This window comes from Elephas maximus, chromosome 7 (genome assembly GCF_024166365.1).
Source record: "Elephas maximus indicus isolate mEleMax1 chromosome 7, mEleMax1 primary haplotype, whole genome shotgun sequence".
Classification (NCBI taxonomy): Eukaryota; Metazoa; Chordata; class Mammalia; order Proboscidea; family Elephantidae; genus Elephas; species Elephas maximus.
Window position 1 is genome coordinate 129,156,039 of NC_064825.1, and position 282,923 is coordinate 129,438,961.

General features: G+C 47.0%; 8 protein-coding genes across 14 annotated transcripts in view; 5 read left to right on the forward strand and 3 right to left on the reverse strand.

The window, feature by feature from the left end:
• Positions 1–794: 794 nt before the first annotated feature.
• CATSPER1 (cation channel sperm associated 1) lies at positions 795–16,859 on the reverse strand. The gene is made up of 12 exons (XM_049891863.1): positions 15,581–16,859; positions 14,195–14,407; positions 13,383–13,496; positions 13,090–13,246; positions 12,673–12,764; positions 12,406–12,549; positions 12,172–12,235; positions 11,965–12,037; positions 11,750–11,810; positions 10,304–10,379; positions 1,098–1,212; positions 795–965 (listed from the first exon to the last, which is right to left on the reverse strand). Exons 1-12 carry the CDS (start codon positions 16,857–16,859, stop codon positions 939–941), a joined length of 2,415 nt encoding a protein of 804 aa, XP_049747820.1. The 3' UTR covers positions 795–938.
• A 9,938-nt stretch (positions 16,860–26,797) lies between these two features.
• GAL3ST3 (galactose-3-O-sulfotransferase 3) lies at positions 26,798–38,104 on the reverse strand. Its single transcript, XM_049889946.1, has 3 exons — positions 37,967–38,104; positions 31,494–31,716; positions 26,798–29,710 (listed from the first exon to the last, which is right to left on the reverse strand). Exons 2-3 carry the CDS (start codon positions 31,616–31,618, stop codon positions 28,540–28,542), a joined length of 1,296 nt encoding a protein of 431 aa, XP_049745903.1. The 5' UTR covers positions 31,619–31,716; positions 37,967–38,104; the 3' UTR covers positions 26,798–28,539.
• A 3,567-nt stretch (positions 38,105–41,671) lies between these two features.
• SF3B2 (splicing factor 3b subunit 2) lies at positions 41,672–63,644 on the forward strand. 3 transcript variants are annotated; one of them, XM_049892542.1, is made up of 22 exons: positions 41,672–41,853; positions 42,035–42,081; positions 42,394–42,471; positions 43,470–43,718; positions 49,243–49,290; positions 50,218–50,335; positions 50,650–50,750; positions 51,092–51,188; positions 51,350–51,441; positions 51,868–52,083; positions 52,841–52,978; positions 53,170–53,250; positions 53,488–53,715; positions 54,702–54,851; positions 55,521–55,610; positions 55,718–55,825; positions 57,456–57,563; positions 57,860–58,002; positions 58,090–58,191; positions 62,649–62,748; positions 62,851–63,036; positions 63,404–63,644. In XM_049892542.1, exons 1-22 carry the CDS (start codon positions 41,721–41,723, stop codon positions 63,473–63,475), a joined length of 2,685 nt encoding a protein of 894 aa, XP_049748499.1. In that variant the 5' UTR covers positions 41,672–41,720; the 3' UTR covers positions 63,476–63,644. The 3 variants fall into 3 exon arrangements, with proteins under 3 accessions (XP_049748499.1, XP_049748500.1, XP_049748498.1); XM_049892541.1 differs by having other exon boundaries at positions 41,673–41,853; positions 49,240–49,290; XM_049892543.1 differs by lacking the exon at positions 49,243–49,290.
• Positions 63,645–65,038: 1,394 nt separating this feature from the next.
• On the forward strand, positions 65,039–238,777 carry PACS1 (phosphofurin acidic cluster sorting protein 1). Of its 2 annotated transcripts, none has more exons than XM_049892544.1 (24): positions 65,039–65,596; positions 184,938–185,025; positions 205,095–205,184; positions 205,913–206,038; positions 207,930–208,074; positions 208,314–208,405; positions 208,493–208,573; positions 211,717–211,776; positions 212,649–212,809; positions 213,161–213,254; positions 218,105–218,185; positions 220,880–220,995; positions 221,166–221,301; positions 225,690–225,794; positions 226,404–226,510; positions 227,178–227,332; positions 227,530–227,640; positions 228,331–228,451; positions 229,002–229,044; positions 233,165–233,207; positions 233,401–233,536; positions 235,463–235,689; positions 236,800–236,919; positions 237,072–238,777. In XM_049892544.1, the coding sequence occupies exons 1-24, from the start codon at positions 65,250–65,252 to the stop codon at positions 237,185–237,187; spliced, it is 2,901 nt and encodes a 966-aa protein (XP_049748501.1). In that variant the 5' UTR covers positions 65,039–65,249; the 3' UTR covers positions 237,188–238,777. The 2 variants fall into 2 exon arrangements, with proteins under 2 accessions (XP_049748501.1, XP_049748502.1); XM_049892545.1 differs by having other exon boundaries at positions 228,349–228,451; positions 237,072–238,775.
• Positions 238,778–256,336: 17,559 nt separating this feature from the next.
• KLC2 (kinesin light chain 2) lies at positions 256,337–266,631 on the forward strand. 4 transcript variants are annotated; one of them, XM_049892548.1, is made up of 16 exons: positions 256,337–256,398; positions 257,186–257,466; positions 259,867–260,106; positions 260,207–260,276; positions 260,938–261,160; positions 261,760–261,847; positions 261,962–262,063; positions 262,170–262,343; positions 262,467–262,566; positions 263,798–263,847; positions 263,934–264,001; positions 264,411–264,519; positions 264,607–264,765; positions 264,835–264,959; positions 265,164–265,221; positions 265,612–266,629. In XM_049892548.1, exons 2-16 carry the CDS (start codon positions 257,233–257,235, stop codon positions 265,693–265,695), a joined length of 1,884 nt encoding a protein of 627 aa, XP_049748505.1. In that variant the 5' UTR covers positions 256,337–256,398; positions 257,186–257,232; the 3' UTR covers positions 265,696–266,629. The 4 variants fall into 4 exon arrangements, with proteins under 4 accessions (XP_049748505.1, XP_049748506.1, XP_049748503.1 ...); XM_049892549.1 differs by lacking the exon at positions 256,337–256,398 and adding an exon at positions 256,406–256,539 and having other exon boundaries at positions 265,164–265,231; positions 265,612–266,631; XM_049892546.1 differs by lacking the exon at positions 256,337–256,398 and adding an exon at positions 256,406–256,539 and having other exon boundaries at positions 265,612–266,630.
• Positions 266,632–267,286: 655 nt separating this feature from the next.
• Positions 267,287–274,271, forward strand: RAB1B (RAB1B, member RAS oncogene family). Its single transcript, XM_049892551.1, has 6 exons — positions 267,287–267,396; positions 269,017–269,089; positions 269,360–269,455; positions 269,569–269,664; positions 272,617–272,748; positions 272,857–274,271. Exons 1-6 carry the CDS (start codon positions 267,383–267,385, stop codon positions 273,049–273,051), a joined length of 606 nt encoding a protein of 201 aa, XP_049748508.1. The 5' UTR covers positions 267,287–267,382; the 3' UTR covers positions 273,052–274,271.
• Positions 274,272–274,997: 726 nt separating this feature from the next.
• CNIH2 (cornichon family AMPA receptor auxiliary protein 2) lies at positions 274,998–280,753 on the forward strand. Its single transcript, XM_049892553.1, has 6 exons — positions 274,998–275,254; positions 278,836–278,904; positions 279,314–279,361; positions 279,612–279,724; positions 279,823–279,966; positions 280,165–280,753. Exons 1-6 carry the CDS (start codon positions 275,174–275,176, stop codon positions 280,190–280,192), a joined length of 483 nt encoding a protein of 160 aa, XP_049748510.1. The 5' UTR covers positions 274,998–275,173; the 3' UTR covers positions 280,193–280,753.
• YIF1A (Yip1 interacting factor homolog A, membrane trafficking protein) overlaps positions 280,712–282,923 on the reverse strand; it is a 4,606-nt gene continuing 2,394 nt past the window's right edge. The window contains exons 5-8 of the mRNA XM_049892552.1: positions 282,196–282,253; positions 281,934–282,089; positions 281,435–281,528; positions 280,712–281,354 (exon numbers count right to left, since the gene is read on the reverse strand). Of these exons, the coding sequence (XP_049748509.1) occupies positions 281,208–281,354; positions 281,435–281,528; positions 281,934–282,089; positions 282,196–282,253 (455 nt within the window). The 3' untranslated portion in view covers positions 280,712–281,207. The remainder of the gene's footprint in view (positions 281,355–281,434; positions 281,529–281,933; positions 282,090–282,195; positions 282,254–282,923) is intronic.

A 282,923-nucleotide genomic window follows, 5' to 3' on the forward strand; every position in this document is an offset into this window, starting at 1 on the left:
GGGACAGGGCTTTGGGTACCCCCCCTGCCACTGCTGCAGTGGGGACAGGGCTCTAGGCACCCTGCCCAGATTAGGCCAAGAGGAGGGGCTCATTAGAGCCCCAGAGCAGTCAGGGCAGGGAACAGTGTCCCCTCTTATCAAGGACTCATTCCATTCCTGGCACCTCACTCCTGCTCCCACCCCACCCCACGCCCACCAGAGCCACAGGACTTACGCAGCCTCCATCCCCTCCCCTGGCTGAAGTTCTTCAGTCTGACCTAGGCAGGACACCGCATGGCAGTGATGCCCTACTGGGATGCCACCCTTATTCTAGATGCTGAGGGTCCTGGTAGGCCCAGGTTCCAGGCCTCTGAGGCCACAATCCTGGAGCCCACTGGTCCCCCACCCTAACAGCATTGGGCTGTTCCAGCCTGTTCTTTTTCTCCTGACTCCTGGACCAGTCAGGCCTCCTCCCCAAGACAGGACTGCTCTGTTCCCTCCAGGGTGCTCGGTTCCCTCCTGGTCACTTCCTGCAGCTCCCTGGGGCTGCTGCTAAGGATGCTAGGTTGGGCAAGGTGGACTGGCCCCATTGTGGCTGGAGGGAATTCAAGGAGAGCTCTTTTCCAAATGCAATACTCTCTCTCTGTCTGTCACACACACACACACACACACACACACACACACACACACACACACACACTCTGTCACACACACACACACACCCCTGCATGCACAGAAGTTCCCCTATCCCAAGCCTCGGCTCAGCCAGTAATGACATGGAGACACCTGGAGATTTAAAACTCTGTTGGGGCCAGAGGGTTGATCCAGCAGATTCTGGGACTTGTCCCAACCCACCACCACCCCCAGCTGTGGAGACAAGGACTCTGGGGGTCTTGCCCAGGTGAGACCGAGAGGAGGGGGAACTTGCAGCTTGCCAGAGGCAAGACTCTCTGTGCAGGTCACTTCCTGAAGTCCTCTTCTCCAGCCTGCGGGACGGGGGCCAGGGAAGGTGAATGATCCGGCTCCCCCTCTGCCTTCTAGATCTCACGAATCCCCTGCCTAACCCCCCAGGGTCCTCCCCCTCTCTGGCCCCTCCCCTCTGGTCCTGCCTGGTTCACCTCAAAAGTGGTGTCCACAATCTCATCGATGACACATGCCTGGGATCGGAACTTCTGTTGATGATGCTCCACCCCAGCCCCCAGCTGCAGGAAGTGGAACAACAGCTTCTTCTGCCTGGGGACCGGAAGGGGAAGGAGGGCAGGGCTGAGCTGACCCACCTGGCCAGGGGTGAGGTTAAGAGTTCAAATTTACCCAAAGAATTTCACCTCTGTCCTTGATTCTTGGGAGATAACATTCAAAATCTTGGAATTTCCCCAGTGATGGAAGTGTCTTTAATGAGGCCTCCAGACCATACCTAAGGGTTTTTGCTGATGAGGTCACGGAATTGGGAGCTGGCCAGGCCAGGAAGACTACCAGGTATTGATATAAGTGGACCTCAGGAGTCCCTAGGAAGCACAAATGGTTAACCGCTCAACTACTAGTGGAAAGGTTGGTGGCTCCGACCCATCCAGAGGCACCTTGGAAGACAGTCCTGGTGATCTGCTTTGAAGGGTCACAGCCTTGAAAACCCTCTGGAGCAGTTCTATTCTGCACACTTGGGATCATGGTGAGTTGGGGAATTGAGTCAATCACAATTAACAATAACAAAAAGGAGAGGGGCATGATACAATCAATCATGCTTATGTAATGAGATCCCCAATGAAGGCTCTGGGCCCAGAAGCTCCATGGGTGTCATGGATTGAATTGTGTCCCCCCCCAAAATGCGTGTCTACCTGGCTAGGCCATGATTCCCAGTATTGTGTGGTTGTCCACAATTTTGTGATCTGATGTGATTTTCCTATGTGTTCTAAATCCTACCTCTGTAATGTTAATGAGGCAGGACTCAATTTACAAGATTAGGTTGTGTCTTCAGTCAATCTCTTTCGAGATATTAAAAAGAAGTGAGCAGAGAGACAGGGGGACCTCATACCACCAAGAAAGTGGTGCCTGGGGTCTCTGTGCTGAGAAGCTCCTAGACCAAGGGAAGATTGATGACAAGCACCTGCCTCCAGAACTGGCAGAGAGAGGAAGAATTGTCCTAGAGCTAACACCCTGAATTTGGACTTCTAGCCTACTAGACTGTGAGAGAATAAATTTCTCTTTGTTAAAGTCATTCACTTGTGGTATTTCTGTTACAGCAGCAGTAGATGACTAAGAAAGAATTTGGTACTGGAAGAGTGGGGTGCTGCTCTAACAGACACCTAAAATGTGGAAGCAGTTTTGAAACTGTGAATGGATAGAGGCTGGAAGAATTTTAAAGTGCCTAACAGTAAAAGTGGAGCCTTGGTGGCACAGTGGTTAAGAGCTCACACTACTAACCAAAAGGTCAGCAGTTCAAATCCACCAGCTGCTCCTTGGAAGCCCTGTGGGGCAGTTCTCCTCTGTCCTGTAGGGTTGCTATGAGTCAGAATTTACCTGATGGCAATGGGTGGGTTTATAATAGTAAAAGCCTAGATTGCCTTGAAAAGAACGTTGGTGGAATTACGGACATTGAAGACAATTTTGGTGAGGGCTCAGAAGGAAGTGAGGAGAGCTGTTAAACTGGAGATGGTGCAGACAGTGAGAAGCAGCAGCAGAGAAATGGCACAGCAGAACCAGGTGACCAGCATGAGATGGTGCTAAAGCTGACCCATGGTGCCAGAGAGCTGAGTGCCTTTGAGCAGGAGGCCTCCTGGCAGAGTGGTGTGCCTCCAAGCACATATCGGTAGAGCTAGGCTTGCCAACCCACAGAGCAAGAGAACCAAATGCCTTTCAGCCAAAGTTTACTGGCTGAGTAGGGTGCTTCCAGGCACTTATCAGTTGAGCTAAAGAGCTTTGGAACACTAGTCCCAGCAGGGCAGACTCGGGCAATGAGGCCCGAGGGGTCAAGAGTCCAAGGAACCAGGAAGCAGAAGCTGGAGAGACAAGGAACACAGGAAGCTGAGCTGCCTCAGTCTCAAAGGGTAGCGCCACCACCTCTGGGGTCTCAAAGAGCGAAGTCGCCACACAGATGGACTAGGAGAATGGGGCCACCCAAGTTCAAGGTAGCAAATTTGCCATTTCAGTGAGTCTGGAAGGCAGAGCTGAAGCCCGGAGCCAAGGGGCCTCCACTCAGAATCTGGAGAGCATGGCCAATATCTAGAGTCTGGAGGGCAGGGCCATTGTCTAAATGCTCTCAGAGAAAAGAGGATTATTTTCAAGGCTTGAGGGCTAATGTAATGTGTTCTGCTAACTTGCTTGGTGCCTGTTATCCCTTCTTTCCCTCCAATTTCTCTCATTTGTAATAGAAATGTCTGCCTTGTGCCTGTTCCATCATTGTACTTTGGAAGCAGATAGCTTTATTTGAAATTTCACAGGCGAAGAGTAATTTTGCAGAAGATGAGATTTTGGACTCAGAGTTGATTGAAGACTTTTGCAATATGATGGAGTGAATGTGTTCTACATGTGACAAGGACATGAATTTTGGGGGGCCAAAGGGTGTAATGTCATGGATTGAATTGTGTCCTCCAAAAATGTGTGTCAGTTTGGCTAGGCCATGATCCCCAGTATTGTGTGGTTGTCCACCATTTTGTGATCTGATGTGATTTTCCTATGTGTTGTAAATTCTGCCTCTATAACATTAATGAGGCAGGATTAGAGGCAGTTGTGTTAATGAGGCAGGATTCAATCTACAAGATTAGGTTGTGTCTTAAGCCAATCTCTTTTGCGATATAAAAGAGAGAAGTGAGCAGAGAGACAGGGAAACCTCACACCATCAAGAAAGTAGTGCCAGGAGCAGAGCACATCCTTTGGACCTGGGGTTCCTGTGCTGAGAAGCTCCTAGACCAGGGGAAGATTGATGACAAGGACTTCCTTTCAGAGTCTACACAGAAGCTTTCCCCTGGCACTCTGTATTTGGACTTCTAGCCTACTAGGCTGTGAGAGAATAACTTTCTCTTTGTTAAAGCCATTCACTTGTGGTATTTCTGTTATAGCAGCACTAGATGACTAAGATGGTGGGCTTCCTGGTTGGTGAAAGACATCAGTGCACATGGGAGGGTAGTGTATCCTTTGGGGCATGGAAGCTTCGTGTTGGGAACACTCCCAAACCTCGCCCTATGTGTCTCTTCATTTGTATCCTTTTTGCTATGACAAAACTGTTGCCGTTAAGTATAGCACCTTCCTGAGTTCTGATTCATTCCAGTGAATTACTGAACCCAAGGGATCAGTGGGAGCCAGTGGTTCAGAAGTCAGGGGGCCTGGAAACTTATGGCTGATATCCTGAAGAGGTAGTGGGAAAACCCCAAATTTGTAGGCAGCAAGTCAGAAGTAAGGGTGTTATGGGGACACACAAGCTTTTAACTGACATCTGAGGTCTTGGGCCCACTTGGCAGTCTGGAGGACTGTGCTCTTTATCTTGGGAACTCTGACCTTGCTCTGGGAGGTTAAGGTCAGAGGAAGAAGTGCTACATGTACAGCTGGGGTCAGAACAGAAGCAGAACAGAGGGGCACAGAACTGACAATAAATTGATTTGATTGGGTCTTACAGTTTGGTTTCAGAAAAGTGTGATTTGATTTTTTCCCAGCCCTAGGCCTTTTGGCTCTGCAGAGCCACTGGACCAGCTCATCTTGCCTGCTTTCCCCTCTACACGTACTTACATCACTGAGACCTCCATCCCCAGCCATGGACACACCTTCTCTGAGTGTGGCCTTTCTTCATGTGTCTCCTTTTTCACATATAAAAATGTCCCCAAGTCTGCCTAGACCACAGAGGCCCCTGGCTATTATTACTCCACCAACCATCCACCCCTCTGTCCCTCCACACACCTACTCACCCACCCACCTACCTATGGATGCTTTTACCATGCTGTGCAATTAGTCATCCATCTAGACACCCATCCACTCAACCATCTACCCATCCATCCACCCATCTACCTATCCATTCGCTCACCCATCCATCAATCCAACCACACTTCCACCATCCCCCCACCTACCCACCGACCTACATAGCTACCCCTTCACCATGTAGTGCAGTCATCCACCTAAACACCTACCCATCCACCCACCCATCCATTCACCCACCCAATTACCCATTCATCAACCCATTCATCAACCTGCCTGCCTTATCAATCCATTTATCAAATAACTCTGAAAGCAAATAATGCTGTAAGGTGCTCTGAGGACAGAAGCAAACAATACACAGCCCCTGACTTCAAGAAGTTCAATCTGTGGCAGAGCCGGAGAAGCAAGCCAATACATTGTGATACATATAAATACAGGGTGAAGAGTGGTCCAGAGGAGGAAAACCTCACCCAGCACTGGGGACTGAAAAAGCCTTCCAGAAGAAGTGTCATTTGGGCTTATGCAGGGAGCATAACTGGAGGACTGGGGGTGGGCCTTAGGAAAGTATGTTCCAGAGGATGGATGACCCAAAGGTGGAGACCCTCAGAAAGGGTCAAAGCAAGGAAATTGAACCTTATTTAAGGGTCGTGGGAGCCATGGTAGGGTTTTAAGCATTGAACAAATCCCACTCCCAGTGAGCTGAAATGGACTGGTATTGGCCATTTTGCATCAATCATAAGGTCTACTCTACTGGGACTCTACTAGTCTGTCAATTTGTGATACTGTGGTGGCTTGCATGTTGCTGTGATGCTGGAAGCTATGCCACAAGTATTTCAAATACCAGCAGGGTCACGCATGTTGGACAAGTTTCTGGCAGGGAACTGCCAGAAATTCAAGTTGAATTCAGAAGAGCAAGTGGAATGAGGGATATCATTGCTGATGTCAGATGGATCTTGGCTGAAAACATAACACCAGAAAGATGTTTACCTGCATTTAATTGACTATGCAAGGGCATTCAACTGTGTGGATCATAACAGATTATGGATAACATTGCAAAGAATGGGAATTCCAAAACACTTCATTGTGCTCACAAGGAACCAGTACTTAGACCAAGAGGCAGTCATGCGAACAGAACAAGGCGATACTGCATAGTTTAAAATCAGGAAAGTATATGTCAGGGTTGTATCCTTTCACCATACTTATTCAGTTTGTATCCTGAACAAATAATCCAAGAAGCTGGGCTATATGAAGAACAACGGGGCATCAGGATCGGAGGAAGACTCATTAACAACCTGCGATATACAGATGATGCAACCTTGCTTGCTGAAAGCAAAGAGGACTTGAAGCACTTATTGATGAAGATCAAAGACCACAGCTTTCAGTGTGGATTACACCTCGATATAAAGAAAAGAAAAATCCCCACAACTGGACCAATAAGCAACATCATCATAAACAGAAAAAATATTGAAGTTGTAAAGATTTCATTTTACTTGGATCCACAACCAACGCTCACGGAAGTAGCAGTCATGAAGTCAAACGATGCATTGCATTGAGCAAATTGGCTGCAAAAGAACTCTTTAAAGTTTCAAAAAGCAAAGATGTCACCTTGAGGAGTAAGGTGAGCCTGACCTAAGCCATGGTATTTTCAATTAGCTCATATGTACTCGAAAGCTGGACAATGAACAAGGAAGACTGAAGAAGAACTGATGCACTTGAATTATGGTGTTGGCAAAGAATATTGAATATACCATGCACTACCAGAAGAACAAACAAATCTGTCTTTGAAGAAGTACAGCCAGATTGCTCCTTAGAAGTGAGGATGGCGAGGCTTCATCTCAGGTACTTTGGACATGTTATCAAGAGGGACCAGTGTCTGGAGAAGGACATCATGCTTGGTAAAGTAGAGGGTCAACAAAAAAGAGGAAGACCCTCAATGAGATGGTTTGACAAAGTGGCTGCAACAATGGGCTCAAACAAAGCAACGATTATGAGGATGGCACAGGACCAGTTGATGTGTGGTTCTGTTGTACATGGGGTTGCTATGAGTCGGAACCAACTCAATGGCACCTAACAACAACAACACTCCAAGCAGAGGTGGACCAGTGGGGAAAAGACTGGAAGCCAAGAAACCACCAAGGAAAGCGCTACAGAGATGGCCAAGTCCTAGACAAAGGTCATGGCCAAAGAGCATGAAAGATGGACAGGAGAGTGAATCTGGAGGTGAGGCAACCAAGTCACTCGGCCAGACATGGCTGAGCCAGGGTTGGAACTTGGTTTGCCAAACTCTTGATATGTGAGCTTGGCATCACAGCCAGAGAATATTCCAGGCAAAGAGAACTGTGTGAGCAAAGGCTTGGAGGTACAGAAGTATGTGATATGCTTGGAACATGGTATGGATAAAACAAGGGATGTGCAGGGGTGGTAGTGGCTGCAATGATGCTAGGGAGGGTGGAAAAGGCCTGGTCATGGAGGACTTGGAATGCCACACCAGGGCCTTGGCCTCTGTCCTGTGGGTGATGGAAAGCCTGGAAGATGCCAGCAGTCCCTCCCTGTCTGCTGGTCTGGAGCCTGTCTGCACGAGGTGAGGTGGGACCGAGCTTTCAGAGTAAAGGACGTCTGTGGAGCCAGGCCTGAGAGCCAGGGACCAGGAGACTGTGCCAAAGTCGCCTAGTCATTAGCATGGCCACAAGTCCGCAGTTCTCTCAGCCTAGCTGGCCACGTCTCCCAGGAATCGAGGATTGACCATCTGGCCTCCAGGCCTTTATCCCAGCTCGTCTCCCCACCCATGACCCTCCTTATCCCTACACCTAGCTGAAGTCTACTCATCCTCCATAGCCCAGCACAGGTTGTTGTTTTTGTTGTTAGGTGCCATCGAGTCGGTTCCGACTCAAAGCGACCCTATGCACAAGAGAACAAAACGCTGCCCAGTCCTGAGCCATGTTTACAATCGTTGTTATGCTTGAGCTCATTGCTGCAGCCACTGTGTCAATCCACTTCGTTGAGTGACTTCCTCTTTTCCGCTGACCCTGTCCTCTGCCAAGCATGATGTCCTTCATCAGGGACTGATCCCTCCTGACAACATCTCCAAAGTATGTGAGACGCAGTCTCGCCATCCTTGCCTCTAAGGAGCATTCTGGCTGTACTTCTTCTAAGACAGATGTGTTCGTTCTTTTGGCAGTCCATGATACATATATTCAATATTCTTCGCCAACACCACAATTCAAAAGCATCAGTTCTTCTTCGGTCTTCCTTATTCATTGTCCAGCTTTCACATGCATATGAGGCGATTGAAAACACCATAGCTCGGGTCAGGCGCCCCTTAGTCTTCAAGGTGACATCTTTGCTCTTCAACACTTTGAAGAGGTCCTTTGCAGTAGATTTACCCAATGCAATGTGTCTTTTGATTTCTTGACTGCTGCTTCCATGGCTGTTGATTGTGGATCCAAGTAAAATGAAATCCTTGACAACTTCAATCTTTTCTCCATTTATCATGATGTTGCTCATTGGTTCAGTTGTGAGGATTTTTGTTTTCTTTATGTTGAGGTTCAATTCATACTGAAGGCTGTGGTCTTTGATCTTCATCAATAGGTGCTTCAAGTCCTCTTCACTTTCAGCAAGCAAGGTTGTATCGTCTGCATAACACAGGTTGTTAATGAGTCTTCCTCCAATCCTGATGCCCCGTTCTTCTTCATATAGTTCAGCTTCTCGGATTATTTGTTCAGTATACAGATTAAAGAGGTATGGTGAAAGAATACAACCCTGCTGCACACCTTTCCTGACTTTAAACCAATCAGTATCCCCTTGTTCTGTCCGAACAACTGCCTCTTGATCTGTGTAAAGGTTCCTCATGAGCACAGTTAAGTGTTCTGGAATGCCCATTCTTCGCAGTGTTATCTACAATTTGTTATGATCAGCACAGCTGACTGTCTTTGCATAGTCAGTAAAGCACAGGTAAACATCCTCCTGGTATTCTCTGCCTTCAGTCAGGATCCATCTGATATCAGCAATGATATCCCTAGTTCCATGTCCTCTTCTGAAACCGGCCTGAATTTCTGGCAGCTCCCTGTTGATACTATGCGGCGGCCGTTTTTGAATGATCTTTAGCAAAATTTTGCTTGAGTGTGATATTAATGATATTGTTCTATAATTTCTGCATTTGGTTGGATCACCTTTCTTGGGAACAGGCATAAATATGGATCTCTTCCAGTCTGTTGGCCAGGAAACTGTCTTCCATATTTTTTGGCATAGAGGAGTAAGCATCTGTTTGTTGAAACATCTCAACTGATATTCCATCAATTCCTGGAGCCTTGTTTTTTGCCAATGCCTTCAGAGCAGCTTGGACTTCTTCCTTCAGCACCATCGGTTCCTGATCATATGCCACCTCTTGAAACGGTTGAACATCGACCAATTCTTTTTGATATAATGACTCCGTGTATTCCTTCCATCTTCTTTTGATGCTTCCTGCATCGTTTAATGTTTTCCCAAAGAATCTTTCACTATTGCAACTCGAGGCTTGAATTTTTTCTTCAGTTCTCTCAGCTTGAGAAATGCCAAGCATGTACTTCCCTTTTGGTTTTCCATCTCCAGCTCTTTGCACATGTCATTATAATAGTTACTTTGTCCTCTCGAGATACTCTTTGAAAACTTCAGTTCTTTTACTTCATCAATTCTTCCTTTTGCTTTAGCTGCTCGACGCTCAAGAGCAAGTTTCAGAGTGTCCTCTGACATCCGTCTTGGTCTTTTCTTTCTTTCCTGTCTTTTCAATGACCTCTTGCTTTCTTCATGGATGATGTCCTTGATGTCATTCCACAACTCGTCTGGTCTTTGGTCGCTACTGTTCAATGCGTCAAATCTATTCTTCAGATGGTCTCTGAATTCAGGTGGGCGGTACTCAAGGTCATATTTTGGCTCCTCGTGGACTTGCTCTGATTTTCTTCAGTTTCAGCTTGAACTTGCATATGAGCAATTGATGGTCTGTTCCACAGTCGGCCCCTGGCCTTGGCCTTGTCCTCCATAGCCCAGCACAGGTCATTAGAGGTGGGCTTTTCTGGGCAGGAACTGAGTCTCTTTGTGTCCTTGGAGCCCTCTAAGGGCCTGGCCCAGAGCAAGGGTCAAGGATGCTTCTTGAGTAAAGAGATGAACAGATTCACTGGTCCCCCAAGGACGTCTTCCCAGTGCCTGCCCTTGGCCTTGGACCTTGGACTCAAAGGAGCTCTCCTGGCCCGTGTAGACACTGCTGGTGGGACTCCCTAGGTAGTAATGGGTCCTGGATCATGGGGGTGCAGGAACCATTATGGTATCCTCGTGGTGATCCATCCTGCTTCCAGAGAGACAGGCAATGCCCTTCCCCTTCCCACCCCTGGGTCAGGCCTCCAGACCTCTCCCCACAGACCTGAGGCCTCCCCCTCCCTTCACGTCTCCTCACTTTTCAGTCATGTTCCCAAATTTCTTCTCAATGAGCTGCTTACGCATGGTCTCTTCACTCATCTTCTCTTCTGCCTCTGGATTTAGAGAAAGAAGGATGAGGATCAAGAAGATGCCTGGATTCAGAGAGGGAGTGGAGGGCAAAGGAAGTGAGGGAAAACCCTATAGTCATAAGAGATATTCAGACAGGGGCTAAAAGAGTTTCTGTCCAGGATGGCCCAAACAGACTGCTTGTCTGGGCTATAGTGTAGAGCAGTTTTGTTTGTTTGCCTGGCCAGTATCCATTCCTCCTTCTTCTGATAACAGTACCCTAGTTTCCCTGAGGCTCCCCCCTTCCATGTTGTCCAGCTGAGACTGACCCTACCCCCAGCTCCAAGGACATGTGATTTAGGCCTGGCCAATCAGAGCAGCCTATCCTTCTGGCTACAGTGATTGGTTCAGAAACAGGCATGTAGTTCAGAGAAAAGGAGACTCATTTCTGGAACTGCGGTGCTAAAACCAGTTGCCCTTCAGTCGATCCATGTGTTTCAGAGTAGAACTGTGCTCCATGAGGTTTTCAATGGCTGTGATCTTTTCCAAGTAGATCTCCAGGCCCTTCTGAGGCACCACTGGGTGAATTCAAACCACCAATCTTTTAGTTAATAGTTGAGCGCTTAACCGTTTGTAACCACCGAGGGACTCGTAGGGACGGATAAACTGAGGATTTGGGACTAGAGTTGCAGGTGGCCATTTTGCCACCACAAGGGAAGAGCTCCCAGTGAACAAAACCACACAGAATTATAAAGCAGAGATACAGGAGACTGAGTCCCGATCATCATTTGAGCCCTGGATTCAGCCATTCCTGAAGTCCACACACCCTCCACTTGCTAAGTAATGTGAGCCAATAGATTATGCCTTTTTTGCTTAAGCCATTTGGCACTGCGTGTCCATGATGGAGAACGCCAGTGAGGGACCAGGTGACCTCAGAGGACCATTGGTGACCATAAGGGTAGGATTCCGGAGCTTAGATTCTAAAGTTCTGAGGAACATGTACATGCACAGGAAACATCATTTTCATAGACTCGCGATCCACGTCAGATAAATCTGGACAAGTGTGTATAATACGTGGACAAAATCATCAACAGCAGTTGAGACCAATCCATGTAAGACGAACTGCTGTAAACTATTGACAGAAACAAGCATTTGGTGCATCATAGTTTGGCTAATTGGTTGTTCTGCGAATGGGTCTTTCAATAATTGATCCTTAGTTCACCTGGCTTTTTGAGGTTGTCTCAAAGCCCTTTGGACCAAAGTCCTAACCACAGAAAGCTCTCCCGAGTCTCAGGTTCTAAAGTGCTAACACTGAAGCTAGAATTCTCTGCCTGGCTGTGGAAGGAGGGTAGGTAAAAGGAGAGAGCAGCCCACCCTGAGATCAGCAGGTAGGGCCAGGGCAGGCAGGGGGTGGCACCTGCTTTGCTGAGCTCTGTCAGTGAGTCGTCCAGCAACTTCTCACGGATACGGGCAGCCCTCTAGGAAGAAAAGGCCTTCGTCCTGCTGAGCTCCCATGCCCGCTCATCCCTGGAGCCCCCTCAACCCTTCCCTTCAGGACACAGCTGGACTGGCAGGGCCCAGCCTCTGTGTCCCCATCTGGATCTCATCCACCTGCCCCACCCGACTCCGAACCTCCAGCTTCACTTTCTCCAGGCCTTTGAGCAGGGCCATCTGGAAGTTATCCACCAGGACAGCAATCACCAGGCTGGGGGCAGGGGGTGCTCTCAAGGAGGGTGTCTAGGAGAAGCCCTGCCCCTCCCCAGTGAGAGGGCTGGGGTGGGGATGCTAAGGGTGGGGAAGGAGAAGTGAAGCTGGGCACAGCATGGGGGAGGCTCTCACTTGAGGAAGATGAAATATTGGATGACGATGTAAATCATCAGAATGGGAATGATGTACCAGGCGCCTGGGAGAGAGGGGTCATCCCAACTGTGAGCCGCCAGCCTGCCTTTCCACACCCCTGCTGGCAGGCATCATAAGCCCCAAGTGACGGACAGTGTAACTGAGCCCTCAGTGTCTGCCCACCAGCCTCGAATGGCCAGACCCTGCCCTCCCCCCAGCCCACGGCTACCCAACCCTGGGCCCTGCTGTCCAGGTAGATGAGGGACCAGTCGTCCAGGGTAAGCATGGTGAAGAGGGTGAAGATGGTGGTGAAGATGTTCCGGAAGCGTTTGGGGTCCGATTGGCGGAACAATGCCCGGAGCACCACGGAGAAGAGGACTGGCTGGCTGTTCAGGGCCAAACGGGGCTCACACAGTCCTATCCTCCTGCCACAGTGCCCTCAGGTGCCCCCTCCCTGCCAGCACCGCTGGTCCCCACCCCAGCCCCCATGGCACAGGATACAGAGGCAGGTGAACATAAGAATGAGGATGGCAGTGATGGACGGCAGCGACCGCGCCAGCGTCCCGGTCACTTCCTGGAGGCTGGTGAGGATACTGTGGGCAGAAGTGGAGAGGGAAGCTGAGTCAGCCAGGCTGGGGTGGGCCTGGCTCAGGGAGCCTGTGCCCGCAGCCAGAGCTGACCCCGAAGGCAGGAGGTTCCTGATTTGTTAGTAACTTGGATGAGAACTGGCCCCTCCAGGGAGAATGAAGAAACTGCTCCCAGCAGAGGGCAGGAGACACTTCAGAAGAGGGCTGGGGTCTGCCGCCTCCCCTCCCCTGTCCCTTGAGCAGGTCACAGTGGATTCCCTGGGAGCCTAGGCCTCTGTCCTCTCCTCCTTCAGAGTCCCCACAGAGGGTGGGCTGCTGTGGCCACACTGACCTGAACCTTAGCAGGACCCGGATGGCCCTCAGGGCCCGCAGGCTCTTGAGGACCTTGAGGACACGATAGATGCTTTGTTTGTAGACGGAGCGTGAGAAGGAGGAGTTGAGCTGCACGAGCAGAAAGTCCAGCACAGCCATGACCATGATGAAGAAGTCTGTGGGCACAGGAGCGTCTGATTGGTCCTTTGCCCAGACCTTCAGCACTCCCAATGCCAACACCCCTTTCCCTGCCCCTTTGCCTCCTCAGCCTCCCCCAGGCAGTTCAATAGCTTCCACTACACACATACCCACCTAGATTGTTCCAAGAATCGGAAAAATACTTGAAGCCCAGGGCTATGATCTTTAGCATGGCTTCCACTATGTAAATGCAGAAGAAAATGGAGTCCATGGCCATGAAGTACCACTCTGTGGGGAAATCGGGGCTGGCTCAGGGCTGTGGCCAGCACCCCTTGCCCCTTGCCCTCCCTCTCATCACTGGGACCTCATCCAAAACACCTAGGCTCTCCCCAGTTCTGCTCTATGTGACTACATGACTACGTGCCAGTTTCCTTGTCTGTAAAACAGGGATAATAACAGTCTGCCTCATAGGGTTTTTGTGAGCGTTAAATGCGCTTAACACAGCTCTTAGAACAGAGCCTGACACTGAGCATGGAAGAAACATTGCCATTATTATTGTTCTTATTCTCTTCTCAGGTTCCATGCCCTGTGGTAGGTCCTTTCATTCACCCTGCTCCAAGGGGCTTTAGGGGCCAGCCGCCCATTCTCCCTCCTCCAGGGTTTCCTCAGGGTCTCCTAGCCCCTCCACATACCCTGGAATCCAAGTACTCTTCCCACCCAAAGCAGTGCTTTTAGAGCTGATGCGCCACCTGGTGGCCATAGCCATGAACAGCCTATCCTGTAGCTTGGCTTGGGTCTCTGGGTGGCTGTTTGACCTCTGGGATGTCTTGCTGAGCCTCACCTCTCACAGGGGCAATGCCATCTACTTCCCAGGGGTGAAGAGCAAGCGATATAAGTATGTAAATCTCCCAGCATTGGGTCAGGCCCACAGAAGGCCCTCAGTGTGTGTGGCCTCCTCCAAGTGACCAGGGCTCCTTGGCTCTTACCGCCCCGGACCTCGACTTCAGCAAAGGTCTGGACCACCAGCATGATGGTGTTGAGGCAGATGATGAGGAAGATGAAGGCTTCAAAGGCCAGGGACTTGATCAGGTACTGGAGCCTTTTCCGGAGCCAATGAATAAAATGGCTTAACTTTTCACACAGCCAATGGGACAGGTCCCCAGCGTGCAGTCTCTTGTGAGTACGCTGGATCCGGGGGGCTGTGAGGGCCTGAGAGTCAGTGCAGGCAACGGGCAAGGGTCCCAGGCACCCTGGCAGGCTGGGTTGGGGCTCATGCCTGCCTGCCTGCCTTCTTCTCTCGCTCACTGAGGGACCCCTGTGCTAGTTCTGTGCTGCTGCCAGGACCACAGGCCTGACCTCCTTCATGGCAGGCACCAGCCAGCCTGTTTAGGATTCAGAGTCTGCTTGAGCCACTCTTGGGGGCTCATGCTCCCACACTCCATGCCCTCCTTTGCTCGGACTGCAACCTCTGCATGGAAAGCCCACTCCTCTTCCCACTTGTTCTCTTGGGAGGCTTTCCTTCACCCTTTGAGACTGTGCTGAAAGGCCCCTCCTCTTGCCTGCCTTCCCTACCCTCATTCATTAGATGTTCACCCCCTCTGTACTCCCACAACTCCTTGGTCATGAGACCATTGCCACGTTTCTTGAACTTCTATTAGGAGCTAAGTGTGGGGGACTGTGAGTTCAAGGCCAAGGTCCCTCCCTGCCTTCATGTACAAGGCCCGCATTCAGTCACTTGTTCCCGTTCCCTGCGCTCAAGAAGCTTACACTTTAAAACCAAAAAACCAAACCAAACCCACTGCCATCGAGTCGATTACAATTCATGGTGACCCTGTAGGACAGATTCGAACTGCCCCATAGAGTTTCCAAGCAGTGCCTGGCAGATTTGAACTGCTGACCTCTTGGTTAGCAGCCGTAGCACTTAACCACTATGCCACCGGGGTTTCTGCTTACAATGTTGAGGTGGAAATATGGACAGATATGTCTACCGTGACAAATGCTCTAAAAAGGAGGAGGACAGGCCTCCATCGCTGGATGGCCTGTGATTGTTTAAGTGACCATCCTCAGCTTTGGAGCCCCTAGAGGGCAGGGGTTGTATTAGATCCTTCCCTGGCTGCCAAGGCCCAGGCAGGCCAGACACGCATATTAGACAAGAGCAGATATTTAAGAAATGAACATGTGAATGAATAAAGCAGTGAGTCAACAAATGACTTACAGCTTGGAAGGGTACAAACTTTAAGGAATAAAAGACGTGGCAATGAACAGCCACACGAGGGAATGGCCAATAGAATATACATGGTCTGCTGAAGGCCCTGGATTCAGTCTGCCAGGCAGCAGGATTTAGGGTGGGGGAGGGCTGGGCAAAGACTCACTTTTTCGCTTCTGAAACTGCTTATCTTCGGACCAGCTTTCCATTTCTGGGGTGGAAGTGGCCTGGGGATGGACTTTGCTGGAGGCCTGGGAGCCGGATGAGTGAATTGCACTGTGGGCCTGAGCATCGCCTGAGTGCTCAGTGCGTGGCATACCATGGTGGAGGGCTGTTACAGAGTTGATGGAGGGAATGGCCCTGCTGTAGGATGAGTATGTGCCAGATAATTGGGAGGCTCCATCAAGGTAATCCCCATAGCGGTGCTGATGGGGGTAATCCACGTAAGTTTGAGGACTCTGGAGATGCTCGCGGTAACGAGGTTCAGCGTGGCGGTGCTGTCCATGGTGGTGCCCACCATGGTAGAAATGCTCACCACGGTGGTGATGCTCACCATGGTGGGGACGCTTGCCGTGGTGGTACTCACTAGGGTGGTACTCACCAGGGTAGTGCTCACCATGGGGGTGATGCGAGCCACTGTAGTAGGACCCCCCATTGGACTGGTGGGAATAGGCTTCTTCATGGTGAGAAGGCCGTCCATGGTGGTAGCCTTCACGGTGATGGAACCTACCACGGTGGCGGAGATCACCAGAGTGGTCAGACTCTTTATCGCGGTAAGGCTCATCTCGGTGATGTGTTTCATCTTGGTGGGCCTCACCATGACAGTAGGCCTCACTGTGGCGACGAAGCCTACCATGGTGGTAGTATCCACCATAGGGGTGGTGTGATAAGTTCTCACCATGGTAGTGGGACCCACTGTGGTGGGGGGACCCACCGTGGGAGTGGGATCCACTGCGGTGGTGGGACCCACTGTGGTGGTGAGACGCACTGTGGCGATGGGACCCACTGTGGGGGTGGGAGTCGCTGTGGCAATACATCCTGTTGCCATGGTGGTATTCACTATCAGTGTGATGAGAGTGGTCCTCACCATAGGAATGCAAGGAGGGAAAAAGGCCTTGGGAGAGATTCAGGTTAAGGGGTTGAACTTTGTCACGGGGCTGACGGACTCCACCATAGGGGTGATAGGCTCTGCCATTATGGTGGGCCTCACTGTGGTGGTGGGAGTGGCGGGAGAAGACATTGTCACTCAAGTCATGGAACTCACCACGGTGGTGGTATTCGCCATGATGAGGGGACACACTATGGTGATGGGACTCGTGATGGTGGTGGACCCCACCATGGCCTGGCCTGTGGTGTGGAGATAATGAGTGGGGGCCAGGAACTACATCCAAGTTAGTGGTGTCTGCCTCATTGTGAGCCTTTTCAAGCATCGAGTGTTGATCCATGACTATGCTGAGAACCCTTGGACAAAGAGAGCTCAAGACCTGGTCCCAACAGGCCCCTTCCTGGATCTCCCTTCTCACCTAAGCTGAACTCAACGCAGACGGTGGCACTGGGGCTTCTAGGAAGAGCTGACTATTCTTGCGGAACTCACCCCTCTATGATGTCACCAGCAGGGCCCCTCCCAAGCCTAATTCCCAAATGCCTTCTGGGCTACAGTCAGAATCAAGGATCTTTGTGTCTGTTTCATTGTAAAATGAGGAAATAGAGGACAAAAAAAAAAAAAAAAAGGTAAGGGACTGACTCAAGGTGTCAATGTGGGTCAATGGCAAAGCTGGGTGAAGAAGTCCGGGATGACACCACGGGCTCCCATCAGTTGCTTTAGTTCTGTTGTTGGAAAGAACTTTAAGAGGCCAAGCAGTCAAGCCCCAGTCCCACCTAGATACCAGCTGGCTCTGCATTTAAGACTTACTGCCTCTACCATGAGCGGGTGTGTGACCTCGGTCTGGTTGCTTAATCTTCCCATGCTTCAATTCCCTCCTCTGTAAAATGGGAGCAATAGCACCTGCCTGATAAGATCAAAAGAGTTACAATATGTAAAGCTTATAGTAACAGCATGTTGTTGTTATTGCTGGTTGCAATTGAGTTTGCTCCAACTCATGGTGCCCTTGTGTATAACAGAATGAAATGTTGCCCGATCCTGCACCATCTTCATGATCATTGGTATGTTTGAGCACGTTGTTGCAGCTATTGTGTTAATTCATTTCATTAAGGGTTTCCCACCCATCTGTCAGTTTGTCTTACTGTTATGGCTTGTGTGTTGCTATGATGGTGGAAGACATGTCACCAATATTTCAGATAATGGCCGGGTCACCCATGGTGGACAGATTTCAGCAGAGCGTCCAGACTAAGGCAGACTAGGAACAGAGGCCTGGCAATCTATTGCCAAAAATTAACCAACAAAGCTCTATGGATCACAACGGAATACTGTCCAATATAGCACTGGAAGATGAGCCCCCAAGGTTGTAAGGCGTGCAAAATATGACTGGGGAACAGCTGATTTCTCAAAGGAGAATTGACCTGAATGATGCAGGTAGAGTAGAGCTTTTGGGACCAACCTTCATTTTCTGATGTGGCACAACTCAAAGTGAGAAGTAACAGCAGCAAACATTCATTAGTAATTGGAATGTGGAACATACAAAGTATGAACCAAGGAAAATTAGAGTAACAGCAGACCAAACCAAAACCAAAACCAAACCTGTTGCTGTAGAGTTGATTCCGACTCAGAGTGGCCTTACAGGACAGAGTAGAACCGCCTCATAGAGTTTCCAAGGCTGTAAATCTTTACGGAAACAGACTGCCACATCTCTCTCCTGTGAGTAACAGTGTAGTAAGTGTTAATTGTTATTACTATTCTCTCTTTGACCATTGATTGGGAGGGTTGGAAACTCCCTTCCTCAGTTATTACTAAAATCAATCAGTTATCATTCACTGGGAAACTACTATATGCCTGGCACAGTGCCAGGCATTTCACACACATTTGCTTTAATCCTCACAACAGCCCCACATGGTGGCCATCATTAGTACCATTTTACAGATGAAGGTGCTTCAGCTCAGAGAGGGTAAATGAGTTGCTCAATGAATGAGGACTTACAATCAATAATAACTCCAAAGTCTGCACCCTTAACCACCATGCTGTCCTTCTTCCTGAAGTCCACTGCCAAGGTTTTCCTGGACACTGGCTCCCTTCGTGCACAGAGCAGATCTTCTGGAAGCTTCTTGGTCACTCCATTGACTACAGCTGCTTCTTGAGCTGTAGCCAAGGCCAGAGCCTAGACCAGCGTTGAGCACTGGGGTCCAGTGATGAAAGAGCCCCAGATCCTGCCCTCGAGCAGCTCACTGTCTGTTGCCAGCAGCAGACAAGAAGGCAATTTGTGGTAGGACTTCTAGTTGCCCCACAAATCTGTCCTCTTTTTCTTCCTGGGCACATGGCCTCCCAACTGGAGATTACTTTTCCCAGTGTACCTTATATGTAGGTGTGGCCTAAAGGTGTGAGCAGAAGCAATTGTGAGCAACTCATGGGTCTTGGGTTTAAAGCACTGGGCATATGAACCTCCATTTTCCCCCTTCCTGTGGGCTGAGCAGGGCTATGGCAAGCAGGCAGGGTCAACAGCCAGGGCAGGGCTTTCAACTGGGGCTCTGTGGAACTATAAAATTCCTCAAGGTGTTTCTAGGCCAGGAGTTCTGAAAGGGACTGTGATTAAACAACAACAACAAAAAGCCCACAGCGTTATTTTTGGTTTGTTAGTTGTGTTCTGTTAATAAAACCTGTTACTGTCAAGTCAATTCCGATTCACAGCGACCCTACAGGACAGAGTAGAACCACCCCATAGTGTTTCCAAGGCTGTAAATCTTTAGGGAAGCAGACTGCCACATCTTTCTCCTGAAGAGTGGCTGGTGGGTTGGAACCACAGGGAGCTCTCTTGGTTAGCAGCCAAGCTCTTAACCACTGTGAAACCAGGGCTCCTTTGTTTTGTTAATGTTGTTGTTCTTCAGTGCCAGTCAAGTAGGCTCACAACTCGTAGTGACCCTATGCACAACAGAACGAAACACTGCCCGGTCCTGCGCCATCCTTACAAACGTTGCTCTGCTTGAGCTCATCGTTGCAGCCACTGTGTCAGTCCACCTCATTGAGGGTCTTCCTCTTTTCTGCTGACCCTGTACTCTGCCAAGCATGATGTCCTTCTCCAAAGACTGATCCCTCCTGACAACACGTCCAAAGTATGTAAGAAACCCTGGTGGTGTAGTGGTTAAGTGCTACGGCTGCTAATCAAAGAGTCGGCAGTTTGAATCCTCCAGGTGCTCCTTGAGAGCTCTATGGGGCAGTTCTACTCTGTCCTATAGGGTTGCTATAGGGTCACTATGAGTCGGAATCGACTCGAAGGTACTGGGTTTTGGTTTTGTTAATAGGGAGGTGTAAACAAGGCTAGCGAGGACTGGGTGTGGGGAAGTGGAATGAAATGTAGCCTTGTGGGATAGCTGATCAGAAAATATTTTACCCTGCACACTACCACACCAGTTGCCACTGAGTCAATTTCCACTCATGGCGACCCCATGTGTGCAGAGTAGAACCGTGCTCCATAAAGTTTTCAAGGCTGTGAACTTTCCGCAGCAGATCGCCAGGACTTACTTTCAAGGTGCCTCTGGGTGGGTTCCAACCACCAATCTTTTGGTTAGCAGTCGAGTGCTTAACCGACTCTACTACCCAGGGACTCCTTCAACAGCATTATTTTTGAACTTCACATGCCGTGGGATGTCAGCATTTTCAGTGATGAATAGAATGAACGGCCTTATAAACCACTTGTTAGAGGTCTTTCAGGCCCATGTCGGGTGCACGGTAGGACTGTGCTCATTTGGCCGATGCCTTCTTGGGTTTTGAGTTTTTTGATAACTTGTGAACACTGCATTGCATGATGGGGCCCTGGTGGTGCAGTGATTAAGTGCTCAGCTGCTAAACGAAAGGTTGGCAGTTTGAACCCACCAGACACGCCATGGAAGAGAGCTGGGGCAGTCTGCTTCTGTAAAGATCATTATGGTTGTTAGGTGCCATGGAGTCGGTCCCAACTCAGAGCGACCTTATATACAACAGAACAAAACGCTGCCCGGTCCTACATCATCCCCACAATCATTGCTATGCTTGAGCCCATTGTTGCAGCCACTGTGTCAGACCATCTCATTGAGGATCTTCCTCTCTTTCACTGACCCTCTACTTTACCAAGCATGATGTCCTTCTCTGGGGACTGGAGGTTAAAATTTAGGAAACCCTCTGGGGCAATTCTGCTCTGTCTTATATGGTGACAGAGTTGGAGTCCACTATGAGTTGGAATTCACTCGACGGCAATGGGTTTGGTCTTTTGGTTTTGGCATTGCATGACATTGCCTCTCCCTCCTGAGCTACCTCCCTAACTTCCCCTTAGGCTGTGATGCCTTACTCAGGGGAGCAAATCAACTCCACTGGGGTAAAAGAAAATCAGAGGGGCACTACCCTTCTAAACACAGTGTTTTTATGTGCTGTGACTAGCTGCCTCCTTACCACTTTTCTGTTGATATGAACTATTTAAAACGTGGATTATGCAGGTGAGAAGTGAATTTTATTGTGAAGATATCTTTTTGTGTGTGTGTGATTTTCTTCTTTAGTTGTTCATCAAGCCCTTCTATTTTATACCTTGGAGTCCCTGGGTGGTACCAACGGTTAACGTATTTGGCTGCCAACAGAAAGTTTGTAGGTTCAAATCCACACACAGGCACGCTTTGGAAGAAAGGCCTGGTGACCAACTTATGCAAAATCAGCTATTGAAAACCCTGTGGAGCACAGCTCTTCTCTGACACACGTGAGGTCGCTTTGAGTTGGAATTGACTTGATGGCAACCAGAAGAGAAGCTCTGATGGCTTGGATTAGGGCAGAAGTTGTGGGGAAAGAGGTGGGTAGGTGCCAGTTATTCAGGAGCTAGGAACTACAGGGTGTGGTGACAGATAGGTAGGTGGTGCTGGGAAAACGGAAAGGGGGGCATTAAGGAGACATCAAGATTTGAAGCTTGAGTGTCTGTTTGAATGGGGTTGCCGGTTAGTGGACCTGAGAGCCCTGGAGGTGGAGCAGGTTTGGGCAGAAGATAAGATGTTGGATTTGAACATACTGTGTTTGATAAGCCTGGGGGACCCTCAGGTAGGAGGTCTGGGCTGGAGACAGATTACAAGTTTAGGATAGAGGACCTAGGGTCTGTACCTTGTGGCCCCACCTCATGGGAGTGTCCCAACTCCTGGCCCTGCCCTGGCTCTAGGCCACCTCTGAAAGGTACATCTCCTCTCAGGGATTCAGCCTTCCATTTGTAACCGGGTCTTGGGGCCTGACCCTGCACGCTGTTGTCTGGGTGTTGTGGAAATCCCATGAGATTGGGACAGGGTAGGGTGAGTGTTCCTGTCCTGGGGAACTCTTGGGGAGAAGAGGGGTGGCTGGCCAGGGCACCTAGATCACTGCAACCCTGCTCAGTCAGAGGTGCTAAACTGGGGTCTGTGAGATTGAGAAAGGGGCTGCCATGCTCTGCCTCCTCCTCACCTCACTTTCTTCCCTCCACATTCTCTTCCAGAGGGGCCTCGAGGCTGTCCCTCTCCTCAGGGCCCCTGCCCTGCAGACCCCCTCTGCGTCTCTAGCCCGCCCTGGGAAGCTGCCTCATTGTGTCAGCAGATGGCCAGCCTCCCTGCTGTTTTGGATTGAATTGTGTCCCCAAAATTATGTGTTATCTGGAAGGCATTATACTGAGTGAAATTAGTCAGTTGCAAAAGGACAAATATTGTATAAGACCACTATTCTAAGAACTTGAGAAATAGTTTGAACTGAGAAGAAAACATTCTTTTGTGCTTACGAGAGGGCGGAGGGAGGGAAGGTGGGAGAGGGGCATTCACTAATTAGATAGTAGATAAGAACTACTTTAGGTGAAGGGAAAGATAGCACACAATACAGGGGAGGTCAGCACAACTGGACTAAACCAAAAGCAAAGACGTTTCCTGAAAAAACTGAATGCTTTGAAGGCCAGCGTAGCAGGGGTGGGGGTGTGGGGACTATGGTTTCAGGGGACATCTAAGTCAATTGGCATAATAAAATCTATTAACAAAACATTCTGCATCCCACTTTGAAGAGTGGCGTCTGGGGTCTTAATTGGTAGCAAGCAGCCATCTAAGATGTATCAGTTGGTCTCAACCCATGTGGATCAAAGGAGAATGAAGAACACCAAGGACACAAGGCAATTACGAGCCAAAGAGACAGAAAGGGACACATGAACCAGGAACTACATCATCCTGAGACCAGAAGAACTAGATGGTGCCCAGCTACAACTGATGACTGCCCTGATAGGGAACACAACAGAGAACCCCTGAGGGCAGGAGAACAGTGGGATGCAGACCCCAAATTCTCATAAGACCAGACTTAATGGTCTGACTGAGACTAGAAGGAAACCGGTCATCATGGCCCCCAGACCTTCTGTTGGCCCAGGACAGGAACCATTCCCGAAGCCAACCCTTCAGACATGGATTGGACTGGACAATGGGTTGGAGAGGGATGCTGGTGAGGAGTGAGCTTCTTGGGTCAGGTGAACACTTGAGACTATGTTGGCATCTCCTGTCTGGAGGGGAGATGAGAGGGTGGAGGGGGTTAGAAGCTGGGGAAATGGACATGAAAAGAGAGAGTGGAGGGAGAGAGCAGGCTGTCTCATTAGGGGGAGAGTAAATGGGAATGTGAAGCAAGCTGTATATGGGTTTTTGTGTGAGAAAGACTGACTCGATTTGTAAACTTTCATTTAAAGCACAATAAAAATTATTAAAAAAAAATTATGTGTTATAAATCCCGATCCCTGTACAGGTGAATGGAAACCCTGGTGGCGTAGTGGTTAAGTGTTATGGCTGCTAACCAAAGGGTCGGCAGTTCAAATTCACCAGGCGCTCCTTGGAAACCCTATGGGGCAGTTCTACTCTGTCCTATAGGGTCGCTATGAGTCGGAATCAACTCGACGGCACTGGGTTTGGTTTGGTTTTATACAGGTGAATACGGAGCCCTGGTGGTCCAGCGGTTAAGCGCTCGACTGCTAACCAGAAAGTCGGCTGTTGGAACCCACCAGCCGCTCCTCGGGAGAATGTCAGTCTGCTCCAGTAAAGATTACCAAAAGCCCACTCCCTTCGAGTGGATTCCAACTCACAGCAACCCTATAGGACAGAGTCAAACTGCCCCATAGGATTTCCTAGGCTGTAAATCTTTATAGGAGCAGAATGCCACATCTTACACAGCCTAGGAAACCCTATGGGACAGTTCCACTCTGTCCTACAGGGTTGCTATGAGTCGGAATGGACTCCATAACACACAACAATAACAACATACATGGGGATATAATCCCATCTGAGAATAGGGTTTTCTTTGTTATGTTAATGAGGTCCTAGCAGTCTAGGTTGCCTTTTAAGCCAATCACTTTTGAGATATAAAAGGAGCAGTTTAGGGACAGAAGCAAGGAAAAACAAACAGGGGCAGAAACAGGCCACAAAACGATAGCAGAAGCTAAAAACAGACAAGGACCGTCGCCCGGAGCCAACAGAGAAAGAAAGCCCATCCCTAGAGCTGTTGCCCTGAACTTGACTTCTAGCCTCCTAAATTGTGAGAAAATAAATTTCTGTTTGTTAAAGCCACTCACGTGTGGTATTTCTGTTACAGCAGCACTAGATAACTAAGACACTCGCTCTGTGCCCTTCCTTACCTCGGCACCTCCCTCCCGGTCTACTTGAAGGAGGCTTTTATAAGCAGCCCTTTTAAAGAGGAAGCTGCGGGACCCCTGGGGATGTGGTTGAGAGGGAGGCCTGTGCACTCTGATGTCAGAGCTGGGCCTCAGGGGTCACAGCCCTCTGGTTTCTGCCCTAGCTCAGCCTCTCTTAGCTGGGTGGACCTGTTTCCTCGTCTGTAGAATGGGGACAAGAATAGCGCCCACTTTCCAGGACTGTTGTGAGAATCAAGGACGTTAAAATACATAAGGCACTGAGGAGAGTGCTGGGCACACAGTAGGTGCTCAGTAAATGCTCGCTCTTAGCATTGTTATCAACATGACTTCTCCCAGTGGCATTTGCAGTTTCTTATTAAAGGCCTCTCTGCTGCCTAGCCTAGAGACTTCCTACCAGCTACAGCAGACGTCCCCACCGGGTGCTCCATGCTGCTGTACTGGGAATGGGCTACAGAGGGGTATAGCCGGTGGTCCCCTCTGTGCTGGGGGCAGCTCGCCTCCCCTGCTGGTTATCACCTGGCACTGGCGTACTTGTCCCCACCCCTATCACACAGTCTGTTCCGTCTCACAAATGCCAGGCATTCTCACACGGGTACCTTGGCACCCTCTGTCTGGAGCACCCTCCCCTGCCCCTGCCCCTGCCCCAGGGATCCCCTCTTGGACTCTCATGTGGACACCACTGTCCTTCTCTTAGCTGCCGCCCCTGTTTGCACATCCTTCGGTAATTATAAAAATCAAGGCAGCAGCTGGCCTTTGGGCAAAGTAGAAAAAGGCGCCCTTCCTCCAAACGCTTGCTTCTGTCTGCTGGAATATGATATAGATGGGCCACACTGTGTCGTCAACAAGTGCAGGGTGTCCCCTGGAGGAGGCTGCTGAAGCCAGAGCTGCTACACCAGGAGCAGTTCCACATGGCCGGTACTGTGCTGAGTGCCTGACCCCAAACACCCTTCAAAAAACCCATGAGGGGAACGGTGGCTCAGGGGCTAAGTCCAAGGTCATGTAACCAGCAGGTGACAGAACCAGGGTTTGAACTCCAAAGCACCTATGTCAATTACTAGGCAAAATCGCCTCCATCATGTCATTGCCATCCAGGTTGCGGCTCACACAACTGCCCCAGACCATAGTGTGAGCTCCTCAAGGCAGGGAACACATCCACCCGCGGCCAATCTCTGGAGCCAAGCAGGGTGGCCATGGAGTGGGCAGCACCACATGTGTGCTGATGGAAAGGGCTTCCTTGCAGGGGGCTGGGGTCACGGGGGCTGGGGTCACAGGGGCTCGGGCCTGTTCCCTGGGGTTGTGGCTAAGGCTGGAGATGTTTGGACCAGAGTTCCTTGGCCTCTGAACAATAATATTTGATTTGACGTCTACCTAAGGTCTGACCTTGCCCCTGTCAAACAGGAAATCCCCTCCTAGTGTCTGATGACTCTGAGTTCAGTGCTGGGCTGTCAACTGAAGTGGGGTGAGGCTTGTACAGGAGGGCCGGCTGCCTGGGAGTCAGAGAAGGCAGGAGAGGTCTCTAGAGAGGGATCTTAAGGATGTCTCTGACTTTTCCGGGAGGACACAGGGCAGGCGGAAGGATGTTTTAGGCAGAAGTATGGCCATGTGCCAGAACTAGAGAGCAGGAGAGAGGGGGACAGTGGCAAGCAGATGCCTTCTTATCCTGGGGCCAGAGGACACCTGTCTTTGGACAAACAACTTTGAGCCTAGTATAATTCTTTGCTGCTACTTCAGAGACCTGCTTATGGTTTTGATGTCTACGTTTGCCTTTTCCATAGCCCCGCTGTTAACAAACAAGCTGCCACACAAACAGCCCATTGTCAAGCCTGGGGAGTGCCACGGGACCTCCCCGCCTACCGCTGTAATCCCCATTGCCCAAACAGGTCAACCATTGTCTCCGTGAAAAATAAGATAATGCTAAGCCAATGGCAGTGTCTCAGTTTAATTTTACATTCTTTTGGGGAAAGGTCCTGGGAGTCAGCAAAGCCTGGGGGATGTGAGCCTCTGTGTTCGAATATGCATAGCACTTAAGAGCATAGACGCAAAGCTACGCTACCTGGGTTCAAATCCTAATGGCCACCTTCTGTGTGACCCTGAGCTTCACGTCATCGCTCCAGTTCCCTCACCTATAAAATGTTACCTATCTCACAGGTATATGTACAGCCCTTACACAGTTGCTGGCAGAGTCAATCCTGTGAACCTATGTTTTTATTACTTGTCCAGATATATCAATGAAGAAATGAAGAGGACTTGAAGCACTTACTAATGAAGATCAAAGACCACAGCCTTCAGTATGGATTATACCTCAACATAAAGAAAACAAAAATCCTCACAACTGGACCAATGAGCAACATCATGATAAACAGAGAAAAGATTGAAGTTGTCAAGGATTTCATTTTACTTGGATCCACAATCAACAGCCATGGAAGCAGCAGTCAAGAAATCAAAAGACACGTTGCATTGGGTAAATCTGCTGCAAAGGACCTCTTCAAAGTGTTGAAGAGCAAAGATGTCACCCTGAAGACTAAGGTGCGCCTGACCCAAGCCATGGTATTTTCAATCGAGGAAGACCGAAGAAGAGTTGACACCTTTGAATTGTGGTGTTGGCGAACAATATCGACTATACCGTGGACTGCCAAAAGAAGGAACAAATCTGTCTTAGAAGAAGTACAACCGGAATGCTCCTTAGAAGTAAGGATGGTGAGACTGCGTCTTACATACTTTGGACATATTGTCAGGAGGGATCAGTCCCTGGAGAAGGACATCATGCTTGGCAAAGTACAGGGTCAGCGGGAAAAGGGGAAGACCCTCAACGAGGTGGATTGACACAGTGGCTGCAACAATGAGCTCAAGCATAACAAGGATTGTAAGGACGGCGCAGGACCGGGCAGTGTTTCATTCTGTTGTGCACAGGGTCGCTGAGTCGAAACCAACTCCACCGCACCTAACAACATCAATGTAGTTCTGAAGAAATAAGCCCTGATTCTCTGCTGGTCTTCAAAGGAAGGCTTCATTGAAAAGTGCTGGGTGTCTTGCAGTGTCAAAGGAATTTGGGGGAGGGATTTGTCCTCATCTGAGTGACAGCTGTCTTTTTCTTGTGGGGAAGGCAGGCCAGTGGTAGATTTGGTGACTTAAAAAAAAAAACAAAAACCTGTTGCTGTCAAGGTAATTCTGACTCATAGCTGTCCTATAGAACAGAGTAGAACTGCCCATAGAGTTTCCAAGGCTGCAAATCTTTACGGAAGGAGACTGCCACATCTTTCTCCTGTGGGGTGGCTAGAAGGTTTGAACTGCCCACCTTTGGGCTAGCAGCTGAGTGCTTAAACACTGTGCCACCAGGGCTCCTTTCAGCAACTTTATAAAAGATAAAATTCTGAGTTATGATTCTCTTTCCAGCCAAGGAGACACGGTTTTGCTCCAACCTCCTCCTGTTTGTTGACATGCTTGCTCCCCATGTGCTCTATGAGGATAAAGGCCCTACCTGCCTTGTTTACCTGTGTCCCCAAATGACAGAGAGAATGCTCAATCAATGTTGCTGAATTGAATGAAAAGGAAGACCATTCCTTTTCTAGAGTTTCCGAAAGAAAAGCACATGGGGCTGAAGTGGCCAGTCTGTGTTGTGACCACAGGGCTGGTGAAGGCTGTGGGCCTCGGGGAGGAGCAGCAGGGGAGCTGATGGAGTCCTGCCCATGGGCACAGTCACAGATCCTCCTGGGCACCTGCCGCCTCCTGGCACACGGAGAATCTGGCTTCCCATGGTTGACATTAAACTCGCACATTTCCAAGGTATTTTATTAAAAAAGGAAAAACCATTCAAACAAAAAGCCCAATCCAAGAACACTTCGTTCTGGGAGTCTGGGAGCAGCTCAGATCTGTGGGGTGGGTAGAACCTGGAAGACAGTACGGAGGCCCCTGTATCCCTGGAGGAAGGGAAAGAGCCTGGAGGTTGACTGCGAAGGCAGCGTTCCCCAGGGCTCAGCTCCTATCTGGGGCCTGGGCTCCTCCATTCGGAAAAGCCAGGTGAGGCTCAGCTTCCCCTCCCACGTCCAGGTAGGACCCAGATTACTGGGGAGCTCAGGCCCCAGAAAAAGGCAGGATGGACAGTCCTAGACAGGCCTCGGACCTATTGCCAAAAGTCACTAACCATTTGGGAAGGAAGAGAGGGCGGCCCGGGGCTCGATCGGGCCTATGAGCACCCTCCGCAAAGGTGGGGTTCAGCCCACTACAGGGAGGTGCGCAAAGTTTGCGAGGCGTTCCCGAAATTCAGCGCGGGGAACCAAACCCCTTGAGAAAGAGCCGTGACGGGGCAGGCACAGAGGCAGCCCCAGGCTAGATCCTGGGCAGGCAGGCCCCAGCCTCCGCAAGCAAGTGGAGCTCAAGGGCCCTGGGGTACGCGGGGCAGCGCCCGGATGGGCCGAGGCGGGGGATTGTCCAGCGCGGGTTCTGGCCGGGCCCGCGCGCCGCCCCGGCGCTTCTGCTTGCGCAGTAGGTAGTTGGAGTACTGCACCTCGGGCATGGCCAGCTTGAGGCAGGCTTCGCTGGCGGGCCCGGCGCCGCCGCTGGGCAGGTCGTAGCCCATGATGTCCACCTTACGGCTGGGCTGCCACGGCTGCAGCTGCTTGGTGCGGATCTGCGCAGCGGGCCGCAGCACGGGCTCCGCACCGAAGCAGCGCCGAAGAAGGCGCTCGCGGGCTTCGCGCAACTCGCGTGCCTCGCGCTCCACGCACGCGCGGCCGGCGCGCGCCACACGGCGCCAGAACGTGGCGTTGAAGTGGTCGTAGAGGCCGGCGTCGAGCGCGTTCCAGGTGCGCGCGGCTCGCGCCAGCGCCGCGGGAATGGCGGCCAGGCGCGAGCTGGCGGCGCGCGCGTTGAGCTTGGCGTAGAGCACGTCGTCCAGGTCCCAGGCCAGCAGACGCCGCAGCAGCACGAGCGACTCGTCAAAGTACTCGGCGATCATCACGAGCGAGAAGACCTCCTCCACCTGGCGGATGAGGCCCGCCAAGTAGGCGGCGTCGTCGCGCGGGCTGCGCTCGTTGTCGCCGCCCAGATCGTAGGCCAGCGTGTTGTGCGCGAACATGGCGAAGTGCTCGCCCGCCCGGTAGTAGGCCTCGGGCGCGCGCAGGAAGGCCTCGAGCGACGCGTTGGGCACGCGCCGGAAGGCCGGGCAGTACTGGTTGTAGTAGCTGAAGAGCGACTCGAACATGGCGGCCGGCTCGCGCAGGATGGTGACGTAGACGGTGCCGGGCGGCATGAGGCGCGCAAGCTCGGCGCGGTCGAAGCGCAGGTGGCTGGCCAGCACGTGCGGCGGCCGCGTGGCCGGGTGCACGAAGTTCGCGGAAAAGTTGCGCGGGTAGCAGAACTGGTGCTCGCAGCTTGGGTGCGGCAGGGCCACCGTCAGGTTGTGGCGCTCGGCGAAGCGGAACAGGATGTTCTGCACAGTCGTGCCCGCTGTCTTGTGCGTCTTCAGGAAGGCCACGGCCGTGTGCTTGGGGCGTGGCGGTGACTCTCGCAGAGGCGGGCAGCTCAGGGGGAACAGCTTGGGGTACCTGCAAGGCCCAGGGGGTGTGCAGGGAGGAGGGTGTGAAAGGGGTGCAGCCTCACCTCTATTCCTCCCCCCCAAGGATGGGGGAATGTCCCACTGAGTGGTCCGTCCTGAATTTTATCCATAGAACAGTGGAGGGGTGTGGCAGGCAGCCTCTAGGATGACCCCAAAGAGCCCCTGCTGGCCTCCTGCTATTCAGGCCCTTGTGTAACTCCTCTCCTTGAGTGTGGGCTGGACTTCTTGATACATCTAAGGAACCAAACCAAAACCAAACCCAGTGCTGTCGAGTTGATTCCGACTCATAAACAGTACAGGGTAAACGTCACCTTTGAGATTACATTATAAAAGCATCTGTCTTGATGTCTCTCCGGGACAACTCATGCTGAGGCAAACAAGGTGCCATATTGTCAGCATCCCTGTGGAGCCACACCAGAGGGCAAAAGCCCCCAAGGAATTGAGAGGCCTTCAGTCCATTGGCCTGCTAGAAGAACTGAAGACTGTCAACAACCAGGAGTGAGCCTGGAAGCAGAGCCCTTCCAATCAGGTCTTCAGGTGAGACTGCATCCCTAGCAGACACCTTGAGTGCAACTTCATGAAAGACCTTGAGCCAGATGCACCCAGCCAAGCTACCCCTGGGCTCCTGACCCCCAGAAACTGTGAGATAGTAAATGTTGGTTGTTTGCAGCTGCTATGTTTTGGGGCTATTTGTTTATGCAGAAATAGGTTACTAATATAAGGGACAAAGGCCCTTGCAGATCTTTGAGGAATCTTATTTTACAGGTGTAAGAAACTGAGGACCAGGAGGAGAAAAATCACTTACTGGAAACAACTCAGATAAAGTCACCTAATCCTCTTGCTTTCTGTGTTCTTAGTTCTACTCTTTCACTTTGTAGATGGGAGGCACTGGGCTTTGAGGCAACCCATTTGTTAGGATTCTGTTAAAGCCTCTGGATCTTCATTCATTCAACAAATACTTTTTGAGCATTTACTATGTGCCAGGCACTGTTCGAGGCTCATGAGATATGCTAGTAAATAAAACAAAGAGTAATCAAAGAATAATCTGAGCCTTCATGAAACTTTCCTCATTCCGGAAACAAGGGTATTTGGGATTACAGGTAATCTGTAAGGACTTTTTAGGTTTTAGATCTTTAGTCTTTTAGACCAGCAATCATCCAGCCAGGGCACGCTGGGTGCAGTCACATCATCCTCAGAGGCAGCGGAAATGGAAATGTTGGGGCCCTGAGAAGTGAGGTGCCAGTATTGGTTGGCTTTATACAGTGAGTCGGAGCAGGGCTAGGGCTCCCATTATCATCACCTGGTAGCCTCTATCAGGGTAAGTAGCCTCGGTCACACGTGTCATTCCTTTTTTATGGACGAGGAAGCCAAGGCTCAGAAGTGAGGTGGTTTGCCCAGAACAATGGCAGCAGTGAGAAGTTGTTGCAATTCTTTCACCCTGGAGACTAAGTTGGGGAGGGATGCACACAGAGTATAGGGAATGTGATTCAGTGGGAAGGATCCTGTACTGGATTCAGGCTGTATTCCAGTCCCAGCTGTCACTGAGGAGTCAGGACTTTAAGCAAGTCATTCAACCCTTTAAGAGAAGACCAATTCTGCCCAGGGAGGTTGTGTTGCCCTAAAGAGAATGTATGGAAAGCATTTTCAGAATAGAGGGAAGAAGGAGGAAACTTCTGGCACGCGGAAGGAATGGGAAGAGCTCCCAGTTCTGGTCCTAACCCAGATGCCCAGCCCCTGGAGGACAGCCCCTCCCTGAAGCCCCACCCCCTTACCAGCTGAGCTGTGCCCCCTGGTGGATGAGGAGGCTTAGGGTGCTGCACGCTAGCACCAGCAGCAGGACTTTCCTGCGGCTCATCATCTTGGTGGCCTGCTGCAGGCTCTGGAGAATGGGCGGCATGGTGGGGTGCCCACCCCTGGACCAGCTGGGGCCTTGCTATCCAGCACTCATGGGGGCTCCTGGGGCTCCGGTAGCAGGGCCAGCGTTTCCTGTGAGGCCTGGCAGGAGAAGGAGGCAGACAGGTTTGCAGTGGCAGAGATAGGCTCTGGGCCCCAGGAGGACTGCTGGAAAGGAGAGCTCTAAAGGGCTGGGGACGGTAGCGTGTGGTGGGGGGAGGAGGGGAGGAACAGAGAGGCCAGAGAAGATCAGATTCCTGCCTCCCATTACCAAGACCCTATCTCCTCACTGCTCTAAATAACCCAGACTTGGGTGGAATTACAGGGTCTGGGGTGTGGCCGGCCCTTCAGGCTGTAGCACCTCCCTCCCTTGATCTCCATTTCTGCCTCTCTGCCTGCCCCTAATTCATCTTTGTTTCATGGCTACCTGTATCTTTCCCCCCAGCAGACTTGCCTCAGCACCAGGGCATGGCTCAGAGGACAGAAGTCTTAACTCACATCTAAGTGCTGGTCCTGACTGTTCGAGAGACTGAGCTCAGAAACACAGACCAAGCCTCTACTTTCTCAAGCCTCTGACGTAGGGAAGGGACCAATACTACAAACTTAACAAATGTGCAATGCTATTTCATATTTCATTCCATTTAATCCTTACCACAACACTAATGGAGGTATTCCCATTTTACGGATGTGGCAACTGAGGCTTTAAGAGATGATGACAGTTGTCCAAGGCTACACAGCTGATGATAGCAGAGCCAGGATTCAGACCCTGCTCTTTCTGGCTCCAAAGTCCGTGCCCGTAGACACTGTGGGTACTACTTCCATAGACAGCTGATTTCCCCACCCATTCCTGCCCTGTTGTTCTTAGCTTCTGTTGAGTCAGTTCTAACTCATAGCGACCGTGTATACAACGGAATGAAACACTGCTCGGTCCTGGGTTCATTGTTAGCTTGAGCCCATTGTTCCAGCCACTATGTCAATCCATCTTATTGAGGGCCTTCCTCTTTTTTGTTGATCCTTTACTTTGCCAAGCATGATGTCCTCCTCTCAGGGATTGGTCCCTCGTGATAACATGTCCAGAGTATGTGAGATGAAGTCTCAGCATCCTTGCTTTTAAGGAGCATTCTGGCTATACTTCTTGAAAGACAGATTTGTTCATTCTTTTGGTAGTCCATGGTATATTCAATATTCTTCGCCAACACCATGATTCAAAGGCATCAATTTTTCAGTTTTCCTTATTCATTGTCCAATGAGGCAACTGACAATACCACGCCTTGGGTAAAGCATACCTTAGTCCTCAAAGTGACGTCTTTGCTTTTTAACACTTTAAAGAGGTCTTTTCTAGCAGATTTGCCAATGCAGTACATCATTTGATTTCTTGATTGCTGCTTCCGTGGGCGTCGATTGTGGATCTAAGTAAAATGAAATCCTTGACAGCTTCAGTATTTTCTTTATCATGATGTTGCTTATTGATCCAGTTGTGAAGATTTTTGCTTTCTTTATGTTTTTAGGTGCAATCCATACTGAAGGCTGTGGTCTTTGATCTTCATCAGTGTTTCAAGTCCTCCTCACTTTCAGCAAGCTAGGTTGTGTCATCTGTATATTGCAGGTTGTTAACATATCAATCCTGATGCTGAGTTCTTTTCCATATAGTCCAGCTTCTTGGGTTATTTGTCCAGTATACAGATTGAATAAGTATGGTGAAAGAATACAACCCTGACGCAAACCCTTCCTGACTTTAAACCACACAGTATCCCTTTGTTCTGTTCGAACGACTGCCTCTTGGTCTAAGTACCGGTTCCTTATGAGCACAATTAAGTATTCTGGAATTCCTGTTCTTTGCAATCTTATCCATAATTTGTTATGATCCACACAGTTGAATGCTTTTGCATAATCAATGTCATGGGTTGAATTGTGTCCCCTAAAAATATGCATCAACTTTGTTAGGCCATAATTCTCAGTATTGTGTGGTTGTCCTCCATTTTGTGATTTTCCTATTTGTTATAAATCATAATCTCTGCCTGTGATTAAAAAGGATTCGGGTAGGATGTAACACCCTTGCTCATGTCACATCCCTGATCCAAAATAAAGGGAGTTTCCCTGGGGTGTGGCTTGTACCACCTCTTATCTCACAAGGGATAAAAGGAAAAGGAAGTAAGCAGAGAGTGGGGGACCTCATACCACCAAGAAAGCAGTGCCAAGAGCAGAGTGGATCCTTTGGACCTGGAGTTCCTGCAGGGAGAAGCTCCTAGTCCAGGGGAAGATTGATGACAAGGACCTTCCTCCAGAGCTGACAGAGAAAGCCTTCCCATGGAGCTGGCACCCTGAATTTGGACTTCTAGCCTACTAGACTGTGAGAAAATAAATTTCTCTTTGTTGAAGCTGTCCACTTGTGGTATTTCTGTTATAGCAGCACTAGATGACCAAGACAGTCAATAAAACACAGGTAAACATCTTTCTGGTATTCTCTGCTTTCAGCCAAGATCTGTCGGATCTTGATATTCCTCATTCCACTTTCTCTTCTGAATGCAGCTTGAACTTCTGGCAGTTCCCTGTTGATGTACTGCTGCAACCACTTTTTAATGATCTTAAGCAGAATTTTACTTGTGTGTGATATTAATGATATTGTTTGATGATTTCCACGTCCTGTTAGATCACCTTTCTTTGAAATGGGCACAAATACGGATCTCTTCCAGCGGGTTAGCCAGGAACATGCCTTCCAAATTTCCTGACATAGACAAGTGAGCCCTTCCAGCGCTGCATCCATTTGTTGAAACATCTCAATTGGTATTCTGTCAATTTCTGGAGCCTGGACTTCCTCCTTCAGTACCATCAGCTCTTGATCATATGCTACCTCCTGAAACAGTTGAATGTCAACCGATTGTTTTTGGTACAGTGACTCTGTATATTTCTTCCATCTTCCTTTGATGTTTCCTGCGTTGTTCAGTATTTTCCCTGTGGGATTCTTCAATATTGCAACTCCAGGCTTGAATTATTTCTTCAGTTCTTTCAGCTTGAGAAGTGCTGAGTGTTCTTACCTTTTGGTTTTCTAAGGCCAGGTCTTTGCACATTTCATTATAATACTTTACTGTGTCTTCTTGAGTTGCCCTTTGAAATCTTCTAGTCAGCTCTTGTACTTCATCATTTCTTCCTTTTGCTTTAGCTACTCTGTGTTCAAGAGCAAGTTTCAGAGTCTCTTCTGACATCCGTTTTGGTCTTGTCTTTCTTTCATGTCTTTTTAACAGCCTTTTGCTTTCTTCATGCATGATACCCTTCGTGTCATTCCACAACTCATCTGGTCTTCAGGCATTAGTGTTCAATGCATCAAATCTGTTCTTGAGGTGGTCTCTAAATTCAGGTGGGATATACTCAAGGTGCTATTTTGTCTCTCGTGGACTTGTCTAATTTTCTTTAGCTTCACCTTCAACTTGCATATGAACAATTGATGGTCTGTTCTGCAATCGGCCGCTGACCTTGTTCTAACTGATGATATTGAGCTTCTCCATCGTTTCCTTCCATAGATGTAGTCGATTTGATTCCTTCGTATTACTTCTGGCGAGGTTCATGTCTGTAGTCACCATTTGTGTTGTTGGAAAAAGGAATTTGCAATGAAGAAGTTGTTGGTCTTGCAGAATTCTATCATGCAGTCTCTGGCCATATTTTCCAACTATTGATCCTTGTTTGTTTCCACCTTTCACATTTCAATCACCAGTAATTATCAATGCATCCTGATTGCATGTTTGATCAATTTCAGGCCGCAGAAGTTGGTAAAAATGTGCTTGTTCTAGACTTCGGCAATTCTGCATGCTTCTGTGCGCTCAGTCCTCTTAGGTGGACTCCTGCTCTGAGGGCTCCAGAACAGCACATCCACAGGGGGAAAGAGAGGCTTGAACTCCTGGAACTCTATCTGGAGTCCATCTCCAGACACCTGACAGCAGGCCACCCCATCAGCTGGCTCTGTGGTGAGGTACCAGGCCAAGGCAATGGATGGCAGCCTGGGAGGGGCAGGGGTGTGGGGAGTGTGGAGGTAGCTCCTGTCTGTCGCCCTGCTGAGGATCCCCAGGGGAAGATGGACTGCTATCCTGGATAAGGAGCAAGAAGTGGGAGAAATGCCTGGTTTCTGGCCAGTCACCTGTATCTGCACAAATGCCTTGGCTCAAGGGCAGCCCAGCCTTTGGCAGCTCCAGTGGAAAGTCAGCTTCAGCAGTAATGCCTGTACCCAGGCTAGGGTTGGGTCTCTGTCTCAGGGTCCTCAGTCTCCAAGTTCACGTTCAGCCTCAACCATCACACTCCTCTCTGAAGTGGAGGAGGAGCCTGGAACCTTATGGGCATGTTCATGTGTGTGGAACTAGGACACCTGGGTCCCAGGAGGGGTGAGGTAATGTGAAAACCTTTTGGACCATCACCTAACCCTGGTGGCCTGGCTTGGCCTCCAGTCTCCGCACCCCCCCCCCCCCCCGCCGCCCCGTTATACCTTCCCCTTCTCTCCAGGCCCATTACCTGGTTTCCTCCAGCCACCTGCAGACAGATTTAATCCTCCTGGAGCCTAAGGGGAGTGAAGGTCTAGCCACTGAGGGCAACCAAGGGCATAGCAAAGAAAGCCCAAGGCCTTTCTGTTTCTTGGAGGATTGCTGGGGCAGATAAGCAGCTAGCTCTGCCTGGTGGGGTGGCCTGGAAGAAGTGGGGCCCTTGGTTTACCCGGGCTGGGAGGCAGAGGCCCACCCTTCCCTTTGTCACTCATCCTCCCTAGAGGCTCAGTGCTTAGACCAGAGTTTCCCAACGGGAAAAGTGGGAGGCAAACCCATTCCCCTTCTTGGTAAGCTTGCTGGAACCACCCATTTCTCAGAGGAGCTGGGCTGGCCATAGTGGCCAAGCCTGTGGGAAGCTGCGGTGGGCTTTCCCTGGGGAGGAGCTTCAACCAGCTCACACAGAGGAGGGGACAGAGCTTGTGCCCCCTCCACCCCACTCCTGGACCTCTCCCCACTCCTCTCCGTGGGTCAGGCTGTCTGCAGACCTGGGCGTCTCAGCACCACACCAGCTTGTGTGTGGCCACTAGCAATGACAGGGTCCCCCTCACCCTCAGACACACCCTGGGCCACCTCTGGGCAGCCTTTGCTGTTGAAATGTTCTTTCTGGGGCAGCCAGGACCAGCTTGCCTCTGGTGGTGCCCTCCTTGCCCCCTCCCACCCTCCACCTTGCACTGTTGCTGATGCTGCCCTCCTCGGCCACACAGAACAAACCTGTTTCCCCATGACAGACCTTCAGGTATTTGAAGGCACTAACCCTGTCTCCTCTGGGTGGGCATCTGGCCAGGATAAACATTCCGGGTTCTGAGAAAGGGTGCTGCCTGGATGGTGGGGGAGGCCTTCCTTTCCTGGCAAGTTCACTCAGATGCCCCTTTGGAGATGGAGTTGGAGCACTGGCCACCGGGAGGGGCCGCTTGGTGCCGGGTTTACCTCCAGTCTCCAGGATGGCGTGGGGTGGGTGGTGGTGCTGCTGGAGCGAGTGTCAGAGAAATGGACCTCGCCCCTGCCCCTCGGATGCTTTAAGCTACAGACCCCTGTGTCTGCTCCATGAAGGGACAGAGAGGTTCCCCCAATAATCCCAGACAAGTTGGAATGCCCAGCCTCATCAGAATATCTGTGCTAATTTTAGTAAGAACAATCTACCTTGGGCTGCTGCCCGCTTTGGCAAATTGCTTTCCTTTCTCCAGGGAACTAAGGAAGAAATGGCACAGAGCCAGAGCTTGGAAAAGTGGCCCGGCTGCCCACCCATCCCAAGCGTGCCTTTTCTCCCCTCTCCCCTTCCAGCTCCAGGGCTGCTGTTGATGCACTTAGGGGAGGAGGGGGCTGGCTGGGACCATCCAAACCTGACTGCTGGGTGACCTGGGGACCCCATCCTGACTTGAGGGATGGCACAGACGGGTGAGTGGGGAAACTGACCTGGGCACTAGGGAGGAAGGGGCTAAAGGACGTAGAGGGTTGCAAATTAATGACCCCGGGAGATCAGATATCCTTCCATCTCCCTCTCCTCCTTTTCTTCTCCTAGCCTGCGCCAGGTCCCCAGCCCCCTCTCCCTGTCATCCACCTCCACATCCCTGTCTCCCAATTTCCTACATCCTTCTCTCTCCATCACTACCCACCCCCACCATTCCCTCGATTTCCTCCCAACCTCTCCCAGGGCTCCGGTCACCAGGCGCAGGTCACCCTGAGGCACAGGCCAGCGTCGCCCTCTGCCCCGTCCTCTCCCGTTCCCCACAGGGCAGCGCGCCCCTCCTCCAGCGCCCAGGCTCTAGGCCCCCAGACACTCCGCCCACCGTCGTCCCCTAGCCCCGGGCAACCACTGCAGTACTCACGCCGCGCGGGCTCTGCCTCCAGCCGGGCTGCTGCGGCGTGGTCACCGCTACCCACCCGCCTCTGGTCCTGAGCTCTGCGCGAGTCCTAGGTGGCCGGGGCCCTGCGCGCCAAATGCCGACCGCTCGCCGCGCGGCGCCTCGATGGGATCAGGTGGCGGCGGCCGCTCGGCTCCACTCGGCTCTGCTTTGCCCGCCGCCCGCCCCCCATCGCACACCGGAGGCGGGGCGGGGGCCGGGAGCAGGAGAGGGGGAGGGGCTCGAAGGGGAGGGGGCGGCCTGGCGGAGCTGGCGGCGCTACCGGCGTTGCAGGGGAACTCTCTCCCCGGAGCGTCTTGGGGTGTGGGCATCTTCACCCGGCAGCCTCGCAGGGGCTGGACACCAACGCGGCCAGCCCTCTTCCCTAGCTGAACTGAAGGGAAAACTGAGGCCAGGAAGGTGTCTGAATACTCCAGTGTAGCCGGGCCCCCCTCGTGGAGTTAGACGCACAGAGAGATGCGTTTACGGGCACCCACGTGCTCCCTCTCCCTCTCCTTCTCCTTTCCACCTGCGCAAGAAGCGCAGCTCCAACCCCTGGTCTGGATCCATCTGCCCTCACACCCAGAGACTCCTTCCTTCCAACCTGCGGTCCACACTCCCCGGGTCCTGCCCCCGTCCCTCACCCACTCCTACTCCCCACCAGGACTCCTTACCAAAGCTTTAGTGGGACCTGGACCCCCGACTGGGTACTGTGCATCAGGAATCAGAGGACCGAATTCCATCCTGGTTTGTCACTGAATCTCCGAGTTAAGAGGCAATGCCCTGAGCCCATGGCTTCCAGCTCCAGCTCTAAAATGGGAACAACGGCCCTGTTTCCTGGAGCTTTTCTGGGGCTGTAGAGATAATACAGGCGAAGGCTCTGTGTACACCCCAGTGTGTGTAGGGGGGTAGTCCTGAATTTTCCACTGCCTCCTTAGTCCTTGGAGTCCCTGGGCAGTGCAAATGGTTAGCACTCAGCTCTTAATCAGAAGGTTGGAGGTTTGAGTCCTCCCGGAGGTGCCTGGGAAGAAAGTCGTGTTCTTCTACTTAAGAAAAATCAGTCATCGAGAACTCAATGGAGCACAGTTCTACTCTGACATACATGAGGTCACCATGACTGGGAATTGACTCAATGGCAACTGGATTCTTAGTTCTTAGCTCCTGCCACCTGGGAGTTGGGCAGCAGTACCTCCCCCAAACCAGGCCAGTTGTCAAGAGCCCTTCATTCTGTTCTGGGAGGGACCCCTGCTTTCTCCTTTCCTGTGGGCTGGCGTGGCAGGGGTGCTGGGGCAGCCAATCAAAGCTGGGACTAATTGGGCTGGATACCCCCATTCCAAGCCAACTCAGGTAATTGGTGGGTGTTGAGGAGCAGAAGGGAATGGGGACTTTCAGCATCAGGAGAGCTGCTTGTGGTCGCAGTTCAGCCCTTTGGGCCTGTCAGCTTCTCTCTGCCCATCAAGCTTCCCTTTTGCACAATGGAGCCAGGGGGAGGGAGCGGGTAGTCCTACCCCGCCTGCCTCCCAGGGCTGTTGTGCTGAAATGAGGCCCTGCTTGGTGTGTCCCTTTCTGGCCCTGGCTACATTGCCTCCTCACCAGTCAGTCTTTACCCTAGACTGCTCAGACAGTGACCCCTCCCCCAGCAGGTTGGGGCACCTGAGGGCCTCCAGCCTCAGATGACCTGCTGGGGCTCTCAGGTTTCAGAAGCAGAAAGAGTCTTCCTTTGGGTCCAAAGTGGTTCTGCCTGAGTGGGCTGACGAGCTGGAGGGGAGGGCACCACTGTTCTTTCTTCTATGCTGTCTTTCTGGGAGTGGCAGCTGGCAACTGGGATGGTGGTCATGATGGAAGGGGTTTGGGCAGGAGTGAAAGGAACTTCCTGGCTCAGTCCTATTCCCTATTTTTCCTAGACCTCACCTCCCCTAGACCTGGGGCCGCATTCTTTCTCTGTTCCCAGCTACTTTGCTGTTGGGGGCAGTTGGTGAAATGGAGCCAGACAGAGAGAAGATCTGAAGGCAGTGTGTGTGTGGTGGGGACAGGGGTGGGTTATCCAACAGGCAGATTACCAGATCATTTGAAGTTTCAAAGATGTGAAACCCATGTGAAATTGTTCACTACAGATTAGTAAGCACAAGTAAGCCTGTGCTTACCTTGTTTACTAGGTCATCTGGTTGTCAAGGATTGTAACTTTGAAAAGAGGCTTTGATTTTGTAGGAAGGTGCTGTGGGATTGGGAGAGCGACAGATGCCAGCCATACCTAGAAGCAGAGTCTTTGATGTGATGAAAAAATGTGTGCTTACCTTGCCTATTGGATAATCCGCCCCTAGGTGGGGGTAGTAAATAAGACCATTTTACCTGAGTGCCCCCCAACTAAACACACACACACACACACACACACACACGCACGCAGTGAGCCTGGCAGTCAGGATGGGAGAGGGACCTCAGAACTAGTGGCAGATGTGGGAAGGAGAGATTGATGGGAGGAGGGAGACGCGCGGTAGCCAGACAGGTAAAAGCACCTGTCCATGCCCCTGGCAGGCCCTGGGGGTTGGGTGGGGTGGGGGGGGGGTGGAGGAGAACGGGGTCGCCTGCCACTGGGCTGGAGGGGCTCAGAGAAGCAGAGGTCCTGAGTTTGGACTACAACCAAAACCAAAGCCGCTGCCCTCGAGTTGATTCCAACTCATAGCGACTCTATAGGACAGAGTAGAACTGCCCCATAGAGCTTCCAAGGAGCGCCTGGTGGATTTGAACTACCAACCTTTTTTGGTTAGCAGCTGTAGCACTTAACCACTAAGCCACCAGGGTTTCCAGTTTAGACTAAGGAAGATGTAAATCTTGCCACCATTAAGATTGCTTCATTTACTCTTTTGCACTCATCTTTATTGAGTGCTTCTTGGATCCCAGATGCCGCATGCCAGACAGCAAAATGACCAGGTACCTGCTCACGTTCTTGGGGATGGAGGTGAGTGTGGAGAGAAGGGCAAAAAACAAACAGTAGAGGTTTGAACGTGTTATGAGAGCTCCAAGAATAGGAAAGCGGGAGAAGGCTTAACGGAGGAGACACTTGAGCCGGCCCGGAAGGTGGAAATGGGGCTTTAGTGTTGCCCTTCCCCCAGGTCGGGAGTTGGAGCTCAGCCCGGGCGGGCCCGCTCCTCTCCCGGCTCCGATCCCCTTACAGCCCATTCATCCATGTCTGGGCCGGGGGCGGGCGGGCAGACAATCAGACACTGTTTTATCACAGGCATCGGCTCCAGCCTCCCGCTTGGCGCCCGCAACGTTCGGCCACCGGGGGAAAGGGCCTCTCGGGCGTCCCTGGAAACACGAGCGTCCCGGCTCTCACGCCTATTCAGGGAGTCGGGCCGGAAGGCTGATAGTCCGCGCTCGGGCAGGCGAGACGCAGAAAGCGTCCTTCCAACTAGACAGCTTTGGCCGCAGCAACGTCCGCCCGTAGGGTTTCCCGGAGCTGTAATGGGCACTGTATTCCTGGCGCTGGACCCGCAGTGACCGTCAGCTGCGTACTACAACTCCCAGAAGGCTTCGCGACCAGGCCATCTGCGGACCACTGGATAAAGGGCGCGTCTGTTGGCGAATCACGTTTCCCGGCCGTTGGTCCGGGGTGGCCCTCTAGCCGAACAGCCCTCCAATCCGCGGGCGGGCTGCTGGACGTCGTCCCCGGAAGTTCCGGGAAGTGGGCCCGGAGCTGGCCCTGGCATCCGGGTTGGTCGCGCGCCTTCCTGCGGCTAAGATGGCGACCGAGCATCCCGAGCCTCCCAAAGGGGAGCTACAGCTGCCGCCGCCGCCACCCCCAGGGCACTATGGTGCCTGGGCTGCCCAGGAGCTTCAGGCTAAGTTGGCAGAGATTGGAGCGCCGATCCAGGGTGAGGAGCGCGGAAGGTCAAGAGGGGACTACATGGGCCTGCAGAGAAGCGGAGCCTTGTTACCTCGGAGACTCGGGGGCAGGGGGCGGAGGCGGGCTAATAGGGCCCGCCCTGGCCGGGTCGGCCGGACCTAGCCCACTCCGACCCAGCATTGATCACTGACTCTGTGTTTGCCACGCAGGGAGTCGCGAGGAGCTGGTGGAGCGGCTGCAGACCTACACCCGCCAGGTAAGTGCCAGCGGAGGGACGTCAGGATAGACCAGGCTTCTCAAGGCAGCCTTCAAGACATCACGGCTCGGTCTTCATTCTTAGTGCTCCCGGCACAGCAAGGTCTTGCACTTTTTTGCATGCTCTTGCTTGTTCTTGACTTTACCTGTTCTGTTGTCATAGCTTTATGCATAGTGGCCCTCCCCAGTGCCCGAGCTCCAAGCTCCTGCAGACGGGCACTGGGTAAGCTTTGTTGAATGAATGAGAGGGAACGTCGTTTATTGGATCAGTGCTTCTTGACCTGGTCTAGAGTTGTTCGTTCTTTTTTTGCAGACTGGCATGGTGCTGAATCGGCCGGTTCTCAGAAGAGATGATGGGGACAAAGCTGCTCCCCCTCCCATGTCAGCACAGGTGAGGAAGTTGTTCTACTTTATAAGGTCTCTTCTACCCAGGATAGGCACATCTTCTCATGTGCAGTGCACTGGGAATGCAGTTAGCAGGGTGGGCAGGGAGGTACTCCGTGGACAGAAGTGGGAGCCCTTCAGTTCTCTCTTGGTCCTGATACCTGCCTCCTTCTCCAACATTTGCTCCTCCAAATTCTATTTGACATTCAAGACTCACCTCTCAATTTCCATGTGCCTTCTGATCCAGCAGTGGCCAACCTGGGCTCCATTGACCTCAATGGATGGGGTGATGAGTCCCTAGATGGCTTTCAGACGTGTTCCTGAAGCTCCTGAAATTGTATGCAAAATTCGTTTTTTTGGAGAGAGAGTTGATAGTTTTTCTCTGTCGATGCTCCAAAGTTAACATTTTCTTTTCTTGGTTAATATCTGGGCCGTCCTCTTCCTGTATTCAAGAATCACGTGTTAAAGTTGCTGTCGTTAGATGCCTTCAAGTCAGTTTTTGACTCTTACTGACCCCATGTGACAGAGTAGAACTGTCCTGTAGGGTTTTCAGCCTGTAATCCTTACGGGAACAGATTGCCAGGTCTTTCTCTTGCAGAGCCACTGGGGCGTTTGAATCACCAACCTTTGCATTAGCAGCCACGTGCTTAACTGTTGCACCACCAGGGCTCATTGTGTGTTAACCCAAAACCAAACCAAACTCACTGCTGTCAAGTGGGCTCCAACTTATAGCGACCCTATAGAACAGAATAAAACTGCCCTGTTGGGTTTCCTGAGCTATAATCTTTACAGATGTAGACTGCCATATTTTTTTCCTATGGAATAGTTGGTGGGTTAGCAGCCGAGCACTTTAAGCATTGTGCCACCAGGGTTCCTTCCTTGTGTGTTAAGGAGGGAAAAAAGAAAGAATAATATGTTATTTGACTTTGAATCCCAGCACCCAGCAAATATCTGTAGGATAAATAGATAAGTGCTTCCTAGTTTACACTCATACTTTCTTCGCAGCTCTCCGGGATTCCCATGCCACCGCCACCCATGGGACTCCCCCCTCTACAACCTCCTCCACCACCCCCACCACCTCCACCAGGCCTTGGCCTTGGCTTTCCTATGGCAGGCGGACCCCACCCACCAAACTTGGGGCCCCCTCCTCCCCTCCGTGTGGGTGAGCCTGTGGCGCTGTCTGAGGAGGAACGGCTGAAGCTGGCACAGCAGCAGGCAGCATTGCTGATGCAGCAGGAGGAACGTGCCAAGCAGGTAGGGCAGGGGAGAGCCTGCGGCTAGGCCGAATCAGGCCCCTGAAAGGGGAGTGGAGCTCTAGAGGGAGCTGGATCGTAGGGCTGAGGCTTCTGGGAAGGTCTGGATCAATGCTTAGAACCTAGGCTGTAGGCCGGATGAGGACCACAGGAAGCAGAGTTGTGTTAGACAGAGGAATGGGGTTAGGCTGTAGGCCGGATGAGGACCACAGGAAGCAGAGTGGTGTCAGACAGGTGTGTGGGGTTAGGCTGTAGGCCGGATGAGGACCACAGGAAGCAGAGTGGTGTCAGACAGGTGTGTGGGGTTAGGCTGTAGGCCGGATAAGGACCACAGGAAGCAGAGTGGTGTCAGACAGGTGTGTGGGGTAAGGCTGTAGGCCGGATGAGGACCACAGGAGGCAGAGTGGTGTCAGACAGGTGTGTGGGGTTAGGCTGTAGGCTGGATAAGGACCACAGGAAGCAGAGTGGTGTCAGACAGGTGTGTGGGGTTAGGCTGTAGGCCGATTGAGGACCACAGGAGGCAGAGTGGTGTCAGACAGGTGTGTGGGGTTAGGCTGTAGGCTGGATAAGGACCACAGGAAGCAGAGTGGTGTCAGACAGGTGTGTGGGGTTAGGCTGTAGGCCGATTGAGGACCACAGGAGGCAGAGTGGTGTCAGACAGGTGTGTGGGGTTAGGCTGTAGGCCGGATGAGGACCACAGGAAGCAGAGTTGTGTTAGACAGGTGTGTGGGGTTAGGCTGTAGGCCGATTGAGGACCACAGGAAGCAGAGTGGTGTCAGACAGGTGTGCGGGGTTAGGCTGTAGGCCGGATGAGGACCACAGGAAGCAGAGTTGTGTCAGACAGGTGTGTGGGGTTAGGCTGTAGGCCGGATGAGGACCACAGGAAGCAGAGTTGTGTTAGACAGGTGTGTGGGGTTAGGCTGTAGGCCGATTGAGGACCACAGGAAGCAGAGTGGTGTCAGACAGGTGTGCGGGGTTAGGCTGTAGGCCGGATAAGGACCACAGGAAGCAGAGTGGTGTCAGACAGGTGTGTGGGGTTAGGCTGTAGGCCGGATGAGGACCACAGGAAGCAGAGTGGTGTCAGACAGGTGTGTGGGGTTAGGCTGTAGGCCGGATGAGGACCACAGGAAGCAGAGTGGTGTCAGACAGGTGTGCGGGGTTAGGCTGTAGGCCGGATGAGGACCACAGGAAGCAGAGTGGTGTCAGACAGGTGTGTGGGGTTAGGCTGTAGGCCGATTGAGGACCACAGGAAGCAGAGTGGTGTCAGACAGGTGTGTGGGGTTAGGCTGTAGGCCGGATGAGGACCACAGGAAGCAGAGTGGTGTCAGACAGGTGTGCGGGGTTAGGCTGTAGGCCGGATGAGGACCACAGGAAGCAGAGTTGTGTTAGACAGAGGAATGGGGTTAGGCTGTAGGCCGGATGAGGACCACAGGAAGCAGAGTGGTGTTACACAGGTGTGCGGGGTTAGGCTGTAGGCCGGATGAGGACCACAGGAAGCAGAGTGGTGTCAGACAGGTGTGCGGGGTTAGGCTGTAGGCTGGATGAGGACCACAGGAAGCAGAGTGGTGTCAGACAGGTGTGCGGGGTTAGGCTGTAGGCTGGATAAGGACCACAGGAAGCAGAGTGGTGTCAGACAGGTGTGCGGGGTTAGGCTGTAGGCCGGATGAGGACCACAGGAAGCAGAGTGGTGTCAGACAGGTGTGCGGGGTTAGGCTGTAGGCCGGATAAGGACCACAGGAAGCAGAGTGGTGTCAGACAGGTGTGTGGGGTTAGGCTGTAGGCCGGATGAGGACCACAGGAAGCAGAGTGGTGTCAGACAGGTGTGCGGGGTTAGGCTGTAGGCCGGATGAGGACCACAGGAAGCAGAGTTGTGTTAGACAGGTGTGTGGGGTTAGGCTGTAGGCCGATTGAGGACCACAGGAAGCAGAGTGGTGTTAGACAGGTGTGCGGGGTTAGGCTGTAGGCTGGATGAGGACCACAGGAAGCAGAGTGGTGTCAGACAGGTGTGCGGGGTTAGGCTGTAGGCTGGATAAGGACCACAGGAAGCAGAGTGGTGTCAGACAGGTGTGCGGGGTTAGGCTGTAGGCTGGATAAGGACCACAGGAAGCAGAGTGGTGTCAGACAGGTGTGCGGGGTTAGGCTGTAGGCCGGATGAGGACCACAGGAAGCAGAGTGGTGTCAGACAGGTGTGCGGGGTTAGGCTGTAGGCTGGATAAGGACCACAGGAAGCAGAGTGGTGTCAGACAGGTGTGTGGGGTTAGGCTGTAGGCCGGATGAGGACCACAGGAAGCAGAGTGGTGTCAGACAGGTGTGCGGGGTTAGGCTGTAGGCCGGATGAGGACCACAGGAAGCAGAGTTGTGTTAGACAGGTGTGTGGGGTTAGGCTGTAGGCCGATTGAGGACCACAGGAAGCAGAGTGGTGTTAGACAGGTGTGCGGGGTTAGGCTGTAGGCTGGATAAGGACCACAGGAAGCAGAGTGGTGTCAGACAGGTGTGCGGGGTTAGGCTGTAGGCTGGATAAGGACCACAGGAAGCAGAGTGGTGTCAGACAGGTGTGTGGGGTTAGGCTGTAGGCCGGATGAGGACCACAGGAAGCAGAGTGGTGTCAGACAGGTGTGCGGGGGGGTTAGGCTGTAGGCCGGATGAGGACCACAGGAAGCAGAGTTGTGTTAGACAGGTGTGTGGGGTTAGGCTGTAGGCCGATTGAGGACCACAGGAAGCAGAGTGGTGTTAGACAGGTGTGCGGGGTTAGGCTGTAGGCTGGATAAGGACCACAGGAAGCAGAGTGGTGTCAGACAGGTGTGCGGGGTTAGGCTGTAGGCTGGATAAGGACCACAGGAAGCAGAGTGGTGTCAGACAGGTGTGTGGGGTTAGGCTGTAGGCTGGATAAGGACCACAGGAAGCAGAGTGGTGTCAGACAGGTGTGTGGGGTTAGGCTGTAGGCTGGATAAGGACCACAGGAAGCAGAGTGGTGTCAGACAGGTGTGTGGGGTTAGGCTGTAGGCTGGATAAGGACCACAGGAAGCAGAGTGGTGTCAGACAGGTGTGTGGGGTTAGGCTGTAGGCTGGATAAGGACCACAGGAAGCAGAGTGGTGTCAGACAGGTGTGTGGGGTTAGGCTGTAGGCTGGATAAGGACCACAGGAAGCAGAGTGGTGTCAGACAGGTGTGTGGGGTTAGGCTGTAGGCTGGATAAGGACCACAGGAAGCAGAGTGGTGTCAGACAGGTGTGTGGGGTTAGGCTGTAGGCCGATTGAGGACCACAGGAAGCAGAGTGGTGTCAGACAGGTGTGTGGGGTTAGGCTGTAGGCTGGATAAGGACCACAGGAAGCAGAGTGGTGTCAGACAGGTGTGTGGGGTTAGGCTGTAGGCTGGATAAGGACCACAGGAAGCAGAGTGGTGTCAGACAGGTGTGTGGGGTTAGGCTGTAGGCTGGATAAGGACCACAGGAAGCAGAGTGGTGTCAGACAGGTGTGTGGGGTTAGGCTGTAGGCCGATTGAGGACCACAGGAAGCAGAGTGGTGTCAGACAGGTGTGTGGGGTTAGGCTGTAGGCTGGATAAGGACCACAGGAAGCAGAGTGGTGTCAGACAGGTGTGTGGGGTTAGGCTGTAGGCCGATTGAGGACCACAGGAAGCAGAGTGGTGTCAGACAGGTGTGTGGGGTTAGGCTGTAGGCCGGATGAGGACCACAGGAAGCAGAGTTGTGTTAGACAGGTGTGTGGGGTTAGGCTGTAGGCCGATTGAGGACCACAGGAAGCAGAGTGGTGTCAGACAGGTGTGCGGGGTTAGGCTGTAGGCCGGATGAGGACCACAGGAAGCAGAGTGGTGTCAGACAGGTGTGTGGGGTTAGGCTGTAGGCCGGATGAGGACCACAGGAAGCAGAGTTGTGTTAGACAGGTGTGTGGGGTTAGGCTGTAGGCCGATTGAGGACCACAGGAAGCAGAGTGGTGTCAGACAGGTGTGCGGGGTTAGGCTGTAGGCCGGATAAGGACCACAGGAAGCAGAGTGGTGTCAGACAGGTGTGTGGGGTTAGGCTGTAGGCCGGATGAGGACCACAGGAAGCAGAGTGGTGTCAGACAGGTGTGTGGGGTTAGGCTGTAGGCCGGATGAGGACCACAGGAAGCAGAGTGGTGTCAGACAGGTGTGCGGGGTTAGGCTGTAGGCCGGATGAGGACCACAGGAAGCAGAGTGGTGTCAGACAGGTGTGTGGGGTTAGGCTGTAGGCCGATTGAGGACCACAGGAAGCAGAGTGGTGTCAGACAGGTGTGTGGGGTTAGGCTGTAGGCCGGATGAGGACCACAGGAAGCAGAGTGGTGTCAGACAGGTGTGCGGGGTTAGGCTGTAGGCCGGATGAGGACCACAGGAAGCAGAGTTGTGTTAGACAGGTGTGTGGGGTTAGGCTGTAGGCCGGATGAGGACCACAGGAAGCAGAGTGGTGTCAGACAGGTGTGCGGGGTTAGGCTGTAGGCCGGATGAGGACCACAGGAAGCAGAGTGGTGTCAGACAGGTGTGTGGGGTTAGGCAGTAGGCCGGATGAGGACCACAGGAAGCAGAGTGGTGTCAGACAGGTGTGTGGGGTTAGGCTGTAGGCCGGATGAGGACCACAGGAAGCAGAGTGGTGTCAGACAGGTGTGCGGGGTTAGGCTGTAGGCCGGATGAGGACCACAGGAAGCAGAGTTGTGTTAGACAGGTGTGTGGGGTTAGGCTGTAGGCCGATTGAGGACCACAGGAAGCAGAGTGGTGTTAGACAGGTGTGCGGGGTTAGGCTGTAGGCTGGATAAGGACCACAGGAAGCAGAGTGGTGTCAGACAGGTGTGTGGGGTTAGGCTGTAGGCCGGATGAGGACCACAGGAGGCAGAGTGGTGTTAGACAGGTGTGCGGGGTTAGGCTGTAGGCCGGATGAGGACCACAGGAAGCAGAGTGGTGTCAGACAGGTGTGTGGGGTTAGGCTGTAGGCCGGATGAGGACCACAGGAGGCAGAGTGGTGTTAGACAGGTGTGCGGGGTTAGGCTGTAGGCCGGATGAGGACCACAGGAAGCAGAGTTGTGTTAGACAGGTGTGTGGGGTTAGGCTGTAGGCCGATTGAGGACCACAGGAAGCAGAGTGGTGTTAGACAGGTGTGCGGGGTTAGGCTGTAGGCTGGATAAGGACCACAGGAAGCAGAGTGGTGTCAGACAGGTGTGTGGGGTTAGGCTGTAGGCCGGATGAGGACCACAGGAGGCAGAGTGGTGTTAGACAGGTGTGCGGGGTTAGGCTGTAGGCCGGATGAGGACCACAGGAAGCAGAGTGGTGTTAGACAGGTGTGTGGGGTTAGGCTGTAGGCCGGATGAGGACCACAGGAGGCAGAGTGGTGTTATAGGCCGGATGAGGACCATAGAAAGCAGAGTGGTGTTGTAGGCTGGATGAGGACCACAGGAAGCAGAGTGGTGTTGTAGGCCAGATGAGGACCACAGGAAGCAGAGTGGAGTTAGACAGGAGTGCGGGCTATCAGAGCTGGTGTGAAGCTTGTTTTCTTTTTTAAGCAGGGAGATCATTCACTGAAGGAACATGAGCTCTTGGAGCAGCAGAAACGGGTAATGCCCCTCTCTAACCTTTGACCTCATCGTCCAGCCCGTTGGCTATCACATAGTGCGTAGTGCCCAAAATAAGGTGCACCGTTCATGTTTTCCTTGCAAGTTACCTCATCCCTAGCCAAATTCCAGCATCTCCCAAATAATTCCGTTTTTTCATCTGGTTCAGGGGTTGGCAACTATGGCCTATTTTTGTACGGCTTGTAAGCTAGGAGTGGTTTTTATGTTTTTAAAGGGCTGTTTAAAAAATATATATGTGATAGTTTTGAGATCCATAAAGCCTAAACCATCTGGCCTGTTAGAAAGTTTGTTAATTTCTGCTAGTTTTGTATAACGTCGTTATAGGTACCTCGGAAAGGAATTTTGGCTAATTTTAATTATATGTATAGGATTTAGAGTCTATGTTATGATGAATGTGTTTGGGAATGATGAATAAGTTATTAGACCCCAAAGGTACATTGCCATCAGTTGTTACCCTATGGGTTCCTAGGAAGTGTTTTAAAAAAAAAAAAGCAACAGATGAGGAAATACAAAGTACTGTCTTTTGTGCTTGGATTGTAGCTATCTAGAGAGAGAGAGATGATTAGAATTTGTAATTCTTTCTAAGTAAGTTAATGTTATTTTTTGGGGAAGAAGGTTGTCCTTGAAAACATAAAAGGCAGTATTTAGCTAAATATTAAGCTTTATGTTGGGAACTAGAAGTGTTCCAGGGTTTTTCTTGGTGTTTCTAAGGATTTTTCTTTGTGATCAGAGGGTGCGTCTGTTTGGATCAGTAGGCTGGAAGCGTGGGGGTGGAGGGGGATGTCAGAACCCAAGTGGTTCCTGATTGTTCTCCTCAGGCCTGTTATCAGGCTGAAAGCAAGCATTGCCAGGGGCTGCCTGCCAGACGGATTTTCAAGCTGTGTCTGCACTCCCACTTCTCTCCTGCAGGCAGCTGTGTTACTGGAGCAGGAACGGCAGCAGGAGATTGCCAAGATGGGCACCCCAGTCCCTCGGCCCCCACAAGACATGGGCCAGATGGGTGTTCGTACTCCTCTGGGTCCTCGAGGTAAGTCCTTGGAAATGGAAGGGAAGGGCAAAGAAGGGAATTAAAAACACCTTTTGCACTTTTTAAGTGTACGTCACATATCACGTATTTTAAGTGTACGAGTAATATATTTTCGAAAACTTAACCCACCCGTACGACCAGTGTCTAGACCAAGAACCAGAACATTGCCAGTACCCCAGAAGTCCTCTCAGGCTTCTTTCTAGTCACCCTCTCTCCTGAAGAGTAACCATTACCTGACTTTTAGCAGGAAAGGTAATTTTCTTAATGAGCATTTTGCCTCTTCTCACATTGGTCTCCTTTCTTCCTTCTCTCAGTAGCGGCCCCGGTGGGCCCCACTCCCACAGTTTTGCCCATGGGGGCCCCTGTTCCCCGACCTCGTGGTCCCCCACCACCTCCTGGAGATGAGAACAGAGAGGTGAGACTGGCCATTTCCCCCCAGGGATAGAGAGGTAATTTAGAAGGGTTTTTTTCTCCGGATTCTGAGAGCAGATGGGGGAACTTAACTTCTTGGGGATTGGGTGGGAAGCCATACTTAGTTGAAATATATTCAGGGTAAGGCAGGCAGCAGGGTCTGGGAAACATTCTGGAGCAGGGTTCTGGGATTCACTCTGGGGGATGCTGAACCTCATTGAGTCCCATTGGTTTTGGCCATGATCTGTGAATTATATCACCTGGCCAGCAGCCTTTCTAAAACAAGAAGTGGAAGTCAGGAAAAGGGCACGTGATTGCCCCCTCTCACTGAGTTGTCTCTGGCAGATGGATGACCCCTCTGTGGGCCCCAAGATCCCCCAGGCTTTGGAAAAGATCCTGCAGCTGAAGGAGAGCCGCCAGGAGGAGATGAACTCTCAGCAGGGTGAGTGCATCAGTGTGCCCTGAGGCCTGCAGTGACAGACGGGGGAGGCCAGGCCGTGGTCCTCCACCCTTTCCTCAGGAGGACTTTAGAGAGATGGCCACTGTGTGTGAGTGGCGGGTACTGACCCTGGGAGGAGACCCTGATCACTGCCTTCCTTACAGAGGAAGAGGAAATGGAAACAGACACTCGCTCGTCTCTCGGCCATTCAGCTTCAGAGACTGAGGAGGACACAGTGTCTGTATCAAAAAAAGAGGTACGAGATGGAGCTGGGTCTGGAGGGACTGTCGGGAGACGGCCTTGGCACTTAAATACCCACAGTGCTAAGTGTTCAGTAAAGGGTAGCTGCCGTTTTGTGCTAGTTCTTGTCCTAAGCATTTTACAGACGTTTTATCGTTTCACTGCTGTAAGTCCCTCTGACTTCTGAGTACTACTCTTGCATCTACTTTATAGACAAAAGCTGAGGTTCTGAGGGGTGCAATAATTTCCTCAGAGGTACAGCTTGAGAGTGATGGGACTTGGAGCCTGACTCCGAGGCCTCTCTTTCAGCGCCTTGACGAGATTTCCTCCTTGGGAATGGCTGAGTGTGGAACTATTGGGGAAATTGGCGAGGAGGTCAGGGGCTGGGGGCAGGCTTGGTGCTTGGATTCTCTGACCCGGTTGGTTTTCCCTGCCTTTACAGAAAAACCGGAAGCGTCGGAACCGAAAGAAGAAGAAAAAGCCCCAGCGGGTGCGAGGGGTGTCGTCGGAGAGCTCTGGGGACCGAGAGAAAGATGCGGCCCGGTCCCGTGGCTCTGACTCCCCAGCTGCTGATGTTGAAATTGAGTATGTGACAGAAGAACCTGAAATTTATGAGCCCAATTTCATCTTCTTCAAGAGGATTTTTGAGGCTTTCAAGGTATGAGGAGCAGCACAGTGTAAAGGAGCAAGCTAACGAGGGAGAAGGCAGGAACGCCATGAGAGAGGAGTTAGGAGGACGTTTTCTTTTTATTTATTGTGGTTTAGGTGAAAGTCTACAGAGCAAATTAGTTTCTCATTAAACAACATACAAATTGTTTTGTGACACTGGTTGCCAACTCTGTGATGTGTCAACGCTCTCCCCTCCTCCACCCCGGGTTCCCTGTTTCCATTTGTCTAATTTTCCTGTCCCTTCCTGCCTTCTTGTCTTTGTTTCTTGTCTTTGCTGGTGTACCCATTTAGTCTAATATACATGACTGAACTACGAAGCACATTCTTTACGTGTTGTTGTTTGCCTCATAAAACCTGCTTAATCTTTGGTTGAAGGGTGAACCTCGGGAGTGACTTCAGTACTGAATTAAAAAGGTGAATGGATGGAGGCCATTCTCTCGGGGTTTCTCCAGTCTCTGTCAGATCCGCAAGCCTGGTCCTTTTTTTTTGAAGGAGGGCTTTTTTTTTTTTTATTGTGATTCAAGCGAAAGTTTAGAAATCAAATCGGTCTCTCACACAAAAACTTATATATACCTTGCTCCACACTTCCAATTGCTCTCCCCCTAATGAGACAACCCACTCCCAGCCTCCACTCTCTCTTTGCGTGTCCATTTTGCCAGCTAAGGAGGGCATTTTTTAACACAGCGTTCAGAAACTAGGGCGGGGCACTGAGGACTGGGGTTTCAAGTTGTCTGCCTTCTCCTCAGCTCACCGATGATGTGAAGAAGGAGAAAGAAAAGGAGCCAGAGAAACTTGACAAACTGGAGAATTCCACGGCCCCCAAGAAGAAGGGCTTTGAGGAAGAGCACAAGGACAGTGATGATGATAGCAGTGATGACGAGCAGGTGAGGCCACACCCTCCTGCTGGGAAGCCTGGACTGTGGGGGCAGACAGGTGCCTGAGATGCATCCAGTGAGGGACCATGGTGAAGCCTTGCAGGGGAGGCTCCTTTTGGTGGCTGCAGTTTTGGTGTGGGCTGGGGTGGTTTGATTGACATGAGAGTCCTGCTTAAAAGAGAGGATTGTTACCATTTTAGGAAAAGAAGCCAGAAGCCCCCAAGCTGTCCAAGAAGAAGTTGCGCCGAATGAATCGCTTCACAGTGGCGGAGCTCAAGCAGGTGAGGCCGGAGCTGACCCAGCGGGGCCCTGGAGCTGGGCTGAGGGACCCTGTGAGGAGCCTGCGAGGCTTTGAGAGGATCTCATTGAAGCCTGCAAGGAGAGTTTTGCTTTGTGGGGTGGTCGGGAAGCATCGAAACAGACTTGGGTGACTTGGGTGTGGCTCCTTTGAGGGTGCAAAGGCAGCTCTAGATGTGAGAAGGTGGGGTTCTAGAGGCACGTGGCTGTCTGTTTTCCAGCTGGTGGCTCGGCCTGATGTTGTGGAAATGCATGATGTGACGGCACAGGACCCCAAGCTCTTGGTTCATCTTAAGGCCACGCGGAACTCCGTGCCCGTGCCGCGCCACTGGTGTTTTAAGCGCAAGTACCTGCAGGGCAAGCGGGGCATTGAGAAGCCCCCCTTCGAGCTGCCGGACTTCATCAAGCGCACGGGCATCCAGGAGATGAGGGAGGCCCTGCAGGAAAAGGTGAGGCCAGTGGTGCTCACGCTGCCCTGGGGGCCCAGGGCCTTGCTAGCAGCGGCCTCCAAAAAGACACCTGCTGCCAGTCGTCTTAAGTTTTCCTTTCTGCAGCTTAGAAGTCAGCACGACACGTGACACGTGGCAAGAAGGGCAGGGATGGGACAGCATCACCTGAAAGGCAGACCTCATGTCTATGTTCAGGGTGTGCTCTCCTGCCATACACTGAGCCTTCTGCTTCTGAGCAGCTCCGTTTTCCTCCTTGTCTCTTCCTCCCTCCGCCTCACTTTGCCAGCTCACTTTGCTCTGCACCTGTGACACCTTTCCTTACGGTCTGCTTTCAGCTGTGAATGTCTGTCTCTGCCCCTGCTGTCAGCCTGTCCCTGGGTTGCGTGTACGGTTCATGTGCTTGGCTGCTAACTGAAAGGTTGGAAGTTTGAGTCCACCCAGAGGTGCCTTAGGAGAAAGGCCTGGCAGTCTAATTCTGAAAAATCAGTAATTGAAAACCCTGTGGAGCACAGTTCTACCCTGACACACATGGGATTGCTATGAGTAAGAATCACCTTGACAGCAGCTGGTGTAACGTGAGCCTGACGCACTTTGTGTTTAGAGAGTCATGGTGGTTGTATAACTTCTTAAATTGTTAATTAGATATTTTGAATAGGTAATACATGTGGCACAAAAATTCAGAAGGTACAAAAGCGTACCAGGTGAAAACTCTGCCTCCCAGGTATACTTTAGTCACCCATCTCTCTCCAGAGGCAACTAGTATTACCAGTCTCTTGATCAGATAGCTTTTTGGACACACGTAGCTGAGCCTGACTTCGTGTAATAAGCCTGTCTTAGTCAACAGGTGTTATGTAATGTTGAGGCGTTTTAGCAGAAAGGATTTCGGTGAACGTCTTAATAAGATAAATGAACTTTATTGCTTTCGAAGACTCTTAAGAGTTGAACTTGCTGAATACCTTGTATGGCATGCCTTCTGATTTCCACAGGAGGAACAGAAGACCATGAAGTCAAAAATGCGAGAGAAGGTCCGGCCCAAGATGGGGAAGATTGACATTGACTACCAGAAACTGCATGACGCCTTCTTCAAGTGGCAGACCAAGCCGAAGTTGACCATCCACGGGGACCTATACTACGAGGTTCGGTTCAGTTCAAGAGTGGGGCTGGGGAGAGGAGGCAGGGCTGGGCCTTTGTGATTTGTGGTCAGAGGGCCTTTGAAGCTGGTGCAATGGCCTCTCCCCCTTAGGACTGCCAGTAAGTCCCCTCAGATGGGAGGAATTTGAGATTTTAAAATGAGATGGTTTTGGGAGGAGAGATGCAGAGCTTATCTGAAGTGGTGATTGGTTACGGTGGGTGGTTTAGGGACAGAGAGGCCAAGTCGCAGATGCTTTCAGGAAACATTTAATGTTGGAGTGGGAAACACATTTCAGTTTTTTTTCTGACCCTTGAAATCTTATCATCGTGGTCTCACGGACTTTTCAAGGTGGAAGGATCTTAAAGAGCATCCTGCCGAATGCCCTCATTTCACAGATGAGAAAGCAGGTCCCAAGATTTGGCTGTGTTTCCACGGAGGCTTAATGACAGTGCTGGGAGCCATGCGTTTCCTCCTCTTTCCTGCCATTATTCCTTCCCCTGTTCTAGCCAGGGAAAGGAGCGATGGCAATCAGAGTGGGAACCAGGTAGCCCTCAATGGGATTTTGTATCTGATGTGGGTAGGACTTCTCATTTTTGTTCGCATGTCCTCTTGCCATTGGGCTCCTTGTGAGTGTCTGGTGTCCACAATGCAGCCTACTGTGCTTGTTCCTCAGGGGAAAGAGTTTGAGACCCGGCTGAAGGAGAAGAAGCCAGGAGACCTGTCTGATGAGCTGAGGATCTCCTTGGGGATGCCAGTGGGACCAGTGAGTGTCAGCTAGCAGTTGGGAAAGCAGCAGAAGGGGGCGTGCTGGGGTGGCAGGAGACACAGGGATGGGGCTGGGGAGATGGTATCCTGTTCTTTCCTCTGCAGAATGCCCATAAGGTCCCTCCCCCGTGGCTGATTGCCATGCAGCGATATGGACCACCTCCGTCGTACCCCAACCTGAAAATCCCGGGACTGAACTCACCCATCCCCGAGGTAAGCGCTGTCTTGTTTTTCTCTCTCAACTTCTTCTGCTATTTACTGGAGGAGGTTTTTTTTTTTCTCCTTCTCTCACTCCATCACGTGTCTCTTAGAACAAAAAGCATCAGGGTTTTTGTTTTCTAAAAAGCCAACATGCTTATGATAAATAGTCAAAATGACAAATACAAGGATGAAAACAAATCACTCACAACTTCATCACTCAGAAATGACCAAGTTTAACGTTTGGTGAGCACGTTTCCAGGTACACATACGTGGGCTGTATTCTTTGCAAATTTTTTTTACATAAATAGCGCACCCATACACACATAATGTGCAGACATGATGAAATTAAGCAAAACAGTTCTGTCGTAACGCTCCCACACATATACCATGCGTGTCTGGTGACACTTCCAGAAGTGAATTTTGGCCTCATTCACCCATCCACCCATTTCCATGTAAATCATTATTCTGTTCATTTCTTTCATCCTGTTCATTTTTTTCTGATTTCCTGCTCATATGCATAAAAATAGTCTGAAAATGTTAATTTTGATTATAATTGCATAATAGAGGTATAAGCCATGGTCAGGAAGTCATTGATTGAGTTTGGTAGTCCCCTGGTAATTGGAAATTAACCAAAAACTCTGTTAATTTAAGTTGATAATTACAGCGCATCAGTGTAACAGTTGAATGTGAAAACCTTATCAGATCATCTTAAGTGAAACCATGAGGTTAGGTCTGCTTATTTCATAGTTTAAGTATGTCTTCTTAGTGTCAGTTGAAGTCAGCAACGTGTAAAAAAAATTGGCATAATGCGCTTACGAAAATGCTCGGGGAAGTTGAGTGGTTGGCAAAAAAATGTATAACACGTGTTATGGTGAAGACATATGGTATTTGTGTATTTATATATATACAGAGAGAGGTGGACGTGTAGAGATAAATTTATTTCAAAATTGGTATCGAATTTGTATTTTAAAATAAAAATGCTCAGATTTCCTTGAATTTAACAGACAACAAAGCCAGAAAGGTGAAAAAGAATCATTAAACTTCAGATAAAAATCGACGTCCCTTAAGGGAATTAGATTCTGAAAGAGCTGGCATTTCGAAGTTAGGAAGTCAGTGAGAAGTTAGAGTCCTGCTTTTTAAAGGTTGTGTTTCTGTTTTAGACAGCATGGACTCTGCCATGAAAGATGAGGCTATTAGCACGCTTTCTACCTCCCTTCTATCCATCCTGTTTCCTCCGGATTTTGTTACTTTTGCTTTGTTAATGCTTTAAAGCATTTAATTTTACTCTGCGATCATAATTCATAGAGTTCCCAGGTGTTAGTTCTAGACTTTGCAGTGTGAATTTCCTCCAGGGATTCGGTGTTTTTCTTTTTTAATAATACTTTATTATGTTTTCAGGGAGAGTTTACACAGCAAAGTAGGTTCCCATTTGAAGGTTTCTACACAGATCGTTCAGCCATGTTAGTTTTACATTTTTCACAATGTGTCAACATTCTCTTTAATTGCCTTCTGGTTGTTCCATTTCCAGTACTCCAGTTTCCCTGTTCCCTTCTCATCTTTGCTTTTGAGTAATTGTTGAGCTTTAAGTTCACCGTTTCTTTTGATGCTTAGGAGTGGCACTGACTTGGGCTCCCTCTTGCAGAGCTGTTCCTTTGGGTACCATGCTGGTGGCTGGGGCAAGCCCCCAGTGGATGAGACTGGGAAACCGCTCTATGGTGACGTGTTTGGAACCAATGCTGCTGAATTTCAGGTATGGGCTGTGCACTGACGAGCTTGGTCTTACGGGCCATGAGGGTTAGAAATAGTTGGTTTATAGCTTCATTATCAGGGAGCTGCGTGTTCTGAAGTTCCAAAATCTGCAGAAGGGTTTACAGTTTCCTCAGCTGTGATGCAAGCTCCCCTCTAGAATCTGAGCTCTGGGTGAGTAGGGATTATTGCATCCTTATCTACAAAGTTACATTGTTGAATCCTTCAGTGGACAGCAGTGCCTGGCACATAATAGCTGCTCAGTAAACATTTGCTGACTGAATGAATGATCTCTTTCAGACCAAGACCGAGGAGGAAGAGATTGATCGAACCCCTTGGGGGGAACTGGAGCCATCTGATGAAGAGTCTTCAGAAGAAGAGGAAGAGGAGGAGAGCGATGAAGACAAGCCAGATGAGACAGGCTTTATTACCCCTGCAGACAGGTGGGGACACAGAGAACCTGCCCCTGAAGGGATGTGTTTGGTTTTGGGGGCCTTCTCTTTACTCCAGAGTTTGTTCTCTCTACGCAGTGGTCTCATCACTCCTGGAGGGTTCTCATCAGTGCCGGCTGGGATGGAGACTCCTGAACTCATCGAGCTGAGGAAGAAGAAGATTGAGGAGGCCATGGACGGGTGAGGGAACTGCGCAGAGCCAAGAGGGGAGGATGTTCACCATTCACTTTCCTTTGACCCTTAGGTTGACTGGTTGATTTTTGTTCCTTAAAATTTTTTTTTTTTTTCACTTTTTAACAACTACTATTGAACAACTGAGCACTGCTGTAGGCAGTGGGGAATCAGTAGTGCAAAAGGCAGTGGAGGTAGATGAGTAACAATATAACAAAATAATTTTTGATGTGATAAGGATGGTGAAGCAAAGGAATGTGGTAACAGGATATGGAGGGATTTGGGTGGTGGGAAGACCTTTGGGAAGACCTCACGGAGGAGGTGATTTTGAGTGGAGACCTGAATGTTGAGAAGGAACCAGCTTGGTGATAATCTGGGGGGAGAGGGCACGATAAGAGCAAGCAAGTACAAAGACCCTGAGACGGGCACAGGCTTTGCATAGTCATGTATTTTGATTCCCTGTTGTTAAGTACATAAACATTTAGGGTTATTAAGTCTTGGTGAATTGACCTGTTTAATATTTTGGAACAATGTTTTCTTTGTTCTTTCTGTTCTTTGTTCATTTATTGCTTTTTTAAATATGTTTTATGATTCTATTTTATCTCCTTTTTGGCCTATTAACTGTAAGTTGTTCTGTGAATTTTTTTCAGAGAGGGACAAGTGCTATTTATTAATATTTTATTGTGTTTTTGGTGACAGTTTACACAGCAGGTTAGGTTCCTGTCTGAGTTTCCACACAAATTGATCAACGACATTAATTATGTTGTCCACGTTGTATCAACATTCTCTATTTTTTTTAAATTTTTATTTGCTTTAAGTGAACGTTTACAAATCAAGTCAGTCTCCCATACAAAAACTTACACACACCTTGCTATGTACTCCTAATTGCTCTTCTCCTAATGAGACAGCACACTCCTCTCTACCCTGTATTCCCCGTATCCATTCAGTCAGCTTCTGTCCCCCTCTGTCTTCTCATCTCCCCTCCAGACGGGAGCTGCCCGCATAGTCTCATTTGTCTACTTGAGCCAGGAAGCTCACTCCTCACCAGTATCATTTTCTGTCTTATAGTCTAGTCCAATCCCTGTCTGAAGAGTTGGCTTTGGGAATGGCTCCAGTCTTGGGCTCACAGAAGGTCTAGGGACCATCACCTCTGAGGTCCTTCTAGTCTCAGTCAGACCATTAAGTCTGGTCTTTTTATGAGAATTTGAGGTCTGCATCCCACTGCTCTCCTGCTCCATCAGGGATCAACATTCTCTTTAATTGGGTTCTGGTTGTTACGTTTCCAGTACTCTAGTTTCCCTGGCCCCTTATCTTCTCATCTCTGCTTTGGATTAAATGTTGACCTCTTGGACTCAGGTATTTTTTCGGTAGAGCACCGATCTAACAGGTAATATCTTTTGTGTGTCACTCTGCTTTTCTGCTAAAAGGTGATCTCAGGAGATAGTTTTGGTTCAAAGTTTACAGAACATCTCAAGGTGATAGTCTCAGGGATTCCTTTGGTTTTGGGTGGTTCTGTCAATCTGGACCTTTTTTAAGAATGAGTTTTCATTCTCCATTTTTCTCCCATTCTAACTGGGATCATCTATTGTGCTCCTGGTCAGACTGATCAGTGGCACCATCTAGCCAGGCACCATCTAGTTCTTGTGGTCTCAGGGTAGTTGAGGTCGTACCTTGTGGAGGGTATCAGCTTTGCAGACTTGTTTCTTCTCTGTGATTTTGGGCACCTTCTTACTTTTTGCTCCTGACAAGTAGAGACCTGTAGTTGTATCTTATGTTTTGTTGTTTCAGGAGTTGTTCTTCAGGGTATATAGTATGCATCTTTATCACAGTCTACCTTCAAGTGATGTACATTGTTTTTGTATAGTAAAATATAAACTTGACAACAGTAACTTCCATTTTTCACACCTCGACCTTTGCACTATTTTCATATATTTTACTTTAAATATATTATAAAGTCTATACTATGTGGTTATGATTTTTGTTTAAACAGTCTGTTATCTTTTGGAGAGATTTAAATAATAAGAATCACATACTAGCCCATGTGGTTACCATTTCCAGTGCTGTTCTTTCTGTATATCCCGGTTTTCATCTGGTATCATTTTCCTTCTGCCTGAAGGGTGTTAACATTTCTTACTGTGTGAGTCTGCTGGTCGTGAATCATTTCAGCTTTTGTGGTCTACAAATTTTTTTTTTTTTAATTTGGACTTCAATTTTCAAAGATTTTTGCTGGTTTTAGGATTCTAGGCTGAAAGAAAAATTTCAGTACTTTAAAGATGTTATTCCACTGCCTTCTTGCTTGCATTGCTTCTGACAAGAAGTCTACTGTCATCTTTATCTTTGTTCCTCTACATAATGTGTCATTTTTCTCTGGCTGTTTTTAAGATTTTCTTTGTATTACTGGTTTTACAATTTGATTATAATGTGCCTCGGTGTAGTTTTCTTCATGTTTCTCATGCTTGGCATTTGTTGAGCATCTTGGATGGGTGGGTTTATAGTTTTCATAAATTTAGGAAAATTTTTGGCTGTTATTTTTCAAATGTCTTTTTTGTTCCTTCTCTCTCTCCTCTCCTTTGGGAGATCCAATTACACATGTATTAGGTCTCTTGAAGTTGTCCTATTGCAATTTTTAAATTTTAATTTTCTGTTTCACTTTAAGAAGTTTTTGTTGCTGTGTCTTCAAGTTTGCTCATCTTTGGCAATTTCTAATCTGGAATTAATCTCATCCAATGTAGTTTTTATTTCTAGAAGTTTGATTTGTGTCTTTTAAACACCTGCGTCTCTGCGTAACTTTTTGAACGTATGGAATTTAGGTACGATAACTGTTTTAATGCAGTTGTCTGCTAATTCTAACATTGGCGTCAATTCTGGGTTGGTTTCAATTAATTGATTATTCTCATTATAGATTGTATTTTCCTGCTTCTGTGCATGCCTGGTAATTTTTGATTGAATGCCAGGCATTGAAAATTTACTTCGTTGGAGTCCAAGATATTTTTGTATTCCCCTAAGTCTTCGGTTTTATTCAGGGACACAGTTAAGGTACTTGAAAACAGTTTGATCCTTTCAGGTGTTGCTTTTAAGAGTCATTAGGGCAGGACTGAAGCAGTATTCAGTCTTCCCCACAGTTGACACACAAGACCCTTCCGTGTACTGTACCCAGTACCCTGTGAATCACGGGGATTTTCAGTCTGGGTTGTGGAAATAGGCACTATTCCCAGTCCTGAGTGAGCACCAAGCAGTGTTACTGCAAATCCTTTTGGGTGGTTCTTTCCCTGGCCTTGGTAGCCTCAGACGCATCTGCCGATCAGTACTCAGTTCAGTACTTGGGAAAGGCCCTCTGTAGGTCTCTCTCTGTGCTTCATTCTGTTCTTTGGTACTCCATCCTGTGAACTTGAGATGCCTTGGTCTTTCAGCTTCGTCTCCTCAACTCATGGAATCCTCTGGGCTCTATGTGGGTTCTTCTTGTTTTGCAGCTAGAAACTCAGTGTAGTGAGCTGGGGCACTTGAAGAGTTCACCTTATTTATTGCCCATCTCTCAGGGATCATTGGTCTTTGTTGCCAACGTCCAGTGTCATTAAAATCACTGCATCATATATTTTGTCCGTTTTTTTGTTGTTTTAGGCAAGGGGGGGGGTGAATCTGCTGCCTGTTATTCCTTCTTGTCTGGAAACAGAAGTCTCAAGGTTTGTATAGTCAAGGAAGAAAAAGAAGAGGGGTGCTGTGCTAGAGTAGAGTGAGCAGGAGTTGGGTAAGGGACCAGGTTCTGATGAACCTTTTAGGTCATGGCGAGGAGTTTGGATTTTATTCCAACATTGGTCAGAAGCCTCAGAACGTTGTCAGTAATGGAGTGACAGGATCTGAACTATGTTTTAAGGTGTTCACTCTGGCTGCTGTGTGGAGAATAAATTGTCCCCCCTTCCAGGGGGAGAGGTGGGAGGAAGACATGGTCTCGGATGACAGTGGTAGATTACCTCTTGTGTTCCGAATCTATGGTTCAAAGTAGGTAATGAGACTGGCTCTTGTGCTTTTGGAAAGGCTGGAAGTTTGAGTTCTGCATGTTAGAGCTCCGGACACAACTTTGGAGCAGCAACTGCTGTAGTCTGTTCTCTCTTGCCAGCTTCTCTGTACTAAAATGCTCTTGGGAAATTTTAGCCTCTCTGACCTTTAGCCCTTCTTCATGTGTGGGAGTCCTGGTCTCTGATCCCTCCTCTAAACTTGATGCAGGGGTTCCCTTAGTTCAGTGTACCCCTTCTAGGCTATATCCTCTGAAATTAGTACCCCATATCCCCCTGACCTAATGCTTTCCTTTCTTGGGTCTCCATGAACTGCAAGGCTGTTCAGGTATCATTTTTGCCTCTGGACATCTGAGACTCTCTCCAGGGAAATGGGTAGAGGCGCTTCCTGGCTTTCTTTTGCTACCCCTTCTGGAGACCCTTCCTTTTTGGACTTGATTCTATCGTCCTTTGCAGAAGTGAGACACCTCAGCTGTTCACTGTGTTACCAGAGAAGAGAACGGCCACTGTCGGGGGAGCCATGATGGGATCGACCCACATCTATGACATGTCTACGGTGAGTACTTGGAGGATACAGCACGAGGGCTGGGAAAGACGGCAGGAGCTAGGGCTTCTGGTCGTCTCTTCAGAGTTGACAAGGCCCTGATCTCTCTTTCAGGTGATGAGCCGGAAGGGCCCGGCCCCTGAGCTGCAAGGTGTGGAGGTGGCCCTGGCCCCCGAAGAGTTGGAGTTGGATCCCATGGCCATGACCCAGAAGTATGAGGAGCATGTGCGAGAGCAGCAGGCACAAGTGGAGAAAGAAGACTTCAGTGACATGGTGGCTGAGCATGCTGCCAAACAGAAGGTAGGAGTTCACGCTGTGGGAACTGGCCTGTGTAAGAGCCAGGGACCAGGCCCTGCCTTTTTCAGTGGAGTGGCGCCCTCTAGTGGTGAGAGCAAGGGTGGACTCAGTGCCTTTGCCCTGAGCTTCATTAGTGGTGGAACCCTTGGAGATCCTGGGTGAGCTGTTTTAAGAAAGGTGAAACTCCTGCACGGGGTAGGGAAGGAACTCATCCAAGTCTGAGATGGAGGTAAGAACAGAGGCCAGTTTCAATGCTTCCCCACAGACCTGTCTGTCTGACAGGTGTCCACTCTCTCTCTCTTTTTTTTTTTAAATGGTAGGGGAGAGGTGGTTTAATCCATTGTAACCTATTTCTCTTTTTCTCTTACAGCAAAAGAAACGGAAAGCTCAGCCCCAGGACAGCCGCGGGGGCAGCAAGAAATACAAGGAGTTCAAATTTTAGGTCCTCCTCACACACTCAACTCTCCTTCAGGCCCTCTGTCTGGACGTCTGGGCTTTACACATGGGTCCCCAAGAGCCAGCTCTCCTGCATTTTTCAAGAGCTCATCATTTCATGTTCTTATCTTAGACCTGTTTTGTAAATAAAGCTGTTTCCCAAGGAAAGAGATGAATATGTAACACTGCTGGTCCTTCCATATCTCCTTTAGTCCTCTTCTGCAAAAGGACAAAAACAGCCTCTTTCTACAACCACAGGGGCTACCCCAGTGACCAGGGGCACGTATCTGGATCAACCGATAAGACCAAAGCCATGCTGCTGGAAGGCTCCAGAGGAAGTACCTCTAGGTCTAGGTTGACCTTACTGCTTTGTCCTTGGGGAGTAAAAATAGCCAGCTTAGTCCCCTGGCTGGGCTAGAGAAGTACAGTGGGCTTGGGAAGTAGGCCAGGTCAAGCCTTCCATTAGACCTTGTGGCTAGATGAAGAGCTGAGCCCTTTGCCTGCCGCCGCTGCTCAAAATCCATATTAGCCTGAGTCTGTGAACTTCTCGGTGGTTTCAAGCAACACCAATCTTTAGGATTTGGGGGTGGAGAGGGTCTTGCTTTCTCCAGGTTCTAGTTCCCTGGCCCGGAGAAGTCTTCCTGACAGGCTAGACCAGGCCTGTTGGGTGTGCTGAGCACTGTGAAGAGAGAAGTTGCAGGCTGCTGTTGTCCTGCTGGTGTGCCACCTGAGGTGCTAATGGGCTGGGGGCTTCAAGACTGATTGAGGAGGGGAAGGAATGTGGGAGACTTCACGCAATAGGTGGCAATTGAGCCAGGCCTAAAAAAGGGAGGAGTAAAATTGTATTAAACTGTTGAAGCAGAAAAAAGCATTCCTAGTGGAGGAAATTGAGGGCGGGGATGGGGGGAGTTCGAAGGAAGCGCTGACCCAGTAATGAAGGTTTTTGGGGGGGAGGGAGGCTGTAGGGACAGAAGCGGAGAAAGGTAAGCTGGTGCCAAATGGGCCAGGGTTTCGTGGTTCTCTCGTGGAAGGATTCTGAGCCCCTGCGCCCGTCTACGTAGAGGCCTGTAGGCCCCCAAGGTGGAGCCGGCTGCCGGCTCCCAGCGCTCCCTTTGCTAACCTGGGCCTCAGGGCGGGGCCAGGCCGACCGTCCGCTGCGGCGTTGGGCGCAGGGCTTTGGGGCAGTCACTTCTGCCTCTGCTGCGCGCTCCGCAGCCCCGAGAGCCCGAGGCGCGTGCCCGTGGCAGCCCCCTCCCGGCCGGGGCCGCGCCCCGGAAAAGCGGGTTTCCGCTGGCCCTGCTGCTGCCGCTGCCGCCGCCGAGAGGGGCCTGGGGGAGGGGCAGGCCGGGGCGGGGGCCGCTGCCCGCCGAGGGCGTGAGGGACAGGCAGGGCCGGGCGCGCGCCCGCCGCTAGACCCTCTCCTCGGGAGCGGCGCGCACCCGCAGACTAGCCGGGGGCACGAGCGCGAGCCCCGCCCCCCGGCGCTGGGTGGAGCCGGCGGTCAGGGCGCTCCGCCCCCTCCCGGACACGCCCACTCTCGGCGGCGCGAGCCGCAACAGGCGGCGGCAGCGGCGGGCGAGCGCGAGGACCGCGCCGAGGCCCGCGCGTGCGTGCAGACTCTCGCTGGTGCTCGCTCGCGCGCTCGGGCGGGCGGGCTGAGGAGACAAGTCGCAGCCCCCGCCGCGGCCGCCGCGGCCGCCACCGCCGCCGCGGGAGGAGCTCGGAGCCCGCTCGGCGTCGTCTGATCCCGTCAGCCCCACTCCCCTCACGCCGGCCGGGCCATGGCGGAGCGCGGAGGGGCGGGCGGTGGTCCCGGCGGCGCTGGGGGCGGCGGCCAGCGGGGCTCTGGGGTCGCCCAGTCCCCGCAGCAGCCGTCGACGCCGCAGCAGCAGCCGCCGCAGCAGCCGACGCCCCCCAAACTGGCCCAGGCCACCACGTCGTCCTCGTCCACCTCGGCGGCGGCCGCCTCCTCCTCGTCCTCGTCCACCTCCACCTCCATGGCCGTCGCTGTGGCCTCGGGCTCCGCGCCTCCCGGCGGCCCGGGGCCAGGCCGCACTCCCGCCCCAGTGCAGATGAACCTGTACGCCACCTGGGAAGTGGACCGGAGCTCGGCCAGCTGCGTGCCCAGGTGAGCGGCGGGCGGGTGGGACCGGCGTCGCGCCCGAGTCGGTGACAGGCCCCCTCCCGAAGGGGCCATCCCGGGACCCCCGGCCGCCCGCCGCCCGCCCGGCCGGCCCCTGCAGGCCTCCGGGGACCCTCTGCGGGGCCCGCCCTCCCCTGGCAGCCCCATCTCCGCCTGGGCGGGACCACCCTCTCCCCCTCCCCGCCTGGGCCTTCCTGCCCTCGTGGGGTCTGGCCGGGTCCGGCCTTCCTGCCCTCGTGGGGTCTGGCCGGGTCCGGCCTTCCTGCCCTCGTGGGGTCTGGCCGGGTCCGGGCTTCCTGCCGGCCGCTTTCCTCGTGGAAGGGACAGACTCTTCCCGGTCTCGCCGGCACCCGTGGGCTGAACAGATGTTACCTAGGTGTGGTGGAGATCTCATTTGATATTGTTTCCCAATATCCTCAGGATGTGCCCAGCTCGGGTGTCTGTCACCTTCTGCCAGGTGAAGTCCGTTTAGTAACCCCGGGGACTTCCAGTTAGTGTTCAGCACACATGCTCGTTGGTACTCCTAACCGCGCCCGCCTGACCCGGCCTCTGTGCTCTCGGGTTTGGGTCTTGTTTATTGTGTCATCAAGTGTATGTTTTCATCCTTCCCTTTCCCCTCAGTAACTGGTCACAGATTCTCCCAGCCCTGCAGGGCTCCATAGAATGACTGCCTTGTTCCTAAATTCAATGCATTCCTGTCTCTTGGAATCAATCATCTGGGGACTTTCCTTCCCATTGGCAAATTATGCCTGAGTTTGGGATATTTTTTGTTTCTGTGCTGACAGGGCTATCTTTCTCCAGCTCTTTGGGGACAATGCAGTGTCTTACAGTTGACCCTCTTGAATAGACGAAGTCTGGAGCTGGGTTTTTCCAGTTACCCCAGAGAAGTGCCTGGAGGTGTTCTTTTTGTCACCTCTAAACTGAGTTGATCCTGTTGCCTCAGAGTCTTGGGCTCTCTCCTTACCTGCCTTGTTAGCCCTGGGCAGGTGGATGTGCCAGGCACAGCTGGGGAGCATTGTCTGGTTCACCTGCAACTCTGTTTTTCTCCTTTCCACTTACGTTTTGAATTATTATGCATAAAAATTATTTATATATACATATATGTATTCCATAGAGTACAAAAAATGATAAGTACATTTCTATACTTGACTCAGTTTAAGAAATAGAATATTACCAATTCTGTCTAATGCCTCAGGGTGCCCCTTCCTGACCACATCCCCTCCTTCCTCCACAAAGTAAACACTCTCTCTCGCTCTCTTTAACTATAGCTTTACTATCTACAAACCAAAACCAAACCAAACCAAACCCAGTGCCATTGAGTCAATTCTGACTCATAGTGACCCTATAGGACATAGAAGAACTGCCCCATAGAGTTTCCAAGGAGCGCCTGGCAGATTCGAACTGCCAACCCATTGGTTAACAGCCATAGCACTTAACCAGTACACCACCAGGGTTTGCTTACCATCTACGGGCATCCCTAAACAACAGTCTTCAGTTTTGAATGTTTTTTGAATTTCACTTAAATGCTGTCATACTGTATGTGCTCTCTGACTTTTTTTTTTAAACTCAGCATTCAGTTTGTGAGAATCATCAGTACTGTAGGGGTAGCTCTAGTTTATGTATTTTCACTAACGTATAGTATTCCATTGTATGAGTATATCATAATTCTCCTCTCAGTGGACATTTGAGTTGTTTCTTATTGGTTAACATGAACAACCACGCCTTAAACATTTTCGTCCAGGACACCTGGTGCTCCTGTGCAGGAATTTCTGTAGAGTATGTTTATATACATATATTCGTATGTAGCATTATCTCGTGAAGCTCCGGATGTGTATGGCATACGCCCCATTCGGAATCGCTGCTCACACGGTGTGCGTACATCTAGACCTTCACTAGGCAACGCTAGGTGGTTTTCCACGTCCGCTGCTACTTTTCATGCCCTTTGTGTTTCAGCATTCACTTGACTGCCTTACAGTTTCTTTTTTTCTCTGTCCTTCCTTTAGGGTAATCAGGAGCCACATTAGTTTATTTGCCTTGGCCGGAGCCCTGACACCAAACTCAAGTGGGAGTTTAGTACGTGATGGTGCTTCTCTCTCTGTTCTAAGCAGGCCTCTTTCTGTACAGGCCCATCTACAGCTGAAATGTTCTAATCCGTCTCTTTCAAACATAGAATCACTGTGTCCTTCCTACATGGGTCCCGTGTTAGTACTACCTGCCAGCCTGTGCTTCCTTAACGTCTATCACTATGTTTGCCTGGTGATATTTGGACAGCTGCCTTCTCTAGCTTGTTAGATTGAAAAGGCATCAGCTGACTGGCAAGAAGCTGCTGTACAACAGAGGGGGGATAAATAAAATCAGTAATTGCTGCTGATTTTTCGTTTGCCCTGAGATCTCTTGGTCGCTGAAAAGTTCATGTAATAAATTATTAGCCTAAGAAACAGCTAGGCATCCGGATCCAAGGGATAATTATTATGCTAGCACGGTGTGAGGGAATTAGACTGGCTTGTTGTGTTCACGTGCAGGGGGCATGCAGTTATGTCATGTTTACTGACCAACCCTTGAGATTGTCAGCTGTCCTGCTCTGACTTTGTTTTCCAGCCGTCACCCTTGTGCCTTCCAGCTCCTTGTGGAACACTTGTGCTCCTTGGAGCGTGCTGCTCTATCTGCAGGATGGAAAATAACACCCTGTGGGGGAGCAAACGCCTTGCCGTTGGCCTTTCCGGTTATTAAAGTCACCAGGTTAATGAGGCCTACCAAGTGTACTTGTTCATGGTGTTTAGAATGTACTGGCAACATGCAGCACTCTGTATATAGCGTAGGATTAAAGTACTTGGCTCATGTAACTCAAGTGAGACACAGACATACGAGATATGTGCACTTATGAAGTGTAAACATGACTGTGGATCTAAGGTTAGGTCAGTATAAGAATATTGTGGGGTTCAGTCTTGTGAAAATGTGATCCTCTACCTCATGCAGGGAACAGTGGGTTGAAAAGTTGAGTGTTAGGAAGGCCAGGCTTCTTTTCCTGATCCCAGGAATATAACTAGCTTTTGAAAAAAAAAAAAAAACTTCTTTTTAAAATTAGATATTGAAAATAAAGATGAGTATTATAGTTCTTCCTCAGGTATGCACTCTGGTCTGATTTAACATCTACTAAATTTCCTCAGCTCTGTAGTTTTTTTGTTAATTGTTGTAAAAACATAGGTAACACAACATTTGACAGTTCGACGGTTTTACTTTTTTTTTTTAAACTCTTTATGGATGAATAGCATACATACACTTGGGTTTAAAATAATTAAATTGTTCTATTCGTTGTCATTTTTACCAGCATTTTTTAAATAGATTAATACATGTCCACAATTAGAAACTCAGGTAATACAGACAGATGGAAAGTATAAAGGAAACCCCGCCCCAGTCCCACTCCTGTTCTGACTCCCCAGAGGTAATCACTGTGAAGCGCAGTTGGCTTTTAAGATTCCCTTACAAGAAGGTGGCTTTATGCTGGTGAAGAATGAGCTTCTTGGATGAAGTAGACACTTGAGACTATGTTGGCATCTCCTATCTGAAGGGGAGATGAGAGGGCAGAGAAGGTCAGAAGCTGGTGGAGTGGATATGGAAAGAGAGAGTGGAGGGAAGGAGTAGGCTCTCTCATTAGGGGGAGAGCAATTAGGAGTATATAGCAAGGTGTATATAAATTGTTGTATGAGAGAGTGACTTGATTTGTAAACTTTCACTTAAAGCACGATAAAGATTAAAAAAAATTATATATAAAAAAGAAAGAAGGTGGCTTAATTTTAGTTCCTTTATGAAATTCACGGCCTTAAAAGTTGGTATTATTTTCCCTTCTGTCCACGAACCCAACCTCCATCCAAGTAGTACTTCCTCTGGCATAGTCTGCTACGTTGTGGGTGGACAGTGGTGTGGTGCTCTAGTGGGGACCAGGTGGCATGTTGCGTGATGTTAAAGGATGGGTTTTAGAATTTCATGTCGGTCCCTTCTGTTCAGTCTTTGTGTGGTGAAGTTTTCCCTGACACCCTTCTCTTTTTGAATTGCTGTTGTAGGTAGGGGAGGCTGAAAAATCATTAAATTTCACAAGTATACAGAATTTCCTCAGTGGCATCAAACTGATTTTTAGGAGACAAAATGTGCTCTGTGGTGTCATTCACAAACTGTATCACACTTGTCTTTCAGTAGCATACTCGCATATCCTTATCGGTAGGTGTACTTAGGGAAGGAGTTCAGTTATCGGTCACATTTCTCCTTAGACCACATTAAAAAAAAAAAAAAAAGTGGATACTGAGGTTAAGCCTTATTGGACAAAAGTGTTGGAGCCAAAGGGGGTGACCATAGCAAAGTTGGCATGACTGGCCTGCAGTAATGAAGGCGTTTGGGGACAGTTGCTCCTCTAACACAAAGCACAAGGCAAGCCAGGGTGTATTACTCTGTGTTCTTGTTGTGTCCTAGGGCAAACTCTGCCACACCTCAGTTTTTTCATCCAGTGGTTGGGAACACTTCTAATTACCATCCGTTCTGAGATGTGGGTGAAGTAAATACAAAGCAGAACCTGTAGATCCACAGGAGAAACTATTTTTTAGATAATAGATATGAAGTAAATGTAATTGACTAACTATGAGAGACCTGGTGAAATTTTTGTTATTTCCTGGGCATTAAAAGTCTTAGAAGTGTGTTTGTACCTTAGAAGATGTGGATTTCACATTGGGAGTGTTGTAATAGAATATCCCCTCTATCAGGGTAATATTATCCATCATCCCTGTGGAAGCTCAGATTCCTCAGCTCAGAAGGAGAATGACTTTCACAGTCTGTTTTACGTGTATTGATTTACAGATCTTTTGGGCACATTGGTGGTTATGTGATTCTTTTTTTAAGCTAATTTTCCATTTTCTTAGCTAAGTCACTGTTATCGTTAGTGCTTGCTTCAGTGTACGTGAGGGAGGTGCAGGTCGGCAAATGTGTGGGCTGGGTCTTTTCACCTCCTCCCCTCAGGAGACTTGTCCTGCTTTGGCCTGGACTTGAAGGTGTTGGTGTAGACCAGGGCAGGCTCAGTGGGTTACCCTGGATTTGGAGTTTGCTCGGCTTGTACCTGTGCTTGGGAAATACTTTGGGAATCTGAGGTAGCTGTGGGAATGATTTGCAAGTGTCGGTCTTTTTCCAGAAGGCTCTTGAAAAATTCAGAGTTTGAAGTTGGTCTTAGAACTTCTTTCAGATGCTCGTTGGGCTGAAATTGAGCAAGGTGGTTCTAGGTTGGCAAGCGCTGACAGGATCCTCCCTTCCCTAGGCCTAGAGTGAAGAAAAACCAGCATAGCTTCTGACAGCTTTAGAGAACCAGGACGTGTGCCTAGGCACAAACCCTAGAGTGTTTCCCTTGACGTTCACAGGACAGTTGTCTGATGAGAAAACTGATGGCCGCTGTTCCCTTTTGCCTCCTTAAAAACTAAAGGATGTCTTTAGTCACAGCTTAGGGATCACCACTTAGGCAGACCTGCACCCACCTCTCTTCCTAGGGTAGGGTAGGAGAGCAGGCACGTAAAGGATGATACAGTGTTACTTCGCTTATATAATTCTAGGAAACAGTTGCTTAAAATATTTCATTTAGCATTTGCTTATGTCTCATGAGCTTTTTTATCCTTTAAAGCCGTGCTGTCCAATACAGTAGCCACTAACCACGTGTGGCTATTTCAATGAAAATAAAGTAATATTTAAAAATTCAGCTCCTCAGTTGCACCAGCCACATTTCAAGTCACACTAGCCACACATGGCTAGTGGCTAGTGGCTTCCTTATTGGACACGGCAGCTGTAGAACAATTCCAGGACTGCAGAACCTTCTACTGAACATTATTTTAGAGAGAAAGTTGCCCAGGTATGACATTTCTAGTATTACTATTTACAGATGGATAGATAGCATAAATAACTGCTGTGAGTTGATCATGACTCATGGTGACCTTATGTGCAACTGAATGAAAACGTTGCCTGGTCTTTTGTCATCCTCATGATCGCCAGCATGCTTGAGTCCGTCATTGTGGCTATTGTGCCAACCCTTCTCACCATGGGGCTCCCTCACCCCTGCTGGCCCTCTGCTTCACCAAACATGATGTCCTCCTCCAGCGATTGATCTTTGCGATGACCTGCCCAAAGCAAGCGAGACAATGTTCTGCTGTGATCAGTAAGGTTTTCTTTGATTGGCTAATTTTTGGAAGTAGATTGCCAGGCCTTTCTTCCTGGTCTACCTTAGTCTGGAAGCTGTGCTAAAACCAGCCTAAACCATGGGTGACCCTGCAGGCATTTGAAATATTGGTGGCGTAAGTTCCAGCATCACAGCAACACTCAAGCCACCACAGTATGTCACTGTGACGGGGCAGACCTAAAACGTTTCCAGCACTGCACAAAGTTCTATGAACAGCACTGTTTTAGAGAGAAAATGGCTAAAGCATGGCGTTGCTCATGTTCATATTTATGGTTTCCTCCTTATTCTCTTTGTTAAATTGAATAATTCTGTCCTTTTCCAGATTATTTAAAAATGCCCCCTTTCTTTGCTGTTTCAAGGACTCATTAGTTTTCTTTTTTTTTTTTTTTTTAGTTCTTTCACTTTAAACGATACCTGTGAGCCTACTTCTTCTGCAGGAAATTTGCTTCCTGGTTCCTCCTTACCATCTGTTCCCCAGAGTTTTAGGTCTTAGTATCTGTTGGGAGAAACGTCTAGAGACATTTATACCAAGATGGCTTTTAGATGGTGGGATTATGGGTGATTTTAGTTTTTATCTTTTTTTGTGATTCCTAAATTTTCTCCAACAAACATATATTACAGAAAAGACCAATAAATGTTGTTTTAAAAATGCATATTGACTCCATGAATTTACTAAAAATTATTGAATGGTACCTTTTAAAGGGGTAAATTTTAGGAATTTTTTATCTCAATAAAGCTGTAAAAAAAAAAAGTACGTAATGAATTGACATGGAATGAATGGGGAAATGGGGGAGTGAAGTTTGACTGCACTCATCACCCACCTTTTCTTGGTTCTAGAGTTGCTTGTTCATTTTTATTGATAGCAAAAACGGTGACCAGCCAGTGTCCTAAACCACTTTCCTTGTGGTGGGTGGGTTGTAAGGCATAGGCAATGAGGTGCTGTTGATGATGGCAGATTTACTCAACTGTTTCGTGTTTGTGCAAGCGCTTTTAGGCTCTAAAGTTTTTGAGATACACTGAAGATCAGAATATTTACGTTTAGTTCTAGTTTCACTGGTTTTGCTGACCTTGAATACTGTGCTTCTGGTTTTTTCTTTGGGAGCAGTCATCCTTGTCAGCTCCCAGATGAACCTGGGTTTTGTTCGTCCGTCCAGCACTTCCAGTACTTTTAGGTCAGCACATAGACACCAGGTAATGCTGTGGATTATCTGGAAAATTTTGTTTTAGTGCCATGATTGTGCCACTTAGAAATTACGCTGTGGATAACGTACTCTGTGTGTTTTTAGTGAGTGCTGTTTTAGAACCTGATTCCTGACACAATACCTGTTTGTGAGACTGCACAGCTCCTTCAAATGACATTCAACCCCTTAAACCCTTATTGTGAGCAGGATTTCCCCCAGGTGACACTTTAGGTGTAATTGATGTGTTAATTGGCCCTGAGGAAATTCAGACTGGTTATTGTGCTTAGATACAGGAAGGTGTTTTTCTCTTTTCAGTTGTTCTCCAATACATCTTATGTCTTGGAACTTCCTTTTGCTCCTCTTTCCAGACAGATTCTTTGTAGCAGTTCCCTTATAGCCCAGGACACATCAAAGGCTTAGGACAGAAGCAGTCATTTACTCGATCATTCCTCACTAACCTTTTCCTGTCTCTTGTTTAAAAATGCCACATGGCTTCAAGGTTCAGGGAGTAGCTGTTTCCTCCTGTTGCTGTTTTATGGTACCTCCCAAACATATTTCATGTATAGTCTGTAATTCTACCGGTCCTCTGCCACCCCAGGCTCTTCCCGGAAGGCAACCACTAGTATCACTTCCGAGTGATATTTTCAGAATGAAAACTAGATCACCTCACTCCCCTCTTCTAAATTTTCCCAGTTCATTCATTCAGTAACTGCAGGTTGACCAACTGGTATGTGCCATGAACAAAACCCTTGATCTCATGAAGTGTATGTCCTAGTGGGAGGAGATAAGAGACGCCATCAAATAGCTGTACATCCTATTTAGAATAAAACTCCCCTTAATGGCTTGGGAGATACTGACTGATCTGGCCCCTTCCTGTGTCTTCCACCTCATCTTCTTGCATGCTCCCCGTTGCCCCCTTGGCTCTAGGCAAGCTGGGCTTCAGACTCTTTCTGCTTACCCCTGCCTTAGGGCTTTTGTACTTGCTGTTCCCTCTGCCTGGATGCTCTGATCATGGTGTGGCTGGCTCCTGGGTGGCAGTCAGGTCTCAGCTGACCTGCCCTGTTGGAAGCTGGCCTCATTCGCCCAATTCATTTCGTAACTTCTCTCTCACATTCCTGAGTTTATTGTCTTTACAGCTACATATCACCCTCTGAAATAATCCTGTTCATGTATTCTATTACTTTATAGGTACTCAACAGATAAATCTGCCAAATTAATGAATCTGATTTTCCCACAGTACCTGTTTACTTGTAATGTTTCTTGAATGAATATTTATTATACACAATTCAGTCAACAAGTATTTGTTGAGCATTTCTCTCTGCCAAGCACTGATCTAGGAGAAGCAGCAGTGAACAGGCTGACAAAGTCTGTCCTCTGCTAGAGTGTACATTCTGGTGAAGGGAGATAGGTGATAAATAATTAGATCTATAAAGAACAGTCAGGTAGTGAGTAGCTCCATGATGAAAAAATAAAGCAGGGTGGAGAATAAAGTGGTTTAGGGGAAGAGCTGTTTTAGATAGGTAGTCAGAGAAGGCCTCTGGTGAGGTGGTATTTGAGCTGATGCTTGAATGACATAAACTGGACTAATTGAGCATTTACTGTGAGCACAATAACCATCAGAGGCAAGTATCAAGATCCCTTTTCCCAGAAGGGCAAATTGAGGCCTAGTGAAGTGAAGGCATTTTTGCAAGTTTCCACATGTTAGAGGTGAATGAAACTGGGATTTGAACTCATGATTGTCTGACGTCAGAGCTTTTCTCTGTTTAAACTTGACCCCCAAGCCCTATCTGGTTCTTAGAATAATATTGAATGCCTTGAACTTTGTTGTGGAGGAATTAGAGACTGCAGCTCTATTACCAGATTACAGACAGTGAGAGGCCCCCTTGTAGTAGCAGAGCGGCTCCTAGTGTGGGTCTGGAGCCTGTCAGCCTGGGTCTGAATCCTGACTGTACTCCTTCCCATTTAAGTGACCTCGGGCAAGTTATTTAACCTCTCTATGCTTCAATTTTCCAATCTATAAAACGGGTGTAATAATCCCTACCTCATAGGGTTTTATGAGGGTTAAGTGAGATTCATACGTGTTAAGTGCTTATGTGGCACACAGAAAGCACTCAGTAAGTACTACCTGTTACTAGTATTATTGCTGTCTTCCTTGCAAATCCAGCTTCTCTGTCTCTGTCCCCCCTCCCCCCAAAAAAACACAACTGTTTGCTTTCTGGAGTCAGGGCAACTTTGTTTATATTGTGATTTCCTCAAGGGGGATCATCACAAGGTCTTGGATTCACTTTAGGCACAGATCCTGCCAAACCCCAAGCTTAATAGACTAGAAAGTCAAAGGAAAATATTTGGTTCTCTGAGGTAGTGGCTGGGTCGGAATCCTGTTTCTACATCCTGCCAGTTTATATGAACGGAAGAGATGGTGACGGCCCCGCCTGCAAACCACAGCTTCTTTCTGAGTCAACTTGACTTGACAGCTTCCCTATTCTACCTGCTGACTTCTTTAGCTCTGTTTTGGCAGCCAGAAGAGCAGCTAAACCGGTTTACAGCTAGCCATTTATCTCTAATAAAAGCTGAGGAACTCCTAGGAAAATGAGGATTTAAATGGAGTTGATATTTTTCTCTTGTCTCCTTAAGTTGTACTTATTATGTCTCAAACTATAGAAAAAATATATTCTAATTTTACTGGAGAATGCTGATCGTACATTTATGGCCTATCCTGAAACATTTGGATCTTTGTATCATTCTTCCCTTTAATAAACACCAAGACTTTAATTTTCCATTTTGATTAGAAATCTGCAAATATATTTACATGTTTCTGGTTCATCCTTAAGAATATATAAAATATAGATTAAGCTTTTCTTGACTTTGACTTGTCATGATGAAAGGGACCCTCACAGTAAACATTGGAGTTTATGAAGGGTAAAGACTGATACAGAGTTCGCGCGTAACTATTTTTAAATTCCCGTGTTTGTGTTTTTAGTCTTGTTTTTGTTTCCCCTTATTGGTATCAGTATGCCTTCTTTTGCTTTGTTCCTTCTAATATACCACGGCTGAAGAACCAGAGAATCACATATATTAAGAATAAATGGGCGCTGAATATGAGGTTAAGAGTAATGGGCAGTATAATCTGAACATGAGATTTAAAAGAGGGGAAAACATTTTTGCCTACTTCCTGGTCCAGGTTGTGCTTCAAAGGGTAGGTGATTTAGGGTAGGTGTTAGTCTTAACGTCATAGGGAGTCAAGAATCCTATCAAAGATACATTTAAAGGTACAAGTCCATAAAGCTTTATATTTATTGTCTGGTTAAATTAATTTTGATTACCTCTGGGCCAGTGACTTTTTTTCCTGGTATTTTAAAGTGAAGATAACTTTGTCTTACTTTATTGATTTGTTATGAAGAACAACAAAGTGGTTGTAAAATGTTTGAGTGTTTATATTTTTAGAAATCACTAACATCTTTGGGCAACATCAGTGCAACTATGAATATGACGGAATAACATTTATACTGTGGTGGACCTAATTTACGTTAGTCCTAATTTACATGGTCTTCACAAGTAGGTTTTTGTTTGGTACTTTTAGCTTATATCTGATGGAATGCTGCCATACAATCCACCTTTAAGTCTATTGTTTAAAACAGTTGTCTCCTCAAAATTAAAATACGTGAAAAGTTGTCTGCAGCATTCTGTCCTCTCTGCCATGCACCATTTTTGCCATGGAGGAAAATGAATAAGCAACTCTGGAAACCATGATCCCCTGGGAACATAAAAACTCTTGTGGCTATTAATGGATTTAATTGTATTTCCTCTCTGCCACCAAAATGTGCAATAAATTGTTTATGCTCTTGCCTTTAATGGGGAGACTTGTTCATTAAATGTGCGTAATATCATTATCGCTTTGTTTTTGTTGCTTGTAGATAATCTCCATTTTTTTTTTTTAACATAAAAAGGAATAGCTGTACTTTTATCACACATTGCCCATTAATCCTTTTGGTTGACTTTTCTCTCCATGGGGAAAAAGGAAAGTATCATCTCCTTGGAGAAGCAAACCTGGGCTGGAAATGGGACATAGTTTCCTAAATCTTGATTTCATACTATTCTCTAAAAAGATTTGGCATAAGGTTGGTTGGGTATGCTTTGGGGTTGGGTCAAGTGATATATTTACTTAGGCTCCAGAAGGGCCTGGTTCTCAGCCAGCCTTACTGACGAATGAATGCTTTGGTGTGGTGAGGCCTCATCTTCTGTGAATTCATTTAGAGAACATGTTATAGGAGAACGACTGTTTAGCATGATGGCACTGTTTGGTTTGGGTTTTGTTTGATGCTCATTCCTCAAGTATTTCTTCCTGTTGTACATCTAGAGGAAAAAGCAAATTGCTATAATCTCTTGAAAGCCATATGAGAGAAATGTTGGTTTCTTATTTGGCTTTACTTCACCATGTGGATCTGAATAAGTCTCTGTAACTCTTCCTCTTCCTAGGAGCCATGCAGTTACTCATTTAGTTAACAGAAATTCATCAAGCAACCTATGTCAGGCACTGTTTTAGACACCAAGGGAAGGGCAGTGAACAAAACAGACAAAAATCCCAGCTCTCGTGGAGGTCGGCAATAAACAAATGAGGAAACAAGTGGTGTGATACATCCAATGAAGCAAGTAAAGTAGGAAAGAGGGTCAGTGGGGTGGAGGGAGGGAATGTTGTAATTTTAAACAAGGTGGTCTTGAAAGGCAGAGAAGGTGAGCAAGCCACGTGGAATACACACTTAGGCAAGCCACGTGAATTTGGGTGGAACAGTCCTCCAGGTAGAGGGAACAGCAAGTACAGGAAGGCTTCAGGGACAGCCAGGAGGCCAGTGTGACTGGAGCCAAGTGAAGGTGGGGGAGAGTAATGGGAGATAAAATCAGAGGTAAGGGTGCCAGATCCTGTGGGCCTTTGTAGTACTCTGTCTTTGACCTTGAGTGAGATGGAAAGCCACTGGGGGGGTTTTGAGCAGAGCAGAGACAGGATAATGACTTCCATCAAAAACAAAAACTACAAACAGTGACAGTTAGTTGAGTGTAGCTGTGAAGAAGTGTGGATGTTGGAAGCAGGGAGTCCGGGTAGGAGGTTGTTGTGGTGATCTAGGGGGGAGATGGTGTTGCCTTTGGGCCAAGGTGGCGAGGCGGAGGAGATGGGAAGTACTCAGAGTCTCGGTGTGTTTTTCAGTTTTAAAGGATTTGGTTATTGATGGGATTTGGGGTATGACAGAGCAAAAGAGTTCAAGGATGACTCAAAGATTTCATTAGCTTCTTTGCATCAGTTTCCTTTTTTAAAATAAAAAATTCAGTATGATTGTCATGGCTTTGTCCTAGTGATACTAGAGGAGAATGACATCCGGATAACAGCGCGTCAGGTTCTTGAAGGAGTTGTTCATTTTTGCCGTTTGTAATTAATTCGAGAAAAATTCCCTTCAGAATTTACTGGGTGGTGGAATTATCCATAGGTTGGCAACTGATTGTGTTCAAGGTCTGAGTAGGTTCTTTTTATGCTTGAGGCCGTGGTGAAGCTACTGGCGCAGCCGAGTCTCGGTATCCCGAGTAGTTCTGCTGTGCCGGATCCTCTGTCTGGTATCTCCTCTGTGATCCTTACTCGGGGCGTGGTTTTCAGCACAGGAGATCTAGTGCAGAAGCCATCAACAACTGCAGCACATATCTTTTGTCACTAACCCAGTGAAATTAAAAAGTCCAAAACTTCTGTTTTTCTAAATGACTGGTTTGCTACAGCAGATGGCTGTCTGTGCTTCCTAGGAGCTGCCCTGTAAGGAGGAATCTTGCTGCAGAATGATCTAATTTGTGTAATCTTGAAGGTGGAGCTATTTTTGAAAGAGAACAGAAAAATAATGGAGCCCCTTGCTAGTGAATGCCACACCGAATTTTACCGATTTCAGAGGACAAAGACCCAGTTAGATCCTGTAGTTTGAACTCCTGTTTTTCTCCTGTTCTGCTCACCATGGCTAGATCAAGTTCATAATAGATATATTTAGGTAATTGCTCTTGAAAATGGGTGCTGAATTTTTCTTGTATTTGTGTTTTTAGATAAATGTATTACTTGTAGTTTGGATAATGTAAACAGCATAAAACAGAAAGTTCTCGAGTTCAGCAATTAGAGTTCTCTGAACAGTTATTTTGAGAGGCTGATGTTTTGTTTATGACTAGCTCTCAACCCTGTCAGACCTTGTCGCCCCTTTACTATCCTGAAATGAATTCTCAGATAATAAAGCTTGCCTACATGTCTACAGTATCTTAACCCCAATATAAAGGAAAAATGAAAGTCATTTGTAAGAAAATATGTATTTCTTATGTAAATTTTCAGGAGACATGTAACTGCTCAGATCACATTAGAATCCGTAGCTGGCAGGTGCTTGCAGCTCCACGTAGCTTTATCTCTGTGAATATGACACCTATAAATAGAGACTGGTGCAGATGGATTGCATTGGCGACTCATGATGTGTGGCAGTGCCTTTGGTGATATGATTATCTGAAACGGTAAATAAATCTTTATCAAGCTCTGTACAAAACAAAGCACAGTCTTTCCTCTATTTACACAGTAGTTACTTTCCTGGAAAATTCAGTGTAATGGTGAAAAAATACTTTGCATTTCTATGTAAAGTTTATTTAGGTCTGTACTTGGATAATTATAAACAGCTTTTTATTTACATATGTACCCTACGGGACCAAAGGCGGATTTATTATGAAGCTTAGGAAGTTTCAGCTTCAGGCCCTTCAGTTGCACAGGCTCCTTTTGTGACTCTGACTTTTTTCATAAACAGTAAGACTTTTCATTGAAGTGCAGTATATGCGCTGAGTCCCTGGTCGTGCAAATGGTTAGTGCACCTGACTGCTGACCGAAAGGTTGGAGGTTTGAGCTCACCCAGAGTAGCTTCGGATAAAGGACCGATAATCTACTTCTGAAAAATCAGCTCCTGAAAACCCTGTGGAGCACAGTTCTGTGACACACATCGGGTTGCTGTGAGTTGACTCAATGCAACTGGTCGCTGGTTAACATACACTAAGTACGCATATAATAAGTACCAAAAAAAACAAAACCCACTGCCATCAAGTCGATTCTGACTCATAGCTCACAGCGACCCTGTAGGACAGAGTAGAACTGCCCCATAGAGTTTCCGAGGAACGCCTGGTAGATTTGAACTACTGACCTTTATGGTCAGCAGCTGTAGCACTTAACCGCTAGGCCGCCAGGGTTTCTAGCTTGATTCATTTTTACAGACTGAACATAACCAGCACCCACATCAAGAAAAAGAACATTACCTATAGCCCAGAACATCAGCATGCTCCCTTCTAATCACGGTCGCCACCCCCCACGGTTACCTATATCCTAAACTTCTAACAATAGGAGTTACTTTTGCCGACTTTTGTACTTCATACGTTGTGTACTCTTGTATCTAATGCCCTTTGCTGAACATGAAGTTTGTGTGATGCATCCACACTGTTGCATGTAATCATAGTTTTTATATTCTTATTGCTGTATAGTAGCCTATTGTCTGAATGTATCACAGTTTGTTTATCCATTCTGCTGATGATGGCCATGTGGGAAATTTCTGGTTTAGGGCTATTATGAATAGTGCCATTGTGAACATCCTCGTATATGTCTGTTGGTGGACATAAGTACTCACTTCTCTTGAGTATATGACCAGGACTGGAATTGCTGGGTCATGGGGTATACTTAGCTCAATTTAGAGATATATGAGAGTTGTAGTTGCTCCATATCCTCACCAATAGTTGATCATCTTTGCATTTTTTATTTTAGTCGTTCTGATTGGGGATAAAATGGTTTCTCCTTGTGGTTTTTATTTGCATCTCCCTGATGATGTTGAGTACCTTTTCATATGTTTATTGGCCATTTGGATGCTTTTTTTTTTTTTCCACTAATATTTTATTGAATTTTTGATGAAAGTTTACACAGCAAGTTAGGTTCGCATTTGATGATTTCCACACAAATTGTTCAGTGTCATTAGTTACATTTATCACAATGTGTCAACATTTTCTTTAATGGTGTGTTGTTTGTTACATTTCCGGTACTCTAGTTCCCCTGCCTGGACACCCTCTTTTATTAATTGTCTGTTCAAGTCATTTGTCCATTTTTTATTAGGCTGTGTATCTGTTTCTTATTGACTTGTAGTTCTTTTTATTGCAGTGTCTTCTCATACCCTGTGGGTTGCCACTTTACTCTTAATGGTGTCTTTTAATGGACAGAAATTCTTAATCTTATTATAGTCTAATTTATCAATTTCCTTCCTTTACATTTAATGGTTTTGCGTCCAATTAAAAAATATTTGCCTACTTCAAGTTCACGAAGATGTTCTCTCATGTTTTCTTTCAGAAGCTTTATTGCTTTGACTTTCACCTGGACTTGATATTTGTGTGTGAGATGTGGGTGTGTGGTGTGAGATAGGGGTGAAGATACATTTTCTCCATACAGATGTCAAATTAGCCCTGCACCATTTACTTAACACATCATACTTTTTCCACTGTACTGCACTGTCACCTTAGTTATAAATCATGTGACATTTTGTGTGTGGGTCTATTTTTACATTTAATGTTTTATACCATTCATCAGTTTGTCCGTCCAGATGTTCTACTGTCTCAGTTACTATAAACCCACTGCCGTCGAGTCGGTTCCGACTCATAGCGACCCTATAGGACAGAATAGAACTGCCCCATAGAGTTTCCAAGAAGCGCCTGGTGGATTTGAACTGCCGACCTCTTGGTTAGCAGCCGTAGCACTTAACCACTACGTCACCAGGGTTTCCTCAGTTACTATAGCTTTATAATAATAAATCTCTTACCTGGTGGTACAAGTCTTCCAGCTTTGTGATTCTTCATGATTGTCATGGCTGTTCTTTGTCTTTTGTATTTATTTAGAAGTTTTAGAGTCAACTTTTTAATTTCCTTTAAAAATTGTTTTGGGATTTTTATTAGGATTGCCTTGAATCTATGGATTAATTTGGAGAAAATTGAAATCTTTAAAATACCCGGTCTTTTAATGTCCTTCCATTTGTTTAGGTCTTCTTTAACTCTTCTGTACTTTTTAGTATAAAAGTGTTGTTCATCTTTCTTTAGATTTATTCCAGGGAATTTGCTACTTTTTGATCCTAGACCTGATTTTATATGCATTTTCTTGTAGAGAGGACCCTCTAACTTGTATACAAAGTCTGGATCTGCCCCTGGTGCAGTTTTCACTTATGTGAATGTTGGAAATCATGTGGGAAGCCAGTCATTTCTTAATTGTGCAGGCCTTGAAGGTTCCCATACTGTGGGTTTTAGGATGCCTGGAATTCTTGGTTTTTCCACCACTGAAACTCCGTGAAGTCCCCAGTCATTGTGACAATCCAGAGTCTTCCCTAGAGGCATTACTCCCACCATCACTTTTTTGTTTTGTTTTAGGTGAAAGTTTTCAGCTCAAGTTAATTTCTCATACAAAAATTTATGCACATGTAGTTTTGTGGCATTAGCTATAATCTCCACAATGGGACAGCACGCGCCCCCTTTCTACCCTGGGTTCCCTGTATCCATTTGACCAGTTCCCGTCCCTTCCTGCCCTCTCATTCTGCTTTTGGACAGGAGCTGCCCATTTGGCCTTGTATATCTGATTGAACTAAGAAGCATATTCATCATGTGTATTATTTTTTGTTTTTTAGTCCTGCCTAGTCTGGGTTTTTTTTTAGTCTTTGTCTGAAGAGTGGGCTTTGGGAATGGTTTCAGTTCTGGGTTAGCAGTACATCCAGGGGATGTAGTTTCGGGGGTTCCTCCATCTCTGTCAGACCTTTAAGTCTGGTCTTTTTATGTGAATTTGAGTTCTGTTCTACATTTTTCTCCTGGTGTGTCTGAACTCTCTGTTGTATTCCTTGGCAGGGCGGTTATTGGTGGTAGCTAGGCACCGTCTAGTTCTTCTGGTCTCAGGCTGATGGGATCTCTGGTTCATGTGGTCCTTTAGTCCTTTGGGCTAATATTTTCCTTGTGTCTTTGGTTTACTTCATTCTCCTTTGCTCCAGGGACCAATTGATGTATCTTAGATGGCTGATTGCAAGCTTTTAAGATCCCAGATGCCACTCACTAAAGTGGGATGTAGAACATTTTCTTAATAAATTTTTTTATGCCAGTTGACCTAGATATCCCCTGAAACTATGGCCCCCAGGCCCTAGCCCCAGCTACTCTATCCCTCAGAGTGTTTGGATGTGTCCAGGAAGGTTCTTAGCTTTTGCGTTGGTTCAGTTCACTTTTTTTTGTTGTTGTTGTTGAGACTACACACAGCAAAACATACACCAATTCAACGGTTTCTACATGCTCAATTTGGTGACATTGATTACATTCTTAGAGTTGTGCAACTGTTCTCACCTTCCTTTTATGAGTTGTTCCTCCCTCATTAACATAAACTCACTGGCCCCTAAGGGTCCTATGTAATCTTTCAAGTTGCTATTCTCAGTTTGATCCCATATAGGCAGTTCTTAAAAGAGCTTAACGTTCAAGGCAGACTGTTTTTACTAGTTAAGCTAAACTGTTGTTTGGTTTTAAGGTGACTCCAGGGTATATTTTTGGTTTAAGGTTTAATGATTATCTCAGGCCAATAGTTGCAGGCGTTCATCCACCCTCCATGGCTCCAGAAAGTCTAGAGTCCATGAGAATTTGAAATTCTCTTCTCCCTTTTCCACCTTTTGATCAGGATTGTTCTATGGAATCTTTGATCAAAATGTTCAGTAATGGAAGCTGGTCTTGTGGCAAAGGAGACAGTTGTTCATGGAGGCCATTAGTGCAAATGAATAATCTTCGCAGACTTTACACAGGGCAGACAGGTAGATTAGGTTTAGAATTAAGTCTTTCCTTTAACAGTTAAAAGCTCTGTGATTTGGGGTCAGTGCCTTTGAGCCTCAATCTTCTGGTCAAAATGGGAAGAAATAAAAAGATAACTGTGTAGCTGACTACTGGGGTTGCTGGGAAGAGCAGCTGAAACAATCTATCTATAAATGCTTTGTAAATCTCAGAGTACTATAGAAATGCCTTTGGTGTTGATTCATGATTTTGCTAACTCTTCTTTTTTGGCAGGATTGTAGACATAATTACCAAGATGAAGCCTCCTAAATGGTCCTGGTCTGCTTGATTTGGGTTCTTCAAGCATAGTTGCTGTAGCCATAACCTATTCACGGAAAGTGGCAGCTGTTTTTAAATGCTTATGTGTTTCTAGGAAGGCAACAAGAGCACTAGTCTGTTCGGATTCCAATGTCTCAATTCTGTTTTTCTAAAGGAAAGTAGACCAACCACTCACTTTCTGTTTTCCTCAATGTCTTACTGCTTAGAAACACTTTGACGATTAAGATGAAATTTCTAGGTAAGTTTTATCTTAGATGGCTGCTCAGAGCTTTTAAGACCCCAGGCACTACTCACTGAAATAGGGGACAGAATAGGAACTCTAAAAACAGTGTTAGGCCACTTGGCTGGACAGTCTCAGGAAGCCATGACCCTAAGCTTTCAAACTAAAAAAACTAATCCTGTGAGGTGTTTGGTCATACCTAAGTAGTTTCAGCAACTGCATCTTTTGTTGTTGTTGTTGTTGTTGCTATAAAATTATATACAGCAAAACCTGTGAAAACCAGAACCTGTGTAAGGTGGAAACCTGTCAGAGAAGGAAAACTCAAATATTTTCCACTAAAGCGAGCAACAGAAAAGTGGTAAGACTGCATCCTGTCAGAGGCGGAAAACTTCTGAGACTCTGAAAAACAAGCCTGTCTGGTTAAGTTCCACCTGTCACAGGTTTCACTGTATAACACATTTGCCATTTTACCCTTTTTCTAGTGTATGACTAAAAAATTTTTTTTTAATTTATTGTGCTTTAAGTGAAAGTTTGCAAATCATGTCAGTTTCTTACACAAAAACTTATATACACCTTGCTATGTACTCCTAGGAAACCCTGGTGGCGTTGTGGTTAAGTGCTACAGCTGCTAACCAAAGGGTCGGCGGTTCGAATCTGCCAGGTGCTCCTTGGAAACTCTATGGGGCAGTTCTACTCTGTCCTTTCGGGTCGCTATGAGTCAGAATCGACTCAATGGCACTGGGTTTGGTTTTTTTGGTTTATGTGCTCCTAGCTGTTTTCCCCCTAACGAGACAGCACACTCCTCCTCTCCACCCTGTATTCCCTGTGACCATTCAGCCAGCTCCTATCCCCCTCTGCCCTCTCATCTCACCTCCAGACAGGAGTTGCCCACATAGTCCTATGTGTCTACTTGAGCCAAAAAGCTCACTCCTCACCAGTATAATTTTCTGTCTTATCGTCCAGTCCAATTCCTGTCTGAAGAGTTGGCTTCAGCAATGGTTCCAGTCTTGGGCTAATGAAGGGTCTGGGGACCATGACCTCTGGGGTCCCTCTAGCCTGAGTCAGACCATTAAGTCTGGTCTTTTTATGAGAATTTGAGGTCTGCATCCCACTGCTCTCCTGCTCCATCAGGGATTCTCTCTTGTGTTCCCTTTCACGGCAGTCATCGGTTTTAGCCAGGCATCACCTAGGTCTTCTGGTCTCAGGCTGATGTAGTCTCTGGTTTATGTGGCCCTTTCTGTCTCCTGGGCTCATCTTTACCTTATGTCTTTGGTGTTCTTCATTCTCCATTGCTCCAGGTGGATTGAGACCAATTGATGGGTCTTAGATGGCCATTTGCTAACATTTAAGACCATAGACACCGCTCACCAAAGTCGAAGCAGAATGTTTTCTTAAAACGTTTTGTTTTGCCAGTTGACCTAGATGTCCCCTGAAACCACGGTCCCCAAACTCCTGTCCCTGCCACTCTGGCCTTTAAAGTGTTCAGTGGTATTCAGGAAACGTCTTTGCTTTTGGCTTAGTCCAGTTGTGCTGAGCTCTCCTGTTTTGTGTACAACTAAAATTTTTGAACCTTGAACCGAAACTATCCTTTGACGTCGTCTTCATACTGAACAGTTTAGCTGAATTAGTAAAGAATGTTGGCCTTAAGTATTGCACTCTTTTAAAGAAGCAACTATATCAGATCAAATTGACAATAGTAACTCTAAAGCATAGATCAAAAGTTTATGGGTCAATGAATCTGAGTCAATGGGGGTGAAATAGTATGGGGAGAGAGTGAGAATGGTGATACGTGTAACCAATGTCATTGAAATGTTGTTGTTGTTAGGTGCCGTCGAGTCGGTTCCGACTCATAGTGACCCTATGCACAACAGAACGAAACACCGCCCCAGTCCTGCGCCATCCTTACAGTTGTTGTTATGCTTGAGCTCATTGTTGGAGCCACTGTGTCAGCCCACCTTGTTGAGGGTCTTCCGCTTTTCCGCTGACCCTGTACTCTGCCAAGCATGATGTCCTTCTCCAGAGACTGATCCCTCCTGACAACATGTCCAAAGTATGTAAGACGCAGTCTCGCCATCCTTGCTTCTAAGGAGCATTCTGGTTGTACTTCTTCCACGACAGATTTGTTTGTTCTTTTGGCAGTCCGTGGTATATTCAATATTCTTCGCCAACACCACAATTCAAAGGCGTCAAGTCTTCTTTGGTCTTCCTTATTCATTGTCCAGCTTTCACATGCATGTGATGTGATTGAAAATACCATGGCTTGGGTCAGGCGCACTTTAGTCTTCAGAGTGACATCTTTGCTCGTCAACACTTTGAAGAGGTCCTTTGCAGCAGATTTACCCAATGCAGTGTGTCTTTTGATTTCTTGACTGCCGCTTCCATGGCTGTTGATTGTGGATCCAAGTAAAATGAAATCCTTGACAACTTCAGTCTTTTCTCCATTTATCGTGACGTTGCTCATTGGTCCAATTGTGAGGATTTTTGTTTTCTTTATGTTGAGGTGTAATCCATACTGAAGGCTGTGGTCTTTGATCTTCATTAGTAAGTGCTTCAAGTCCTCTTCACTGTCAGCAAGCAAGGTTGTGTCATCTGCATAACCCACGTTGTTAATGAGTCTTCCTCCAATCCTGATGCCCTGTTCTTCTTCATATAGTCCAGCTGCTTGTATTATCTGTTCAGCATACAGATTAAATAGGTATGGTGAAAGAATACAACCCTGACGCACACCTTTCCTGACTTTAAACCAATCAATATCCCCTTGTTCTGTCCGAACAACTGCCTCTTGATCTATGTACAGGTTCCTCATGAGCACAATTAAGTGTTCTGGAATTCCCATTCTTTGCGGTGTTATCCATAGTTTGTTATGATCCACACAGTCGAATGCCTTTACGTAATCAATAAAACATAGGTAAACATCCTTCTGGTATTCTCTGCTTTCAGCCAGGATCCATCTGACATCAGCAATGATATCCGTGGATCTATGTCCTCTTCTGAAACAGCCTGAATTTCTGGCAGCTCCTTGTCGATATACTGCTGCAGCCGTTTTTGAATGATCTTCAGCAAAATTTTGCTTATGTGTGATATTAATGATATTGTTCTATAATTTCCACATTCAGTTGGATCACCTTGCTTGGGAATAGGCATAAATATGGATCTCTTCAGTCAGTTGGCCAGGAAGCTGTCTTCCATATTTCTTGGCGTAGACGAGTGAGCACTTCCAGCGCTGCATCTGTTTGTTGAAACATCTCAATTGATATTCCATCAATTCCTGGAGCCTTGTTTTTTGCCAATGCCTTCAGAGCATCTTGGACTTCTTCCTTCAGTACCGGTGGTTCTTGATCATATGCCACCTCTTGAAATGGTTGAATATCGACGAATTCTTTTTGGTATAATGACTCTGTGTATTCCTTCCATCTTCTTTTGATGCTTCTTGTGTTGTTTAATATTTTCCCCATGGAATCCTTCACTATTGCAACTCGAGGCTTGAATTTTTTCTTCAGTTCTTTCAGCTCGAGAAGCGCCGAGCGTGTTCTTCCCTTTTGGTTTTCCATCTCCAGCTCTTTGCACATGTCATTATAGTACTTTACTTTGTCTTCTCGAGAGGCCCTTTGAAATCTTCTGTTCAGTTCTTTTACTTCATCAGTTCTTCCTTTTGCTTTAGGTGCTCGACACTCGAGCAAGTTTCAGAGTCACTGACATCCATCTTGGTCTTTTCTGTCTTTTCAGTGACCTCTTGCTTTCTTCATGGATGATGTCCTTGATCTTCCACAGCTTGTCTGGTCTTTGGTCACTAGTGTTCAATGCATCAAATCTATTCTTCAGATGGTCTCTAAATTCAGGTGGTATTTTGGCTCTCGTGGACGTGGTCTGATTTTCTTCAGTTTCAGCTTGAATTTGCGTATGAGCAATTGATGGTCTATTCCACGGTCGGCCCTTGGCCTTGTTCTGACTGATGATATCGAGCTTTTCCATTGTCTCTTTCCACAGATGTAGTCAATTTGATTTCTGTGTGTTCCATCTGGCGAGGTCCATGTGTATAGTCGCCGTTTATGTTGGTGAAAGAAGGTATTTGCAATGAAGAAGTCGTTGGTCTTCCAAAATTCTATCATTCGTTCTTCGGCATTGTTTCTATCACCAAGGCCATATTTTCCAACTACTGATCCTTCTTCTTTGTTTCCAACTTTCGTATTCCAATCACCAGTAATTATCAATGCATCTTGATTGCACGTTTGATCAATTTCAGACTGCAGCAGCTGAGAAAAATCTTCTATTTCTTCATCTTTGGCCCTAGTGGTTGGTGCGTAAATTTGAATAATAGTCATATTAACTGGTCTTCCTTGTAGGCGTATGGATATTATCCTATCACTGACAGCGTTGTACTTCAGGATAGATCTTGAAACGTTCTTTTTGACGATGAATGCAACACCATTCCTCTTCGAGTTGTCGTTCCCAGCATAGTAGACTATATGATTGTCTGATTCAAAATGGCCCATACCAGTCCATTTCAGCTCACTAATGCGTTGGATATCAATGTTTATGCATTCTGTTTAATTTTTGATGATTTCCAATATTCCTAGATTCATACTTCGTACATTCCAGGTTCCAATTATTAATGGACGTTTGCAGCTGTTTCTTCTCATTCTGAGTCGTGCCACATCAGCAGATGAAGGTCCCTAAAGCCTTACTCCATCCATGTCATTAAGGTGGACTCTACTTTGAGGAGGCAGCTCTTCCCCAGTCATCTTCTGAGTGCCTTCCAACCTGGGGGGCTCATCTTCCAGCACTATATCAGACAGTGTTCCGCTGCTATTCATGAGGTTTTCACTGGCTAATGCTTTTCAGGAGTAGACTGCAGAGTCCATCTTCCTAGTCTGTCTTAGCCTGGAAGCTCAGCTGAAATCTGTCCTCCATGGGTGACCCTGCTGGTATCTGAATACCCGTGGCATAGCTTCCAGCATCACAGCAACACACAAGCCCCCACAGTACGACAGACTGACAGACACGTGGGGGCACTGAACATGTAGAAGTTGTTGAATGATCTACTGTGTATATTTTTACCAAAAATAAAACAATTTGTACAGATACTCCTCACTTATTGACTATCTTGTTAACCAGCATTCCGCATTTATGATAATAGTAAAAAATCTACTACTTTGTGCATTAACGACATAGTTCTGGCAGTAACCAATGTCGAGGTGTGAGGCCAGAGTAACGCTGGCTATGATGGTTAAGATTGTATGTCACCTTGGCTGGGCCATGATTCTCAGTTTGGCAGTTATGTAATAATGTAATTTGGCAGTTATGTAATGATGTAGCTGTCCTCCATTTTGTGATCTGATGTGGTTATCCTCCTTTTTTACATAATGCCAATTTTTGCATAACGACCTGATCTTTGGAACCAAACTATGTCAATAAATGAGGACTGGGTGTATCGAAAACAAACGAAAAAATATTAAGCAAGTTTTACGTTCATCAGTGAAAGGTTCCATGTGATACAGGTGATAAAGTGAAAAAACCAAACCTGTTGCTGTCAAGTTGATGCCAACTCACAGCAACCCTACAGGACAGAACAGAACTGCCCCATAGGGTTTCCAAGGCTGTAATCTTTATGGAAGCAGACTGCCACATCTTCCTTCTGCAGCGCACTGGTGGAGTCAAACCCCCAACCTTTGGTTAGCAGCCAAGCACTTAACCACTGTGCCACCAGGGTCTCGTCTAACATAGTTGATACGTTATTATAAATGAACTCTTATTCATATTAATTCATTCTAACTCTGGCCTTCCAGCCAATGAATTGAGAAATACTTGGCGTGTTATTGAATAAAAAGGTGATGAGGCCTTGCAGTGTAAGTTGAGAGGGAGGAGAGATACTGTCTTTGCAAATTTTCTATGGAATATACTTAATACTAATGTTGTTATGTGCCGCCGAGTCGATTCCAACTCATAGCGACCCTATAGGACAGAGTAGAACTGCCCTATAGGGTTTCCAAGAAGCGGCTGGTGGATTCGAACTGCCGACCTTTTGGTTAGAAGCTGAGCTCTTAACCATTGTGCCACCAGGGCACCAGTACTAATAGGATATTTAATTTGAATATGACACGCCCACCCTGTGAACCTGTCTCTAATTAGTGTTACCTCTAGAATGCAGCCTCCTATATACAGGCAGATACTCTTTTTAGCTGCATTTTAGTTTCATGTGATGTTTCAGCGTTTATTATTTTCTTCCCCGTTTTTATATTTTGAAAGTCCACTTCCCCCTATAGTTTTTTTTTTCTTCTTTTTATTCTTAATTAGAGTTACACATATATTTTAGAAGACGCTCAAGTAGTTCTACAGGCTTGTTTGGAAAACAGTCCTTAGATATTATCTGTTGAATTCCAACTGTGGACGGTGGTTTGGCTTTTTTATCATTACCCCACTCTCCCAGTAAAATTATCACTTTGGTTAGATGATTATTCTGGGTTTTCATTATTATGAGCATAGAAAGGCAAGTCATTGTTGAGCCACGCAGTATGACTTCTTTTCCTGGCCAACTTTTTATTTTTCCTAAAGATAATAATTTTCTTTTTAGTTTTGTTTAATAATAATCATGAATCGGAACTGACTCAATGGCACCTAACAACAACATCATTAACTGAAAGTGTCCTGATGCACAATGGTTAAGTGCTCGGCTGCTAACTGAAAGGTCAGTGGCGTGAACCATCCAGCCTGGTGATCTGCTGCCATAAGATTACAGCCTAGAAAGCCTTATGGGGCAGGCAGTTCTACTCCATCGTATTGGGTCACCATGAGTCGAAATCGACTCCGCAGCCCAGAAAAACAACAGCATTAACTGGGTGTTTAATGTATACCAGGTGCTGTTCTAGTTGCTGTATACGTGTTAACTCATTTAATTATTACATAGGTACAGAAGGACAGAGAGGTTGGGTAACTTGCCCAAGAAAGCGGCACAGCCAGGATTCAAACCCTGGCAGAATTCAAACCTTAGTCAAGCCTCAGATGAGACCACAGCGCCAACCGATCGCTGCTGCCCTGCAGAGAACCCAGCTGAGCCATACCCAGGCTTCTAGCAGAAACTGTGAGATTATAAAGGTGTGTTGGTTTAAGCTGCGAAGTTTGTGAGGAATACTGTCAGGCAACAATAGATAGTACACTACCAGTACGTGGAAGTTGCTATTGTTCCACATCTCCACCAACATTTGGTGCTGTCCGTCTTTTTAGATTTAATCATATTAGTGAGTATGATACGGTATCTCCTTGTGGTTTTAATTTGTATTTGCCTAATGACTAATGGCATGAATACCCACTGATTGGCCATTTGGATATCTTCTTTTGTGAAGTATCTGTTCAAGTCTTTTGCCTATTTTTTAATTGGTCCGTTTGTCTTTTTATAATTTATTTGCAGCAGTTCTTTATATATAGCAGATCAAGTCCTTTATCAGATACAGTAAAGCCTGCCAAAGGCAGAACCCGTGTAAGGTGGAAACCTGACAGAGAAGGACAACTCAAATATTTTCCACTAAAACCACCCCAAACCCATTGCCATCGAGTCAATTCCGACTCATAGCAACTCTGTAGGACAGAGTAGAATTGCCCCATAGGGTTTCCAAGAAGCGACTTGTGGGTTCAAACTGCTGACCTTTGGGTTAGCAGCCGAGCTCTTAACCACTGCTCCACCAGGGCTCCTTCCACTAAAAGGAGAGATAGAAAAGTGGTAAGACTGCACCCTGTCAAAGGTGGAAAACTTGTGAGACCTGGAAAAACAAGGCAGTCTTGTCAAGTTCTGGCTCTCTCAGGTTTCACTGTATAGGTATAAAATATATATATATATATATATATATACACATATGTGTATATATATGTATACGTATATGTATGTATATATATGTGTACATATGTATGTACCTATATAGCATGTGTACGTGTGTGTACCTATATCTGATATACAGTATTTTTTCCAATTTCTGGCTAGGTGAAACGCCCACATTTCCCTCAGTCAGATTCCCAAACTGTTAACATTTTTTTACATTTACGCTATTATATTGTCTCCCTCTGAATTAATTTTTGTAAACCATTTGATAGCAAGCAACAGACATGGTGCCCTATCTCCCCTGAATAGTTCAGTGCGCATTTCCCCCAATAAAGGCACTTCTAAATATCCACTATATAGTCTTCTAAGTCACATAGCATTGATAAAACACTACTGTCTGGTCCATCAGCTCCCGCTCACATTTTGCCAGCTGCCCCAACAATGTCTCTTTTTGTTTTGGTCCAGAATCCTATCCAGGAATGGGCATTGTGCTTAGTTGTCAGGTTTCTTCATGTCCTCCAGTCTGGAGTAATCCCAGAGTGTTGTCCTGTCATTCATATCCCCAACAGTTGTGTAGTCAGGAGCATGATCTGCAAGCTGGATCCGCTAATATTTCCTCATGACTAGACTCAGGTCATGAGTTCTTGGCAAGAATATCACAGAAATGATACTGTAATATTCTCAGTCCATCACGTCAAGAGGTATATAATGTTAACCGGTGCTTTTACTGATGATGTTAACCTTGATCACCTGGTCATGTTGCTGTCTGCCAGGTAGTTCTGTCTTTCACCACTGTAAAGTCATTGATGAGTATTCTTTGTGGAGACAATTGAAGTTATGCCAATATCTTATTTCTCATTAAGCTTCGAGTTCGCAGTGTTAGTGTCCTTTGATGACTCCTGCCTCAATCAGACAACTCTTGGTGGTTGCCAAACGATGACTTTCTGTTTCCATTATTCCTTCCAAACTTATAAATTGACCTTCTACTGTAAGGATGAGGTTTCCCTTCTCCTTTCTCTTCTTTCCTTCCTTCCTCCCTTCCAGTATGGACTCAAGGATTCATATTTTATATATTGGGTTGTAATTTGTTTGTTTCAGTATTTATTTTGATGCTCAGCTTGCCCCAGATTTGGCCAGTGGGAGCCCTTTCACGCTGGCTCCTGTGTCACTCTCACATGCCCCCGTCATCCTTTGAATACTTCCTAACTTTTTAGATAATAAGATGTTCCAAGATGCCTTCACCCTGGAATCAGCCATTTCTCTAAGGAGCCCTGGTCCTTTATAGAGGAGGATGGTTTTTAGAAACCAAGATCTGGGAGTTTGTTGTGCTCATCACTACGGGGTTTCATTGTTTCTAGGTGCTTTCAGCAGACAGAGCCAGGAAATAGGTGTATATGACACACGCACGTATGCTGTTTCTGTATTGATTTCTGCATGTATCTTCAATTCCTGTGTAACACCTGAGGGTTGTCTCCAGCCTTACCCCTTTCTGTGTTTGTAAGTACCTTCTTCAAGAGTGAGAAATCTGATTTTCGTTATCCTTAAAATATTTTTTGCTCAATTAATTTACTCACTTGTGCGTTGTAACCGATTTCCAAACTGCCCTGGCCTCCTCTTCCTCTGCCACATCTGGTGCGTGTGCGTGCACACACACACACACACACACACACGTCGGCACCTGTGTCTTTGAGCACAAGCTGGTAGAAGCAGGAAACAGATGATGGTAAACTTCGTTACAGTGACTTCGGAGATAACAAAGGTGGAAAGTGAGATGCAACCCAATTTACTCTGCAAAATCTTATATCGCGTTTTTCCCTGTTATCTATTTCTGTATTTAAAAACAAAAAACTCAGTTGCTTAAAACAAGGACAGTATTATTTTGTACATAAATCTGCAAATCGGGCGGAGCTTGGCAGGGAAAAGCCCTCTCTGCTATTCTCAGCATCAGTTGGGCTGGCTCAAAGGCTGGGGGCTGGGATCATCTGTAGGTTCGTTCGTCACGTGTCTGGTGGTTGATGTGATGCCAGCTGTTGGCTGGAACCTCAGCGAGGGCTGCAGCTGGAACACCTGCAGGCAGCCTTATCGTGTGGCTGCTTGGCGTCCCACGGCATGGTGGCTGGGTTCCAAGGGCAGGCAGCACAAGAACGAGCACGCCAGGTGGAAGCTGCTCCCCTTTTCTCACCCCGCCTCCGAGATCACACAGTGTTATTTCCACTGCATTCTGTTTGTTGGAAGCGAGTCACTAAGGCCGGCCCTGTCCAAGGGGAAAGGAATTCCTCTCCACCTTTTCATGAGCAGAGTGGCAGAGAGTGTGCAGATGGGTTTTACAACCACCACAGTGCTTTAAAATATTTTATTTTCTGAATGAATGGAGCAGTCTTTCATTCATACAGTTGAATTTGTTATTAGTACTTTTAACTCATTTTGTTTAAAAACTTAAAAAATATGTAATCATATATATAAAAAAATTTTTTTTTCTATACACACCCACATAAAAGGGATCATATCATGTATATGTATATTTTTTAGTGATCTGTTTTTTTTTTCTCTTTTGCCTGGCTCATTCCCCCTTTCTCTTCACTTTCTCTTTCTCCGTCACCTCCAGGTCAGGTAGCTCATGTATGTATCCTTCTGTATTTTTCTCCATCCTCGTATAATATAGAAAAACGTATACATATACATACATTGGATCGGGAATATTGTTTAAAAAATGAAATCTTACTAAAACTAGCTTTTGCATCTTGCTTTTCTCACTGAACACCTTGTAGAAATCCCTCTAAGCCAAGAGGCTTTGTTCTAATTTGTTCCTTTTAATGGCTGCACATATTCTGTTATCCAGTTTGGTTCCTTAGTCATGACGGGACAGGAGACTACTCTCAGGGAATAAGAACGGAGAGGGATGGTCTTTAAAGAAAGGGAGCTAGGGAATGAGGGAGAGAGGTGCACTAGATGGTTGCTGATACGCTTTTGATGGAGACAGGGAAGTTGGAAAAATAGTGGTGGGGAGGAGGTGAATTGGTTGGAAATGAATGTTTTTCCATACATTAAAATTACCTACTGGAGAATGAAATAACGACAAATATTATATGATCATACTTACCTGAAGTATCTAGAATAGGCAAATGTAGAGAGACAGAAGTTTGTGAGTGGTTACCAGGAGTAGAAGGGATGGGAAAGGGGAGTCATAGTTTAGGGGGCATTGCATTTCTGTGAGGCTGTTGGCAAAATTCGGAAAAGGATAGCAGTGATAGTTACACAACATGCTGGTTGTAATTAATGTCACTGGATTGTATATGTGAAAAGTGTTGGAATGGTTAATGTTTTGCTATATATATACTTATCACACACACGCAAATTACCTACCAGGCAGTTGAAGACATAGGGCCAGAGCTCAGGTACAAGTACAGGCCTGGTGCTGATTGACAAAGCTGTGAGGTAAAGGATTGTTTGAGGGAGAGGGAGGCTTGGTCAGCATTGTGTGCTGTTAGCCGGAGACTTAGAAAATGACTGAGATTTCATACCAGACCAGGATCCTGTGTGTTTACACCTGACACATTAAGTACTGGTCTTTAAGAAAGCTGTCCATTTTTCAGAAACAGAACTTTATTTTCATTTCATATAATGTGGGCTGGGAGAGTCTTTTCCTAAATATAGCAATGTGAGTTTGCTAGTCTTCCTGAGGCACTTAAGACATCTAAAAATTCTAAATCAGAATCCGATTAAAAAAACCAGACCCAATTCCGACTCATAGCAACCCTTTCAGACAGATAGAGCTGGTAGAATAGGGTTTCCAAGGCTGTAATCTTTATGGAAGCAGACTGCCACATCTTTCTCCCACGGAGCAGTGGGGTGGGTTTGAACTACCAACCTTTCGGTTAGCAGTTGAGCTACCAGGACTCCTTACTAACTGTACCTCCAGGGCGCCTGCTGTCTGATTAGAACTTTCTTAATCTCTTCCCTTAAATCAAACCAATTTAGGCCATCTGTGCTAATTAACATCACTGAATGGCCAAACAAGGATTTTTTTCTCTTTTTAGGTTAGAGAGAAGATCTCTAGTACAGCTAAGTTATGGATGCTAAATGGATAGGACAGATACATGACTGACAGAAACTCTTGAGCTAGGCCAGTCCTGGTGGCCACTCTGATTTCTTCAGGTTTATTATTATTATTTAAAAATGCTGGTGGCCTTAAAGTCAGTAGTGAAGAATAATAATGTCATCACCTTTTTAGGAACAAAAGTCTTGCCCTCCCCAGCCCCTGATATGTTCCAAGAAAGTTGAGGCAGTGGTTGTTTTCCTTTTAGGTTGGATTACTGAAGCTCAGAGTTAGAGGTGGGCTCTGTGTGAATGGTACAGTTGAAATGATAAAAATCCTTAAGATTTACTTTTGCTCAAGGAAGGAAAAAGGATAGTGCTAATTCTGAGCCTCTGTTATTGTTTTTCCTCTGGTCTCTTGGTTTAGGCCATTTTTCATATAACTTCAGCAGACAATATCAGATGTCAATTATATGTAAAGTGTGCTGGGAAAACTACAAAGATGAGTCTGATATAGGTCTGTCCTTAAGGAGCTTACTGTCTTGGAATAAAGAGCTAACTGTAATACTAAGCAGATTGAACTAAGTAATAAAGGTTCATGCTGAGGAAGTACAAGAGAAAAGGGCGTTAATTCCTCTGTAGAATGTGGCATTTTTTGTTTTGTTCTTAACTGGATTTTTTGTATTCGACTTTTTATTGTGTGGAAAGGTTTAAAAATATGTAAAAATAGAGAAAATGTGTGATGAGTCTCTAGTACCCAGTACCCAGCTTCTTTATCAGCTCAAGGTTAGTCTTGCTTCATCTATATCCCCACCTACTTACCTCATCCACCCCCAGAATACTTTGAAGCAAATCCCAGACATCATAGCATTTAATCTATAACAATTTCAGTATGCATCTCGAAAACATATGTAACGAAAATACCATTATTCCTCCTGAAATAATTAACAATAAATCGTTAATATCATCTAATTTTCTAGTCAGTTGAGCTGCACTTTACAGAGAGATTTTAATAGGTGATGAATGGGAGAAAAGGAATTCAGGTTGAGGAAACAGCGTGTACAAAAGCAGGGAGATGTGTATAAATGAAAGATAATAAAAGTCTGCTTTAGGGCTGTGGCAGTGAGGGTGGAAAGAAAATTACAAATACAAGTCTTTGCAGAGGTAAACTCAATGGAATATTCCAGTTGAGGATAGCATATGTGTCTTCCCTCTATTTCTAGTTAACCATGTTTGAGTGGTTGTTTTGAACCATCAAGAACTGGGTCAGCAAACTGTGGCTTGCAGGCCAAATCCTACTCTCTGCCAGTTTTTTTGTAAATAAAGTCTTATTGGAACATAGCCACACCCATTTGCATATGTCATCTATGGCTTCTTTCACCCTGCAATGGCAGAGCTGAGTAGTTTTCACAGAGACCATATGACCTACAAAACCCAAAGTTTTTACTATCTGGCCTTTTTCATAAAAAGTTTGCGAACCCCTTATCCAGAAGGAACTGGGCCCCAGGTTTAGTGCTCCATCAGAGGAGTTGTGTTGAATGTATTGATTAGAAACAGCCATGATTTTATGGTACATAGGAGTCAGAACTTGGTACTAAGAAGTGGTGGAGCTCTAACAGATACCCAAAATGTGAAAGTGGTTTTGGAATTGGGTAATGGGTAGAGGTGAGCCCTGGTGGTGCAGTGGTGAAGAGCTACGGCTGCTGACCAAAAGGCTGGCAGTTTGAATCCACCGGGCACTCCTTGGAAACCCCACGGGGCAGTTCTCATCTGTCCTATAGGGTCACTGTGAGTCAGAATCTACTCAACGGTAACAGGTTAATAGTAAAAGCCGAGATTGCCTTGAAGAGATTGTTGGTAGAATTATGCATGGCAAAGGCAATTCTCACAAGAAAGTGAGGAGAGCTATAGAGAAATGTCTATCATCTGAGAGAATACATATGGTACCAGCAACAGAATGTTGCTAGCAATGTGGGTGGTAACTGTGCTTCTGGTGAGGCTTTAAAAAAATGATGAGCATGTGATTGGACAATGGAGGAAAGGCAGTGCTTTTTATGCAGTGGCAAAGAACTTGTATGGATTATGTTCATAAGTTTGATGGAAGGTGTAACTTGTAAGTGATGAACTTGGATATCTGGCTGTTGAGATTTCTAAGCAAGCTCTTAAAAGGGGCTGTGTGGTTTCTCCTTGCCTCTTAGAGTAAAATGCTAGAGGAAAGGAGATGGGGAGGAGAGATGCCAAGCCACATGAAGATTGCCCAGGAGCAGACGCTCAAAAGAGACAGAGACCTTCCTCCATAGCCGACAGAGAGAGAAAGTCTTCCTGTAGATCTGGCGCTCTGAATTTGGACTTCTAGCCTCCTAAACTGTCAGAAAATAAATTTGTTTGTTAAAACCACCCCCTTGTCTTATTTCTGTTATAGCAGCACTAGATAACTAAGACAGAATTTGGTCCTATTGAAGTTGTCAAGGATTTCATTTTACTTGGATCCATAATCAACACCCACAGTAGCAGCAGTCAAGAAATCAAACAAGGTATTGCATCGGGCAAACCTGCTGCAAAACACCTCTTTCAAGGGTTAAAAAGCAAAGATGTCACTTTGAGGACTAAGGTGCGCCTGACCCAAGACATGATATTTTCAGTCGCCTCATATGCATGCGAAAGCTGGAAAATGAATAAGGAATACTGAAGAAGAATTAATGCCCTTGATTTATGGTGTGGGCGAAGAATATTGAGTAAACCATGGACTGCCAGAAGAATGAACAAATCTGCCTTGGAAGAAGTAGAGCCAGAATGCCTCTTAGAAGCGAGGGTGACGAGACTTTGTCTCATGTACTTTGGACATGGTATCAGGAGGGATTAGTCCCTGGAGAGGGACATCATGCTTGTTCAGCAAAAAAGAGAAGAACTTTCAATGAGATGGATTGATGCAATGACTGCAGCAGTGGGCTCAAACATAGCAAGGATTGTAAGGATGGTGCAGGACTGGACGATGTTCTGTTCTATCGTATGTAGGGTCTCAGTGAGTTGGAACTGACTTAATGGCACTTAACAAAACAACAAGGATGGGAAGCCTTGGATCTTGCTTTGCTCTGTGTGTATCAATCTATAGCTCAAGAAAGTAAATTTCTTCAAGAATCTCTTGGCCTGTTTGCTTCAATTTTAATTCCTCCACTCCTCCGCTGCCACAGTGGCTGATTGGCTGTTCTGTGAAGTGGCTCACTAAACCTCAGAGCCTTGCACTTAAGTGCTCCCTCTGTCTGGGGTGTGCTTTCCTAGATGCCCACGTGGCCGGCTCAGTGATTCCTTCCAGACAATCCTCTTAATCACTTCATCCCCACCCCAACCTGCACTTCTTGTGCTCCTTTTCTACTTCCATCCTTCTTCAGCGCTTATCACTATCAACTATACATTTCACTTGTTTGTTGTCTCTCTCACTCACTAGAATGTGAGCTCCATGAAGTCAGGGCTTTTGGTATCTTTTGCTCACCAGTGTATACTGACGGCCTGAATCTGTGCCGGATACTTAGTAGGCACCGGGAAATCATTGTTGAATAACTCAGTCAATGCCTTAGTCTTTTTGCCCCTCTTCTGCATTAGACACATTTGGAGTTTCCTTGGGGTGGCAGTGATGTTATTATGTAAATCCATTATAATTTCCTCTCAACAAAGCTTAGAAAATTGTTTCATCAATGCAGTGGAGTATTAAGCAGCAATTAAAATGGTAATTGTGAAGGCTGTGGAAATGTAGGCAAGTGTTTAGTTAGTTGAGAAAGTGTTTATAATGGGTCAAAATCATATGCACACTGCCTCTCTAAAGTATGCGTGAGTATAGACAAAGACTGTAAGATACTGCAAAAGTGAAATAATTGTTTTAGGGTAGTGGATTTTTGGGTGATTTTTTTGCTCCAAAAAAATTTTTTTTAATACTACTGCTTTCTTATTTTTTTAATAGTGCTATAAAGATAGATGCAAATTTCCCCTGCCTCTCTTCACACCTCCTGCCCCACTGCACCATATCCAGAAATACAGCCTTTAGTAGGGGGTCACGGCACAACAATCAGAAATCAGAGTTTATATTGAATCTCAGCCTTGGGAAGGCTGATGGGCATCATGGAGAGATGTTTCACTTTATCCCGTGACATAATGCCACGATATACTTCCCAGTAGGAAGTATGCCTGTAAGCTTCCTTGGTTAAAGATGGATTTGGATTTATAAAGTTGACATTTAGACAGAAACTCTTTTCTTTGAGATGGAACCTGGACAGGCATGGTTTCCTGGGCGAAAGGTCTTATGTTTGGATTTTCTCAAGCGGTGTTTCCGTCCTCCTGTTCTGAGATGCACATTCAGGATAGCTTTTCCACGGTGCCATATAAAGTTAGGATTTTCTCATGAATGTAATCTTTTGGAGTAGTCATTTGGTTTTCTTCCCATTTCACTTTCAGTCAGCTTTTAAAAACTGGGTAAGTCTTTTCTCTGTACCTCAGTTTCTCCATGTGCAAAGTTGTGGCTCTCTACGCATCTCCCAAGGATATGGTGAGCTTGTAGTCCTTTTATTTAAGTAGGTCTTTGTGTTTGTTCTGCCAGACTACATTTCTAGGACATACATAAACCAAATCCAAACCCGTTGCCATTGAGTCGATTCCAGATCATAGCGACCCTACAGGACAAAGTAGAACTGCTCCACAGGGTTTCCCTTATAGTTGGTGTTTAAACCATTGCCTCTAGGCATCAATCCAAGCATCTTGCCAGAGGTTGGAACTTTGCAGCGCAAAACAAAATACAGGAAAGTTCCACAGTTTCGGAAGCCTGCTTATTTGAGGGAATATTACCTCCCAAGTTTAGCAAATGGGAAGATGATCAAGTATCTGTTCTCATTTAATTCACTGAAACGTAGATTCCTTCCATTTGTCTATGAGAGTCTGTAGGAATATGGCTCTTCCCCTCCACCATCTGACCACTTACTACTTCCTCTTAGGTTACCCTGTTCCAGTCATGCTGGCCTCTTTGCTCTTTCTTCTAAATACCAGGCATGATCTGCCTTGACCTTTGTCCTCCCTCTGCCTGGAAGCTGCATGGTTCATTCCTGTTCCTCCCCTAAGTGTTTGCCCAAGTGTCACCTTCCCAATAAGATCTGCCCAGACCCTCCCCCCATCATTCCCACCTCTCTTTATCCATAGTACTTATGAGTTTCTCATACACTATATATCATTTCCTAGGAGCCCTGGTAGCTCAGTGGTTAAGAGCTGAACTGCTAACCAAAAGGTCGGCAGTTCACATCCACCAGCCTCTCCTTGGAAACCCTTTAGGGTAGTTTACTGTGTCCTGTAGGGTCGCCATGAGTCAGAATCGACTCAATGGCATCAGGTATATCATTTCCTTATATATTATGTTTATTGTTTGCTGTCTTCTCTCCCCTCTCCCCACTACAGTGGAAGCTCCATGAGGGCAAGGAGCTTTGCAGGTTTTGTTATTGTGGTTAAATTAGAGTGAGGCTCATAGAAAGTGCTTGGTAAATGTTTGTCGAATGAATGAGGTGGCTGGGACACTGAGTTTCACCTTCCGCTTGGAGTTTTCTTGTTACTACCACACCTCTCTGGGCCCCCGAGATACCCTTTTAATGAGTAAAGACAAAAACATCTTCTCTTGGTTCTGCCTTGGCATAACTGAGATAGGCTGAAGAGTTTAAGAAAATATTTTGCATACTAACGACAAGAGAGAAATTAATACAGAAAATGCAGAACGTATAAAAATAGACTCCCTTATAAAGTATATGACTCTTGAATCTGCCATAACTAGCTTGCTCTAGTATCCTACAGGCCCACTAGTCTATCCACTTATCTTGAGAAATCTAATTCTAGCTTCAGAGGACTAGTACTGACCTTGTCTTGATGTCCTGTATGTGTTACCATCTCATAATCTGCTACTAAGTAGCTCCCTCTTTACTTCTTGATAACTGTGTCACTGAGGCCAAGAGGACACCATCTTCTAGTTTGTACTTCATCTCTTTTATTGGAATAAATAACCTTATGCTTTAGGTGAGCTATGTCGCACCGGGGGTATGGTGTTCTTTCATTTTTTTTAATACACCTTCATTGAGAACCAACCACGTGCCTTGAAAGAAGTACAGCCAGATGTTTCTTAGAAGTGAGGATGACGAGACTTCGTCTGACATGCTTTATACATATTATCAGGAAGGACCAGTCCCTGGACAAGGCCATCATGCTTGGTGAAGTGGAGGGTCAGCGAAAAAGAGGAAGACCCTCAACGAGATGGATTGATGCAGTGGCTGCAACAATGGGCTCAAAAATATCAACAATTGTGAGGATGGCGCAGGACTGGGCAATGTTCTATTCTGCTGTATGTAGGGTCGCTATGAGTCAGAACTGACTCCATGGCACCTAACAAGAACAACACCAACCGTGTGCCAAGCCTCATGCTAGAGTCAGGGTACGTGTTTTATCTCGCTGTCATGAAGCTCACAATTCAATACAGGAGACAGAGTCAAACAGTTACAGAGAGGGTGATGAGTACCACGGGGCTGTGTGTGTGTGTCAGGCAAAGTCTCCTTGGAAGATCATGTGTGTTTGTGCAAATCTGCCAATAAATATATCCATAGTTTACAATACAGTAGCACTTGAATCATTTCATTATCATCACCATCCACACATCTAATAACAAGAAGGCGTCTCCTTCAAACTCTTGGCTAAACCTTCTTCCTTGGTCTTTACTTGGCTTTAGTTCTTCAGCTGTGGTAAGGCCAGCCCTTTTCAATAGCCCTGAGCTCTCAGACTTTCCACTGTGTTGTTTTAACAACCAATGACTTTTCTCCTCATACTCTATTGAAAGTTACCTTTTTTTCTTTCTTTCTTTTTCTCCTGTTTCCTCAAGTTGAGTCTAACCTTTAGTTCTCTTTCCTCATCTCCTGTCTTTGTGCAAGGCCAGTTTCGGGTGTTAAGTGAAGGCTGTTCCTGTCAAAGCCTACTCTTTGCCATTAATAAATGATTAGGGAGATTGTCAGCCAGCGTTAATACTGTTTATGAAATTGCAACTACTAATGCAGCATTTTGTGAAATTCTGACTATATAAATGGTGCAAATGATTTGATAAGTTATGGCTCCAGAGAATTCCTTACATAGTAAGCCAAAGTTTCTTCTTCCTTCTCAGGGTGATTCACGTAACATTTAGTTTGTCTTGGTTGCCATTTACTTTAAACCACTCTGGTTTTCCTGCCTGTGCTTAGACAAGTTTATGAGAGTATAATTGATTCTCCGATAGCGTAAGAAGCCTTGGTGGTGTAGTGTTTAAAGGGCTCAGCTGCTAACTGAAAGGTCAGCCCTTCTAACGCACCAGCCACGCCATGGGACAAAGATGTGTCAGTCTGCTTCCGTAAAGATTTACAGCCTTGGAAATCCTGTGGGGCAGTTCTACTCTGTCCTACAGTGTTGCTATGAGTCGGAATGGACTCAACAGCAGTGGGTTTGGTTTTAGGTTTTCTGATAGTGTGGAGATAGGGGGTGTTGTAGATTGAGTTGTGTCTCCCAAAAATGTGTGTCTACTTGGCTAGGCCGTGATTTCAAGTATTGTGTAATTGTCCACCACTTTGTCCTCTGATGTGATTTTCCTATGTGTTGTAAATCCTACCTCTATGATATTAATGAGGTAGACTTAGAAGCAATTACGTTAATGAGGCAGGACTCTGTCTGCGAGATTAGGTTATATCTTGAGTCAAACTCTTTCGTTTTGTAAAAGAGAGAAGCAAGCAGGGAGACGGGGGCCTCATTTACCACCAAGCAAGAAGAACCAAGAGCGTGCATCCTTTGGATCTGGGGTCCCTGAGCTGAAAAGCTCCTAGACCAGAGGAAGACTGATGAGAAGGAACTTCCCATAGAGCCAACAGAGAGAAAGCTTTCCCCTGGAGCTGACACCCTGAATTCTGACTTCTAGCTGCCTACACTGTGAGAGAATACATTGCTGTTTGTTAAAGCCATCCAGTTGTGGTATTTATGTTATAGTAGCACTAGATGACTAAGACAGGGGGAGTGGCCTTTCCTGCGTTAGTTTCATTGATGATTCATGGACTTGAAGTAATCAAAAAGCATTTATGACATGCCTTTTTGCTCTGTGATACTTTGATAAACTGCCAAAGCTGTTACCAAAGCCTCCTGATTTTAATGACGTGTCTTTACTTAATAGTACATTCCAGAGCAAGCTCCAGCCTGATAGATATTGACTGTGAGCCTCTGTGACCTGTTCTTTTCTGTTGGTTCTACACCCACACCTTGGTCTCTGATGTTTCTTGTCCCTGGGTTCCGAACTTTCCAGACAGGTGCGTTGCTGTTAATGATTCTTGGTTTCTTGGTTCTCTTGATTGAGCCCTGACCCTAACATTTGGATCTGTGTGTGTTTATGTCCTTGTTTCCATCCTCGCTTAGAACATTTTCTAATTCTCTGTTAGCTGTAATTAGTGAAGTCAGTTTCTCCAGCAGGGAAATTCTTCAGAATTTTACTTGCTTTGTTTTGTAAATAGATCTGTTACAAAAGCTATTCTACAAATAGGAAATAAGTGTGACTTCCCCTTTTTTCCTTTCTTTCTCACTTTTATTGTAACTTCAGAGATGGAGGAATTAGAACAGCATTGTCCAACGGAAATATAATGTGAGCCACATATGGACATATGTACTCTTCAGAAAACAGCTTTATTGAAATATAATTCATATACCACACCATTCACCCATTTAAAGTGTACAGCTCCATGGGTTTTAGTATATTCACATGCTGTCCAACAGAAATATAACACGAGCCACATACGGACATAGGTAGTTTTTAAAAAAACAGCTTTATTGAGGTATAATTCACATACCATGCAGTTCATCCATTTGAAGTATAGTTTCCAGTGGCTTTTGTATATTCATAGAGATAAATGTACTTAAAATTTTCTAATAGCTACATTAAAAAAATAAAAAAGAAACAAGATTAATTTTAATAATATATTTAACTCATTATATCCAAAATATTTTTTCAAAATGTAATCATTATAAAAGGGAATTTTCCATTGCTTCAGCTTTTAAATTTAAATTAAAAAAAAAAAAATGTAGTTCCTTCATTGTACTAGCCCCATTTCAAGTTCTCATAACCACATGTAACCAGTAGCTGCATATTGGACCATGAGCTTTAGAAGGGCAATCTTGTTGCAAGATAATTATGCCTCAGAGAATCATAATATTTACTGGAGATGCAAACTTTTGGCTGTTTGCTGATGAGGCTCTTTTGGAACATGATTCAGAATTATTTGGCCAAACATAGTCTAGAGACAAGTATCGTTTCTTTACATTGTATAGTGAGAGAGGAAATAAGGTGCAGAGAGGGTGGAAGAGTTGGCAGAAAATTTCACTTAGTCTTAAAACTTTCTCAGCCGTGTATATCTTCAATACATGGATGCACTTAATTGATGTTAAATACCTCTTTTTTTTTTTTTTCATGTAAATACTAAAGTTTTGGCTTTTGGATGTAGATTTTCCAATGAAGTTTTTAGCTCTTGCAAGGAGCAAATAAAGGTATAGTATTCTCTTTTTCCAGCGCCTTAGTCTGCCCTCTAACTTCTCCATGGTTACCTTTTCCTGCAGTCTCTTTACTACAGACTTAAAAGTCATTAGACAATTTAACAGTATGAGAAGCGATAGTAACTTCAGTTGCCCAGAGTTGTAGAGCCAGGAAATTAGTTACTACTATAATTTCAATATGTGGAGACAACTGGATTGACTCTTAACGTTAAGACACCTCCCATGAGGCAAATAGGGTTTAGAATCTGCAGCCTTCTGGCTCTATTGTCAAAGGTCTTAGCACAATTCTGACTCTACCTCTGAGGATCTGTAATTAGTCCCAGATGCATTTAACTGGTAAGGATATTCTTTAGTTAAACAGTGGTACTTTTTTGTTCAAGCATTCAAAAACTGTTGAATACGTTTAGGGTATTTGGCCTACCAAACATATGTCAGAACAGCTTCCATTGGCTTGAGTGGGAAATTGATTTGGCCAGGGTCTTGAGAATCATTTACTCAAATGGACCTTGAGAGACTAGTGACCTCCCATTGCCTGCAGGATTCAGTTCAAACCACTCTTCTCTTGGCAGCCAGCTCTGTCTCCGGCTAGTTTCCTGTACAGACTTCAAGCTCGCCTGCCTCTGCTGCTGCCATGCTCAGCAGGGCCCAGGGCAGGGAACATGGGCTCTAGAGAGGCCAGACTGGGCTTCAGAGGGCACCTTTACCATTCTTCAGCTGTGTCATCTTGATTAAGGCATCTAACTTCCCTGAGCAGCTTCTGCTTCCTTACCTGTAAAGTGGAGAGAGTAATGAGGGCCATGATGAGGAGTAAATGAGATGACCATAGAAGGCTAACAAGGTCATCAGCAGTGTGAAGCAAGTGCCTATGTCATGATGCTTTTAAGAACTGAGAGATCTGAATAGACGTTTCTCCAAAGAAGATATACAAACGGTCAATAAGCACATGAAAAGATGCTCAACATCGTTAGCCATCAGGGAAATACAAATCAAAACCAGACACCACTTTATACCTGCTCGGATGGCTGTAATCAAAAAGGCAGATGAGAACAAGTGAGCAAGGATGTGGAGAAAGTGGCACCCTCATACACTGCTGGTGGGAATGGAAAGTGGTGCAGCTGCTTTGGAAAACAGTCTGGCACGTCCTCAAAAGTTTACCGTAAGACCCAGCAATTCACGCCTAGGTATATACCTAAGAGAAATGAAAACATACGTCCACATAAAAACTTGTACATAAATGTTATTTATATCAGCGTTATTCACAATAGATAAAAAGTGAAAAGAACTCACATGTCCGTCAGCTGATGGCTGGTTTATCTGTATAGTGGAATATTATATGACAATAGAAAGGAATGAAGTACTGAAATGCTGCAACATGGAAGAATCTTGAAAATGTTAGGTGAGTGAAAGAAGTAGTCGCAAAAGACTACATCTCTGTCACCTGAGCCTTCTTTCTGCTTCTTGAACAAAGCGAGTTCAGTCTGTCCTAGGGGCCTTTGCCTTTGCAGTTCCTTTTGCCTGGAATCATTTGATCTCAGGTAGCTACCTGGCTGTCTCCTTTGTGACACTCAGGTCTCAGCTCAGACATGCACTTCTAGTCACTGTCTTATCCTGTGACCTTTACCTTTTTTCCCAGTATGTATTTCTAATTTTCACTCTAATAGTCAAAAACATATTAGACTAATGCAGATAATTTTTGTGTTTAGAATTTTTCGTTTCCTATTTACTTAGTTATATAATTATTTATAATACATTAAAAAAAAAGCTTATTGGAGAGGGAAGTACCTTACTGATATTGTAATGTTGAAATACTTTGAAAACCTTTGTTTCGGAAGAAAATGTTGACTGTGATTGTGGGCTTTATTCAGTTTTGTGTTTTCAGGACTTTGTTTAGGTGTGATTGTAAAAAAGCAGCACAGTAAATAGTTAAAAAATTATCTTACAGTTTTTACCTGGTTAGTTCAAAAGGAGCAACTTCTCTAAGACTTGGAACTGTAACAGTGACCTCTGGTTGGAGCATAAAATCAGCAGGGCCATTGGCTGCTCTAGGGTAACACTTTCCCACTGACCTGGAGTCAGCATGTGTGAAAAATATTTTCTGATTTTTTTTTGTTTTTCTTCCAGTTTGAAGTCCTGGTACCCATCATTATTATGAACTTTCTGCCAATCTCTGTTGATGACCGGCTGGTATTGCTTATTAATACTCAAAATATTAAACAAAAAACCTGTTTCATCACATTTTCTTGCCCTATATATGTATATGAAGATGGACATGTATGGAAAATTCTGATGTTTAATCAGAATTAGGAAGTTCTGTTTCAAGCAGATGGGTTTGAATATCTCAAAACCTGCATGATCTAAGTGCACTTGCTGAGCTCTGCATTTCGGCAGAGGAGCCCTGGTTGCACAGTGGTTAAGCGTTAGGCTGCCACTGTGTGGGAGAAAGATGTGGCAATCAGCTTCCGTAAAGATTTACAGCCGTTGAAACCCTATAGGGCAGTTCTGCTCTGTCCTATAGAGTCGCTACAAGTTGGAATCCACTCAAGGGGAACGGGTTTTTTGTTTTGTTCTGTTTCGTTTTTATACTTGCTTTTGGGCAGATGGTCTGGGTGGGGAGCAGGCTTGCATGTTTTAGCCACCCAAGGAGAGCCAAAAGTGCCTTCCTGTTAGGCTTCTGATTGCGTGCTTAGCTACGAAACAGTCTGAGACACTGTTTTTTTTTTTTTTTTTCCGTATTAACTGACCTCAGTGGCAACCTCATCTTCCTTCTCCTTCCCCTCCCCCCTTCTTATTTATAGTTTCTGGTTTGCCTTTCCAATTTGTTACTACATTTATGGTGTGAAAGCATTGCAATTGGTAGAAATTATTACATTTCTGTGGTGGTTTTGGTTGTCTGACTTTAAGCTTCCTTCCTCTTAAGACTATATGAGACATAGTCAGCCTTTCATGTCTGAGGGATTAAATTCTTGTTACCCTTTTAATTTATTGTGATTAAGATGGATTTTAAAAGAAAACCATTTCCTCTCTTTAAGAATTGCCTTGGCAAGAAGTTGGAAATCATAGAAACTTGTTGCAAATGAGTGCGTAGCAATTTGTGATGAATGAGGCTGCTCGGGTCCAGTGAAAGCCTCTCTTATTGTTAGCGTGCAATTAGATACCTTCAGTGGTGGAGAGATCAGCAGAAGCTTCAAAGGGCAAAGGGTAAAGAGAGGGAACAGCGTTAGTAAGCAGGAGGCCTGGGCTCATCACTTTTGTTCACTGACTAACCTTGAGGCATTTGATGCCTCTACTCAGTTTCTTTGTCCTCAGGCTGAATGAGATTGTATCTATAAAAAGGTTCCAGTGCCCACCAAGAAAAAAAAATTTAAATATGAAGTATATTATTTTCCTTAAGGATCACAGATCCTAGTAGAGCTGTCTTTGATTCGTTCTTAGAGTACAGCTTTTAGGAGACAGGAAATTCATTTAATAATTCGACAAATATTCACTGAACATCTATTTTATACCAGGCGTTTTGGCATTTTCTGGATTTTGGGCATAGAGTGGTAAACAATCTAGATAAAAGCCTCTGCTCTTATGGAACTTATGTTCTAGTTGAGGAGACATACATATACTAAGTAACATGTTGTTGTTAGTGGCCATCAAGTTGATTCCAACTCATGGTGACCCCAAGTGTACGGAGTAGAACTGCATCTGTGAACTTCGGAAGCAAATTGCCAGGCCTGTCTTCCAAGGTGCCTCTGGTGGGTTTGAATCACCAACCTTTTGGCTGGTAGTTGAATGCTTAACCGTTTGCGCCACTCAGGGACTCTTGCTAAATAAGATACACAAGTAAAATGCAGTGTATCCATCATGTGCTGAATTGTGGTGTTGGCAAAGAATATTGAATATACCATGGACTGTCAACAGAATGAACAAATATGTCTTAGAAGAAGTACAACCAGAATGCTCCTTAGAAGCAAGCATGGTGAGACTATGTCTTCCGTACTGGAGGACATCACGCTTGGTAAAGTAGAGGATCAGCGAAAAAGAGGAAGACCCTCAATGTGATGGATTGACCCAGTGGCTGCAACAGTGGGTTCAAGCTTAGCAATGATTGTGAGGATGGTACAGGACTAGGCAGTGTTTCATTTATAGTACACTGGTCCCTGTGAGCTGGAACCGTTTCGACGACACCTAACAACAATAACAACAAATCGTGTAATAGATAGTGATAAGTGCTAAGCAGAAAAAAAAAATAAAACAGGGAAAGAAACTGGAAATGTCATTGGTGGTAGTGTGGGTTATTATTGTTATACGTGGTTTCCCTTTTGAAATTATGCATGTTATTTTATTCATTCAAAAACACTGTTATGAGGTGTCGACTGCCTTCAGCAGACTGCCAAGGGGGTCCATATCATAAAAAAAAGGTTAAGAACCTCTGCATTAGGGTGTCATCTCTCCCCCTCTCTGTGTATGATTGAAAAGATGCTTATTCCCCTTTTATACTCTATGTGATAATGGTGTGGCAGAATGTTCCATGTTTATTTTTCTTTTATACCTGGTAGTTGTGGGCTTTTCAGGTTTTCTTTAAATTATTCAAAGCCATCAGGCATGAGTACATTAATTCATTTTGAGGGACAGAGTTGCAGGACAGCGGCGTTTCCGTGTGTGTTTTGCAAATCCCCAGGGTACTGTGAAGCCTTTCTGGAGCTCTGTGGTCATTTTAAATTTATGTCTGGATCTTTCTCATCCAGGTTAGTCTGAACAAGTCAGTGAGATGCCTGGCCTTGAGGGAGTCATGAATAAAGAGAATAGGCTGAGGAGTTGGAGCATATTTATGGGACATAAACAACATAGATTGTTAACAGATACGAAAAGTGGGTGAACTGCTGATCTGACCCTGTAAGTGTATGTCATTGAACCACTACTGAGACTTGTGCTGGTATCTAGTGTCCGTATAAAGTTAAGAATATCTGATCATTAAACACCAAATGGTTAAGTCCATTCCGTGGTATTAGCCACAAATTTGGTTTCATATTCTGCTTAACAGTTTAAATAAACTGAGATATTTCTAGATGGTCTACTTCTGTTCATGTAAAAACAAAACTTGATTTCCAGAAAAAAAGAATGCCTGAACTTATTCCCTTTTTACTTTCTTTCCCTCCCCTCCCAAATATTTTTTTGAGCGTCCATGTCAGCTAGGGATACAGAGATTAAACAAACAAATAACATTGCTTGTCCTCATAACTGGGGAGTGTAGACTATTAAAATAATCACAGTATCTTGTAAGTTCTAGGATAGAGTCGGCCCAAGTTTCAGTGAGAACACAAAAATGGGACACCTGACCCAAGCGAGAGTGGGTGGATGGATGGTGGTTCAAGAAGACTTCCTGGATCAGTGGCGCCAGAGCTGGTAACTGGTAAATTTCTATCCCATATTTTGAATTGAATTGGCATGTGGAGTATATGTGTTGTCTTGTAAACGAATTCAGTCCTACTGTCATTTTACCATGCTAAAGCAAATGATACTGGGGAAAAGAGAGTTCTTTTGTCATATCTTTCCTCTGTATTAACCGCTTTCTCCCCTTTCTACCCGCTCTCAATAACTGATTGAATTACTCAATGAATAATTTTAATTCTTAGGTTAATTTTGGTAAGGAGACTTAGATCAAGAAGTGCTAATGTTTGCTTAGCATAATTTTTAATGATGTGGAGGTAACATAGTTGTGTAGAAAGTACTGGATTATCAATCAGGACACTTTATTTTTTTTAAATAATTTTTATTTTGCTTTAAGCAAAAGTTTACAAATCAAGTCAGTCTGTCACATATAAAGTTACATACACTTTACTACATCCCCCACTTACTCTCCCCCTAGTGAGTCAGCCTGCTCCCTCCTTCAGTCTCTCCTTTCCTGACCATTTTGCCAGTTTCGAGCCCCCTCTACCCTCCCATCTCGCCTCCAGACGGGAGATGCCAACACAGTCTCAAGTGTCCACCTGATGCAAGTAGCTCACTCCTCATCAGCATCTCTCTCCAACCCATTGTCCAGTCCATTCCATGTCTGAAGAGTTGTCTTCGGGAATGGTTCCTGTCCTGGGCCAACAGAAGGTCTGGGGACCATGACCCCCGGGATTCTTCTAGTCTTAGTCAGACCATTAAGTCTGCTCTTTTTATGAGAATTCGGATTCTGCATCCCACTGCTCTCCTGCTCCCTCAGGGATTCTCTGTTGTGCTCCCTGTCAGGGCAGTCATCGGTTGTGGCCGGGCACCATCTAGTTCTTCTGGTCTCAGGATGATGTAGTCTGTAGTTCATGTGGCCCTTTCTGTCTCTTGGGCTCATAATTACCATGTGACCTTGTTGTTCTTCATTCTCCTTTGATCCAGGTGGGGATGAGACCAATTGATGCATCTTAGATGGCCGCTTAGTGTTTAAGACCCCAGATGCCACGCTTCAAAGTGGGATGCAGAATGTTTCCTTAATAGAATTTATTTTGCCAATTGACTTAGATGTTCCCTGAAGCCATAGTCCCCAAACCCCTGCCCTTGCTCCGCTGACCTTCAAAGTATTCAGTTTATTCAGGAAATTTCTTTGCTTTTGAGGACACTTCATTTTTGTGTTTTTGAGTGATTTTCCATTGGTCTTCATTAATGCAGATCTACTGAGTACTAGTTATATACTTCATTTTAAGCAAACTCCATAAATATGAACAGTCTTTTATGATTTGCTCAATAAAAAAGACACAAGGTTTCTTTAAGTAGTCAGCTCTCCTAGTAGAAGTAACTTAATTGTTTGAATTACACGCATTCTAATGCCACAAGACAGAACTGTTCTCAGGCGTAAGAATGCCACAAGACAGAACTGTTCTCAGGCATGTGGGGAAGACAAATACTTAGACAATCACAAGTGTACGAAGTGCTGCCATAGAGGACAGAGTGCAGCGGAGTAGGACAGGAGCGTTGAACCTTGTTTGGACACGTCAAAGAAGCCTTTTTCTAAGGAACTGATGTTTACTTAAGTTGAAACCTGAAGGATGTTTAGGGGTTAGCAAAGTGAAGAGAGAGAAGAGTTCCGGGTAGAGAAAACCGCATGGATGGAGTGACTTAAGGCAAGTTGCTTAGCTTCGCAGGGCTTCAGTTTCCTCATTTGTAAACCGATGATGGTATAACTGCCTCAAAGGCTTGCTGTGAACATAAAGGTTGTATTTTAAATCATTATCTTCTAATTAATATTTCTGAAATGAAGCACAATCAGTTCGTTCAGGATAGCTTCTGGGTCAAAATTTATGTATTAAGTTGCTAAATCTGTGGATCTACTTACTGTACTTCTCCTCGTAGCCTTTTTTACCTGTCCTAAGGACTTTCTCATATTTCAGTGCCAAGAACAAGGTTTTTGTTTTGCTTGTTTATTTGTTTTAATTATAGAGATCAAATTCTGGCTGTCATTGTTGCCTAGGTCTCATGGTGTGCCAAACTTTTTAGGTCTATATGTGTTATCAGTTAGAATGCTTCATCTACAAGTAACGGAAAGGCCAACTCAGTGACTTAACGGTAAACACGCAGACATTACTTAGATAACAAGAAGTCTGGGAGTAGGGTGACTAATTCAGCAGCTCGTCAAAGTCATCAAGGATCTAAGTTCATTTCTTCTTTCTCCCCTGGCTGGCTCCCTCCACGGTCTCAGGTAGACGCCAGAACATCCAGCCGAGGAAGAGGGACTCTTTCTTTTTGGATCTCTCTCTTTATCAGGAACAAATACCTTTGCCAGAAGCTTTCCTAGCAACCTTGCCCTCATGTCTCATTGAACCGAATTGGGGCAAATGTCCATAACCTAAACTAGAGATGGGACAGCTGGGATGGGCTTAGGCCAATGTGAGTTACTTGCTGGGACCTGTTAGGTTTCTATTAGTAAAGAGATAGGGGAGTAAAGGATTTTTCTCAAGGTATCAAGAACCTGATGAAGACGTACCCTTCTCTCTCCTTCCCCAAGGTAGCCTGGCCAATAATCTTTATGGGTTATTATGCAACCCTAGCAATTTGTATCTCCTTCCTGACCTTCTAGTAGGCAACCAGTGACATCTGCTACAATAAGGTACACAGGTTGTTATATGGAAAGATAGCCTTCTAGCCAAACTCCACACAAAACGCATTTGCCATATTCCACATACCAAGTTTGTTTTGTCTGTTGACTCATATGTGATTAGATGGAGGTCTGTGGTTTCTTCCTAAAGGGTATGTCCTTAGGAACCTTGGGAAGTGATACCTTGATGCTGCCTTTTAGAAAGTGAGCTTTTAGGAAATTGAAAAATTCTCTCTTTGTTTTTAAAATTCCTGTATGGGAAAATACATACGCTCCTTTGTTTTGTACCCTGCATGGTACCTGGCCTGTGGTACCTGGCCTATTTGTATATTTGATCATTGTATTAGATAGGCAGATCAATAAAATATTAAGGAAATGGATTAACAAACCATTTAGAGACAATAAGATCAGTGTTTTAACTGTCAGAATCCTGTCAGACTGTCACTTTTCAAACCGTCATGTAGAGGCAACAGTTGTCATCGCAGGATTCTTTGTTGGACACTAAGATGGAGAGTTTGATTTTCCTATTTCAGTGTTTCAATGGTTGCATCCTGGGAGGCATAAAAGGTTTGCGCTTGACTACTAACCTAAAGGTTGACAATTCGAAACTACCCAGCAGCACCAAGGAAGAAAGGCCTGGTGATCTGCTTCCATAAAGATCACAGCCAAGAAGGCCCTATGGAGCAGTTTTACTCTGTAACACAGAGTCACCATGAGTCAGAACTGACTTGATGACAATGTATTTTATACTGACTTGGTGAAGTTACTGTCATATGATTTTCAAAATTTAAAATATAGTATCATTTCATTAATACATAGGCCACATCTTGTTGCAGTTAAATTTCTGTTTTTGGCATCATTTGCTGTATTGACTCGACAGCATCTAATAACAGTAGCTTGATGTTTAATGTGATTTGATCTATTATCACATATTAAGGAAAAGATGAGCCAAATAACTGGAAGGGATCTTAGAAATAATTTTATTTCATCTTCTATTTTGAGGATGTTTTGGATTTAGAGAATTGATTTGCCAGGGTCAGAGAACTAAGTCACATGAAATACTTTAAAGTGCATGAAAGTGTACATTAATCACAGATTCAAATAAAGTCACCATGTGTATCTGTTGTCCCTAGTCTTACTCTAACCAGTACCTAAGTACACACCCACATAAGCAAAATGAAGTGGGAAACTGGGATCGTTTTAGGTACCCAAGTAACAGGTGAAGAAGAAAAAATAATTCACTTTTGCTTGAAGAATCTAGAGAACCGTAATACTTATTTTTCAGGTATTTGTCTCAGTTGTCCATTTTACGTGCTAGTGTTCACATTTACCAGGGGATTTTGTTTCCCCTGCTCTGTTTTCTGATTTCTGTCAACAGTGGTTTTATAGCTGTGTGCAGTCATCTCTGCTAGTTATAAATAAAAAAATAAAAATGAACTTTCCATCTGAATAGAGGAGAGAGATTATAAGTGTAGTGTTGTTGATGTTATTACTCTGGTAAATTGACAGCTTTGAATTTTTTTTTTCTTTTAAAACTTTTTTTTTTTCCTGATTACAAAAATAAAACATACTAGTAAAAATGTAAAATAGAAATAAAAAAAATAGGAAGTGGACATTCCTTGAAATCTTCGTCCCCTGGGATAACCATTGTTGAAAATTAGCTATATTAATTTCCCTCTATACTTAAAAAATACGTGTCACTCCACCCCGTGCCGTATAACCATACATATGTGCATACATTTAGCCCTCACAAAAAGAAAATCCTATTGTACATTCTCTCCTGTCACTTGCTTTTTTCACAGAACACTGTCTTTCGTGTTATTTGAAACCGTTGTTACTGTCCTGTAACCATACCATTGTCATAGTTCTTCTGTGCTCTGTATTATCTGTTTTTAATGTATCTTCCTGCTAATAGCTCTTTGAAGCCTATTGCTAATTCTTTGTATCCACTGCTGTACGTAGCATGTGATTTGCACATAAAACTTGTTAAAGAATGATAGAATCTTTGAGGTAGGGATGTCTCTTAGAGATCTACTTGTCCACCTTTTGGTCTTGTAGAAGAGGAGATCAAGACCTAGGAAGGTTACTTGATTTGCCAGAATCACACGGTTGGAGACAGATGGTGACCTGGTGGGGCAGGCACTCCACTGGGAGTGAGAGTGCCTTGTTCTGGGCTTTTCTTTGCCACCGGCTCCCAGTAATCAGAGCGTCTCCTCGCTCTGAGACATGTCTGTGTTAGTCACGACGAGGGCTCCAGCAGAGCACTGACTGAAACTAGGTTCACACCTGGCAGCCAGGTAATCCCTGGATGAGTAAATCCCAGTGGAACCAGAAAACTTGGCCTTGCTTTCCTTAATTGGAGCCTGATGTAGAATCAGATACTGAACTGAAAAGCAAGTATTAGCCATTACAAAAAGAATTGAAATGACTGGTCTGTCCATATTTAGAATTTCTTGTAACCGTTTCCACTGTATGTAACACTGAAATCCTTTGTGGTTGTCTGCTGCACAAATGAATCTTTGACCTGGCAACTTTAAATGCTTTTGACACCACTGGGAATTTGGAGAGTTCTTAATTTAATCTGTGCTTGTCCTGGGGTGGGGGCTGGGAGGAGGGAGCTGTACCCTTCTGCGTTGAAGGTTACGACGCTGTTTGTAAACGGTGGCCTGTGCTTCTGGAGCTTAGGTTTACCAGGTGGTGATCTGGGGCCTAGTAAGTATCCCATCCTGTTATTCCTGGAGGCGGTGAAGTAGCAGCCAAGCGCAGAGATGAGTGGGAGGTGACTAGAAGCGAGGCTTCAGGAGCTCTTAGCGCATCTCTGTGCCGCAGGCGGCGGAGTGCTTTACTAACGGGGGACGGGACGGCAGAGCCTGATTCTTCCTCCCAGGCTGCTGACTTCCTCCGCCTAGCTCGGCCAGAATAGGCCTCTTCTCTTCACGGGGCTTGGCTGCAGGGATGATGGAAACCACTTTTCCCTCCTTCCCCATACCAGACATCATGGGTTTTCTCTCTTTCGTTTAACTGGTTCTTGTTCTCTTTTAATTATTTAGCTCTTGGCAAGCAGTGACTTGTCCTGCCAAAGAGAGCAGGCAGGTCGCTGTGCCTGGCCCACTGGCTCCTTGTCTGCGCGGTGTCTGTAGTCCTTCCTCTCAGAGCCTCATATTGTTTATCCTTGAGTATCGCCCTGAAGGGAAGGTGGAGGTATTGGAGTGGAAACACACTGAGCAGATTTTCTGCAGGACCAGTGATTTTTGAGTTCTCGTTGCAACCTTCTGCTGAGTCACCATCCACATGTCTGCCGTGTGGCTGTTTTCCTGCTGGGGAAACGGGATGTTGCTAACTCTGGAGCGAAGGCTGTGAAGAATTAATCAAAGAGGCTGGATTGCTTCCAGGCTGCATGAAGGCCTTCCCTCAGCAGAGAAGCGCCTGGCCCTCCTCATCACCCAGGGTGCAGGGTGTTTAGGTTGTGCCTGGAGTAGAGTTAGAGGTATAAGACTGACTTCCTTTTTTCAGGGAGCTAAAAATGTAATGGGGAAGATAGGACGTACACAAGAAAGGTGGACATGTCCGTGTGTGTTCAGTTTGTAATTTCAAATAAGTGATAGGTATAATATGATGGATGTTGTTGTTAGGTGCCATTGAGTCAGTTCCAACTCATAGTGACCCTGTGTAACAACAGTACGAAACACTGCCCGATCCTGCGCCATCCTCCCAATCATTGCTGTGCATAAGCCCGTTGTTGAAGCCACTGTGTCAGTCCATCTTGTTGAGGGTCGTCTTCTTTTTTGCTGATCCTCTACTTTATCAAGAATGATGTCCTTCTCCAGGGACTGATCCCTCCTGAGAACATGTCCAAAGTATGTGAGATGTAGTCTTGCCATCCTTGCTTCTAAGGAGCATTCTGGTTGTACTTCTTCTAAGACAGATTTGTTCATTCTTTTGGCAGTCCATGGTATATTCAATATTCTTCTCCACCACCACAATTCAACGGTGTCAATTCTTCTTTGGTTTTCCTTATTCATTGTCCAGCTTTCACATGCATAGGAGGTGACTGAAAACACCATGGCTTGGGTCAGGTGCACCTTAGTTCTCAAGCAGACATCTTTGTTTTTTGACACTTTAAAGGGGTCTTTTGCAGCCGATTTGCCCAACGCAATGCATTGTCTGATTTCTTGACTGCTGCTTCTGTGGGTGTTGATTGTGGATCCAAGTAAAACGAAATCCTTGACAACTTCAGTCTTTTCCCCATTTATCATGATGTTGCTTGTTGGTCCAGTTGTGAGGATTTTTGTTGTCTTTATGTTGAAGTGCAATCCATACTGAAGGCTGTGGTCTTTGATCTTCATCAGTAAGTGCTTCAAGTCCTTCTCGCTTTCAGCAAGCAAGGTTGTGTCATCTGCGTATCACAGGTTGTTAATGAGTCTTCTTCTAATCCTGATGGCCCGTTCTTCTTCATACAGTCCAGCTTCTCTGATTATTTGTTCAGCATACAGATTGAATAGGTATGGTGAAAAGATACAACCCTGACGCACACCTGTCCTAACTTTAAACCATGCAGTGGCCCCTTGTTCTGTTCAAACGACTGTCTCTTGATCTATGTACAGGTTCCTCATGAGCACAATTAAGTGTTCTGGAATTCCCATTCTTCGCAATGTTATCCATAATTTGTTACGATCCACACAGCTGAATGCCTTTGCATAGTCAATAAAATACAGGTAAACATCTTTCTGGTATTCTCTGCTTTCAGCCCAGATCCATCTGACATCAGGAATCATATCCCTGGTTCGACACCTTCTTCTGAATCCGGCTTGAATTTCTGGCAGTTCCCTGTTGATAAACTGCTGCAGCCACTTTTGAGTGATCTTCAGCAAAATTTTAGTTGCATGTGATATTAGTGATATTGTTTGGTAATTTCTGCATTTGGTAGAATCACCTTTCTTGGGAATAGGCATAAATATACATCTCCTTTTTTTTTTTTATTTTTTATACATCTCCTCTAGTCAATTGGCCAGGTAGCTGGCCTCCACATTTCTTGGCATAGACGAGTGAGTACTTCTAGCGCTGCATGATGGATAGAACCAGCCAAATATTCCAGGCAGGGATGCAGGAGTGCTGGTACCTTTTCAGGGCCACCAGAAGCCAGGATCAGTCTGTTAAATAGAAATTAATGTCCTGTTATGTTATTCTGGATCCAGTGGGTCCTTTTTAAAAAATATTCTATAAAAAATGCTTTTATTTTCAGTTAGTTGAAGAAAAGACCATATTAAAAAGAAAAAAAGACCAAAAGAGAATCTGAGGCATTATATGTCCCCTGATAGATATACATAGTACCACCCATCAAGTAGCCTTGCCCACTAGGTAGAACCTGAATTTGGTAAGATTTCTTGATTTAAATACAAATTTATAGGGATAGAGAAACATGGTAAATGAGCTTTTTTTTTGGATGCAGTCAGCAAGTTCTAAACTGCAGGTGCTTTATAGGACAAACCAATTTCTTCAACAAATAAATTATAAGCAAAAAAAAAAAAAGGATGGAGAGAGAAACTAAAGGTTAAAAAAAAAGACGTAAGAGTTGAATGAACCGGTAGTAATATACTGATCTTATTTTGATCTTGATGCAAACAAAATGAAAAAACTGTGAGGCAGTCTGAGAAATGTGAACACTGATTTGATGGTATTAAGATATTTAGTGTTAATTATTTTAGGTGTAAAAATTATATTGTGAATATGTTTTAAGAGAGTATCCTTTAGAGATATGTATACAGAGAGCAATGGTGGCTGGGATTCGTCTCAGAATAATCCAGACAGGGGAATGGGTAGGGGTGTAGATGAAAGAGAATCGGTCATGCATTAAAAATTGTTAAAGCTGGAGGTTGGATACCTCAGGTTTATTTATACTGTTCTTCTTGTATGTTTGAATATTCCCAAATAGAAAGTTTAAATATATATATATTTTTTTTTAATTTTTATTGTGCTTTAAGTGAAACTTTATAAATCAAGTCAGTCTCTCATACAAAAATTTATATACACCTTGCTATATGCTCCTAATTGCTCTCCCCCTAATGAGAGAGCCCGCTCCTTCCGTCCACTCTCTCTTTTCAGGACCATCCCGCCAGCTTCTGACCCCCTCTGCCCTCTCATCTCCCCTCCAGGTAGGAGATGCCAACATAGTCTCATGCGCCTACTTGTTGCAAGAAGCTCATTCTTCCCCAGCACCTTTTTCTATCCCGTTGTCCAGTCCAATCCCTGTCTGAAGAGTTGGCTTTGGGAATGGTTTCTGTCTTGGGCTAACAGAAGGTCTGGAAAGTTTAAGTATTTTTAATTAAAAAAACGAGTATGATTTTGACAGAGGCAGACCAGTGGTTACCTGGAGATGGAGTGGAGAGTACACTGACCACATGGGCACAGAGAATCTTGGAGACGTTTGTATCTTGACCGTGGTGGTGGTTACACAGCTACATACACTTAAACTTATCAAACCGTTCGTTTAAAATGGGTGCATTTTATTGGATGTAAATTATACTGTAATATAACTTGATTAATAATTAGTAAGAAGAGTTTTCATGTATTGCAATGTATGTGTTTAATCTGTAAATTCAGAGGTTTGATGCCACCTAGTACGGCCTGGCAACGAAGGTGATCTGATTTGTGTGGCATCTCTTGTGGGGTTTTTTTGCATTTAAAATTGACTCTTATCATTTGCACCTATAATTTTGATGTAGTATCTCTGATGGTTCCTTGGAGCCACAGAGCCAATTTGAATTTTGTGATGTTTATTCCTGTGTCTGTCATCCAAGAGGACACACACTTTGCTGCTACAGGAAGTGATGCTAGGAGGGACAGCTACCCATTGCCATCAAGTCAATTCCGACTCATATAGACCCTATAGGATAGAGTAGAAGTGCCCCGTAGGATTTCCAAGGCCATAATCTTTGTGGAAGCAGACTGCCACATCTTTCTCCTGTGGAGCACCTGGTGGGTTCAAATTGCTGACTTTCAGTTAGCAGCCAAGCGCTTAGTCACTGCACCACCAGAGCTCCTTAGGAGAGATAGCTACCCATCTGTAATGGTAATTCTTTGAAAATTCATTTGGCTGCATTGTAATAGTGAAGCGCTAAGGGGTACCAGAGCTGAAAACAGTTCAGTTGGGTTCTAATTTTGATTTATTTTTCCTTCAGTCTGCGAACCAAGAAGCCAGTCAGCATTTATTGAATGTATTCTTCATACCTGCCACTGTGCAAGGTTCTCAGATTTATATGAGGATGAATATGTTACAGTCCTACCCTACAGACTGGAACTCAGGCTGGGAAGAAAGTTGTGTATCCATATACTTTCAGCAGTGCGATTGTCCTATAGGATTTTATCTTAAAGTTTAAATAATAGATTAGGATTTTATCTTAAACATAAATAAAGAAATGCTCAGATTTGTCATGTATAGTTTAGTTTATTGCAAGGCAGTCATGGCAAGGCATGCAGTTAAGACCTCAAGACAGTGACTTTAGCACCAGAGAATCAGAATTAACAATTATAATGTTAGTTCAGTGGTTAGAGTCTCAGTCTTTCAACTTCAGGCTTTTACCTTTTACAAGTAGTCTCTGGAGGAAGGCTTGACCACGGGTGGAATTCAGTGGTGCCCTCTTGTAGCTAGGGTTCGAGGTCATTTGATGCAGAATATTAATAGATTGGGAAAGAATTTTCAGCTATGACATCTCCGACCAGCGCCTGATCTCTAAAATCTGCATGATTCTGTTAAAACTCAACCACAAAAAGACAAACAACCCAATCAAGAAGTGGGCAAAGGATATGAACATGCACTTCACTGAAGAAGATATTCAGGCAGCTAACAGATACATGAGAAAATGCTCTCGATCATTAGCCATTAGAGAAATGCAAATTAAAACTGCTATGAGATTCCATCTCACTCCAACAAGGCTGGCATTAATCCAAAAAACACAAAATAATAAATGTTGGAGAGGCTGCGGAGAGATTGGAACTCTTATACACTGCTGGTGGGAATGTAAAATGGTACAACCACTTTGGAAATCTCTCTGGCGTTTTCTTAAAAAGTTAGAAATAAAACTACCATACAACCCAGAAATCCCACTCCTCGGAATATACCCTAGAGAAATAAGAGCCTTTACATGAACAGATACATGCACACCCATGTTTATTGCACCTCTGTTTACAATAGCAAAAAGCTGGAAGCAACCAAGTTGTCCATCAATGGATGAATGGTTAAATAAATTGTGGTATATTCACACAATGGAATACTACGCATCGATAAAGAACAGTGACGAATCTCTGAAACTTTTCATAACATGGAGGAACCTGGAGGGCATTATGCTGAGTGAAATTAGTCAGAGGCAAAAGGACAAATATTGTATAAGACCACTATTATAAGATCTTGAGAAATAGTATAAACTGAGAAGAACACATACTTCTGTGGTTACGAGGGAGGGAGGGAGGGAGGGTGGGAGAGGGTTATTTACTGATTAGTTAGAAGATAAGAACTACTTTAGGTGAAGGGAAAGACAATACTCAATACACGGAAGGTCAGCTCAACTGGACTGGACCAAAAGCAAAGAAGTTTCCGGGATAAACTGAATGCTTCAAAGGTCAGTGGAGCAAGGGCGGGGGTTTGGGGACTATGGCTTACGGGGACTTCTAAGTCAATTGGCAAAATAATACTATTATGAAAACATTCTGCATCCCACTTTGAAATGTGGCGTCTGGGGTCTTAAATGCTAACAAGCGGCCATCTAAGATGCATCAATTGGTCTCAACCCACCTGGATCAAAGGAGAATGAAGAACACCAAGGTCACACGATAACTATGAGCCCAAGAGACAGAAAGGGCCACATGAACTACAGACTACATCATCCTGAGACCAGAAGAACTAGATGGTACCCGGCCACAACCGATGACTGCCCTGACAAGGAGCACAACAGAGAACCCCTGAGGGAGCAGGAGAATAGTGGGATGCAGACCCCAAATTCTCATAAAAAGACCAGACTTAATGGTCTGACTGAGACTAGAGGAATCCCGGCGGTCATGGTCCCCAAACTTTCTGTTGGCCCAGGACTGGAACCATTCCCGAAGACAACTCATCAGACATGGAAGGGACTGGACAATGGGTTGGAAAGAGATGCTGATGAAGAGTGAGCTACTTGTATCAGGTGGACACTTGAGACTGTGTTGGCATCTCCTGTCTGGAGGGGAGATGGGAGGGTACAGAGGGTTAGGAACTGGCAAAATTGTCACGAAAGGAGAGACTGGAAGGGGTGACTCACTAGGGGGAGAGTAAGTGGGAGTATGGAGTAAGGTGTATATAAGCTTATATGTGACAGACTGACTTGATTTGTAAGCGTTCACTTAAAGCTGAATAAAAATTATTTAAAAAAATTATTTGTCTCAAAGTCTAGAGGAGAATGATATTCTGTGTGAGAAATATCAATACTGTAAACATGTTTATTGAAGCATAAAATAAAATACACAAACACAAAGCATGTTATGAATGCACAGCTTGCTAAATTGCCACATTTCCACAAACTGAACACATGTGAACAACCGGCACCCAGATCAAGAAACAGAAATGACCAACACCCCCAGTAGCCCTCCTAGAGTTCTCTCACAGTCACATTCAACTCTTTGCCCCCACAAAACTGTGACCATCCTGACTTATAACAGCATAGACTGGTTTTTACCTGTTTTTGTATTTTAAATGAATGTAACACACAGTACGAACTCTTTGTTTCTAGTTTGTTTCACTCAACATTATATGTATGAGATTCATCCATGTTGTTGTACATCACATTAAAAAAATCTTGAAAAACAGTGTTGCAGAGAAGGCATATTCTGACTGACGTCGTAAAAGGATCACTATGGCTGGAAGAAAGGGCTGAGAAAATCAAAGTGAGAGATCTTAGGCTAAAGAGGAATGGGAAGAAGACTATAATTATGATACATTTATCCCTGGAAATGAACCTACCAAAAGTCTGGATAAAGCCACAGAAAAAACACCATGGACAGTGAAAGAAGACTACCTATCAGTTGATGATAGCTGAAACTGGGAAATAGGCAAATCGTCCCCCAAAGAAGCAAAGCTCATTTCTCCACTGATGCTCCAGGGCCATTCTCCCCCACTCTCCAAGGACATGGCTTCATCAGTTCTGAGGGGAGAAGAGATACAGAATCACAGTCACACAGGGGGAAAACACCATGTGAAAATTCGTCTACAAGCCAAGGAAAACCAAGAAATGTTGGGGGCTACCGGAGAGAGTAAACCCTGGTGGCGTAGTGGTTAAGTGCTACGGCTGCTAACCAAAGGGTCGACAGTTTCGAATCTGCCAGGCGCTCCTTGGAAACTCTATGGGGCAGTTCTACTCCGTCCTGTAGGGTCGCTATGAGTCGGAATCGACTCCAGGGCACCGAGTTTTTACCGGAGACAGAAAGAGACAAGAAAGGACCTTCCCCTAGAGCTGACTCCCTGAACTCAAGCTTCTAGCCTCTAGATCTGTAACACAATAAATTTCTGTTCTTTAAGGCAAAAAAAAAAAAAAAGATTACCACCTTGAAAACCCAATGGGGCAGTTCTACTCTCTTCTATATGGTTGGTATGAATTGAAATCGACTCCATGGTAACTTTTTTTTTTTAACTGCATGCAGTATACTTCAGGTTTTCTATTGGTAATTTAGAAGTCCCCTATCTAGTTGCGAGTTACAGTGTCTTTGTCACAGCATGCTGGTAAAATGCCGGTCGTCCAGAGGTTGTTTCCCAGATTCTTCTATTTATCAGTATCTATTTTTAAAGATAGACATTCTCTAAATAACTTTCTGATGACTTAGAGTCATAGCTTCTAACAGCTTGTAAGTTGCTAATGACTTAGAAGTTTTCTGATTAGAGAGCATCTCTATATAGGAGTATATGTATTTCTATTTCTAATTTCATATTATGAGTGAGTTGTACATATGCAGTTTAAAAGCATAACAGTATTTGAAAGCATTATAAAAGCATACATAATAGTAACTTACATCAGTGTGCTTTGAGACACTGTATAAGCACATATAACAGTGATAAATGCCAAGGGCAAGGTGGATAAGAGATGCAGTGGTGGTCACATTTACATGATCCCATGGGGCCTACCTCCCTTCTTTTGATCTCTCTTCCTTGCCTGTTAAGTCAAATGAAACAATTGATAGAATGTCACACAGCTTGGAGAAGACAGTTGGAACAGAAAGAATCTTCCTTCTGTCCCCCGAATTTATTTTTTTCCTTTAGATCTCAAGTACAGAGTTGAGTTTATCATACTACTCAGTTCATAGAACATGGTTGACATTGAAAGACCCCTCTCTTGTTTTATCATTTTTCCTTGTCATTTTCTATCTCCTTTCCCATCCCCACCCCCAGCCCCATTAACATTTTCTCTAATGTGCTTAATATTTATCCTTGGATATGTATGTATCAAGGAGCCTTGATGGCACAGTGGTTAAAGTGCTTGGCCACTAACTGAAAGGTCAGCAGGTGAAACCTGCCAGTTGCTCTGCGGGAGAAAGATGTGGCAGTCTGCTTCCGTAAAGATTACAGCCTTGGAAACACTCTAGGGCAGTTCTGCTCTGTCCTATAGAGTTGCTGTGAGTAGAAATCGACTTGATAGCAATGGGTTTGGGTTTGGTTGGATGTATGGTGTTTCGTGTAAATCTATGCAAGTAGTATTGTGTTGTAATTCTCATTCTTTTTTTATTCAAAACCATACTCTTCAGTTCTGTCCATGTTGCTGAATTTAAACATTGCTTTTGAATACTGCATAGCATAGCATTTTATCACTTGTATCTACCACTCTAAAAAAAAAAATAACATTTTGTTGTGTTTTCGGTAAAGTTTATACAGCAGAGTAGGTTCCCATGCAACAATTTCTACACAAATTCTTCAGTGACATTGGTTGTATTCTTCACAATGTGTGAACATTCTCATTTTTATTGTTCTGGTTGTTCCATCAATCTAGCTTCCCTGCCCCTTTACATTCTTATCTTTGTTTTAAAGTAATTGTTGACCGTTTGGTCTCATATGGGTGATTTTTTTAAGGAGCACAGCAGTATTTACAGGTGGTATTCATTATTTTTTGAGCGGATTTGTTATTTAGCTACAAGATGACCTCAGGTTAGTTACAGTCCAGTATTTGAAGAGCGTCTTAAAACAGTAGCCTTCAGGAGTCCTCCGTTCTCAACCAGTCCAGTAGGCCTGGGATTTTTGTCTCATGAATTTGAGGTTCCGTTCCGCATTTTTCTCCCATTCTAAGTGTCCACCACATTTTACTTACTCATTCCAGCGATTCTTCGGCTCCCTGCACCACAAACAGTGCTCTGACGGAAGCCGTCATAAATGTCTTCTTAGGCGCTTGTGAAAGAGTTTCTTTGGCTAAATACCAACAAGTCTGATTGTTAGGTCACGGAGTATACTCATACGTAATTTCGCTAAGTATCGTATTACGTTCCTACCACTATCTGCAACACTTCCTAATTTTTGTCAACTTGACAGATGTAATGTGTTATCTTGTTTCAGCTCACATTTCTCTGATTGCTAGTGAGGCTGGGGATCTGTACATCTAGTTAGACTTTGGGTTTTCCTTTTGTGAATTACCTGTTCATAGCCTTTCCCCATTTTAAAAATGGAGTTCCTTCTATAGATATTAATCCTAAATCAGTTTTAGATGTTGCAGTGTCTTCTGGGCCTTCACCCACATGTTAATTTTGTTCACGGTGTCTTTTATTCAGCAGAAAAACTTCATTTTGATATAGTCATTTCCTTTATTTTTTCCATTAATAAAGATTTATGCTTTTGGAGGTCTTATGTAAGAAATCTTTTCCTTCTCAGGTCACTAAAAAATTATTCTATATTTTCTTCTAATTAGGTTTATATGTGTCTCTTCAGTTTATACCTCTACTTGATCTTTTCACTGATCTCTAAATTTGTATACCCACTGCCTACCTGATGGCTTCACCTAAATGTCTAATAAATATCTCAGTGGTAGAATTCTCGCCTTCCATGTAGAAGACCCGGGTTCAATTTCTGGCCGGTGCACCTCAAGAGCAGCCACCATCCGTCTGTCAGTGGGGGCTTGTGTAGTGATGTGATGCTGAACAGTTTTCAGGAGTGCTTCTAGACTACGATGGCTTAGGAAGAAAGGCCTGGTGATGTTCTACTGAAAATCAGCCAGTGAAAGCCCTGTGGGTCACAACAGTTAGGTCCCATTGTGTATGGGGTCGCCATGAGTTGGGGGCCAACTCGACAGCAGCTAACAACAGCAATCTCAAACTCAGCATTGCTGAAACAAATCAATTTTACCCCTTTTCCATTAAAAAAAAAAAAAATCTGTTCCCTTTTCCATCTTTATTCATCTAAGTAAATGGCACCACCATCCATTGTGTCGCCCAAGCCAAAAGCCTAGGAATCATCTTTGATTCTTTCCTTTTGCATACTTACCACGTCCAGTCCATCAGCAAGTTCTATAAATTCTAACTCCAGAATATATTCCAAATCTATCTATGTCTTTTCCTCTCCACCTGCTGCTACCCTAAATGAAGTCACTGTCGTCTGTTCTCTGGGCTCCTGCAGTGGCCTTCTCACTGGCCTCCCTGCCTCCACTCTAGCCTCCCTCCAGTTCCTTAGCCACAGAGTAACCAGAGTGATGTTTTAAAAACGCTAGTCAGAGCATGTCACTTCCCTGCTTAGAAGCCTGTGAATGTTTCCAGTCACACTTAGAATAAAATCCAGGCTCTTTGCCTTTGCCTCAAGACCAACATGGCCTGTTCCTGTGTACCTGTCTAACCTCATCTCTTATTCCCTCCCTTACTCCGCTCCAGCCAAATAGGTTCATTTTCTGTTTCATGCCAAGCCTATTTCACCCGCAGAGCATTTTCTTACAGTTCCCTTGCCTGGAATGTTCTGCCCTGGCTATATTCGTATGGCTGATTCTTTCTTGTCTCTCAGTTCTCAGCGTTGATCTTACCCCCTGCCCACTCACTGTGAATTAAGACCCTTTCCCCCGTATCTGTCTTTTTGGCAGTCGTTATTACTGTGTAATGTCATGTTGTTTATTATTCATTGCACCATCACCTCGCCCCAGCTTTACAGCTGGCTGCGCCGGAACAAGGGCCGGGTCTGTCTTCATTCACTGTTGTATTGGTGTTTGCAGCAGGGCTATAGCACACAGTAGGAATTAGTAAGTAAATCTGAATGAATGAATGGGCTTCAGAGGCAGTTCCCCTTGCAATGAATCATAAGTGGCGCATCTGCTGCTGGATGGAGATGTTGCTTATTGTTCCTCGGTGAGAGGAAAGCAGTAGTCACTTCAGAGAGCTTTATATTTGAATCTGGGTCTGCCATTTACTGGCTTCGAGACCTTATCTTCCCTAGGTGTGTTTTTTCATCTACAGAGTGGAGACAGCAATGGTGTCAGTTGTGAGGAATAAATGAGGTAACTTGCATAAATGCCTCCCGTAGCCCCTGCAGCATAGCAGACACCCCAGCAGTACACGCATGTGCCTCCCCCTCTGTCTCAGAAAAAAGCTGCCTCCCTAATTCTGCAGAACTTCATCAGCTGCTCTGGGCCAGCTCCTAAACATCAGGGTGAAAACAACAGTTTTAACATGTTCTACCACTCTTAGCCTTTGGTTATGTTAGATATATTTTTGCAGCTAATATTATTGAAGTTGCACAGGGGAACAACTGCTCTTATTCCAGCCAGGGAGCAGGTGAAGCAACTTAGCATCCTGGGATGTCACTTAATGACAATTCGGGTCATACTCTGTGGAATTCTAAACCACCAAGCCAGTTTCTGCCCTACCTGTTCATTGTGTGTGCTGTTTTTGTACTCCTTTCCTCCTGATCTCCTACTTGTTGCTTCAGTAATGGCGGCTGGAGGCATCACTGTGGACTGACAGGGCTAAGAGTGTTGCTAACCCCAGTACAGACCTGCGGACCAGCCAGTAATGCTCATGGTTTATAGGATGGGATAGGCCAGCGGATGTTGTGGAAAGTTGTTTGCCTGCCAGCAGGTCTGAGGTCTGAGAGCTGCAGAAAGTAGCTTCTGAAGGAACAGATTTGCTTGTGTATACTGTCTAGATAACAGTGGAGCAACAATTAAGAGCTCAGCTACTAACCAAAAGGTTTGTGGTTCCAACCCCTCCAGTGGCTTTGTGGGAGAAAGGCCTGGTGGTCTGCTCCCATAAAGACTGCAGCCTAGAAAACCCAGTGGAGCACTTTTGCACTGTCCTGTGGGGTCACTGTAAGTCAGAATTGGTTTGATGCCCCTAACAACAACATTGTCTGGGCTCAAGATATATTCAGCAGACTTTTTTTTTTTTTTAATATTTTTTATTGTGCTTTAAGTGAAAGTTTACCAATCAAGTCAGTCTCTCACACAAAAACCCATATACGCCTTGCTACACACTCCCAATTACTCTCCCCCTAATGAGACAGCCCGCTCTCTCCCTCCACTCTCTTTCTTCGTGTCCGTTTCGCCAGCTTCTAACCCCCTCTACCCTCTCATCTCCCCTCCAGGCAGGAGATGCCAACATAGTCTCAAGTGTCCACCTGATCCAAGAAGCTCGCTCCTCACCAGCATCCCTCTCCAACCCATCGTCCAGTCCAATCCATGTCTGAAGAGTTGGCTTCGGGAATGGTTCCTGTCCTGGGCCAACAGAAGGTCTGGGGGCCATGACCACCGGGGTCCTTCTAGTCTCAGTCACATCATCAAGTCTGTCTTTTTATGAGAATTTGGGGTCTGCATCCCATTGCTCTCCTGCTCCCTCAGGGGTTCTCTCAGCAGACTTTTTTGTTAAATGTGCTTTAAAACAATGCTTTCTTGTTTTGTTTTTAATCGCAAATCTAATTATTTACAAAAATTTCTGATGGAAAAAACACTAGACCAGTAAGACAGATGGATACTTGTCCTGGGTAATGTGACACTGAGCAAGTCGTTTAATTTTTTTCTTATTCAGATGCCTATGATGTATACAAACTCTGGTGGTGCAGTGGTTAAGCTTGGCTGCTAACCAGAAGGTCAGTGGTTCAAACCCACGAGCCGCTTCACAGGAGAAAGGGGTGGCAATCTGCTTCCGTAAAGATTTCAGCCTCGGAAATCCTATGGAGCAATTCTGCTTTGTCCTCTAGGATCGCTATGAGTTGGAATCAACTCGATGGCAATGGTTTTTTTTTTTTTAAATGATGTATACTCTGGGTTTTTCTAAGTTCTCAGAGTGTAAAAATGGTGGGGGGCAATGTTTGACCTCCTCCAACCCCACAAGGGCGCAAGGAGAACCAAGATCAACAGCGCAAGGCTGACTTCCACGAAGTAGGGACCAGACAAGCCTCCTCTCTCTGCCATCTTTACTAATTCTGACACCAACCGTCCCTCTACTGGGTTTGATAATTCATGGCAACGGCCACACACAACTCATAGATGATATTCACAATTATAGGGCTTATTAGGGAAGTAACAGTTATAATTCAGGCTCAGGGACACTCAGGGTACAGTTCTCTCATCAGGATGGCCTCTTCCCAGCTGTGCTCGAAGGCATGCCTCTCCCTGGCCCTCAGTCTCTGTCCAGAGGCACTCAGCTCTCTCTCTCTGGTGCCATCCCCTGCTGTGGGGTCTCTCCTGTCTCTGCTTCTCACCATCTTCAGGGTAACAGCTTGTTCTGCCTCTCTCCTAGTCCTGGGAGCCTCCCAGCACTGGCTCCTGGCTGTTCTTCCTTTGCGGTAGTGGTGACATCATCCTCTCTGCTCTGGAGTTGGCTCTTTTAAGGCAAAAGTGACCAGTCCCTTTGGGAGGCCACAATAACCCTATCACACGGTCACCTGGGTGGGAGTTACATGACTATGGCTAGAAAGGCCACACACGAAAGCAAATAATCGCACCGCACAGAGGTATGAAGAACTGTCTCTAACATACCCATAAAACATACCTATATCTGAGGTATATATGAAATTTTCATTGTCCCAAGTTTCTCTTCTCTCTTCCTAGCCTGAAATGCCTATTGACTTAATTTCCCTCACTCCACACCTTGAGTCGTCAGGGGGCCCCAGGTGCACTGTGTGCTGTGCCCGTGATCCCTCACCTCCTGTGAGTTTACGCAGCAGCAGGCGCTCCGTGATGAAATGTCTTCAGCTTTCCTTGGCCTTCTTTATTCTGGATACCAAATGACATGCTCTTTGTCATTGCCATTTCTGATCTGGACAAGCAAATATGGAAATAGATGGAGGTAACTGGTTTTGTTTGTTTGCTTTCGATTTTTTTCCCCTCCATTAACCTGTAAAAACATTTCTTGTGGTTTATAGTCTAGTGTAGTATTCCCAACTTGGAAATATTCTGTAAATATGGAAGTCCAGAGACTTCTCCCCGTACTCTGGCAACAGCTGAGTTGCCCTGGACTGATGGTGCCATCTGATGGCCTGTTTCAAAACTTGGGAACAGTGTCATCTTCTCCCCTCCCTGCCCCATTCCTTCCCCACCCTTTACGCTTTTATTCTGTCTTGCATCTTAGGTAGTTATGCTTGAAATAACTCTTACATCCTCTTTGGGCTGCTTATTTCCTCACTTCCCTCAGAAATATTTCTTCTCCCCACTCATTCCTTTTATTATACTTTGGAACTAAAAAACTCGCCAGTCATGGCTGAGAGGTATCTAGTGGCCTGTCCATATTAAGGAGGAAGCAAGCACTGGATTTTGAAGCAAGGTTAGAGGTCTCTCACTGTTGCCAACTCCTAGAGCTTTTAAGGTACAGAAGGAATTCCCCTTCAGAATCTACAGGTTTTTGTTAACCTCCTCAGCCTTCGCCAACTAAAGTTGCTTTGTCTTAAGCATTGGAATTCAAGGCAACTAAAAAATTCTTCAACCTTATCTACATAAATTTCTAGTAGTCCAGGGTATTTTTTAGTCAGAAACAGTGCTGACGCTCAGTGTCTGAGCTACGTTGTGAGCGCAGTGCACGTTGATTGACAGCTGGCTGAGAGGACCCCCCTCCTCGCTGCCAGGATTCATTCCTGCTCTCCAGTTTTAATGCTGTTTATTTTCTACCCAGATGACTTACAAACTAAGTTCTGGAACAGAACCAGTTTGTAAATTCAATTCCTGTATTATTTGTTTGTGCTCGTAATTAGATTGTAGTGAAAGCGACGAAGATATCTACAGGTTATGTGGCTTTGCGGCAAGAACCATGCTGCTGAGACCTCAGACTTAACTCTCCAACCCTAATTCACTGTCTTTCAAAATTGTGCTCTTGGTAACTGAGGAGCCTAGGGGAAGAATGCAAGTGAAACAGAATTACCCGAGCCCACTACCACAAAAATAAACCCAAAAAACTCAGAGTACTCCTGCGTATTCCGCAAATCACCCCGTCCTCCTTTCCCCCAGCGAACATTTTGCTTAAAGTAGAGAATGATGAACACTGTGGTTTTCAATCTTTTTGGAGTTGTGAGAGCTTATCATTATTTGATTTCATTCTCCTAACTTTTCTAGAGCTGATAAGAGTCATTGGGATAGAACTGCATAATTTTAGAGTTTGAAGGAACCCCAGTGATCGCGCAGTTTAATTTCCCATCTAGTGTGATCCTCCCTTCGAGAAACTCCCTAAAAGTTGGCCAGCTAGGCTTGGTCTGACTGCTGCTTCACTGAGTAAGAGCGGGATACTTTTTGAGGAGGCCTATTTTATTTATGGACTACCCGTATTCCTGGAAAGTTCTTTGTATGCTCAACTAAAATTTAACTCATGGGAATTTCTACCATCAATCCCGGCTCACCCATTTGTAGCAACAATTGGCTCATTTTTTCACTTTCACAAGAATGCCCTGCGGCTATAGGAGAACTGCTCTTAGCTTCCTTAGTCTTTTCCAGGCAAAGTTTACCTGTTTGCTACATCTATTTCCAACTAGACTGTTGTCCCTCCTCTTGACCAGTTAATGTTATCAGAGTTCCTATTAAAATGCACTGTCTAGAATTAGACAAACAAAAGTGGACTGGCTAGCACCAACAGCCGATAGACTTACGTTTTTGTGGTCTGCTCACTGTTCTAAGTAATTCTGCCTAAGATTGCATTAACTCTTTTTAGGGACTGTGTTACTTTGCTGGTGTGTTAGTGGCTTGGCACTGAAACTGTAAACTACTGTCTTCTTCCTTCTTCCCTTTTCTTTTTTCTCGCATTTAAAAGTGAGACCTTTTATGGTTGCCAAGATACATCCCGGCTTTGTATGACTAAAAGCCCTCAAACTGTTTTCCACTGAAAGACATTTATTGAATCAAATTATCTGGCATTGTTTGAACAAAAAGGAATTAACTGATTTTCCCTCATTTTTTTATACTTTAAAATGCTCAGTTTTATGTAGTTGCGAATAGGTCATAAACGGACCCAGTACCCAGTGCCGTCGAATTGATTCCGACTCATAGCGACCCTATAGGACAGAGTAGAACCGCCCCATAGAGTTTCCAAGGAGCGCCTGGCAGATTCGAACTGCCGACCCTTTGGTTGGCAGCCTTAGCACTTAACCACTACACCGCAAAATTCAAAAGGTATAGAGTAAAAATGAAATCTTCTCTCCCCTGTCCCTAGCCACCTAGATACACCTTCCTCGCAGACAGGTACTTCTTAGCTGTTTCTTCTCCCCTTCCAGAGATGGTTCATACATTTTCAAATATGTATATGAGCGCCTGGTTGATAACCAACAGTTTGGCAGTTCAAACTGTGCAGTGGCTGCACGAGAGAAAGACCTGGCAATCTGCTTCCATAAAGATTACAGCCAAGAAAATCCTGTGGGGCAGTTGTATTTTGTCACATGGGGTTGCTGTGTGACAAAATACCAACAGCAACAATGTTTTTATATTTCCCCATAGGAAGGATAGCATGCTATATGTACCTAAACATTGTTGTTTTTTTCTTCTTCTTCATACTCATCAATTACCTTGGAGAAATTTCTATCACAGTGCAAATAGAGCTGTATCTTTCTTTTAACAGCTACATAGTATTCTATTATATGGAATACCGTAATTTAAAAAATCAGAATTCTACTGATGGTCATTTTTGCTTGTTTACACTCTTTCACAATTACAAAAAACACTGCCGGGGGCCAGGGGGAGGAGGCATCCGGAGGTATACCAGCTCGGAGGATATGTGTACTTAAGTTTTTGATACGTGTTGCCAAGTTTTGACACATGTGACTTCCAGAAAGGTCTGACAGTTTTATAAGGTCACTGCAGCATATGGGAGTACCTGCTTCTCTACACTACTGTCAGCTATATGTATTACACTTTTTGATATTTGTCATCAGAGAAATGATAATTATAATTTTAAATTGCATTTCTCTTACAAGTTGAGCTTTTTATATTGAAGAGCCAGCCACATTCCCTTTCTGTAAGCTCTTTATATTCTTTGCCCACTTTTCTCATGGTTTATTGGATTTTTTTTTTCTTAGTTGATTTTGGGATTAAGGAAAATAGGCCTCTCCCTTTGATGTTGTTGTTGTTAGGCACCATCGAGTTGGTCCCGACTCATAGTGACCCCGTGCACAACAGAGCGGAGCACTGCCCGGTCCTGCGACATCCTCACGACCTTGCTGTGCTTGAGCCCATTGTTGCAGCTACTGTGTCAAGCCATCTCATCGAGAGTCTTCCTCTTTTTTACTGACCCTCTGTTTTACCAAGCATGATGTCCTTCTCCAGTGACTGATCCCTCTTGATAACAAGTACAGAGCATGTGAGATGAATTCTTTCCATCCTCACCTCTAAGGAGCATTCTGGCAGCACTTCCTCCAAGACAGATTTGTTAGTTCCTTTGGCAGTCCATGATATATTCAGTAGTCTTCACCAATGTCATAATTCAAAGGTGTCAATTCTTCTTGGTCTTCTTTATTCATCATCCGTCTTTGACATGCATATGGGCGATTGAAAACACCATGGCTTGGGTCAGGCACACTTTAGTCTTCAAGGTGATATCTTTGCTTTTCAACACTTTAAAGAGGTCTTTTGCAGCGAACTTGCCCAATGAAATGCGTCTTTTGATTTCTTGACTGCTGCTTCCATGGGTATTGTTTGAGGATTCAAGTACAATGAAATCCTTGACAACTTCAATCTTTTCTCCATTTACCATGATGTTGCTCATTGGTCCAGTTGTGAGGATTTTTGTTTTCTTTATGTTGAGGTGGAATCCACACTGAAGGCTGTGGTCTTTGATCTTCATCAGTAAGAGCTTCAAGTCCTCTTCACTTTCAGCAAGCAAGGTTGTGTCGTCTGCATAACGCAGGTTGTTAATGAGTCTTCCTCCAATCCTGATGCCCTGTTCTTCTTCATATAGTCCAGCTTCTTAGATTATTTGCTCAGTATATAGATTGAATAGGTATGGTGAAAGGATATAACCCTGACACACACCTTTCCTGACTTTAAACGACGCAGTGTCCTCTTGTTCTTTCTGTTTGAATATCTGCCTCTTGATCCATGTACAGGTTCCTCATGAGCACAATGAAGTGTTCTGGAATTCCCATTCTTTGCAAAGTTATCCATAATTTGTTATTACCCACACAGCTGAATGCCTTTGCATAGTCAATAAAACACAGGTAAATAGCTTTCTGGTATTCTCTGCTTTCAGCCGTGATCCATCTGACATCAGCAATGATATCCTTCATTCCACATCCTCTTCTGAATCGGGCTTGAATTTCTGGCAGTTCTCTGTTGATGTACTGCTGCAACTGCCTTTGAATGATCTTCAGCAAAATTTTACTTGCGTGTGATATTAATTATATTGTTTGATAATTTCCTAATTCGACTGGATCACTTTTCTTTGGAATAGACATAAATATAGATCTCTTTCAGTCAGTTGGCCAGGTAGCTGTCTTTCAAATTTCTTGGCATAGATGAGTGAGCCCTTCCAGTGCTGCATCTGCTTGTTGAAACATCTCAATTGGTATTCCGTCAGTACCTGGAGCTTGTTTTCTTCGCCAGTGTCTTCAGTGCGGCTTGAACGTCTTCCTTCAGTACCACCAGTCCTTGATCATATGCTACTTCCTGAAATGACTGAACATTGACCAGTCCTTTTTGGTACAGTGACTCTGCATATTCTTTCCATCTTCTTTTGATGCTTCCTGCATCATTCAGTATTTTGCCCATAGAATTCTTCACTATTGCAACTCGAGGCTTGAATTTTTTCTTCAGTTCTTTCAGCTTGAAAAATGCCAAGCATGTTCTTCCCTTTTGGTTTTCTAACTCCAGGTCTTCGGACATGTCATTATAGTACTTTACTTTGTCTTCTTCAGCCACCCTTTGAAATCTTCTGTTCAGCTCTTTTATTTCATCATTTATTCCATTTGTTTTAGCTACTTGACATTTCAGAGCCTCTTCTGACATCCATTTTGGTATTTTCTTTTTTTCCTGTCTTTTTAATGACCTCTTGCTTTCTTCATGTATCATGTCCTTCATGTCATTCCACAACTTGTCTGGTCTTCGGTCATTAGTGTTCAGTGTGTCAGATCTATTTTTGAAATGGTCTCCAAATTCAGGTGTGATATATTTAAGGTCGTACTTTGGCTTTCGTGGGTTTCTCATTTTCTTCAGCTTTGACTTGAACTTGCATATAAGCAATTGATGGCAGTTGTCCCCTGGCCTTGTTCTGGCTGATGATATTGAGCTTCTCCATCATCTCTTTCCACAGATGTAGTTAATTTGATTCCTGTGTATTCCATCTGGTAAGGCCCATGTATTAGGTCACCGTTTATGTTGTTGAAAAAAGGGATTTGCAGTGAAGAAGTCATTGGTCTTGCAAAATTCTATCATGTGATCTCAGCATCATTTCCATCACCAAGGTCATATTTTCCAACTACCTAATGCTTCTTTGTTTCCAACTTTTCACATTCCAATCACCAGTAACTATCAATGCATGCTGATTGCACGGTCAATCAATTTCAGACTGCAGAAATTGATAAAAATCTTTAATTTCTTCATCTTTGGCCTTAGTGGTTGATGTGTAAATTTGAATAATAGTCATATTAACTGGCCTTTCTTGTAGGTGTATGGGTATTATCCTATCACTGACAGCGTCATACTTCAGGATAGATCTTGAAATGTTCTTTGTGACAATGAACGCAATGCCATTCCTCTTGAAGTTGTCATTCCCGGCATGGTAGATCATGTGATTGTCTGATACAGAATGGTCAATACCCGTCCATTTCAGCTCACTAATGCCTAGGATACTGATATTTCTGTGTTCCATTTCATTTTTTACAATTTCCAACCTTCCTAGGTTCATACTTTGTACATTCCACATTCCAGTTATTAAGGGGTATTTCAAGCTGTTTCTTCCCATTTTGAGTCATACCATATCAGCAAATGAAGGTCCTGAAGGCTTGACTCCATCCATGTCATTAAGGTCAACTCTACTTTGAGAAGGCAGCTCTTCCCCAGTCGCCTTTTGAGTGCCTTCCACCCTGAGGGACTCATCTTCCGATACTATATGAGACAGTGTTCCGCTGTTCTTCATAAGGTTTTCACTGGCTAATTTTTTTTCAGAAGTAGACTGCCAGGTCCTTCCTCCTAGTCTGTCTTAGTCTGGAAGCTTATTTGAAACTTGTCCACCATGGGTGACCCTGCTGGTATTTGAATACTGGTGGTATAGCTTTCAGCATCACAGCAACATGGAAGGCCCCACCGTACAAGACAGATGTGTAGGGGCTATCTTTGAGAGGAATTGCAGATTTCCGCCCAGCTTGTCACTTGTCTTTGTTTACAGTGGTATTTACTATGCAAAACTCTTTTTTATTTTATGTAGCAAATGTATCAATCTTTTTTCATGACCTCTAAATTTTCTTCAAACTTTTGAATTTTGTTCATACTTAGAGAAACCTCTCCTACTTTGAGGTTATTTTAAAAAATTGTATTCTTCTAGTATTTTAATGGATTCTTTTTTCCTTATTTTTTTAATGTTTAAATCTTTGATCCATCAGGAATTTATTTTGATGTAAGATGTGAAGTAGGGGGTTCCTGTTTATTTTTTTTCCAGCCAACTACTCTGTTATCCTAATATCATTTATTGAATTATGCATTTTCTCCCACTGATTTGAAATGCCAGTGTATTAAATTTATGACATGTTTTTGGGTATATTCCCAGAGCTTTTCATATATTTTGCTGCCAAGCAAACCATCCCACATCTTATACCTTAGTTATTGAAAATTTTAGCCTAACTGTAGACTTTCTTATATACTAAAAAAACTAATCATAGTTAAATGTTCCGCCTGTCATCTAGCCTGCCAAGATGGTCTGACTGTTACTTTTTGCATTAGCAGTCTCCTGCTTTGCGCCCCCTACAAGTTAATAAGCATCTCTTTCATGTTGTTTTTCCGGGCTATTGATTAAAAATGACAAAGATGTCGACCAGCCCAGGGCTGTCTTTTGGACACCAGTGGAGAGCCATTACTCACTGTTGCCTATGTTAGAGCTTCAACACAGTATATTAGAATAAGCTTAGGATTTTAATATCAGTTGCAAGACTAAATTTGGGCACCCCTTCTGTACATTGCTTCTCAAACTTTAATGTGTGAAGGAATCACCTGGACGTCTTGTTAAAATATAGATTTTGATTCAGTAGGCCTGGGGTGGGGCCGAGATCCTGCATTTCTGATAAGCTTCCTCCAGGCCATGCTGACACTGTTGGTCCATGGGCCGCCTGTACCACGGAGACCACCTGTACCATGGGGACCGCCTGTACCACGGGGACCGCCTGTACCACGGGGACCGCCTGTACCACGGGGACCGCCTGTACCACACAGGGCCCAGACTAGGGTGAGCCAAGTGAGGTACCTAGGAAATAGTCTTTAAGGGAGCACTTACTCTCAAGCTTGTGCAGGTGCTGACCTTGCGTTTGCACAAACCTGAGAATGAGTGCTTCCTGAAGTTTGGTGCCCTGGGTGCCCCACTGGCCTCATCCTAGTCCCAGCCCTGATACCATATTTCTTGGAATTGTTAGAATCAGTACTGATGAACCTGTTAAATAACACTCTTGAGAGGTGAGAGCTTGCTATCTGCATTTTTAAACAAGTTCCCCAGGTGATTCTTAGGCACACTGAAGTTTAAGAAGCCCTGAAAAAGGAAATTCAGAAGTTTTGACTTTTAGGATTAATTTCTTGAATAAATCCTGTTGTGAAACCAAGGCTCACCACCTGAGAACATCACAGCCCCGTTAACTTTTCGTTTCTGTGATTCAGCTGAGGTGGGAGTGGCTGAACCTCAGATTTCGACAGTGGCTACCAAGTAGTACCAAACCACAGATGAACGCTTCCTTGAGTTTGACAAAACCAGCCCTCTCCCTGTGTGCCAGTGACTCTTGTAGCAAGGTTTTCACTCAAGATCAAACTCTGATGTGTAGCAAAAAGCTTAATTGAAACTGAGCTATAGGCCAGTGCTTCTCAAACTTCGATGTGTATGAAGATCTTCTGAGACTCCTGTTAAAGTGTCGACTGTGATTCCTTAGCTCTGGTGAGTGGGGGCTGAGTTCCTGCAGTTCTAACGAGTGCTTAGGTGGTGCAGAAGATTCTGATTTACAGCTAGAAGTCACAAAAACAGGGAGATTTGTGACCATAGTTAAGAGCTTTTTCCTAAAGAATTACAGGGTTAGGGGTAGAAATGCTTGGAGAAGTTCTTCATGGATTTTGCTTCAGGAAACAGGGAAGGAAGCTTTCTGCCTTCATGACCACCATATCGGCAGAAGTCACCGGTGTGTTCAGAATGATAGGCAGTCCACTCACAAACACTACTTGGGTCGGTCATAAAGGTTTACGTATTGAGTCAGTGAATTATACGTGTAAAAATTGTTGTATTGGCAAATGTTATATATTTGTGCCACAGTAAAAAAAAAAAAGTACTAAAAAAAAGTTTACTTATTGAAAAGAGACACAAGAGGTCTACACAGTTCACAATGTGTGGCTGAGAGAGGTATGCTCACTGGGTAGAATTCTTTGTTGTTGTTGTTTTCAATTTGTAAATAAGCAATACATTTACATGGTTCAAAAATGAAAAGATACAAAAAGATACACAGTGAGTAGTGTCTTCCCCTCAACCCCCAGTCTAAATTCACCTAGCTAAAAGCGTGGATTTATATAATAAGCTATTTCGAAGCTGTCAAAAGAAAACAAATGTATGAGAGAGCCCTGTTTCCCTCTCACCCGCACCTTGGCAAATTGATAAAGAACTCTATTAGTTTCTTGTGTATCTTTCCAGATACTTTTATCCAAATATAAGCAAACCTGAATGTATTTGTATATGATTGTATGTATTATCTCTGTCTCACTTTTTTTTTATAATAATTTTTTAGCATGCTGTGGACATTGATCTGCGCCTTGACTTTTTTTCATTCAACAGTACATATTGGAGATCTTTTGGCATTTGTACATCAGCGCTCTCTCAGACTTTTGCCTTTTTTAAAAGCTTCACAATATCTTGTTATATGGATCCACCATAATTTAACTAGAAACCTATTGGACTTTAGATTGTGTGCAATATCTTGCTATCACAAACAATGCTACAAAAAATAAATTAATATTCATGTATTTATGTATATTATACATCATATTGTCTGTTATGCAACAATATTACTCCATTTTATAGTCTTAAAATTTTATTAATTTGACATTTTTATGTGTTTAAGGCCATATTTTTATATCTTTAAGTTCTCTCTTCATGGATTTGAAAGTGTTTTTAAATGTTTTTCCTCATTCCTAATTTTATGAACACTGAACAGATACAAAATAATATAGATTGTTCTTCTAAAACTGAGATAGAATGTGTTCATCTCTTAAGAATCAGCATCTTATAAACAAGAGAGAGGAGATACTATCAGATGTAAACCTGACAGTTTTTTATAATTCAAAGTTATTAATTTAGACCAAATGGGAGTGGAGCTCCTGAAAAAAAAAAAAGGAGGGGCAGGAGGGCTCAGGCAAACGGCCATTTAGCACTCCTTATTCTGTTCTGGTAGCCCTGTGGGACGTTGATCTGAATGATGTCCAGGGATTTTACATTCTCTCCACTTCCGTGTTAGCCGCCTTCGCTGGAAAAACCCAAGATCCATTCATGGCCTTTGTATCTGGCATGCCATCACTGAGAAAACAAAATGAATCATAAACCTAACTTTAGCCCACATTGACCCCAGCTTTGACTCGACGGCAGTGGGTTTGGTTATATGGCTTGACTACATGGCTTGAATTATTTACAGATAGGTCAGCTCAATCTATCTAGCAAAGACAGTCAAAGGGGCCGTTTTTCCTGATGCAGCTGCGGCCAGGTGGTGCTGTTAGTGGAACTGTCAAACAGAGAGAGTGATTTTCCTCCCGAGCAGTTTTAGATTATTCTGTTGTCAGAGTCTTGCAATTGAATTACCTTCTGGTAATCAATCGTACCTTATCAGTTAACTCTGCTTGTAATGGACTGCTGGCTTCAAGAGACTTTGTCTGGATTATTTAAAACTTCTTGCTGTCTAGAAGAGGCATTATTGGCATTCCTACGTTCCTTGGGTGGCGCATTCCTTAACTGAACATGTCTGAGGCTCTAGTGTTCTAGCTTTGCTTTTCCCAGGAAAGCATTTCAGGAGTAGGCACTGAGCATGAAGAGCAGTGGGTGTGCTTGATTGTTTTATAGCTGATGTACTGTGTATTCTCAGCTAGATTGGATCTGGTTGTTCCAGAGTCCTTGCTAGTGCAGTTATTGCCCTTCCCTTTAGAGTAGAGAGCCCTGACAGTGCAGTGGTTAACCACATGGCTGCTAACCAAAAGGTCGGCAGTTCGAATCCTCCAGCCGCTCTTTGGAAACCCTGTGGGGCAGTTCTGTCCTGTCGGTTTGCTATGACTCGGGATTGACATGAAGGCAACAGGTTTAGCGTATGCCTATCATGTGGTACCGCCTACCCAACAGAAGAAATAAGTAGGAAATTTAATTTGCCATGATGTTTGCCTTGGGTGAACATATAATTCTCAGTTTCATAAGCCATTTGCTATTGAAGACTTGGGGGGGGGGACAATTAAAGAAGTTTTACAAATTATATTGCAGTTAATTTAGGATGGATTATGTGGAGTAAATGCTTGTTACAAACTTACAGTGTCAGTGTAGCAACAATATTGAAAAATGCTTTTAATTTTGGGAGCTGTATAATCAGAGAGCTATCGTTGTTGTGTTAGGTTCTGTCGAGACACTTTGGACTCCCAGCAATACTGTATACGACAGAACAAAACACTGCCTGGTCCTGCACCATCCTAACAATCATTGCTATGTTTGAGCCCATTTTTGCAGCCACTGTGTCAGTCCATCCTGTCAAGGGTCTTCTTTTTCGATGACTCTCTACTTTACCAAGCACGACGTCCCTCCTGATAACTTGTCCAAAGTACATAAGACAAAGTCTCTCTATCCTCACTTTTAAGGAGCATTCTGGCTGTACCTTTTCCAAGACAGATTTGTTTGTTCTTCTGGCAGTCCATGATATCTTCAGTATTCTTCAGCAACACCGTAATTCAAAGGTATCAATTCTTCAGTCTTCCTTAGTCATCGTTCAGCTTTCGCATGCATATGAGGCAATTGAAAATACCATGGCTTGGGCCAGGCACACCTTAGTCCTCAAGGTGGCATCTTTGTATTTTAACACTTTAAAGAGGTCTTTTGCAGCAGATTTGCCCAATGTAAATACATCATTTGATTTCTTGACTGCTGCTTCCATGTGTGTTGATTGTGGATCCAAGTAAAATGAAATCCTTGACAGCTTCAGTCTTTTTTCCGTTTGTCTGATTCCTATTTGCCTCTTACTGATAACTGACTGTATTTAACTTTTTCTTAGGTTGGGTCCTTATCAAAGACTGGGGAGACAAACAACTGGTAACAATAATACGTGTTTGCAGAATGACAAGGCCTAGTCTTATGATATTTTACAGTTACAGTAGGGACCCTGGTGGCACAGTGGTTAAGAGCTATGGCTGTTAACCAAAAGGTCGGCAGTTCAAATCCACTGGCCGCTCCTTGGAAACCCTATGGGGCAGTTCTACTCTGTCCCGTAGGGCCTCTATGAGTTGAAATTTACTGGATGGAAACAGGTTTTGTTTAGTAGGGTAAGGTACAGCGGTTTGAGCCATTTCTGTTACCAGAAGAAACTATATCATATCGAGGGAGAGAATGAGGTTTTTTAGAATGGGGAAAATTAAACCTTGGGTTTGTTTTCTGTAAAATAAATATAAGAAGGCTAAAGGGCTGGCTGCCTTCACCAGGGTTGGGTGGCTTATGGGTGACTTGAGATACCAGTCAATAGAGAGAATGCGTGACTTATGGGAAAGGAAAACAAAAAGCCAAGCAGTTTTCTTTAGTAAAAGAATCAAGGTGAAACCGGCTCCTGGTACCTAGATAAGACTTGAAGAAAGCACAGGCATTTGGTTTATTTTTAGAGCAAGTAGAGTTGTACAGCCGTCTTTAAGATGTTGTATCTTGCTCCCTTAAGACCGAGAAGTATGTGATGTAATAGCTGAGGAAGACAACTGGACATAAAGAAAGTTCTTTTTCTTTACCATCTCAGATTTATCTTAGAATGTTGTTTTATGTCATCTGACTGGGTGGAACACTGGAAGATGAAATAGGATTTAAAAGTGGCTAAAGACTTTGGTATGGCAGAGTGAGGAAGCCAACAAATCTCTTCCCCTAAAACAATAAAGCTGGATAAAATTATCACAGCAATCATTTCAGGGGCCTGGAAATAGAACAGATGGAAGCAACAAATCAAGAAGCATTTTATCCTTGGAAAACTGCTGAACTTTAGTTAAGAAGGTGGGAGTGTTTGATATTCTTGCCTGGGGCTACTCCCGTACCTTCCCATTTACCCCCATTGGTGTGGTGGCTCTGTGGGATGGGGCAGGGCAGGCCATGAAAACTAGCAGCTGCACTGTCAGAGGGAGCTCACTTGATTTGGAGCTAAACCAAAAAACCAAACCCACTGCTGTTGAGTCGATTCCGACTCATAGTGACCCGGCGGGGTTTCCCAGGCTGTAAATCTCTGCGGAAGCAGACTGCCACATCTTTCTCCTGTGGAGCCACTGGTGGTACCAGGGCTCCTGGATTTGTAACTTCTTGACGTTGTTAGGTGCTGGCGAGTCGGTTCTGTCTCATAGCAGCCCTTTGTACAACGGAACAAAACAGTGCCTGGTCCTGCGCCATCCTCATGATCGTTGTTATACTTGAGGCCATTGTTGCAGCTGCTGTGCCAATCCATTTCGTTGAAGGTTTTCCTCTTTCACTGACCCTCTACCTTATCGAGCATGATGTCCTTCTCCAGGTCCTTCCTGATAACATGGCCAAGGTATGTGAGACAAAGTCTTGCCGTCCTCACTTCTAAGGAGCTGATTTGGAGCAGAAAATGGAAAAACCCATGCTAACAGACCTCCCCACCACGCGTCTGTCAATTTGTCTTACTGTGGGGGCTTGTGTGTTGCTGTGCATCTTGGAAGAAGTACAGCTAGAGTGCTCCTTGGAAGCGAGGATGGCGAGACTACATCTCACATACTTCAGACATGTTCTCAGGAGGGATCAGTCCCTGGAGAAGGACAGCATGCTTGGTAAAGTAGAGGGTCAGCGAGAAAGAGGAAGACCCTCAACAAGGCAGACTGACACAGTGGCTGCAACAGTGGGCTTGGACATAGCAACGATCATGAGGATGATGCAGGACCAGGCAATGTTCCGTTCTGTTGCACGTAGGGTCACTATGAGTTAGAACCGACTCCACAGCACCTAACAACACGAGCAGCAGTCCGGCCTTACAAGAAATCTAAAAGAAGTTCTTTTGGCTGAAAGGAAATTTCTCCCTGTGGGGAGTAATTCATATCCACGGGAAGAAATGCAGAGCACCCAAACTGCCAAATATGTCGGTGGATGTAAGAGTGTGTAAAAATAACTGAGGTTTTCTCATCGTTTTCTGAAAGTGATTAGCGTAACCTTTTTGAAAACCAGCTGGATGATGGTCATTAAACATTTTAATCTTTAGACCCTTTGACTTAGCACTTCCAGCTCTAAGAATTTATATGTTGGAAGCTCTACCACAGCTGGTTGTAATAGCTAAAGACTATAGACAAGCAAATGTCCATCAGAAAGGGACTGAAGTAAATTATGGTATATTTATCTCAATTAAATGCTGTAATTATTACAAAGGATAAAGTCAGTATAGATGTTCTAACATAGAAAGACGTCTGTTTAATCAGTGCAAGTTGCAAAACGTGAATAATGTGGTCCATTTTAGTTAAAACGGAGAGAGAGAAGCACAGAGGTATATGCTCAGAGGTTTGTGGTGCACACACACACACACACATACAGTTTCCATACTTTAACAATGATTACCTGTATTTATAGGGGTGTCTCTCTGTATAATTTCCAAAATAAATCAGATATTTTTTCTAGAGTGTAGCAGTAATACTTTGTAACACACACACACACACACACTTTTTAAAAGCAATTTACAGCACAACACTAATTTTATGATTTGGAATTTTGAGGTTAACTAAACCAGATACTCTACCAGTAGGCAGCACTTCGCTTTCTACCTCCATTCCACCTACTGTGTTGCCTTTCCCTTCTTCCTTTCTTTAACATGCCTGTTTGGGGGCAAAACTGATCTTATTCATATTATTCACTTTTTCTTTCCTATCCCATCTCTCAATTCCTCTCATAATACACTGCTTTGCACATAGCAGACCACCTGTAAATATTTATACTTTTATTAAAAAAATACTTTTATAAAAAAAAAAATGTAAAAACCAAGCCCATTGCTGTCAAGTCAATTCTAACTCATTGAGATCCTATAAGACCGAGTGTACTGCCTCTTAGGGTTTTCAAGGCCGGTGGGTGGGTTCTAACTGCTGACCTTTTGCTTAGCAGCTAAGTGTTTAACCACTCTGCCACCAGGGCTCTTATAGAAACATATAAAATAGTTAAAATGATTCCATACAGCAGTTGGAATCCAATTCAGTAATCCGTGGTTCACTTATTGCAACTACTGACACATGTTCACTCTTCCTCCTTCCCCCAAAAAATAACCATTGAAACTATCAAAACAAAGCAAAACAGAGGTAGAAAAGAGTTCTATTATTCTCGTCTCCTCCATTTACTAAATGTAGAACAGACTTAGGTCTGCTGACTCCTAGGCAGGAAAAGGATCAGTTTTTAGGAACAGAATTCCTGTTTTGTAGCTTCTTTAATTTGGGACTTGGGCTATTATTTTTCTTTCACTTTGTATTGTTTCCTTATCTTTAAACTAGAAAGAACAGTCTTAGCCTTTTCTACCCTTGACTTTGTTACATGCAGCATTTGGACTGTTTGGCCTAACAGACGTCTAAAGACAGTCAGTCAAGGCTTTACCATTGAGATGTGTATTATTTTAAAACTTCTATTGCTTATAAATGCTTTGTATTTATAGCACTGTGCTTTTAAAGGTAAGGTGTTATAAAAATCCAAAAAGTAAATTTAATCGTAAATCACTTTCAGCTGGATTAGAGGAAATTTCCAGTAAAGAAAGTAGAATGAAGTGGCTGCTCAAACCCTCCTGCAGGTAACAACAGAAGATCTGGACAAAACAGAAGAAACAACTATTGAAAGGTACTGAAAACCATCCAAAAGCAGACAAGCCGGAGGTGCGTTGACTCCTGAAACACTGTCATTGAAAGGCGCGAGGATTCCAAGTTTGTGGGGGTTTTGCCTGAAGATATGCTCCAATGCCTACCGTGGCTATCGTCGAGTGAAATGACAGTTGCCAGCTGCAGCCTTACAGGTTAGAGGTGACAGAGGAAAAATGTCAGGGAGGGAAAAGCAGCTAGAAATTTAAAGCGGAAGCAAGAGAGAACAGCAGAAAGGGTAAGGCGCAAAACCTGATTACAAACTTTTCACAAATCTCTGGTTGAATGTTAAACTCCAGATATGCAGGGAGATCCTAGGGGCTCAGCCAAAATATATGTGTGTGTGTGTGTGTACATGTATATAAAAGCAAAATAAACAAAACAAAACCAGAGGCTAGAGAGGAATTTACCCCTGAAAGACAGAACTCTACTAGATGAGATCTGTGAGTTTGCTGCTTTTTAAACCTGTCCTGAGTATGTTCACGAGCTGTGTGCAGCTCAGGCAGTAGAAGGCTGAAGTCTTACTGGCTTGAAGTGTCAGAGGACAGAGCCTGAGAGCAGCTGGAAATTAGAAAGGAGTCACAAAAGGAAGAAAATTACAGAGTGTGAACCCCAAAATCTGCGTATAATCTTACCAAGTCTCTGACTGTCTGCCGAATTATACAGGTGCAAGTGAGACCACCCTGGGAGCCAGGCTAAAAAAGCAGCAGCTAGACTCTGAAAGAACTGAACAGAGATATCAGGCTGCTGCATACCACAGGAGAGACAAATCTGCAGTTTGAATCTAGGCAAGTTAACTGCCTACTAGAATTTAAAGGTGGGGGGACCCTCAGAATGATACAGTGGAATCCAGAATTGCTACAACATCTTATCTACAATGTCCAGTTTTCAACGTACAGTTACTAGACGTGTAAAGAAATGAGAGTGTAACTCATACTTAGGAATAAAGGCAGCTAACAGAAGTTGACCCTGAATGGGTTTTTGGATTTTGCAGGTAAAGACTTCAAAGCAGTTATCAATATGGTCAAAGAATTATAGAAAAACATGATCAGAGAATTAAAGGAACAATAAGTGAACAGAGAGATAAATTGCAAGAAAGAAATGGAAATTGAATTGCTGACATAAAATAATAACTGAAATAAAATACTCACTAGATGTGCTCAACAGTGGATTCCAAATGACAGAAAAAAGAATCTGAACTTGATGATAAATAGAAATTACCCAATTCAAAAAAGAGAGAAAAAGATTGAAGAAAAGTGAATAGAGGCTTAGAGGTCTACAGGGAAGTATAAAATAGTTCAATATAGCTGTAATTGGAGTCCCAGGAGAAAAGTGGACAGAAAAAAATATTTTGAAAAAATAATAGCCCAAAACACCCCAAATTTGGTAGAAGACATTAATGTACAGATGCAAGAAATTTAATGGCCTTTCAGCAGGATAAACACAAAGAAAAGCACCCCTAGGCACATCACAGTCAAACTGCTGTGACCAAAGATAGAAGGAAAATCTTAAAAGCAGCAAGAGAAAGACAGCTCTTCAAGTACTGGGTACAGCAAGATGATTAATGGCCAACTTCTCATGAGAAACATTGGAGGCCAGAAGACACTGAGCGTGGTATGTTGAGATACTAAAAGAAAAAACCATCAGTCAAGAATTCAGTATCCAGAGAAACAGTCCTTCAAAAACAAAGACTAAATTAAGACATTTTCAGATAAACAAAAACTGAGAATTCATTGCCAGCAGACTTCTACTAAAGGAAGCTGTCGGGATGAGGGGGAAATGACACCAAGCGGCAACTCAGATCTACAGGAAAGGATAAAAAATACCCGAATGGTAGTATGTGAATAAACATAAAAGACTATATATGTGTACTTTTTTCTTCTCTAATTGCTTTAGAAGGCAAAAATTATAACACCATATTATTGGGTTTGATGGAATATCAATTGAGATGTTGCAACAAACGGATGTAGCGCTGGAGGTGCTCACTCGTCTATGCCAAGAAATATGGAAGACAGCTTCCTGGCCAACTGACTGGAAGAGATCCATATTTATGCCTATTCACAGGAAAGATGATCCACCCAAATGCGGAAATTATAGAACAATATCATTAATATCACACGCAAGCAAAATTTTGCTGAAGATCATTCAAAAACGGCTGCAGCAGTATATCGACAGGGAACTGCCAGAAATTCAGGCCGGCTTCAGAAGAGGATGTGGAACTAGGGATATCATTGCTGATGTCAGATGGATCCTGGCTGAAAGTAGAGAATACCAGAAGGATGTTTACCTGTGTTTTATTGATTATGCAAAGGCATTCAACTGTGTGGATCATAACAAATTATGGATAACATTGCCAAGAATGGGAATTCCAGAAACCTTAATTGTGTTCGTGAGGAACCTTTACATAGATCAAGAGGCAGTTCGGACAGGACAAGGGGGTACTGATTGGCTTAAAGTCAGGAAAGGTGTGCGCCAAGGTTGTATTCTTTCACCATACCTATTCAATCTGTATGCTGAGTAAATAATCCAAGAAGCTGGACTATATGAAGAAGAACGGGGCATCAGGATTGGAGGAAGACTCATTAACAACCTGCATTATGCAGATGACACAACCTTGCTTGCGAAAAGTGAAGAGACTTGAAGCACTTACTAATGAAGATCGAAGACTTCAGTATGGATTACATCTCAATATAAAGAAAACAAAAATCCTCACAACTGGACCAATGAGCAACATCATGATAAATGGAGAAAAGATTGAAGTTGTCAAGGATTTCATTTTACTTGGATCCACAATCAACAGCCATGGAAGCAGCAGTCAAGAAATCAAAAGATGCATTGCACTGGGCAAATCTGCTGCAAAGGACCTCTTTAAAGTGTCGAAGAGCAAAGATGTCACCTTGAAGACTAAGGTGTGCCTGACCCAAGCCATGGTATTTTCAGTCACATCATATGCATGTGAAAGCTGGACAATGAATAAGGAAGATAGAAGAAGAACTGATGCCTTTGAATTGTGGTGTTGGCGAAGAATATTGAATGTACCATGTACTGCCAGAAGAACGAATAATTCTGTCTTGGAAGAAGTACAACCGGAATGCTCCTTAGAAGCAAGGATGGCAAGACTGCATCTTACATACTTTGGACATGTTGTCAGGAGGGATCAGTCTCTGGAGAAGGACATCATGCTTGGCAGAGTACAGGGTCAGTGGAAAAGAGGAAGACCCCCAACCAGGTGGCTTGACACAGTGGCTGCAACAATGGACTCAAGCATAACAACGATTGTAAGGATGGCACAGGACTGGGCAGTGTTTTTGTTCTGTTGTGCATAGGGTCACTATGAGTCAGAACTGACTCGACGGCACCTAACAACAACAACAACAACATTGGGTTTATAACGTATACACAAATATAATATGTGACAACAATAGCACTAAGATGAGGTGGAATAAAGGGAAATTTACTGTAGCAAGGTTTGTATATTTTGCCTACTTATAAGAGACATACTTAGACACAGGTTGAAAATAAAAGGAGGGAAAAAGATATATCATGCAAACAGTTGGCATAAGAAAGCTAAAGTAGCTATATTAATATCAAACAAAATAGACTTCAAGACAAGAAATACTACTACAGATAGAGAAGAGCACATTATAATAATAAGAGGGTCAATACATCAAGGAGATAGAACATAACAGTCTTCAATGTGTATGTCTTTAATAACAGTTTTAAAATACTGAAACAAAAACTGATGTAATAAACACACAGTACAGGAGAGGTCAGCACAGCTGGACTAAAGTAAAAGCAAAGAAGTTTCCTGAATAAACCGAATGCTTTGAAGGCCAGAGTAGCAGGGGCGGGGGTCTGGAGACCATGGTTTCATGGGACATCTAGGTCAATTGACATAACAAAATGTATTAAGGAAACGTCCCGCATCCCACTTTGGTGAGGGGTGTCGGAGGTCTTATACTCTAGCAAGTGGCCATCTAAGATGCATCAGTTGGTTTCAGCCCACCTGGAGCAAAGGAGAAACACCAAAGACACAAGGTAAATATAAGCCAAAGAGACAGAAAGGGCTATATAAACCAGGGACTACATCAGCCTGAGACTGGAAGAATTAGATGGTGTCCAGCTACAACTGATGACTGCCCTGTCAGGGAACACAACAAAGAATACCTGTTGGAGCAGGAGAACAGTGGGATGCAGATCTCAAATTCTCATAAAAAGACCAGACTTAATGGTCTGACTAGACTGGAGGGACCTTGGAGGTTATGGCCCCTGGACCTTCTGTTAGCCCAACACTGGAACCATTCCCAAAGCCAACTCTTCAAACAGGGATTGGACTGGACAGAAAATGACACTGGTGAGGAGTGAGCTTCTTGACTCAAGTAGACACATGAGACTATGTGGATGGCTCTTGTCTGCAGGTGAGATGAGAAGGCAGAGGGGAACAGGAGCTGGTTGAAATGGACACGGAGAATACAGGGTGGAGAGGAGGAGTGTGCTGTCTCATTAGGGGGAGAGCAGCTAGGAGTACATAGCAAGGTGTGTATAACTTTTTGTTTGAGGGACTGACTTGATTTGTAAACTTTGACTTAAAGCACAATAAATGAAAAGAAAAAAAAACTGATATAATTAAAGGGAAAAGTAGACAAATCCACAGTTGTAATTGGAGATTTTAACACTGCACATTCATTTTTGCAGTTGCGTATTTGTCTGTCATATGGATGTACTATAATTTATTTAACCAAGTCTCAAATGATGGACATCTTAGGTTGTTCAGTCCACTGCTGTTACTAACAATGCGTATCTATAGACTAAATTCCTGGAGTAGAAATGCTGAATCAAAGAGAACATGCATTTGCAAGATGGGTAGAAACTTCCAAATTGCCCCCAGGAGGGGTTGTACCAGTTTAGGTTCCCACTAGTACTGTCTCACATACTTTGGACATGTCATCAGGAGGGATCAATCCCTGGAGAAGGACATCATGCTTGGTAAAATAGAGGGTCAGTGAAAAAGAGGAGGACTCTCAACCAGATGGATTGACCCAGTGGCTGCAACAATGGGCTGAAGCACAGCAACGATTGTGAGGATGGCGCAGGACCGGGCAGTGTTTTCTTCTGTCGTGCACAGGGTCGCTGTGAGTTGGGACAGACTCCAGAGCACCTAACAACAGCAACAGTGATGTGCGAGCACCCACTTCCCCACAGCCTTGCCAACAGAGTGTTACAGGGTGTTTGTTTTGTTTTGTTTGTGGGGGGTGCTGGTGGGAAGGAATATTTGCTAATCTGACAGGTGAAAGTGGTAATTGTTCGCATTGCCAAATCTACCCCTGTGAGGCTGCTGTGAGAAGATTACCCCACTTTCAATAGAAAACAATGGAAAAGTCCAACTCTTTACATTTAACAAGAAGCAAGGAAATGCTAAGAGATTAAGAAATTAGCCACAGGACCCAATTAGAAAAAGTTTGGCAAGGTGCCCAGCTCATCCAGTGGCAAAGGGAGAAAATATTCTGCATTCGTGACACTGTTTAGAAAGGGGTAATTTAAATGCCCTCTCATCTGGGCTAGTATTGTCCAATTAAGAAGTCTGTCACAGTGAAAACACTAGGGTTTTTATACTTTGTTCGGTGAAGCAGAATTTTGCTTTCCTTGGTATGTTTACATTGAATATAACGATTACAATTTAATTAAAGTAAAAATTTCCTGTTTTCTTTCAAACCGCTGTGCCAGGGATTGGAGGGATTCAAGTAAGAGTAAGACAGAGCCCCCATCCTTCAGACACATTTAGGAGGGATATGAGTTGATCGTAACTCAAGAAAGAGCATGATGAGTGTGTTGAGAGTTAATAAGTGGCAGTGGCCTCAGAGAGGGAGAAATCTTACCGGTGGTGGGAAGTCAGAATTTTGTACCGACTGGAGTAATGAGTAGCAGTTGTCACAGAGATCTAGAGGCAAGAGAAGGTTTTTTATTTGTCTTTGCATATGGTTTGGGCGCTAGGCAGCGAGGCGCTTATTTTCTTGGCATTAGTGCACTCCAGCAGAGGGTCAGACTGGAGGTTAGACATAAAGCGTTCGAGCTAACGTAGGCTGCGTAGGCAGTGAGGAGCACAGGCTCCGGGCAAGGCGATCCTCACTGCCGCTCACTAGCTGGGTGTCTCGGGCAAGCGATTTCACTCCTCTGCGCCTCAGTTTTCTCATCTGTACAATGAAGATTATAATTGTTTTGAGGATTAAATTGGTTAGTATATGTAAATCTCAAACAGCAGTGCCTGGCTCACGGTGGTATAAAAAACCAAAACCAAACCCAGTACCATTGAGTCAATTCCGACTCATAGCGACCCTATAGGACAGAGTAGAACTGCCCTATAGAGTTTCCAAGGAGCGCCTGGCGGATTCGAACTGCCGACCCTTTGGTTCGCAGCTGTAGCACTCAGCCATTATGCCACCAGGGTTTCCCACGGTGGTATATGCTTACCATTATTATTATGCTGTATTCTCACAATGACACTTGTTTCTGTTTAAAAGGTATTTTTCTGATTACAAAATTAATGCATGATTCTTGTAGGATATGTGGGATATATAGAAAAGCATTTTTTAACCTGTTAAGGTAAGGAGAGACAGGGGAGCTAGATTAATGGAAACAATCAGGATGAAAATAATGAGAATGTTGACACATTGTATAAAATGTAACCAGCGTCATTGAGCAATATGCATAGAAATTGTTAAACGGGAGCCTAATTTGCCATGTACACTTTCACCAAAAACACAATAAAATAGTTTTTTAAAAATGCTCACGTGTAATCTCACTCCTGATAGACCAGCATTAGTATTTTGGAACATTACCCGTATGGCTGCTGTGAGTGGGAATCAACGTGACAGCACAGAACAGCTCAGAAGCGGCACTGCATAGTGTTTAAGAACATGAACTCTGGAGCCCGTGGATTCATGTTCTGGTTCTACCATTTACTACCTGTAACCCATTGCCGTCGAGTCGATTCCAACTCATAGTGACCCTATAGGACAGAGTAGAACTGCCCCCTAGGGTTCCCAAGGAGTGGCTGGTGGTTTTGAACTGCTGACCTTTTTTTTTTCCTTCTTAAATTTGTATTGTGCTTAAGTGAAAGTTTATAAACCAAGTCAGTCTCTCATACAAAAGCTTATAGACACCTTGCTATATACTCCTAATTGTTCTCCCTCTACTGAGACAGCACACTCCTTCCCTCCACTCTCTATTTTCGTGTCCACTTGGCCAGCTTCTGACCCCCTCTGCCCTCTCATCTCCTCTCCAGACAGGAGCAGCCCACGTAGTCTCATGCGTCTACTTGATCCAAGAACCTCAGTCTTCACCAGTGTCATTTTCTATCCCATAGTCCAGTCTAACCCCTGTCTGAAGAGTTGGCTTTGGGAATGGTTCAAGTCTTGGGCTAACAGAAGGCCTGGGGACCATGACCTCTGGGATCCTTCTAGTCTCAGCCAGACCATTAAGTCTGGCCTTTTTACAAGAATTTGAGCTCTACATCCCACTGTTCTCCTGCACCCTTAGGGGTTCTCTGTTGTGTTCCATGTCAGGGCAGTCATTGGTTGTAGCCGGGCACCATCTAGTTCTTCTGGTCTCAGGCTGATGTAGTCTCTGATTTATGTGGCCCTTTCTGTCTTTTGTGCTCATAATTACCTTATGTCTCTGGTGTTCTTCATTTTCCTTTGCTCCAGGAGGGTTGAGACCAATTGATGCATCTTAGATGGCCACTTGCTAGCGTTTAAGACCCCAGACACCACTTTCCAAAGTGGGATGCAGAATATTAATAGATTTTATTATACCAATTGACTAAGATGTCCCTTGAAACCATGGTCCCCAAACCCCTGCCACTGCTACACTGGCCTTCGAAGCATTCAGTTTATTCAGGGAACTTCTTTGCTTTTGGTTTAGTCCAGTTGTGCTGACCTCTCCTGTATTATGTGTTGTCTTTCCCTTCCCCTAAAATAGTTCTTATCTACTATCTAATTAGTGAATACCCCCCCTCCCTCCCTCCCTCCCCACTCTCATAACCATCAAAGAATATTTTCTTCTGAGTTTAAACTGTTTCTTGAGTTCTTATAAAAGTGGTCTCATACAATATTTGTCCTTTTGTAACTGTCTAATTTCACTCAGCATAACGCCTTCCAGCCCCACTGATTTTCCAAGGGGTGCCTGGCGGATTCGAACTGCCGATTCTTTGGTTAGCAGCTGTAGCACTTAACCACTATACCCTGTCCTTGGAAACTCAATGGGGCAGTTCTACTCCGTCCTATAGGGTCGCTATGAGTTGGAATCGACTCGAGGGCACTGGGTTTTGGGTTTTTAATGCCTTCCAGATTCCCCCATGTTATGAGGTGTTTCACGAATTCATCATTGTTCTTTATCAATGCGTAGTATTCCATTGTGTGAATATACCATTATTTATCCATTCATCCATTGATGGGCACCTTGGTTGCTTCCATCTTTTTGCTATTGTAAACAGTGCTGCAGTGAACATGGGTGTGCATGCATCTGTTCATGTAAAGGCTCTTATTTCTCTCGGATATATTCCAAGGAGTGGGATTGCTGGATCGTATGGTAGTTCTATTTCTAGCTTTTTAAAGAAGCACCAAATTGATTTCCGAAGGGGTTGCACCATTTGACATTCCCACCAGCAGTGTATAAGAGTTCCAATCTCTCCGCAGCCTCTCCAACATTTATTATTTTGTGTTTTTTGGATTAATGCCAGACTTGTTGGAGTGAGATGGAATCTCATCGTAGTTTTAATTTGCATTTCTCTAATGGCTAATGATTGTGAGCATTTCCTCACGTATCTGTTAGCTACCTGAATGTCTTCTTTAGTGAAGGGCCTGAACTGCTGACGTTTTGGTTCGTAGACGAGCTGTTACCACTACGCCACCAGGGCTCCCAGCATCTACTAGCTGTATGAATTTGGGCAAGTCCCCTAATCTCTGAGTCAGCTCATTTGTAAAACACAGATGTCGAGTGAGGAGTAAATAAATTAGACACTTAGAATAGTGCAGAGCACACAGTAGGTGCTGTGTAAGTGTCAGTGCTGCCGCTCGGCTGATGTTATTCTCTCTGCGTATGTGGTCAAGATTTAAAGAAATTCCTCCAGCCTGTGAAATAGAGAATACACATGTCATTTTTAGCTCCTGTCAAGTCAACTCCCGACTCACGGCGACCTCACGCACAGCAGCACGTAATGCTTCCAGTCCTGCAGCATCCTCATGGCCTGCTGCAGATCAGACCGTTGTGATCCACAGGGTTTTCATTGACTGATTTTTGGAAGTAGATTTCCAGGCCTCTCTTCCCAGCCCATCTTATTATTGAAGCTCTTCTGAAACCTGTTCAGCATTATAGCAGCACACAAGCCTCCACTGGTGGGTGGTGGATGCATTTGAGGTACATTGGCCAGGAATCAAACTCGGGTCTCCTGCACAGAAGGCGAGAATTCTACCTCCGAACCACCACTGTCCCCAAAGAACACAAATAGGACTAACGAGAGGTGCAGAGAATGAAGAAGTGCTCCGGGAAATAAGCAGTAAATGCACGTGCACACACACGCGATTTACATGATGTGGAATAAAGGATGGCTTAAAGGCACTACAATGAAGAAAAAACAAACCAAACCCGTTGCCGTGGAGTTGATTCTAACTCATAGCCACCCTATTGGAGAGTAGAACAGCCCCACAGAATTTCCAAGGAGCACCTGGTGGGTTTGAATGGCCGACCTTTTGGCTGGCAGCATAGCTCTTAACCATCACAGCACTAGGGTTTCCAGAATGAGGAAAGGGAACTAAAATGGTTAATTATAGCTTTCCAGGAAGAGGTTACAACTTGATTAGATGGCATATTAGTTCTGCCTACTGGAAAATAATTTCTTTCTGGGCTATTCGGGAAAAAAATGAATAAAGCCATGGCCTGAACTCAAGTAGAAAGTAAGAATGTTTGTATTATGGATAATAGTAATAATAAAATGATCCTATTACTCTAATTCTCTTGGAACATTGAATAAATTCTCACTTGAAATCTCAGCCAGATAAGAAATTAGAGATTCAATTGGCTGCATGTAGATTTTCCTTCCTACAGAAAAACCCTTATTCTGATTTGCAGAATAGATAAATTAGGAAGTGGGCATCAAGAATTCACTATTGAATTCTATAACTAATATTTCTTCCCAAGTCAAGTTTCCTTCTAGGAAGAATATGATGAGTGCCATGAGAGGCAAACACACTTCATTTTAGCATCCCAGCCAGCTGGAGGTTAGTCAGTGTATGGGTTGAATGTTGCTGTTAAGTGCTCTCCAGTCGATTCCAACTCATAGTGACGCTCTGTACAACAGAACAAAACATTGTCCGGTCCTGAGCCATCCTCATTGCTGTTTGAGCCCATTGTTGTAGCCACTTTGTCATTTCATCTCATTGAGGGTCTTCCTCTTTTTCGCTGACCTCCTACTTTACCAAGCACAATGTCCTTCTCCAAGGATTGGTCCCTCCTAATAACATGTCCAAAGTAAGTGAGATGAAGTCTTGCCATCTTCACTTCTAAGGATCATTCTGGCTGTACTTCTTCCAAGAAGTTGAATAGTGGCTTCAGAAAGATATGTCCAAGTCCTAATCCACAGTACCTGTGAATACCGTCTTATTTGGAAATGGGGTTTTTGCGGATACAGATAGGTTAAGAATCTCTAGATGAGATCTTCCTGGATTTAGGGTGGGCCCTGAATGTCCTTATAAGAGAAAGGAGAGGGAGATTTGAGACATGCAGACACCAAGGAGAGGCACGGGGAGAAGACCATGTGAAGACAGAGGTAGACATTGGGGCGATGCAGTTACTACAAGGAGCGCCGAGAATTGCTACCAGCCACCAGAAGCTGGAAGAGTCAAGGAAGGATTCTTCCCTAGAGCTTTCAGAGGGAACGCGGCCCTGCTGACATTTTAATTTTGGACTTCCGGCCTCCAGAACTGTGAGAGAATAAGTTTGTGGTAATTTGTTAGGTAGCCCTAGGAAACGAATACAGTCAGAGATGAAGTTGTCAGAGGGGAAATTATTATATGTACACGCACAAAAATGTATTTGCTAAGACGTGTGTGTGTAAAGCCAAGTAACGAATCTTAAAATTGTAAACCCATTGCCATCAAGTTGATTGCTACTCGTAATAGCCCTATAGGACAGAGTAGAACTTCCCCATAGGGTTTCCAGGGAGCAGCTGGTAGATTCAAACTGCCAGCCTTTTGGTTGGCAGCCAAATGCTTAACCACAGTGCCGCCAGGGCTCCATTTGTTTTATAGGTCTGTCTAGTCTTGGGCTTAAAGTTGGACTTTGGGAGTAGCTTCAGTTCTGAGTTAGCAGGGTGGCTGGGGGCCAAAGTCTTGGGGGTTCCTCCAATTCCTGTCAGAACAGTAAGTCTGGTCTTTTTTAGTGAATTTGAATTTTGTTCTCCACTTTTCTTCTGCTTCAGAGCAGTTGGCAGTGGTAGCCCGGCACCATCTATTTCTTCTGGGCTCAGGCTGGTGGAGGCTGTGGTTCATGTGGTCTTTTAGTCCTTTGGACTCATATTTTCCTTGTGTCTTTGCTTTTCTTCACTCTCCTTTGCTCCGGAAGGACCAACAGATGTACCTTAAGATGGCCACTCACAAACTTTTAAGACCCAGACGTTACTCACCAAAGTAGGATGTAGAACATTTTCTTTATGAATTCTGTTGTGCCAATTGACCTAGATGTTCCCCGAGACCATGGTCCCCAGCCTTCAGCCCCAGTAACTTGGTCCCTTGAAGTGTTTGCGTGTGTCTAGGAAGCTTCTATGACTTTGTCTTGGTCAAGTTGTGCAGACTTCCCCTATATTGTGTGTTGTCTTTCTCTTCACCAGAGTTAATACTTGTCTACTGTCTAGTTAGTGATTTCACTTCCCCTCCCTTCTCCTCCTTCATAACCATCGGATTGTTTTTTCCTGTATGTAAACCTTTTCTTGAGTTTTTATAATAGTGATCTCATACAATGTTTGTCCTTTCATGATTGACTTATTTTACTCAGCATAATGCACTCCAGATTCATCTATGTTGTGAGACGTTTCGCGGATTCATCATTGTTCTTTGTTGTTGCATAGTATTCCATTGCGTGTCAGTAGTGGATTTAAAGATGCTCGATCCAGTCCCAGCATTCTTCTTTTCACGGTGGAAGAGCTTTGAAGAGATAGCTGTGATATGGAATATATTCTTATTTGAGGGCCCATGGTTTCAAACAGCAAGATAATGGTATTTCCTCTCTGTGAAACTCTTTATCAGGAATGCCTGAGGATTATCCTGTTTCCTTCCTGTGAGAGCAGCTGTTTGTTTCTGGAGCAAAATATGGGTCTTGCCTTGAAAGTGGCATGGACAGGGAGATCAGAGAAAGATGGAGTTTTCTCTGAACAAAAAGAAAACCAGCTGGTTACACAATACTTAAAAATATGCCACTTAAAGGTAGAATGGCAAGCTGCTCAGCCCCGAACGTGACCTACTTTTAAAAATGTTAATTGTCTTTGTAGGGAAAGACATCTTGAATACAAATGATACAGTTTTCTTGTTTAGTTTGTTTAAACATTGTAAGAATCTGTCACAGGCTGAATGTTCGGAGGAGGGGAATAAAGGAAAGAGAAAAGACAAATGAGAAAGAGAGAGGAGCTGAAATAACAGTGAGGTGTTCCCTTTTTGGTTCTCCAGTTCATCTGAAGTGGCAGTGTTCGGATGGATGTAATGCCTCCATAATTGGGAAGAAGAACAAAGACCTCTGTTTTTTAGCCTTTCGCTATTACTGTGCTTCTTTTGAACTGAACAGGGTTAAAGATTTCTTTCATGTGTATTACTCAGTTTTTCATCCAAGTCTCAGTACAGGAGATATGAATCAACTCACCTCTGTGATTTCAAAAGCAGTACAGTGATCCTGAGATGATGATGCGTAGATATGATCGAAACTTTCTGGGTACTTCCACGCTGGATCTTCCTTCTTATATTTAGTTCTAGAGTGATGCCAGGGCGACTTTTAAAAAAGCTTTTAATTTATATTTTGTTGGCTTATTGCATTCAGGTCCTAAATCACTGCTTTTCCCTGCGTTCTCAGATCCCTTCACTTCTTTCCCTCTAGGGAAATGTTGAGAACCACAAGGGACCTTAGAAGAGGCCATTTGGCCCCAACATTGTAACAGCCACTGAATCCTAGGAAGTAGTTGTGTGGCTCAATGCTAGTCAGTATAGAGACCAAAGTTCCTTCTGCTGTACCACATGGCTTTTTTTTTTTTAGCTTGAAATCTTTTTATCTGTCGTCACCTTCATGTGCAACTGCTTATATTTCTTAGGAAGAAAGATTCTTAGGCTTTTTTTTTTTTTACTACTCCATTTAAATGACCCTTACGGTCATCAGTAGTCTCCATTTTGCCAAATCCAGTGATCAATTTTCTGTACTGGGCTTATTCCACTTCTCAGCAGCATTTGACACATCTGCTTAAGCACTCTCTTCTCTAGCCCGTGTGAAGGCACGGCCTTTTGGTTTTCCTGCCATTTTCCTATTAGTCATCAGTCTTCTTCTTATTGAATTATAGGAGCTCCTTATATTCTGAACCCTTTGTCAGTATTATGAGTTTCGGATAATCTTCTTCCAGTTCATGGTTTGTGTTTGGACTATTTCTGATATCTCTTAATGAGCAGAAATTCCTAATTTTAATACAGTGGAATTTTTCAATCTTTTCAATGTTTTGCTTATCTCAGAGTCATAAAGATATTTTCCTTATTTCTCCTAAAATCTTAAAATTTTGTGTATGGTGTGAGGTATGAACCCAAAATTATTTTTGTCCATTTCATAGTTGATCCTTTTCCCAATCATTGAAATATTGCCTTTTTCTTATATCAAGTTTCTTCGTAATTGTGAGATTGTTTCTGGGCACTCTATCCTTTTCCATTGGTCTATTTTTCTATTCCTCCACTAATACCATACTATCTCAACTACTGTTGCTTTATAATAAATCTGGATATATTATGGGCTAATTTCAACCACTGAGATTTTACTTATCTTGTTTTCTCATTTTCCAGGAACTGATACTCCTTAGTATAGTGGGTCCATGAATGATCTGACAACCTATATGGACATTCTCAAGGGCAAACTGTAGAAAGTATGTTCGTTTTTTTGTTCAACCGTATATTCATTGAGTGCCTACTACATGCTATATACTCACTCCACTAGGTGCTGGAATTGCTATGTTGAGCAGAAAACATTGTTTACTGTCCTAATTGAGTTTGGTTGGGAGATAGATAGGTATTAATCTCAAGACTGAGGGGTACCAGACGTGATCAGAGTACTAATTCAAAAAGATCTCTGTGGCCACAATGTAGAGGAAAAATTTGGAGGGAAAGTAAAAGTGTAGATAAATTGGTTAGGAAGCTGTTACAGGAGTCCAGGAAGTAGATTATGGTGTCTGAAACTAGGTTAGGAGTTACGAAAATGGAAAAAAAATTATTTGAGAGCTCTTTAGGGGTAAAATTGATACCTCTTGACAATAGTTTCGATAATGGAGGGTGAGGGAGAGAGAACTGTTTGGATTACTCATCAGTTTCCTGTTTACTTAATAGGATGGACTGTGAACAGTGGAAATAGACTAGATTTACTGAGGAAAGATAATGAGGTTGGTTTTGGATATGTTGAATTTGAGATGCCATTGTTACATCCAGGTAGAGCTGCCAGGTAAGCAGTTGAATATGCAAGTCTGATGTTCAGAGGAAATATGCAATTTATAAGTTGCCTATGTATAAGTGTATAGGTCTCTAATTCTCTGGTGAAATTCTTTATCTTTTTATCTCTTTTTTTCTGTCTTCCGTTTTCTTCAGTAGATTTAATCATCAATCATTTTTAGGTCCTTGTCAAATTCCAATATCTGGATCATCTTTAGAACTTTCTCAGTTTTGTGCGTGTTTCCATTCTTGTAGTTTTCAGTTATATGGTCCTGTCTTTTTCTTGTCTAGTAATTTTTTATTGAATGCTGGACATTGTGTGTGTGTGTATATATGTATATGTGTGTGTGTATGTACATATATATACACACACATACATAAAAAATCATGGGAGTTTCAGATGATGATATCGACCTCCAGACAGAGTTCAGTCTTCCCTCTGCTGATCACCTTAATCCAGTTTGGGACTGTGCTAAATAGAGGTTGGGTTTATAATGTTGATATGGCTTGGTCTGCTAGACTCTGGTTTGCCCCAGCCCTCCAGGTTTTTAAGTGGGGCCCTTGTGTGTTCTCTGAGTCTCCTTCCTTGATGGATCCCAAACTATTTGTCTCACAAAACTATTTTTCGTTAGGTTTTTATCTGCTGCCTCATTCAGCCTCAGAATTCAGCAGATGTCCTAAGAAGAAAACTGGAAGTGTGTTTGAAGCCCCTCCAAGTATCTGCTAAAAATTTTCCTGCCATCTTTCCCCTAGCAGGGGCCCTCCAAGGATGCAAAGCCCGTATCCTCAGCCTCCTGCCAGTACCTACCCAGAACTGGTAATTTATTGCAAAAGTCAACTTGTCTCTCTAAGGTTCTCTTCTCTTAGCCTTTCAGTTCTCATTGCCTAGAAGCTTTCTATTATCTTAAAGTACATAATTTCTGCATCTTTGCTGGCTTTTTTAGTTGTTCTCGGCAGGGGTACTGATCTGCCACAGCTTCTCCAGCCTTTTGTGGAGCAGAAGTCCTCCTTTCCTGGAAGCTTCTTCAGGTGGGAATTCTGTGTATCTTGTATATTCTCAACACTTAGCACAGTGCTACATAGTTTGGGCTCTTAAGAAAAATCTAGAGAATGAACACACCCAGGTATCTAGGCCCCCTTTTTAATATTTAGATCTGTTCTGTTTTAGTCATTTTTATTAAATATTGAGTATTTTATTAAATACTGAGTAGATACATAGGAATATTCAGAAAATATCTGTAAGATATAAAGAATCATAACAAACACCGAAGAACCCACCATCCAATTTAAGAAAAATAATTTTATTACTTTTGGAGTTCCCTGTGTGCCCCTCTCTTCTCAGCCCATTTCCCTCCCCATCATCAGAGATAACTGCTTCCTAAATTTCATTTTTGTCGTTTCCTTGAGTGTTTTTCTTCCTAAAAAATATATTGTTTAGTGTTACATATTTTGAGCTTTATGTACATAGAACCATACTGGATATATTCTTCTATTTTCTTGTTATTGTATTCAGCTGTAATTCATTCGTTTTCACTGATGTGTAGTATTCTGTTGTATGAACATGTGTGCACATACCTTGTTGGGTATTTGTGATGCTCACTCGTTTTTTTGTTTTGGTTTGTTTTTTCCTTTTTGCAGTACTGCTGTAAACATTCTTGTGTATATCTTCTGGCGGGTTTAAGTTATCAATATTAATATATTACAAGTTAAAATAGAAATGTGTAATTATTCATTAAAATAATACTAGCCTATTGTATGTTAATATATAATAAATATATAAATTATATATTAATATACAATTATATAATAAATAATATCACACAATAGTGGAAAACCTCACTGTCCACTTGGGAGAGAAAGAATGAAAAGGGGAATAACATCTTAGAATTTTTTTGAAAATAATTTTGACCTCACACCCCCTGAAATGGTCTCCAGAGCTCCCACAGGTCCTTGATGTACTTACAGAACTGCTGCCCCAGGGTAGTTCATAGACTGTGCCACAAGGGTGTGTACCTCTCCCACTTTGCTACTCAAGGCCAAACTCGTTTCCAAAGGGGATGTACTAATTTGCCCTCCCACCAGTAGTGTATAAATTGTTCTAATCACTCCACGTCCGCATCAACACTTCATGTTGTCAGATTTATAATTTTTCTAGTCCTGGTGAAAGTGAAATAGTATCTCATTGTTGTTTTGATTTGTATTTCTTTATTACTAATGACTTTGAGTATCTTTTTATCTGCTTGTTGGCCATTTTGCTTGCTTTTCTATTAAGTGCCTATCCAAGTATTTTTTAGCTATAACTCAAGTTTCATCCTACCTTATAAAACGAGAGAAAATGTTTTTTGCTTTCCCATCTGGAAGATTGTCATCAAAGAGATTGCAGAAAGGGCAAAAATGTTATAAACTGTGTTGAGTAGCCGGAAATTAGTGGTTTACTTTTAACCTTGTGTCCCTCTGCTCATAGAAAGTCATATCCTATAGCTAGGGAATAAAGTATGCCTAAGCATATTACTTGGTTCTGTTTTTTTTGTTTGGATCTAAGTTTTTTTCTTATCCTCTGGTGTGCCCCATTTGAACAGTGCCTAGTTTCATCTGATTTTTTGGTGAGGCAATTACAGATAAGGAAATCTTTTTCCTCTTGTCCTTTCATTGTAAAATCCACTGTCCATCTCATTCAACCTATCTCTGCCAAGTTGTGCCTTTTATAATAACTCAATTCCTTTATTTTTTAAAAAATAGTACAATGCCCTTAGTTAATTGTTTTGCCAAGTCAAAATTATGCTGTTTGCTATAAAATAATAAATTCAGTATGTACATGTCACTGTAGTGTGGCTTCAGACATCATCTAACTTCAGGGCAAGAAAGTAGAATCAAGATCACCATTAGCCCAAAGCTGATTCCTGTGAGGTGGAGGTCAGGCATACCTCACTCTCCAACTTTTTAAACATTCTGACACCAGCTGTCCCTCCCATGGCTCTCTCTGCGTCTCTGCGAGACCCCATAATTTGTTGCAATGGCCACACAGAACTCACAGACTGTACCAACTATTATGGGTTTTTTAAGGAAGCAACAGGTTACAATTCAGGATCAAGATCACTTTGGAAGTAACAGGAACAACGCAGGATTCAGTTCTTCGATCATGACAGCTTCTTCTTGGCTGTGCCCGCAGGCAGGCCTCTCTCTTGGCCGTCGGCCTGTGGCCCTTGGTCCTCAGCCCTTGGCTTTCCGCCATCAGCTCTCAGCCTGGCCTCTGCCCTCCTCAGGCGCGTGTGAAAAGCTCTTTAGCCATGCCGGCAAGTGCCTGGAGGTACCCTAGTCTGCCAGCAAGCCTTCTGCCTGAAGGTTCTCAGCTCTCTCACTCCGTGGGCCAGGAAGCCCACTGCACTGTCTTGTATCCGTCTCCTGGTTCCTGCCATCTCATGCTGCTGCTGCCTACAGTGTTACTGTTCTCTGTCTTCTGGGTCTAAGAGGCTTTCAGTGCAAGGACCCTGGATCCAAAGAACGGACTTGGCTCCTGGCTCTTCTTCTTGATGGTAGTAAAGTTCCCCTCTCTCCCCAGGCCTCTGGGATTGACTCCTTTTAAGCCTAGTGAGGTGGCAAAACTGACCAGTCTCCTACAAGGGTTCCATGTACCTTATCTGCATGGTCCCACCCCTGCAAGAGTTCCATATACCTTATCTGCATGGTCCCATCCCAGCAAGGGTTCCAGGTACCTTATTTGCATTAGAAAAACTGACCAATCACCTCAGTGGGCCATAAGCACCCTTACTTGCATAGTCCCACCCAGGCGTCTCATAGGAGCTACAAGATCATATAACAGTAATTCACTGTAATTAACGGTAATTCGCAGTACATATTCAAGTAACTTCAAAAGCAGTAAAAGTACACTGCTCAGAAACTGACCTTTCCATGTTTTGGTTATTGAAGCTCATCCGGACTTCTACAGGTGCCCTGTTAAAATTTAAGTGAGTTAAAAAATGAAGACTTAACTCTCGTAAAGGAAAAACTTTCCCGTATTTTTTTCTATTGATTTGTTCTTTACACTGATAAATGCTGTTCTAGGGAGAAGACAGAGTTTATTCTTCCCACATTATGGCTAAAGAACTAAAGGGGAGAGAAAAGTGACTGACTTAGATGACAGCAATTTCTTGGTAGCACAAAGGGATATTCCAGCTCACTTGTCTTCTAGTTCAACACTTATCTGCTCTGATCCCAAAAAGACCATCGGTTTGAGTCAGGGGACTGACTCTTCGTGTCCGGACTTAACAAAGATCCAGATCTCTGTCCCCCCTTCTCATTTTTTTTTTTTTTTTTTCTGTCCAAAATGTGGCTACTTCACTGTTCATGGGCACCTGCTAGAAAGGAGATGGGGGACAATGGAATGACTGTTCCTCTCTTCATGAGCTTCTCTAGTTATGATTTGCCTGGGAATGAGATTGAAACAGCTGTTAAATGCAAATCGAGGATCATCCGTTGATGTCATTTAAGACTTTCCCCTTTATCTTACAGTTAAGCACAACCTAGAATAATCTAGAAGGTTTCAGAAGAGTCTTGTCATATTTTTGTTCTCTAACCAGTTACCAAGTAGCCTGATTCTTTCAGACTTAGTCTGATGGGAACTAAAGGAAATTTCTGGAGAGAATGTGGTCTCAGAATGTCCTCACTGGAGCCTGGCCCAGTTACTCAATGATTTCTCTTTATGTAATTTAGCACTTAATCCTACACTGTCACATTTGTTGGCTAATTGTCTGAGGTACTTAAATCCCGTCCCCGCGTCTAGGCCATAAATTGTTCAGGGCAGGGGTTACGCCTCATTGTTTTCTGTGTAGCTCACAGCTCCTAGTATAGAGCTAAGGTCCGGGAAGAGGCACAGTACATGGTTGCTGGAGGGCTTGCTGAGGAGAGTCTTTAACCCAGCTTCGGGCTCCACGAGTGTTACTTTGACTTTGTCCTTCCTGCTGATGGGGGCAATGAGGATATTCCCTGCAAGGGATTGTGCCCGTGACATGGAGAGGAAGGGGCCCAGGGTGCAAGGAGTCAGGATAAAAGCCTGGAGCACCGCCCCTATTAGAGTAGCAGTTCCCTCACTGCTCTTATTAGAAGGAAGGCCGTCTGTAAAACGGTGGGAGGAATAGGAGCATCAGAACCTGTCTGGCTTCAGGGGGGATACTGACCAGGATCAGTGCAAAGCTGATTCCCATGAAGTGGAGGTCCGTCATAGTTCCACCCTCCAACCTTTTTACCAATTCTGACACCAGCCGTCCCTCGCATGGCACTCTCTACTTCTCTTCTGGATTCAGTAGTCCATTGCAGTGACCACACAGAACTCAAAGACCATACTTACAATTAAGTGGTTTATTAAGGAAGTAACGGGGTACAATTCGGATCAGGATGCATGTAGGCAAAGTCTCCCTTCTTCCATGCGGGACAGCTCTCTCCGTTCCTCTCAGCCCCCTCAGGACAGGCCTCCTCTCAGCCCAACCATCTGTCAGGACCACCTCTGCTGCAGGGCCCCTTCTGGGCCTGTCGCCACCGGCTCTGCTGCAGGGCCCCTTCTGGGCCTGTCGCCACCGGCTCTGCTGCTGGGCCCCTTCTGGGCCTCTCATAGGCTTCAGTATTACAGCCCTTGACCTGTGTTACAGCTCTTTTAGGAGGCTCTTTGCCTTCTCTCTCTCGCTCGCTGCTTTCTTTCTTCTGCTTCTTTTCCTGTTTCTTTCATTCTCAAAAACCTCTGTGGGGTTGGCTACATATATACACAAACTCCTGGTCAATTTAAAGGTGTGGCCCCCACCAGGGCCCTGAAATGACCACTCCCCTCCTGGGAGACCACAGACACTCTATTTGCATAGTAGGCTGCGGACAACCGTTTGCATAGTCTATTGACCAGTCCCTACGAGGTGTATACCAGTCATGGGGCAGGCTGCAGCCCAGGAGCAAACACAAAGTGTCAAACTGCAAGTCGTTAACAGTTTACCCAGGAAATGTCCCTCAGCCTGGACAAAAGTAACAAACCCTTTGGGGGTAGAAAACTAGGTAACGGTAACTCCTCAGGGCTTAGGGGGCAAAATCTCTCAAGCTGTTTTTCTAAAGAAACAAGGCAAAAAAGCCACATAAAGGAGCTTATTATGCCACACTGTCCCAAAGAAAAGTGAGCCAACGTCAGACTAAAACATGAATAAATAAAAACGAAAAGGGGGAGGAGTGGGAGAAGGATTCCAAGTGCTAGCATTTACCTGCGGGCTTACTGTGCGCCAGGTCCTGCGCTAACTGCCTTATACACATAAATTCTCTCAAACCATACCACAGCGCTACTAAGCAGGAAGTACTGTTACTTCATTTCACATGAGAAAACTGAGCCACAGAGGTTGCCGAAGGTTACCCAACAAGGAAGGAGGGGAAGCTATGGGGACAAGACCAAGAAGCAAAAGGAAGAACAGCTTTGGGGAATCAGAGGACCATGAATTGATGCTTTATTATTGTTGTATTAATTGTCGACGACCAAGATTTCCAAATGGAGCTTTTAAAAATCGTAATGAGTTCTATTATCAAAATATTTTCAAAATTCTTTTGTAGTGAGGAAGATTACCTTTGAACTGAATAACCTGGGATCTTTCTAAGTTGTTCGGATTCCCACCACCTTTGTGATAGTCTGTTCTGCTTCAAAGGCAGATCACTGACTTTTTTTTTACTGCTGACATTCCAGACATGGGCTAGCTGCAGAACCCCAGCCATACATTTTATTTGAAAGCCTCATTGAGTAAGGACTTTTGGCTAGAACTCTCCTACTTTCTCATCCCCAGATGAGGAGAAAGGAAGGATAGATGGGAATAGAGAGGAGTCTTCAGCCTGCTTCCATGTCCCCAAGCCATACTGTGTGTAAAAACCGTGTGGGGGCAGTGTCCGACCTCTTCCAACCCCACAGGAGGGAAGGAGAACCAAGATCAGCAGCGCAAGGCTGACACCCATGAGGTGGAGGCCAGACAAACCTCCTCTTTCTCCCATCTTTACCAGTCGTGACGCCAGCCATCCCTCAGAGAGTACTCTCTGCTTCTCTGCTGGGTTCAATAATTCATTGCAATGATCACACAGAACTCACAGACCATACTCATGGTTATGGGGTTTATTAGGCAGGTAACAGTTATAGTGCAAGTTCAGGAACACTCAGGATACAGCTCTTCATCAGGACAGCCTCTTCCTAGCCGTGCTCTCAGGCACGTCTCTCCCTGGCCCTAGGCCTCTCTCCAAAGGCACTCAGCCTTCTCTCTCTGTGGGCCAGGAAGCCCACTGCTCTGTGTCTCCCTCTTCCTCAAAAGTGCTGAAGACTAGGGATTTGATTATCCTTCTAGGGATCTTGGAGAGAACCTATTTTTCTTTCAGCTTTTGAGATAGCCTTCCTTACTTTCATAAGGATAAGAGCCCAAATTTCCTGCTAGGACATTGCCCTTTAAAATGGACTTTGGGAAGCATGCAGTCATTTCTGTTAAAGGTATTTGGGAGCTTGTGGCTAAAGGCCTAACACCTTGGGAATCCGCCAGTGCTGTATTACTTAAGAATAGGTTCACCTGCATATAACAGAACCTCAAAATAAGAGGTATATACAAGATAGGAGTTTCTTTCTTAGGTAAAAAATAAAAACCCAGAAGTAAACAGTCCAGGCCTGATAGACCAGCTCCCATGGTGTCGCGAGGTACCCTAGCTCCTCTCCAATTCACATTCCTGGCACGTAGCTTGCATTATCAAGGTTGGCTTATTGCCATCAACCTGTATTACAGGCCAGAAGAAGAAGAAAGGACGAGAGGCCTCTGTCAGATGAGTGAGCTCTCTTTAAGAAACCTTCCCAGAAGTCCCATCTAATATGCTCGTTTACATTTCGTTGGCCAGATTTTAGGCAGGTGTTTTCACCTAGCTGCTAAGAAGGCAGGCCCCATAGGGTTTCCAAGGCTGTAATCTTTAGCGAAGCGGACTGCAACATATCTCTGCCCTGAGTGGCTGGTGGGTTTAAACTGCCAACTTTTCGCTTAGCAGCCAAGCACTTGACCACTGCATCACCAGGGCTCCAAGGAGGCTGGAAAGCATGCCTTGTATTTCAGGAAGCAATATGTTCAGCTAAAAGTTGGCGCTCTGTTATTAAATAAGCCAAAAAAACCAAACCCAGTGCCATAGAGTCGATTCCGACTCATAGCGACCCTATAGGACAGAATAGAACTGCTCCATAGAGTTTCCAAGGAGCGCCTGGCGGATTTGAACTGCCGACCCTTTGGTTAGCAGCCGTAGCACTTAACCACTACACCACCAGGGTTTCCTGTTAGTAAATGGGAAGGGAGAAGTGGATGTTTGGTAGGCAGTTAGCAGACTTTGGCACATTGGGTAGAACCTTCATTTAAAGAGAAAAAAAGCTTTATTGTGGTATATAATTAGCATGGAGCCCTGGTGGCTCAGCGATTAAGAGCTCAACTGTTAACTAAAAAGGTCAGTAGATCGAATCCGCCAGCGCTCCTTAGAAATCCTATGGGGCAGCTCTACTCTGTCCTATAGGATCGCTATGAGTCAGAATCGACCCAAGGGCGATGGGTTTGGTTTTTTTTTTTTTTTAATAAATAGTTAACATAAACTGCACATATATATTGTTTGATGAAAATATACACAACAAAACGTATACCCATTCACCAATTCCTACACATACGGTTCACTGACAGTGGTTACATACTTCCCGTTGTGTCACCGTTCTCACTGTCTCTGCCCATATTGTTTCACCACTGTTAACTTAGACTCTCTGCCCCTTAAAGTTCTCCTCTGTAGAGTTACTGTTGTCATTTTGATCTCGTACAGGTGATTCTTTAAAAGGCCACAGTGCTCAAGGCAAACATTTATTGAGCTAAACTGTTGTTTAGTTTAAAGATGACTTCATGGGATAGTTTTGGTTCAACGTTTAAAAGTTGACTCCAGGCGATAGATTGAGGGATTCCTCCAGTCTCAATGTATCCATTATGTCTGGTTTTCAATAAGAATTTGAATAAACTGCTCATATTTAAAGTACACAATTGTATAAGTTTTGACATAGATATAGGCCTGTGAAACCCTCACCACAGTTAAGATATTGAACATATCCATCACCCCAAAAGTGCCCTTTTGTAATCACTCTCCCCGCCTCTTCATGCCCCTCCTGTGTTGGGGTCCCCAAGGTCACCCCCAGGTTTGATGCATCATTAGGAGGACTCACAGGACTCACATATGGTCATATTCACAGATGTGGCTTACTTCAGCAAAAGGATACAAAAGCAAAATTGACAAAGGGAAAAGGCACACGGGGGAAAGTAAGAGAAACCAGGCACAAGTTTCCAAGAGTCCTGTCCCAGTGGAGTGACACAGGGCACTTCATGCCTCTAGCAGTACATCGTGACAACATACGGGAAATGTTGTTTCACAGGGAAGCTTAATAGGGACTCAGTGCCCCAGGTTTTCAGTGGAGGCTGGTCACGTAGGCACTTTCTGCCTCATATGTACCAAAATTCTGGGCTCCCAGAAAGGAAGCAGGTGTTCAGCATACACCACATTGTTGGTACAGTTTAGGCCCTGGGAGCTACTTGTATCCGTTCTGGGAATGATGGGAACTTAAAAAAAAAACTCTTTGCCATCAAGTTGATTCCAACTCATTGTAACCCTGCAGGGCACGTAGAGCTGCTCCATGGGGTTTCCAAGGCTATAATCTTTATGGAAGCAGACTGCTGCATCTTTCTCCCACAGAGAGGCTGGTGAGTTTGAACCGCGCACCTTTCGGTTACCAGCCCAGCGCTTAACCACTGCACCACTAGGGCTCCTCGGAATGATGGGAACCCTCCCAAAATACAAGTTCCCAGATGCTAGCCAAGGGCCAATCTTGCAAGCAGGCTTTTTTAAGAACAGCAGTCTCAGGCCTGCCACATGAACTCTTTTCTCCATACACTCCCAGCGCCATCGTTAGACAGCTACTGATGTAGTAGCTGTTTGTCACTTTAGATTAAATTGTGTTTTCTAGAGTATAATATGTATCCCTTTTTTGTCTGACTTCTTGCACTCAGTATTATTTTGAGATTTATCCATGTTGTGGGTATTAGTAATTCCTTTTTATTATTGAATAGGACTCTGTTGTACGAATATATCATAATTTGTTCATCTGTTTATCTATTAATGGACATTTGGGTTATTTCCAGTTTGGGGCTGTTACAGATAAAGCCGCTATGAACATTCATGTACAGTTCTTTGTATGGGTGTATATAGTTCCTTTTCTCTTCGGTAAATACCTAGGAGTAGAATGGCTGGACCATAAGGAAAGTGTATGCTTAACTTTTTAAGAAACTGCCAAATTGTTTTCCAAATTTGGCTATACCATTTTACATTCCTATCGGCAGTGTATGAGAATCCCAGTTGCTCCTTCCATATCTTTTCCAACACTTTGTATAATCAATCTTCTAAACTTAATCTTTTTCTTTTTTTTAATTGAGCTTTAGGTGAAAGTTTACAGATCAAGTTAATTTCTCATTCAAAAATTTATACACATGTTGTTTTATGACATTGGTTGCAATTCCCACAATGTGACAGCACACTCCCCATTTCCACCTCATGTTCCCTGTGTTCATTTGTCCAGTTCCTGTCCCTTCTGCCTTCTTTTGGACAGGAGTTGCCCACTCAGTCTCATATATTTGATTGAACTAAGAAGCACGTTCCTCATGTGTGTTATTTTTTGTTTTATAAGTCTGTCTGATCTTTGTCTGAAAAGTGGGCTTTGGGAATGGTTTCATTTCCGGGTTAGCAGAGCGTCCAGGGGCCATCGTTTTGGGGGTCCCTTCAGTCTCTGTCAGACCAGTAAGTCTGGTGTTTTTTCTTGAATTTGAATTCTGTTCTACATTTTTCTCTCACTCTGTCCAGACCTCTCTGTTGTGATCCTTGTCAGAGTGGTCATTGGTAGTAGCTGGATACCATGTAGCTCTTGGGGTCTTAGGCTGGTGGAGTCTCTGGTTCATAGGGTCCTTCAGTCTTTGGACTAATATTTTCCTTATGTCTTTAGTTTTCTTCATTCTCCTTTGCTCTGAGTGGGATGAGACCAATAGATGTGTCTTAGATGGCCACTCACAAACTTTTAAGATCCCAGATGCTACTAGCTAAAGTGGGATGTAGAACATTTTCTTTATGAACTATGTTATGCCAATTGACCTAGATGTCCCCAAGACTATGGTGACCAGGCCCCAGCCCACTCCGTTCCTCATAGTGTTTAGATGTGTCTAGGAAACATCTATACTTTTGCTTTGGTCCAGTTGTGCTGACTTCCCCTATATTGTGTGTTGTCGTTCCCTTCACTGAAGTTGACAGTTGTTTACATTCTAGTTAGTGATTTCCCCTCACCACTTCGTAACCATCAAAGCATGCTTTTTTCTTTTTTTAATTGTGCTTTAGGTGAAAGTTTACAGCTCAAGTTAATTTCTCATACAAAAATTTATACACATATTGTTATGTGATCCTAGTTGCTCTCCCTATAACGTGACAGCACACTCGCCTTTTCTACCCGGGTTTCCCATGTCCGTTCAACCAGCTCCTGTCCCTTTCTACCTTCCAGACAGGAGATGACCATTTAGTCCTGTGTATCCACTTGAACTAAGAAGCACACTCTTCGTGAGTATATTTCATGTTTTATAGTCCAGTCTAATCTTTATCTGAAGAGTTGGCTATGAGAGTGGTTTTAGTTCTGGGTTAACAGAGTCCAGGGGCCATGTCTTCAGGGATTCCTCTCATCTCAGTCAGACTATTAAGTCTGGTCTTTTTATGTGAATTTGAGTTGTACACCACACTTTTCTCTTGCTCCATCAGGGACTTTGTTGTGTTCCCTGTCAGGGCGGTCTAAAGAATGCTTTTTTCTGTGTGCAAACCTTTACTTGAGTTCTTATAATAGTGGTTTCATACTATATTTGTCCTTTTATGACAGCATAATGCCCTCCAGATTCATCCATGTTGTGAGAAGTTTCCCAGATTCGTTATTGTGTTTTATCACCGCATAGTATCCCATTGTATGTATGTATGTACCATAATTGGTTTATCCGTTGATCTGTTGATGGGCCTTAGGTTGTTTCCATCTTTTTGCTATTATGAATAGTGCTTCAATGAACATGAGCGTGTGTATGTCTATTTGTGTGATGGCTCTCATTTCTCTCGGGTATATTCCTAGGAGTGGGATTGCTGGATCCTATGGTATTTCTATTTCTAGCATTTTAAGGAAGTGCCATATCATTTTCCAAAGTGATTATACCATTTTATATCCCCACCAGCACAAGAGTCCGATCTCCTACAGCCTCTCCAATATTTGTTATTTTGTGTTTTTTGGATAGTGTTTTTAATTTTAAATATTCAAATAGGTACAGAGTGGTATCTCACTGTGATTTTTATTTGCATTTTCTCAGTGACTAAATGTTGAGCATCTTTTTTACTTTTTTAAACAGACTTTATTTTTTAGACCAGTTTTAAGTTTACAGAAAAATTATACAGAAAGAATAGACAGTTATGTTGCAAAGGAAAATTAGTAACAGACATCTTACTTTGATTTTAGGGTTTTTCTTATCCAAGAAACCAGATATTAACCATAGAAGGCTTGCCAGAACCTGCTCTATAGTAATGTAGATTTGTCTTGTCCTGCTAGAAAAGAACTCCTAACTTAAATCCTAACTTAAATTTCCTAACTTAAATCTCAGAAAAGCCTTATGGCTGAAGGTGGGTGGAAGGCCAAATTTTTAGCAGCCAGGCCAGAAGTAACCTAATATCAGTTGATCTCAACAAAGGGGAAAGAAAGGGTTCAATTAATCATGTTAAGATAGTCAGTGATTGATCTTCTTTATTTCTTCCTCCCCTCTTTATGGAAGCTCTGGTAGTGGCAGTCGTTAAGAGCTCAGCTGCTAACCAAAAGGTCCTCAGTTGGAATCTACCAGCCAGCCCCCCCTTAGAAACCCTATAGGGCAATTCTGATCTGTCCTGCAGCATCCACTGAGTTGGATCAACTCAACGGCAATGAGTTTTTTTTTTTTTAAGTTTCTCTTTATGAGCCTCATTGTACCTAGCTTCTTCAAACCATTTGCTTTTTCTGGAATCAAAATGATCCCCCTGTATGCATAGAGAATAACTGCTTAGAGTAACCTTTTGTTCAAATTTTGGTGAGTTTTGATAATTTTTAATAGTTCCCATATCCTCCCTCTCTCCCCCCACCAGTTTCCCCTCTTAATGTCACCTTGCATTTGTGTGTTACATTTGTAACAATCAATTAACCAATATTGATACATTATTATTAACTAAAGTCCATAGTTTACATTAGGGCTCCCTCTTTGTGTTGTACAGTGCTATGGGTTTTGACAAATGCCTAATGTCACGTACATGTCAGTCTTTCTGCCCTAAAAATGCCCATGCGCCACCTGTTCATCCTGCCCACCCTCCCCAGCCCTTGGCAACCACTGCTCTTTTTACTGTAGTTTTACCTTTTTGAGAATGTCATATAGTTAGAATCGTGCAGTATGTAGCCTTTCAGACTGGTGTCTTTCACTTAGCAATATGAATTTAAGTTTCCTCCATGTCTTTTCATGGTGTGATAGCTCATTTCTTTTTATCACTGAGTAATATTCCATTGGATGGAGGTACCGGTTTATCTCACCTATTGAAGGACATCTTGGTTGCTTCTGAGTTTTGGCAGTTATAGATAAAGCTCCTAGTAAACATTTGTGTGCAGGTTTTTGTTTGGATGTATTTTCAACTCGTTTGGGTAAATACCTAGCAGTGCCATTGCCAGATTGTATGGTAAGCCTATCTTTAGCTTTGTTTTAAAAAAAAAAAAAAAAAAAAAGCTGCCAGGCTGTCTTCCAAGGGGGTTGTGCCATTTTGCGTTCCCACCACTAAAGAATCAGAGTTCCAGTTGCTCCACATGCTCACCAGCATTTGGTGTTGTCAGTGTTCTGAATTTTAGCCATTGAAATGGGTGTGGTGGTGTCTCATTGTTGTTTTAATTTGCTGTTCTCTAATGACATATGGTATTATGCTCAATACCATATGTCATTTAAAAAAATTTTTTTTTTAATGACATATGGTATTGAGCATCTTTTCATATGTTTAGTTATCATCTGTATACTTTCCTTGGTAAAGGTATAAAAATGTTCAAAACATTTGCCCGTTATTTCATTGGGTGGTTGGTTTTCCTTCTATCGAGTTTTGAGAATTCTTTGTATATTCTGATACAAGTCCTTTATCAGATATGTGATTTACAAATATTTTCACCCATTCCGAGACTTATCTTTTCATTCCCTTAACAGTATCTTTCAGAAGCAGTTCTTAACTTTGATGAAGTCCAATTTTATCAATTTTTTTATTTTAGGGATCGTTCTTTGGTGTCGTATCCAAGAAATAAAGTATCCTAGCCTGAGGCCCCAGATACTTTTTTACTCAGAAGTTTTATAATTTTATGTTTTATGTTTAATTCTGTGATCCATTTTGAATTAATTGTTGTATATAGTTTGAGATATGAATTGGAGTTTATTCTTTGAAAATGATTATCCAAGTCATAAACAATGTACAGCCATTCATCACTTAACGTCCACGACGCTCTGTGAAATATGGCGTTATGTGATTTGGACCTTGTGCAAACACCATATTATATACTTAGCAAAGCTATATAGGATACCTTTTGTCTCACTTTCAAATTAATACTTCTCCTTACCTCTAACTGCTGCTATCACTAGCACTGGTTTTGCTGCATTTTGGAGCCATGATCTACTTCATGGTAACATTTTTGAAAGAAAATTAAACACAGAGATAATGCTACAACATTGAAGAGACATGGGAAACATGAGATTGGAGGCTGCTGCCCACGACGCCGTTATTTAGTGAACTTTTTATTTGTAAGTAGGGGAAGGTCACATTAAAATAATGATAGTACAGTATAGCACATACCTAAGCCAGTAATGTAGGTGTTTATTATGACCATCAAGACATATGTGTTATAGGTTATCTGTGTACTGTAACATTTTATGGCTGGCAGCGCAGTCACTTTGTATACAAGAGACGAGATAACACGTGTTGAGTGGGGGAAGCCTTCAGTATTCCTGGCTACATACACTATGTCCTGTTCTCCCATCGGGATTTCTGAACTCTGATACAACCTACAGAACCACAGACATATATGTGGTCGGATGTTGCCCAAACAGAGATTATGCAGCCCATGACTGTGTATCTCTCTATTTAGATCTTTGATTTCTGTCAACAATATTTTGAAGTTTTCATTGTACGGGTCTTGCACATCTTTTGTCAGGTTTATCCCTATGTATTTCATATTTTTGATGCTATTATAGATGGTATTTTTTTAATTTCATTTTCCAAGTATTTGTTGCTAGTATATAGAAATACAACTGATTTTTGTATGTTGACCTTATGTCCTGCAACTTTTCTAAACTCACTAGTTTTAATACTTGAAGATCCCATCATATATTCTAAATAAACAGTAATAATATCTGAAAATAGACACTTTCATTGCTTTCATTCCCATCTAGATGTCTTTTTATTTCTTTTTCTTGCCTTCTTGCACTGATTAGAACTTCCAGTATAGTATTAAATAAAAGTGGTGAGAGTGGATATCCCTGCCTTGTTCCTGGTCTTAGTAGCGAAGGAGTTAGTCGTTTCACCACTACGTATGGTGTTACCTGTAGGTTTTTTGTAGATGCCCTTTATCAGACTGAGAAAGTTCCTTTCTATTCCTAATTTGCTGAGACTTTTTATCGGGAATAGATACCGATTTTTTCAATTTTTCTTCATCTATTGCAGTGATTTTTTTTTTTAGTATATTAATATGATGAATTACATTGATTAATTTTTCTAATATTACACCAACCTTGCATTCCTGGGATGAACTCTCCTTGTTCAACTTGTGTTATCATTTTTACATATATTTATAATTTATTATTTATAATGTCAATGGGTTTGGTTTGGTTTTTCATAATGTTTTAAATATATTGGGTTAAGTAAAATATATTATTAAAATTAATTTCACCTTTTACTCTTTTAAATATGGCTACAGGAAAATTTTAAATTATACACATGGCTCGTTATATTTCTGTTGGATAAAAAGTTTACTGTTGAAAATACTGGAGTAGATCAAGGATTGAAACAGATTCATATCTCTTTATTCACTGTCTCCAGTTCCTTTCCTCTTATTCTCTCTTAAACTCAATCCAGTTAGGTTTTCATTTCCATTATTGTAGTGAAGGAGCCCTGGTGATGCAGTGGTTAAGAGCTTGGCTGCTAACTAAAAGATCGGCAGTTCGAATCCACCAGCTGCTCCTTGGAAACTCTATGAGACAGTTCTGCTCTGTCCTATAGGGTTGCTATGAGTCGAAATCAACTCGACGGCAACAGGTTTGTTTGGTTTATTGTAGTGAAACTGCTCTTGTCAAGGTCATCAATGACTTCCATGTTGCTAAACTCTGAGGTTAGTTCCCAGTCATCATTTCAACCTTTCAGCAGCGTTTGATACAATGGACCGTTCTCTCTTGGTTCTATAATGTCACATTAACTTGGTATTCCCTTGTCTCACTGGTTGTTCCTTCTCTATCTCCTTTGCTGGTTCATTCTTTTTACCCATATTTATTTAATGTTGGAGTGTTCCAGGACTATACCCTCGGTCCCCTTTTCTTTCTGCACTCATTCCCTGGGTAATCTCATCCCGTCCCATGGCTTTAAATGCCATCTCGGTGCCACACTCCCACATTGATGTCTCCAGCCCAGAGACAGACATGTACATCCAGCTCTTTACTTAGAAGTCTAATAGGCATTTCAAATTTAACATGTGCAAAACGGAACTCTTAATCCTGTGAAACCTGATCCACCCAGAGATCTCCCCATCTCAGTTAGTGGCAGCCTCATCTTTCCAGATACTTAGGCCAGAAACCCGGAAGTTAACCTTGGCTCCTGTTTTCTTCCGTAGCAGTCATACCTAATCTGTCAGGAAAGCCTGCTGTCTGTATCTATATGAAATGTCCAGAATCAGACTATTTTTTACCACCTCCACTGCCACTACTCTGCGGGCCACTATTGACTCTTGCTTGAATTACTGTAAGTGCCTTCTAACACTCAGCTTATCCCTTTCCCTCCCATGCCTCCCTTCATTCTATTCTAAAAGAAAAGCTGGAGTTAATCCTTTTAAAATTTAAAACATACCGTGTCTCTCTCACTTAAAGCTCCTCATTTTGTGCAGAATAAAAGCCACATCCTTACAGTGGTTTACAGAGCCCTATGTGACCTGCCCCTGCAGAGCCTCTGACCCGCCTAACAAGTTACCCTTATCCCATACCACGCTCACCCTAGCTCCTTTGCTGCACTTCAGCTCCACAGTCCTTCCTGCTGTTTCTCAAACAGACCAGGTATGCAACCACCTTAAGACCTTTGCACTTCCTTCCTGTAACCTGGAACTTCTCAATGAGACCTACTCTGACCTCTTATTTCAATTTACGGCCCTTCTGCCTCACATTTGCAATCCCCCTTGTTGTTGTTAGGTACCATCAAGTTGGTTTCAACTCATAGAAACTGTATATACAACAGAACGAAACACTGCCCGGTCCCGCGCCATCCTTACAATCGTTGTTATGCTGGAGCCCATTGTTGTAGCCACAGTGTCAGTCCATCTCGTTGAGGGTTTTCCTCTTTTTTGTTCACCCCGTACTTTACCAAGCATAATGTCCCTTTCCAGGGACTGATCTCTCCTGATGGCATGTCCAAAGTATGTAAGATTTAGTCTTGCCATCCTTACTTCTAAGGAGCATTCTGGTTGTACTTCTTTTAAGACGGATTTGTTCATTACTTTCGCAGTCCGTGGTATATTCAATATTCTTCGCCAACACCACAATTCAAAAGCGTCAGTTCTTCGGTCTTCCTTTTTCATTGTCCAGCTTTCTTGTGCGTATGATGTGATTGAAAATACCATGGCTTGGGTCAGGTGCACCTTAGTCTTCAAGGTGACATCTTTGCTTTTCAACACTTTAAAGAGGTCCTTTGCAGCAGATTTACCCAATACAATGCGTCGATTGATTTCTTGACTGCCACTTCTGTGGATATTGATTGTGGAGCCAAGTAAAATGAAATCCTTGACAACTTCAGTCTTTTCTCTATTTATCATGATGTTACCTGTTGGTCCAGTTGTGGGGATTTTTGTTTTCTTTACGTTGAGGTGCAATCCATACTGAAGACTGTGGTCTCTGATCTTCATTAGTAAGTGCTTCAAGTCCTCTTCACTTTCAGCAAGCAAGGTTGTGTCGTCTGCATAACGCAGGTTGTTAATGAGTCTTCCTCCAATCCTGATGCCCCGTTCTTCTTCACATAGTCCAGCTTCTTGGATTATTTGTTCAGCATACAGATTGAATAGGTATGGTGAAAGGATACAACCCTGACGCACACCTTTCCTGACTTTAAACCACGGAGTATCTCTTTGTTCTGTCTGAACAACTGCCTCTTGATCTCTGTACAGGTTCCTCATGAGCACAATTAAGTGTTCTGGAATTCCCATTCTTCACAATGGTACCATAATTTGTTAAGATCCACACAGTTGAATGCCTTTGCGTAGTCAATAAAACATAAGTGAACATCTTTCTGGTATTCTCTGCTCACAGCCAATATCCATCTGACATTAGCAGTGACATCCCTAGTTCCACGTCCTCTTCTGAATCTGGTCTGAATTTCTGGCAGTTCCCTGTCGATATACTGCTGCAGCTGCTTTTGAGTGATCTTCAACAAAATTTTGCTTGCATGTGATATTAATGATATTGTTCGATAATTTGCACGTTCAGTTGGATCATCTTTCTTTGGAATGGGCGCAAATATGCATCTCTTCCAGTCAGTTGGTCGGGTAGCTGTCTTCCAAATTTCTTGGCATAGTCGAGTGAGCACCTCCAGCGCTGCATCTGTTTGTTGAAACATCTCAATTGATATTCTGCCAATTCCTGGAGCCTTGTTTTTCGCCAGTGCCTTTGGAGCAGCTTGGACTTCTTCCTTCAGTACTCTCGGTTCCTGATCATATACTACCTCTTGAAATGGTTGAACGTCGACCATTTTTGATATAATAACTCTGTGTATTCCTCCCATCTTCTTCTGATGCTGCCTGCTTCGTTTAATATTTTCCCCATAGAATCCTTCACTGTTGCAACTCGAGGCTTGAATTTTTTCTCCAGTTCTTTCAGCTTGAGAAATGCTGAGCCTGTTCTTCCCTTTTGGTTCTCTATCTCCAGCTCTTTGTGTGTCATTATAATGCTTTGTCTTCTCGAGCTGCCCTTTGAAATCTTCTGTTCAGTTCTTTACTTCATCATTTCTTCTTTTGCTTTAGCCACTCAACACTCAAGAGCAAGTTTCAGAGTCTTTTCTCACATCCATTTTGGTCTTTTCTTTCTTTTATGTCTTTTTAATGACCTCTTGCCTCCTTCATGTATGATGTCCTTGATGCCATTCCACAACTCATCTGGTCTTCATCATTAGTGTTCAATGTGTCAAATTTATTCTTGAGATGGTCTCTAAATTTAGGTGGAATATACTCAAGGTTGTACTTTGGCTGTCATGGATTGGTCCCCAAGTCTTGTTGAGTCATACCATTGACAATAAATAAAAAACCTGTTGAACTGATTGCTGAAGGTATTGAAATCACTGTGGTGTGTTTAGTTTCTAAGCAAACACTGAATATATCCAGCCTTTCTGTTGCCTTGTTTACGTAATTTAGGTGCTGTGGCATAAAGATTTGTGTACCCATTCAACAAATATTTATTGATCTGTGATGTGTTTGTCCTTCCTAACATAATTCCACCATATAGCCCTACAATATATGTTATGTAAGAAGATGGCCCTGAACATTATGGGGCATAAAGAAGCTGACAACAAGGAGTGTAATATAAGTTACTGTTTGTCTTCCTCACTGGACTGTGTAAACTTCATGGGCGTAGGACCACATCCTTATATTTGTTCTCCAACAATAATGCATACAACCGGCACAGAGTAGTTACTCACTATTAAGTATGTGTTGGGTGTGTCAATGAGTGAAGAGTCACAAATGGAGAAGAAGTACACATGCCCCTGATTTACTTCAACGAGACCTGGATCTTGGCAGTGAGTTTATTCCAGGGCTTCAAACCAGTTCGTTCTGGTTAGACCCCCTGCTGAGAGCTTGCCTTTCCACCCCAGATATACTGAATCAGAATCTACATTTTAACTACCATGTGCCAGTTGGTTAATGCTCATTTCATTAACTCATTTAAATCTCACAATAATTGTAGAGGTGAGTATTTTACCCATTTTACTGGCAAAAATGCTGGGAAGGGTTAAGAAACTTGCCCAAAGTCACCTAGAAAATAGTGGAGCCAAGATGCAAATTTAGACCTATTAGTCCAGAATTCAGTTTAAATTGGTATAAAGCACTTTAGAAAATGAAAGGAATTTTATTTAACTACAGATTAATATTTTTAATATATATCTTAATATAACAGGAAAATGCCAAGGAAATAAGATATATGTCTCCTTAAGCACACATTCACACTTAATTGATTGAAAAGTCCCAAGTATACCCAGGAATCACCTGTAGGTACAGAAGAATCACCTGGGGATCTTGTTAAACTGTAGGTTCTGATTCAGTATGTCTGGGGTGGAAATGCAAATTCTCAGCAGGGGGTCAAACCCGGCCAAACTAAGTTCAAAAAAAAAAAAAAAAAGTTCAAAGCTCTGGTTTATTCAGCACCGGCAGCTCACTCTGAAGATGGAAAATTCTTTGGAAACAAAAACCTAACCCATCAGAAGCATTCATAATTAGCAGCCTCATATGAGGAAGAAGATTGAGCATATCCAGTCTTTTCCATTTTTTCCTTCCCATCATGTTCCCTCTCCTTTCCAGCAAGGCTTGAACATCCAAGTGAAACAATCCAATGAGCTATGTTTCTGAACAGCCAACTATGTGAAGTATTATAATCCGTGGGTTGTCAGCAGAACCAGACTTCCTTTGGGGCCAGCATGTCTCTGCTCTGAAGAGAAAGAAGGAACTGGGTCATCATCGTTGAGGGAGAGTTTGGAGGAGGGAGCGTGAACCCAGGTGGTTCCAGTGTAACAGGCGTACGGAGAGTGTTTTAGGAGCACGCAGGGGAGGGAGAGTTTGGAGGAGGGAGCATGAACCCAGGTGGTTCCAGTGTAACGGACGTAAGGAGAGTGTTTTAGGAGCACACAGGGGAGGGAGAGTTTGGAGGAGGGAGCGTGAACCCAGGTGGTTCCAGTGTAACAGGCGTACGGAGAGTGTTTTAGGAGCACGCAGGGGAGGGAGAGTTTGGAGGAGGGAGCGTGAACCCAGGTGGTTCCAGTGTAACGGACTAAGGAGAGTGTTTTAGGAGCACACAGGGGAGGGAGAGTTTGGAGAAGGGAGCGTGAACCCAGGTGGTTCCAGTGTAACGGACTAAGGAGAGTGTTTTAGGAGCACACAGGGGAGGGAGAGTTTGGAGGAGGGAGCGTGAACCCAGGTGGTTCCAGTGTAACGGACGTAAGGAGAGTGTTTTAGGAGCACACAGGGGAGGGAGAGTTTGGAGGAGGGAGCGTGAACCCAGGTGGTTCCAGTGTAACGGATGTAAGGAGAGTGTTTTAGGAGCACACAGGGGAGGGAGTTCAAGTCAGCTGAGGAGGCAGCAGTGTAATCAGAGCTCAGGTTCTGAAATGAGTTTATTAGTTTCTTATTGCTGCTGGAACAAGTTACTACAGACTTAGTGGCTTAAAACAACACACATTTATTCTTTTACAAGAAGTCAGAAGTCTGAAACAGGTCTCACTGGTTTAAAATCAAGGTGTTGGCAGGATTACATTTCCTCTGAAGGTTCAAGGGTAGAATCTGTTTCCGCACCTTTTCCATTTTTTTTTTAGAGGCCACTTGATTCCTTGGCTGGTGGCCCCTACCTCTGCCTTCCAAGTCAGCAATCACATTACTTCGACCTCTGCTTCTGTTTGTCACATACCCTTCTATGACTCTGAGTTTCCTGCCTCCCTTTATCAGTCAGGGTTGTCCAGAGAAAGAGAACCGATAGGAGATAGATGAATGGATATGTATATATGGCTCCCTGGTTGCACAGTGGTTAAGAGCTTGGCTGTTAACCAAAAGGTCGGCAGTTCGTATCCACCAGCTGCTCCTTGGAAACCATATGAGGCAGTTCTGCTCTGTCCTGTAGGGTGGCTATGAGTCAGAATCAACTTGGCAGCAATAGGTTTTTACACTTTATATACTTAAGTACTTATATAATATATATGTAGATAGACAGATTGTTGTTGTTAGGTGCCACTGAGTCTATTCTGACTCATAGCAACCCCATGTGACAGAGTAGAACTGCCCTATAGGGTTTCCTAGGCTGCAGTCTTTACAGAAACAGGTCTTCAGGTCATTCTCTGGTGAAAGCCTACATTTTGGTTAGCAGCCGAGTGCTTAACCGTTGTGCCACCAGATTTACTTTAAGGAATTGGCTCATGCAGTTGTCAGGGCTGACAAGTTCAAAATCTATAGCGCAAGCTGGCAGGTTGGAAACTCAGTCAGAAGTTGATGCTGCAGTCTTGAGCCAAAACTTCCTCTCTGGGAAACTAATTTTTGTTCTTAAGGACTTCAACTGTGTAATGAGGGACCTAACATAGACCTGGGAGGTGTTCGGGAAGTACTCCTGGCAAAAACGTGCAACTCGAGACCTGAAGGCTGAGCAGGCAGTAGGTCATTGAGGATAGGAGTGTCACTAGCAGAAGGAACAACAGCATAGGAAGGCCCAGAGGTAAGAAAGAGTGTGGCACCTCCAGGGACCTGAGCACAGCTGGAGCTCACTGCATGAGGAAGGAGTGCAAGAGAGAAAAAGGGAGTAGTAAGCAGGGGCAGAGCTATGGCCCTGAGGAGAAAATAAGCGTAGAGCTCTTTAGGGCCTTGTTCTCAGGGCTTGTTATGACTCTGGTCGGCGACTCCACTCGTGTGTCTCACCGTTCCCTGCAACCTCTCCAAGGAGAAGAGTGTTTTAAAGACTTTAACCACTCAAACCCAAAGCAGAAAGGTGGCATCCAAAGTTTCCCTGCCAACTTCAACCGGGAGCGCAGAGTAAGCCTGCTTTGGTAAGACCAGAGTCGAGACAGATGAGAGTTGCTGGGACTGCAGAACTGGAGACGGTCCTTTCACTTTTAGTTAAAAGGCATTTCCTGATTGTGGCACTGAGGGCTCCTCTGCATACTCTGGGCGAAACTCGGCTGAAATTGAACTTGTGGCCCTTTAACCATTTCCTGTTCTGTAGTTTTTTAGCCTAGGTTTTGTTTCTGTGGGTGACCTCTGTGCTGCTAAAGATTTACATCTGTGAACATTGGAGATGTGGTTGGCTGTAAGAGAGAAGAAACACTGGGTCAGCAAAATGCACATCCATGCCCTGCCATGCTCTACCACTCCTCTCTCCCCTCAGAAATTGCTCCCACGTATTAGGAGTGAAGAAGCTTATTAGTTTTGACTTGAGATTAACGGGCATCCACAGAAGTTCGTGGAATAATGTACCTTTTTGACACTTACTAAGTATGAAAGTTAATTAAGAGGGATGCTCTTTTACAGAAGGAGGACACAGTTTGGACTGAGAATGGCATTCCAACATTCTTATTTTAGGTCAAGCAGGGTTTTCCCTACAAATTGTCACTTTTCTTTTAAGTTTCTTGAGCGTGACAGATATTCTTTCTCAACTTTTCTAGGCTGTTCAGCTTGACCCTGAAGAAGCTCGTCATGCTCAAAGAAATGGACAAAGATCTTAACTCGGTGGTCATCGCTGTGAAGCTGCAGGTCAGTTGAACGGGGGAAGCTGGATGACTGCCCCTCTCAGGGCTCAGAAACATGGAGAGGGATCAGCTCTCTTCCTCCACTCAGCAAAGCAAGTGCAGTAGTGGGCAGACGAGTGACCTCATGAGACCACTGCGTCCCAGTTCTGCCTCTTGGTTAAGTCACTCAGTTTTTTTAAACCTTAGTTTCGTTTCCTGAAGAATAGAGATGGTTCTTCCTGCCCTGCCCATCTGGCAGGATTAATTTGAGGATCAAGTGATATAGGGTGCTAAGGTGCTTTGTAAACTGCAGAGAGATTGCCGGGGTGGCTAGCATTGGTTTCTGTCTTATTCGCAGGCGTTCTAGGTCCGCATGGGTTCATGGGTTGGGAAATGAGTGGATAAATCAAAATCCCACCTTTTCCCTGCCACCGACTCTGAGGAATGACAAATCCCCACTTTCCACCTTTCTGTTCAGTTCTTACACCAGCTGCCCGCTTAGCACTTCTTCCTCTGACCAGCCACCCTGAGCGAGGTCAGAGCTTACAAGTTAAAAGGACACTGACTTTAGACTGCCAAATTGACCCAAGACTTCAGGTGCCAGCTGCAAGCTTGGGTGTCCCTGGTGTTCCTTTCACTTGTGACTGACTGGCAACAAATTCAAGGTTTTCCCAGTACCCCTTCAGGATGCCAGCGACAAGCTCAAGGGTCCCTTTGGGCCCCCTCCCTTCTGATTTGCTGGCTACGAATTCAGGGTTCCCTATATTTCCTCAGGATGCCAGCCGTAAGCTCAGGAGGTTCCAGCTTCCCCTACTCCTGACCTGCTGGCTACAAATTTGGGGTTCCCTCTACCCCCTTGGAATACCAGTCGTAAGCTCAGGGCTTCCCAGATCCCCTCACTTCTGACCTGCTGGCTACAAATCCAGGGTTCTCCCTACCCCATCAGAATACCAGCTGTAAGCTCCAGGCTTCGCAGATCCCCTCACTTCTGACCTCACTGCTGGCTCCCAGTACTCACTCTGGTTGAATAACTTGCTAGAATGACTCACAGTTTTATTACAGCAAAAAGAATGAAGAGACACAGAGGGTGAGATCTGGAGCTTCTGTGTCCCAAAAGGGACACCCCACCCTTCCATGTGCATCAGTGTCTTTCACCAACCAGGAAGCCCGTGGAGGTTTTAGTGTCCAGAGCTTTTACTGGGGGCTTCATTAGGTAATGCAAACATCAGCCCCGCTCCCCTGAGGTCGGTCAGAATCAGAACATGAGGTGTGGCTCTCCGGCCTGACTACTGTGAAGTTTTCATCATGAGGCAGGCCCCTCTGGCCTGGTCAGACCCCCACCCCAGAGTCACCTCTTGGCATAACCTGTCCAATCTGGAGTCCTTGTGGAGGACACTGAAACCATTAGCAAAATTTCAAGGTTTTAGAGATTGTTTGGGTAAGGTTAAATTCCAAACCCCACAGGGAAGCACTGTAGAGGTTCTTATGGGGTGGATAAAACTTAGATTATTATTTCAGACTTGGCAATTTAAAATTTACTGGGATATTTTATCTTCTGGGCAATTGCCACATTTAACTCTTTACAGTTAACTCGGCATCTTCAAGCGACCCGGAATAGTTCACAGACACTTATGCTCTAAGCGTTTCTGGATTTCAGGAAAAGAGAAGAGAGAGCATGAACTACAGAAAGGCTCAGGAGTTTCCGTGCTGCACCAAATTACCAAGCGGCACAGAACTGGGACTAGAAACTAAAGAGTGGGTAATTGTGTCTTCATGAAACTGTGATTAGACCTTCTTTAACTGATAAATCCTTTCTGTTGATGACTCCCAGGAGCTTAGTGAGATTCTGCAGTGCCTCTGGGGTCACTAAATAATGATTACATTCTTCAGCTTAGAATGGTGTATTTATTGACATCTCATTCACTGAAAAAGTGAGCCATATGGTAATTCCCTATTAACCAGCACATTTTATTAGCTAGATCGCCTATTCTGCAGCAGTTTATGGCCCTAACATTGGCCTCATGAAAACCCACAGCTATATCATCACAGTATGTGAAATCATACACATACTGTGGCCTTCAGGTCTTTTTCTGGGATAAATACATTATCTTCATTTAGTCCTCAAAACTTAAAACATTTTTTTTTTAATAATTTTTATTGTGCTTTAAGTGAAAGTTTACAAATCAAGTTAGTCTCTCACATAAAAATTTATATACACCTTGCTACACACACCCAATTACTCTCCCCCTAATGATACGGCCCACTCCCTCCCTCCACTGTCTCTTTTCATATCCATTTTGCCAGCTTCTAACCCCCTCTACCCTCTCATCTCCCCTCCAGGCAGGAGATACCAGCATAGTCTCAAGTGTCCACCTGATCCAAGAAGCTCGCTCCTCACCAGCATCCCTCTCCAACCCATTGTCCAGTCCAATCCATGTCTGAAGAGTTGGCTTTGGGAATGGTTCCTGTCCTGGGCCAACAGAAGGTCTGGGGGCCATGACCACCGGGGTCCTTCTAGCCTCAGTCAGACCATTAAGTCTGGTCTTTTTATGAGAATTTGGGGTCTGCATCCCCACTGCTCTCGTGCTCCCTCAGGGGTTCTCTGTTGTGTTCCCTGTCAGGGCAGTCATCAGTTGTAGCCGGACACCATCTAGTTCTGGTCTCAGGATGATGTAGTCTCTGGTTCATGTGGCCCTTTCTGTCTCTTAGGCTCCATAATTACATTGTGTCCTTGGTGTTCTTCATTCTCCTTTGCTCCAGGTGGGTTGAGGCTCACTGATGCATCTTAGATGGCCGCTTGCCAGCGTTTAAGACCCCAGACACCATTCTCCAAAGTGGGATGCAGAATGTTTTGTTAATAGATTTTATTATGCCAATTGACTTAGATGTCTCCTGAAACCATGGTCCCCAAACCCCTAACCCCTGTTACACTGGCCTTCGAAGCATTCAAAAACTTAAAACATTTTAATTACTGCTTATGAATTCCTGTGTATCCCTCTTAATGTTCTAATTTCCTGTTCCTCTTTGCATAATTCCTCCCAAATCTGTAAGCCATTCTCAGACAATACGGGTTGCAAAAACAACTCTGGGACGATGTGAAAGGGGAAACTCTCGGTACCTTTGCCTCCTTTCCTGATTTTGCACCCCGATTCTAGGTCCTAGGCAGTGTTGCAGTTTTCAGGAATTGTTTCCTTTGCTAAAATCTGTTGCTTTCCAACGCAGATACTATTGGTATGGCTTTGAAAGTTGCCTGCTGCTTTTGCTGTTCCCACAGTTAAATGCCTTTGCCAAAAGAAATACTTCCTCATTTCCTGATTAAATGTTTAGCATTCTGTATAATTTTTAAAATCATACCAAAAACTACAAATATTCTGCACTTTTTATTGCTTTACTTCCAAGTAGCTGAAAATAATTACAGGTTTTGGCACATTCATTTATCCATTCATTCACTCATTCAGTAAATATTTATTGGGTACCTACTATGTGCCAGCCGTTGTTCTAGAACGGGGGAGCCAGCAATGAATAAAACAGTTAAAAATCCCTGCCTTTAAGAAGCTTTGCATTCTAGCAGAGCAGCTGTTCTTCAAATGAGCTTTGCAGACCCTGGGGTCCCTAACACTGTTTCCGGGGGCACATGAGGTCAGTTCTTTTCCTAATAATACTGTGGTGGTGTTTGCCTTTTCCGCTGTGTCGACATTTACACTGAAGTGAAAAGAGCAATGGGGAGTAGAGTCGCTGGCGCCTTAGCCCAACCGCGGCACAGGCCCCGGAATGTAGAGTCATTGCAGTGTTTACCAGCAAACGCTCAAAATGAGAGGGCAAAGCAAGTTTTGCTTAAGAATGTCCTTGAAGAAGCAGTGAAAATTGTTGATTTTATTATATCTCAGCGCTGAGTACATGTCTTTTTAACATTCTGTGTGATGAAATGGGAAATACACATTAAATACTTCCGCTTCATAATGAAGTGCAGAGTTTGTCTTGAGGAAAAGCACTTGCGTGGTTCAGTTGTTAACTAAAACACAGTGAAAACTGGTTGCTGTTGTGTCAGTTCTAACTCATAGCAACCCCATGTGTGTCAGAGTAGAATTGTGCTGCATATGGTTTTCAATGGCTGATATTTCCAGCAGTGGATCACCAGGCCTTTCTTCTAAGGTGCACCTGGGTGGACTCAAACCATCAACCTTTCAGTTCGCAGCCGAGTACGTTAACCATTTGCACCATCTTTTTCATTATGCATCATTTTTACTTGAAGGAAGGACTCACAGACAAACTGGTTATGCAGACTTGGGTATCTGGGAGCTGTTTTCTTGAAAATGAATAAAGGGGGCCTGTCACTTCAAGGAAAACAAGTGGCGGTATTTGTCGCTAATGATAAGTAAAATGAGCTTTCAAGCAAAAATCAGAATTTTGGAAAACTTGGATCTGTCGCTGTCAGCTAAACAGCTTCCCAATTCCTAAAATCTTTTTTGGTGAGATCAGTGATGGTGTTAACAATTGTGACTTTTCATATATTGTGCAATGAAATGTGTCAGCATTTGGCAGATCTGCATAACTCAGTGAACCAATGTTGTCCTATGACCATTGCATGAGGTTATACGATCATGTGGGCAAAAGATCCACTCAATAAGATAGACTAATGGATTAGATTTAATTTTATATTTCAAGTTAATTTAGATTTACAGAAAAGATACAAAAATAGTGCAAAGAGTTCCTGTGTACCCTTCACCCTGCTTCTCCCAATGTTAGCACCTTACTTAATCATGGTACATTTATCAAAACTAAGAAATTATCATTGGTATGTTACTATGATATTAACAAACTGTAGACTTTATTCAGATATACCAGTTTTTCCCCTGATACCTTTTTCTGTTCATTGATTGCATTTTGATATAAAACAGAGTACAAAAACCTCCACTTTGTAACTAACCTTTAAGAAACTAGCACTTGTCAAGTTTTGGTATAGTGTCAAGGAAGAATATTCCACAATTACCGAAATGGCTGGTAAAATACTCCTCCTTTTTCCAACCACACCTTTGTGAGTCAGGATTTTTTTCATATACTTCAACCAAAAGAATTTTGCAACAGATTGCATGCAGAAACAGGTATGAGAATCCAGCTGTCTTCTGGTAAGCCAGACATTAAAGAGAATTACAGAAATGTAAAACTATGCCATTTCCCTCGTACACTGCTCTTGGGAATATAAGTGGTGCAACTACTCTGGAAAACAGTCTGGTAGTTTCTCAAAAGTTTAAACACAGAGTTATCATTTAAAAAAAAAAAACCAAACCCAGTGCTGTCGAGTCGATTCCGACTCATAGCGACCCTATAGAACAGAGTAGAACTGCCCCATAGAGTTTCCAAGGAGCGCCTGGTAGATTCTTCGAACTGCTGACCCTTTGCTTAGCAGCTGTAGCACTTAACCACTACGCCACTAGGGTTTCCAGAGTTATCATAAGACCCAGCAATTCTACTTATAGATATCGCCTTGGTTATCTAGTGCTGCTATAACAGAAATACCACGAGTGGACGGCTTTAACAAAGAGAAGTTTGTTTCCTCACAGTTAAGTAGGCTAAAAGTCAAATTCAGGGCGTCAACACCAGGGGAAGGCTTTTTCTTTCTGCCGGCCTTCTTATCGATCTTCCTCCTGACTAGGAGCTTCTCCGTGCAGGGACCCCAGGTCCAAAGGACGTGTATTCTACTCCCAGCACTGCTTTCTTGGTGGTATGAGGTTCCCTTGTCTCTCTGCATGCGTCTCTCTTTTGTAGCTCAAGAGATTGCCTCAAAACACAATCCAATCTTGTAGATTGAGTCCTGCCTCACTAACAGAACTGCCGCGTATCCTCCCTCATTAGCATCATAGAGGCAGGATTTACAGCATATCACACAATACCAGGAATCATGGCCCAAATTGATACACACATTATGGGGGGGGACATAATTCAATCCATGACAGGTATATACCCAAGAGAAATGAAGACATGCCTGCTTAAAACTTCTACACGAATGTACATAGCAGCATTATTCACAATACCCAAAACGTGAAAACAACCGAAATGTTCATAGCTGATGAATGGACATTTAAAGCATAGTGTACATTTGTACAATGAAATACTATTCAGCAATTAATGAAGTACTGCTACCTGCTACAACATGAATGAACCTTGAAAACATGAAGGAAGCTGGTCAATAAGACCAAATAGTTTATGATTCCATTTATATGAAGTATCCAGAATAGACGAATCCATAAAGTCAGAAATGAGATTAGTGATTGCCTCGTGTTGGGAGTGGGGACATTAAGAGGGAGGGGGTGATGTTTAATGGATAAAGAGAAGGCTAGAGTAGCAGGGACAGGGGTCTGGGGACCATGGTTTCAGGGGACATCCAGGTCAATTGGCATAACAGAATGTATTAAGAAGGTGTTCTGCATCCGGCTTTGGAGAGGAGCATCTGGGGTCATAAATGCTAGCAACCAGCCATCTAAGTGCATCAATTTGTCCCAATCCACCTGAAGCAAAGGAGAATGGAGAACACTGAAGACACAAGGTAAATATAAGCCCAAGAGACAGAAAGGGCCACATAACCCAGGGAGTACATCTGCCTGAGATCAGAAGAACTAGATGGTACCTGGCTACCACCGATGACTGCCGTGAAAGGAACCACAAGAGAGAATCCCTGATGGAGCAGGAGAACAGTGGGATGCAGACCTCAAATTCTCATAAAAAGACCAGACTTAATGGTCTGACTGAGACTGGAGGGACCTCAGAGGTCATATGCCCCGGACTTTCTCTTAGCCCAAGACTGGAACCGTTCCCGAAGCCAACTCTTCAAACAGGGATTGGACTGGACAGAAAATGATACTGATGAGAAGTGAGGTTCTTGGCTCAAGTAGATACATGAGACTATGTGGGCAGCTCCTGTCTAGAGGCAAGATGAGAAGGCAGAGGAGACAGAAAGTGGTTGAGTGGACACGGGGAGTACAGGGTAGAGAGGAGGAGAGTGCTGTCTCATTAGAGGGAGAACAGCTAGGGTTACATAGCGAGGTGTGTATAAGTTTTTGTATGAGAGACTGACTTAATCTGTAAACTTTCACTTAAAACACAATAATAATAAAAAAAAAAAAGAGCTAGGAGGGAAGTGTGTGCTTTGGACCCAGGATCTCTGTGCTGAGAACTCCCTAGACCCAGGAGACAGGCTGTAACACTGAAGACAGCACAAGAGGGCAGTGGCAAGGGACCGACAGGCTAGGCACGCTAACCCACGGAGCAAGAGAGCTGAGCACTTTTGGGCGGAGGCTTTCTGGTGGAATGGGTTGCCTCCAGGCACTTATCAGTGAAACAAAAGAACTTTATAACACTTGCCTAAGCAGGGCAGAGGCCAGGCTGAGAGAGGCGCCTGACTGTGGGCATGGCTGAGGGAGAAGCTTTCCTAATTGAAGAACTGTATCCTGAGTTGTTCCTGTTACTTCCAAGTTGATACTGATCCTGAATTGTAACCTGTTCGTTGTTAGGTGCCATCAAGTTGGTTCTAACTCATAGCGACCCTATCTGCACAGAACGAAACACTGCCTGGTCCCGTGCCATCCTCACAATTGTTGTTATGCTTGAGCCCATTGTTGCAATCACTGTGTCAATCCATCTTTTTTTGAGTGTCTTCCACTTTTTTGCTGACCCTCTACTCCACCAAGCATGATGTCCTTCTCCAGGGACTGGTCCCTCCCGATAACATGTCCAAAGTATGTGAGACGAAGTCTCGCCATTCTCACTTCTAATGCGCATTCTGGCGTACTTCTTCCAAGACGGTAACCTGTTATTTCCCTACTAAACCCCATAATCATGCGTATAATTTGTGAGTTCTGTGTGACCATTGCAATGAAATATGAAATCCAGCAGAGAAGTGGAGAGTGCCATGGGAGGGACAACTGGTGTCAGAATTGGTAAAAAGATTTTGACGGGGGGAGGTATGTCTGACCTCCACCTCTTGGGAATCAGCTTTAGGCTGATGTTGATTTTGATTCTCCTCCCCTCTTGTGAAGTTAGACAAGATCTGATGCCACGCCAGTTTTATAGATCCTGGGATTGAAAAGTTTGAGAATAATTACAATAAAGGAAAAGGGACAATAAACTTGATAAATAAGAAAATTTTATACTTACGACGTTTTCAAGTTATGATGAACCACACTTACAACTGTCCTTTTTTTTTCTTTCTTATTGTTGGTAATATGTATTACCTACAGTGTTGCAGCTTGCAATTTGCTGATGTTATTCTCATCTGTTCACTCTCAGGTGTTCAGTTCTATGATTTACTGTTCAAAACACTGCCATATAGCATACTGTGGCCTGGTCTACAATGAAGCCAGTGTCAGGAGTTGTCATGGATAGAAAGTTGGACAAACTGCACACCCGCCCAACAGCTATTATGACTCTGACTTCATTGTTACAACACTGATAACCGATTTCATTGTAGACCAGGCCTATGGCGTGATCTTATTCAGTGTTTTGTACCGTAAGAAGCATCAGCTGTTAATTTAAAGGCGAGTTGCTCAGGTTTCTCCAGCTGTAATACCTGTACTGTTATACCCCCAACAATATGTTTAGCAAAAGAAGCCATGCCACTGAAAGTTCTAATCCAAAAAAGAAGGTAAGGAAGGCTGTAGACCTGGATATAAAGATGATCATTAAGGCCTATGGAAAGAAAGTCAGCGAAATGGCGCATGAGGAAGAGCTGTCGGATTCAACCATTTCGGCAATCATTAAGGATAAGAATAGGATTTTGGAGGCAGTTAAAGGATCAATTGACATAAAATCAACAATCTTAACAGAGAAGAGGCAAGGGCCAGTCCACGAGAGGGAGAAGCTGTTGATGATTTGGATAGAAGACCAAATCCAGAAGAGGATTCCTATGAATTTACTGACCATCGAAGCGAAAGCACGTAGCCTTTTTGAAAATCCAAAGGAACAGCAAGGAGACTACCACCTAGTACTTTAATGCCAGCAAGGGCTGGTTTCATCGCTTCAAACATAGATTTAGCTCACGTAAGTATAACTGGAGAACCAGGAAGCACCGATGTTGAAGCTGCTGAAAACTTCAAAGATGAGCTAGATAAGATGAAAGAGGAAGGAGAGAAATTGTCAAAACATTTTACAGTGAAAGAATTAGCTGGAGTTTTTTCTAAACTAAATCAGGGGTTTCAGTTGCTTGAAAACATGAACCTAAACACTGATCGCTTTGCTAAAAGTTGATAAGCAGATTCAGGAATCAGTGAGATGTTAATGTGAAATATATGAAGAAAAAAGAAAAGAACCATACAGACAACTTCACTAATTTTCTGACTAGAACATGACATCCCATTCCCAGGGATAATCCAGGTAACCCAGAACCTTCCTCAAGTGGAGTTATTACTACAGCTGACAAAGTGCCGAAGTAATCCAACTCTTCATCATCAAATTTTTATGATTTGTGTATTTTTTTATGTATGTAGCTGTTAAAATATATCTGTAAGTTTATATGTAGTGTTTTCAACCCCCAAAGACAATGATCAGATTTATAAAGATACTGATAATAAAAGGCAACAATAATGGGAAGAAAAAAAGATTTTTGACTTAATGTCAGAACCAACTTACGAGGGAGTTGTCAGAATGGAACCCTATCACAATACCTGTACAGGCATTGCATGAAATTTGATCCATTCTTGAAAGCACGCTGGGTGGCAGAAGCCTATATTCCATTATTTAAACAGGAAAAGTAGTAATGCATCCTCTGACTTCCAAGAAACCTGAACAAATTTCCTCACACATTAGTACAACACTCTATAATTGTATAAAAACCCACCAGGAATTTTTTACTTACTTTTTATTTTAAATTTACTTAAATAAGAAGCATTTAAAATACCAGTGACCTAATTTTTTTATACATTTTTATACATGAATCCTCGTTAATAGGTATTTTTTTGTGTGACAAGTAATGATTCTCTTGTATCGAATGTAAATCATTTTGCTTCTATACTGCCGCGAAGATGTGTCGTCGTTAGGTCCCATCAAGCTGGTTCTGACTCATAGTGACCTACATACAACAGGACGAGACACAGCCCGGTCCTCTACCATCCTCACAATCTGCTGTGCTTGAGCCCATTTTTGGAGCCACTGTGTCAGTCCATCTCGTTGACGGTCTTTTTTGCTGATCCTCTCCTTTACCAAGCATAATGTCCTTCTCCAGGGACTGGTCCCTCCTGATAACATGTCCAAAGTATGTGAGACAAAGTCTCGCCGTCTTACTTCTAAGGAACATTCTGGCTGTACTTCTTCCAAAGCAGATTTATTTGTTCTTCTGGCGGTCCATGGTATATTTAACATCTTTCACCAACAACGTAATTCAAAGCTGTCAATTCTTCTGTCTTCCTTAATTGTCCAGCTTTCACTTGCATATGAGGCAATTGAAAATATCGTGGCTTGGGTCAGGTGCACCTCAGTCCTCAAAGTGATATCCTTGCTTTTTAACACTTTGAAGAGGTCTTTTGTAGCAGATTTGCCCAATGCAATACATCATTTGATTTTTTGACTGCTGTTTCCATGGGCATCGATTGTGGATCCAAGTAAAATTAAATCCTTGACAACTTCAATATTTCATGAAGATATACTGTTATGTAAATAAATTATAGGTGAAAGATACTAAAGATGATTTTTTTTAATTAATTTTTATTAAGCTTCAAGTGAATATTTACCATTCCAATCAGTCTGTCACATGTAGGTTTACATACATCTTACTCCCTTCTCCCTCTTGCTCTCCCCCTACTGAGTCAGCCCTTTCAGTCTCTCGTTTTGTGCCAATTTTGCCATCTTCCCTCTCTATCTTCCCATCCCCCCTCCAGTCAAGAGTTGCCAACACACTCTCCAGTGTCCACCTAATTTAATTGGCTCACTCTTCATCAGCATCTCTCTCCCCCCACCGCTGACCAGTCCTTTTCATGCCTGATGAGTTGTCTTCGGGGATGGTTCCTGTCCTGTGCCATCAGAAGTTCTGGGGAGCATTGTCTCTGGGATTCCTCTAGTCGCTTTCATATCATTAGGTATGGTCTTTTTATGAGAATTTGGGGTCTGTATCCCATTGGCCTCCTGCTCCCTCAGGAGTTGTCTGTTGTGCTCCCTAGCAGGGCAGACATCGATTGTGGCTGGGCACCAACTAGTTCTTCTGGTCTCAGGATAATGTAGGTCTCTGGTTCATGTGGCCCTTTCTGTCTCTTGGGTTCTTAGTTGTCGTGTGGCCTTGGTGTTCTTCCTTTGCCTTTGCTCCAGGTGGGTTGAGACCAATTGATGTATCTTAGATGGCCACTTGTTGGCATTTAGGACCCCAGGCGCCACAATTCAAAGTGGGATGCAGAATGTTTTCATAGTAGAATTATTTTGCCCGTTGACTTAGAAGTCTCCTCAAACCATGTTCCCCAGATCCCAGCCCCTGCTCCGCTGACCTTTGAAGCTTTCATTTTATCCCGGAAACCTCTTTGCTTTTAGTCCAGTCCAATTAGGCTGACCTTCCTTGTATTGTGTGTTGTCTTTCCCTTCACCCAAAGCAGTTCTTATCTACTGATTGATCAATAAAAAAAAAGATGATTTTTAAATTGGACCCGAGTTGGTAGTGCCCCCAAGCACCTAGAAGAAGCAAGTACTGGGATTTAAATGAAGGGACTTATAGGTAGGGAAGATGAGAACAGTAACAGTGCCATGCTTTAAAAGTGCCAGAACTACGTCTGGGGTCTTAAATGATAACAAGCGGCCATCTAAGATGCATCAATTGGTCTCAACCCACCTGGATCAAAGGAGAATGAAGAATACCAAGGTCACATGACAACTAAGAGCCCAAGAGACAGAAAGGGCCACATGAACCAGAGACCTACATCATCCTGAGACCAGAAGAACTAGTTGGTGCCCGGCCACAATCGATGACTGCCCTGACAGGGAGCACAATAGAGAACCCCTGAGGGAGCAGGAGATCAGTGGGATGCAGACCCCAAGGTCTCATAAAAAGACCAGACTTAATGGTCTGACTGAGACTAGAGGAATCCCGGTGGTCATGCTCCCCAGACCTTCTGTTGGCACAGGACAGGAACCATCCCCGAAGACAACTCATCAGACATGAAAGGGACTGGACAGTGGGTAGGAGAGAGATGCTGATGAAGAGTGAGCTAATTATATCAGGTGGACCCTTGAGACTGTGTTGGCATCTCCTGTCTGGAGGGGGGATGGGAGGATAGAGAGAGTTGGAAGCTGGCAAAATTGTCACGAAAGGAGAGACTGGAAGGGCTGATTCATTAGGGGGAGAGCAAGTGGGAGTATGGAGTAAGATGTATATAAACTTATATGTGACCGACTGACTTGATTTGTAAACGTTCACTTGAAGCTCAATAAAAGTTAAAAAAAAAAAAAAAGTGCCAGAACTAGATGTGATCCTATGACTTCACTGTGCTCCCTATCTGTCACCCGGAGTTGTTCTGAAAGACTTGATTCAGATACTGAATTTGTGGCCGAAAACTTTATAGGTATTTGTAGTGTATATTTGGATGGTGAGAATTCAGCTAATGCAGCCTGCTATTGGGATGAGTGTGATAAGACAGAGGAGATGGAAAGTGCCACAAGAATGGGGCCTGTGGTCAGAGGTGGCCTCCTTGAGTAGATAACATTTATGCAGAGACTTTGAAGGAAGTGAGAAGTGAACCCTGAATGTAACTGAAAGAAGAACATTCCAGTCAGAGGGAAAGGCCAATGCAAGTCCTTAAGGCAGGAAAGCGCCTGACAAATATGGAGAATGCGGGGAAGGAGGAGGCCAGTGAGGTTGGAGAGGAGTGAGAGTGGTAGGAGATGAGGTCAAAGAGAGTGGAGGAGTGGTGCAGATAATTGTGAGCGTCTGTCTTTCATTCCGTGTGAATTGGAGGGTTTTGAGCAGAGAAGTGATAGGATTATTCCAGCTTTTCAGTTGAGAAGAGACTTTAGGTAAGAAAGAGAAGAAGCAAAAAGACCAGCTAATAGACTACAGCAGTGATCCAGGCAAGAGATAAAGGATGCCAGCAGTCAAGATCTTAAGTGGCCATATCTTAAAGGTAGAAAAAAAAATTTTTTTTTTTTTTTTTAAGGTAGAGCCAACAAGATTTCCTGAAGGTTCAGTGCAGGGTGTGAAAAAAAGAGGACTAAGGATGGCACTAAAGTTTTGGCTTGAAACTGAGGTGGGGAAGACTGTGGATAAAACATATTTAAAGGAAAAGATGAAAAATTCAGTTTATCATATTATGTTTGAGATGCCTATCAAGAATCCAAGTGGAGATGTTGATTAGACCATTGAATATTCGTTTCCTAGTGCTGCTGTAACAGAAATACCACAAATAGATAGTTTTAACAAACAAAAGTTTATCCTCTCACAGTCTGTGAACCTAGAAGTCCAAATTCAGGGTGCCAGCTCCAGGGGAAGGCTTTCTCTCTCTCTTGCTCTCTGTCTCGACTCTGGGGGGAAGGTTCTTCTCATCAATCTTCCCCTGGTCTAGGAGGGGGACCTCGGGTCCAAAGGAAATGCTATTCTCCTGGCCCTTGTTTCTTGGTGGTATGAGGTCCCTATGTCTCTCTGCTAGCTTCTCTCTTTTATATCTCAAAAGAGATTGGGTTAATACACAACCTAATCTTGTAGATTGAGTTCTGCCTCATTAACATGACTGCCACTAATCCCACCTCATTAACATCACAGAGGTAGGATTTACAACACATAGGAAAATTATATCGAATGACAAAGTGGTGGACATCACACAATACTGGGAATCATGGCCTAGCCAAGTTGATATATGTTTTGGGGGACACAATTCAATCCATAAACAAATATCTAATCATGTAGGGTTCAGGAAAGAAGTCTGGGGTGGAGATATAATTTGGGGAATCAGCAACATATTTAAGACCCTGAGATTGGATAAGATAACCAGGAGTGGAGTGAGTGTACACAGAGGACAGAGTAGGTCTAATGATGGGGCCCCGGGCACTCCAACATTAGGAAGTCAGGCAGAAGAGGAGGAACCTGAAAAGGAGACCTACAAAAGAGCAGGTAAAGGAGTAAGGAAACCCAAAAGAGTATGGTGTTCTGGGAGCCAAGTGTAAAGGAAGTGTTGTCAGGAGTGGAAAATGGTTAGCTCTGTCAAAAGCTGCAGATAGATCAAGGAAGGTGAGAACTGATCGCCAGATTAATCAAGGTAGAGGTTATTTGAGACCTTGTCAGTGGCAATTCTGGTGGTATGTTGCAGCTCATTGGAATGTACTTTGGAGAAAAGGACCTGAAGACAGCAAGAACAGACTGTTCTTTTGAGGAGTTTGCTGTAATGGAAGCAAGAGATGGGTGGTAGCCGGAAGGGCATGTGGAGACTAGAGGTGTCTGTTTAAGATGAGAGAAATAGCAGTATGCTAGCCGATGAGAATGGTCCAGTATAGAGAGGAAAGTGGATCAGGTAGGAGAGGCAAGAACGGCTAAAACGGGGTCCTTGAGGTGAGAAGGGGGCAGATCTAGTGCCCAAGTGGAGCTGCTGACTTTGGATCGGAGCAGGAGAGTTCATCTGTGGAGCAGGAGGCGGGAGGATCTGTGAGAACACGTGCTGGTGATTAGGTGAATGTGGTGGGAGGTGTGGGAGCTCTCTTACTGCTTCAGTTTTCTCAGTGAAGTCGGAGTCAAGGTTATCATCTTGGCGTGATGGGAGGGGTAAGCAGGTGTGGAGGTCTGAAGAGAAAGGAGATCTGAAGTGGTCATCTAGGAGGTGGGGAAGTGAAAGGACCTGGGAAAGTGTTTGATTGCTGGGCACCATTACAGACCCACTTAGGATTTGGATGAGACCAGTTAGCGTGATTATATGTTTCCCTCTGGGTGTGTTCAGTTGGCGTGCTCGCATTTAAACAGGGTTGTAATTTACCAAATGATTAGGGCAAAGCAAGAGGGACAAAGGAGTTAAGGGAGTGTACAAGGCTGTGTTTATGATTGACTATGGCATTTAACCCTTTAAAAGATGATTCTTTTTTCCTTTTTTTTTTTTTGGTGATGCTACATTATTTCACTAATGGAATGGATGCTGAGTCATTGTTTTTGGTAGTTTTTTATTATTTGAAAAATGGGGCGCCAGATGCACGCAGTCCATATCAGTCCCATGTTCCATGAAGTGCATCACAAATGCGGTACATATCCGTCCCAAGGCCCAGGAAGCACGTCACAAACTGTTTTCAGGGAGGCAAGCACTTTATAAAAAATGTCAGGGAGATGACTAACGCAGGCGGGCCCCATCGGTCCCATGTTCCATGAAGCACATCACTCACGCAGTATATATCAGTCCCATGGCCCAGGAAGTACATCTCAAACGGTTTTGACCCCCAAAATAACTCATATACTTGAATATTTCTGAATGTCGGTAACCGTACCTTCCCAGTAACACAAAGGAAATAGTAAACATACTTACAAGCCTTATCTCACTGTACAGAAGCCAAAAGACAAAAGTTTCACACAGTCATTCCTCTGGGAAGCATCCCCTCATAGGAATGGCTCTCAACACTCAAATGTGGTGCAGACCAGCTTCCTTGATTTTTAGGCGGTTGCACCAGTATCTGCCGCGATGCTAGACCGTAGTAAAGTAGCTCAAATGCCTGCCAATAAACCTCTAGGGGTAGAAAATATAGCTGGGACGTATATTTGCCATCGCCTGTTAAAGGATTAAGCTGGTTAAGGAGGAAAGAAGGAGCCCTGGTGGCACAGTGGTTAAGCACTTGGCTGCTAACTGAAAGGCTGGCAGTTGGTACCTACCAACTGCAGTATAGGGGAAAGACGTGGCAGTCTGCTTCCTTAAAGGCTTACAGCCTTGGAAACCCTACGGGCGGATCTACTCTGTCCTACAGGGTCACTAGGAGCCCTGGTGGCACAGTGGTTAAGTGTTCAGCTGCTAACCGCAAAGTCAGCAGTTTGAATCCACCAGCCACTCCTTGGAAACTGGGGGGCCGCTCTACTCTGTCTGATAGGGTGTCTGTGAGTTGGAATCGGCTTGACGGCAGTGGTTTTGCTTTTGGAAGGAGGAAAGAGGAAAATGGGCATGAGGAACAGGAAAAAGATGGGAGTATCAGTAGATCATAGGTCCTGGTGGGGATGAAGGATTGTTATTGTTGACAAACTAGAAGAGTGGGCTGGAGAGATAGGAGCTGGTGGTCAGTGAGATGCATGAGATGGAGATTAGATATTGGCTGTCATTGGTAACGGAAGGTCCAGAGTATGATGATGTAAGTGAGTCGCTGAGATAAGCGTGAGGACAGGATCATTGGAAGAGAGGAATTAAATTATGGAATTCAGAGGCCAGGATGTTGGAAGGAGCATATACAGAAATCATGGAGAATTCTAACTGAGTTAGTGGTGGGGAGAGGGCAGTGAGTCAGAAGCTAAAATCAAGAAATGAGTGGGTGTGACTGGCAGTTGTAGATGACAGCAACAACACGGGATAGAGGGTAATATAAGCTGGTGACATCAATTCCAAATGGGGAGTTTTTCAGGGAGGTAGAAAGGAAAATGTTCTAGAGCCAGTGATGAGCAAGAAGGATGCCTGCCTGGTATATGTGGGTTTGGGGAGAAAAGCAGCCACCTTTGAGAAGGTGGCACAGTAAGTGATTTACCCAAGAAAAAGCAAAACATGTCCACACAAAACCTTGTACAAGAATGTTCATAGGAGCTTTAGTAATCATAGCCAAAAACCAGAAACAACCCAAATGGGAATGTCCAGCAACAGGAGAAGGGATAAACAAGTTGTGATATATTCATAGACTCAATTCTACTCAGCAATAAAAAAGAATGAATTACTGAGATACACAACATCTGAAACCTCAAAAATATGTTGGGCAAAAGAAACCAGACCAAAATAGTCCATACTGTGTGATTTATATGGAATTTTAGGGCACGTGTGACTGATCTATGGTGACAGAAATCAGAACAGTGCCTGCCTCTGGGAGGTGGTGCAGGATGGACTGGAGGATCGCGAGGGATCTTGCTGGAGGGGTAGAAATGTTCTATATCTTAATAAAGCTGTGGGTTACATGAAGCCAACTCTTCAGACAAAGATTGGACTATAAAACATAAATAAGACTCATGAAGAGTGTGCTTCTTAGTTCAAGTAGATGCACGAGACTAAAGAGGCAGCTCCTGTCTGGAGGCGGGATGAAAAGGCAGAAAGGGATAGGAGCTGGATGAATGGACACAGAAAACCCGGGGTGGAAAGGGGAAGTGTGCTGTCATAGGGATTACAACTAGGGTCACCGAACAATATGTGTATAAGTTTCTGTATGAGAAATTAACTTGAGTTGTAAACCTTCACCTAAAGCACAGTTTAAAACAAAAAGCACGTGGGTTACATGGGCATGTGCACTTATCAGCTCATCACCCTGCACACTTAAGATCTGGATCCTTCACTGTATTTTAAGTTAAACCTCAATTTTCCCAAAAAAGTAATTTATACAAATTACTGGCACATCTCAGGCCCTCCTGATGTTCTCTGTACACAGGGGGAATAGTTTAGCCCAACTTTATTATTTTTAGAACAAAATTTAATCAACTGTGATTTCTTCTATAGAAAATAACCTATCACCATTTTGTGAGTTTAATGATACAACCTGGGGTTTTTGGTAGCAAGTGTTATCATTCCTGCTTGACCAAAGCAGTTTTTGACCCTACTTTCTTCCCTGTTTCTCCTACTCCCATCCCATACCACTAACAACACACATTGTCCTCCTTTCAACCCCAACTCTCACCTACATAGATATGCCACCTAAGGTATAACCGTGCCCTCAGAGCACACATGCATGCAAACCGTTGTCATCAACCAGTGGCCTTCCACATCCCTTTTAATTTCTAACCACAGATATCCATTATACAGCTTTCTATGCCATTCTTGGAAACCCTGGTGGCGTAGTGGTTAAGTGCTACGGCTGCTAACCAAAGGGTCGGCAGTTCAAATCTGTCAGGCGCTCCTTGGAAACTCTGTGGGGCAGTTCTACCCTGGCCTATAGGGTCGCCATGAGTCGGAATCGACTCGGCGGCACTGGGTATGCCATTCTTGCCTGAGACACCACGCACGTATGTTTCAGGGTCGGGGAGAGAGTAGATGAATGGGTATTTGTAGAGTGAAGATTTGGACATTGCCCTAGATCCAGAAGAGCTGCGTATGAGCTTTGACTCAGCCGTTTGACCACGTTACTTAAGCTCTCTGAGAACACGGTCATTGGGAGAATTAAGTGCAATGAATGGTATCAGCCATTCTCAAAGTTTTTGTTCCCAGGCCCCCTTTATATTCTTAATTGTGGACCCCAAAGAGCTTTTGTTTATATGGATTATATCTGGTGGTAGTTATATCAGAAATTACAACTGAGACGTTTTTGAAATGTTTATTCCTTCGTTTTTTAAATTGTAATAATGAACTTATATATTAATAAAATAATACATTTTTACGAAAAAATAACCAAATTTTACACACACACAAATTTAACGAGAAAAGTGGCACCATTTTACATTTTTGTAAATCTCTTTAATATCCGACTTAATCGAAGGCAGCTGGATTCTCTTGTCTGCTTCTGCATTCCGTCTGTTGTAATATCACACGTCATGTAGCCTCTGGAATACTCCACTGTGCTGTCCTGAGAGATTGAGAGTGAACAAGGCAAATATTGTCTCAGTGTAGTTACAAAAATAGTTTTAACCTGCAGACCCGTGAAAGAGCCACTGCCTTATTTAACTGGAGGGATACACCCCCTGATCTAATTTTGGCCTCGGTGAGTGACTAAGGCATTTTAGAGAACAGGATTCTGTCCTAGGGGTCAGCATCACCACAAAGAACCATTTCAGCAGAAACATTTCCCAATCAGCAGTTTTGGTAAAAGAAAGATAAAAGATGAGCAGTTCAAGAATATTGAACTATTATAAATAATTCTTCAATGAGCAAAGCTCTTTGTTATTTAAAAAAAAAAAAAAAAATCCAAACCCACTGCCATCAAGTCAATTCTGACTCATAGTGGCCCTATAGGACAGAGCAGGACTACCCCATAGAATTTCCAAAGCTGTGATCTTTTCGGAAGTAGATTGTCATGTCTTTCTCCCGTGGAGCGGCTGGTGGGTTCAAACTGCTGATCTCTCAGTTAGCAGCTGAGCTCTTTAACCACTGCATCACCAGGGCTCCTTCTTTGTTTGTAGAGTTTTTTTTTTAATTTTTCTTGTTAAAATTATTTCCTTATAACTCACTTCCTTGGATGATGACATGTCAGTGCAGAGATTTTTATATTGCCGGGCTGCTTTCTGAAAGAGTCAACCCTGACTTACTTTGCCTCCAACACTGAGTGAGTTTACAGTTTTCGCCAAACACTTAACAACTTGAATGTCATCACTTTTTTTATTATTGTTACTAATTTTTTAACTGGCTGTGTGGTCTTTAGGCACACTTGTCCAACAACATGTATTTACCATCTAAGATGTATCAGGATTCATATTGTACAAGACATATCTCTGTCTCACGGAGCCCAAAGTTAAGTGAGATAAGTGCTGGCAGTAAGAGGGGTGTCTAACCCAGTGTTTGGCTGGAAGAGGAGGGGCTAAAAGGGAGGGTTCCTGTGGAAAAAAATTACATCTAAAGTGATAGCTGAAAGACAAGGTGGTTAGCTGTAGATAGAAGGAACAGAGAACATGTAAGAAGAGGCAAAAAGCATATGAGAAGTCCCCCAAACAAGACCATACAACTAATGTATCAGCTAGAGGGGAAGAAGGAAGGCTGAGGTGAGCGTGGGGAGATCAGACCACACCTTGGGGTGCTGGCTGCCTGCCTTCCCCAGGAGTATTGTGAGAACTCAGATGCAGTAACAAGTCATTTTTATGATAGCCCTTTATGAATCACACAGCATAATACGTACATATAAAATCATACCTGTGGTGGTGGTTAGGTTCTAATAAGTACAAGAAAGATGAAATATTTGGTCTGGTAAGAATTTTGGTAGAGCTTAGAAGTTGTTCGCAAACATTTCTTTTGGTCTGATTTCTGGTGATACAGCATGGACATCATTTTTTCTCGGTTTCAGGGTTCAAAAAGAATTCTCCGCTCCAACGAGATCATCCTTCCAACTAGTGGACTGGTGGAAACAGAGCTCCAGCTAACCTTCTCCCTTCAGGTAAGAATCTACTAGATAGATCTTTGGTCACATATCCCATCTAGTCCCCAAAAAGTCCTGTCATTTGAAAACTGCTTTAATCCAAGAGCAGCCATAGCCCAATTTGGGCAGAAATGGACTATTAAAATCACCTAGAGACTTTATGGCTAGCGTGGAGGACCAAAGCAATCACTTAGCCAGCTGAGTATGGGTGCTGAGACTCAGGTAGGCTGCTGAAAAATATACCATGTTTCATTCGTCTTTCCTGTTTCCCTAGATAACCATGTTAGTCACTGGCTGTGCCCCACCCATCCTACCATGCTCAGCCCCTTCATCCCTCAATGATCCACACCACACACCCCAGCGGAGTGCACCCTCTTCAGTCTCATTTTCCGCTTGTGTTGTAATTTCCATCCATCCCCTTCTCCATGTCTCTCCTGGTGTGTGTGTCTCACATCATAATTCCAGCAGCCCAAGCTGAAGCCCCTGGATAAAACACTTGATCAGATGGTAAGCAAAGAGGCAGTGTCCTGAACACGTGTGGACCACAGAGCTGTAGAAAGGAAGCCAGCCACCGAGCCGAGTCAGACCCTCAGGCAGCAGCCTGCCTGTTTCACACCCTGATTGACCCTCCTTCACAGACGGGAGAAATTAAAGCCCAGAAAGATTGTGTCCCCTCCAGCAGGACCAGAACCCACAAAGGATCCGATTGTGTGTTAACATGCTTGACTCTGTTTTGTACTGGATAGTACCCTCATTTCCTCAAGCGAGATGCCAACAAGCTGCAGATCATGCTGCAAAGGAGAAAGCGGTATAAGAACCGGACCATCCTGGGCTATAAGACCCTGGCCGTGGGACTCATCAACATGGCGGAGGTAAGAGGACACAGTCTGCGTGCCCAAGGGAGCGCTGGGGCCAGCCGTCGGAATTCAGCCAACGGGCTCCCCAGCTTTGTGGCTAGCTGTTTGATTTTCTTTTACAAATTAATTCTCTTACTAAAAGTTCGGGTTATACACTTCTTTTTATCAAAGACTTGCTCCTTAACCACTACACCACCAGGACCCGACCAGGTACTTTTAAAAAAAAAAAAAAGCAACCCGTTGCTGTCGAGTGGGTTCTGACTCATCGTGACCCTATAGGGCAAAGTAGAACTGCCCCATAGAGATCCCAAGGAGCGCCTGGTGGATTTTAACTGCCAACCTTTTGGTTAGCGGCCGCAGCACTTAACCACTACACCACCAGGGTTTTCTACCAGGTCACTAACCCTGTAACCTGTTGCCGTCAAGTCAATTCTGACTCCTAGCGACCCTATAGGGCAGAGTAGAACTGCTGCATAGAGTTTCCAAGGAGCACCTGGTGGGTTTGAACTGCCGAGCTTTGGGTTAGCAGCCATAGTACTTAACCACTCTACCATCAGGGTTTTCCGCCAGGGTACTAAAAGAGTGCACATTTCCCCAACTGTGCTGTCATTGCCTCTGCTCCCTCTAGTGGACAAAGCTAGGAAATGGTTTGTGCTTGACTGCTAACCTAAAGGTTGGAGATTCGAACCCACCTAGTGGTACCACAGGAGAAAAGGCCTGGCAATCTGCTTCCATTAAAATGACAGCGAAGAAAACCCAAGGAGCAGTTCTACCCTATAACACATGGGGTCGCCATGAATCAGAATCAGAAGACAACTAACAACAGCATAACCTAACCTAACCCATTGCCAACATACGCGTTAAAAAAAAAACTCATTGCCTTCAAGTCACTTTTGACTCATGGTGCTCCCGTGTGTTGTAGAGTAAAACTGCTCCATGAGGTTTTCCTGGCTGTCATCTTTACAGAAGCAAGTTGCCAGGCCTTTCTTCCATGGTACCCCTGGGTAGGTTTGAACTGCCAACCTTTAGGTTAACAGTTGAGCATAAACTGTGCCATCTAGGGACCTGTGTGCACGCTCATATATGCACACACATCTGTATCTGTTTCCACATCTCTGTGTATCTGTCTGACCATGAGTTCACATCAGTAACTTCAATTCCAATCCAACGCTGTAGGATTTCTTTTAGCCTTTCCATATTTGTAACTCCTTTCTCCAACAAGGAAAAACCAGGCTCCCCTTGTCCTCGATATATTTGCTAATTGGGGCAGTTCTGTACACCGGTCAAATTCCCTTAGCCCTGGCAAAGGGGCCACAAATCAGTTTTTAAAAATGTTTCTGTATGTTAGTAAATTAAATAGGAAAAGATTTGTGGCCATTGTAAGTAAAATGTGTGAGTAGTCCCAATCCAGCTTTCTGTCCTCGGGTTTGTTATCCATGTGAGGGGCTGGCGGAATGAATAAATGCCAACAACCCGTTTCTCTAGCTGTGCCCTGCCATTTTCCATATACTGCAGCTGCTCCTTGTTGCTAGACACAGGTGACCACCACCTTCAGCCCCAGCCTGATCAGCCTCAAGAGCTAATTTCTCTGTGAGGACTTGACTAAAATGCAGTCCTTGAGAAGAGCAATCATTTTCAATCTCAGGCTTTGATTGTTATCTCTAAGCACTAGGCCCTGCCTACTTGAGGGGACTCTTCTGGAGACTTCTGGAGATAGTTTTAAAGTAAGACTTTAAAGGCAATGAGATAATAATAGACATGATTTGGGAGATAATAAGAAAGAAAACATAGTAGCAGAATGCCATTACCATTGACTTGCATACTCATTTGGATATATGGAAATGGACAACATTGTAGACCTCTTGATAGTCAGGTGTGTCCATTACCACCCTCCCTTTGACCTAAGGTGATGCAGCACCCCAACGAGGGTGCCCTGGTGCTTGGCCTGCACAGCAATGTGAAGGATGTCTCCGTGCCTGTGGCAGAAATAAAGATCTACTCCCTCTCCAGCCAGCCAATCGACCATGAAGGAATCAAATCAAAGCTGTCTGGTAAGATCTGTGCAGTGCCTGGAGGTCCCATGGACCATGGAGGGCTCACCACCTGATCCCCATCTTAGAAAATCAAACGAGAGTGTCTAAAATGTTCCTGGGAAAGAAAAGTTTAGAGACCCCTAAAAATGAAACATGGCTGTGCCACGGGCCTCTCTCCTCCCCCAGCAGTGTTCCCACTGGAGTAGAGCCATGATCCTCCCACTGCAAGGCTGTCTTACTAAGGTGTCTGTTCCCAGATCGTTCTCCGGATATTGACAACTATTCTGAGGAGGAGGAGGAGAGCTTCTCATCGGAACAGGAAGGCAGCGATGACCCATTGCACGGGCAGGTAACAGCCCCTCAGCAAAAGCTTCCGAGAAGCAAGTCCAGACCTGCCCAGGCTTTCCCAACCTCTTTCTACGCCTTCCCCACTTAGGACCTGTTCTATGAAGATGAGGATCTCCGGAAAGTAAAGAAGACGCGGAGGAAACTAACCTCAACCTCTGCCATCACAAGGGTAAGCTCCCAGGTCTGGGAAATGGTATAGCAGAGATTATCAGCTTAGGGGTAGGATGGGAGCGGTATATTCAAACTTCTGTGGCCTGCCACTCGAGATTCTGATACCTCCTGCTGGGGTCCATGCCCCCACCACCACACCCATTTAAGAATCACTGTTGTAGGAGCCACTGTTACTGACAGGAGCATGTTATATTCTTGAGGTTATCTTGGGTTAAAAAAAGGTTGAGAACCCTGGTTTAGAATTTGGAACAGATAATGCTTCCTCAGGGAACAGAAAACCTCAGACATCCTTCCTCCCATCCCCAGGTGCTTGCTTCCCACTACAGACTGTTCATCTCAGAGATCAAGCCTGTTCTCTCAAGGAGCCTCACCATTTTTAATCATTTGTTGAGCTTACCCAGAAATACTAGACTAGTGCTTGGAACCATGGGTTTGATCAGGTTTAATTGCATTAGCTATGGTTCCCACATCAATGGACCCACAACCTTGGAAATCAAATACGTTCAGATTTTATCTCCTGTATAAGGTTTCCTCAGAGTCACTATTTTTTGGTGAAATTAGTAGTCTTGGACTGAGAAGATTAAAACCTGAATTCCTAGGTTAATTTTGATACCAGAGTTCTTGTATTAAAGTATGAGAGGGTCAGAAGGACTATGAGCTTTTTAGATGAAAACGTCACAGTATTTTCCTCAGAGGCCTCCTGACTCTCTGGAGCCCAGAGCTAGACTAGGGACCAGCCCCCTGAGAGTAGTTTCCCGTCACCTTCCGCAGCTAAATGTTTGCCGGCCCTTCCAAATGCGTCGTGCCTGAGCTAGGCACTCCACCGTGAAACAATGCTCCCTCTCCACAATCAGCCTGAGGGATCACCAGGCCAACATACAAATTCCTCAAGACCCTGACCTTGATTTCCCCATCTAATCAGTGGCTAGGAATCATAAGAATGGTTTCATTGTTCTTGTCTGTCTAATTCGTGACTGGCACTCCAAAATAGGCAAGGAGAGGCATGTCACTAGAGCCTGCAATACCATCACTAGCGCCACCAACACCATGCCTGAAGATAAGATCAGTAACAAGAAGACAACGTTGTGCTCTGATAAGGGGAGAGGCTATAGGATTCTCTCTCTAGCGCAGCTTATTCTGCTTAGTTTTTCTTTTTCCTGCTCTGTAACCATGAAGAAACCCTATTTTCTTGCCATAGGGAGCCCCCTGGAGCTTTATAAATTGCCTGTTCCTGTGGTCCCTCTATAGCTTTAGCCTGGGGCATGACCAGAGTTCACTGCTCCTACTATCATCCATGCTGTTGTTACTGGGTGAGAACCCCAGGTTCTTACCCGGCATGACTTGAATTGGCCAATAAACAAGAGACCAAGGTGGGAAGGCAGAAAACCACCTTCATTTCGTTGCGCAAGGAAAGGAGTCAGAGCTGCTGCTGCTGCCGAGACGATTCCCCAAGGGCAAGGGGAAAAGTTACTTTGAAGGGGTTTACAAGTAGGGGGTTCATACAAGTTACATCAGCAACAGTCTTAATCATACTACACAGGCGCAGCTGGGTTAACGTAATTTCCAAGCAAAGAAAGCAGGATTCTAATGTAAAACTGCTTGAGGTCATGGGATTTTCCACAGCCTGGGGACCCTGTCTTACCCCGAAAGGTTTTAGCTGCCAACAGTTTCCTGTGGGATTTCCAGAGACTTTTTGGTTTCTGCCTCCTTCTGTGCACGTGCATTCTCTCCCTACCAAGGGCACTGCGTTCTGGACACGCTAATCTACTTGCTGTTCTACGAACACATTTTACGCTTCTCTGTCACCATGAACTCAAGTTGTTTTTTCTGCTTTGAATGCCCTTTCCACCATTGGAAGCCCTGTCCTTTCTTCAAAGCCTAGCACGGTCCTACTTGCCAGTTTGACATTTCCATGCCTGGTTGGTGAGTCTATCATTTAGGCAAGAAATACTTGTGGTTGCAAGCTAGACATTATGCCTGGCGATGGAGACATAGAAATAAAAAGGCATAGTCCATGCCCTCAAGGAACTCAGAGTCCAGTTACACAAATACATCTGAACAAGTAGCTACAGTTTAGTGGGATCAGTGCTCTAAGAAAGAGACCTGTACAAGGGGCAGCGCTGGCATTAAGGGGCAGTGACCCGCTCTGCCCAGGAGTGCCAGGAGAGCTTTATGGAAGAGATGCCCAGAGATGGGTTTTTAAGGATGAATAGAACTTCACTAAGTGGATTTGGGGAAGTTTTTATTCAAGTCAACAGGTATCATATGCAGAGGCCCAGAGGTGTAATACGGCATGCCTTTTTTCACAGAGCTATTAAGTAATTTCTGCTTGAAGATGGGGCATGAGGGGTTGAATATTGAGATGAGGCTAGGGAGACAGGCAGAACTAAACCAGTTCTCAGACAGGCTTACAAGCCTCCCCTGCGAGCTTTGATCTCCAGGCACTGGGAGACTATGGAGACATAAAGGGATCAGATATGCATATGGAAAGCTCATTCTGAACTCTGGAGGGAACAAGATTGGAAACTGGTGGGGGGTGGGGCAGAGATGGGGGCATGGATGTGTCAGCTGAGGACTGTTGCAGTGATCCCAGAGCCACGCAAGGAGAAGGCCTAGAGCAAAGGAGTGGTGTTGCAGACGTTAAAGAGAGGGCAGGGGTCAGCAAACACGGGGATGTGGGCGGAGCACAGAGGGGAGAGACACCAGGCTTGGACATGGGTGACTGGCAGACTGGAGCTATCGTTAATCAGGATAGGGACTACAAGGAGACGATAGTGAGTTCCATTGGCAGTGTTGAGTGTGAGGTGCCTGGGGAATTTCAGGCAGAAGTCACCAACCAGCACTGTGATCTGAAGCACAAGAGAAAGGATGAACTGGAGAGGTGGAGCTGGGAGTCGTAGGCATGGGTGGTGTGGGCCCTGGGGTCGAGGAGACCTCCTTCCTCTCTCTATGCCCACAGCACTAGGAACTACACTGGATTAGTGTGGCGCTGCCTGTCTTTCCTGGATCTTCTCATCACTCTGTCCTCCCACTCACTGTTCTTTATGAAAGTGGGCCCTTAGTCAGTATTTGTTGGATTGAACTGATTACTATTCACAAGTGGATATTGTCTGAGAACAATTGTGCAATCTGTCCCTGCAGCAACCTAACATCAAACAGAAATTTGTGGCCCTCCTGAAGCGGTTCAAAGTCTCAGATGAGGTACGACCCCTTACTCCCAAGGGAGATGGTGAGTAGAATCTCAGATTTTACCCTTTCCTGCCGGGAAGTGATCTGTGTTGCCACTGGGAGTCAAGATTCCAGGATTACGATTCCTGGTCTACCTTGCTTGCCTAGCAGATCCCCAAGAGCTGTTAAGTGGGCAGCTACAGAGGGCTTTAAGCTACTCAAAAGGCTTTACACGAAGTGCTCAAGGGCTCACAGTATTTGGAGGTGGGAGTAACACAGTCATACCCGACCATTAGTGAATACCCAAGCCTTCGGTATGGGCTATCAGTAAACAAGTCCAGTGGTTTTTGTTTTTTTTTTAAATCTTCCTCATATCCCAAGGGAGATGTCAGTGAGCAGTGGCCTGCGCAGTAGATGTCCTCAGTGGTCAGCCCTGAGTAGCCAAGAGCTGACCATTGTTACTAGAGAAGCATGCTCTTCCCTGGGCCCTGGAAGGCCTGGCCTACTTTACAGGCTTCTTGGTGAACTGAAAAAGGAACAAGGGTGGGAATTGTTGAGAGCAAGATGCTTGCCCCCAGTTGTACCACTGAGGCCCCTGTGGCTTTGTTTTTTCCTGGAAAGTCGATCAGTGAGGCCTCCCGCAAGTGCAGAAGAGACAGCTGGACAGTGAGGGTGCACTGGACACTGGTGGCGTGCTCAGGAGGCAAACCAAAAGGGAAACGTGGCCTCACCACTCCCTGCTCTCGGGGTTGGATCATAGAAAGGGCATCAAGACTACCCCGTTGTGTGTGATGCTATGTCGTGTCCCTTAAGGGAGAATTGTAAGGAAGGAGAAACGAGTTGGGTGTCTCCCATAATTGTGAGCAGGAAAAACCTGAAATTCAAAGATTTCCTTCCCCCTGCAGGTGGGCTTTGGGCTGGAGCACGTATCCCGGGAGCAGATCCGGGAGGTAGAAGAGGACCTGGATGAGCTGTACGATAGTCTGGAGATGTACAACCCCAGTGACAGCGGCCCTGAAATGGAGGAGACCGAGAGCATCCTGAGCACGCCGAAGCCCAAGCTTAAGTGAGCCTGCCTCCTCTGTCAGACTGTCGCCCTGTACCCGTACTTCCTGGGCCACCGCAATCTCCTAAACTCCCCCCCCCCACCTTCTGCTCGATCACCAGGGTGATCCCGGGTCTTCATCCTTGCTGAACCTCCAGCTGTCTGGACAGAGGTCATTGTTTTTGCCTCTAACAGACTCCAGTCCTATCCTCCAGTCCAGACCCTCACCTCCCCAGCTTGGCCATGTCCCTCCTCACGGGTACCCTGGGGCCTACTTGTTGGTCTTTTCTTGAACACCAGCTCCACCCAGCTCTCCATGCACTGCTGTCTAAGCATGGCGGCCACTGATCTGGCTGTGCTTCTTCACCGTAGGCCCTTCTTTGAGGGAATGTCGCAGTCCAGCTCACAGACGGAGATCGGCAGCCTCAACAGCAAGGGCAGCCTTGGAAAAGATACCACCAGCCCTGTGAGCAAGACCACAGCTGTGGGGGAGGGGGTTGGCAATACCATTGCTGTGGCGGCTGGGGGCGCTGTGAGCAAGACCAGTACTATAGGGGCTGGGGGAGGGAGGCAAGACCAGTATTATGGGGGGTGGGAGTGGGGACATTGGTAAGACCAGTGCTATGGGTCATGGAGGGGGGCTGTGGGCAAGACCAGTGCTATGGGGAGGTCGGGGAGGCTATGGGTAAGATCAGTGCTATGAGGGGGGCCATAGGGAAGGCTAGTACTATGGGGGCAGGGGAGGGGGACAAGGCCATGCTATAGGAGGGCAGGGGGAGGGGCTGCAGTCAAGACCAGTGCTATGGGGGGGCTGGGGGATTTGGGGACGTAACACTCTGGACCTCTGTTTCTCTGATCAGGGCTCATTCTGTGGCCCCAGAAACACGGTCTCACCTTGTTTCAACCTCGGTTTCCCTCATCAGTCCCAGCTGGGAGCTTAATTCTCTAAGGGCATTCCTGTGTCTGATTGAGTGTCCCTCCCAGAACACACAATGCCCCCAAACCTGTCCCTTAGCACTCAGGACATGGTAGCTTGGAGTGTGTGGCATGTCGTGGGCATTCTGCCTGTGAGAATAGGTGTGCAGGGGCAGGGGATGCCACGGATCTGACCAGGAGACGGTGAGGGGCTTTGTTGGGTAGAGAACTCATATAGGGGAGCAATGCTCTGAAAGAATTCGGAATTTGATGGGCAGGTTTCCATTCTGTGAGCAAGAGGAAAAGGTGCTGGCTGCTATAGCACCCCAAGAGCCCAGCATCCCCCAGGCCATGCGCTGCCCCTACTTGGGGAGGCCTCCGCCCCAGCAGAGGATCACAGGCCAGGAGCTGAGCTGATGCCACGCCTACCGCAGGCCTGGCTTTAGTGCAGTTCGTGGTTTGCTGTTAGAAGCTCAGTGGCTTTTCTGTAGATAAAAGAGCCTGAGTCCTTTACAGGCCTATGTCCTTGCTGCTTTGCTCTCAGGTGAGGCTGACAGTCGTTTGTTCACCAGCAGAACTACAGACTCACCCTGAAAATAGTTGCTAGTTGTGAGGCATGATTTGAAGAGTGCAAGGCACACTGTGAAAGGGCCGGAGTCTGCAAACGTCCAGCTGGTTTGGGGCGTCCCATGGCTGCCTTACTGTCTGCTGCCACCAGGTGGGGCTGTCGTACACTGTATCACTCTTCCTGGTAAAGGCGCAGCAGGCATGGACCGCACCTGTCTAGAACTGGCCCACGTAGAGTTAGTGAGGAAACGTAGGATAGAGAACTGCACCTGCTCCCGAAGTTGGCCAGGAAACCCAGGCCTGTGCTTGCACACACTGCGCTCTCAGTGACCTCCAGCCCAGCCTCACGGTGACCTGGAGCCTGGACAGGCCTCACTTACCATACTGTTTGTGTGGATGTTTAAGCTGTGGCTTGTAGCTTTTCCCTCACGGGTGTTGCTGAATGGCCCTGCTGAGTCAGCACTGTCCGCGTGGACAGACCCATGGCCACTAAGATTCCATCTTAAATATTAGTATAAGGGCTGACCCTCCCAGACAGAGCCTGGGGCCTGGCTGAGAGAGGAGTTTCACAACGTGGTAGAACAAGTGCCCTTCTGCTGAAACTAAATAGACTTAAATGATTAGCTGAGGTAATTGCCCCAAGGCACTGACCATGACACCTGAGTACTGTGCACGGCAAGAAACGCTAGCGACCGCTGTCATTAAATCCATAAGAGAGACCTTGTATGCTAACGAAAGTGTTTGTGAGCTGATGGAATTTGGTTGTAGTGTCTGTTTTAGCGTCCGTTCTATGGTTTCCCATATTTAGAAGGAAAAATCATATGCTCTGGGCCTCAGGTGCCTTACTGATACAGGTGTTGACATCGGAGCCCCCGTTCGTTCAAAAGCCACTTGGGTATCTTCTTTATAGCATGATAGTTGAAGGGTCGAAGTCCCTGCTCAGGCACAGAAAGAGCATTTGGGGCAGGATGGGGCTGAGTTGGGAGCGCATGCTCTGGAGGCAGACTTCGGAGTTGAATCGCGACTTCCAGCACTCCGCTTGACTGTGTCGTCAAGGGCAAGCTACCAAGCCGTAGTCTCCATGTACCTTGCAAGGTGGCGTGCAGATACAGGGAGCCAGTGCAGATGAACCCTTAGCATGGTGCTTGTTTGATCGACTTGCTGCATGGTGAACTTGCTGTCAGTATAAGCTGCTGTTGCCTTTATGATTACATTCCCTCAGAGCCATTTCAGGTTTGAACTCCTAAAACTGGTTGAATCTAGATGTCTTTTTAGCCAGTCCTTCAGAGTCTGGTTCCCTTGGCCAGATTTCAGACTCACTTTGCTGGGTCTCTGCCAATACATCTATTTTGAAGAACCCCATATGTCTTGACGTGGGTGTGGAACTTTGCAATCCTTTAGTATGAGAGGCACTCTGGGAAATACAGAACAAGGGCTGTGCTCTGACATGGAGAATTTCTAAATCCATTAGAAAAGAAACGTTGAGTCTGAGCACACGTGCGCATGCGTGCACCTGCTGCCTCAACGTTGTGTCCTTTTCCTCAGATTTCCTAGCATTGTTAGTTACTTATTTTCCATCATCTTCCTTTTTTGTTCCCCAGATTTTCAAAGGATACAATTTACCACTAGAACTGGAAGGAATTTCTGCCGATACAAATGATTACATTTGTTGAGTTTTCCCAAGACTTGAGCACACAGTAGCAGCATAATTTGCTTCTCTGAGCTGTTGACAATAGGCCCTGCAATGCCTCAGTGGCGGTGGCCAAAAGATGCTATCCTTCCACCAAGACTGCCTGTGGCTAAAAGTTGCTGTTTCCATACCACTGTAAATTATGGTTTTGGGGACTCTTAACCGCATAAAAACGATCACCTGAAAGCTTACCCCAGCCCTTGCCCCATACATGAGCACGTGCACATGCTCTTCAGCAGTTGACAGGGCCGTGTGGGCCCCACGCAGCAGACCTGTGGCACCTCCAGAGACACCGCATCTGCCTCCGGTGCCAACCCATTAGACAGATACGGCTGCACACTGTGGGTGTCCCAGGGCCTCAGGGTGAGAAAAACCCTAGGAGGATTGTCTGGGACATCTTAAAGAGTCAATAAACAGCCAACAGGTGCTCGCCAACCCCAATCCAAGTTAAAGACCTTGTCAGGTGTCACAGCCTGCCATGGAGCTGAAACGCCATGTGCTTAACAGTGGGGCATGCAGCTTTCAACTCTCCCAGCAGAACCGTGTCCTCATCCCAACTTACTCTCTCTAAAACATTTCTGATACTGAGATCCAAAATAGAGTGAAGTCTGGGTGTGACCAGGGCTTCTCCATGATTCCGGACTCTGTTAACACCAGTTAATTATATAAACAAGGTGTAAATGAACTGGCTGTGCAGTCTGAAAACAACATGTTCTGTGTGGCTATGAGCCATTACACAGGCCATACCATCTCCAAAATCTGGGTCACAGCGTCTGGCTAACATATGTTGGCTTAGTCTTGCAGGTGGCTTAGATCAGTGGCTCTTAACCAGAGGTGATCTTGCCTCCCAGGGCACATTTGGCAATGTCTGGAGACACTCGACTGTCATCACAACTTGGGGCAGCGGGGTTGCTGCTGGCATCTTGTGGGTAGAGGCCAGGGATGCTGCTAAACATCCTACAATGTGTGGGTCAGCCCCCCACAACAGAGAATGATGCAGACCAAAATAATAGTGCCAAGGTAGAGAAACCCCGGTGTAGAATATGGCAGAAGGAGCCTACTTTGTGATTCTTGTTCATAAGTTTGCAGAGTGACCCTCAGAGCGTATTGGCCCGATCTGTCTCAGCATTCTATAACTTATGCAGAGAAAGAGCTTTCAGTAATTCAGAGGAAGTGGGATAGCCTTCATCATTTCTGACTCCCATGGTTGCCTACAAGAAACAGACACTCACTGAGGCCAGAGCTTTCCTACATCCCAAAAATTTTGATAGGCCCACACCCACATCTAAGCCCCAGCTGCTCATGACCTTGACTTTGGTGTCTGTACAGACTGAAGCAATGTTAGCAGATATGAAGAATCTGGTCATGAATCCGTATTTGTAAGTTTTTAATATTTACGAGAAATTCTAATAAGAGGGACAAATTCATACATAAATGGCTTAATATTGGGTGTCTTTTTGCTTAGTATATCCTGTTAGAGAGTTTTCTAGATGTTTCTGCCAAGCAAGAAGTATTTGGCTAGCATGGATGCCCTGGTCTCACATCAGAGGCCTGAACTGAGCTTTCTTCTCAGCAGCTTCCAACCAGCCAAACGGAAGCTGTTGCGATCAAGTCGATTCCTACTCAAAGCGCCCCTAGAGGACAAGTAGAACTGCCCCATAGGGTTTCCAAGGCTGTAAGCTTTAGGGAAGCCGACCGCCACATCCCCCTCCGAGAGGCTGGTTGGTTTGAACCACCAGCCTTTCAGTTAGCAGCTGAGCACTTTAACCATTGCACCACCAGGGCAGGAGGCTTCCAAATACCCCTCCTGGGCAAGGCGGTTTCTTGAGTCCGGGGTCAGAGGTTTTATGGATTCAGTAGCAAAGCCATCTAAATTATGAGCATCTCTTCCCTGGTGACATCTTAGTGGGTCAGAGTTTCTGGATTCTGCATCTCGCCGTGTTATTGATTTAATGATTACAAAAATAACTGCCCCCTCAGTTCTTAGTTTTCACAAAAATGTATCTCTTGTAAGACAAAATCTGTAAAGATTTCATGAGATTAAAGATTAAGTGAAAGTATGCTAAGCTTTTTAGGGACCTAGTAAAACAAGTAAGAGTGGTAGTTATTTGGATCAATGATGACTAATTATTACAATTTTGCAGATGGAATTGGCCGCTCTAGAAAAAGTCAAATCTACTTGGATTAAAAACCCCGATGACAGCTTGACTGAAACAGACACTCTGGTATGTATGGCTCAGTCTCCTACTTCAGCTGCTTAAATCAGTGTTTGTATCTCTAGAAATAAAGGCAGAAAGACCCTCGGGAGCACCCAGAAAATAGTGCCTAAATCTGCAGGTTTGTGACCGTTCTGCATTCTCTTTCTCCCCAGATGCTGACCCATGAAATGTAACCTGCCCTAGAGTCCAGGTTACTCCCTAAATCAGCAAATCAAAAATGTTCCCATTCTACCCCTTAATTAGATCAGATCAAACGCTGGTTTGGATAATTTCTCCCCACCTGTCATCCTGATTCACTTTTGAGAAATGATGACCAGTGTCTTTCCCAGCAAAACCACCTCTTCCTCCTTGAGTGTTGCTCTTACAATGGCCAGGCAGCCCACCACAGTAAATCTCTGCATGATTACTGGTCACCTCCTTCCTCTCAGAGACGCTGGAGCTGCCCAGGAGTGCAGGCCAAAGCCCTAGGGAAATGGAATGGACTCAATATGGGATGCCCGATCCAATTAAACACGTAACTCCACAAGCATCTCAGTGCCCTTGCCATGTGCCGAGTCATGAAGATGCAAGGATGAATACGTCCAGGTCTCCACCATCAAAAAGCCCACCTTCTGGGGTGAAACCCCACCTGTACACACCTTGTAGGAGCCGGGGGGAGTGCAGGTGGATTTTGACCAGGAGGACACCTGAGCTAGGCCTCACAGGATACACTGAAGGTCAACAAGTAGGCTGAAGTCTGGACACAGCGGGTGAGGAGGGGTCGAGGGGGAGCAAAGAATTTGATCATGTACCATCTCGGGGTATATGTACACCACCCTCATGGTGAGTCCTTTTGCTAGTCCAGTGGAGTCTGAGAAAGATTTATTGCAGGCTTATGTTTCCTAGAGGGAGCCCTGGTGGCACAGTGGTTAAGCACTCAGAGACCTGGCAATCTGCTCCCATAGAGATTACAGCCTACTCTGTCCTATAGGGTCACTATAACTCACAATCAACTCGATGTCAGTGGGGTTTTTATGTTTCCTATCGTAAAAAAGGGAAACCCTGGTGGCGTAATGTTTAAGTGCTATGGCCGCTAACCAAAAGGTCGCCAGTTCGAATCTGACAGGCGCTCCTTGGAAACTCTACAGGGCAGTTCTACTCTGTCCTAATAGGGTCGCTACGAGTAGGAATCAACTTGACGGCAGTGGGTTTGGTTTTTGGTTTTGTTGTAAAAAGTAAAGAGGACTTAAAGCACTTATTGATAAAGATCAAAGACTACAGCCTTCGGTTTGGATTACATCTTAACATAAAACAAAAATCCTCACAACTGGAACAATAAGTAACATCATGATAAACGGGGAAAAGATTGAAGTTGTCAAGGAGCTTATTTTACCTGGATCCACAATCAACTCTTATGGAAGCAGCCATCAAGACATCAAATGAGGTATTGCATTGGGCAAATCTACTGCAAAAGACCTCTTTAAAGTATTCAAAAGCAAAGATGTCACTTTAAGGACTAAGGTGCCCCTGACCCAAGCCGTGGTGTTTTCAATCCCCTCCTATGCTTGGGAAAGCTGGACAACGAATAAAGAAGACTAAAAAAGAATTGATGCCTTTGAATTACGGTGTTGGTGAAGAATATTGAATATAACATGGACTGCCAGAAGAACAAACAAATCTGTCTTGGAAGAAGTACAGCCAGAATGCTTCTTAGAAACAAGGATGGCAAGACTTCATCTCACATACTTTGGACTTGTTATAAAGAAGGACCAGTCTTTGGAGAAGGACATCATGCTTGGTAAAGTAGAGGGTCAGCGAAAATGAGGAAGACCCTCAACAAGATGGACTGACACAGTGGCTGCAACAATGGGCTCAACCATAACAACTGTGAGGATGGTGCAGGACCAGGCAGCGTTTTGTTCTGTTGTACGTAGGGTTTCTATGAGTCAGAACGAGCTCGACAGCACCTAACAATAACAGCATCGTAAACAATATAGCAATGTAGATCCAGCATATGACAAAACGTTACACTTGGCTTGAGATTAATTTAAAACTTACTGCTTATCCCTTGTAGTTCCCCAATGACCTGAATAGTGCAGCCTCCGCCCTGGCCCCACTTTGGCCCATGCTGCACATGGCAGTCACAGTCATCTTTTCAAGATGAAATTCCAATTGTGTCACTTCCTGTCTAAAACTCTGCAGTGATCGCCCAAATCTCAGAGACAATGTTGAACAAAAGTAGCCAGACACTAAAGAACATATGCCGTCTGATTCCATTTATGTGAAGTTCACAAACAGATCAAACTGATCTATGAGGAGAGAAATATGAGTATTTTTACTTCTGGGAGTGGGAACTGTCTGGAAAGGGCTGTGCAGGAAACTATTGAGGGACCTGGGGGGATCCATCCAGGGGCCCTGCCCCTGCCCACCTAGAGAAGTGAGATTGTCAGCGCATTGTGGGTGTGTTAACAAATGTTCCTGGAGGTAGAAGGCAGAGTGGACTAGCAAGTACAGGGCCCAGCACAGTGGGTGCACTCTGTCAGAGTAAAATGGTACCAGATCCCCCATCCAGTGAGGGAGGAGTTTTAGAACCTCAGGCTTCCAGGAGAGTGACTGAATGACTTTTCCCATGACAGTGATGGACCCTGGCAGGACCCATCGCGGCTCCTGCGTGTCCCCTGAGTGAGCAATAATCCTCCTGCTTCCTTTTACTCTTGGCAGGAGATCACTGACCAGGACATGTTTGGAGATATAAGCACCAGTCTGGTTGTGCCAGAGAAAGTCAAAACCCCCCTGAAGTCCAGCAAGCCCGACCTCCAGGGCTCGGCCTCCCCCAGGTACTCAAGATTGGAAAAAACACTTAAAAGATGGGGTGGAATGAAGGAAGTCAAGCAAGTGGTACAGGCCTGACTGTTAAGTGTAGACTCTGCGGTCCAGCAGAGGAATGGGCTGGTGGTAGCTTCTGAGTCATAGGGGCTGTTTAACCCTCCTTCTCCTGTCTTGGCAGCAAAGCAGATGTGGTGCACACACCCCGACAGAAGAGGAGCACGCCGCTGAAAGAGAGGCAGCTCTCTAAGCCCCTGAGTGAGAGGACCAACAGCTCCGACAGTGAGCGCTCACCTGACCTGGGCCACAGCACACAGGTATTCCAGGGCCCCCGCCAGGGCCAAGAATCGGAGCGTCCCTGGACTTCAGTTTGTGTTTTGTCATCTTCCTTGGACAGTTAGGTCAGGAGGAGAGGAGAAATACCTTGAAACACTCTGAATAAAAACTCTTGAAGGAAGACCAAAATCAAAAGTCTAATATGTTTGTTATTTACTCTTGTTGTTGTCAGGTGCTATTGAGTTGGTTTCAACTCACAGTTACCCTGTGTACAACAGAACGAAACACTGCCCAGTCCCACACCATCCTCATAGTTGTTGCTATGTTTGAGCCCATTGCTGAAGCCACTGTGGCAGTCCATCTCATATGGTCTTCCTCTTTTTCACTGACCCTCTACTTTAGCAAGCATGATGTCCTTCTCCAGAGACTAGTCCCTCCTGACAGCGTGTCCACCTACTTGAGATGAAATCTCACTATCCTGGCTTCTAAGGAGCGTTCTGGCTATACTTCTTCCGAGACAGATTTGTTCATTCTTCTGAGAGCCCATGGTATATTCAATATTCTTTGCCAACATCATAATTTAAAGGCATCAATTCTTCAGTCTTCCTTATTCATTGCCCAGCTTCCACATGCCTATAAGGCAACTGAGAATACCATGGCTTGGGTCAGGGGCACCTTAGTCCTCAATGTGACATCTTTGCTTTTGAGCACTTTAAAGAGGTCTTTTGTGACAAATTTGCTTAATATAATACATGGTTTGATTTCTTGACTGCTGCTTTTATGGATGTTGATTGAGGATCCAAATAAAATGAAATACTTGACAACTTCCATCTTTTCTACATTTATCATGATATTGCTTATTGGACCACTTCTGAAGATTTTTGTTTTATGTTGAAATGTAATCCATACTTAAGGTTGTAGTCTTTGATCTTCATCAGTAAGTGCTTCAAGTCCTCTTCACTTTCAGCAACCAAGGTTGTCATCTGCATAACGCAGGTTGTTAATGAGTCTTCCTCCAATCCGCATTCTTCTTCATATAGCCCAGTTTCTCAGATTATTTGCTCAGCACACAGATTGAATGGGTATGATGAAAGGGTACAACCCTGATGCACACATTTCCTGATTTCGAACCACGAGATAGCCCCTTGTTCTGTTCTAGCAACTGCCTCTTGGCCTATGTATAGGTTCCACATGAGCACAGTTAAGTGTTCCGGAATTCCCATTCTTCACAATGTTATCCATGATTTGTTATGATCCACATGGCCAAATACCTTTGCGTAGTCAATAAAGCACAGGCACACATCTTTCTGGTATTCTCTTTCAGCCAAGATTCATCTGACATCAGCAATGATATCCCTCATTCTACATCCTCTTCTGAATCTGGCTTGAATTTCTGGCAGTTCCCTGTCAGTATACTGCTCCAACCACTTCTGAATTATTTTTAGCAAAAGTTTACTTGTGTGTAATATTAATGATACTGTTCAATAATTTCCACATTCTGTTGGATCACCTTTCTTGGGAATAGGCATAAATACGGATCTCTTCCAGTTGTTGGCCAGGTAGCTGTCTTCCAAATTTCTTGGCATAGATTAGTGAGCACTTCCATTATTGCATCCGTTTGTTGAATCATCTTAATTGGTATTCCATCAATTCCTGGAGCCTTGTTTTTTGCCAGTGCCTTCAGTGCAGCTTGGACTTCTTCCTTCAATACTATTGGTTCTCGATCATATGCTGCCTCCTGATATGGTTGAACATCAACCAATTCTTTTTGGTACATGACTGTCTATTCCTTCCATTTTCTTTTGATGTTTCCTGCGTCGTTCAATATTTTGCCCTTAGAATCATTCAGTATTGCAACTTGAGGCTTAAGTATTTTCTTCAGTTCTTTCAGCTTAAAAAATGAAGAGCATGTTCTTCCCTTTTGGTTTTGTAACTCCAGGTCTTTGCATATTTCATAATAATGCTTTACTTTGTCTTCTCGAGCCACCCTTTGAAATCTTCTGTTCAGCTCTTTTACATCATCATTTCTCTCATTCACTTTAGCTGCTCTACATTCAAGAGCAAGTTTCAGAGTCTCTTCTGACATTTGTTTTGGTCTTTTCATTCTTTCCTCTCTATTGACGTCCTCCTTTCTTCGTGTATAATGTCCTTGCACAATTCATCTGGTCTTCGGTGTTTAGTGCATCAAATCTATTCTTGGGATGGTCTCTAAATTCAGGTGAGATATCTTCAAAGTCATATTTTGGCTGTCATGGACTTGTTTTAATTTTCTTCAGCTTCGACTTGAACTTACAATTGATAGTCTGTTCCACAGTTGGCCCCTGGCCTCGTTCTGACTGATGAAATTGAGCTTCTCCATCGTCTCTTTCCACAGAATTAGTCGATTGGATCCCTATATATTCCATCTGGCAAGGTCCACACGTATAGTTGCTGTTTATGTTTTTTTAAAAAGGTATTTGCAGTGCGTAAGTCATTGGTCTTGCCAAGTTCTGTCATGGCAATCTTCGGTGTCTTTCCCATCACCAAGGCCATATTTTCCGACTACTAATCCTTCTACTTTGTTGCCAGCTTTCGTGTTCCAGTCACCAGTAGTTACTAATGCATCTTGATTGCATGTTTGATCAATTTCAGACTGTAGAAGTTGGTAAAAATCTTCAGTTTCTTTATCTTTGGCTTTAGTGTTTGGTGTATAAATTTGAATAATAGTTGCATTAACTGGTCTTCCTTGTAGGTTATGGATATCATCCTATCACTAACAGCTTTGTACTTCAGGAGAGATCTTGAAATGTTCTTTTTGACGATGAACGCAACGCCATTCCTTTTCAGTTCATCATTCCTGGCGTGGTAGACCAATGGTTATCCAATTCAAAATGGGCAATACTTGTCCATTTCAGCTCACTAATGCCTAGGATGTCGATCTTTATGCATTCAATTTCATTTTTGATGACTTCCAATTTTCCTAGAGTCGTGCTTCGTACATTCCAATTATAAAAGAACGTTTGCAGCTGTTTCTTCTCATTTTGAGTTGTGCCACATCAACAAATGAAGGTCCCAAAAGTTTTACTCCATCCACATCATCAAGGTCGACTCTTCTTTAAGAAGGTAGCTCTTCCCCAGTTGTATTTTGCGTGCTTTTCAACTTGAGGGGCTCATCTTCAGCATTATATTAAACAGCATTCCACTGCTATTCGTAAGGTTTTCACTGGCCAGTTTTTTCAGAGGTAGACCGCTAGGTCCTTCTTCCTAGTCTGTGTTAGTCTGGAAGCTCCACTGAAACCTGTCTGCCATGAGTGACCCTGCTGGTATTTGAAATATCAGTTACATAGCTTCCAGCAACATGTAAGCCACCACGGTAGGACAGACTGACAGACGAGTTGTGAATTATTTACTACTGGTGTGGAATGGGGCTTCAGTGCTGAGTGGTAGCGGCCAGGGAGGGAGCAAGAAATGCTAGTGTCACCCCAGTCTGCCATCAGCCACACACGTGGCCAGAGCGCCCCTTCTGGTTCTGCCTCCTCTGCCTGGATCAGACATGAGTCTGGAGACAGGGTGGCAAATTAATTGTTCCGGAGAATGGCCAAAATCTCATTGGCCATCACTGGCCTGGGTGCTGGTACCTTTAGTGCTGCTGTGGACCAGGTGTTTGATTTCCAGCTGAAACACCAACTGCGTTAAACATTTGATTTGAAGCTGGGCTACAGCAGATGTGGGGAAGAAGCTGGGTCTTGGGAATTGTGTTCTCTTTTTGAAGGCCAGTGGTCTCAGGGGCCCAGGGGAGTCATGTTTCTAAACTGGCATACCTCACATATTGCTATCCTTCTTGAATTAAGCAGCAAGCCAGTTCATTTACCTTATAAATATTATAGAGAGGAAAGTTTGTGTCAGTATGGCTTCCTGATTTCGATGCTATTACATAGCTGAAAATGAACCAGAGACTAGAATAGCCCAGTGCCTGGGGTGAAGTATTGTCCTTCTTGTTAATCACTGTTCCTGAAATATCTTCTGTTCCTTTTGACGGCAGGCTCCCCACACAGCGCACATTTCCCTCTCATTATTTCTCTCCCCGTTGCCCTTGTTTCCAGCTCTCTAAGCACCTGTTAGCTCTCGCCCTCCTCCTCCCCTGCCATGAGGCCCTGCCTCTCCTGTTGTCTCCGGCGTTGCCCTCTCCACAGGAGGCATCCTGCCTGGTCTCAGCTTCCCCTCCCTCTGCCTGGATGGCTGCTGGGCCTTTGTTCCTGACGTGCTCCTGTCTTCTCCAAGGGCCCCTTTGGCTTGTTCTCTGTCCTCCTTTCCACTGCAGTCTGGCCACTGGGATGCTGGTCTCCTTCACAAGTGCCTGGTGTCTGTCCTCTGAATGCCCGTGCCCCAACCACCCAGTTCCACCCTCAGGCTCCCAGGGACTGCCTGACAGACACTTATGTCCCTGCAGATTCCAAGGAAAGTGGTGTATGACCAGCTGAATCAAATCCTGGTGTCAGATGCCGCCCTCCCAGAGAACGTCATCCTCGTGAACACTGCTGACTGGCAGGGCCAGGTAATGCCACTGAGATTGTAGGGGTGGGAGGAGAGGTCTGGGGTCAGAGACACCCCAGGTTATGTGGTTTGAGCAACAATGCATGGGAAAATAGGATAATGACTCTGATATCTCAGGCCACAGTCCCACCCTGGGCTAAGCCCATAGGTCTGAGCTCTCATCCTAGTTCTCTCACTTTCCATCCTGTGGGACCTTCAGCAAGCCATTAACTTTTCTGTACCTCAGTTTCCTGATCTGTAAAAAAAGCGACAATAATGCCTGTCCTGCCTAACTTCCAGGGTGGTTGTGTGGCCAGGCAGCATGATGGAATGAAAGGACTTCAAGAAGTAGAAAGTGCTTGAAAATGCCACAGGTGGCCCCTAGTTTCCATGAAGGCCAGTCCACCCCTGTCTGCTCCTTCTCACTGTCCACCCCGGTGAGATCCTGGTAGCAGAATCCCTCGTCACTGGCCCCAACGCCTGGAGTGTGGGCCACAGGGGAGACATTAGAACTAAAACGTCCCCTAGCTTCCCAGCACCTTTCACCATTTCCATGTTTCTATGGGGGCTGCTGTCTCCGTCCCTGTGGGGAGCGATGTCCCTGCTGAGGGCCTCACCTGTGTCCCCGCAGTATGTGGCGGAGCTGCTTCAGGACCAGCGGAAGCCTGTTGTGTGCACCTGCTCTACCGTGGAGGTCCAAGCCGTGCTCTCTGCCCTGCTCACCCGCATCCAGCGCTAGTAAGGGCTCCAGCTCCTCTCCTGACCGCATCCTCCTACCCTGACTTCCAAGCAAGGACAGGGAGAAGCCGCAGGGGTGTGTACTGGGGGCAGCGGCAGTAGGCTGCAGTGCTTTGATGCCCTGGAGGCCCCAGAGGGTCAGGGGCGGAAGGATCCATTCCTGTCCCCCTCATTTCAGCCTAGACCCCTGCAGCTCCTTGATTGGCCTTGTCCTCTTCTTAAACCCGTGAGGAGGAAGGCCAGGAAGAGAGCCACTCTTTAACTGTGAAGTGCTGCTGATGGTCGGGAGTCAGTGCTTCACTCCACAGACCCTTCTTAGAGGGAGCCCGGCATCTCCTGCAAGTGGGGGAAGAGATCTTCTAGGTCCCGGGCCTTCTGGACTCAGGCCCGCCCCCCGCCTCCTGTACAGCATTGCCTAACTGTCTCCCTGTTGGCCTCAGCTAATTGGGTCTTCCTTCATAGACAGTTACCTGCCCTGTCTGGTCCTGGGTGTTTTCTCTTAATTGGAAGAGCACTAGGTTTATTTCCTCTCTTTATTGCATTGTTCACTGGTTGGTTTTTCCCCTGTGGTTGCTGAGATCAAGTAAAGTCGGTAGGGGGGGCCTCCTCCGAGCAGGGTCCTGGAGAAACTCCCAAATGTAGCCATGCCTCTCCCCTTCCTCCTCAGCTGCAACTGCAACTCATCCATGCCACGGCCGGTGAAGGTGGCTGCAGTGGGAGGCCAGAGCTACCTGAGCTCCATCCTCCGGTTCTTTGTCAAGTCGTTGGCCAGCAAGACCTCCGACTGGCTCAGCTACATGCGCTTTCTCATCGTCCCCCTGGGTAAAGATGGGATGGTTTCCAGGGGGGCATGTCATGTACCTGAGTCTAGAGGCAGGTCCTGCTCCTACAGCAGGATGGCAGGGCTGGGCCAGGAGGAGACAGTCAGGGGACCAGGGCTGGGGCCGGGGCTCTGTGACAGCCGCACTGCATCGTTCCATCCCCAACCAATTCAGCTTCTCTGCTTTTCTGCCCGCCAGGTTCTCACCCTGTGGCCAAGTACCTGGGCTCAGTCGACAGTAGATACAGCAGCACCTTCCTTGATGCTGGCTGGAGAGACCTGTTCAGTCGCTCAGAGCCGCCTGTGACAGGTAATGGCCCTTTTTACAGTAACTGCACCCGACCACCAGCTTCACCAGAGAGCCGTCTTGGCTCTGGGCTGAGGAAGGAGGCCAGCAACCCATGCTTGTTTCCCTTCCTGTGGCTCACCTCCCGGCCACTGTGCCTGTGTGTGTCCACTGTGGACGCTTCTAGTCTCTGTGCTCTGCTCCTGTACATCTAGGATAAGGAGAGCCCCAGCTGGGGGAGGGCACCTCTTGCTGGAGAGTTCAACATAAGCAGCAGAGAGTAGTTACTAAGCAGTCTTTGGATGAGTGAATGACACTCTGCCAACCATGTCTCCTGAAATACAGAATAAAGGTGACGAGGGCGAGCGTGAGGCTGAGAGGGAATAAATGCTGAGACACTTCTCCAAGGAGGTGCTGGCACAGACGGGGGATTGGAGGGCCCCTGTAGATTAAGAGATGGATGTGAGCACAGTCAGGCAAGAGCCAGTGAACATGAGAAAATGGAAGCACGGTCGCCTGGTTAGGAGCAGGGCTTTGAGGAACCACAAGCAGAGATGGGACCCGAGAGGACATTGCTTTGGCTCATGGCCCCTAGAGTCTTTGGAACCCTGTCTCCACCACAGCCCCTCAGCTGCTGGGATCCTCTGAGAATCTCATGGAGGGGGCTTTCTGAGGGGCTTGTGGGGTTGCCTGCTGAAATAAATCTGCACTCAGCTCCTGGCTTGTCTGCAGAGCAACTAGACGTGGTGGGGCGGGTGATGCAGTACGTCAATGGAGCGAGCGTGACACACCAGCTTCCTGTGGCCGAAGCCATGCTGACCTGCAGGCATAAGTTGTAAGTTTGACTTTGGGGCTTTTCCAAAACTGGGTGGGTAGGTTAGATGTATCTTGAGGGTTTTTTTTGTTTTTGTTGTTGCTTTTTCGCTTTTCTTTCCTCCGCACGCATTTCCCTTCCTAGGAGCCCAAGAAGGTTTGTGTGTGTGTGTGTGCGTGTGCGTGTGCGTAATATGTGTGTGTGTGAGTATGAGGGTGTGTGTGGTGTTTTTTCTGCCTCCCACCCAGGCCTTCCCTTCCCTGCCCTGGGCATCCCCACCTGTCGCAGCCTCCCCTATCGCCTCAGTGCAGAAGCAGCCTATCCAGTGACCAACATGGGCAGCAGGGAGTGTAGTCTGCATCATCGGGGCTTGGGCCTCTATTTGGAGTCCCCTTTTATATATGTACAGTGAGTAGTAGACCCTCCCCGTGCACCTCCCCAAGCTATGATGGGAAGCTGTAAAGTGGTGTCTGGACTCCTTTGAAGCCACAGTATAGTATGGAAGCTTATTTTCCCAGCATTCCGTAAGTCTACGCAGCCAACAGTAAAGCTTTCCTGTCTCTCCCACCAGCCCTGATGAAGACTCATATCAGAAGTTTATCCCCTTCATTGGCGTGAGTACTGACTTCCCCTGTCTTCTCTTCCCCACCCATTCCCTCACCTCCTCCCACCAAAAAAAAAAAAATTCAGGGATTCCTCTAGGACAGTGGTTCTCAATCAAGGATGATTTTGCACCCCAGGGGACATTTGGCATGTCTGAGACATTCTTGGTTGTTACAGCGGGTGCTCCTGGCATCTAGTATATAGAGGCCAGGGATGCTACTAAACATCCTAGAGTGCACAGGCCAGCCCCCGTGACAAAATGTTACCTGGTCGCAAATGTCAGTAGGGTCAAGATTGAGATACCCTGGGCTAGGACATGTAGTGGACTCTCCCTTTCAGTGTCTTCCTTCCCCCAGTCCTGAACTATCCCCCAGGTTCATCACTCCCTCACTGATACCTCATATTTACCACACCAGGCCCTGAACTTGGTGCATTGGCAGCATAGCCTCTGCAGGTTCCAGGGGCAAGGAAGCTGCCTCAGAAATAATGACGGAGAAATTCAAAGGAGGGGTATTTCTGTCTTCAAAGTCAGATAGACCACCAAGAGAAAGGGCTTTGTCTTTCCCTTCCTATTTCATCAAGGAAAAATCTGTTACTAGAGGATTTTGAAAGTAATTTTCACTGAGGGAGCAGAGAATGAAAAGGAAAAGCCCCGTCGTTGTCTTGCATGTCAGGTGGCACTGGCTTTGGTCTGTGTAAAAATGGCCTGGTGGTGTCAGAGGTCCTCTAACTTCAGGGAAAGAGAGGAGAAGCAAGATCAGCATCAGCAGCCTCAGGCTGAGTCCTGTGAGGCAGAGGTCAGACATGCCTCCTTTCTCCAACCTTTTTACCGATTCTGACACCAGCTGTACCTCCCACGGCATTCTCTACTTCTCTGCTGGGTTCGGTAATTTGTTGCAATGGCCACACGGAACTCAGAGAGAATACTCACGATTATGAGGTTTATTAGGGAAATAATAGGTTACAATTCAGCATCAAGAACAACTCAGGATACAGTCCTTTGGTCAGGACAGCTTCTCGGCCATGCCCACAGGCAGGTCTCTCCCTGGCCCTCAGCCTATCGGGCCCCTGGGCCTCTTGGGCCAGCCCAACCTCTGCCCTGTTCAGACAAGTGTTAAAAAGCTCTTTAGCTCCACCGGGAAGTGCCCAGAGGCACCCCACTTCGTCAGCAAGCCTCCTGCCTGAAGGCACTCAGCTTTCTTGCTCTGTGGGCCTGGAAGCTACCCCACCATCTCCTGCTGTTCTCCTGGTTCTGCTGCTGGTGATTCTCTACGGCGCTTGTTGCCACTTCTCACCATCTTGCTCTGTCTCCAGTGTTACTGCTCTCTGTCTCCTGGGTCTAGGAGGTTCTCAGTGCAGGGACCTTGGGTCCTAAGGATGCATCCTGATCCCAGGCTCTTCTTTCTTGGTAATAGTGAGGTCCCCCCTTTCTGTCTCTGGGATGGCTCGTTTTAAGCCTAGTAGGATGGCAAAACTGACCAAGCCCTTCGTTAGGGTTCCACACACCTGATTTGCATATTCCTACCCCCACGAGGGTGCCGTGCACCTTATTTGCATTATTAGCAAGCTGTCCAATCCACTTGTTGGGCCACAAGCACCTTAGTTGCATAGTCCCACCCAGTCATTTGGTGAGAGTTATAAGACCATGGCAAGAAAGGCCATATAAAAGGGATCCGTTGCACTCCAGTCTGTTTCACTTGGCAGCTGTAGGGCCACAGGCATAGACAGACCTGGAGAGGAGCCCAGAAGATGCAGAGCCAGGAAGCCCTGTCAGGGCAAAAGCACACTACAGATGATGGCGAGAAACTCAGATGCCATTTAAGACCAGATCCAAAATTAGCTTATTATATTTTTCTTTTTCTGTAATGTCCTTGATGATTCCTCATAGCTTTGGGGGCAGGGAAGGTATGCAGATGAGGGGCCCTGGCTCCCTATATCTCCATTCTCTACACATGCACAACTCCAGATGTCTTGAGCTGTCTCGGAGATGTGGCTTTTCTGAGCCCAGGAAATAGAGTAGCTTCTTCTTATGCCTTCCTTGCAAAGCCTCCAGCCTGGCAGTCCAGTCAGACCTAGCTTGCCTCCGTGCTGCTTCCACAGCCATGGTCAAAGCCCCAGAACATGGCACACAGCCTGGTGCAGGTAGCTCAGCTCACACCTTCTTGGAACTGTGCGTTGCTGCACACTGGCCTGACAGCTGAGGGAGACGTTGTTGTTAGGTGTCATTGAGTCAGTTCTGATTTATAATGACCCCATGTACAACAGAAGGAAACACTGCCCGGCCCTCTGCCATCCTCACGATCATTGTTATGCTTGAGTCCATTGTCGCACCCACTGTATCAATCCATCTTGTTGAGGGTCTTCCTCTTTCTCACTGACCCTCTACCAAGCATGAAGTCTTCTCCAGGGACTGGTCCCTCCTGATAACACGTCCAAAGTATGTGAGACGTTGTCTCGCCATCCTTGTTTCTAAGGCACACTCTGGTTGTACATCTTCCAAGACAGATTTGTTCATTCTTTTGACAACCCGTGGTATATTCAACATTCTTCACCAACACCACAATTCAAAGACGTTAATTCTTCTTCGGTCTTCCTTATTCATCATCTCGCTTTCACATGCACATGAGGTGATTGAAAACACCAGGGCTTGGGTCAGGCGCACCTTAGTCTTCAGGGTGACATCTTTGCTTTTCAACACTTTAAAGAGGTCCTTTGCAGCAAATTTGCCTAATTCAATGTATCTTTTGATTTCTTGACTGCTGCTTCCGTGGACATTGCTTGTGGATCTAAGTAAAATGAAATCTTTGACAACTTCAGCCTTCTCCGTTTATCATGGTGTTGCTCATTGGTTCAGCTGTGAGGATTTTTGTTTTCTTTACATTGAGGTGTAATCCATACTGAAGGCCGAGGGAGAGAGAGATTTAAAGTAATAAAAAGGAGCCAACAGCTGTATAAGCAGTGGTTAAGCACTCAGCTGCTAACCAGAAGTTCACTGGATTGAACCCACCAGCGACTCCGAGGGAGCAAGATGGGGCATTCTGCTTCTGTAGAGATTACAGCCTTGGAAACCCTATAGGGCAGTTCTACTCTGTCCTCTAGCAGCGCTGTGAGTCGGAATTGATGGCTGTGGGTTCAGTGAGAACAGCTGTATACAGTGCCAGGAGAGCAAAGGGACAGGGTAGTTGTATCCAGGAAACCGCCAAGTGTCATCTTGTTTCTCTCTGGGAACCAAAATAAGGATATAGAGAATTGGGGCAAAACTACAGTGAAGACCAACATTGTGCCGTCAGCAGTCGCTGTGGGGACCATCTGCAGGTAGGCGTACAGTCTACACTCCCCACCAGTCTCCAAGGCCAGTTTCTCTGACCCCCAGTTCTGCTTCTCTGCAGGTGCCCTCAGGCCTACTCATTAAAAGGACTTCACTTGCCACTCAGACCCAGAGCAGGAACATTCAAACAGCCTGTCTCTAAAAAGCTCTGTCCTTTTTTGGACCACTAGAAGGCCCCCTCAGTCCTTTCCAGAATTCTCTGTGGGCAATATAAAGTTCTAAGGGAAGCTGAAATCAGCCTCACTGCCTTAGAGGGGCGAGGAGGGAGCTTGGGGCCCTCTCCTTCCCGTTGTCACTTCTCCAGGTTCCAGGAAGACTTGAAAGGACAGCTACTGCCAGCAACTTCAGCTGGTGTTCATGTGGCTAGGTGCAGCAGGGTGGGCCGGGTACGGAGCATGGCCTGGACCGTGACACGCTTCATTATCCTGACAACGATGAAAGAGTTCTGAGGCTTTCTCTCAGTGGCTCCTAATTTCTCTCTCTGACCTGAGCAGGTATCCCCTGCCTGTGGTGATCCTAGAGAAATGAGAACTGGCTACTGAAGTGTTTCCTGCCTTCAAGGTGGGCTTTGCCCTTGTCCCCAGGGAAGAGTCTCAGGTGCTCCATCTCATCGATTGGAACTGGGTTTTTTTTCCGTATCTCTTAAAGATCTGGGCTGCCCCAGATCGGCAAAGATTTTAAAAGCCCATGGTAAAATACTGGGCAATAATGGCTATTTTGCCCAACCATCTGTTTCAGACTGGATCAGAACATGTGCAGCTGCGACGAGAGTACCTAATGCCTATGCCTCTTCTTTCCTTCAGGTGGTGAAGGTAGGCCTGGTAGAAGACTCTCCTTCAACAACAGGTGAGCCTGAGGACGCCTCCTTTGCTTCTTTGGTGTGAGAGTGGGTCAAGGGCAGGAAGAACTGGGGCAGCATTGGAATGGTGACAAGGAGGGTGGGGAGGCATCTCAGGCCCAGGAAGAAATCAAGGCCGCAGCTGATTGGCAGACAGGCAGGGGTGGCTTCCTCTGGCCGACTGTGTTTGTCCCCTAACAGGCGATGGGGATGACTCACCTATGGTCAGCCTGACTGTGCCCTCCACGTCACCACCCTCCAGCTCAGGCCTGAGCCGAGATGCCACAGCCACCCCTCCCTCCTCCCCGTCCATGAGCAGTGCCCTCGCCGTCATGGGGTAAGGCTCCCGCCCAGACCTGCCTTTCTGCCATACCACGTCCTCCAGGGCCCAGGACCCCATCGAGTTCCCTGCTGCCTGCAGCAGTGTAGAGCAGTGGCGAGAGCACTGGGTTTAGAGAGGCATCTGGGAGAGAACGCTGGGGTTAGAATCCAGAGTCTATGCCATTGAGCAGCTCTGTGAAACGGGGAGGCTGCTCTGCCCTGCAGGGTTAGAAGGGTTAGATGGGACGGTATTGGTCAAGAGGCCCCCTGTAGACTGGAAAGTGCGGGTAAGTGTCTCATGTGTGACTACCCACTGGAAGCCAAGCCTGGGCTTTGGAGTCGGACACACCTGGGCCTGAGTCATGGCTCTTCCTGCATCGGCTGTGTGCACCTGGGCAGGTTTCTAAGCTTCTATTACAAAGTAGGTGTGGAACGGTGGCGAGCTCACAGGCTTGTTGTGAGGCTCAAGTAAGAACACAAGCGCCTGGCATCTGAGAGGTGGTGCCTCATTCACCCGTCAGCCAGGCCGGTCATTGTGTGAGTCTCTGGGCCTGGAGCAGAGGGCAAGACAGAGTGTCCTGTCCCCCAGGGCACACGCTCAGAGTGCTGCAGAAATGACATGAAAATGTGTAGATTGCAGTCAGTGCCTTGAAACAGCAGGGCGATGGTGGTGTTAGGGCTTCCTTTGGGGTCTCCAGCATCTAACGTGCAGATAAAAGCGATCAGGGAGGGCAGAGGGAGAGCACTCCTGGCAGGCAGCTGGGAAAGAGGCTTGGAGGTGGGCAGAGTAGGGCAGGGGGCAGGGCCAGAGAGGAGGCAGCACCCTATTCTTCCCCCCGTTTCCCTCCTTCTGCCCTTGCCTCTTTCATGGTGTTGTCTGGTGATGGTCTTTGTACAGCAGAAGGCAGGCACTGACGAGTGGCTTTTCCAGAACCACCCATGAAGAAGACGAAGCATTGTCAGGCATTCTTTCTTTCTACTTCCCCTCATTTGCCTGCAAGGGGCAGTTTGAGAGAAGGAGGAATACCACTTAGCCTATTTTGCCCCAATTCTTCGCAGCCCCCGGCTTCCTGGAAGCCTATTTTTGCTGCTTCACGCCCACCCCAACCCCAGCACAAAGGTTTCTGCCCAGCATGGCTTCGAAGGCCTTGGGACCAACCCCTACTCGACCTCCTTTCCCATCCACTGTAAGCTTGTTTTTTAATGGCACCACTGACACTAGGCAGAAAGAAAAATGTCAGATGATTTTTGTAGCCTGTGTACCTATTGTGTCTGACGCCTCCTTTCAAGAAAACATCAACCCTTTTCCCCTGAGAGCTAAAATTATCCCTGAGCTAGAAGTGCCATAAATAAGAGAAAGCCGCAGGTCAGCCATCAACTCCTGGAGACTGCTCCACAGCCTCAGGGCTCTGCCTCTGCCTCTGCCTCTGCCTCTGCCTCTGCCTCTGCCCCTGCCTCTGCCCCTGCCCCTGCCCCTGCCCCTGCCCCTGCCCCTGCCCCTGCCCCTGCCCCTGCCCCTGCCCCTGCCCCTGCCCCTGCCCCTGCCCCTGCCCCTGCCCCTGCCTCACTTAGCTCCCCCAGGGCCCCGCTTGGTATTGGCCCTGCTTTGCTTTCTGGGCCTGTGTGCGCACACTTTTTCCTCATAGAGATTTGTTCCTCTCTGCTTCCTCGTCCTCCTGGGCCTTGTCTTTTAAATTCCCTGACCAGCGTGGGCCTCTCCCCGCTGCTGGCTGATAACCCTGATTCCCTGCCCCAGGAGGAAGGACTCTGTGGGGCAGGAGGGAACACAGAGCTTGGAGAAGGCCTCCCTCTGCCCCTGGAGCCCAATCCCTGGCCTCCCATCCCCTCCCAGAGGCAGGGAGTCCCCTCTGCCTCTCGTGTGCCCATGTGATTGGGAACTGAGGGCAGAGCTGACCTCTCCACCCTTCTTTCCCTTCTCCAGGAGCCCCAACAGCCCGTATGGGGATGTCATTGGCCTCCAGGTGGACTACTGGCTGGGCCACCCCAGCGAACGGAGGCGGGATGGTGACAAGAGGGACGCCAGCTCCAAAAACACCCTCAAGAGTGTCTTCCGCTCAGTGCAAGTGTCCCGCCTGCCCCATGGTGGCGAGGCCCAGCTTTCTGGCACCATGGCCATGACTGTGGTCACGAAAGAGAAGAACAAGAAAGGTAAGTGACCTCTGAGGCCAAGGATCATCAGGGGCCACCAGGCCCCCTCCGTCTCCTCCAGCAGGGGCAGAATCAGCCCTGGGCACAGTCCCGCTGCACCTTATAGGACCAGGCAGGATCTCTCATCTGAGTTTTTAAGGAAACCGTGTTGCCCAGTAAGGCATTTGGTGGCTGTTGTCAGAGAAACGGCAGCCCTGGCTGAGGCAGTTGGTGGCAGGAGAGAACATCCCCAGGCCTCAGCTCCGAGAGAGGGAAACCGAGGCCTGGGAGGCCAGTCCACAGAGGACTGTTGTCCTTTACAGAAAGTGGAGCTCAGTCCATCTGAATAAAGCACCAAGGTAGGGTCGGGGTGGTCCTGGATCCTGCCCTGGCAGAGGGAAGCTCTGACAGCTAGCAGGAATCCCCCCCAACCAGGCCAGGGCTGAGTCAGCATCTCCCTGTCAGCCCCGCTGTGCACCTGGGATGGTGGCCCTCAGCTCTCCCCCTGCCCAGCTGTCAGGAGGTGGCTTTCTTTAACCCTGGACCCTGCCTCCCCAGGCACCCCCCGAAAGCAGCTGTGCCTGTTTGCCTTCCTCATTTCTGCTCTGATACATTCCCCTAGGGGAGGAGGCCACTGCTAGAGACTGGCCTTTGGGTGTAGGGGGCCATCAGCTCAGCAACCTCCTGCTCTTGCCTCCTTCCCAGAGCAGAAGTGAGGCCCACAGGCTCAGCCAGGCACCCGGGCCAGTCAGTACAAATGTGGGCACCTCGGCTTCGTCACAGCCAGACACCTCCACACACAGGCCACCGTGCAGCCCAGAGGACAGGCAGCCTAGAACATTTGAGCTGAAGGTGCTCAGACCATCTGGCCCCAGGTCCTCGCTGTACAGATGATGATAGCGAGGCCAGGGGAGTGAAATCCTTGCCAAGTCAGGAGACTGGTCCTGGGACCGGTCAGGAACTCAGCGATCCTTCTCCACCACCCACCCCGGGTGCTTTCCTGGAACTTTCCAGAGACGTCCACCTTCAGCATTGGCTCCCCGTCCCAGAGACAGGCAGCAGCAGGGCTGGGGTAAGAGGAGGGCTGCACTTCCAGGGGCGACTCAGAGGCGGGGCCTGCTTCCTTTCTAGTTCCCACCATCTTCCTGAGCAAGAAGCCTCGCGAGAAGGAGGTGGACTCTAAGAGCCAGGTCATCGAGGGCATCAGCCGCCTCATCTGCTCTGCCAAGCAGCAGCAGACCATGCTGAGAGGTGGGACACGCAGGCGGGGCTGATGGGGGGACAGAGACCTGGGGTGGGTGCTGGCTGGGGGCCACAGGGACTCGGGGGCAGAGACCTTCCTGAATTGGTACCTGAGGGGGAGCAGCCACGGCAGCCCTGGTCACGCTGCCCTGTCCCCCCAGTGTCCATCGATGGAGTTGAGTGGAGTGACATCAAGTTCTTCCAGCTGGCCGCGCAGTGGCCCACCCACGTCAAGCACTTTCCAGTGGGACTGTTCAGTGGCAGCAAGGCCACTTGAGGGCACTGTGTCCTGGCCACTCACCCTTCTGGCACTGCCACCAGCCTCACCGCCTGCGGGCAGGGGTAGGCGCAGGCTGAGCCCCAGCATCCCTTTCCTGGCACTGGGGCCTGCATTTCATTCGCCCGTCCTGAAGGACACTGCCACTGGGGACGCTGCTCACCCCCATGCCCGTCCCAGCCCGCAGCCCTCTCCTCACCCCCTCTCTCTTCTCACTCCTGCTCCAGGCCCAGGGTAGGTCCAGGCCCAGGGCAGGCTGGTTTTGCCTTCTGGCTCTTGTCAGTCCCTGGAGTTGAGTCCTGGGGCACCTTCCATTCTCTTTCTGTTCCCGCCCTTCCCCCACGTGGCACCAGCGGCCTCCTGGCAGTAGGAAAGCTGGCCTCCTGGGCCACAGCAGGCGAGCCCCCGCCTACCCTCCAGTCCCCAGGGTCACTTGGCTTCCTAAGGCCCAGCTGCTGCTGCTCCTGCCTCCCTCACAGGGTCCCCTGGGCAATGAGCAGCTGTCAGCCGAGGGCTAGGGCCACCTTCCACCCCCTGTGGGGACACTCCAGGGTTGGGACCACTTCCTACCCCCTGTGGGGACACCCCAGCTGGCCCCACAGCTGGCCAGAGAAAAGAAGAAGGACACCCCCCACACACAGCTTGGGGCAGGAGGCAGCTCCCACCCAGCCTCATCCCAGGGCGACATTTCTGTGGTGACGAGAGCGCTTCTGGGACAGAGGGGCCTGCCTGACTCCCACTGCGTACGACCATCTTTCCACCCTCAGGTCACCTGTAAATGTAATGTGTGTCCCTGAGTTTTAGGTTCTCTGCACGGCCGATCTCTTGGTTGTCTTGGTTGTTCCGTGTAACTCACCTTGTCCTGTGGCTTTCTCCCTTGTTGATAATCCTCCCCCTCCTCCGCCCCTTTGCCCAGCACAGCTCTGCGTGTTCCTGCAGCTCTGGACTGGGAGATGGAAGCAGACCCCCCATGCACTTTGTGCCCCCCGCCACCAGCCTATTATCTTCCTTGGCCCCTGTGTCGACGTGTCTCCCTTCCCTGACGTGTTCTCCCACCTCCTCATCCCATGGGCCCCTGGCCCGAGGAGGGGTTTCCCTCTGGGTCACACCCTGGCAGGGACCCTATCCTCCCGGCTGGCTTCCCTCCAGCAGAGCCCAGTGCCTCCCTCACCAAGGGCTCAGGTTGAGCCCCGTCTCAGCTTCCACTGTCAGTGGAGACAGGAACAGTCTAGATCCCAGCCCTGGCCCCCAGCCCCACCAACATCTCCAGAGCTTTCCTGGTGCCCTCACTCCTTCCAGAAGGTTTTGCACAGAACTCCATTTTGAAAGGTGTTTTCTCATTCTCCATACCTCCCGGCTCTGTCCTCAGCCTGTCCCTGGCTCCGCCCTGCTGTCCAGAATGGCCCCTGGGCTCTGCTGCTCTCTGGGGGCTGGAGGGGGGGCCGGGTTGATGTTGGATTTTTCATTCAATAAACTGGTGTTTTCTTACCAACTGCCTTGGCCCTCTGTGCTGCTCACTGTGACCCAGATCTGTGGGGCTGGGCCGTCTGTGGAGTTGACTACTGCCCTTAACCGTGGAGATGGAAGACCGCCACAGCCACTGCTTCATGGGTGCCAGTTCCTTCCACGAGGCACCCAGGACAGAGGCCTGCACACAAAGCCACCTCCCATGAAGAAGTGCCCAGAGGTGGCAGCAGAGCCTGGCATCCCCGCCCTGCAGGACATAGCCACAGGAGGGAAGGCCAAGTAAGGCGGGCTGTCACCTGCCTCAAACTCGAGGAGGTTCTGGGACCCAGCGGTGGCCCTGTGCAATCCCCAAGCATGGAAGGTGGAAGTAACGCCTCCTCCCAGGTGAGAAGACCCAGCGAGGGCTAGGAAAGCAGCTGGCAACAAGGAAGTGCAGTGTGCACATTAGTTGTGAGCAAGGTGGGCAGGCTGGCTGGTGAGGAGACCCTCCAGGAGGAGCTAGACAGATTGATGTCAACAGAGCAGAGAGTGAGAGCCTGCATGGACTTGGAACCTCCCCCGCCCCCCCCGCCCCGCCCCCAGCTCATTGCACTCTGGCTCAGAAGCTGGAAGAGAGCCCTCTCACCTTCCCTCCTGTGGACTCACACCTACCTGCACCCCTCAGCGCTCTCACCTGGATCTTTGGCAAACATGCTGGAATTGCTCCTGTATTGACAACAAAAACAACTTCTCTCCTAGAGCAAAACTCCTCGGAAGAGTTGCTTGTGTCCCTGTTTCCACTTCCTCCCACCCCCACTCCTTTCCAGCTCTTCTCCTCACAACCCACTAGAAGTGCCCCTGCCAAGTCCCCAGTGAACCTGGGTTGCCAGGTCCCTCCCTCCTTGGATCACGTTCTTTCCTTGCCTGAGGCACCACTCTGCTTTTCCCACCTTTCTGGCTGTTCCTTCTCAGCCTGCTTCTCTGGATCCTCCTCCTCTCCCCAGCCTCTGAACACTGGGGGAGCCCAGGCTCTAACCTCTAGTCTGCTCTCCACTCAGCCCCAGAGTGATCCCATTCAGCCCCATGGGTGGAAGTCTCACCTGTGCACACACCCCTCTGTAAAAATGGTGTGACATTCCCAAGGGGGAAGAGGAATCAAGATCATCAGCCCAAGGCTGATTGCTATGAGGCAGAGGTCAGACATGCCTCCTCTCCAACCTTTTTACCAATTCCGACACCTTTTTATCCATTCCTCCCATGGCACTCTACTTCTCTGCTGGGTTCAATAATTTGTTGTAATGGCCACACAGTAGTCACAGACCATACTCACAGATGCGGGGATTATTAGGGAAGTAACAGGTTACAATTCAGGTTCAGGAATGCTGAGGGTACGGTTATTTAATCAGGACAGCCTTTTCTCAGCTGTTCTTGTATGCACACCTGTCTCTGGCCCCTCAGCCTTTTAACAGTGCCAGTAAGTGCCCAGAGGCACCTCCGCTCTGCCAGTAACCCTCAACCTAACTCCACCAAGTGCCTGGAGGCACCCTACTCCACCAGCAAACCTCCTGCCTGAGGGCGCTCAGCTTTCTCACTCCATGGGCTGGGAAGCCTACCACGCCACCTCCTGCAGGCCTCCTAGTTTCTCATCGTCTTTGGCGTTACAGCTCTCTCTCTCCCTCTTTTGGTCTCCTGGTTCCACGAGCTTCTCAGCGCAGGAATCCCAGGTACAAAGGACGAACTCCACTTGTGGCACTTCTTTCTTGATAGTGGTAAGATCCTCCCTTACCCCCTCTGGGATGGCTCATTTTAAGCCTAGTGGAATGGAAAACTGACCAATCCCCTCTTCAGGGTTCCATATACCTTATTTACATGGTCCCATCCCCACAAGGGTACCATGCATCTTATATACATTATTAGCAAGCTATCCAATCCCCTTAGTGGGCCACAGACACTTGATTTGCATAGTCCCAGCCAGTCATTTGGTGGGCATTACAAAGATTATGGCTAGAAGGGTCATAAGAAGTAATTCACTGCAACACACCTTCCTAGGAAATGACCACTCCCTTCTACAGTTGCTGAGGAAAACACTCTGGGGCCATCCTTGACTCGTATCTCAGATCATCAGCAATTCCTGTAGACTCTTACCTTCAAGACCTACCCAGTGTCCAGCAGCTTCTCCCCTTTCACTGCTGCCTTTATTCCTCATCTGGATATCGTAGTAGCCTCCTAGTCATCTCTCTGCTCCCACCCTCCCCCATGGTCTATTCTCTCCACCCCATAGCCAGAGAGACCTTTCTATAAAGTTAACCAAGTCATGTTAAACTGCTGAACCAAACTGTCCAATGGCTACCCATCTCACTAGGAATAGAATCCCAAGCCCTCATCATAACCTACAGGGCCTACCTGATGTGACCTCCCCACTGGCACATTCTGCCTCAGATCCTTTGCACAAGCCCTTAGGAGCCTCCCATCCTGTTCCTGCCTCCAGATTCACATGGCTTGTTCCCTCATTTGAGTCTTGGCTTAAATGTCACCTTCTCAGAGAAGTCTTCCATGTTCAACCTGTCTAAAATAGCACATCCCTTTTCTCTTACCTTTCCTTGTTTTGTCATTAGCACTTCTCACTCTTTGGCATTTAATTATTCATTGTTTGTCTCTCCCCACTAGAATGTAGGCACCAAAAAAACAGGAGTGTCCTTTTTTTCCCCTGCTATACCTTTTTTATATATATATACCTTTAGCACCCAGTTTTAAGTGATTGGCCCAAGAGAAAAATAAATACATAAACATGGCCATTTAGTCGATCCCAAATCATGGTGACCCCCTGTGTTACAAAGTAGGACTGCTGTATAGGGTTTTCTTGGTTGTAATATTTACGGAAACAGATTGCCTGGTCTTTCTTTCATGGCATTGGTGGGTGGGTTCGAACCACCAACCTTTTGGTTAGTAGCCAAAAGCCAACCGTTTGTACCACCCAGGGACCTGGTCCATGATGGCGGCTCAATAAATAATTAGGTGACTGAATGAAGGATGAACACCTCATGCTTCTGGGATAGGGTCCCTAATCCAGATGTTCAAAAAAGGTAAATAAATAGTGTGCTGCTCAGACAGTTTAACTGATGCCTCAGCTCAAGGACACTTCAGCTTTCTTGGAGGCCCTAGAGTAACGAGATAGACTCCTCCTCTGAGCAAATAGGAAGAGACTGTGTAGGAACTGTTTCCAGGAGTCCAAGCACGAGGCAACGGGTGGAAGGTGATGGCTTAGACCCGATGCCGGTGCTGCCCAGTCCCTGGAGAGTTGAGGCCAGACAGGAGCAGAACTCCCCGTGGGCTGCCAGAAACATTCTGTCCAGGTAAAAGGGTGACATTGTTGCAGAAGGTGGGAGAACCTACACACCAACTTTAGACTGGCGTGGTTTGGGGTTTTTTTGTTTTTTTTTAATTAAACAGGTTGTGGTTTTTTTAAAGAAGAGTTTTAGATTTACAGGAAAGTTGCAAAGGTAGTACAGAGAGTTCCCATATGCCCCTTGGCCAGTGGCCCCTGTGGTCAGCATGTTACATTACTGTGGTACATTTGTCACAACAATAAACCAGTATTGATACATCATTATTAATGGAAGTCAATACTTTACTCGGATTTCCTTAGTTTTTCCTGAATGTCCATTCTCTGTTCCAGGATCCCATCTAGGGTATCACACTACCTTTTTGTTGCTGTGAAGTAACTGTTGTTAGGTGCTGTCGAGTCAGTTCCAACTCATAGCGACCTTATATACAACAGAACGAAGTACTGTCCAGTCCTGCGCCATCCTCACAATCATTGTTATGCTTGAGCCCATTGTTGCAGCCATTGTGTCAGCCCACCTCGTTGAGGGTTTTCCTTTTTCCGCTGACCCTGTGCTTTACAAAGCATGATATCTTTCCCCAGGGACTGATCTCTCCTGACATGTCCAAAGTATGTAAGACATAGTCTCGCCATCCTTGCTTCTAAGGAGCATTCTGGTTGTACATTTTCCAGGACAGATTTGTTTCTTCTTTTGGCGGTCCGTGGTATATTCACTATTCTTCACCAGCACCACAATTCAAAGGTGTCAGTTCTTCTCTGGTCTTCGTTATTCATGGTCCAGCTTTCATGTGCATATGAGGCGATTGAAAACACCATGCCTTAGGTCAGGCGCACCTTAGTCTTCAAGGTGACATCTTTTCTTTTCATGAAATAATTAGCTGAGGAAATGATGTTAGCTGCCATCAAGTAGATTCCAACTCATATGGTGACTCTAAGTGTACAGAGTGGAGCTACTCTATTATAGGGTTTCTTTTTTTTTTTAATGATACTATGTTTTCGGTGAAGGTTTACACAGCACTTTAGGTTACTATTTAACAATTTCTGCACAAGTTGTTCGGTGTCATAGGTTACATTCTTCACAATGTATGAACATTCTCATTATTTCTATTCTGGTTCCATTTCCATTAATCTAGTTTCCCTGTCCCCTTACATTCTCATCTTTGTTTTAAAGTAATTGTTGACCATTGGTCTCATATAGGTGATTTTTTTTAAAGGAGAACAGCACTTAGGGGTGATACTCATTATTTTTTTAGTCAATTTGTTTGGCTACAAGGTCTAGTGCTGCTATAACAGAAATACCAAAAGTGAATGGCTTTAACAAAGAGAAATTTATTTCTTCACAGTAAAGTTGGCTAAAAGTTCAAATTCAGGGCATCAGCTACGGGGGAAGGCTTTCTCTCTCTGTCGGCCTTCTCATCAATCTTCCCCCGGACAAGGAGATTCTCCGCGCAGGAACCCTGGGTCCAAAGGATGCGCTGTGCTCCCGGTGGTATGAGGTCCCCCTTCTCACTTCCCTTTGGATGTGACCTGGGTAAGGATGTTACAATCCCACCCTAATCCTCTTTAACATAAAATTATAATCACAAAATGGAGAACAACCACACAATACTGGGAATTATGGCCTAACCAAGTTGATACATATTTTGGGGGGGGGTTGGGAGGATACAATTCAGTCCATGACAGTTAGTTTCAGTTCAGGATTTGAAGAGTATCTCAGGGCAATAGTCTCAGGGAGCCCTTCCAGCCTCAACCAGTCCAGTAGGCCTAGTTTTTTTATTTTATTTTTTGAGGAGTTTGAGGTTCTGTTCCACAATCTCCTATCAGGGTCCATTTATTGTGGCACTCCATAGGATTTTCAAGGCTGTGACCTTTTGGAGGCAGATCACCAGGTCTGTCTTCTGAGGCACCTCTGGGTAGGTTCAAATCCCCAATCCTTGGCTAGTAGTCAAGCACTTAACAATTTGTGCCACCCAGGGACTCCTTGATATCACACTACATTTAGTCATTATGTCTCCTTAGGCTCCTCTGGGCTGTGACAGTTTCTCAGACTTTTCCTGTTTTTGATGACCATGACAATTTTGAGGAGCACTGGTTGCGGATTTTGTAGTATTTCCCTTTCTTGGGAATAATCTGATGTTTTTCTCAAAATTAGACTGTGGTTACGGGATTTGGGGAGGAAGAACAGAGGTAAAGTGCCCAGTGTATGTGCCATCAACATGGTATCATGATGCCGTTGACCTTGGTCGCCTGGCTGAGGTATGGTTGCCAGGTTTCTCCACTGTAAAGTGACCCCCACACACACCTCTCACACTGTCCCCTTTGGAAGGAGTCACTTGGCGTATCCCACACTGTCGGGGGTAGGGAGTTATGCTCTACATACATTATTTGGAATTCTTCTGTACAGGAGATTCTAGACTATTGTTTTTAACTCCTTCCATCACCCGCCACTGTGCCCAAGGACCAAAGGCATTAATAGCTGTCACTGTCACCTACTGGGCACTTACTGTCAGCTTCTGCTGAGTGCTTTATATAGTTTACTTCATTTAATCCTGAGAGTGATCCTATGAAATCAGTTCAGCTGTTTCTACAAAGGAGGAAATCAAAGGTCAGAGAGCCTCCCCTTTCCCAACTCTAGACTCTCATCTCTAACCACATACTTGACTACTTGAATACTCACAGACATCTCAAGCTTCCTATGGCCAAAACGGAACTCTGGACTTCACTCCCTCTTCCCAGTCTTGGTAAATGGCACCAGCCTTCATCCTATTACTCAAGTCAGAAACCAACGAATTCCCTACATTAGCCTACATCAGTGAGTCCTGTCAGTTTTGCCTTCCAAATGCCGTTCCCAAACATAAGCCACAGCACCTTGTGTCCTTGGTTAGAGTCCCTCGGTGGCTTCCTAATTCGCTCCTTTTTTATTATGGCGAAAATATACATAACAAAGCATGCCATCTCAACAATTTCACAGACAGTTCAGTGACGATTACATTCTTCAAGTTGTACACCCATTCTCGCCATCCTTTTCCAAATCATTCCACCACTGTGAACGTGAACTCAACGCCCCCTAAGCAAAAGCTCCCCCTTTGCTCCCCCCACCCCTGGTAGCCACTAATAATCTTTGGTTCCTGTATATTTGCTTATTTCATATAAGTGAGATCATACAGTATTTGTCCTTTTGCAACTGACTTATTTCAGTCAGCGTGATGTTTTCATGGTTCATCCATGTAGCAGCATCCATCAGGACTTCATTTCTCTTCACAGCTGAGGAGTATTCCATTGTCCATATGTGCCACCTTTTGTGTATCCATTCATCCATATTGGACATTTAGGTCGTTTCTACCTTTTGCCTGTTGTGAAAAGTGCTGCAGTGAGCATTAGAGTACAGGTTTCTGTTGGTGTTCCTGCTTTTGCTCTTTTGAGTGTGTGCCCTAATGCCCTTTGACTATAACCCAAACCATGGCCCATCAGGCCCTGCCTGGTCTGGCCCCACCTGCCTCTCTAACTTCACTCTCAGTTGCTCTCCTCCCCATGCTCACCACCCTTGAGCCACACCTGATATTTCAGTAATCAGCCCCCTCTTCCTGCACCTCCATGTTGTTGTTGCTCCTTAAACACTCCCCAGTTCACAGAGCTCGCTTCTTGTCCTCTAGGACCCAACCTTCACATCTCCTCCTCACATGGGCTTCCCCATCCCCTCACCTCCACCCCCCCGTGCAGATCGCGAGTCTCTATTGCCCTTTCTGCAATCATAGCATTCACTGCACCAGCAGTAGTGTCTCTGTACCATGTTAGAATGTCAGCTTCATCCAAAGACTCGAGAAAAGCTTGCTAAGTGAAGGAATGAGGGGCTAAGGCACTTGTCTGAAGCATGCAGATCGACTGAGAAAGAGCCAGATTTCTAACTCTGGTCATCTGACTTCAGACCATCTTTCAAGGCCCTACTCACATCCACATTAGTTAAGCACTCAACTGCTAACCAGAAGGTTGACAGTTCAAACCCACCCAGCAGCTGTGCAGGAGAAAGACCTAGTAATCTGCTTCCAAAACAATTACAGCCAAGAAAACCCTGTGGGGCAGTTCTACTCTGTCTCATGGGGTCACTATGAGTCGAAAATCTACCCAAGGGCACCAAACAACAACTCAGATCCCAAATTCCCAACCATCCTTACATCCAACAGACATTTATGAAGTTCCTCCTCTGGGCCAGTTCCTGTCTTGGGTATGATGACAGAATAAATAGGACATGGTTGAATCTTTACCTATATGGGGACTCTTGGTCTAGCAGGGGAGACAGACAAGTAGACAGTCGTCACACAGTGCAACAGATTACATGGGAGCACGCAGGAGGGGCATCTAACCCATCTGGGAGAAGAAGCATCTGAGAAGATGTCCCAAAGGAAATTATACCTGATGACACTTTAAAGATGCCTGACAGTGGGTGTTCTGGGCACAGGACATCGTACATGCAAAAGACAGAGGTAAGAGTGTGGCCTATTCTGAGAGCCACATGTGGTTTAGTGTGGCTGAAAGTCGGCATAATGAGGGATGGGGCAGTAGAGGGAAGAAGAGACTTGGTGCTGTCACTGTCATCTTTCCTCTTTGTCAGAGCAAGGACTGGGCACTTGATCCCGGGGTCAGCAGGTACCCATAAAGGGTTTTATGCAGACAATATGATGGAATTGAGAAAGCTCACCTTGTTACAAGGCATTGACCATCTCAACAATTGAGACAATACTGAAGAGTTTGAAGGTTGTTGGCGTAATTTAGAAAGAATGTGATGAGAGGAAAAAATTCAAAAATGGGTGATGGTGATATTTGCACGACATGATGGACAAAATTAATGTCACCAAATCGTACATGCTCAGAATGTTGAAATGGCAAATGTTTTGTTATATACATATTTACCACAATTAAAAAAAAAAATCTAGACTAAGGTAGGTAAGGATAGAGAACTGAAGAGAAACAGGTAGACTTGAGCACCGTTTAAGAGGTAAAATCAGCAGGTTTTGGTGGCTGGTTAGAAAAAGGATTGAAGAGAAGAGAGTCAGGGACAGGACGGGCCATCTGCCTTGGGTGAGCAGGCGGATGATGGTGCATCCCTGGAGGAGATTTGGATGGGAGAAGGCGAGTTCTGCTTAGGGCAAGGAAGGTGTGTGCTGTGCGGGGGTGGGCGTCCAGCTAGAGTTTGGATGCAGCGCAGGGGAATGGTCTGTGCTGGAGCTGGAGATTCAGGCTGGAGGAGTTCCAGGGTGGTGTAAACGGTTAACGCTCTCAGCTGCTAACCAGAAGGTTGGTGGTTTGAGTCTACCAGAAGTGCCTCAGAAGAAGGGCCTGGCGATCTGTTTCCAAAAACGTCAGCCATTGAAAACCCAATGGAGCACAGTTTTACTCCGACACACACTGGGAGAGGGAAAGATGGCCCCAGCCTCATGGGCACCTACTGTCAGCACCAAATGTCTTAGCACTTAGCTATATTCCGACTCGGCTTTCTATTTACTGCCTTTTTTGTTGCTCGTTTTCATCCAAATGTGTTTTCTCCCCAGCAACACTGGAAGCAGAAACTCCCTTATATGTCATATTTTTTTCTCCCCTTCCTCAACTCACTGGCACAGGCTCTGGCAAATAGTAAGCTTGATGGTGATGCTAATGACAAAGAACTACTACTAATCAAATTTGTTGTGTGCAAGGCATATGCTAAGATTTTTTTTAACGATTATTCAGTCCCCTTGAGGACCCAACAAGATAGATGTTAGCAACCCCGTCAGACAGGAAACAGATGAAGTTACAGAACGTGCCTAAAGTCACACAGCTGACAAATGGAGAAATGCAGCTTTGAGCTTAGCTGTGTCATACCCCAAAGCCTGTGTACTCTCCCATTGAGCAGGATGGGGACCTTGCTACAAGGTCTGTCTGGGAGGCTACAGGAAGAGAGGGTACAGGCTTGCTGTCTGGCAGCCAGAGCAGGCACCAGAGCTGTTCAGGAGCAGACTTGAGTTTTGGTTTAGTGGGAGGAGGCACCAGTAAGCAGAGGTGCACAGGCTCCTGGGAAAGAGGTGGGGGGTGATCTTTACGGTGCCTCCCATCTTGAGCGCTGATAGCAAGCTGCTGACATTTCAAGTTGCGTGATATTCTTGGTGAAAGTGCCCCTCTCCCTCCAGCCATTCCAAAGAAAAGAAGGGAAGCTAGCCAGAGGAAAAAGAATAATGTAAGGAAGCAGATTTCAGTGGGATGACTGCTCCAGAGGATCCAGGAGAGCGATAGGTGTGGTGGGAGCAAGTCTCAGAGAAAACCATCTGAAAAGTAGCAAGAACAAGCTCCTCAGGCCTGGGACAGACGGAGGCAAGCTGGTGAGCTCTGCAGAAAGCGGCCTAAGGAGCTGAATCACCAACAGGCAAGGATTCGGTCCTTGCCTCTCCATTGATGGCAAACCGATCAGCAGCTTGGCCCAGGCCCAGCAGCTGTGGGGGAAGTGCAGAGCCGAGCAGGGCGCAGTCACAGCTTCTTCCCTTGGGAGCGCACAGCAGAATCCTCAGAGACAAGATAAAAAGCCAAGTGGCTGAAAAGGTGGAACACAGGCAAGGTTAAGCACTAAGAGCAAGATAAGGGCGTGAGAACTAGCTGGGGCACTCCCCTCACCCCTTTCCCGGCTTCACAGGGCACAGAGGGAAGGGCAGGGCCAGAGGCCTGCAAGAATCACAAAGACACTGCAAAAGCTGCAGAGATCTCAAGCAGAGAAACTGGAGCTAGCAATGAGCAAAAGTCATAAAGGAAGACTGGAAAACATTTTTCGTATTCCCCTCGGAGAAGATGATAAAACAAATGTGCTCCTTTCTGAGACCAGGGAGAAAGCACAGGGGAGATAGCTGGGGTCTGGGACGTGTTTGCACTTGAGTAGGTGTTATCTGCTTGTACACGGGCCTGTAGACATACACATAAACATAGACACGTGGAGGTGAGCACCCAGGTGTCCTATGGCTGAACCTGCCAGAGGCTGTGTATGAGTGTATGTGTGACTGTGTTTTGGTGTGGGTGTGAACAAACAACTTGACCTCAATTCTCTTGAATTCTACCCATGGGGTCAGCCTGGGCCTGGGACAAAATGACCCAGACTCTTGATTAGAGAAGGATGGAGTGGTCACTTGGGGCTCCTGAGATAAAGAGCGAGTCCCTCCTCTCTGTGCAACTGCCTTCCCCTCTCTGGGTCTCAGTTTCCTCACCTGCAAGCCAAAGACATTTAAGCAGCAGTTTTTTTCTCAGCTCAGGGTACATGTCACAAGCACCCTTGAAATTTTAAAATATGAGATGTCCAGGGCCTGCCCCAGCACCACTGAATCCCGAGAGGGAGGGAAAGCCTCTTAGTAAATTCGTTCCCAAGAGATTCCGAAATCTAACCTCATTAAAAACGCCAAAGCAACCCCCGGCTCCCGATTCTGTTTCCTCCCTGTGAAGGTGATGGCAAGCTGGGAGTTCAGGGATGGTCTGGTGGAGTCTCAGTGCACAGAAAGCAGGCTTAGCAAACTGCAGCCAGGGCGCCCAGGGAGAGGGCCAGGGGGAGGGCTGCAGGATGACAGACCCCAGTACAAAAGACCCAATCTTCAGAGGCCCTGGTGGGAAACTGATAGGGATAAACGGAGCTCTGTACAGTTGCTGAAGGAGCCCTGGTGGCACAGTTAAATGCTTGGCTTCTAACCAAAAGGTCGGGGGTTTGAACCCACCAGCTACTCCACGGGAGAAAGATGTGGCAGCCTGCTTTCCTAAAGATTTACAGCCTTGGAAACCCTATTGGGCAGCTCTACTGTGTCTTATAGGGTTGCTGTGAATTGGAATCAACTCTGAGGCTGAATTCACTCAACCTCAATGGGTTTGGTTTTTGTTTTGGGTGCACAGATCCTAAACAAAAGACTCCATGAGAAACTGATAGGAATAGTTGCCGCTGGGGGAGGGAGCTGGATGGCTGAGGACAAGGGTAGGAGGGAAAACTACATTTCCTTGTAACCTTTGTATGCCTTTGGAATTTTGTATCATATGAATGTATTTGTTGTTGACTCAAGGCAAGTCCCCCTACAACTGAACGAAACTGTTGCCCGGTCCTGCTCCATTCCCAAGATCATTACTATGCTTGAGTCTATTGTTGTGGCGGCCACTATGTATTTTGAGTGCCTTCTAACCTAAGGAATGTCCCTAGATGGTGCAAACGATTTGTGCTCAAAAAAAAAAAATTTTTTTTTTTTTTACTATCCTAAAGATTGGTAGGTTGAACCCACCCAGTAGCACTGCAAAAGAAAGACCCGGCAATCTGTTTCGTAAAGATGACAGCCAAGAAAACCCCATGGAGTAGTTCTACTCTGCAACTCATGGGGTCCCCATGAGTCAGAATTAATTTGACCCCAATGGGTTTGGTTTTTCCAACCTAGGGGGGTTATCTTCTAGCACTATGTTGGACAATATACTGTTGTAATACATTGGGTTTTCACTGGCTAGTTTTCAGATGTAGATTGCCAGGCCTTTCTTCCTAGTCTTAGTCTGGATCCCACCCACTGCCATTGATTCTGACTCATAGCGACCCTATAGGACATAGTAGAACTTCCCCATAGAGTTTCCAAGAAGCGCCTGGTGGATTCGAAGTGCCAACCTCTTGGTTAGCAGCCGTAGCACTTAACCACTATGCCACCAGGCTTTCACTTAGTCTGGATTCATCTCTGAAACCTGTCCACCATGGGTGACACTGCTGGTATTTGAAATACTGGATGGCAGAGCGTCCATCATCACAGCAGCATGCAAGCCACCACAGTACAACAAACTGACGGACGGGTATGGATGAATGTATTAGCTATCTTTTTTTTTTTTCAATTGTGCTTTAAGTGCAAGTTTACAAATCAAGTCAGTCCCTCATACAAAAATTTATATACACCTTGCTATGTACTCCTAGTTCTCCCCCTAAAGAGACAGCACACTCCTCTCCACCCTGTATTCCCTGTGTCCATTCAGCCAGCTCTTGTCCCCCTCTGCCTTCTCATCTCCCCTCCAGACAGGAGATGCCCACATAGTCTCATGTGTCTACTTGAGCCAAGAAGCTCACTTCTTACCAGTATCGTTTTCTGTCTTACATCCCAGTCCAATCCCTGTCTAAAGAGTTGGCTTTGGGAATGGTACCAGTCTTGGGCTAACAGAAGACCTGGGGACCATGACCTCCAGGGTCCTTCTAGTCTCAGACCATTAAGTCTGGTCTTTTCACAAGAATTTGAGTTCTGCACCCTACTGCTGTCCTGCTCCCTCAGGGGTTCTCTCTTGTGTTCCCCATCAGGGCAGTCATCAGTTGTAGCCGGGCACCATCTAGTTCTTCTGGTCTCAGGCTGATGTAGTCTCTGATTTATGTGGCTGTTTATGTCTTTTGGGCTCATAATTACCTTGTATCTTTGGTGTTCTTCATTCTCCTTTGCTCCAGGTGGGTTGAGACCAATTGATGCATCTTAGGTGGCTGCTTGCTAGTGTTTAAGACCCCAGACGCCACTCACCAAAGTGGGATGCAGAATGTTTTCTTAATAGATCTTATGCCAATTGACCTAGATGTCCCCTGAAACCATGGTCCCCAGATCCCTGGCCCTGTTACTCTAGCTTTCAAAGCATTCTGTTTATTCAGGAAACTTCTGTGCTTTTGGTTTGGAACTGTTGTGCTGAGCTCTCCTGTATTCTGTGTTGTCTTTCCCTTCATTTAAGATAGTTCTTGTCTACTATCTAATTAGTGAATATCCCTTTCCCGCCCTCCCTCCCCTACTCATAACCATCAAAAAAAATTTTCTTCTGAGTTTAAACTATTTCTTGAGTTCTTGTAATAGTGGTCTTAATGTGTTAAAACAAAAAAAAAAACCATTGCCGTCATGTTGATTCCGACTCATAGAGACCCTTTAGGACAGAGTAGAACCGCCCCATAGAGTTTCCAAGGAGCGCCTGGTGGATTCAAACTGCTGACCTTTTGGTTAGCAGCCGTAGCACTTAACCACTGTGCCACCAGAGTTTCCCTCAATGTATTAGCTATCTTTAAAAAATCACAGGAAAAAATCATCAGCAAAAGCTCAGGACAGGGGAGAAGAACCTGGGTGGACTGTACCTGGGATGTCAGTGCCTAGGGTTTTACACACGCTTAACCTGAGCAGACATGGCTGCACTGGAAGACAGGTGTGCTCACTCAGGGAGGCCCACGTCCCACCTTGAACTGTGCAGTTCACACCTGGTCTGGATCACTGGGCCTGGGCTGAACACCACATTCCAAGAGTGAGTCTGACATGCTAAACTACCCTAGAAAAGATAAACCGGGGTGGGGAAGGGTCAGGAAACTGCATAGGAGTGGGTGAAGGAATCGGGTCATCAGGCCAAACAGAAGGGAAACTGGGTGAGGTATCACCACTGTCTCCAAATACCTTTGTTGGCAGAAGGGAGGCAGACTGTTCTTCCTGAAGATAGAGTTGAGGCAGGAGTGAGCCCTTGTCTTAGTTATCTGGTACTGCTATAACAGAAATACCACAGGTGGGTGACTTTCACAAAGAAAAAATTATTCTCTCACAGTCTAAAAAAAAACTAGGAAGCAAGAATTCTGAATTCAGGGTACCCGCTCCAGGGGAAGACTTTCTTTCTCTGTCAGCTCTGGGGGAAGGTCCGTGTCATCAATCTTCCCTGGTCTAGAGGCTTCTCAGCAAAAGGACCTCGAGTCCAAAGGATGCACTCCCCTCTTGGTTCTTCATTCTCAGTAACATAAGGTCCCCCTATCTCTCTGCTCACTTCACTTTTTTATATCTCAAAAGAGATTGACTGAAGATACGACCTAATCTTGTAGATTGAGTCCTGCCTCATTAACATAACTGACTCTAGTCCTGCCTCATTAACATAACTGACTCTAATCCTGCCTCATTAATCTCATAAAAACAGGATTTACAACACATAAGAAAATCACAACAGATGACAAAATGGTGGACAATGACACAATACTGGGAATCATGGCCTAGCCAAGTTGACACACATTTTTGAGGGACACGGTTCAATCCATGACAGCCTTGTTGTTGTTTGTTGTTATGCTCGAACCTATTGTTGTAGCCACTGTATCAGTCCATCTCTTTGAGAGTCTTCCTCTTTTTCGATGACCCTTTACTCTTTACCAAGCATGATGTCCTTCTTCAGGGACTAGTCCATCCTGATAACTCACCCAAAGTATGTGAGGCGAAGTCTTGCCATCCTTGCTTCTAAGGAGCATTTTGGGTATGCTTTTTCCAAGACAGATTTGTTCATTCTTTTGGCAGTCCATGGTATATTCAATATTCTTCGCCAACACCATAATTCAGAGGCATTGATTCTTCTTCGGTCATCATTATTCATTGTTCAGGTTTGCATGCATATGAAGTGATTGAAAACACCATGGCTTGGGTCAGGCCCACCCTAGTCTTCAAGATGACATCTTTGCTTTTTAACACTAAAGTGATCTTTTGCAGCAGATTTGCTCAATGCATTGTGTCATTTCATTTCCAGACTGCTACTTCCATGGGTGTTGATTGTGGATCCAAGTAAAATGAAATCCTTGACAGCTTCAGTCTTTTCTCCGTTTATCATGATGTTGCTTATTGGTCCAGTTGTGAGGATTTTTGTTTTCTTTATGTCAAGGTGTAATCCATACTGAAGGCTGTAGTCTTTGATCTTCATTAGTAAGTGCTTCAAGTCCTCTTCACTTTCAGCAAGCAAGGTTGTCATCTTCATAACACAGGTTGTTAATGAGTCTTCCTCAAATCCTGATGCCTCATTCTTCTTCATATAGTCCAGCTTCTCATATTATTTGCTCAGCATAAAGATTGAATAGGTATGGTGAAAGGATACAATCCTGACACACACCTTTCCTGACTTTAAACCATGCAGTATCCCCTTGTTCTGTCCAGACTACTGCCTTTTGATCTGTGTACAGGCTCCTCATAAGCACAATTAAATGTTCTGACTGCCCTGTAAAAAAAAAAATAATAATAACTGTTGCCGTCGAGTCGATTTCAAGTCACAGAGACCCTATAGGACAGGGTAGAACTACCGCATACGGTTTCCAAGGAGCACCTGGTGGATTCAAACTGCCCACCTTTTGGTTAACAGCCATAGGTCTTAACCACTATACCACCAGGGTTTCCGACAGCCCTGTAGGTAGGTACTTTTAGGTTTATCTTAGGAAAAACTTCCTGACATGTAGAGTTATCTCACAGCAGAATGGAGTGAGCTTCCTGTCACAGAATGTACTCAAGCTAAGGGTGCTGGACCATCTTGCAGTCAGAGATGATGCCAAAGGGATGCTTGCCCCCACCAGGATGCTGAGCCTGGTGAATCCTGAGTCTGAACGCCCCCTGCCTCAGGAGGCATGCCCCAGATCCCTGCACAGCTTTTGTCCCCAGGGTGGTCAGCACACTGTCACCCCTAAGGGCTAGTGACCTAGAAGCAGTGGGTACAGCACCAGGCTGGCCTCTGACCTAGGGCTGCAGAGCCGCAGACCAGAAGGCAGGGCCAGGGTGGGACCTAGCGAGACCATCAGGCATCCTATGTCTTTTTTTAAATATAATTCAGTAATCATTTATTCAATACTTGCTTTGTACAAGATGCTGTCTAAAACAAGTTGATGGGAGTTTTTCTTTTTATTGCGGTAAATATATGTGTAAGCATTTGCCATTTCAACATTCTTCGTGTGTACGATTCAGTGACATTAGTTCTTTGTCTTATTGTTCAGCCATTACCATTATCCATTTCCAAATTTTCCCATCACCCTTAACAGAAGCTCAGTGTCCCCCCCTTTTTCCCCTCCCTGCCACCCGTCCCTGGTAATCACTAATAAACTTTGGTCTCTATGCACTTGCCGATCCTAGATATTTCATGTAAGTGGGATCAGACAGTAACCCTCTGTGACTGACTGATTTCACTCAGCATAACGTTTTCACCTCTGATTTTTTTAAACCAACATTTACTGAGCTATGTGCGTGCCAGAAGCTGCTCTAAGAGAACAAAATGGGCAGGTCCTAGCCTGCATTCCAGGGGGAGACAGCAAATCAAGGAAAAACGCTAGAGAGATAAATGCTAATCAGAGAAATCAGGGAGTGCTGGAGAGGGGCTGGAGGGCTGCTCTAGATGGGGGAGGGGAATCAAGGAAGGACTCTGAGGAGGTGACATTTGATCTGAGCCCCTAAAGACCCTGGTGGTGCAGTGGTTAAGAGCTATGGCTGCTAACCAAAAGGTCAGCAGTTTGAATTCACCAGCCACTTCTTGGAAACCCTATGCGGCAGTTCTCCTTTGCCCTATAGGGTCACTATGAGTCAACTATGAGTCGGAATCGACTCAGCATCAACGGATTTGGTTTTTGGAATGACGTCACAGACCAAGGATGCTCCAACTTGTCCTGATCGTCACTCACAAGGCCAGGAGTCTTTGTCGATGCCCAGCTTCCCCTTGCCACCTCTCCCTTCTGGCCAGATGCCTCTGTCCCTTCCTCCCTAAAAAGCAGCCCTAAGATGCCATGAATCCCCTACAGGGCCAAGGACACCTGTGAAGGGGTGGGGCATAACCACCATCTGGGAGATGGGGTTAAGACCAAAGGTCTGGGTCTGGAGACAAGCCTGGGTACAAATCTGTGAAAACAGCCTTTGTGGCAGAATGGTTGACGGTTCAGACCCACCCAGTGGCTCATTGGGAGAAAGACCTGACAAAATGCTCTCCCAAAGATTACAGCTTTGAAGATGGGTCAGTTCTACTGTCACCTGGGGTCTCCGCGGCCCCCAACAACAGATCTGTGAGAGGCGGGTCTTTGTGAGCATTAAGTCCGTTAAGGTACTGAAGGCACCAAAGCGCCCGACACGCAGTAAAACCCGTTGCAGTAGATACCGACTCATAGCGACCCTATAGGACGGAGTAGAACTGCCCCCATAGGGTTTCCAAGGAGGGCCTGGTGGATTCGAACTGTGGACTTTTCGGTTAGCAGCCGAGCTTTTAACCATTCCGCCACCAGGGTTTCCCAAAACACAGTAGGCACTCAATAAATGGCAACAACTATCGTAATTTTTAGTCCCAGTCTCGCTCCTGATTCCGAGGTCGCCCGGCCGAGCCTCCCTGGGCCTCAGTTTCTCCCGTCGCCTCTCTGCCCGCTGCACTGGCTGCGATCGTGTCACGATCTCCCGAGCCGTTCTACACCCCTGGTGGCCGAAGGCCTCGGGGCTTTGACTGCCGAGAAGTCCGGGCTGCGAGAGCGTGGGAAGCTGCCGCTGGGAACCTGCACCCCGGGGCAGCCCCGCCCCGCCCCGCCCCGCCCCGCCGCCTCGGTGGCCACGCCCCCCCGGGGCCGGTCGGCCGGAGCTGTTCCTTTAAGGCAGCCACCGGGCAGAGAGGAGCGCGCTTCGCCTCCTCCGACGCCGCTGAGGTAGCGGCTTCACCTTTAAGGCGGCGCGGGGACTGCTGGGAAGGCCGACGGGATGGAGGCGGTGGGACCGGCTCACGGTTGCGGGTCCCGGTGAAGCGGGGTGGGATCCGGAGCCGGAGCCGGGCCAAGCGGGAGGCTCAGGTCGGCGCGGCCTGATAGGGCCGGGCGGGGGTCAGGCCTAGAGGGGCGGCCTGGAGAGGGGGCGTCGTGGGCGCGGCAGGGAGCGCCTGGCGGAGGGGTCGCGGCCGGTGGGGCAGGGGCGCGGCCTTTCCGGGGGCGGGTTGGCATGGCCACCCCGGTCTTGAGGCAGGAGATGTCGTGGGCGCGGCCTGGAGAGATGGGGGACCACCAGGTCTCGGCCCTCCCCAGGAGGGTCTCCGTGGGGTCGGCCTGTCCCGGAGGAGGGCTCCGTGGCTCTGCCGGCATGCTGGGAAGGGGGCTGCCCGGGGGGCTGGGACCGGGCTCTCCCGACCGGGGGTGAGCCCCCACGACCTGCGTAGCACCATCCCCTGGCGCGCCCTGCCTTAGAGAAAGGAATCCCCAGGGAAGCCCCGAGACCAAGCAGCCCATGCCGGCCTGAGCTGGTGGTCTGGGGCCGAATTCAGGTCTGGCCTCACGCCGCACCGCATTGCGTCTCCGGGGCGAGATGAGCCGGGCGCGCCCCCTGTAGGCCGAGCGTGGGCACGGTGCGGGCTGCCGGCCGGAGGACTGGGGCACCTGGGGGACTCAGGCGTTTGGGGACCGCCGGTGTTTACCTAATCCGGGGCGGTCGGCGGTGTGGCCCCAGGCCCGGCGCCCGCCTGCCGCCCTCTCCCTTTCGCAGGCGGCGCGGCCATGGCCACGGCCACGATGGTGCTTCCACGGGAGGAGAAGCTGAGCCAGGACGAGATTGTGCTGGGCACCAAGGCCGTTATCCAGGGGCTGGAGACTCTGCGCGGGGAGCATCGTGCCCTGCTCGCCCCCCTAGTCGCGCACGAGGCCGGTGAGACCGAGCCGGGCTCTCAGGAGCGCTGTGTCCTCCTGCGTCGCTCTTTGGAAGCCATAGAGCTGGGGCTGGGGGAGGCCCAGGTAGGCTGCCTGGGGCACTGAGATGGGAGGGGACAGGAGGAGTGGAGCCTTCCATATAATCCTGGCATCGGAGAAGCAGAATCTGTGCAGGGAACCATCTGTCCCTGGCCCAACTTGGGTTAAAACCAAAAAAAAAAAAAAAAACCATTGCTGTGCAGTTGATTCCGACTCATACCGATCCTATAGGATGGAATAGAACTGCTATCCCAGTAAATATCTGTTTCAATGAATGCTCTTTGGGGACCCCAGCCCTGCCCTGCCCCAGGAGTCCCTGATCAGCTTCCACCCAGCACACTGTTCCTGGCTCCCTGCTACCTAGCAGAGATTGGCTGACATAGATGAGCAGAAAGGAAGTCTTTAAGGAAACATGCCCCCAAATTCTTCATTCTTTTATTTATTCATTCGCAGATAAGTTATCAAGTGCCCACTATGTGCCAGGCACTGTTGGGTGCCAGGGATACAGGATCCAACAAGATGCCTGGCCTAGTCCAATAGGAAGAAAGACAGAAACATACATTCACAAATAATTGTTACAAAGTGTGGTGAATTCTAGGAAGAAAAGCAGAAACATATATTCATAAATAATTGTTACAAAGTGTGGTGAATTCTAGAAAGAAAAGAACAAGATCCTGTGGTAACTTATAGTAGGGTTCCTGTTTATTGGTCAGGCAAGTCTTCTCTGAGGAAATGACATTTAAACCAAGGCCTGAAGGAAGGATGAACCAGCCTCCAGAAAAGGGAGGAAGGGGAGAAGTTGCACGTGCAAAGGTCCTGAGGGAGGAAAGATCTCATGGTGATGCAGGATTCTCAGGAAATGGAGAAGCCTTTGGAGGGCTTTACGGGGGCAAGGACCATAGTCTAACTTAGGTTTTGAAAACTCCCTCTGGATGAGGTATACAGAATGAATTACAGTGGGCCCCATAGTTGGCCCAAAGTGGAAGCAAGCGGTTAGGAAGCCACTACTGGAATTTAAGTGAGAGATGGTGGCTTGGACTAATGGGGTGGCCATGGAGGTGGAGAGAAAGGGCTAGGTTCTAGATGCTTTTGAGGTAGGCCCGAGGGGACTCTGAGGATCAAGTGAAGGAGACAGGAGGCAGGGCAACTCCCAGGCTTGTGGTTTGAGTAAGTTAAGGGGCCACCAGAGCCTGGGGATGGGTCAGGAGTTCTGTTTGGCCTTGAGTTGGGGCTGCCAGGATGACAGGCAGGTGGACGTGTCCACGGGCACTGGGGCATGCCAGGAGTTAAGCTCTGGGGAAAAAAAATTTTTTTCTCCGAGCCCCTGGCTGGCTCTGGGAATCCTGGGCAGGTTGTATTATCTTGATTTTCTTGTCTTTAAAATAGGAGTTACTCCATCTGCTGTACGCACTTCCAGGCTGTTCAGAGAATGTTTTTAAAAGCTAGCGGTTGTAAAAACACCTGTCATTAGGCATTTGCCAACCAACTAGAAAATGTAGGGCCCAGACTGCCTGGCCCTCTGGAAGGCATGTTTGTGCCTAGGCCTCAGCCACTTGATTCTTGGGTGCAAGATGGACACACGGGCCCCACCCCAGGGTGCACAGACACAGATGGGGAACAGGGTGGTAGAGGGTGCCGGAAGCCCAGTATGAGATGGAACAGAGGGGAAGGAGCCTGGAAGGCTGAGTGGGGTTTCAGCAGAGGCGAAAGGAGGGAGGGCATTTTAAGCAGAGGGAAGAACCTATCCCACGACCCCCCAGTAGGAAGAGCCTGGAAGCTCAGGAAAGGGGAGAGGGGTAGGGCCTCAGTCGGAGGCCCTGGATCTCCTTACCTGCCGCTGTGGTTGCACAGACCATCTGGAGCTTCAGGGTTCCCACCTTTCCCTCCCTGGGAGCTTCAGAAGGACAGGGGTACCCTGACCCTTGGGCAGAGCTCAGGATGGGGTCTTTCAGCCGGGGCTCTGGAGCAAGGTTGCAGGAGAAGGCTTTTAGTTGCCCACTCTGGGTGAGAATGGACAGTGGGAATGGCAGAGTAGAGGCTGTGGCTGCAGGGGCCTGAGTATCACCCCCAGGAGAGATGAAGAACAGTTCGCTAGCCTGTGGAGAGCACAGCACCCAGCTAGCCCTCTTCCTGCTCAGAACACCCTGTCAAGGGGGGCAGTGCACCATCAATGCAGATGCCAAGCTGAGACCCAGGAAAGGGGTGGACTTGGTCAGGGTCCAGCAGGGCCAGACTGGGAGCCCAGGGCTCCCTACTCCAGAAAGGAGTCTGGGGAGCCCAGGCCTCCTGGGCTCAGGCCTTGGACTGGTCTGTTAGGGGCCTTGGGGGAAGTGTCCTAGCCAGGCCTGGCTCTTCCTGGGGTCCGAGAGCTCCAGCAGGCCCAGGCTGGAGGCCCCCGCTGTGAGGTGGACAGGGCTCTGATCCTCATCCCACTGGCCGCCACAGGTGATCCTGGCACTGTCAAGCCACCTGGGGGCTGTAGAGTCGGAGAAGCAGAAACTGCGGGCTCAGGTGCGGCGCCTGGTGCAGGAGAACCAATGGCTGCGCGAGGAGCTGGCGGGGACGCAGCAGAAGCTGCAGCGCAGCGAGCAGGCTGTGGCCCAGCTTGAGGAGGAGAAGCAGCACCTGCAGTTCATGAGCCAAATCCGCAAGTTGGATGAGGACACCTCCCCCAGCGTGAGCCAGGTCAGCTGCCAGCTGCACTGGGCAAGGGGCCTGGGGGCAGGGAGGGGTGGCCCACTGACCCCCAACTTCCTCCCTGACACCAGGCCTGTCTTCCCTCCAGGAGGAGAAGGGGGATGTCCCCAAAGACTCTCTGGATGACCTGTTTCCCAATGAGGACGAGCAGGGCCCAGGTGCTGACGGGCAGTTGGTTCTGGAGTAGGAGGGTGGGAAGCCGTATGAATTCCTGGTCCTGGGACCCCAGGGGTTCCAGGAAATGGGGGCCGAGTGGCCACCATGCTCTTTCCTGCCTCATTTCTGACCCCAACACCCTGCCTGTGAGATCTTAAGAGGCCGGTTCTTCCATGTTGCCTTCCCGCCCCCACCCCCCCCCAGCTTTCTGAGGGGGCAGTTAAGAGTTCTGGAGCAGCTGGGCCTGTTGCAAGTTGCTGTGACCACTGGTAGTTTCTTCTCCTCCCCGAGGCGCCCCCACCCCGGGCGGCTGCAGATCACCCTGAGGGCGAAGGAGGAGGAGCCGCATGCGCAGTGCCGGGCTGGGGCCAGCTTGCCTTGCCTGAACTATTGAGCACCTACCCGAGCCTTCATTCTGCAGATGAGGAGGCTGGGCTCAGAGGTTAGATGATTTGCTCTAGGACACACAGCTTGACGTATGGAGCAGGGACTCCAAACTCGCTCATTCTGTGGCCTCCCTGCAGGTGGGCAGGCTTGGGGTGACGACTCCTCTACAGATGGGGAAATCGAGCCAGAGCGGTTAGTGACTTGCCCAGAGCCACCTGGGCTGGCCCAGCCCCATCAGTAGATGGTACATCTGACTTCTTGCCCTTGGCCCTGCAGCCCCCAGCCCTGGCGGAGGGGATGTGGCCGCCCAGCATGGAGGCTATGAAATCCCGGCCCGGCTCCGCACCCTGCACAACCTGGTGATCCAGTACGCGTCGCAGGGCCGCTATGAGGTGGCCGTGCCACTCTGTAAGCAGGCACTCGAGGACCTAGAAAAGACGTCGGGCCATGACCACCCCGATGTGGCCACCATGCTGAACATCCTGGCACTGGTGTATCGGTGAGTCACAAACCCTCAGAGCTTGCTACCGGCCAGGGCTTGGGCCTTGCTGGGAGGCGACAGAAACTTATACTTGGAGGGCCAAGCCACAGGAAGTCTCCAGACATGAATAGCTCAGTCTAGTGGAGGAGTAAGACTTGGATATAACCAAGGGGGCAGCCCATGAGGACTCGGGGGTACCGGGATGTCACCATGGCTTCTCCAGGGCTTAAGTGGGGCCTTTGGTGAGAGATGAGTTTGCCTAGAACACAAGAGGGTCAAGAGAGGTTTCCCTGCAGAAAGCAGCCTGGGCAGAGGCAAGGACGGATATGGAGCCAACGGCACTGGAGGGATGGGGGTGGGAAAACTTTCTCAGGGTCTGGGTGTGAGGCAGTCGGGGGAGGCCCAGGGAGTTCAGAGCACACCCCACCCTGGTGCCCTGAACAGGGGGAAGGAGCTCCCAGAAGGCATAGGCTGGCCAGGTCTCCCAATGCTCTGGGTCAGGCCCCCTCACGCCCACTCATCAGTAAATACAGGAGTAACCACAGGGGTCACGGGGCACTGGGCAGGGGGCCTTTGGGCTGGAGGACAGCCCTTACTGTGCTCCTGCCCGCTGCCAGGGATCAGAACAAGTACAAAGAGGCCGCCCATCTGCTCAACGACGCCCTGGCCATCCGAGAGAAGACGCTAGGCAAGGACCACCCAGCTGTGAGTGAGGACAGGGTGGGGGGTGGGGCTGCCTCAGCCCTTGAGCTCCCAGGCCCCAGAACCCCTGCCAAGCTGGGCCCTGGGCCATGGAGCCTCCACTCTCCCCACCCCCAGGTGGCCGCAACGCTGAACAACCTGGCAGTTCTGTATGGCAAGCGGGGCAAGTACAAGGAGGCAGAGCCACTGTGCAAGCGGGCACTGGAGATCCGGGAGAAGGTGGGACCGGGCGGGGGCGGGGTGGTGGACAGGCAGGGGGCTGGGGAGCCAGGCAGGCCCTGCGTGGCCACTGGTTCCCTGAGCCCGGCCCTGGCTCCCATCCCAGGTCCTGGGCAAGTTCCACCCCGATGTGGCCAAGCAGCTGAGCAACCTGGCTCTGCTGTGCCAGAACCAGGGCAAAGCCGAGGAAGTGGAGTACTACTACCGGCGGGCCCTAGAGATCTACGCCACCCGCCTTGGGCCCGACGACCCTAATGTGGCCAAGACCAAGAACAACCTGGTGCCCCAGGGGTCGGAGGGCTGTGGGAGGCCAGGATGAGGGAGGAAGAGCAGAGGGGTGGGGTGGGGAGAGGAAAAGGCTGGCTGTCTAGATTCTGCTCACACGCTGGGCCTCTGCCCCCAGGCCTCCTGCTACCTAAAACAGGGCAAGTATCAGGACGCCGAGACCCTGTACAAGGAGATCCTCACACGCGCTCACGAGAAGGAGTTTGGCTCTGTCAATGGTGAGCCCCGGCCCATGCAGCCACCAGCACCCAGCCTCACCTCCAGCGTGTGCACACAGCCACACACACATATAACTAACACAGGAACTCATACACAGAACTCATGAGGGAGATCACGCACAGAACTCACACATAGCTCACATGGGAGCACACACAATTCACATGGGAGCACACACAGGACTCAGCTCACACAGGAGCACACATAGAACTCACAGCTCACTCGGGAGCACACAACTCACGGCTCACATGGGAGCACACACAGGACTCAGCTCACACGGGAGCACACACAGAACTCACACACAGCTCACACAGAAGCACACACAGGACTCACACAGCTCACATGGGAGCTTATGCACAGAACTCACAACTCACGGGAGCACATACAGAACTCAGCTCACATGGGAGCACACACAGCTCACACGGGACCACACACAGCTCACACGGGACCACACACAGGACTCACGGCTCACATGGGAGCACACACAGGACTCAGCTCACACAGGAGCACACATACAACTCACAGCTCACACGGCACACACACAGGACTCACAGCTCACAGGGGAGCACACACACAACTCACACAGCTCACATGGGAGCACACACACAACTCACACACAGCTTACATGGGCACATAGGACTCAGCTCACAGGAGCACACACACAACTCACAGCTCGCACGGGAGCACACACAGGACTCACAGCTCACACAGGATTCACAGCTCCCACATGGGAGCACACACAGGACTCACACAGAACTCACATACACAGGAGCTCACACAGAGAACTCACAGCCTCAAGGCCCTGCTGTGCAGTCCTCACTGCACGCCCCATACTCTCGCCCTGGAGTCTCTGCCCCTTTATCCACTGGGCCATACCTACACACCTTAAGGACCCAGCCCAAGTGTCCCCCCTCCAAGAAGCAATCTTCTGGCCCCCAGTGGTCAGTCAGTCATTTTCAGCTCTGGGGTCCCTTGGAGCCTGGCCCATTACTCACGTCTTGGGCTGTGGGCCAGAGGTGCAAAGGGTCTGTCCCCCACCTGTCCCCCACTTAACAGCAAGCTCCTGAGTACAGGCCCACACTGTGCTTGTCTCTGTGTCCAGAGGGGTCTGTTTTGTACTCGTTTAACAAAGCCTGACCCTGGCACTTCCTGGTGCCCCCGCCCTAAACCCCAGCAATGTCTAGCAGGAGGGGCTCTGTGAGAGTCTGGTGGTAGCCCCCTTTCTTCCCCTAGGGGACAACAAGCCCATCTGGATGCATGCAGAGGAACGGGAGGAGAGCAAGGTAGCTATGCAGGGCAGGGAGGCTGGGAGGCTGGGATGCGGGGAGGGGAGTACCTTCTCCCCCTGCCCTGACCGTTCTCCCCCCAGGATAAGCACCGGGACACCACCCCATATGGGGAATACGGCAGCTGGTACAAGGCCTGCAAAGTAGACAGGTGAGGGCAGTAGGGACAAGGCAGGAGGCAGAGCAGGTAGCAGGGAGCCAGCATCCTGGGTGGGGGCTGCCCACTCCTGGAACATACCCCTCTTTTATGCCAGCCTCTTTCCAGGTCAGGCCAAGGCCACCTGTCCCAAGAAGGCATTCTGCCCCCAGGACAGCCTGATTATTTCTCCCTCCTGGGTCTGTCAGCTGTTCAGTCTGGGAGCAGCATCCTTCCAGAGTCCTGGGGCCAGGTCTCCAGCCCTGGGGTGATTCCCCCAAGCTAGAAGTCTGTAACGACTCAACAGGCAGAAGCAGCTCAGATTCCAGTTTGCCCAATGGTTCCTCAGGGCCCACTGTGGGCTAGGTGCCCACTGGGTCCTAGGGAACATAGAGGTTGAATTGTCCCACTGTCCTACCCACAGTCCCACGGTCAACACCACCCTGCGCAGCTTGGGGGCCCTGTACCGGCGCCAAGGCAAGCTAGAAGCCGCACACACGCTAGAGGACTGCGCCAGCCGTAGCCGCAAGCAGGTGGGGCTATATGTGTGGGGGCATAGCAGGGACCTCTGTGGCCCTCTATGTGACCCACACAGGCCTGATGCTCCCACCCTCCCTCAGGGCCTGGACCCTGCCAGTCAGACCAAGGTGGTGGAGCTGCTGAAAGATGGCAGTGGGGGGCGCAGAGACCGCCGCAGCAGCCGAGACGTGGCTGGGGGGGCCAGGCCTCGGGCTGAGTCTGACCTGGAGGACCCAGGGCCCCCAGCTGAGTGGAGCGGGGTGAGTGTGCGGCCGGGGTGGGCAGAAGGCATAGTGCCTTGCAGCTAGAGACGAGCCTGTCCCCTACAGGACGGCAGCGGTTCCTTGCGGCGCAGTGGCTCCTTTGGGAAGCTCCGGGATGCCCTGAGGCGAAGCAGTGAGATGCTGGTAAAGAAGCTGCAGGGAGGTGGCCCCCAGGAGCCCCCTAACCCCAGGTGAGCCCCCATCCAGATTCAGCACCTCAAAAACTCACCAACACCCACCAACCGCAGATGAGCCCTGACCCAGAACAAGTACCACTGACCCACCATCCACTGAGTCTGCCCCCTTCCAGCATCCTCCCCCAGCTCCAGCCTGATCCCCTTCCCTGCATTCCCCTAGTTCTACCCTGGGCAAGCCCCACCATCCTCTCTCCTCAGGATGAAGCGGGCCAGCTCCCTCAACTTCCTCAACAAGAGTGCGGAGGAGCCAGTCCAGGTAGGGCCAGGTGGGTCCCCAGCAGGGGGCAGCTGAGGCCAGGCCCTGCTCTAGGGCCCAGAGGACCAAGGCTGCATGCACCACGTGCTCCATAGGCCCCAGGTCCCACTCCTTCCCAAACACCTCTAGTCACCTAGCAACATTTCCTGTCTGCATCCTGGCTTTGGGGTAGACAGGGGAGGCAGATGAGAGAAGCCCAGCCCTGGCCCTGGGGTGGACATATAAGTGGCCAGTGCCAGCACAGTTGCTGTGGAGATGGGCCTGAGAGCCAGAGCACCGGGATGTGGCCTCTGCCTTGCTCTGGGGCCTTTGGCTGCCTTTGGCCCTTCAGGTCAAGGGAGCTCAGACAGGCGGCAGCATGGCCTGAGTTGCTGCCCCCTCTGCCCACAGCCTGGAGGCATGGGCCTCTCTGACAGCCGCACCCTCAGCTCCAGCTCCATGGACCTCTCCCGGCGAAGCTCCCTCGTGGGCTAATGCTGAAGGGGCAGCCGGTCGCCAGAGCCTCCACCGGCATTGCCCCCCAGCCCTGCGCATGGGCCTGCTGCTTGTCCTGCCTGTCTCTCCCAAGGACCCCTGTCTTTTCTGTTCAATCTCAGGGTAACCCCCTTCCTTGTCATCTCAGCCTGAGTCTCAGAGGCTAGGCCTGCCCGCTCCAGCCCCACCCCTTATTTATTCCTGCCAGCAGGGCCCCTCTTCCCAAAATGCAGGGACAGTGGGAAGGCGCTGGCTGAGTCTTTAAGGTAGAGACTCAGCGGCTGCCCTCCCCGAGACGCCGAGCTAAGAACACCAAGCACCTGCGGTCCCTTCAGCACCTTGCCCTCCCCCGGCCGTTGCTTCTGTATATAGAGAAATAAATTATTGGCCGCCCCCCCACCCCCACCCCACTATTCCCGGGTACTGCCCGGGCTGCCCGCTCCTTGCCCTTCTCTAGTGGTACCGCCCAGGCCTTAATCACCCCCATTCCGCGCGGTGGTATCTCCCAGGCGCCACAGCTCGAGGGGCGGTGCCTCCCCAAGGGTTCCCTAGGTCTTCTCGAGCTCCCGGCTTCAGAGGGGCGGGCCTCCTCCGCCATCGCCCTGAGCCATAGCTAGGGGACCTCCCTGTCCTCTCACTGCCGGGCCCTGCCTCGCACCCCGGCCTTATGCACTGCCCCTCCTGCCCGGCCCCGCCCAGGCAGGCCTGACTCCGCCCCGGGCCCAGCCCACCGAGCCGTTCCGCCACGCCCCTCCCACACCTGCAGCTTCTCGCGAGGGGCTGCCACGGTTGGGAAGTGAGGTGGTCGCTCTTTATTTTCAGATATTGCTGTAGAAATAAAGACGGTTTGAATCTGAGCTGGGCTTGTTTGGGGGGCGAAGATTGAGGGTGGAGAGACGGGTCGGGAGAGGTCGCGTGTGAGTGGCAAGTGTGTGTGTGTGCGTGTTGTTCGCGTCCGGTACCCGGGCCGCTGGGACCCAAATATACTGCTCCTTGCCCGGAATTGTTTGGGGGCCTCAGATTCCGAATCCGGAAGTCTCCCAAGAAGGCAACCTCCATTTCTAGGGTTATAGAGAGCGGGGACTTTGAGCCCTGCCCCTTCTTAAGCTGTTCGACCTTGAACGAATTCTATGAGTCTCGATATTTCTCATCTATAAAATGTGGGTGATGACACTCTCCTCCTGGGGCTGCGCTGTGAGTTACGAGATCCCAGCACACGGAAAACTCTAGATGAATGAACATCATCTTTTGCCGGCACCCACTTTCTCATCTAATGGTCATGACCCTGGGAGCTAGGAGGGTAGGCATGACCGCCTCGGTCAGACGTGGGAAAGGAGAATGACCCTTAACCCTGGCCCTAAACTGAGTTTTCAGCGCTGGGATGCAGGCAAGCTCCCCCAGGCGCCGTCCTAAATCCCACGTACGTCTAGGGAGCGAACTACAAGCCCCAGAAGGCAGTGCGCCGGCGGTGCAGGGAGCGGGCTGGGAGGTGAGGGCCCTCCGTTTTACGCCTGTCGTACAATGTGGAAAACTACAAGTTCCAAGAAGCAGCGCGGCGAGGCCCCACTTGGGCGTATTTGCGCCTGCGCTCCGCGGGCGGGGCCTCTGGGGCGGAGCGGCCACCATCTTGGAACGGGAGGCGGAGCAGAGCCGACTGGGAGCGACCGAGCGGGCCGCCGCTGCCGCCATGAACCCCGAATAGTGAGTGAGCCCCGCCCGCGCCGTCCGGCGCAGCCTCGATTCCGAGTACGGGGCTGTACGCTTACCGGGGTTGTCCTGCCCGGGTCAGGACTGCGCGGCGCCCCCACATCCGGGTCTCTCTTCCGCTGACCCCCCCCCCTCACATCCGGGTTCTGCCCCTCCCCCCGGGTGCCCCCGAACCCCGGCTCGACACCCCCCGAGTCATTGCACCCAGCGCCCAAAGACGGCGACCCCGAGGGGCACTGCTTGGGGCCCGAGGCATGTGCTCTACCGGGCCTTAACGGTCAGGTGACCCCGCAGCCCCGATCTCTCCTGGCCTCAGTTTCCCCACCTGCGGCTTGAACGTGGCAGCGGCCTTGGTGCAGACAACGGTCTCAGCGTTTTGGGGCCTGTCACGATAGTCTCTGGTCTTGGTATAAACTCGAGCCCTTACGTTGGGCCTTAAGTCCCTCTGCCCTGCAGATCCAACAACACCGGAGGCCCCGAGGCAGCGCTCCGGGGGGGTTGTCACCTGGCCCCTCGCTTGGGCCGCACTGCCCTGCCGCCCCCGGCAGTCATTCTGTCCTGCCCTCCTCACCTTTGCACAGGCACCCTGCCGCCGTCGGCACACCTCTTCCCTTCGCTGTAACACTGAAGTTTACAGAAATGTGGCAGTTGCTTCCCCGCTTCGGTGGGATTCTTTGCTCCACGAACTCTCCTCACTTCTTGGTCACTCCCCCTAGGGGTAGCTGGGGTAGGTGGCCCACATCTCCTGGCCAGGACTTCGCACTGATAGTTTCCCCGGAGTATCAGTTATCATTGTCTTCCTCTTCTGCCACTTCCTTTTCTTCCTCCCGATCCAGGCCACAGGTTTCCGTGGGGCAGGGTGAAGCTCTGAGCTGGATTACAAGGGGGAACAGAGAAGCAAACCAGCAGGCTGGCAAAGAGACTTTGGAGTCTGACAGACCTGGTTCTAGTAGTATAGTTAACAGCTGTGTGACCTGGGGCAAGACTGCCCTTCTCCAGCTCTGGGTTTCTCCTTAGATGGCAATAACAGCACCCACTTCACTGGACTGACGTGAGGATTTGATGACATGGTGCATTTGAAGCTCTTAGCACAGGACCAGGCAAAGTAGGAACTCAGTGACTGTTAACTGCTGTTGCCATTGCTACTTGTTGGCCACTTCTGCTTGGTGGCTTCATACCAGGCTCTTTACGTAGGTAGTTATTTAGTGGGTTCTGGTCTGGGCTCTGGCTTCCACTTCTGCGGCCTCGCCTGCCAAGGCAGGCACACCACAGGGCATGCAGTGGGGTTCTCTAAGTAATCCCAATCAGACAGAACAATGAAATTTGTCAGGAATGAGTAGGATACCCAACTCTGTCGCTACTGATTGTGATCCTTGGCAAGTCAGGTCCCTCTCTGTGCCTTGGATTCCTTCTCTGTAAATTGGGATTTAGCCTCAGCACACTGAGAGCCTTTTGGGGTAGCTATATTATGTGGGGGACTAGAAGGAGGGTTGGGTGAGCGTCGTCGTCTTACAAACCAAGGCACACCCCCCAGTAAGGTTACAGTTGTGACTCCAGTATGTTGGTGGGTGGGCTCCCTGCCATCCTTCATGCCTTCCCATCCTCTCTCTCCAGTGACTACCTGTTTAAGCTGCTTTTGATTGGTGACTCGGGCGTGGGCAAGTCCTGCCTGCTCCTGCGGTTTGCTGTGAGTAAGAAGTCTCCTGTACCGTCCATCTGGGGTCCTGGCTGGCTGGCCAGGGGGAAGAAGGGATACCCTAGAACACAGCAGTTATGAGACCTGGGGGACCAAGGATGAAGTTGCAGGACCTGCTGGCAACACATCCAACAGGAAGGCGGCAGGGCTGGCAAAGTGGGGTGCTGAGAGCTGGGGCTTGGCAGTTAGGAGCTCAGCTGGGCAGGGAGCTGGAGGGAGGTTTTCCAGATGGGCCTCAGACCCGTTCACTGGCCCTTTCAGGATGACACATACACAGAGAGCTACATCAGCACCATTGGGGTGGACTTCAAGATCCGAACTATTGAGCTGGATGGCAAAACCATCAAACTTCAGATCGTGAGTGGTGTTCTTCCCATAGCCGCCATGTAGAGGCACTACTCTGGGAGGGGCATGGGGCTCTGGGTATGGAGTGAGGCTGACCCTGTCTCTCCTCCCCTCCTGTCATGAAGTGGGACACAGCCGGTCAGGAACGGTTCCGGACCATCACCTCCAGCTACTATCGGGGAGCCCATGGCATCATCGTGGTGTACGACGTCACCGACCAGGTACTGGCTTTGCCATCCCCAGCCTTGCCTCCTCGACCTTAGGTCTCTGGCCCTTGCTTCTTTTTACTTTGCTTGTCTTCTCTTCCTGATGCTCCTCAGAAAGGGGACTATACTTGATTCATTTCACAAGGAGAGAAACAGCCACAGAAATGGACCCTCTCAAGGTCCTCCCACCTGAGCTTGCCACCTCATTCTAGACCTTCTGGGCACTTGTGCTTTCTGGAGGTTTAGTCAGCAGGTTGGCCTCCTGTGTGGAGCCTGTGGCCTTTTGTGTGGAACACACTGTGGGGGAGCCATTGCAGGGCTTTAGGCAGGAAGTGCGGGAGCCCTGGGCTCCGTGGCAGCAGAGACCTAGGAGTCCTGTGTCTCGCAGCAGCCTCAGTCATGGGTGGGGGTGTGGTTGTAACAGTCGGAAACCGCCCTACCGTAGCTTACAGTTTACAGACTATGCAGCCGTTTGACTCCCATGACCTCCCAAGATGTCTTTGCCACTTTCCCATTTGCAGACAAGGCGTGGGTGGTGAGGAGACTTGCTGAGGGCCCTGCAGCTGACTGAGAGGCAGGGCTGGGAAAACTGGGTCTTGGATTCCACCTGCTGTGTTCCTTCTACCAGACTTATTGCTTACCAGGGTCCTGGCCCTGGGGACATGGTGTTGCTTCCATCGGCCCCAGGCCAGGAGGAGTCCCTGCTCTGAGAGGCAGCAGGGCTCTGCAGGCTCACAGGGACTCTGAGGCCAACTCCCACCTGGCCTCCCCAGCTCCTGGACAGTGAGCTGTGGCTGAACTGTGCACCACTCAGGTCACCCAGTGACCTCATTTCAGTTTGCGCCACATTCGACCTTCGTGGCTTTAAATTCCCTTTTTTCCTCTCTCCTTGAAAAGCTTGTCATCCTCCTGCTCCCCCACCTGCCCCATCCGTCTGCTTGCTGCACTTGGTTCTGCCTTTTCAGTGTCTTTTTCCCGAGTCCATAATGTACTGCTCCCCACAGCTGCATAGTCCGTGCCCCCAGGCTCTGGCCCAGGCTGCCTCCTTCCTCTCCCAGCACAGCCTGGGCGCTGTCCTCGTTTGGGCTCCCAGCCTGCGTATTGTTCTTCCGCCTAAATGGCTCTGACTTCACAGTCGCCCCTTCTCTGTCATACACCATGCTGCTCCTTCAGGGTGTGTCCATCCTGATCCTCAGTCTCCCAGTGAAGGAGTCGGAGGGGGGTCCCCGCTTTCCAGATGAGGTGTTGAGAAACTTGCGCATTTTCTCAAAGCTGGTGTTTGAACCACACCCTTTCCTGCCCAGGCAGCCTCTCCTGAGCCCCAGACCGTCTGCAGAACTCAGCAAGCCCAGCACCCGCCTCACCATACCCCTGAACCAGCTCCTGCAGCCCATCCTTATAACAGAGTCCCTGTCAGCCTGACCAGAAAACTCTTGCTTCCTCACCTCCCCCACCCAGTTGGTCCCGCGTCGCCTTATCCTGCCACCATCCTGTCTCAAATCTGTCCCCTCTAATAATAGCAGTGATGAGAATAATAGCAGGTTCTGCTAATTGAGCACTTTGTTATGAGACAGGCTGTGTTCAGTAGCTTGTGCTCACAATAGCCCAGCTAGAGGTAGTTTTATAAAAAAAAAAAAGGGAAACTGAGGCTCAGCGAGGTCAGGCAACAAACCTGAGGTCACAGAGTAAATGATTGAGCTAGGCCTTAATCCCAGGATGATCTGACTGAATCTGTCCCTGGCTCGGGCAGCATCTTCCCTGGATCCTGCAAGCCACCCCCACCCAGCTGGTCTCCCTCTTGCCAGTCTGATGTGGTCCCCACACTTCTGCCAGGACTGTCCCTCTGAAACATAGGTGTGGTCTGCCTGCCCCCTTCTTGAGAAAGCCTCCAAGGCCTGTTGTCCACAGACTCGGGACCAGGTGAGACCCTTCAAGCTCTGGCCCGCCTCTTCTCCTGTCCCTGCTCAGGGCCTGTGTTCCAGCAACAGTCAGCTCCTCCCTGTCCCCTCACATCCTGGGAGTTTGCACGTCTCCGCCTCCCCTCTACTTCCTCCTGCACAGGCCAGGTCTTAGCTGCAGGCTCAGGTGAGCTCAGCCTCCCCAGGCAGAGGGGCTCCTGGGGCTCCAGCAGCCCCTGCCTTCTACCCCTGCAGCTCTGATCAGCCCATCTGGCCATTGTGTGTGTCCTGGTTGGTTCCTACACCATCTGTTGAGTGCTTTAGGGCAGGGCCCAGGTATGGTTTCCCTCACTGTCTGTCCCCAGCACCCAGCACAGGGCCCAGCATGGGACATGGCAGGAAGTGTGAGTTGTGGCCAGTGTGGTGTCACCAGATCTTTGGCTCCTAAGAAGGGAAAGTGGCCGTAGCTGCAGCCCTTTCCCGAAAGTTCTGTCCTTTGTCCACGGGGGTAGCAGGCTGCTGGGTGAGTCTGAGGCTGAGTGATGGGCTGTTGATGCCAGCAGCAGGATGAACTTTGGGCTCTGTTCCCAGGATACCTGTCTCCCCCCTAGGCAGGGCCCCTTCTGCAAGGACCATCCACCTCCCAGGGGCTTAAAGAGATCTTACTGCCACTGTGGGAACTCTGTGGTTCTTGCTGGGCTGTTGTTCTTGGACCAGCTGCCGCTTTTTCCCCTCCTTCCCTGCCTCCCCTCAGACCTGTCTCTCTTCTGATGCGATTGGCCCCCCACATGTGGTTAGGTCTTTCCTGTGTCTCCTGGAGGGACAGAGCAGCTGCAGGCAGTTGGGGCTACATTGGCCTGGCTTTTAGGGTTGCAGACAGATGAGGGGAGGGAGGAAAGCTAAGCCTGAGGAGAGAAAGAGGGGGCTTCTTCTGGGTCTCCAGGCCGAGCTTTGCTGCCTTGCTCAGGGGCCCAGGACACCCACCTCTCCCTCAGAGAAGTGCCCGTTCTCCAGGCCTGGGGCAAGGGTGGGAGTTGGGAGCAGCATAACTTTCAACTGGCTCCCCCAGGAATCCTATGCCAACGTGAAGCAGTGGCTGCAGGAGATCGACCGCTATGCCAGCGAGAACGTCAACAAGCTCCTGGTAGGCAATAAGAGCGACCTCACCACCAAGAAGGTGGTGGACAACACCACAGCCAAGGTGAGCAGGCCGGGCCAGGTGCAGGTGGGCTGGGCCAGGTGCGGGTGGGCTGGGCCTGTGGCCCCTCACCTCTTCCTGCCCTACTTCTTTCTCCTCTCCCTTTGGCAGGAGTTTGCAGACTCTCTGGGCATCCCCTTCCTGGAGACTAGTGCCAAGAACGCCACCAATGTCGAGCAGGCGTTCATGACCATGGCTGCTGAGATCAAAAAGCGGATGGGGCCTGGGGCAGCCTCAGGGGGTGAGCGGCCCAACCTCAAGATTGACAGCACCCCTGTGAAGCCAGCTGGTGGCGGCTGTTGCTAGGAGGGGCACGTCGGGTGGGACAGGAGGGGGCGCCTCCAGATGATGCCCCTGAGGGGGCAGGAGATGCCTCCCCCTCCTTCCCTCTCTCTGGGGCATTTGAGTCTGTGAGCTTTGGGGTGTCCTGGGCGCCCCATCTCCCTCTGGCCCATCTGCCTGCTGCCCTGAGCCCTGGTTCTGTCAGGGCCCCCAAGGGAGGACTCCCAGGGCCTGTGACTGGGGTGGGCCTTGCTCTGCTGCTGCCTCTAGGTAACTTCGAAAGATCCCCACCACACACTTTTCTTTGGGACGAGGGCTCCTCTGTTTGTCCTTCCCCCCACCCACCATGTACGATGCACCGGGTTTCTCTCCTTGCCCTTGTACCCCCAAGAGCTGTGGACCTGGCCTCTACTGCCGTGGCTACAGTCAGTGCCCGGGGCCAGGAGTGGGGCCCAGGGACCTGGGATCCAGGGCCCTGAGCCGAACCTCAGGATAGGCATGGGGCCATGGGGCCAGCAGCCCACCCTCTCCCCTCCCTGCCTCCCCCGCCCCTCCCACACTCCGTAAACTCCACCGTCCAGCTGTGGCAGGGCCAGCACAGCCAGGGCGGGTGGGTGGACAGCCGCGCTAGGCCTCTGTCTTGAGCCTGGAGGGATCCCGCTCCTGCCACCCCCTGCCCTGCCAGAGCCAGGCCAATGTGCCACCTGCCCACCATGCCCTTTTGTCCCTGAGGCAGGCGGAGGCAGAAGGCCCACCCTGCCAGAGGCCGGGCACCAGCCTTAACCCTTGCTCTGCCAGCCCCTCTGTCCTTGTCCAGAGGCAGCACATCTGGCTTATCCTCCCCCTTCTGGCCCCTGGGAGCCTAAAGGACAGATCCCTTTGCTCCTCTGGGGAATGTAGGTGTGGCCAGGGCTCGGGCTTCTGATCCCCCCCCTCCCCAGCCAGGGTCCCAGCCCCCTGCCCTCTGGCACAGCTGCTTGCTGCAGAAAAAACAAACCTTGGTCTTGACCTAAGAAGCCATGTCCCTTGTGCTGTCTCTTGCCTGTCCCACCCACGCCCTGCCCTCCAGCTTGTATTTAAGTCCCTGGGCTGCCCCATGGGTGCCCCCCATTCCAAGGTTCCCCTCTGGTGTTATGTCAGGCATTTTGCAAGGAAAAGCCACTTGGGGAAAGACAGAAAAGGACAAAAATAAAATCAATAAATTTCCACTGGCCCTTGGGTGAGCCGAGGGTTTTTGCAAGGAAGTTGCTGGTGGCTATGTGTCGTCTCTCGCCTTGGGCCGGAAGGACAGGGCTGAGGCCCTGGGCATGGGTACGGAGGGGTCCTGGCTTGGGCTCTGTTTTCCAGGGTTGCTGTTGAAAGCCCTTGACCCACTTACTGGGGCCAGGAGAGCTGTTTTCTTCTGTGGACTGTCCCCACGGACCCAGCAGGGTTCTGGGAGGGAGGGAGGCAGGCAGGCAGGCAGTCATCAGCGAGTACCTGGTGAGCCGCCCAACACCCACGCAGGCAGGCACACTCCAAGATCAGGCAACCAGGGGCCCCCTATCCCACCTGGCCTGCATGCCCCTAGCCCTCTGGTTTAGCGCCCTTTTGGCGTGGCTCAGTTCAGGCCAGGTGTCCTCTCAGACGGTGACAAGCACTTCGCCTGTCCTGGGCCATGGTGACATGTTATGCCTGTTGTGTTCCCGTCCCATGGATGGGAGTGTGGCTACAGTAGGCTCCCTTGTGTCGGGAGGGAGCTTGCCAGGGATGTGTGTGAGTCCCGCACCGCGTCCGCGTGGTCCTGGGGGCCTGGCAGGGAACGAGGGGCGCGGGGACCCGCCCCGCCCCGCGGCCCCGCCCCCGGCTCCGCCCCGCCGGCTTCGCGGGCTGAGCGCGGAGCCGCGGGCGAGCGGGCGCAGGATGAGCGCTCGGGGCCCGGGCAGCCGGCAGCGGACGCGCCCCCCGAGCCCCCCGGCCCGCGCTTCGCGCCCCCCACGGCCCCGCGGCCCCGGCCCCGGCTGCGCCACCCGCCTTGACCACCTAGCCTGCCTCGCCCGAGCCCTGCGGGCCATGCCCGGCCGACCCTGAGCGCGGGCCGGGGGGCGTCCCCTTGCGCCCGGGCCCCGCGCTGGCGCCCCCCGGGCCGCCGCCCGGCGCGGGGGCCATGGCGTTCACCTTCGCCGCGTTCTGCTACATGCTCACCCTGGTGCTGTGCGCCTCCCTCATCTTCTTTGTCATCTGGCACGTAAGGCCGGGCTGGGGGCGGGGGACAGGGGGCGCGCGGGGCGGGAGGACCGGGGGGTCGGGGCCCTGGGGACGCTTGGGGCCTCCTCTCCGCTAACCCCCTCCCGCCGGCTTTGGATCGTCCCCATTAGCGCCCCCATCACCGGCTTCCTTCCCGGGGCCCCGGCTTCCTTCGCCGCCCCCGCCTGTCTGTGGTTATGTCGGTTGGTCCCTGACCCCCTTCCCCTACCCCATCCGACCATGGGGAGGGGGCTGGAATTCTGCAATTCTTTCTCCTTCGTCCCCTTCTCCTACCCACCCCACGTTCATTCAGCCGCCCGCCTTTGTCCATCGGGGCAGTTTGTCTGTTCGTCCCCCCCCCACCTTTGTGGGTTTTTCCAGCCAGAGTGATGGAGCTGGTTGCTATGGCAACTGCATCTGTTTACAGGACCCACAGATCTCAGAGCCATTAACCCCTTCCCTTCCCAGCCCCCTCCCTGACCAAGCAGCGATTGGCTCTAAGCACCCCCAAAGACATACCCCCTATGGGCTCACCTTGGGCTTCCCCACCACGTTTCTTCTTCACTTTCCAGCTTCCCTTTCCATTCCTGCCCCCACTTTCCCCTTTGTCTTTCGTCCTCGCTCCCCCCTTGGTCTGTCCATCAGTCTGTCAGTTCTCACCCTGATTGCCTCCCCCAGAGAGGGTCCCTCACTCTCATTCTCTCTTGGGACCCTCTTCTCAGTGGCCCCTCTGCCTGGCTCCTTCCCCCTCATTAGAGGATTATCAGGCGGCCTCCAATGCATTGTTGGGGGCCCCTGGCCCCCCTTTACTGCCTTCCTCCTCTTCTGTCCCTGAGGTTTCTGCCCACACCCCACTCCCCTCTGTGCCTGGCTCCCATCACCACCCTGGCTGGCCTCACTCTCCTGGCACCCTCTTCCTTATCTTCACCCCTTTGGGGGCCTCTCACCCCACTCCAGCCTCTCCCCCTGCGCCCCCTTCCTTCCTCTCTCTCACTCCTCATTGCCTCACCTGCTTCTTTCCTGGTCTCCTCACTTCCTTTTTCCCGTTCCTGGGACCTGCTCCCTGCTCTGTAGTCCTCCCTGGGCTCTGAGGGACCTCTCCCTTCACCATCCCCAATGCCTTCCTCTTTTATATCAGGACCCCAGCCTCTGAGTACCCCCCTACTGTGATCAGCGAGCCCCACAGCACCCTCACTCCCATCTCCAGCCCTGCCTTGCCCTGACTTTGCCTCATGCTCTCTCCGTGGGTCTCTCAGCTGCTTCTTCCTTTCTTCCTCTCTCTTCTGTTTCTCTTTCCCTCCCTCCATCCCCCTACCCTGGTCCATCTTGATATCTCGGGCCTCCTCTCCCACCCCCTGGGCCTTGGACAGTCCTGTGGAGTGGGGGTTGGGACTGGAGGGCTGGACTTCTGAGGACTGGAGGCAACTGAGGGCCAGAGGCTGGGGAAGAGAGCCAACCAGCTCCTGGGAGAAAGACTAGATTCTCGAATCCCACCCAGGGCCACACAGCCCTATCAGAGTTCCTGTACTCAGCGGCGTCTCAGAGCATCCTCCATCCCACACACCCACACGCCGCATTTTGGGGGCATCCTGAGGACCAGGCCCTGGGGCTCTGGGAAGACCAGGATGACTAAGACTCAGGCTGTGCCTCGTAGAGCTCCCACTCTGGGAGAAGGCCCAAGCTTTGAAGTAACACCTTTGTTCATTCAACAACTATCAACTGAGCACCTACTATGTGTCAGGACTGTGTTCACTTGGCATTTAGTTGTGTGATCTTAGCTAGCCACTTGTCCACTCTGAGTCTGTCTACATAAAGTGTCCAGAGCAGGACCTGCTAAGGGGTTGAGGGGTAGGGGACGTGGTCCTCCACCCAAAGCTGGTAAGAACTAGACCCTTCTAGGGCAGGACCCCAGATCCCACTCCAGACCCTGCACGCAGGCCCCACTGGTTTCTAGGCAACCCTGGTGGTGAGTGACATGTGTCAGCTGTCACCATGGGGGTTGTTTGTTCCGGGGGGGGTTGAGTCAGCGCCAGGCAGCCTGGGGGGTGGGAGGCATGACACCTGCTGCCTGCTGGTAGTGCCATCTCTGGGGCAGACAGACGGCACCCCTTCCGCTCTCTGTTAGACCCTGTTGCTTTGCCTGTCAGGCAGGCAGCTGCCCAGAGTCAATGGGGAGTAGGGGGAGGGCACTCCAGATGGCCTCAGCTCCCTCCAGGAAGCCCATGTTCTCATATTCTCTCTCTCCAAGCCGTCTGGGGTCCAGGATGCTTGGGGGCTGGTGGGCCTGCTACGTCATCCTAGGGCTGCAACTGAGGGGAGGGGACCCCCGTGGGCTCCTCTGCCAGCCTTCCTCCCCCAAGTCACCCCAGGTCCACCCCATCAGCTCCTCAAACACCTGCTCCACCTCTAGGGTTGCAGGAAGCATCTTGGGCCCCTCTGCCTTCACCCCTGGCCAGGCAAGCCCTGTGAATCAGGCTCCTGACAGCTCTGGAGTCCGCTCACACTTCTCCATCCCCATGGCCACTCTCCTTACTCGGGCCACCATCAACCCCTCCCCAACACTCTAAGTCTCCTTGATGGTCTGGCCTGAGTACGACAAAGAGGCTAGGAGTTTGAACTCAGACTGGGTTAGAATCCCAGCTTCACCACTACGTAGCGATGTGGCCTTGGACAAGTCACTTAACTTCTCTAATTCCCGTGAGGTTGTTGCAATGACTGAGTGAGCGAACACGCGTGGAGCCTGCTGGCATAGAGTAAGCACCGCGTATGTCTTGGCTATAACTCTTGCCCATTTCGTACCTGCTGTTCCCACCAATCTGCGAACATCAACCTGACCACACTACTCTGCTGCTTTATGCCCTCAATGGCTCCCCATTGCTTTTGAGCTAATGTTCAAGCTTCTGGGTCTGGCTTCATGGGACATGTGTGTCTGGCCCCACTGTCCTCCAGCCCTATCTTTCACCTTCCACTTCTCTCCTCCCACTCTCCTCACGCTTTCCCTCTAGCACCATGAAACGTTCTTCCAACCCTCTGTACCTTTTTGTACTAGCTGTTCCTGCTGCTTGGACTGTCCTTCCTCCATTTGTTTGCCAGACAAACACCACTGAATCAAGCCTGGGCCCCCCACGACCCCCAGACTGGGTTACATGCCCAATGCAGAGCTCCCAAGGAATACAGCCTGGGTTCCTCCCATGCCCCATAGCCCTGGTCACTCTGGAGTGTAGCTCATAGTTCTTCTGAGCTTGGGGGTCCTCAGGGCAGGGGCCACCATGTCCCAGGTCTCTGGCCCCAGTGCCCAGCCTAGGGCCATCTCTTGGGATGTTTGCATGGAGCTGTAATGGACATGGGCCTGAATCGGACACTAGGACACTAGAGTTCCATTCCAGGCTGTCAAGAGTGTTGTGGGACCTTGGAGGGACCCTGCCCCCCTCCTGGGGGGCCTCAGTTTCTCCACCTTTGCAACCAGCTCCATTTGGTCCCATCCCAATGTATAAATTCCTATCCCCAAATTTCCTCACGGAAGGACGGGTGGAGGGTCCATAAGCTGCTCCCGAACCCTGATGGGCACATGCCCCTCCCCAGATCATAGCCTTTGACGAGCTGCGGACCGACTTCAAGAACCCCATCGACCAGGGGAACCCAGCGCGGGCAGTAAGTTGTACATGTGCTGTGCCGAGGTGTGTCCGTCCGTCTGTCTCTCCATCTGTCGCGGGCGGGTTCGGTTGGGGGCATGGAAAGATGAGGGTAGGGGTGGGGGGGCATACCCCTTCCTCTCTGTCCCCGCCCCCAGCAAACACCGGGCGCGGGCTCGCGGCTCCTGGCGGGGTGGCCGTTGCCAGGCTCTGGGCCGTTGCCTTGGAGACGCGGGTGAAGGTTCTCCATGGTGACGGTCGCCATGGGAACTGCGCGGCTGCTTTCCTGCCGCGCCGAGGACGCCGCAGGTTGCTCTGGCGCCCCCTGGCGGCCACTTGCAGGGCTGTGGGTGGAGAGGGAGCGTGGCCAGGCGCCCCCGAGCACCGCTCCTCCGCCTCCCCATAGCGGCCTTCTCCTTCCCCTACAGCGTGAGCGTTTGAAAAACATCGAACGCATCTGCTGCCTATTAAGGAAGGTCAGTGTCAGGGCTGGGGGCAGGGGGGTCTTCGCCCAGCTTGGCCCCCACTCTGTGACTGGGAGCCTGGCCTCCTTCCCTTTGGGCCTGTTTGATCCACTCTGCCATGTGGGAGGGAGCTGGAGGCTAGAGGCCCTTCTAGTCCCAGAGGTCATGGCGGTAGGCCTCTCCCAAGCCCCAGCTCCCCTCTGGGCCTTGAAGCTTGGGTCTGCCCTGGCACCAGGGCACTGACCTCTCCCTCCCTCCCCAGCTGGTGGTCCCAGAATACTCCATCCACGGCCTGTTCTGTCTGATGTTTCTGTGTGCAGCAGAGTGGGTCACCCTGGGCCTCAACATCCCCCTCCTCTTCTACCACCTCTGGAGGTGAGGGGGCTGCAGTCTGAGGGAGGGGTGAACCAGGAGAAGCTGGGGCAGGATGGGGGCTGCCTGGGTGCTGGGTACTAAAGGCTCTCCCACCCCAGGTACTTCCACCGCCCTGCGGATGGTTCTGAGGTCATGTATGACGCGGTCTCCATCATGAATGCTGACATCCTCAACTACTGCCAGAAGGAGTCCTGGTGCAAACTCGCCTTCTACCTGCTCTCCTTCTTCTATTACCTGTACAGGTGAGGCCCTGCCCACGGCAGTCAGGAAGAACTCAAGGGAAGGGGTGGTGCTCCAGGTATCGGGCCTCCAGTCCCAGGGGTAGACAGGCCTCATCAGGGCCTGAGGCCCTTGAGGACTGAGGGCCACCCAGGGTGACAGGTGGGCAGCCAGGGGGTGGGCTGGCTCAGGACTGGGCTCATCACCTCATCTTCCCACAGTATGGTTTATACGTTGGTGAGTTTCTAAGGGGGAAGCCGGCCAGGGAGCGAGCCCAGAACGGACCGGACGCCTGTGCACCCCCAGCCCTGCCCCCTTGGCCGCAGAGGCCTCAGCCCCAGGGAGGGCCGGGGCACTGGTGCCCCAGCCTCCCCACCCCCCAAACTGCTGCTGCGGGGACCCCCCGCCTTCAGAGCCCTCCTCCTTGGACTAGGGCTGGGCAGAGCACCACACAGGCCAGGGGCTCCTCTGCCAGCCATGGGCATGGTGGTCAGTCCTGGAAGGGGTGGGACCTCTGGCCTTGGCCACTTCAGGGGAAGTCTGGGCCCTGCCACAGGGCAGGGATTGACCCTGGGAGGTCTGGGCCAGCCCCCTCCATTCCAACCCTGAGGCTCCCCCTGCAGGTGGGGGGGTACCCGCACCAGGAATGAGCAGGCTCAGCAGGGGACAGCCCCATTCCTAGTCTGCCCTCCCCCCCCAGGCTCTCTCCAGCCCCATTCCTTTCCCACTTTCCCCAACCCCACCCCACCCTGTCTCTTGGACCTATTTTCTATGTTGCCTGGAGGAGTCCGGCACCCCTTCCCCGGCCATTTGTGACAAAATATGAATAAACTACTGCAAACACATGGGCCCCAGTTCTGCTCCTGAAAGGCCTGGACAGGAGATGGGGGGGTAACTATATAGCAGAAGCCCTGACCTAAGCCCTAGCCCAGCGAGCCTGGCCCCATGAGACCACAGGCCTTTCTGGGGGCCCTCTCAGATGGATCAAAGGCCTCTGAGGCCTCCCTGGCAGCTGCCCCTCCCCAGCACGCATCCAGTCCCAGGTAAACACAGCCCTTTCATCTGCCCTGCAAGCCTCGTGTCAAATCTCCACCCCCAGGGACCCTCCCTGGGCCTCGCTCCCCTAGACAGCCCAACCTGGTCCCATGGCAGTGCAGAGGCCCAGGGGGTCAGCAGCTCCTGAGGCCCCAGGAACAAGGGTCACAGAAATCAAGGAATCAAATCTTCAATGTATGGAAAAAGCAGTGCCAGAGGGGGAACAGGGTCACCGGACCAGGTGGAAGGTCAGCCAGTATATGATGAGGGGCTGGAAGGCCGCCGCCCCCAGTGTCAAGTAGAGCTGGAGGCGCTGCCGGGGTGCCGGGCCCCCCATGCTGTCGGGGCTCAGGGCTGCTGTCCGCAAGGAGCGCACCTGGAAGAGAGGAGAGCTGCCGCCGGCTGGGAGAGGCAGGCCCCAGCTGCGACCCCGGGGGAGGGGCACCCCAGACTCACGATGAAGTACATGAGTGCAGAGGAGGTCCAGGCCAGGGCCACGTAGTAGCCATCGCTGCCAAACAGCAGCCCTGTGAGCACACTCAGGATCATCCTGCAGGTGGGCGGTGGCGAGAAAACTGACAACCCCCGGGGCCTAGGCCTGAGGCTACCCGCGACCCTCACCCACCACCAGGGCCCTTGACCCCCAATCTGCCCCCACCCAGGAACACGGACCCAAGGAATCTGGAAGGCCAGGACTTAGCCCTGAGACCCTCCTCTGCTACCCCAGCTCCAAGCCCTTCTCCCCCTGGCTCCCAGGTGACTCGCAACATCCCCACCTCCTGAGCATGACTGCACAGGTCCTTGGGAGACTGGCTGCTCCCTCTGACAGAGAAGAGCCAAGGCTGAGAGCAGACAGCGGCACATCCAGGGGCAGAACTTGAGCTACAGCAAGGCAGGCCCAGGGCTGCAGGACCCTCCCCCAGACCAGCCTCCAGTGGGCCCCACAGGCGCTCACCCCACATATTTGTAGCCACTGTAGGCCAGCAGGTGGAAGGTGCTCAGGTCACTGCGCACAGTGGCCAGGTAGAGACCCAGGAGCAGGGCCAGCACTTCCATCACGACCCATACCAGTGCCGTGCTGGCACACAGGCCCAGAACCTCCGGGGAGAACCTGTGACCATGGGTAGGGGAACGGTGAGAGACCCGGGGCTGGGGACATAGACTCCCGATAGGTGGAAGGAGGGGGAGTGGAGGGATGGGGAGGGGCTGGCACGGACCTTTTCTGAATGCCCAGTGCCATCCCAGCCAGCAGCACGTAGGTGATGAAAGCCATTGCTGCCAAGAGCCAGAGAGACACCATCAGCCTGACCTCCTCAACCAGAACCCCCCCATAAGGCCACCAACACCTCCCCACCTTCCCCCATGCTTCCTTCCCTGTATGCCCCAACCCAATCCCACGTCCACGCTCAGCTCCTGGTGCCCTGCCTGGGATGCCTTGCCCTTCCGCTCCTTCTCCCCTCCCCTGTTTAAATGCCACCTGAGCCTTCTCCCAGGACCGCCCAGTCACTCCTTTTCCTGCCCCTGTGCTAGGAAACTCAAAGTTTCCTGCTGGGTTTCAGAAACTGTCCCATGGGCCAAAGCCATTGCCCATCCTAGAAGAGGCTGGGGCCATGCTGATTTCAGGCAAGATTCCAGGATCAAAATGCAGACCCAGCAGACAACCCTGGCTGCCCCTGGAGTCAGGGACCATGGGATGACCTCACCTCAGCCAGAAATTCTAAGTCTGGCCACCAGGCTGACACAGAGGACTCCAGGTTTAACTCAGCTGTTTCACACAGCTCAGAGCCAGTGGGAGCTGGGCCTTAGCAGCAGTTTAACTCATCCATCCTGTCCTCTGCCTCCCTGAGAGCCCTGGAACTGATGTGCCCACAGAGAGAGTTCAGTGTCTGGAGTCAGGAGAGCAGCCGCACCCTCGACAGGCTGTGTGGCCTCAAAGATGCTCTAG

What these genes read in the sequence shown, in the direction of transcription:
- CATSPER1 (XM_049891863.1), bottom strand. Translation starts at nt 16,859, where the DNA reads ATGGATCAACACTCGATGCTTGAAAAGGCTCACAATGAGGCAGACACC. An exon ending in TGAAGTCGAGGTCCGGGGCG is followed by an intron (nt 13,497 to 14,194) that starts GTAAGAGCCAAG and finishes ATTTCCCCACAG; the next exon opens with AGTGGTACTTCATGGCCATG. An exon ending in TTTGGGAACATGACTGAAAA is followed by an intron (nt 1,213 to 10,303) that starts GTGAGGAGACGT and finishes TCCGGTCCCCAG; the next exon opens with GCAGAAGAAGCTGTTGTTCC.
- GAL3ST3 (XM_049889946.1), bottom strand. Translation starts at nt 31,618, where the DNA reads ATGCCGCCCATTCTCCAGAGCCTGCAGCAGGCCACCAAGATGATGAGC. An exon ending in CAGGGGGCACAGCTCAGCTG is followed by an intron (nt 29,711 to 31,493) that starts GTAAGGGGGTGG and finishes TGGGCCTTGCAG; the next exon opens with GTACCCCAAGCTGTTCCCCC.
- SF3B2 (XM_049892541.1), top strand. Translation starts at nt 41,721, where the DNA reads ATGGCGACCGAGCATCCCGAGCCTCCCAAAGGGGAGCTACAGCTGCCG. An exon ending in GATTGGAGCGCCGATCCAGG is followed by an intron (nt 41,854 to 42,034) that starts GTGAGGAGCGCG and finishes TTTGCCACGCAG; the next exon opens with GGAGTCGCGAGGAGCTGGTG. An exon ending in TCTTGGAGCAGCAGAAACGG is followed by an intron (nt 49,291 to 50,217) that starts GTAATGCCCCTC and finishes TCTCTCCTGCAG; the next exon opens with GCAGCTGTGTTACTGGAGCA.
- PACS1 (XM_049892544.1), top strand. Translation starts at nt 65,250, where the DNA reads ATGGCGGAGCGCGGAGGGGCGGGCGGTGGTCCCGGCGGCGCTGGGGGC. An exon ending in CAACCTCTGCCATCACAAGG is followed by an intron (nt 208,574 to 211,716) that starts GTAAGCTCCCAG and finishes CTGTCCCTGCAG; the next exon opens with CAACCTAACATCAAACAGAA. An exon ending in GGTTCAAAGTCTCAGATGAG is followed by an intron (nt 211,777 to 212,648) that starts GTACGACCCCTT and finishes TTCCCCCTGCAG; the next exon opens with GTGGGCTTTGGGCTGGAGCA.
- KLC2 (XM_049892548.1), top strand. Translation starts at nt 257,233, where the DNA reads ATGGCCACGGCCACGATGGTGCTTCCACGGGAGGAGAAGCTGAGCCAG. An exon ending in CCTCCCCCAGCGTGAGCCAG is followed by an intron (nt 260,107 to 260,206) that starts GTCAGCTGCCAG and finishes TCTTCCCTCCAG; the next exon opens with GAGGAGAAGGGGGATGTCCC. An exon ending in CAGGAGCCCCCTAACCCCAG is followed by an intron (nt 264,960 to 265,163) that starts GTGAGCCCCCAT and finishes CTCTCTCCTCAG; the next exon opens with GATGAAGCGGGCCAGCTCCC.
- RAB1B (XM_049892551.1), top strand. An exon ending in GCCTGCTCCTGCGGTTTGCT is followed by an intron (nt 269,090 to 269,359) that starts GTGAGTAAGAAG and finishes TGGCCCTTTCAG; the next exon opens with GATGACACATACACAGAGAG. An exon ending in TGTACGACGTCACCGACCAG is followed by an intron (nt 269,665 to 272,616) that starts GTACTGGCTTTG and finishes TGGCTCCCCCAG; the next exon opens with GAATCCTATGCCAACGTGAA.
- CNIH2 (XM_049892553.1), top strand. Translation starts at nt 275,174, where the DNA reads ATGGCGTTCACCTTCGCCGCGTTCTGCTACATGCTCACCCTGGTGCTG. An exon ending in TCTTCTTTGTCATCTGGCAC is followed by an intron (nt 275,255 to 278,835) that starts GTAAGGCCGGGC and finishes GCCCCTCCCCAG; the next exon opens with ATCATAGCCTTTGACGAGCT. An exon ending in TCTGCTGCCTATTAAGGAAG is followed by an intron (nt 279,362 to 279,611) that starts GTCAGTGTCAGG and finishes CTCCCTCCCCAG; the next exon opens with CTGGTGGTCCCAGAATACTC.